Here is a 288,358-nt window from a genome sequence, read left to right as displayed (position 1 = left end):
GCCTGTAACACCTGAAAGATCCTGTTCTAAAAAGTATGCCCCAGAAATGATAAGCAGATGTTGGTCTTCTCCATGCCAGGCAAACTGCTGAGGCAGAAACAAACATACCAGCAAGAGGGCAGACAGCTACAGCCCCACCTAGGCAGGATGTGGAATGCCAGGCCATTCGTCTTGTATTTTCACTGCAGTGGTTACAGGATGGGGTTGGTGTGGGAATGAAAAACAATACTGACTCGGGAGAATTCCTTCTTTTTTTCAGCTTTAGATGATACCACTCACTAGGTTTGGAAACTAGCGAAAGCTATATGGGCTTCTAGGGTGAGCATTCATTTCCTCTGGCCTCCATTCCTTGGCTGTCGACACAAGGCTGAAAATGCCAAGTCAGCGCCCATCAGTGCATGCCAACAGCAGAGACCTGTTTCTTATTTCATCTGGCTACAGTGCAGAACTAGTCATAAGCACTAAGGTAGAAAGCTCAGAGTTCCTCCAATAATTGATACAACCATGAAATCAGGAAGACAAAATGAAGCACTCATGGTGAGACAAAAAAAGAGGTACATGCATTCTAATGAAAAACTATAGTTAATGCAGGACATCTGATAGGTATTTGTATTTTCAGTATACTCCTGAGTCCACTAAGTATACACACAGATCTCTACATTTTTCTATATGAAAATCCTGGTTTCAACTGACATTCCCTATATAGATTAATTTTACTAAAAGCCTGAACCCTAGCCCTGGCTGGGTAGCTCGGTTACAGCATTGTCCAGAAGCTCAGAGGTTATAGGTTTGATCCCAGCTCAGGGCACATACAGGAACAGATCTACGTTCCTGTCTCTCTCTAAAATAAATAAATAAACAAACAAACAAACCAAACCAAACCAAAACCCACTTAAACCCCAGAAATCTAGTAGCTAAGGCCCTTAAAAACCAAAAGGAGGCCCTGGCCAGTTGGCTCAATGGTAGAGCATTGGCCCAGTGTGTGGATGTCTCAGGTTGGATTCCCAGTCAGGGCACACAGGAAAAGCGACCATCTGCTTCTACACCCCTCCCCCAGCCATGGCTGGATTGGTTCCAGCACATTGGCCCCTGGCGCTGAGAATGGCTCTGTGGAGTCTCCGCCTCAGGTGCTAAAAATAGCTTGTTGCGAGCATAGCCCCAGATGGACAGAGAGCCCCTGACAAGGCTTGCTGGGTAGATACCAATTGAGGTGCATACAGGAGTCTATCTCCCCTCCCCTCTCTTGGAAAAAAAAAAGATCTAAGAATTGTCCCAATTACTGAGAAATAGAACCCACATGCCCACTAATAAAATATTTAAGAATTCTAACATGCTTTTACACCTGAAAAAGAAATGTGAATGTTTCTGTGGCTCCCTCTACCCCACCCAGTACCTCTTTGCAATATACTGACGTTAGAATAAGCACTACCACAGAAGGGGCGAAGCTATAAACAGAACATGGGTCCAGAGCCACTACCTTCATCAATGATACCCTTCCCAAAAGCCTTCATGTTGGCAGCCTTGTCTTGGTCAAGATCTCCGGCAGAATCCTAGAAACCTGGGGGGTGGGGGGATAAACTTCAAATTCTAGAGCTCAAACATCATGATCTTTGAGGTCCAGTTTCTTTAGTTCTTTTCTTGGAATCCTTGGGCAATCTTCCCTTTACTCTAATTTGCATTCCTCCTGCTAAGGAGCAACTCCGATTGAAGGCATCATCTCAGGTAGCCAAGAACTTCCTTCTCCCCACTTGCACATTCGAGACTGAGGCATGGAGGAGAAAGGTAGAAAGTAAAATCACACATACACAATGGTTCTACTCAAACTATATAAGCTTTTATTATATTTTATGTAACATTCATCGAAGACACGGTGAATAGACAGGTGACATCATCTCATTTGTGAAATGACAGAATGTACATCTTGCATTATATAGTCTCTCGCCCAAGCTAGGCCCACGTGTGCCTGGCAGAGCTCTCACCAGGAAAACTGAAACGTGAGTCTGTTGGGCACCCGCAGTGCCATCCCATTTCTGAGCTGTCAGTCACTGAAGTTAGATGGGTTGAGAATAACATTTAGCTTGGACTTTTAAGTTTCTCATTTTATACTTTTAATTACTGTTGGATTGTTTTACAGACTTTACACCCGCTCCTCCTACTCTGATCATTCTGAGTGTGGCATATGTTATACACAATGCTGCATTTCAAATCTAACAGAGAAAGAGCAGGTTCCAGCATTACAGCTCAGGAGAGACTAGACAAGTGTTCCATTTCTTCATCCCGCTCAGTTTTTCCCATAACCTGTCCCAGCCTGGAAGATAAGAACTTCCCCTTTCAGATGTGAAAGTGGGAGGTAGAGCTTTGTTCTTCAACTGGAGGCCAGGGCCCAACTCTCCCTAACCTTCCTGTGTGTGCCCCTCCCTTTCCAGGGGGGGGAACCGTTGGCACTAAACAGTTAAAAGATTGACCAAAACCTATGCTTCAAGTAAGTTAAAAATAATATAACAAAAGATACTGAAAGGCTTCAACTAAAGTTAATGCTGCTGGCTAATGTACAAACCTTCCATGTGTTGGTAAACTTCCCAAGCACTGTGACAAAGTCCTCTTGTCCAAAGACTGTGACCCTAGATCCACAAAGGTAGATAAGAAACAAATTCTAAAGCTACAGGAATATAACAGCGCAGTGTGTGAATTAAGTGACAATGTGAACCTCACCTGCATGCAAATCAGAGTGGGGAAAACTGGAGGCGAGAGTTAGAAAGAGAAATCTTCAGGATGCATGCATTACACCAAGGGCACAGCTCCTAAAAATACCGATAATTTGGAATTTTCCTATAGGAAGCTTAATAAACAAGCCAACAGCAAGAAATGAGATCACTTCAGAGTTGGCACTGAATCAGAGTTCTCAAAAGGCAAGATCCTTGCTTCCTCTGGGACCAGAAAGCTGGGAAAAGCTACCCTGCACACAGGCAGAGGTAGGAGGGAATCGACGTAGAGCAGCTGAAAAGTTTGGAGAGCTCAGATTCAACTTGGAGAACTCAGAAGAGACGCCTTGAGATTTTAAACCAGTGAAAGCTGAAAAATGTACCATGTTTAAAATTTGGACTCCCAGATCTCTGACACTCGGTGAAAATAGACGTTGTCTTCTAAAGCTCCACCTGGGTATGCTGTCATGTGGGCTACCGGAGTCCGGAAGCAGCAGAAACCTGAGGGGACACAGGTTATGCTGGAGGCACTTGAGCAGTTTGCAGCAGTGTTACAGAAGTGCCCAGTAACCAGGGGAGAGCACAGCCGCTACCCTACACTCAGTCAAGTGTGCCTGGGAAAGGTCAGCCACTGAGACCTAGTGGGCATCTGGGGAGACGCACATTTACCAGGCAGAGATGACACCCCATAGAACCAGCCCGATCAAACCTATGACAGACGATGTGTGTCTCTCTGTGTGTGTGTGTGTGTGTGTTAATAGCGAGAGCCCCTTCGAAACCAGCTAGGGGAAAGGGATTACAAACAAATTCTAAAAATTCATTTATCAATATCCTTACAAATTAAAAAGATTCTTTATTATTATATTTTTAAATCACAGAACGCCAGGCTGAGTATCATTAGACATACGCACACACTCATCACTAATTTCAAGAGTTGTCACCCACAGTCTCAAAATTTGGCCAGCTAATGTACAATTCAGGGAATTTTCCAGTTCAATCCCACACACCAATTTAGGATAAATAGGAACACTGAAGTCTTTTGGTGTCAGCTACCGCCTAAAGTGCTATTATAGACAGAAAATTTGTTGGAGGTCATTGTCGCTGGGTTAGAACAAGAATCAGAATGCTGCATGCCCAGTTCTTGGCGTAATTAAAATGTGAACTTGGGTGCCTCCTGGTCTGCAGGCTTTGTGCTCTTAATCCGTTGTGTTGTTTTGTTTTCTTTCTATGGGGCTGCCTTATACACATAAGTAAAATATCTTATGTTCAGAATCACACTGGCGAGCAGGTGGTGTTACATATTAAGTTACTGAGTCTACAATGAAGAAATCTAAACTTTGGGGTTATAGCTCAAAATAAATATTATCTCAAGGTAAATAAACAAATTACTTGGCTGGCTAGTGAAATGCTTGATTCTTTTTTAAAATCATAATTACAACATGAACTTTACTTTATGCTGCATTCCAAGACAAAACTTAGGTAACCTGCATCTTCAGAGCCATGACTCAGAGCATCCTTCCTGTTTCTCCCCGCAGTGCCAAGAAACAGCTCCAGGGCCTGCGGGCTGTAGTCTGTGTGGCTCGGGGTATTTGGTGTTCAGGTAAAAACTGCCACAAGCCCCAACCTTAACACCAACTACTTCTGTAAGTCTGATGGTACCGAGACGGAAGCTCTCCCTCACAGGTAACAAGGATGTGGAGTGCAGAGGCTGGGGCACGCTGAGAGCCGAGGACCACTCTGCTAACTGCCTCAAGACAACACAGCGGAACATGAGTACTGAAGCCAGCAATCTTCTCAAAATATCACTATCATTTTCAAAACCGATATGCTTCTTTCTCTAATCAGGAAATCAAGGGTGAGAGGAATTCTGCTATATATTGCTCACCAGTACATTCTTCTTAACAGAAGTGAAGCTATTTTAAGAATATAAAAAGGTTTCCAAGACATCTGTTTTCAGGGACAGCCACAAAAGCAGAAATACTTTTTCAGAACTGGTTCGTTCTGAAGTCTGCCCCAAGAACAGGGGTGCCAACTTTGTGAGCTGCCAACACGTGTTCCGGCACAGAAGTTTCCCTTTGCTACAGCTGTATGATGGTTTCAAGTCTGACTGTATCTGATAGATATATATACACACACACAAACACACATATCTGATCTTCTTCTGTCAGCAAAAGAGGGAACAATGTTTTTTAACTCCCAAGTTGATATTTGTATAGACTAAAGGTAGAATTTAGGTTGTTTTTCATAACTCAGAACATAGATGAAATCAAAACATCTGCAACTGTCCCTAAATTCCCGTCTTTAAAAATGTCCTTTTCTCCAGTCACATGAATTCATCTGAATCATTGCCGTCCTGTAGAAAACAAGAAAGTGAAATCATAAAAGCCTTCAAAATACATAACTCAGTCTGTAAAATTTACAATTAAGTGTTAATAGCAAGCCTCTCTGTATGTCTAATTGTAGAATTCAGAAAAAAAAAAAGTAAAATAATTAAATTCACTCATCACTCCTCTATCTTAAATTGTTATTTAGAGTAAGTGGTTTAGCAGCTATAATCTCCAAGATGTCATTACATGGCCTGGATTACACAACAGGCGACAAATGAGACCCAAAGTATGAAATAAGGCCCAGCCAACTAAGTATAGGACGTGACAGGAAAATGCAAGTGCTTCTTCCACAAATATACCGTATAACGTGAAACCAAACAAACACTGCCTCAGTGTCCTCACGCCAGCAATGCTGCTGATAGGCAAAAATACTTTTGGCCTAACTGCCACTATTTTGAGCTTCAAGATTGTCACATATTTTGACTTCAGAGATGGCTCTGATTTTTTTTAAACTAGGAAAAGTCATTAGGAAGCCACAAACTAGTTACTAAGTTAGGTGGCCTGCCAAGTTTTTGATGAAAAAAACCTTCCCTGATAGTATCCAGTATAAAGGGACTGACTTGCCTATGTGGCTTATAAACCAGTCCTGGAGAACAAGTACAAAAACAGAGCCCTGACTCCTTTGACAATACAGCGTGTCCTCGGCCAGCTCCCCTGAAGGCTGACGACATTCACTAAGAGTGTAAGTTCTGGTACCATTTGCTTGAAAATGTCACAACTTGAACATGTCACTTGTTTCAGCTTCTCTCACTTTCCCACTGCACAATACCTGGCTTAGAGGTATACATGCTTTTCTTCTTCCTAACAGCTCTTATTCAAGGTAGAGAGGCAAATATGAGATACAGTTAGAAAATGATTTCTGCAAAGTCTGGTTCAATCTCCACTTTCATTCAGTAGTTTCTGTGAGATTCTCTTCAATTAGCACAATGAAATGGGGCCATACTTAAAATGCCTTAGGTAAAAATTGTATCAAGAGCACACTAATGTTTGTCTTCTATGCAAGCCGCAGAACTGTGACGGCCCTAGAGTCCTAAGCTGAGTAACAGCATTAGAGAGGTTGAAAGAAATCATCCTGTGTCTTTGAAGGCCAACTTTAGGTCCCAAACATTAAGAATGAAAAACTCACCAAGATAATTTAAGTTGGTGACCATGAAAATGCATTACTCCCTCCCTATAAGGGCTGTGAGCTGTATTTGCAAAGAGTTCCCATGTGTCTGAGAATCTGTATTTTAGGATTATAGTGACTTAAATATACAGTATATCTAAGATTCAAGACTTTATTAGGACAATTTTTATATATTAGATTCCCTTTTAAGAGTCAATATATATATTTTTCAATATAGCAAGAATAAGTTTCCTGTCATCCACTTATAAAATAAGCAAATAAGATGTTAAAAGAAATTAACATTGAAGAGAATTAATCTAAATAGAAGAGCACAAACTCAAAATTAAAACTAACTTCAGAGTAAAAGATTAATATTTTTCCCACTTGTATAAACTAACTTAAAAGTTTTATTATATAAATGCCACCCTTTAAACTAAAAATTGACTGATCATAGTGCCAAATTGGATCATAGAAGGTCTGTATCCCCTTAACAAAAGATAGTTACCAGGAGAAATAAAGATTATTCTTTCAAAGTAGGGGGAAAAGCTATAAGAATCTTTCCACTGCAAGAAAGAATCAATAAGCCCAGTGCAAAATTTCTCTGGAAACTTGAACCTGATTCAAACGTGGAGCTCAGGAACAGGGGAGGGGCAGCAAGCAACAGAAGGACAGGAAAAGCAGAAGGATTAGTAACCTTGGGTCCACAAATCTGATTTCCTAATCCTGGAACTTCTGTTTAACATATGTTGATAATCAGATGGTATATGTGTGTGTATTCATGTGAATGTATGTGTGTGTGTTTACTTCATAATTTCAGAATGACATCCAAACTTTAAAAATCCATAATGAGGGAAATTAAAATGCCTAAAATCGTAACATACATATAGGTGCCAGATTTCTGCTGGAAAGTAGCCCCTAAATAACAGAAGCCTTCAAACACCACAACAAAGACATTAGATTTGGGTATGTTAAAATTAAGACTTCTGTTTAACTGTTAAAGTACTTTAAGAGTTTCAGGAAATCTATGAATAGTTTCCAGATGGGACTAAAAAAAAAATCTCATTTTTTGATACTAATACTTTGTGGAAAAATAATGACTAAGGACTATATAATTAACAACTAACAATGACCATTTATATTCATAGAATGACTAGGTCGAGGAAGAATGCTCACATATACTATGTCCTTGTTTAAATTTTAGAACAGCCCCATTAGGTAATTTTTTCTCCTTTTTATCACTGATGAATATACCCTCAGAGAGGTTAAATGACTTTATTAGGCTTATTCAATTAGTAAGTGACAGTTTAAGTCTCCAAACTTCATATTCAAGTCTCTACTTAATTATATAACGATATTATGAATTTTTTCAGGAATAAATTATAAAGAGACATCTCTGACTCATAAAGAAGCCTCATAAATTTAATTCTTCACAGAGATAAGAATAAAGATATGGTTCTTATTAAACTTAGAAGGATATATGGATATGACAAGATGTAAAATCCTATTAACATTTCCAATTCATGCACTAAATACAGAGTTTGACTAGATGACCTTTAAGGGACCTTAAATTCTGTTAATTATTTCCAAGTATTAAAACTGCTGTTTAATAGTATTTCCTGTGATAATAGCAATGTTCTATTTCTGCACTAAAATTATAGTCCCTGGCCACATGTGGTCAGTAATGACTAAGGAATTGAATTTTTAAATCATATTAAATTTTAATTAATTTAAGTTTAAATAGCCACATGCAGTCAGTGCTTAGTACTTTGGAAAACACAGCTCTAAAGCACATATTTGTAAACTATACTATAAAACATTCAATATATATCCACTCAGTTCTAATTCTGTGCAAAGACTGTTTAATAATAGCTAAACTGTACTATTTCCAGACACTTCAAAATAAATTTTGGGCAGGACAGTACTCATGGACAGTAAGTCCCTGACAGAGTTCCAAAAAATAACTAGATGCTAATGCTAAGGATACCCTTTCAGCACCATAAGAGAGATTGCCATTTCTCTTTATCACAGGTCCCGAGGAGCATGAAAACAACCAATGCAGTCACTCAGACTACAGATAAGATCTCAGGGCTAATACCTCTGTTTTATTTTTAATCGGGATGATACTGTATTTCCCCATGTATACGATGCACACTTTTTGGCCCTGGCCAGTTGGCTCAGTGGTACAGCATCGGCCTGGCATGCAGGAGTCCCGGGTTCAATTCCCGGCCAGAGCACACAGGAGAAGCGCCCATCTGCTTCTCCACCCCTGCCCCTCTCCTTCCTCTCTGTCTCCCTCTTTCCCTCCCGCAGCCAAGGCTCCATTGGAGCAAAGTTGGCCCAGGTGTTAAGGATGGCTCTGTGGCCTCTGCCTCAGGCGCTAGAATGGCTCTGGATGCAACAGAGCAACGCCCCAGATGGGCAGAGCATTGCCCCCTGGTAGGCATGCCGGGTGGATCCCGGTCAGGCGCATGTGGGAGTCTGTCTGACTGCCTCCCTGTTTTTCCAACTTCAGAAAAATACAAAAAAAAAAAAAAAAATGCACATTTTTTTTAAAAATTTGGGGTCTAAAAACTGGGTGCATCTCATACAGTGGTTGTAGATTTTTTACTTGCATTTCCCGCTTTTTCACGCTTGTTTTTGTGCTAATTGTTGAAAACAGTGATTCATCATCAGAGAGAGATGAGGAATTGTATGAATTTTATGATGAACAAAACTTGAGTTCGCCTGACCAGGCGGTGGCGCAGTGGGTAGAGTGTCGGACTGAGATGCAGAGGACCCAGGTTCGAGACCCCAAGGTCACCAGCTTGAACGTGGGCTCATCTAGTTTGAGCAAAAGCTCACCAGCTTGCCTGACCTGTGGTGGCGCAGTGGATAAAGCGTAGACCTGGAAATGCTGAGGTCGCCGGTTTGAAACCCTGGGCTTGCCTGGTCAAGGCACATATGGGAGTTGATGCTTCCAGCTCCTCCCCCCTTCTCTCTCTCTCTCTCCCTCTTCTCTGTAAGATGAATAAAAATAAATAAAATAAAATAAAAAAAAAAGCTCACCAGCTTGAACCCAATTGTTGCTGGCTCCAGCAGGAGGTTACTTAGTCTGCTGAAGGCCTGCAGTCAAGGCACATATGGGAAAGCAATCAATGAACAACTAAGGTGTCACAACGCGCAATGAAGAACTGATGATTGATGCTTCTCATCTCTCTCCGTTCCTGTCTGTCTGTCCCTGTCTATCCCTCTCTGACTCACTCTCTGTCTCTGTAAAAAATAAATAAATAAAATTTTTAAAAAAGTCAGTTTAAAACTTGAGTTCAATAACTTTATGTAATACATTTTTTTTCAAATTTCGGGCCCCCAAATTAAGGTGCGTCTTATACATGGGAGCATCTTATACATGGGGAAATATGGTAATCTTGTTCTCACTCAATTTTAATATAGAATCTATAGACACATTAATATAGAACACTATAAATAAAGGCTCTCTTGCATACCTGCACCCAGAAAACAGGGAAATGAGGAATGGGAAAGTCCTGCAGCTACTAAAAGACCGACATTTCACAACAGACAAGATACACACAAGGTGACCTACTTAAAAACAAGCCCACGGGGAAGTCCGTAGGGAGGAGGGGCAATGCCTAGAGCACATCTGAGTGGACTATAGGTGCCAAATCTCATCAAGCTATATGAACATGTGAGTCAATATTGACCAGTAACTCAATTATTAAAAGCTTTTAGTGAATTATTTCAAGGCACAACATTAGTGCAAATAACTTGAGCATACCTGATTTGAAGACATATTCTCAGCTTTCATTAGTGATGAATAGCTCCTGGAAGAAAAAACATTTAAAATAAGGTTATCCAAATGGCAAACATTATGCAAACATTACATGTTTATATAAATATCTATAAACAATAAGATGTGCACAGCACTTTATAGTTTATGAAGCACTCACTCATACTCATTTCATGTCACCCCCAAAATAACTGTGTGGAAGGTGGCACTATTCAAATGAAGAAATTCATCCCTACCCCAGAGCAGATGTGATTCAGAGCTGAACTGCACTGCCCAGACAGCCAATGCTACAGGAATTCAGAAGAGGAAATGCATCAGTCTGGGCAGGGGACATGGGGCACTCTGTTTCCCCAGATGAGGCAGAATCCAAATTGAGCCCAACTAGTGGGGGCGAAGGAGGGGAACAGATTCAGAGAATGGTCTGAACAACAGCAAAGGAATGGTATCTATAATGACATTTCAAACCAACTCAAGTGGAGTTGAAAGCAAAGTAGTGGGAAATCAGGCTGAATGTGTGGGACCCAATTATGTTGTCCTAATTGCATGAACTCGATGACATCAGCAAGAAGCCATAATACATGATGGAGTAGAGGAGAGACATATGAGATTTGGTAAGTATTTATTAAATATCCACAAAAGACAAGACCCTGTGATATGGGTTGAGGATGGAATGGGAAGAAAATAAAAAAGATAAATAAAAACAAAGCGTAGCCCCCAAAGAACTTGCCAGGAGGGGAAATAAGATACACAGTGTGTCCGTAAAGTCATGGTGCACTTTTGACCGGTCACAGGAAAGCAACAAAAGACGACAGAAATGTGAAATCTGCACCAAATAAAAGGAAAACCCTCCCAGTTTCTGTAGGATGATGTGGCAGCATGTGCGCATGTGCACATGCGCAGATGACGTAACACCGTGTATACAGTGGAGCAGCCCACGACCATGCCAGTCGAGATGTGGACGGTACAGAGGAAAGTTCAGTGTGTTCTGTGGCTCACTAAATTCGAATCCGTGACCAAAGTGCAATGTGAATATCGGCGTGTTTATAACGAAGCGCCACCACATAGGAATAACATTACTCGGTGGGATAAGCAGTTGAAGGAAACCGGCAGTTTGGTGGAGAAACCTGTTCTGGTAGGCCGTCAGTCAGTGATGAGTCTGCAGAGGCTATACAGGATAGCTACCTAAGGAGCCCTTAAAAAAATGTGTGTGTGAGCCCACATCGAACTGCATTGAATAGGTATGAAACTAGGAGAGTTTTCCTTTTATTTGGTGCAGATTTCACATTTCTATGGTCTTTTGTTGCTTTCCTGTGACCGGTCAAAAGTGCACCATGACTTTATGGATACACTGTATTTGACAATAGCTATGCTAAAAGTTCTATTAAAAATATACAAAGAGACAAAAGAAAGTGAGATAAAATACCAGGGTTTTACAAAGAATAAGGTAAAGCAGACAGAACAGAGAAGGGGAGATTTAAGCAAAGATCAGTTAATAGCAGAATTTACCAAATATCCTTTACTTGCCAGGACCTGTGTTATGTGCTTAATAAATCACTGCTAATCCTCACAACCACCTTATAAGGGAAGGGATGGATGTCATCATGCCCACTGTACACATAGAGAATAGTCAGGGAGGTTTCAGAGTCAGGGAAATTGAGAAAGTTATCCAAGGTCTCACAGAGAAGCTAGATTTTGGAGCCAGGTCTGCCTCTGATTCTCACTCTTGCCATTGTGCTCCAGTCTACTGCAATACCCCAACCCCAGAGCATACCACCACAGCATAAACAGCTGTGCTGGTAAGCAGGGAATATCTGAGAGGAGTCGATAATAACATCAAGGCTTCTAGCTTGGATGAAATAATGCTCAAACTAAGAGAAATAGGGAACAGGACAATTTCACCGACAATGAGCTAGGACAGTGGTCGGCAAACTCATTAGTCAACAGAGCCAAATATCAACAGTACAACAATTGAAATTTCTTTTGAGAGCCAAATTTTTAAAACTTAATCTATATAGGTAGGTACATTTCTTATTGAGGTAACACCTGCATGTGGTATTTTGTGGAAGAGCCACACTCAAGGGGCCAAAGAGCCACATGTGGCTCACAAGCCATGGTTTGCCAACCACTGAGCTAGGAGAAGACATTCTGACAGAGATATTGGCAACAGTAAGTGGTATCTATAAGAAATAAATAAAGAGATAAGATCAATAAGCTACATGAGCAGAAAGAGTAAGCCATATTGATTAAAAAATGGTTAGAACAGAGAATCTCTATCCTGGCTGCATTTTAAAATCACCTGGCAGATTAAAACATATTCAGGTGCTCGTTATGGGCATCTACAATCCACGTTCAAGAACCATTGGAACCCTGGCCAGTTGGCTCAGTGGTGGAGCATTGGCCTGGCGTGTGAAAGTCCTGGGTTCGATTCCCGGTCAGGGCACACAGCAGAAGCAACCATCTGCTTCTTCACACTTCCCCTTCCCCTCTCTTTCTCCTCCTGCAGCCAAAGCTCAAATGGTTTGAACAAGTTGGCCCTGGGCACTGAGGATGGCTCTATGGCCTTGCTTCAGGTCCTAAAAATAGCTCAGTTGCCAAACAACGGAGCAGTGGTCCCAGATGGGCAGAGCATCACCTAGTAGGGGGCTTGCCGGGTGGATCTTGGTCCAGGTGCATGCGGGAGTTTGTCTCTCTACCTCCCCACCTCTCCCTTAATAAAAAGAACCATTGAATCTAAATTCCTACTTACCATATATGAAAGCAATACACAAATTTACCCTTCCTTAGGCCACACATTCCTTCTGAGCTCCATCATCCCATCAATCCAGCTACCTATTTGACATTTTTTTGGATGCTGTGAAGGCATTTTCAGGTTTACATATGCATACTGAACTCACGGCCTTTCCAACTATCAAAAACAGCTTGGCTCTTTTCCAGTATCCCCCAGCTCAAAGAACTGCATCGCTACCCGTTCCATTTCTCAAACCAGAAACCCAGGAGTCATTCTTTTTCCCTGCCTCTCCCCTCAATCCAATCTATCTTCATTCAAATCTTGTCATTTTATTTTCCAGGCTCCCACTTTACATACCCGTATCTCAGGCAGGCAGTCCCTACCCTTTGTCTTTTCTGATCTGTTGCTCATTTATTCTCTATTAACAACATTTTCCTGACTATTGTTTATTTCAATATCCACATGGTGAGCTTGACCTTGATGTTAAACATCTGTTACAATACCACAAAAGTCAAATAATACAGAATTAAAACAGCAGGTAAGCTTTTATTGGATTATAAGAACTTGAATCACTGAAGATTTAAAAGAGCTTTAATATCATAACTTGTGGCCCAATACTTAGATTCTCGCAGCCTGAGATCTGAAGCTCCTTACAAAAGCATAGCTTTGCTTTTTTGGGCTCCTAAACCACCTGCAGATAAAGTAGCCGCCCTGTGCCCATTGTACTGTTTGAAAAATCATACTCTTTGCTTTGTTAATAAATAACACTCCCTGTACTGTTAGTTGTGTGACAAAAAAACACCCCTTTTGTCCAACCTGCCTAGGCTGAAACTAGGACGCTGAGAAATGTTTAATCATGTATTACCCACTGTCCTCATCTCATAACCCTACTTGCTTGACCACTGAGTCAGTTGAATGTTGAAAGTCCAGTTGCCCACACCAATCAGGAAACAAAATGAAATTTGTGGTCTTGTTTCCTAGCAAACCATCTCTTTAATCATCAGCCCCTGTAGCTTCCGCTTTTAGAAACCCTGCCCCACCTCTCCCAACTCTCAAATTGTGAAGAGTATTCTCAGTTCATGCCAAGGGCTACATGTCTTGGTTTGCAAATCATTCTGAAAAAAAAAATTTTAATTTCTCAAGAGGATCTTCTGGACTTTACCACAAATTCAACTCCTCAGATGAAATGTTCCTATGACACACTGAAGGGAGTCATGAATACTCTCCTGCATGTCAAGAAGTGCCAATTCCCTCCACAAGTTTGGCTGCTGTAGCTGTGTATCACCTGGACTAATATTCGTATCTATCTATATGCTGCCTTCATAGCCCCTCCGTTTTCACAGTCTGCCTACCTCTAAGCAGTAACATCCATTAAATCACAAGTCTGATGTGCTAGTTTTCCTAATACTCACTAAAAATAATTACATAACTGTTAAAACATGTCCATGGGCATAGCATCTAAATTCAACTCATGATACCTGATATTCTTTCCACACTTTGAGTAATTTCTGAGCTGTCAATTTATGATATGAATAAACAATAAAACAATTATGCTAAAAAAAAGGGCAGTAACTTTGGACTCACAGGTATTAGTCTAAAAGACTTCTTTCTTTTGAAGATTTTATTTATTGATTTACAGAGAGAAGAACTGAGGAGCGAGAAGCATCAACTCATAGTTGCTTCACTTTAGTTGTTCACTGATTGCTTGTCTTATGTGCCTTGACTGGGCAAGCCCAGGGCTTTGAAACACGCTTAGCTTAGCTTTCCAGGTCGACAATATCCACTGCACCACCACAGGCCAGTCAGTCCAAAGGACTTCTAAAACCAAATGTAGATTAAGTGAAAGATGTTCTGCTACTCTAATTCTCCCGGCAAGATCACTTCCACGGCTCCAAATACTTTCAAACCTATGTTGAGTCTCCTCTGCTACTTTCTCTTAACTCTGTGTAAGGCTTCCAGCACAGCAGGTATGGAAAGGAAACAACACATGGCTTCCTCCTCATACCTAACCCTACGCAGATTCTCTAAATGAAATCCCCACTACATCTTAACTGACAGGTGTGAGCCAAAAGAACCCAAAACACCTGTCTAAAGAGCTAACAAGTAAGATGGATAAGTGAAATTATTATGTGAGGTCTAGCCTGGCCTGTGGTGGTGCAGTGGACAGAGCGTCAACCTGGAACTGATGTTGCTAGTTTGATATCCTGGGTTTGCCTGGTCAAGGCACATACAAGCAACCAATGAACAGCTGGAATGAAGACACTACTTCTTGTCCCCAACCCCTACTCACTCTGAAAAATCAGTAAATAAAATCTTAAAAAATTAAGTATAAGGAAGGGGAAATTTTCATTATTGTTTAAATGAATAAAATGATTAGCACTAGGTGTTAATATATTGCTATTATCTATCCTTCACACTTTGACACCCTCTCAACAACCCAAGTATTTCTAAAAAAACTACCTAAAAATGGGACAACCATTATGCAGACCTGTTTACATTATTGGATCATTACAATTTCTGCACACTAAGGACAAGGAGCAAGGCGCTTATTTGCAAGAACAAGGTGGAGCTCCAAGAGCTACTGCTCTTTCATCAGGCCACGCTTTCTATGCTGCAGGCTTTGCTCTGTTCACTTCCGAGCCATGGCTCATGGATCCGGTCCCGGATAGAGCTCAGAGAACGTGGACTATACAACAGCACTTCCGCCCACTTTAATTCCCCAGTAGAAATTAGAAATAAAAAGCTTCCTGCCATTTTTGTTCAAATAGTTAGAATGGAGTCCAAAGTCTAAAAAAAGGTTTTAGAATTGGAAATAAGTTGAAATGTAGCTCTTCTTATCAGGCTTAGCACTTCTTCACTGAAACCATGTGTTAACACTAGTGATACTGCCTGGGATAAGAATATATTCTTGATTTATCTGTGGAATCCACTGAAGATTCAAAAGTCAATTTCTTAAGCAATCACAGCACGAAACTGGACAATCCTTACCAGATGGTCCAAATAAAAGGATCAACGGTTGGTGAAATTCAATGGTGTTTTCTGTGTCAGAAGCCAAGTGAAAACCTTTGGAATGAGAAGATTTTATAGGCACAGCACTTGATCTCTTCGGTGGAAGAGTCAAAGACAGAAATAAAAGTGATGCCAACATTATGAATGCATAAAAACAGATTATAAAACATCAGAAGCTTAGACTCTGTTGTTAGAATTTCACAAAAGCCGAGCACAGCATGCAACAGCAGCTCTGCACAGGCCGAGCAGACCTGAGACACCGCCCCGCCCCTCACGCCACAGCCTGCCTCACGTTCCTCCACCTTGTGTAGCACGTGGAAGGCGTTTATATGGCACGTTTCAGAGAAATAAACACACGAACTGTTTTTGATTTTCTGAGGCCCATGATGATTTATTAACAATAAAGCAGGAGGAATAAAAGTGTACGAGAAAACACGGGCTAGAAAAATTGCTTTTAGTTTTTATTTCACTTGCATTTTTCCTTTTTATATATAAGTACCAGAGTAATATATAACTTTATGTCTCAAACAAATGGAAAAACTACAAGTGACTAGTGACAGCTTAGAAAATGGGAATGATTAAATTTCTGAATCCAAAATTTTTATTGAACAATGAGAATTCTCTCCCTCCATTAATGTTTATTTTATAATGACATTATGAAGAAAGTCCAGATGATATGAACACTGTTTTAAAGGATGGATGCTTGTAGTTCAAAAGCTTGTAAGTTTTTAAACTATGGAATCAAACATAAAAAATTCCCTAAATTTTAGCTGTGTATAAAACAAAAATGCAATTTAAGGTAAATTATGGCATCTATATATTAGTTGATGTATATGGAAGAAACACTACTTTAACACTGAAGAGACTGAACAGAAGGCTGAAGAGTGTGGTGATAATGTGTGTGCACTTGAGAATTAGACTGAGACTACTGCATAACTTTGGGCAAGTTACTTAACTGCTTCTCAGTCTCCTCATCTACAAGGTGCAAAAGGTATTTACCTCACATGACTATTGTAAGGATTAAATGAGATAATGCAGTAAAGCACTGTATAATAATTGGCAGATGACAAGTGTCCAAAAATGTTACTTTCTTACTAAATGTTTAAGAGAATTAAGTGATTTATATTGCTAACATATAACATTTATGTATCCAAATAAAACTGTTAGATTGTAAAGGGCACAAGAAGGCATGTGTACAATTTTTCCCCACTCAACACTGAAAACAAAAAAGAATATATGATTGCCGTGGCCAGATAGCTCGGCTGGTTGGAGTACTGTCCTGAAGTGCAGAGGTTGCCAGTTCGATCCCCAATCAGGGCACATACAGGAACAGAACAATGTTCCTATCTTTTTCTATCTCCCTCTCTTAAGTCAATAAATAAAGACTTAAAAAATTAATAAAAGAATAACTATTCAAAATCCCACATCACTCAAAATTCTACATATTATACCACACTGATGAAGTTGATTATTTTTCTTTCACTCCTAACAGAAACACAACCTACAAATCTAGGTCATATCAAATGTTTAAATCTATCATTAGTCTTCCTCATGTTAACAAATGTAACTCAGGATAATACTTCTGGAGTTCTCCTTTTGACTATTATATTTTAAAGGGAACTTCTCACTCTGTTTTAGCACATTCCTGAATGGAAAGAGGTGTGTGTGTGTGTGTGTGTGTGTTTGTGTAACTAATAAGTACCAGTACTTGATCATAATACTGAATTCTGACCCAACAATCTTTCTAACAATCCAGGTGTTCCAAGGAAACTGGGTCAAGACATGGCAAGACAGCTCATTTTGATACTATTCCCTTCCCAAAGGGAGTAACACATCAACACCTTTTTTTTTTCTTTTTGGTATACTTAACTCATGATATCTATGAACAGTGGAAAAGACTAGGAATTTGGTGACTAGAAGTAACAATCAATTTCCTTCTTTCACAAAGAAAAACTAGGGGCCTCTTCAGGTATAGAACTATACACTATATAGATTCAGTGTGGTAGCAAAATAACGATCCTATGAAAATACATCCACATGCTAATCTCCAGAACCCAAGAATATGCTACTTCATATGGAAAAGGGACTACTCTGCAGATGTAATTAAGTTAAAGATCTTAGATGGGGAGAGTATCATGGATTACCTGGGGGGCCAATATCATCACACTGGAATTTAAAAGCAAAGAAGTTCTGATCAAAGAAGGGGCTCTAACTATGGAAGAACGGTCAGAGAGATGCAATGTTGCTGACTTTGAAGATGAAAAAAGGGGTCACAAGCCAAGAAATGTGGGCGGCCTCTAAGAGCTGGAAAAGAAAATCTCCAGATTCTTTGCTAGAGCTCCAGAAAAAAACACAGCCCAGCCAATGCCTGGATTTTAGCCTGTGAGAACCGCATCAAACTTCTAACATACAAAACTAGAAAATAATAGATCTGTGTAGAAAATAATATGTGTGTTGCTTTAAGCCACTAAATTTGTGGTAATGTGTTATAGTAGCAATAGAAAATTAATAGCCAGGTATTCCTACGGCCTTATGCACTAGAATTTCAGGATCCAAATTATATTTTAACTACTATTATTTAAAAATGCAGTGTTTTGGGGAAAAAAAACCCAACAACTCATAGACACAGATAATAAATAGTATGGTGATTACCAGAGGAGAGGGTTGGTGGGGGGGAGTACAAGAGGGTACAGGGGAGAATAAATGGTGATGGGAAGAGACTTGTAGTGGTGAAAACACAATACAGTGTACAGATGATGTATCACAGAATTGTACAACTGAAACCTATATAATTTTATTGACCAATGTCACCTCAATAAATTCAATAAAAAAAAGAAAAAACAATGTTTTAGAGACCTTACCAATTAATTACTTTAAGCTTTTAAAATGTAAAAAGAAAAAAATGTAAAAAAGAAGTTTTAAAAACAACTTTTAAGTGTTACTAGCACTGGCCTTTAGAACTAAGACTTTAATCAAATATCATAGCTAGCCCATGTTAAACACTTAACACAGCATCTTTTCTTTTCCTAAAGGTGTTACAAACAGACTTTGAGGATAACTTATGATGGTTTATCCAAGACTAAAATTACCTATTTTATTTCACATACTCTCATATCCTGCCCCTAAAAAAGGGTACTTCACTTGACCAACATATTAGATAAATGTCTTTTTCTACTCATTTAAAGCTCTGAGCTTGTTACATGTCCCTTCCTCCATTTTTTTTCTTTCAATACATCATTCTTAAGGGCTAGTGCCTGATTAAAATCAGTGCAGAATCTTCACGGTCAGTACTGACACCACAGCTCCCACGTACCTAAGTTCATCCATTTCCCGCTTCTTCTTCATCTCTTCCTTTTCTCTCCTTTTCATTTCCTGGATTTGAGCTTTTTTCTCATTCCTCTCCTCACGGTCTCTGCATTCCTTCTCCGCAGCTAAGTCTGGGAACCGTTCCATTTTGGTCTTTTCTAATCGGTTTAAGATCTCATTCACTTTCTTCTCCACTGTCACAATTTTCACCTTTGAGGGACATGGGTAAAAATATTGATTTTTTTTTTATTAGCATGCGAGAGAGAAACAGGAGAGAGAGATGGGAAGCATCAACTCATAGTTGTGGCATCTTAGTTGTTCACTGATTGCTTTCTCATATGTGCCTTGACTGGGGGCTCAGGCAAACCAGTGACCTTGTGCTCAAGCTGGTGAGCCCAAGCTAAAGCCAGTGACCTCGGGGTTTCAAACCTGGGTCCTTCAGCATCCCAGTCTGACACTCTATCCACTGTGCCACTGCCTGGTAAGGCTTGAATATTTATTATATGATTCCCCCCAGAATAATGAAAAGGCTTTCCAGGGGATCAGCAACCCAGCTAACTCCCTTTAGAAAACATATATCATGGCGAGTCCTCAACAGCAAAGCTGTCAGACAGAAAAGACAGTCCACCCGGTGGCGGGAGCCCACCTCCTTCGGTGGTGCAGAACACTTACATCCCTCTGCCTGTGAAAGCCTATCTGGCCCACGTCCATGTCAGCTGTTTTCTTCAGGTTAGACCACGGTGTATAGACCACATTCACGTTGTTCATCTTGCAGCCTGCCGAGAGAGACTGTCTTCAATATGCAGGCAGGATGACACTGAGCAAAGTGCTCCCTTACCCCCTGGCAAATTACTATAATCCAACAAAAGGAAAGCTTATAATGAACAAGGCATCAAGTGTTTCACATCACAAAATACTTAAACACACACGGCAAATGGTAAAGCTGCCAAACACAATCAAGCTGAAGTATTACAGTGGAAAGCAGGGTCCATGGGTTCACCTCAGGGACTTTTGAGACTCCCTGAAATTGAATGCAAAAGTTACTAGGTGCATTGTTTTAAAAGAGAAAAGGTCCAAACAGATTTGCTCAGATTCTCAGAAGAGTCCTTCATCCAATAAAAGTTAAACAGCAAGATAAAATCAAAAGCCTGGGATTCAAGAGACCTGCCCTCTGTCCTGGCCCTACCACAACCAGCTGTGTCACTTGGGAAAAGTCTCAAGGCTCTTGGAATCTCACCTGAAACATGAGGAAACTGGACCAGTGCTGTCCAATTTTGTTTTCTTGTTTATTTGTTTTAGCAGTGGAATCTCTTTTACCAAAGAAACATTTCAACTACTCAAAGCAGAGATGCTGCGGATGAACGGGGCGCCAGGTACCCTGTTTACTCCTCCCCCTCTCCCTCACCACGTCCATGCCATGTTTCTCCTCTACACCAACAGCCTCCCAGGCAGCTCGGATTTCACATTTTAATGGCTGGTACAACACTTGGCCCTTCAAAACAGGAGGGCGATTTATTTCATGCTTTATTAAATCATCACATACATCGGAGAAATCTGGTGAACAGCACCTTCACTTATGAAGTACTCCTGCCTGAAAATTTGTCATGTGATCCTACTCAAGAGGAAGAACCAGACTGATCTAGTCTCCCCTAAAAGTATCAATGTCCTGAAAGACAAAAGAAGATTAGAGAGGCAGGACAAGCAAATTTAACACATGATCCTGGCTCAGAAAAAGTGCTCTAAAGGCACTGGGAAACTTATATACAGACTGTACAGCCATGAACAGTATTTGATTCATGTTAAATTTTCTTAATTAATCGTTGTAATGTAGTTACATCTTTGTTCTCAGGACATAAATGACAGGTTACAATGTCTACAATTTTCTTACATATGGTTTAGCTAAAAATGTTATTCGTGAGTGTTACAGAAAGAAAGCAAACAAATACAGAAAAATTGTTGGATCTAAGTGAAGAGTATTTTTTGCAACTTCTCTGTAGGTTTGAGATTTTTTCAAAATCAAGTTTTTAACAAGTCTGCAATGCTCAAGGGGAATACAACATGGATTAAACAATGGATCCAGCCTTCCAAGACTAAAGGAGGCAGATAGGTGAATAAGGGACTTCAGGTAAAAGCGGAACTCACTGAATACTGGAAGGAACAGGTAAATGCTAAAGGGTACAGAGAAGGCAGTGGTCGCTCACAGCGGGAGGAAAAGGCCCCATGAGAGGTTAGAGCTGAGCAGATAAGACAGAACACTTTAAAGTCAGACTGCCAACTTCAAATGCGATCTCTATAGAGCTCTGGTACAGTGGGGAAATTCTTTAATTCTCTTTAAGTTTTGCTTTCCCGTCTATAAAATGACAATAATAATATCTAATTCAGTTGGGTTGATGAATGGAATACTCTGTCAAATTTCTCTAACATCATGCCACACATATTATTAACACTCAGCATTAGCTATTGCTACAACTATTATGTGAACCTTGAACCTCAGCTTGGATTTGGACTTGATATGACTGACAAGGACAAAATGGAGAGCAGAGAGAATGATACAATCATGCACCACATAACAAACATTCCGGTCAATGGCGAAACGCACATGACTGTTGTCCCATAAGATTATAATGGATTTGAAATTTTTCTATTGCCTAGCAATGTATGAATGGCATCTGGAAGACACTCAAGAGGTTCGTCCATGACTTCAAAGGATTTGCCAAGGATGAGGAGATTGCAAAAATCAACAGGGCTGTGCTTGAGACGGCAACCAGCTTTAGCCTGGGTATGGTTAAGGATGACACTAAGAGGCCCCTGGAGGTGGGTCCTGAGGAATGACTAAGAAGTGGTTGCTGGAATGGGTCAGGAATGCATAGCTGAAGAGACAAGAGAACAGGAAACTCAGGGTAAGAAAATGAAGAACCCCCAAGAAAATTCAGTGAAGGAGGGTTTAGCAGAACTTTTGCAGACTTCAACAAGATGCTTACAGTTAGAAAACGTGGACCACCACCCCTCCAACACAAAAAGGTTTCATTAATAGAGAAAAATATTTATATTTATAGTGTACTATCTGCTTACAAGCAAATCTATGATGGGAAAAAAAAATCCAAAAAATAAAAAACAAGCCAAGCAAATCACCATGGACATATTTCTGGAAAGAGTGACAGTTCTTCAAGAAGAGCCTCAGGCAGGTCCTTCAGGGGGTGTTCCAGAAAGAGGCACTGCTGTCACCAGAGATGACAGCTCCATTTGTGTCATCCCCTTAAGTCCTTCCCATGGGACAAGCCTTGCAGGTGGGAGACAGTGATATTGATGATCCTGACCCTGTATAGGCTTTGGCTAATGTGTATTTAAGTGTCTTGTTTTTAATGAAAAAGTTTAAAAAGTAAAAAAAAAAATTGTTTAAATAAATTAAAAATGAATAAAAACCTTACAGAATAAGGTTATAAAGAAAATATTTTGTACAGTTGAACAATGTGTTTTAAGCCGTTATTACAAAGTCTAAAAGTTAAAAAAGTAAAGTTTATAAAGTTATAGTAAGCTAAAGTTACACTGAAGAAAATTTTTTTTTATAAACTTAGTGTAGCATAAGTATACAGTATTTATAAAGCTACAGCAGTAATCAGCACTGTCCCAGGCCTGCATACTCACACTCACTCACTGACTCACCCAGAGCAACTTCCAGTCCTGCAAGCGCCATTCACGGTAAGTGCCCTACATAGGTGCACCATTTTTTATCTTTCATACCACACTTTTTTTTTTTTTTGTATTTTTCCGAAGCTGGAAACGGGGAGGCAGTTAGCAATGGGCTACATGCACCCGATCGGGATCCACCCGGCATGCCCACCAGGGGGCGATGCTCAGCCCATCTTGGGGTGTCGCTCTGTTGCATCCAGAGCCATTCTAGTGCCTGAGGCAGAGGCCACAGAGCCATCCTCAGCGCCCGGGTAAACTTTGCTCCAGTGGAGCCTTGGCTGCGGGAGGGGAAGAGAGAGACAGAGAGGAAGGAGGGGAGGGCAGAGAAGCAGATGGGCACTTCTCCTGTGTGCCCTGGCCGGGAATCGAACCGGGACTCCTGCATGCCAGGCCGACGCTCTACCACTGAGCCAATCGGTCAGGGCCTCATACCACATTTTTTATTGTACTTTTCATATATATGTGTGTGTGTGTATATATATACATATGTGTGTGTGTGTGTGTGTGTGTGTGTGTGTATATAGTGTGTGTGTGTGTGTGTGTGTGTGTATATAGTGTGTGTGTGTGTGTGTGTGTGTGTGTATATAGTGTGTGTGTGTGTGTGTGTGTGTGTGTTTCCGAAGTGAGAAGTGGGGGTGGGACGGTGGGGGATGCCCACCAGGGGGCGATGCTCTGCCCATCTGGGGCGTTGCTCTGTTGCAACCAGAGCCATTCCAGCACCTGAGGCAGAGGCCATGGAGCCATCCTCAGTGCCTGGGCCAACTTTGCTTCCATGGAGCCTTGGCTAAGGGAGGGGGAGAGGGAGAGAGAGAGAGAGAGAGAGAGAGAGAGAGAGAGAGAGAGAAAGGAGGGGTAAGGGGTGGAGAAGCAGATGGGCACTTCTCCTGTGTGCCCTGGCCAGGGATCGAACCCAGGACTTCCACACACCGGGCCGATGCTCTACCACTGAGCCAACTGGCCAGGGCCTTTCCTATATTTAGATACACAAATGCTTAACAATTGTGTTACAACTGCATACAGTATTCACTACACTGACATGTTGTACAGGTCTGTAGCCTAGGAGCAATGGGCTACATGAGTAGTAGGCTATTCCACCTAGGTGTGTGTAAGTTCACTGTGTGATATTTGTACAATGACAAAATTGCCTAACAATGCATTTCTCAGAACATATTCTCATCATTTAGTGACACATGTCTGTATAGCAAAGGCACAAGGTAGAAAAACAGCAAATATTTGCTTTGGCTGAAGTAGGAAATATGTGAAGGGAAAAAGAATTCTGTAGTCAGATCAGATATGTTTAAATGCCAGCTTAGAAGTTTGGACTTGATTGTATAGACAAGGTAGGGACATCATGAAAAGACTGGGCTTTAGAAAGTTTAATCTGGCAAGACAGTATGAGATGAATAAACAGGCTGACCAGATGCTATGAAGACAAACAAGTTCACCCCAACTCCCTTGGTTCTCAGTGCTGAAGGTGGTCAACCACGGAGGAAAATATTTTAACTACACAGTGACACAGTGGAGTGCCCTTAGCAAATCTCACAGCAGAAGTAATCTTCAAGGCTCAACGTCCGCTGCTATTGACTCACAAGAGTGAGACTCTTAGGCCAAGCTCCTTTTTCTGCCAAGTGAGCTGCTGCTGCGAAAGACTGAAGAAGAGGAATTTTGTATCATGACTGTTCTCTCCTCTTTTCTTGTTTTCTCTAAAGCTAGTCATCTTTATTGTCTGACCTGTGGTGGCTCAGTGGATAAAGTGGTGACCTGGAATGCTGAAATCACCTGTTCAAAACGGTGGGCTTGCCCGGTCAAGGCACATACAATACAGCAATCAATGAACAACTAAAGTGAAGCAACTATAAGTAGATACTTCTCACTTCATGACCTCTCTCTCTCCTCTCTGTAAAATCTATAAATAAAATCTTAAAAAAACCAACCAAACAAACAAACAAACAAAAACTAGTAATCTATAAAGCGATCAAGAAGAAAGAGGCCGGAGCTGTTTTCACACCTGTCAGCCAGGGGCACGGAAAGGGGAGGAGAACATGTAAAGAGGTTGCAACACACTAGGAAAAAATGATAGTTTTAATTTATATCATTTTTATGCCAATAACTGAAGATCTTAACTATAAATCTTAGACACTTTATATTCATTAAAATGGAATGTCCTAAAACTAACTTGTAATTTAATGACTTATGGAGTGCAAATCAGTGGCTCTACAAGAGATTTCCACCCTCTTTGGCGAGCTACCTGATTCATTAAAGCTGCCCAGTTAGACTAGGAAAGCACAGTCTAAGTGATGGGGGAGAGGTCACACTCCCCAGCTCCTGTTCTATAATCACCAACCCCTGGCACCTGCTGTTGGCTATGTGTCTGCCCCATGCTCATCTTCTATCCAAACCTTGTTTCTTCCCAACCCTCTTACCTTACACCAACTTCATAATCCTCAAACTTACCCCTACCCTATCTAGGTCTACACCCTCTCCCTAAAATCCAATCTACTAACTCAAACATTCTTGGCAGAACACCATCTCTTGGCTCCCCTTAACTCCCACCTCCACCTTAGTAACTGTCCTCCTTAATCTATACTACTATTGAGAGATTACATTTTGTACAGTAGAAACAGACAAGTATCAAGCCCTACCTAAAACACTTAATAGCAATTTTTCTCAACCCTCCCTGCACTCTAGAATCACCTGGAGAGCACTGCAACCACACTGATACTCACGGATTACCCAGACCTATTAAGTAAGATTCTCTGGGAGACAAAAATCAACTGATTTGATAACTTCCCAATTTACAGGGAGAAAAAAGTAAGGAGAGAAGGGAAAAAGATAAAGCAATAGAGTTTGGAGACCTGAGTTCTAGTATATAATGACAAATAGTGGAAATAAAGACATCAAACAACTACAAATAAAGCCACGGGACACATTTCTTGCTTAGCTATTAACATAACCTGATTTCCAAAAGTCTCTCTACAAATAACTTAAGGGAAGGCAGGTATAGACAACCTATTATTCAAAGTAAGAAAAACAAAGTAAAAAGAGTTGAGAGAGGGCCATAAACATTAGAGGAGCGGGAAGATTAGTTTTTGTTTTTTGGTAGGTAGCAGAACTGCCATCTGAAGAGAACAAAACAGGGCAAAGGCATATTACATGTCAATCCTTTGACACAAGCCAAAATCAGGAACATGTTCTCTAAAAGGTAATCCATTTCAGACACAGAGAAATCCATGCTAGTTTTGGAAACACCACCAGGAAAACTGACCTTGAATGCTATTAGCCTTCACAAGATGGGCACAGTCCATCAATACTTCCTTTGGAATGTCTTCTATGTTCTCCCCCTGAAACAAAAAACAAAACAAATGGTCCACTACTTTGTTACTGGTCAATACTAGAGCACTCACTGGGCTTTGCTGCCTTACCAGGCAATTTTATTAAAAGCAGGGGCTCTTCAATTGTATTTCAGAACACTGAGCAATAAAGTCTGTTACAGGAGTGTTTATCTATGTCTGAATAATTTCTCTTCTTCTACTTATTTTTACTTCTAGAAACCTTGTGGGGAAATGGTGCCAATTTTTGACAACTGGATGTCTTCTTAGCTGAGGTCCCTACGACCTTCCTCTCAAAGCGACATCTTATAGTTTTAGATCTCAAACATCTAGTAGATCATCTGCCCTCAGCCTTAGTCAGGAAGCAAACTCTTGGTGTGTTAAATAAAACCATCCACTATAAGGGAGAAATAATATTGATTCTTTTCTCTCCAGATACTGTATCAAAGTCAAAGCTGAATAAGCAAAGCCACTCTAGAAGAACATAAATATTTCAGTGGCAAGAGCAAGTGGAAATCAACTCAGTACTGGCTCCTACTAGGCATGGGATTACAGAATCACTTCTGTCTAGAAATACATTGTTCTACCTACACAGATATTTGAGATAAATTAAGTGTATTCCATTATGTTTCTACATTTTTTGTATTGACCATTTTAAATGAGAACCTCTTAAAAAACATAAATTTGGATCCAAAACTAAGTGATTCAAGTTTGTAACTCCTTTAATGGTGCATCTCATCCTGTGTAATCCTTGACCATAGAAGATTCAAAATTTAACGTCTTGCTAATGCAATGACATCATTATGAATATCAACCATTATACTAAGCTATAATATAGTGACAATGATGCCTTCAAGGGCTTCCACAATACAGAGCAGCTGGCTGACCTTATGCTAAATAAATCAAAATAAATAATTTAAAAATACAAAACAATAACTACCTATGTAAATAGTCATATGAAATGGATGAGCCTCCCTTTACCAATGAAGAAAATGACGCTTAGTAAGGTTAAGTAGCTGGGCCAAGGTCCCACATACCTACTTAAGTGATAGAGCTGAGAGAAACGCAGCACTAGAACTATGCTCTAAGACAGGGGTCCCCAAACTACGGCCCGCGGGCCGCATGCGGCCCCCTGAGGCCATTTATCCGGCCCCCGCCGCACTTCCGGAAGGGGCACCTCTTTCATTGGTGGTCAGTGAGAGGAGCATAGTTCCCATTGAAACACTGGTCAGTTTGTTGATTTAAATTTACTTGTTCTTTATTTTAAATATTGTATTTGTTCCCGTTTTGTTTTTTTACTTTAAAATAAGATATGTGCAGTGTGCATAGGGATTTGTTCATAGTTTTTTTTATAGTCTGGCCCTCCAACGGTCTGAGGGACAGTGAACTGGCCCCCTGTGTAAAAAGTTTGGGGACCCCTGCTCTAAGACATGGTGCCAGAGCATGGTGCTTACAGAGTTCTTGTGGAAACCTTAGTTTCTTGGCCTTGATGTCAGGCTGTCCCAATACCCCCTTCTTACTACCTGTGGCTGTCACTATTCCTGCAGCAATCTCTGCTTCCAGTTTTGCAACTTCTAATATAAAATGAGGGAAAAAAACTCATTAGCATTATGCATAAACTCAGAGAAAACAAACTGAGTGGAGAGTCTAAGGTACTCTGAAGATGTAAAGGTAAGAACCTTAACTGTGGGCTTTGTGCCATCTATGTTAATAAGAAACCTCTAGATAAGGAGAATTGTCTTTGGGTTGTTAAAAATCAAAGAAGCTAAAAAAAAAAATCAAAGAAGCTTACGAAAGAGGACAGCTGAATATCTATGCTCTTCAAGGTTTGGGTTGAAGTCAACTGAATTCAATAAAAAAAAATTGGCCTGGCCTGTGGTGGTGCAGTGGACAGAGCATCAACCTGGAACACTGAGGTTCTCAGTTGGAAACCCTGGGCTAGTCCTGTCAAAGCACAAACAACAATCAATCAATAAATAAACAACTAAAGTGAAGCATCTAGGAGCTGATACTTCTCGCTTTTCCTCCCTTTCTACTTTCTTTCTAAAATCAATAAACGTAAAAATCTTTAAAAAAAAAAAAAAAAAGAATTGCCTGACCAGGCAGTGGCACAGTGAATAGAGCGTCAGACTGGGACTTGGAGGACCCAGTTTCGAAGCCCCGAGGTCACCAGCTTGAGCGCAGGTTCATCTAGTTTGAGCAAGGCTCACCAGCTTGAGCCCAAGGTCACTGGCTTGAGCAAGGGGTCACTCGGTCTGCTGTAGCCTCTCAGTCAAGGAACCTATGAGAAAGCAATCAATGAACAACCAAGGTGCCGCAATGAAGAACTGATGCTTCTCATCTCTCTCCTTTCTTGTCTGTCTGTCCCTATCTGTCCCTCTCTCTGTCTCTGTCTGTCACACACACACACACACACACACACACACACACACACACACAATTAACACATATAGTGCTTAGCATGTGGTAGGTTTTATTCTAAGTGCTTCAGATAGGCAAGCTCATTTAATCCTCACAATGACCCAGCAGAACCAGTACTGTTAGCTCCCTTTACAGATGACAATACGGGCACAGTTAAATAATATGCTCAAAGTCACATAGCAAGCAGCAGAGCCAGGATTCAAATCCAGTGGGTTTAGAACCACTTAGTCCCACTTTATCTCCAACACTTACTTGGTGTCTACAAAGGACTGTGCTATTTACTGCAGGAGATCAACCAGGTAAGAGTTCCTTAAAGAGCATATATTTTTATTGAGCACATTATGTGCTTCCAAAAGAAAATATTACTAAAACTTCTGTTCAAACAACTAATAATTGGTGGTAATGTGAGCTTGGGACAACCACCATTCATTCCATTTTTTAACACAACAGAACTCAAAGGAAAAACTTTTAACATGAACCAAAGGGAACTTGGTAACACCACGCTCTATTTCTTCTAAACTTAAAATAGTTCCAAAATGGCAAGAAGTGGCCTAGGAGAATTCAGAATTTTGTTCAGGCAGAGTTCATAATTTTCCTGTTTTTCTTTATATAATATAGTTCTTAAAAAAACAAAAGCACGAGTCAAGATGGAGTACAATGTTTAACCTTGCTAGCAAATTAAAAAATGACTATTATAACCATAATGAAATAGCATAAATGGTCAAAAGGTTGCTCAAAAGTTATAAAATTCCCCAAAGTGTTTGGAAAACCTCTATTTTTCTGATAGCATTATAATTTAGCACAATGCTTTCAGAGAGCATTGTGGTATGTAAGGAGGTACCAAACTGTTTGTATCTTTTGACCCAGTAAATCCATTTCTGAGAATTACTCTTTAAAAATAAATAAATAAATAAATAAATAAATAAATAAATAAATAAATCCTAGAAAGTAGTTTATAAAAATATATTTCTTGTTGGCAAGCCACAATGCTGAAAACTAAACCTAGAGTTTGACATAGAAACTTTCATATTCATTGGGGCATACTGCCAATTCAACGCAGTCAGCCAAAAAAATAAATATGAAAATAACACTGTAACATAAAAAAGTTTATAAAATTGTCACTTTAAAAAGTAATACAATCAGCCTGACCTGTGGTGGCGCAGTGGATAAAGCTTCGACCTGGAACGCTGAGGTCGCTGGTTCAAAACCCTGGGCTTGCCTGGTCAAGGCACATATGGGAGTTGATGCTTTCTGCTCCTCCCTTCTCTCTCTCTCTCTCTCTCTCTCTCTCTCTCTCTTTCTCTCTCTCTCTCTCTTTAAAATGAATAAATAAATAAAGTTTAAAAAAAAAAAAAGAGTAATACAATCAGCCAGGATGTCATGTGAACTGAGACAAAAGAATCTAATTGTTGTAGGACACAACATCCCTGAAGGGGGTTGGCTTATATATTATATAAACAAACTCTGGAAAGCTGTTTTGATTGGAAGCTTTAAGGCAAAAACACCCCAAAACAACTGCACATAAACACTGCACTTTAGTTGATAAAGTTGTTTTGTAAGGGGAAGCGGGTTAACAAATCTGAAACCACAATAAATGGTGGCCAATGGGAGCCAGGTTTCTCACTGTCTGAAGCAAGGGGAACAGCAAGAATAGCCCATGTAGTAATGGATCTGACAGACATTAGTATGAGCTACTGTTTAGCTTAACGTGGATACAGATGGAGAGGTACAAAACAATTGTTCATATGAGTTCATATGAGTATGTACATGGGTTAGTACATATTTGTGTACACACAGACACAAACACACATATTTCCAGCTCTGTCAGGGAAGAGGGCCTCTGTGTTATTCTACCCCAAACCCATAACTCCAGTCTATTCATGACAAAAACATAAACCCAATATAAAATACTTGCCCAATACTTCTCAAACTGCCACGGTCATGAAAAAAAGGGAAAGAGTGAGAAACTGTCCCAGATCAAACACTGGGCAGACAGGACAACTAAATGCAACGTGGGACCCTGGACTGGATCCCGGAACAGAAAGAGAACGTTAATGGAAAAACTGATGAAATCAAAATAGAGTCTGTAGTGTAGTTAACAGTAATGTACCAATGTTGGTTTCTAAGTTGACAAATCTACCATGGCAATATGAGATGCTAACACTGAGGGAAATTGTGTGTGCAGTATATGGGAATTCTGTCCTCTCTCTACAACTTTTCTGTAATCTAAAATCATTCTAAAATAAAACACTTAAAAAAGCAATACATACAACAAATGTATATACATTCTAATTCAACTATAAATCTTTTCCTTTCACTAATATAATGCTGTTTTAAACCTCCGAAAGCCCCTAATAACTGGGAACACCTGCCCTTGGTGAGGCAGGAAAACCACATGATCTCCCCTGGAGAAGACAGAGAGTCCAGCAGTGTCAATGGAAATGAAAGGGGGAGAGCGCAGAGGCGACAGACAACACATCTGAACTGGCGGGAGAGGCTGTGCTTCTAGCTGGGACACAGGTGCTGTCCCCAGGTCTCAAAATCACCAGAACCTGATTTTCTGGGTCAGGGGGAAGACAGTTCTTTATTTGCAAATTTTCAAACTTTTGTACATATTTATTACTTTAAGCAATTTAATTGCAGAAAAAAAGGATAGAGGACAGGATATGATACCCATCACAAAAACAAGGTCATGAGTCCATGTTTAAATCCAGTTACCTTATGTAAGCGAAGGTATACATGAGCTGAAGAGAGTTTGTCCACATGAAACCTACAAAGAATGAAAACCACTTTTAGCACGACATACAAGACAACCATCTCCTTGGGCCACTTGCACTTAAAGCACTCCAATTTAGACAGTATTAACTCAGTGCCTAATACACACTCAGCACCATGGGGAGTATAAAAGTTACCACCTCCACAAGGCTCACTCTTCTCCGGGAGAGAGAAACATGGCAAGTTTTGCAGCTGTGTGAGACGAAGTGTCAGGATGAGTACTAGAGACAGTAAATGTTACATGCTCTGGGATGGGTGCTACTTCAAGCGAGAAAGCGCTATCAGTGACCAAAGGCTTCACTGGCACACTGAGCTTTGGTGGGCCCCTGACAGAAGCACAGGACTTAGAGAAAACAGAGAAAGGAATTTCAGTGGAGAAGAGAAAGGAAGGAAAGTAGTCAGCGAGACTCCAGTGCTGTAAGCCTGGGGGACTTGCAGGACTGACAGAAACAGCTTACAGCTGGAGAGGGCAACAGTTTCGAGAAAAAGATGAGGGGTTTGGTTGGGGACACCCTAAATTTCAAGCAAAGGCAAAACAATCCAGAGAGAACATCAAGTAGAGTTAGAAGAGTTAGGTGAGGAACGAAGACAGTGAACAGACATAATAAAATGGGTCAGTGCAACAATTCGCCCAGCCTTATCTTATATCCAGGGATGGCACTAACATGTATCTCCTGGAGGGCAAGGTGATCACCCTTTATGACTCTGTCCTAAAAACATTCAGAATGCCCTTTGCCCAAGTCCTAAATTTACCTTTCATTATGGTGCTATCACCACTCACTTAATTAAATCTTTTAAAATAAACTTTTTCTCCTCATTGAACATTTTGTGATACTAAGTTTCTCATATTTATAATTCACCAAATGAAGTTGACATTCTCTCTTTATAACACAGAGATGCTCCCAGAATCCTAGCATTAAATGACAATAACACATGATTGTCACTGTGATTCTGTTAACTTTAGTTACATCCTCCAGAGTCCTAACCTTTCCAGACTGAAGAATATACAGTAAAACCCTAAGGTGCGATCTTGGGCTTGCCTGGTCAAGGCACATATGAGAGTTGATGCTTTCTGCTCCTCCCCCTTCTCTCTCTCTCTCTCTAAAAATGAATAATAATAATAATAATAATAATAATCCTAAGGAGGTATCATTACACACCATTATATTATATATTTCCTAGACATTTTCTTAGCATTAATGTATTTTTTAGAAGTGAAATAGCCACACATTCATAGAGTGTGATTCTATATAAAGGTCCTCTTTAAAGAGGTTAAGCATCTTGCTAGTCACTTTGGATACAGGAAAATATTATGCATTTTTGGCAGCCTATGATGATGTTTAGCTTTATTCTTAATCAAAACTAATAGTCAGAAATGAGTAAAACATCTTAGTTTGATTTATTTATTCTAACTGGTTCACTGACTCATTTGCATTCCATGTAAGAGATTCCTATAGATTATCATCTTCAGCTTGGCATTGCCTCCCACCCAGAAAATGTTTTGTTTGTTTTTTTGCAGATCTATAAATTATATATCTCACTACTCTCTTTCAAGATCTTAGGAAACTAGGCCATTAGTAAGCGAGCTCAGCTGAGAAGTAAATTTTCCCATTTTAACTTATTTAATCCACTTCTCTATTTACAACAGCTCTCCTATAGACACATCATAGCTCAACTAAATTCTGCTTTTTCTTAATGGCCTCTGATGTCAAATTTTACTAAAAGAAATACACAAAAACGTTAGCTCTGCCTGCCTGGTGGTGGCACAGTGCATAGAACGCTGAGGTTCTAGGTTCAAAACCCTAAGGTTGCCGGCCTGAGCAGGGGATCAACATGATCTCATTGTTACTGGCTTGAGACCAAAAATCATTGGCTTGAGCAAGGGGTCACTGGCTCAGCTGGAGCCCCCCAGTCAAGGCATGTATGAGAAGCAATCAATGAACTAAAGTGCCGCAGCTACAAGTTGATGCTTCTCATCTCCCTTCCTGTCTCTCCCGCTAAAAAAACAAAACAAAACAAAAACCCAGCTCTGTAAATAAACTATCTTCCTCAAAAAGTCCTTTCAAACCTCCCAAAATGCTTACTCGAAGTTTAACTTATGCCGGCTGGTTCCCTGGTCCCCTCTTCTGTGTTAGCTTCCTCCCCCTGCTTAGTCACTATTACCTTTACCGTGTGCAGAGACTAAATTTCAGCAAGTGAGCATCAGTGACCTGAGGATGAAGAGATGCAGGGCCTTAGAAGCTGGGTCGTTTAACTCCTTCTAGTGGGATCTCTGGAAAAAGTCATTAGGGAGTTTGGAGGCAGTAAACGTACATTACTTCTATTTTCCTTTGTATTAAGGTGAATTTAGCTCCATTCTCATTTACTGTGAAAAAAATTTTGATTACAGGGCACCTCAGAAAGTTTCCCGGTATAAACTCAGATGTTGACATTCAGAGGTAAAAAACCAGATCGAAGCAGTGAACCAGGAAAACCTGCCCTGGAATGTAGATCAACTGCACCCTTCTTAGCAAGCCCAGGAATGTTTCCAGGATTAACAGCTCATGCAGCAGAACAGGTCTTTTTTTATTTTTTTTTATTTTTTATTCTTTTTTTATTTATTTATTCATTTTTAGAGAGGAGAGAGAGAGACCGAGAGAGAGGAGAGAAAGACAGAGAGAGAGAAGGGGGGTAGGACCCGGAAGCATCAACTCCCATATGTGCCTTGACCAGGCAAGCCCAGGGTTTCGAACCAGCGACCTCAGCAGTTCCAGGTCGATGCTTTATCCACTGCGCCACCACAGGTCAGGCAGAACAGGTCTTAAATTTAGGGCTCTTCCAGCTCACATCAGTTTCTGAAAGTAAGTCAATCACTTTCAATAACAGTCATTAATCTCAAGACTAGTTAAGAGTGTCGAAAAGGGTAAAAGATGTCTAGGTATCAGCAGGCACCAGTTTGTTTAGGCAGCATCCAGGAGAGAGTCAACGTTAACAAAATGAAAAACCCAAGTCATAACACATGAAGTGCATTAAGTTGAAAACTGGAAATTTCTCTTCCACTTATTTAATTTTTTTTTTTTTAGCGAGGGAGAGAGAGACAGACAGGGACAGACAGGAAAGGAAAGAGATGAGAAGCATCAACTCATAGTTGCGCACTTCCATTGTCCATTGACTGCTTTCTCCTACATGCCTTGACAGGAGGCTCCAACTGAGCCAGTGACCCCTTGCTCAAGCCAGCGACCTTTGAGCTCAAGCCAGCGACCATGGGGTCATGTTTATGTTCCCACGCTCAAGCCAGTGACCCTGGGGTTTTTTTTGTTTGTTTGTTTTTTATTTATTTATTTTGTATTTTTCTGAAGTTGGAAACGGGGAGGCAGTCAGACAGACTCCCGCATGCGCCCGACGACCCTGGGGGTTTTTAACCTGGGTCCTCTGTATCCCTGGTCAATGCTTTATTCACTTCGCCATCACCTGGTCAGGCTATTTAATTTTTCCTAACTGGTAAATTGACTCACTTGGTGATCCAAATATATAACCTTTCCTATGCAGATATTTCTGCCTCAAACCTGACATGTCAAATTGACAATAGATAACTATGTAACAGGTGCAAACATTCTTTTTTCCCCTGACAGAGTCTGGAGATCTTTGGGCTCTAAGGATAACTGAAATAATCCAGCTTGAGGTGACAAGTGCTCAAAATGGAGAAAACCAGAATGCAGTTCCTGTAAAGAAATGTCCAGTGGAGACAATTTCTAGACAGTGGGAGAGCTTGTTAACTGAGAAGTCATCAAATAGCCTGACTAGAGGTGGTGTAGTGGATAGAGCATTGATCTGGGATGCTGAGGTCCCAGGTTGGAAACAGCAAGATCGTTGGCTTGAGCCAGGGGTCACTGGCCCCTTGGTCAAGGAATGTATGAGATGCAATGAATGAAAACTAAAGTGACACAACTGTGAATTGATGTTTCTCATCTCTCACACTACCTGCCTTTCTCTTTGTTTTTACCACTCTCTCACTTAAAAAAAAAAGAAAAAGAAAAAAACCATTACTGAACACCTATAAGCCAGGTCCTATGCTAGGTACTGGGAACTACTAACCAAAACAGATTACTGTCCTCATGGGGTTTACAGTCTAGGATCTTAGGAAGGTAGGCAGCAACCAAACCAGAAGCCCTCAACAGTGCAAACTGCCCACGTGAGGTAAGGGAGTATTGTGCACTATCTCAACGACATATATGATGTGAGAAGACAGGTCATTGTGCTGGGACAGGGGGCAAAAAAACACAAAACTTAAAATTCCTCAGGTCCTAGGGCCTTTTGGTTCCCTGGCATGTGGACTTTGGAGAGGGTAGACAGACAGGAATCATTTCCACTGGGATCATGAACTGGCCCCTTCACAATGGGGCAGGCTGGAGTAAGAGGGGAGGCACCCTACAGCAGTGCCTGCAGACAGGTCTGGGATAGAAAGAGTAAGCACACCAAGCCTAAGGGCAGTTTAAGTTAGTCTCTGTAATATTTTCCCTACTAAGTGTTCAATGCTGTACACCTTACTGAAAATCAACCAACTCTTCTGAAAAGTGGTCACTTAAACTCTGTCACTATAGGGACTTAAGTGAAAGACTTGGCACAGCAGGTGGAGAAAAGAGATCCAAGAGAGAGCCAGAGCCATAGTGCAAGGGAAGAAAGCAGTGGCCTGCAGCCACGGGCAGCAGCTTAGAGGGACAGAGAAGCAGTGCTTTAGAACCATGGCCAGCTGGGGGACCAGCAACAACCAGGGCAGACCTATGTAGTTTCTCTTAGCCTTTGCTTACTTTATCTGAAAAATGGGCATAGTATCAGTAACAATTTCTCAGGGTTGTTGTGAAACTAGATGTATTAACGGAGGTAAACACTTATCTGTATTTGACATATAGTTCAGTGCTCAATAAATGTTTATAATTACTATCATTAAAGCAACAGGATCTTTAGGAAGTGGGTACATTAGGAGCTGTCTACAGGTAGAATTAGGCTCCAAGAGAGAGATATCACAAGATTCAGAATGAGTGGTGGAAGTTGAAGATAAAAAAAATAAGCACACTGAGTCTGAGAGTATCACAAGAAAGAAAAACAAAGTACCAGGAGTCCATGCAAGTGGCAGAAAAACCAACATGGTGTTCTAGGGCAGTTAGAAAAAGAGCAGAATTCATCTAAAATGAACAGGTCTTTTTCTGTTTATTTACTTTGTTGTTGTTTTTTGGACTAGGTTTTGTGAGCAGCATAATAAATGATCTTGAAAGGAGACTTAAGAGAGTATGTATTATTATTTAATTGTCCATAAATTATTTTAGAAAGAGGGATAGGGGCTGGATGAAGACAGGGCTAAACTCATGAGGGAGTTAGAAGACAAAGGAAACCCAGTCTGTGTTGTCTTTAAAGCTGGATCTGGTCAGATGCTCTTCACAGTCCACCTGCATGGAAGCCTGTGTCTATTTTCTTCAATGCTTCTTGTGAAGCCCTCACACATCCACTCAAGAAGAGCACACTGGACGTGTATGTGCAGCGGTCTCAGTAACTTACCACGAGGAGACACACAGGAGACAAAAGAAAGCCTATGTCCGGAGGCCTTCACAGGTCTGAGATCTAACCCTAAGATATCTTTCCAGTTCAGATGGTAATTATGAAAGAAAGTAGCTGGCAGTCAGCTATCTGCCACTGAACATTCATTAATAAAATACAAAGCACAAGTTCTAGTTTTAATCATAGGAGTCAGGCAGTTGGCCAAATCTAAATAAAGTAAATGATAAACCATTAAAAGCAAAACCAAAATTGCTACTTACCAAATATCTTCAGGCCAGCCATACTTTATTAGATCCTCATCTACAGGGAGACATAAGAGAACAACAAAAGGTAAAAATCTGTCAACTAAAAATATGACAGAGTTTACACATAATCGGAAAGGGGAGAAATAGCAATCCTTTCCACAACTTTTTTCCCTTCCTTAATGAAGAAAAGAGTAATTCAGATAGGCTTCGATGCATGAAAATTCTGTAAAAATAGCTTTACAACTGGGTGATTATAACTGTTATAATTTTTTATAATGGCCATTGCCAGTTGGTTCAGTGGTAGTGTTGGCCTGGTATATCATTATCCCAGGTTCGATTCCTAGTCAGGGCACACAGGAGAAGCTATCATCTGCTTCTCCACCCCTCCCACTCTCTCTTCTCTCTCAATCTCTCTCTTCCTCTCCTGTAGCCATGGCTCGGTTAGAGCAAGTTGGGTGAGGGTGCTAAGGATGGCTCCAAGGCCTTGCCTCAGGTGCTAAAATAGCTTGGTTGCCGAGCAACAGAGCATGGGCCCCAGACTGGCAGAGCATCGCCTGGTAGCAGGCTTGCTGGGTGGATCCCGGCCTGGGCATATGTAGGAGTCTGGCTCTCTGCCTTCCTGCTTCTCACTTAAGGAAAAAAAAAATTTTTTTATAATAATACTTATAATCTGAAGTTCAAGAGATTTCTATTTGAAGATAATAAAACTGACACATCAGAGCAGCTGAGAAGTTAGATGACATCTTACAAATGATTCACTGTAATAACACTTGTATGTGACGGCTTTGCTAAAATTTTAAAGCCGTTGAATTACATTTTACTTCTTAGGAAAAAACTCTCAATTATAAAATTGTTGAAAATTAAGGAATGAAACAACCACTGGAAGTATAAAAAAGAAAATAAAAAAGCCTAAAATTCTGTCACATAAAAATAAAAATAAATTGCTAAATGTTAAAAGTAACTGTCTTGGGGGCAGTGGTGGAACATAGGTATTGGAAAGGATGGGGTAAGGAGCCTGGCCTGTGGTGGTGCAGTGGATGGAGCATTGACCTGGAATGCTGAGGTTACCAGTTCGAAACCCCAGGCTTGCCTGGTCAAGGAACATGCAAAAAGCAACAATTACAAGTTGATGCTTCCTGTTCCTCCCCTCTGCCTTTCTCTCTCCTCTCTCTAAAATCAGTAAATAAAACCTAAAAAAAATTTTTTTAATTAAAAAAAAAAAAAAGGATGGGGTAGTGATACGGAACTGATGTTTTTTTTATTTTTATTTTTTATTTTTCTGAAGCTGGAAACGGGGAGAGACAGTCAGACAGACTCCCGCATGCGCCCGACCGGGATCCACCCAGCACGCCCACCAGGGGCGATGCTCTGCCCCTGGGGGGGGAGGGGGGTCGCTCTGTTGCGACCAGAGCCACTCTAGCGCCTGGGGCAGAGACCAAGGAGCCATCCCCAGCGCCCGGGCCATCTTTGCTCCAATGGAGCCTCGGCTGCGGGAGGGGAAGAGAGAGACAGAGAGGAAGGAGAGGGGGAGGGGTGGAGAAGCAGATGAGCGCTTCTCCTGTGTGCCCTGGCCGGGAATCGAACCCGGGACTTCTGCACGCCAGGCCGACGCTCTACCACCGAGCCAACTGGTCAGGGCCGGAACTGATGTTTTTAATTACAAGCATTCTGTTAGTAATTAAAATTTTAAACTATGTATGTTGGGTAAAATAGATTTTAAAAAGTTCTTTGGGAACAATGACAATCCTATCAAACTTTCTACTGTTGACTTTTAGGTTGTTTACAATTATGAATGCTTCAATATATATTTTTAAGTAAATATATCCATATTCTGGATTATTTCCTTAAGGGGTATTTCTAAAAGGTGAGTATTCAAAATGTATACAGGTTGTTAAGGTTAATAATATACATCACCACAGAAAGGTTAAATCCATACATACAGAGTGGGGCAAAAGTAGGTTTACAGTTATTCATATGGAAAATAGTATAATAATTAATAATACAAGAACTGTTTCATGTACTCATAACTATAACTCTACTTTTGCCCCATCCTATACTTCTAATAGCCACATGAGTAATTACTAATTGTGTTTAATACAGAAGCAGTAAAGTATTATACACAAAGATAAAAATTGTAAGGTAAGCAAAAGAATTCAAATATGATGATTTAAAATGTACCCAAGAAAGTATAACCTAACTTCATTGGGGTCTTTATTTCCCAGAAACAGAAAAGGATGATGAACTCTGGATAAGGGTACTCTTAGCAACTGCAGACACCATTAGGCTGTGAAGGGCTTTCTACTAGGTAGTTTAAGTGGAAAGCTGAGCAAACAGCCAACAGGTAATTAGAAAAAGTGAAGGGAAATCGAAAAACTTCTTCCTCAGGTAATGTTTGGCACCCTGGTGACACCTGCTGGCTAATAAAAGAAACACACCTGAAAACTTTTTAGTGAAAGTAAATAATTCAATTAAAAATTCATTTATAACCTGACCAGGCGGTGGCGCAGTGGATAAAGCGTCACACTGGGATATGGAAGACCCAGGTTCGAGACCCCGAGGTCGCCAGCTTGAGTGCAGGTTCATCTGGTTTAAACAAAAGCTCACCAGCTTGGACCCAAGGTCGCTGGCTCCAGCAAGGGGTTACTCGGTCTGCTGAAGGCCCACGGTCAAGGCACATATGAGAAAGCAATCAATGAACAACTAAGGTGTCGCAATGCGCAACAAAAAACTAATGATTGATACTTCTCATCTCTCCGTTCCTGTCTGTCTGTCCCTGTCTGACTCTGTAAAAAAAAAAAAAAAAAAAATTCATTTATAGTCCATCCAGCCCAGTCTGAAGTCATCAAGGTTATTACAAATAAGTGTGATGTGCTAGAAGCACTACAGGACAGGGTGCTTTAAAAATGTTATTCGCTTCTTACAAAGCCAAATAGGAAAGCTGACGCCTCCAAATAATTCCAAAAGTTCTTGGGGGAATAGTGTTATATACATAGAGTTTTCCTACATATATTTTAATAACAATAAAACACCAATCCAGTGGACTCTAGATAGAATCTAAACTTACATATGTAGAAATAAATTCTATATCTATATTTATATTTGTGGATATAAATTCCTCCAAAGGTCATTTAAAGGATTCCACTAAATAAATAAATGAATGAATGAATGAATGAAATAAGAGACTAAAACAAAGAATAAAGGATTCCACAATCTAGCCCATCCTATTCAACTCCTCCACAAAGTCTTCTCAGCTCTCCCTAATCACGTTTACTCTGCCTCCTCCACTTCTACAAGACTTGCTATTAATATTAATGTATTTGCCCATATTCTTATAGGCTTTACTTTTCAAAACAATTTGAGGTTCACAGCTAGTGGCCCACACATATTTTAATGTGTACCTCCCACTGAATACTGTGAAAACCCAGACTAAATCTTCTTCTTTGGATATCCATGGAGGCTGGCAGAAACAGACCCAGCAAACAGTAAATGGAAGTGGAAGGAACAAGAGATATGGCCAGAATGTCACTGGCACAGCTGCTTCTTCTCAGTCAGAACCACTGGCAGTCCATGGGCATGAACCAGAATCAAGGTCGCCCTTCACATTACAAAATACAGAAAACCCGCTCCTTCCCCCCAATACGAGCTGCACAACCACACACAGCAGCTCTGCTTAAGGTGCTGCTCAGTGACCCATCTTGGGTTTGTACACTGGATGTGGTAGAAAGAAAAGATCTGGTCAGGTTTGGATCCACATCTGCTGTAGATAAAACCATGGCTCTTATAATAAACTGTGCCTTATTGTTCAATTTAATATAGGAAAGTAGCATCCCCTCTTCAGTTACATTTATCAGGAGGATGCTGAGGAGAAAATACAAACTATCTATGATAATTCATGGGTTACTAGGAGATATATAGAACTCTAGTATTGATATAACAGCTTCTCCATTAAGCCACATACACACATGGAGTCAATGTCATAAAATCATTATAATGAAAAACTTTATAAATGAATTACATTATTCTATTTTGGTTTTTTCTCTTGGCTAGGATGTGATAGTCTTGCTTATACTGATTCTGCTGTATATAGCAAGATTCCAAACTGTTTATATAGATCTGATTTATAACTATATTTGTTTAATAATTACATATCATGTTATATATCATAATGCTAGAGTATATTCATATCACATTTTAAATATAAGTATACATATACTAATTATATAATGACATCACTGCTCTCTGACATCTCTGTTTTTTTAATTACTTACTGGTTTTAGAAAGGGAAGAAGGGGGAAAGAGAGGGGGAGAAGGGGGGGGGAGAAGGAAGAAGAGGGGGGAGGGAGAGAGGGAGTAACATCCACCTGCTGCTCCACCCATTCATGCATGCATTCACGGGCTGATTCGTGACTGGGGACTGAATCCACAACCTTGGCACATCGGAATAATACTCCAACAGAGACACCTGGCAAGGGCTATTTGGTATCTTTTCATTTTTGGCCTTATTTCATTAATGTCAAATGTCTCATAGGGAAGAATGTTACACTTGCCTCTTTTAAAGGATCAAGTTTAAACTGCTGTCAGTTTCAAACTGCACCTAGAACAGACTGATGGTTTTAGAAAAGAAAAAAAGCAATACCTGGAGGTTAAAGAAAGGTGACTGTAGTGACTTGGCCAGCTCTCAGAATACCGAGGCAGAATCCTCCAGCCCTGAAGTGTTCCCAGTGGAGGAGGTGGCGACTCTGCGGAGCTAAAGGAGCTCCAGTGACAGCAACCACTGCTCTGAGTGTCCGCCTCAGCTCACTTTACCCAGGCTCTCTCACTAATCCGCATGTAGGTACCATTCCATGATCCTCTCCTTATCTCTAAGAAATCTCAAGTTCTTAAGTATAACTTAGTGTTTTTCAACCACTGGCCCACAGACTGGTCTGCCAAAACTTTCATGCCAGTCTGCAAAGAGTTTAACACCCTGATGTTGTATGAACATTACAGACCCAAAGATCTTGGTCAAATTCACTTATGCTCAGGGTGATTTCTGCCTTAGCAGTCCCTGAAATAATTCTCCTATTTTCACTGGTCCCCACGTGTAAAATAGTTGAAAAACACTTGTATAGCTATTTTGCTAAAGAGTTGAAATTTTAACCCAGATTGGGCTGATTTAAGAGCTGTCTTTTCTAAAACATTAGCCCACGAGATAAGCAGCTGTGTTTTCCAAGCTGGAAGGAGAGTAATTCTGGCATTTTCTCCCGTTGCTGTTCCTTTCTTCCTCCCTCAGTGTTCCACACTCAGGGCCAGCACCATCGGCTCAGGACTCTCCTGACCAAGGAAGCTGACCTTCACTTCCACCTCCTCCTCATGCCTGCAGTCAAAAAGGTGACCCCCTCCAGTAATGTTTTCCTTTTAAACTTTAGTTCAAATTCTTTTTTTTAATTTTATTTTAATTTTATTTATTCATTTTAGAAAGGAGAAAGAGAGAGAGGAGAGAGACAGAGAGAGAAGGGGGGAGGAGCAGGAAGCATCAACTCCCAAATGTGCCTTGACCAGGCAAGCCCAGGGTTTCGAACCAGCGACCTCAGCATTTCCAGGTCAATGCTTTATCCACTGCGCCACCACAGGTCAGGCCTCAAATTCTTTAGTGAGTCAAAAAATTAATTTAGCAGGCTGAGATTAGCTTTTAAAACATGTATTAAAACCAAAAATAGAGGGTATAGCAAATGATATGGGTATTTTGTGTAAAATTTTATTTTAGTTACATGAATGTGTAATAAGGTACTGAAGAATTGCAAAAATTGTTAACATTAGTATTTTAAAAGGAAGAGTCAAGCCCTCTTACCCCTCCTCTCTGAAAACAAATAAAACCTAGGGAAAGAGATTAAGGGAGCAAAAATTAGTCAGTAGCTAATCATAGTTCTCTGGAAGGACTAAGGCCCCTACTTGCTAGATAGTAAAGAAGGTAAAACTTATCTGAATACTTCCTCTTCCCCATCCTTAAGATCCTTTAGGAGACCATGTTTACATATCTTAATTAAAAATTCCTACATTGATTCTAACTCTTCCTCCCCTCCTGGAGTCCTGAGAGTAACGTATACCTCTAGACAAAGGAATCATGAGCCCACTCCCCTTGCTTAAAAAACCTGCATTCTGTAATATTTTATATGCTTTCTAATAAAAACCGGTAAACTAAACAAGCAGGGACAGTTTATTAGGGTTCCTAGCAAGCTAGCCCCAATACTTTTAGCAAAGGTAATTTCATTTAGCTTCTCTCCTTATCCTAAGCTAAGCATTTCATTGCGGTGACAGGGATGGGGTAGACACTAGAAGATTTGGGAATGTCTTTGCCAGGTATGTAAAACGATTATCACTACTGTGTTATCTTGTGGTCTTGATATGTAAGAATGCTTTTTCCTTTTAATAGATCCTATAGCTAAATGTTGTAAGTTTGTTAGTAATTGACTATTGTATCAAGTTCCCTCTCCAGACCCCCCCAACCAGTACTTGATTTTTTTTTTTTTTTTGAGAGAGGGAAGAGAGGAAAGAGGAGCAGCAGATGTGTTTTCTTTTTCTTTTTTTTCCTGAAGCTGGAAATGTGGAGGCAGTCAGACAGACTCCCGCATGCGCCCGACCGGGATCCACCGGCATGCCCACCAGGGGGCAATGCTCTGCCCATCTGGGGCGTTGCTCTGCTGCAACCAGAGCCATTCTAGCGCCTGAGGCAGAGGTCATCGAGCCATCCTTAGTGCCCGGGCAAACCCTGCTCCAATGGAGTCTCGGCTGCGGGAGGGGAAGAGAGAGACAGAGAGGAAGGAGAGGGGGAGAGGTGGAGAAGCAGATGGGCACTTCTCTTGTGTGCCCTGGCTGGGAATCGAACCCGGGACTCCTGCATGCCAGGCCGACGCTCTACCACTGAACTATCCGGCCAGGGCCCAGTACTTGATTTTGTATAAAAGAAGGATCAGAACTGTAAGAGGGCCTACATGTTTTGGGACCGTGCTTCATGTAGCGGGCTCCATGTGGCTAATTAATAAACTCCTCAAATTTCTTCTGTAACCTGCCTGGTGTCTCTATGTAACCGTGGATTGCAGTGCTTTATAACAGATGTGTACACTGTTCAGTTATAATTGTGTACAGTATGTAATAATATATATATTTCATTCTGAAAAGAACAGTTGACAAAGTTAGACAAAAACTGTTAAATTTCATGACTTAAAAAGTCATCTTCAGCCTCAGAAAACCAATAGCTATGTCTCCAATTATCTTAAATGTGCTAAAAATGTGCAGAAAATGATCTTTTTCAAAGCCTAAGTCATTTTTATTTGATTATTTTTATTTTATCTAAACCAGCAAAGTTGCCTGACCAGGCGGTGGTGCAGTGGATAGAGCGTCAAAATGGGATGCCGAGGACCCAGGTTCGAGACCCTGAGGTGCCAGCTTGAACGTGGGCTCATCTGGTTTGAGCAAAAAGCTCACCAACTTGAACCCAAGGTTGCTGGCTCGAGCAAGGGGTTACTCGGTCTGCTGAAGGCCCAGGTCAAGGCACATATGAGAAGCAATCAATGAACACCTATGTGTCGCAATGCGCAACTAAAAACTAATGATTGATGCTTCTCATCTCTCCATTCCTGTCTGTCTGTCTCTGTCTATCCCTCTCTCTGATTCTCTGTCTCTGTTAAAAAAATAAAAAAAATCATTAAACCAGCAAAGTTTAATCTCAAATTTGTATCAACCTAAACCAGATGATACCACAAAATTCTTTGTACAATAAGTTTCTATGAGCAACAGGTGGTCCAATTCGCTCAAATATTCTCTGATATAACTAAAGCAGGGGTCTTCAAACTTTTTATAAAAACCGCCGCCCACTTTTGCAGTGCTGGTCAACCTGGTCCCTACCAACCAAAGGGTGCCAGATTGGCCCACCATGAAAGCTGGACAGCCCAGGGCTGTAGGGACCAGGTTGACCAGCACTGCAAAAGTGGGCGGTTTTTATAAAAAGTTTGACGACCCTTGAAAAGTCTAGGAAAGTTAATCACCTTGAGTTCTTTATAATGGGTTAGTTAGTAGTTGTTAGTTGAAAATTCATACCCACAGAGGGAAAAAGCAATTAACACTTACCTTCTGAAAATTTCAAAATCAAATGCTTTTGAAAACTTACTTTCGTATTTATCCTTTCCCATGTAAATAGTGTAAGAAGATGAGTTAACTAAGACAAAACAAAAATAAAAGGTAGTTAGATAACTTTGTCACTAAAAGTGTTCAATAGTAAAAACAAGAGACAAATGTGTAGATTTGGGGTTGGCAAAACAATACATGGCCCACTGGCCAAATTCAGCCCTGTTTTTGGACAGCCCTCAAGCTAAGAATGATTTTTTTACATTTCAGCAGGTTGAAAAAGCAAAACAAGGATGAACAGGCAACAGAGATGTGGCTCACAGAATGTCAGCCGGTGTGTGGAAGTCCCGGTTTGATTCTCAGTCAGGGCACACAGAAGTGACTACCTACTTCTCCACCTCTCTCTCTCTCCCACTCCCACAGCTATGGCTCAAATGGTTTGAGCAAGTTGGCCCAGAACGCTGAGGATGGCTCTGTGGCCTGGCCTCAGGCGCTAAAATAGCTCGGTTGCCCAAGTGATGGAGCCCTGCCCTCAGATGGGCCCAGCATCGCCCCAGAGGACTTGCTGGGTGGATCCGGGTAGGGGCACATGCAGGAGTCTGCCTCTGCCTCCTTGCTTCTCACTTAATAAAAAAGAGAGAAAGAGCCTGACCTGTGGTGGCGCAGTGGATAAAGCATCGACCCAGAATGCTGAGGTTGCTGGTTTGAAACCTCAGGCTTGCCTGGTCAAGGCACATTTGGGAGTTGATGCTTCCTAATCCTACCCCTGTTCTATCTCTTTCCTCTCCCTCTCTCCAATAAAAATGAATAAATAAAATCTAAGAGAGAGAGAGATGTGGTTCACAAAGTCTCAAGTACTGTATTTATTATCTGACCCAAACAGAAAAGGTTTACTAACTTTATTTAAAATAGCGCCTGACCAGGCAGTGGTGCAGTGGATAGAGCGTCGGACTGGGATGCAGAGGACCCAGGTTCCAGACCCCGAGGTCACCAGCTTGAGTGCAGGCTCATCTGATTGGAGCAAAGGCTCATCAGCTTGGACCCAGGATCGCTGGCTCGAGCAGGGGGTTGCTCGGTCCGCTGAGGGCCCACGGTCAAGGCACATATGAGAAAGCAATCAATGAACAACTAAGGTGTCGCAACAAGAAAGTGATGATTGATGCTTCTCATCTCTCTCTGTTCCTGTCTGTCTGTCCCTATCTATCCCTCTCTCTGACTCTCACTCTGTCTCTGTAAAAAATAAAATAAATAAATAAATAAATAAATAAATAAATAAATAAAAAAAATAGCTACTTTCCTGGATAGAGTTCAATGCAATTCCAGTTCAGTCCTATATACCTTTGCCTTCTTCAAAAGAATTTTCAAAAAAGAAAATAACCAACCTTTACCTCAATCATTTAAAAATATGTTCCTATACTTAGTCAAATTTTATTTTTCATAATTTTCTTTAGCCAATATTAAATTATAGTCCAGGTGTGTTGCAAATTATCATGGGTTCCCTATCCCATTCAGAAGAAACACAGCTCTTAAACTTCTAAATCAGTGGCTCTGAACCCTGGTAAAATATGTATTAGAGTTCCCTATCTCTTTATGCCCCAGTTTCACCTAAGACCAACCAAATCCTACTCTCTGGGGGGCAGGCACTGGTGTTTTCTAAAAAATCTCCAAGTGATTCTAGTATGAAGTCAATGTTGCAAACCACTATCCTGAATCAAACTAAATATTATGGGTATGGCTTACCTTAGGAATGACATTTACTTCACTGAGCTAGTGTGTTTTAACACTGGAACACTCCATCTGGAGTCAAACAAAAAGTTAAGTTTCCTAACTGAAATTCTGTGTACTGGGTTTGGTAGATTATCAAGCTCGTCTACTAAAACTTATTTGATCCCATTTGGATCTATACTCCTGGATTAATTGTCACTTGGCTCTTAGTCTATGAAGCCTGTCAGATAGGTGCAAGGTTGGGCTGGGAAGTCTATTTGCTGTCACTCCGAAGTCACACCAAACTACCAACATGTGAGTGGAGCTCTGAAGAGGGAGCAGCACTCTTTCATTACCCCGTATTTTTCGCTTCATAAGACACACCTGACCCTAAGACACACCTAAAGTTTTAAGGAGGAAAATAAGAAAAAAAATATTCTGAACTAAATGGTGTGTTAAAATATTTAATAAAATAATGTATTTTCCGTTCCATACGATGCACGGGCATTTCCCCCTCCACTTTTTTTTGGGGAAAGTGCATCTTATGGAGCAAAAAATATGGTAAGTTGTAAAATTTGGGGTTGCCTGTACTTTCTGTAATGAGATGCTCCTTAAGTTATCAGATATAGTCACCTCTCTTGGGGAGGGAGAACTCCTAATTGCTTCAAAGAGCAGTTAAAATGACTGTAGTCCATAATTACTTGGAAGTAGTTGAGAGAAATATCTTGAAAGGAGAGATTGTTTGCATAGTTGATAGAAATATTTATCTATAATTGAGTATTATATTAGCTTGGTAAGCCCTTCTCATAGCATATAACAATTGTCAAAAGTGCAGGAATAAAACTAAAAAGTATTTCAGATTCTCTCTGCACAACTGGCAATATTATATGTGTATATCTTTTCGATCCTACAGTGTCACCATTAGTAGTGTACCCTACTAACTAAATATTCCATTAAACAATGATGTTCTTTTTACAACCTAAACACTGATTAAGGCTGGTTAGACACATCATAGTATATCCATAAACAAAAATGCCATGTACCCATTAAAAAGGGCCACAGTATTTTTGAGTATCTATATACAGTAAGATTCAATTTGTAAAAAATAAATATGTAATTGATTATGCATATACATATTTACCTACACATTTTTAATATATGCATTCATTTCATTTATACATATGGAAGGATATACATCCGTTAACAAGTTACTTTAGCTAGCTTGCTCACAAAATATACATGTGGTTCTTGCAATCAGAACAAAAGTAATTTTTAAAATTACCTTTTTAAAAGGTTAATTAAAATAAAGCTGTCCCTGTAGGACAAGCTATTTTACAGCCAAGAGAATGACAGATGATTGTTTGAATGGTTGATCTATAAAATGAGGTGATTAAGAACATTATTGGTACAAACCCAAACTAAGGGGCATTCTACAAAATAATCCAACAGTGCCAAGAAAGAGAAAGACCGAGCAAATGCTCCAGATTAGAAGAGACTAGAAAGTAATGACACCTGAATGCAGCAATGATTTGTAATTTTCCTTTGTTATAAATACATTAGGACACTGATTAGAATAGAATTATTGCAATGTTAATTTCCTAATTTTAATAACAAAGACTTTTAATAAGAAAATATCCTTGATTTTAGAAAAAAAAATACTTAAAATTTAGGGGTAAATTGCAAATTACTAACAAACAGTTCAGGAAAAAACATTGTGCACGCATGTAGAAAGAGAAAAAAGGAAAAAAATTAAGATAAGGCAAATGTTAAAATTTGGTTAGAAAAGGAAATGATTAGAAATGTTAGAAAAGGTAAAAAGTCCGTAGAATTTGGGGACTCTTAAGAGAATATAAAGGAAATCTTACTATATGTGTAATTTTTCTAAAAGATTGAAATTATGTCAAATATAAAATTAAAAATAAAAAGAACATGACTGCTCGTGTGGGTTAAAAGCATTGAGACAGAAAAACAAAAAGACAAACAAACAAGAACATCATTTCTGAGCACAGTCTGAATTAAGCTCCTGAACATATAAGAGATAAAGGAAAAAATAAACTGAATTTATTTTAGGCCCTGGCCGGTTGGCTCAGAGGTAGAGCGTCGGCCTGGTGTGTGGTAAACCCTGGGTTCAATTCCTGGCCAGGGCACACAGGAGAAGCACCCATCTGCTTCTCCACACCTTCCCCTCTCCTTCCTCTCTGTCTTTCTCTTCCCTTCCTGCAGCCAAGGCTCCACTGGAGCAAAGTTGGCCCCAGCACTGAGGATGGCTCTATGGCCTCTGCCTCAAGCGCTAAAATGGCTCCCGTTGCAGCAGAGCAACGCCCCAGGTGGGCATGCGGGGTAGATTACCCCCCCCCCCCGGGCGGGGCACATGTGAAAATCTGTCTGCCCCCACAACGCGCTTCTCACTTCAGAAAAATACCAAAAAAATAAATAAATTTTTTAAAAATAGTATGGGAACTAGTCATCTTGAAGATACCTGATTCAGGTGTAGCAACTAACTCAACTTTAGAGGCCCTGTGATAATTTCCTAATTTACAGAACAATCTATCCTAAGAGAGATGCTATTCAAAAGTATAAAAGCCCTGGCGGTAGAGTGTCGGCCTGGCCTGCGGGAGACCCGGGTTCGATTCCCGGCCAGGGCACATAGGAGAAGCGCCCATTTGCTTCTCCACCCCCCCCCCCCCTTCCTCTCTGTCTCTCTCTTCCCCTCCCGCAGCCAAGGCTCCATTGGAGCAAAGATAGCCCGGGTGCTGGGGATGGCTCCTTGGCCTCTGCCCCAGGAGCTAGAGTAGCTCTGGTCGCGGCAGAGCCACGCCCCATGGTGGGCAGAGCGTCGCCCCTGGTGGGCGTGCCAGGTGGATCCCGGTCGGGCGCATGCGGGAGTCTCATACAAAAAAAAAAAAGTATAAAAGTTTGTGGGGAGGTTTCTTTCTTTAATAACCTTTACCAACTTGGGCTATTTGGGAGAATAAAGAAGACCACACTCCACAGTGGGCTATGTCACTAAACATATAGTTCGCTACATTTTTGTGGCCTACATTACAAAAAAAAAAAAAAAAAGGTATTAAAAGTATGCCTGACCAGGTGGTGGTACAATGGATAGAGCATCACACTGGAATGCGGAGGACCCAGGTTCGAGACCCTGAGGTCGCCAGCTTGAGCGCAGGCTCATCTGGTTTGAGCAAAGCTCACCAGCTTGAGCCCAAGGCCACTGGCTCCAGCAAGGGGTCACTCAGTCTGCTGTAGCCATCCCCCCCACCCCGTCAAGGCACATATGAGAAAGCAATCAACGAACAACTAAGGTGGCGCAACGAAGAATTGATGCTTCTCATCTCTCTCCCTTCCTGTCTGTCCCTCTCTCTGACTCTCTCTGTCATTGTGACAAAATAAATAAATAAAATTTTAAAAAAGTACTAAAAGTACAAGTGGACTTAATGAGCAAAATACAGGAATTTTGTGGGTCTTGAATTTGACACTGGAAATAAAGTAAATGTTTCACTATGCCATTATACATATTATGAGAAAGCCTGAAAGACTACAATTGAACAGATCTTAGAGGACTAATCTTAAAACAAAAGGAAAGGCAAAACTTTTAATTGAAAATTTCTCCCCATTTAAAAAAAAATGGTTTTCTGCAGTAATCACTTGGTGGATAAGCTTGGCTATCTATTCGTAGTCATTACATGAAGATTCTGCATTTCAAGTTGTTTTCTGTATTGGAATATACAGTTTTACTAATCTTTTACTGGAAAAATTATTTTTCCATTAACTTTGCTGCCCATGTGCAGTTGTGTTAAGACTTAGGGGCTAAATATTTTTTCCAACAGGAAGCAGTTCTGACATTATAATGGAAACCAATGAGAAAAATACGATCCACAAATCTGCTGAAGCCCTCTGTTCTATTAAGGGGACCTGTATATGTACGACTAGTGCTCAAAGAATTTAGAATAGGTTAAAGGAGACTAAAGTAGCTAGCATAAAATAGACTTAGTACCTACATACCCTGCCTGCACTTTTTATTCCCTTTCAGGTTTGTACAGATGTCTATGTTGGGGACTTTCAGGAGTGGAGAAGCTACGAAGAGATGTTTAAGTTATCTTATGACAGAGGGAGAAAAACAGAACAAAGGAAGAACTGAACATGCTACTAGCGGCCCAAATGATTTTTCAGACTAGTCTGAATTTTGCTTCTAGTAATTCTAATAATATGGGTAAAACATATCAAATCTACAGAAGCAGATAAACAGCATATGGTACACTACGGAAGGCTAAACTATTGAGAAAAATAATGAGATGTGATAGTGATTGAGTAGGAGGGATGGGAGCTCTGTGAGTTACTTCTCTGGGCCTCAATGTTCTCATCTTTAAGGAGAAAGTACCACCCTATTCAAACCCACACAGATAACACGGAGCTCACCTTTAACAAGCAAGCAGAGACAGCAGCAACAGAATAGTGTAAGCAAAAAAATACATGCATTTATTCAACAAACATCTACTGAGTAACTATTATGAGCCAGGCGGGCACTATGCTAGGGAAAAAAGATAGGAGATCCCATCCCTTCCTTGAAGGGGGGTGTACACGTCTAGCTCAAGCAGCCAGCCTTTAATACGGTAAGTGCAATGCCAAAGGTACATAGGAGTGTTATAAGGGGGTCTCTGAAGAAGTATACCTAAGCACTCTCTGGGTGGGAGCTAGCTGGGGAAAGGTATTTGAAAAAGATAAGCCAGAGCTGTCTTAAGGGTGCAGCAGTTAAGTGGTGGTTGACTCTAGCAAAGGGACAACAAAGCCAGAGAAATGAAGTCTAGACACAGCATGCCTTGGAACTAAAAGCACCTTTTCCTTGACTGTCAATGACAAATCAGAAATATCATCACATGTCATTTTTCACGATCTGGGACAGCAATTCTGCCCAGTGAGTAGCTTTATTACCATTCTAGGGTCTTTTAATTGCTTTCTGTTGCATCCCAGATTCTACAACCTTTTCCAAGAAGGGTAACGCGAAATGGGTCAGGCAGAGTTGCTGGCAGGTGTCACCTTCCTTTATCAAAGTCCGCAATTTCCAGGCACAGGTAGAATTAAGGCCACGGATGGTGGGGAGGGTGTGGGGATCTTGAAATGGGGTGAGAGGAAGCTCACAAACTGCCCAATTCCAGGTAACGACGGAAGGGCTTCCTGACTGAGACGAGAGAACATTCCCGGATGCAAAAACCGCAGAGAGGGCAGTCCCTCCACGCACCCCCAGGCCCTGACCAGGGGGCAATCGGAGACCACAGGGATAAACCCTGCAGAAGACCGACAGGGCGCAGGAAGAGGCACTCAACGACAAGGCGGCGCTTTAGGACGAGGTTCAAGCTCCGAGGTGGCATGGGGGGTCCCGGCTTCGAAAACGCACAGTGGAGCAGGGACCCCGGAGGTCGCGGCACCCACTCACCGCTGCTGCTGGTGAAGTAGAACACCATGATCCCGACCGCGGCGCAGCGGCTCCGGCGTGGAGGAGCAGCATCCAACTCTCGAAGCTCAGGGTACCAGACGCGGAGGCCGCCAGTTCCCTCTCCGCGCACTTCCGGCGGACGTTGCGTCGCGTCATAACGCAGGCCCGCCGGCGCCTTATTTGATCCTGGCGAGCGCGAGCGTGTTGGCGCCCTAGGGTGTTTCACTGCCTAGAGGCTGGTGCCAGGACAACTGGTGGTTGGAAAACATAGTCAGGAAAGACCATCTTCTTAAAAGAAAAATACCATTGACTGTTTTCAGAGCCTCCACTCAGTTAAGCCCTGAGGGTTGTCTGTTAGTTTTATCTGCTTCCCCTCACCCTCACATGGGTTGCCTGAGGGCAGAAACTGTTTTACTTTTTCACAGCTGGGTGTTCATTGTGTCAATGTGTTATTTGAGACTTAGTGGTTCATTAAATGAATTTTGAATGAACCCAAATTCCTCTACTATTCTCATTCTAGCTCCACCACTTGTAAGGCACATATTTGGGCATATTCATTATTTCACTTACTTCATATGCAAAATAAAGATGAGAAAAGCTGCTAGTTCACAAATTATTTTGCTAGGGTTAAATAGGTTAATAGGAGGAAAGGGTTAGAACATAGTCCTCAGCTCGTGAGTTAGTGATATTCCCAAAAAGTAATATGCCACCTGGAATAGGACTAGGACTGTTCTACCTTTAAGATGCCATCTGTTATCTGTGAACCTCAGATATCTTCCTGCTGTAAACTGGTAATAATCTTCCTCCGTTAAAGCTCACAGAGTACTTAGCTTTGGTCTATTTCTCTTTCATTCTTACTGACTTTATTCTATGAAGTTAAGTGCATCACTTAAATCTATTTAGAACTAAAAATGTTCCAGAGACGGTATCCAGGAGCTGCTTATACAAAGATAAAAGCAATAGCTCACAACCAATGAGTGTTTTTAGAACGTTCCAGCTCCCCAAAGCGAATACCTAGTTATGTTCTATAAATAATTGTTTTCAGGCCCTCGGTTTTATTTTCTGTAAAATGGAAATGATAATGCATATCTCATAGACTGCGGTGAGGAGTAAACTAAGTAAAACACCTAAAGCGTGCAAGAATGCCTGGGACAAAACAGATATTAGTGCCATGATTTAATTTTTAAAATTAATTTTGAAAAATAAAAGAGCTAGAAATCTAACGTATTACTGATGAAAAAAAGTTAAACTAACGCTTAAGCTTCAAATTTTAAACATAACTGCCTGGAGAATCTTGAAGAGGCTACTTTACAACAACATCTTACACCAAGTTAGTTACTAGAGAATGTTCAAGAGAGCATTTTTATTCTATAGAGAACTACACTTCCCAGAATGCATCTAAACAAGGCCTGAGAAATGGAAACCCAGGGATTGTGGATGGCACGGTTTCCCAGAGATAAGAGAGTGTTTCGTCTCCGCAGGGCGGGAGAGTCTTGGAGACTGCCTCTTGAGTGGGCGGAGCAAGGGCGAGATTATGACCAGTCACCGAGTCAGTTTGTGGAAGCTCTGCGGAGCAGCGAATCAGAACGCAGCAACTTCAGCCTTGCCTGGCGCGCGATAATTTGAATACAGTGGCAGAGCAACTGGCTTGGCTGAGGAGAAGTGGTCGGTTCTGAGGTGCAGGTAATTTCTGCAGAGGGCCGAGTGGTGGGATGGACGGCTGAGGAAAAAGGGAGATTCTATAGAACGTGGAGGGGTCAATGTCAAGGGGAAAAAGAACTTTTGCTTTGAGCTTGGCGCGTTGGCGGCCTGAGACCGAAGCCACCAGAGGTTCTCCGCGCTTTCGGGTCACCGGGTTTCCACCTTCTTGATGCCATAGATCTTTTGCCCTGAAAGGTATTCTTTTCCTTATTCAGCCTTAAGCTGCAGCTAGCTGGACCTTAATTCCCAGAGACTCTGGTCTGTTTGTTAAACTTTCAAATCACGCTTGTGTCATTTAGGGAAAATTTCACTGAGCAACATGCCATCTGCTTGGGAGTTAAGGTGCATGACTTTATTTTCAGCAGCCTGAGGAGGTCAGGCTGTTTTATCAAAGGAAACGAGCGGCTTGGTCTGGGCTCCTCGGCTAATAAAATAGGAGAGGGTTATACTTCCCCATTTTCTTGCTGGACTCACATGAAAGTTAGAAACGCTTCATTGGATATGCAGGCTTCTGAAAATCAATTACAGCGACAAGACGGTGTGTTAAATGGAATATTAAGTAAGCATAAATGGAAAAGAATCCTCGGGCAGCATCTGAGAGTGGCAGGGGTGGGTGAAGGAAATGGCAAGGTAGGCGTCGCAGGAGATGAGTGTTTAAACGTGATATGAATTAGTCAAGCTAATTAAAGAGGAAAGCATACCCTGGAATGGGATAAAAAATACTTCCTTCTTGGTAGGATAATTTTCCAGCTGAAACATGTACTATCCCCGCTTTTATTTCCTGTTCTAATCGCTACGGTGATGTAGTGTTATGCATTTTTTTTAACCTTCATAGTTTAAATTTTTATTAAAGTGATTTGGTTTAAAAAAAAAAAAAAAAAGCCTTCTTCCTGTATCTTTATGTAGCATCACGCATCTGAAAACTTTTTCAGACCTTTCAGGTATAATTTTGATATAGTGGTTTTTATGTACATTGGATGAATTTGGTTATTATGATTGTCCTGTTGCTTTTAGGAGTTCAATTGAGAAGATGTCAGCTTTTACTCCAAGGAAAAGGGAGCAGAATCCTTTGAACTGTGACAAGTGAGTCTCATCCTATGGGTAGAAACTTAAAAAGAAAAACTCATTTTTTTGTCTTTTCTTCCTTTTCTATCTCTTAAAATTTTCATTCTTCAACTGGCCTACTACTTGTGGCCATAGTAATATTTTATGTTCCAATCCTAGCTTGGAAATACTGTATGCTTTCATAATTAATTATTTAATGCTTTTGTAGGGAATCAGAGAAAGAGCTGTTTACTATGGCTTCAAAATGTATGGCAAATCTTTCATTACCTTGCTCCTTTCTGCTCTTTTATGTAATACTTAATATAATGTTTTGCGTACAGTAGTTGCTTAATAATCCTAGAAAGTCTGTGTACTTAGTACTTACTACATGTCATAAATTATTCCCTCAGAACAGGCCCTAATTACATAGAATTCATCATTTGGGGGGACTTATAGCCACTCAAGCAAAGTGTAGAGGCTATAATTTGTAAGTGGCCAGGACTTTGAAATTGGTTTTAAAACACATACAAATACATGTAATCAAAGCTTCTTTGTAAAGTGTTTTCCCAAACACTGTCTTACTTTTGAAAAATATTTGAATACTTTATTTGGTAAAAACAATTTGAGAAGCTTACTGTTAAACTCATAGATAATGGCCCTGGCCGGTTGGCTCAGCGGTAGAGCGTCGGCCTGGCGTGCGGGGGAACCCCCGTTTCGATTCCCGGCCAGGGCACATAGGAGAAGCGCCCATTTGCTTCTCCACCCCCACCCCCTCCTTCCTCTCTGTCTCTCTCTTCCCCTCCCGCAGCCAAGGCTCCATTGGAGCAAGGATGGCCCGGGCCCCTGGGGATGGCTCCTTGGCCTCTGCCTCAGGCACTAGAGTGGCTCTGGTCGAGGCAGAGCGACGCCCCCTGGTGGGCAGAGCGTAGCCCCTGGTGGGCGTGCCGGGTGAATCCCGGTCGGGCGCATGCGGGAGTCTGTCTGACTGTCTCTCCCCGTTTCCAGCTTCAGAAAAATAAAATAAAAATAAAAATAAAAACAAACAAATAAATAAATAAATAAACTCATAGATAATGTATATGGATGTATATGGATATATTCTTTTTAGTATGGCCTATAGGTAGATTGACATAAAATTGAAGCAAAATAATTCGTATCGGTGATTTTGTTTCTTTTCATAGCCTATTATCAGATATTCCATCAAAGAAATCAATTTTGGACTTTACTGAAAATGTATTTTCATCGCCTAATAAAAAACACATTTGCCAAAGTAGTGATAATGAAGAAAAGGTGCGTTGCTCTCAACAAGGCCATTTCATTTCAGATCTGCTCAAGACAACTGAAAATAATAGACTACCATCTGCAAATCACAGCTCCCCTTTTAAATCTTGTGTATCTACTGTATCCTTTTACAACAAAAATACGTGTTATCTCAATCCATTGGAGAGAAAGATGATAAAAGAGAGTAGATCTATCTATCTAAAAACTAATAATGAAGATCAGTCTTTGCCCACTGTTAAAGAAAAAAGGCAGGGAAAACCAGTTTGCTCTAAGAAGAGGAATAAAAAACCACAGAAGAGTTTAACTGCTAATGGTCAACCAAGTTATAAGTGCATCAAGCCTATATTGAAGAATTCTAAGAATTCCAAGCAAAATCGAGTGGCCTATAAGCCAATTGTAGAGAAAGAGAACAACTGTTATTCAGCTGAAAATAACCTGAATGCTCCTCGAGTTCTAAGCCAAAAAGTCAAACCACAAGTAACACTCCAAGGTGGAGCAGCATTTTTTGTTAGAAAAAAATCCTCTCTTAAAAAATTATCTCTGGAAAATAAACCATTACTAGGACTCACCCAAGAGACTAGATCAGAAGTGCTTGAAGATCCTGACGTAGAGACTGTCAGTGAAAGAAAAGGTTTTGAGACAAGGCAAGTGCCAAAGTGTGTGTTACTAGAAAAGGAGCTGAACATTGAACTGCTGGGTACAAAAACTAAAAATGAGAAATTAATAAAGGTAAGGACAACTAAATATATCATTTTAAAAACTAAGGTGGGACCCTGGCCAGGTAACTCAGTTGGAATATCCCAATATGCAAAGAGTGCAGGTTTGATCCCCGGTGAGGGCACAGACAAGAATCAACCAATGAATGCATAAATAAATGAAACAACGAATTGATACCTCTCTCTCTCTCTCTCTCTCTCTCTCTCTCTCTCTCTCTCCCTCTCTCCCTCTCTCCCTCTCTCCCTCTCTCCCTCTCTCCCTCCCCCCTCCTCTCCCTTCAACACATCAATTAAGAAAGAAAACTAGTTGACTATATAACAAAACTTTAATATGCATACTATAATACTATACATGTAACATAATTGAACAACATTTTATTTTCTTTGCAGTCTGAAAGACTATTCTTGTGAAACCAAATACAGGAGGTCCTCAGTTACATCACAGTTCCATTCCTACTACAGTGATGTAACCCAAATTTTGGTGTGAGTCAAAACACACCCTAGCCTAAGTAACTTACCTGTCCTAACACAGTTGAACATAAAAACGTAACTAAGCCACAGAAAAAGAATAGTGCAGGATCTTCAGCCATGCACAATCAAACTAGCTCATCCACATAGTAAGTATGACGCTAATGGTGTAAGCTGAAATGCTCTCATTTTTTAAGTGTTTATGGGGTTAGCGTCATAAACTCAAAACGTCTATGTCTAGACTGTTGTAACCCGAGGACCCCGTAATATAGTTTAATCACTATAAAAAATTTATAAGCAGGGTAGAAAGATGGGACTTTTCTCTCCTTTTTGGCTTAAGAAAGCCTACCAACATTTCCTTGGCATTAAAGTATACATTTTTATTAAATTCCTTCATGCCTGAACTTAAAGTCCAGAGAAGCTTAATAAGTTTTATTTGGTAGTAGTGCTTTTAGAAAGTAGAAATAAGCCTGACCTGTGGTGGCGCAGTGGATAAAGCTTCGACCTGGAACGCTGAGATCACCGGTTCAAAACCCTGGGCTTGCCTGGTCAAGGCACATATGGGAGTTGATGCTTCCTGCTCCTCCCTCCCCCTTCTCTCTCTCTCTCTTTCTTTCTCCCTCTCTCTCACTCTCTCTCCTCTCTAAAAATTAATAAAGAAAAAATTTAAAAAAAAAAAGTAGAAATAAAATTTATGTAGTAGATTTCCAGAGCATGAGCAATTTTTTTCCTTTTTTTTAAGCTAGAGGGAGATAGACAAGGGAGAGAGATGAGAAGCATCAACTCAGAGTTACATCACTTTAGTTGTTCATTGATTGCTTCCTATAGTGCCTTGATGGGGCTGGTGTGGAAGGGGATTGCCCTGGCCAAGCCAGTAACCCCTTGCTCAAGCCAGCAACCATGGGATCATGCCTGTGATCCCACACTCAAGCCAGATGAGTCTGCACTTAAGCCAGTGACCTCAGGGTTTTGAACCTAGGTCTTCTGCATCCCAGGTCAATGCTCTATCCACTGCGCCACCACTGGTCAGGCAGAGTATGAGCATACTGTTTTTGTTTCAGCTTATTTAAAGTACGAGATTATTCTAGAAAATTTAGAGAATACAGAAAGTGTAAAAAAATACCTTATGTAAATCCACTCCTTGGAGATGATCACTGTTAACATTAACTAGGTTTTTATTTTTTGTAGTATGTTTTCATGATTGCCATTCTATACTTTTTTTTTAATCTTACTCAAATTTAACACAGCTATCCCAGACTAATACTGTCTGATAGAAATATAATACCAACTGCATCTAATTTAAAATTTTCTAGTGGCCATGTTAAAGTTTTCAAAAAAAGTTTAGCTCAATAGATTTTAAGTGTTACCATTTCAGTGTAATCATTATAAAAAATTATGAATACTATTTTACATTTTTTTATACTAAATCCTTGGCATCCATGTTTATTTTTCTCTTGCAGCATATTTCAGTTGGGACTAGCCAATTCTTGCGAATTCTCATTAGCCACTAGAGCTGGTGGCTACCGTAATAGACAATACAGGTCTACCCCTTCTCCTGTTGACTTCCTATCAGTAATATCATCAGAGACAAGTTTTTTGGATTTTGTTTGCTTTTTTTGTTTTCGGGTAGGTAGGGACAGAAAGCAGTTGAGGCAAGAGGCTTTAAGAAAGGTTATCTTCCAGTTTGGGGCTTCCATGTTTGTGACTTATTTATATATATCACAATCTTTGCAGCTGGAGAAGTCATAGGCTTTTACACAGTGTACGGTATACTCTGAGACTTATATATTGAGCAATTTAAACTCTTTATAGTAATTTATGTCCATACATACCTTCTCTCATTGTTCTCTTTGTTGCCTTCTCTCAAATTCAATCCCAGATCATCTCTTGTAGTCACCTAAATTTTAAATCTCAATGGCAAACATAAATTGGTAGACAGTGAACCAAATTCCGCCGTGAAATGGTTTGCTTGACCTATAATATTTAAATTTTTTTTGAGCCAGAATCACTTTTAAAATGTAAGAACAGGCCTGACCAGGCAGTGGCGCAGTGGATAGAGCATCGGACTGGGATGCAGAAGACCCAGGTTCGAGACCCCGAGGTCGCTAGCTCTTGAGCGCGGCTCATCTGGTTTGAGCAAAGCTCACCAGCTTGAGCCCAAGGTCACTGGCTCGAGCAAGGGGTTACTCGGTCTGCTGAAGGCCCTTGGTCAAGGCACATATGAGAAAGCAATCAATGAACAATTAGGGTGTTGCAACGCACAAGGAAAAACTAATGATTGATGCTTCTCATCTCTCTGTACCTGTCTGTCTGTCCCTGTCTATCCCTCTCTGACTCTCTATCACTATAAAAAAAAAGGAACTAAACTGAAGCAGCTATGTCAATAAATCTTGCTCTCCCTCTGCTCTGTCTGTAAAATCAATAAATAAAACCTTTTTTTAAAAAGAAAAGAGAAATTAAAATATAAGATAACAGATTTCTAGTGTTTTATGAAAAACAGGCACAATGCTAAACCCTAATTCCTGCATGGCAATACTCTCTCAGAGTATCAGGCTACCATTTTACAAGTATGGGTTCTTCATTTCCTTCCACTAAGTCAGCACATGTATACCTATTTAAATCAGTTTTGCTATTTTACTTTTGCTATTAATTTTACCTACCTACTGTTCTTGTAGGCGTTTAAGCTTGCAGTTCCCACTGTAAATGTTTCTTCCTGTTTCTCAGGTGTTGCCAATTATACATTGTGAAATGGAACATATTTTTACTGGCTAAGCAATGTCAGTGTAATTCTACTTACTCTTCATATTAGTAGTGCTAGTGATATTTGTCAGAATTTTTTTCTACTTTGCTTTTCCCACTTCTCAGCTACTGCCCAAAAAGTGGGTGTTAGAAGCCTCTCCAACTACTCCAGAATGTTCCTTTCCTTTACTGCCCGTTTTTTTGTTTGTTTGTTTTTATTCATTTTAGAGAGGACAGAGAGAGAGAGGAGAGACAGAGAGAGAGAAGGGGGGGAGGAGCAGGAAGCATCAACTCCCATATGTGCCTTCACCAGGCAAGCCCAGGGTTTCGAACCAGCGACCTTAGGATTTCCAGGTCGACACTTTATCCACTGCGCCACCACAGGTCAGGCTACTGCCCGTTTTTAAACCTTATGATAAAAGGTTGTCCCTTTCCAGTTTGGTGGCTACTGGGGACATTTTTGCCATTTTTACTATTTTTTGTTGTTGTTGTTCAGTTTATTATAGAAAGGACATTCTATGATCTCCCTTCAGCCACCTTTATCAGAAATTATACATTTTTGATAGGATGACAAATTAGATATGCACTCTGTCTTTTAAAAGGTTATGTGTGCTTAGTAAATATAGGAGAATTTTCCTTAAAATAGGCTGAAAATTGAGGATGTTATAAAATAATTTATAATAAACTATTTTGTTTTAGAAATAAATCTGTTGGAAATCATTCACTAAATGGAAGATGATTAAAAATTCCAGGTTTCCTTTAATTTTACCTATTCATTATCTGTAGGAATCATCAAGTGGAGTAGTTTCTTCAAGGGAACAAAAACCTGAAAATAAGTGTTTTTCTTCAGACGATTCTCACAATGAGAACAAGGCAGGTAAGAGAAAACTTTTCAAAATGAGTATTTACTTATTACTTCATTATGTGTATCAATATGAAATCATATACAACAATATATATTTTTTAATATTAGTATGTGTGCCCATGTTTGTATCTTTTTGTGTGATAAGCCATGCAGTGCATTTTTAAAAGGAGGAGATGCCTGACCTGTGGTGGCGCAGTGGATAAAGCGTTGACCTGGAAATGCTGAGGTCGCTGGTTCAAAACCCTGGGCTTGCCTGGTCAAGGCACATATGGGAGTTGGTGCTTCCAGCTCCTCCCTCCTGTTTCTCTCTCCTCTCTCTGTCTCTCTCTCCTCTCTAAAATGAATAAATAAAATAAAAATAAATTAAAAAAAAATAAAATAAATTAAAAGGAGGAGACAAGGAGACCTTAGGCTGGACCTTAAAACAAAATACTGATGCTCAGTTGCAGATGTGGGTATGTTACGTAAGCTCTAGGGAGCTGGGTGTTTTCATACCTACCCTACCTTTTACACTAAATAATAGGAAGGACTAAAAGTTTATGTTATGTATTTGACCAAAGCCCAAATATAAGCAGAATTTACTAAGCCATAGAAAGGACACCAAATTGGGTGGGCATCAGGAACCTTGGGATTTTGTCTAAGTGTGCTACTAATTAACTGTGTGAGAGAAGCGATCTGTAAAGTAAGGGTTAATCTTAATTTTAAATTCCTCTTCATTCTGAAATCCTATTACTAACTTATAGTATCGTTCAATTAAACAGTATTTACTAATCTATGAATGTAAAAGTTGTTAATTAACATTCTACTTATCAGCCAGGTTTTTGGTAACTACCTTGTTGGTTATATCTATAAATTTGGAAATAAGTTTAAATTCTTCTTTTTTTTTTTTATTCATTTTTAGAGAAGAGAGAGAGAGAGAGACAGAGAGGGAGAGAGAGGAAAGAGAGACAGAGAGAGAGAAGGGGGGAGGAGCTGGAAGCATCAACTCCCATATGTGCCTTGACCAGGCAAGCCCAGGGTTTCGAACCGGCGACCTCAGCATTTCCAGGTCGACGCTTTATCCACTGCGCCACCAAGGTCAGGCGAAATAAGTTTAAATTCTAAGAGCAGGTATACTGACTAGATATAGTGAGAAACTGTATCTCATAGGGAAAAAAACAAAAAAAGATAAAAACTAAAAGCATTACCTGGAACAATAGCCCTTAAGAGGATCTAAGTTTATATATATGTGTGTATATCTATATACACATACATACATACATACATACATATATATAATTTTATAAATATATATATTTATACAAATATTTATATATAAAGTGATTGTTTATACTGGTAATAGCTAGTATTTACAGGGTGCTGAATATGTACCAGGCAGTGCTGTTTAGTATGCATTATATTTCCCATGGCTTGTGCTATCACTGATATAATGGAACATGTGTCAAAAATAATGGCTTTCTAGTTAGAGTAGTTAAAATTTTTTTAAATTATTTTAGTACATTGTCTTAAGTCTATTTAAAGAAAAATATTTAGTGAATAAAAATAATACAGATGGTATAAGGATATGGCAAAATTCATGAAGGTAGCATACAAGTGATAAAAGTTTACTACTTAATAGCTATAGTTTAGTATCAACAACCGTAAATAGATTTGTATGCACCTATTACATATAAGGAATCAGACATAGGCTAAGTAACTTAGCCATAGCAGATCAGACTCTCACCTGTCTTGACCTTGTTTCTAGACAGTGAGCTCTAATTAGTTTTCAATGCAAAGTTAAGAGTTTGCTGTTTACTAAATAGCCCACTTTCAGTGTGCTATTTTTCTCTTATTTTAATTTTGGTCTTTTTTTTTAATCAGCTTTATTTTGTGATAACTTTAGATTTACAGAAGAATTGTGAAGACAGTACAGATAATTCCTGTATATATTCCTCACCCTATTTCCCCCATTGTTACCATCTTTATTTTTTTCCCCCCTTTGGTGACAGAGTCAGAGAGGGACAAATAGGGACATGCAGGCAGGAATGGAGAAAGATGAGAAGTACCAAAAATTCTTCATTGTGGCTCCTTTTAGTTGTTTATTGACTGCTTTCTCATATATGCCTTGACCGAGGGCTACAGTAGAGTGAGTGGCCCCTTGCTTAAGCCAGAGACCCTGGGCTCATGTCTATGATCCCATGCTCAAGCCAGTGACCCCACGCTCAAGCTGGTGAGCCCCTACTCAAGTTGGATAAGCTCAAGTCTGCGATCTCAGGGTTTTGAACCTGGGTCCTCTGCATCCCAATCTAACGCTCTATCTACTGTGCCACCACTGGTCAGGCCATTGTTACTATCTTATATTACCATGGTACCTTTGTCAAAACTAAGAAACTGACATTAGTACATACTATTAACTAAGCTCTAGACTTTATTTGGAGTTCACACTAGTTTTTCCATTTATGTCCTCTGTTCTAGGATCCAGCTTAGGATACCACATTGCATTTCGTTTTAATGTCTCCTTAGACCAGGGGTCCCCAAACTACAGCCCGCGGGCCGCATGCGGTCCCCTGAGGCCATTTATCCGGCCCCCACCGCACTTCCAGAAGAGGCACCTCTTGCATGGGTAGTCAGTGAGAGGAGCATAGTTCCCATTGAAATACTGGTCAGTTTGTTGATTTAAATTTACTTGTTCTTTATTTTAAATATTGTATTTGTTCCCGTTTTGTTTTTTTACTTTAAAATAAGGTATGTGCAGTGTGCATAGGGATTTGTTCATAGTTTTTTTTATAGTCTGGCCCTCCCAACGGTCTGAGGGACAGTGAACTGCCACCCTGTGTAAAAAGTTTGGGGACCCCTGCCTTAGACTATTCTCTGACATTCTCTCAGTCTTTTCCTTGTTTCCATGGTTTTTTTTTTTAACTTGACATTCTTGAGGAGTATTGACCAGATATCTTACAGACTGTCCCTGAATCTGAATTTGTCTGATGTTTTTCTCATGATTAGAATTGGGGTAATGGGTTTTGAAGAAGAATGCCACTGAGTTGAAATGCTCTTTTCACCACATAGGGTCGAGGGTTCTGGTGTCCACATGACATCACAGATGGTGTTAACCTCTCTCACTTGGTTAGGGTGAGGTTTGCCATGTTTCTCTACTGTAAAGTTATGTTTTTCCCTTTTCATACTCTGTTCTTTGGAAGCAAGTCACTAAGTATAATCCTTACTGGGAGGGTTGGTAATTAAGCTCCATCTCCTGGAGGGGAAAATAGTTATATATATTATTTGGAATTTTTCTGTAAGGAAGAGTTGTCCCTTTGTTTTTATTTATTTATTCAATCCTTAGATAAATAAATGGACTCATGGATTCTTATCAGTATGGACTTATGGCTCATGAATATTTATTTTATATTTTGTGTTACAGTCTATTTATTTATTTATTTATTTATTATTTTATTTTTTCTGAAGTTGGAAACGGGGAGGCAGTCAGACAGACTCCTGCATGCCCCCGACCGGGATCTACCCAGCATGCCCACCAACGGGCGATGCTCTGCCCATCTGGAGCGTTGCTCTGTTGCAAACAGAGCCATTCTAGCGCCTGAGGCAGAGGCCACAGAGCCATCCTCAGTGCCAGGGCCAACTTTGCTCCAATGGAGCCTTGGCTGCGGGAGGAGAAGAGAGAGACAGAGAGGGAGGAGAGGGGAAGGGGTGAAGAAGCAGATGGGCGCTTCTCCTGTGTGCCCTGGCCGGGTATTGAACCCGGGACTCCTGCACGCCAGGCCGACGCTCTACCACTGAGCCAACCGGCCAGGGCTATGTGTTACAATCTAATACATTATTCTATTGCTCATTGTTCCAGTCATGCATTGGGGGGTCTTTTCAGGTCAGTCCTCTTTGGCATATTTCATCCATTTGTATTTTTGAGCACTTCCTTACTTTCTTGCACTAGTAAAATGCTCCAAGTTCCTCTTGTATTTTCCCTACCTCAGTCCTAGAATCAGCTATTTCTCAAAGGTTTCTTCTATTGGGGAAAAATACTTAGAAACCAGTGTCTGGACACAGTATGCTCATTGCCATTGGAGTGTCTTTGTTTCTAGGTCCTCTCAGCAAACAGAGCTAGGAAATACATGTATGTATGTTAACACATGTATACACACATATCTATGATTGCTTCTGTATCTCTTCATCTGTATATATACTAAAGAAACGTAAATTCAAATTTGACGTTTCTGGCTCTAATCCAGTATCACAGGGTTTATCCCTTCCTTTCTTGTTTATCTGTAACTTCCCTCAGACGGTGAGAAACCTGGTTCTCGCCATTCACTATTCCCCTACATAATTCTTCAATCCCATACCTGCAAAACAGTTTCAGAATTTTTAATTCCATAATCCTGCGAGAAACAAATTTACTGACAGGAGTATAATATTTAAGTATGGTCCTTTTGTCTTTAGCTTTATAATTTCTATTCAAAACGCTGCTTTGTAAAATTTCTTAGGTCAGCTTCTCTTTCTTTCCCTACCTCCTTTAGGGCAATTATGCCATGCAGTTCTAATACAGTTAGGTTTATTTGTCACAGTCTGCAGTTCATCTCAGGATCCCTCAACACATGCTTGATTTTTTTTTTCATACATTAAATTTCACTCTTTGTTATATACAGTTCTATGCATTTTGTAAAGTGTGTAGAGCCATGTATCAACCATTCTAGTATCCTACAGAACAGTTCTCTTAGCCCAAAATTTCTCCTGTGTATACCCTTTGTAGTCACCTGTTCCTCACTTTCCTGTCCCCTTGGCAACCACTAAATTGTTTTCTGTCCCTAAGGTTTTATTGCAAATGAAATTGTGCAACATGTAGCCTTTCAGTTCTGACTTCTTTCTTTTAATAAAATACACTTAAGATTCATCCATGCTGTGCTTGTATCAATAGTTCATTGTTTTTATTTTGTTGTTGTTGAACTATAGATATACCCTACATAGTCTTTTTATCCATTTCCCCATTGAAGGACATATTGTTTTTTTTCCAGTTTTTAGCAATTATGAGTAAAACTGCTATAAGCATTTGTGTACATGTTCTTGTGTAGACATAAGATTTCAAAACACTTGGGTGAATACCTAGAAGCATGATTTCTGGGTTGTGTGGTAAATCTAAGTTTTCCCTTTATAAAAAAACAGCCAAGCCTGACCAGGTGGTGGCGCAGTGGATAGAGCGTCAGACTGGGATGCGGAAGACCCAGGTTCGAGACCCTGAGGTCTCCAGCTTGAGTGCGGGCTCATCTGCTTTGAGCAAAGCTCACCAGCGAGGACCCAAGGTCGCTGGCTTGAGCAAGGGGTTACTCAGTCTGCTGAAGCCCCATGATCGAGGCACATATGAGAAAGCAATCAATGAACAACTAAGTGCCACAATGAAAAACTGATGATTAATGCTTCTCATCTCTCTGCATTCCTGTGTCTGTTCCTATCTATCCTTCTCTCTGACTCTTTCTCTGTCTCTGTAAAATACAAACAAACAAACAAACAGCCAGATTGCTATCTTACAGCAACTGTGCCATTTTGCATTTCCACCTGCAATGAATAAGAGTTCCTGTTACTCTGCATTCTTGCCACCATTTATATTGTTTTTTTTTTGATGTTTGGTCATTCTAATAGGTGTGTAGTAAAATCTCATTGTGCTTTTCATTTGACAAATGTGTTCCTCCTTCAACAAATGATGCAGAATATCTTTTCATGTGTTTATTTGCCATTTGTATGTCTTTGGTGAAGTGTCTATTTAGATCTTTTGCCTGTTTTTAAATTAGATTGTTTTCTTGTTATTGAATTTTAAGAATTCTTTTTGTATTATTGGTACAAATTCTTGATCAGAAATATGATTGCAAGTATTTACTCCCAGTCTGTAGCTTGTTTTCAGTTTCTTAAGTGTTTTTTTTGCAGAGCAAAATGTTTAAATTTGATCAAGTCCAACTTAATTTTTCTTTCATGTATTATGTTTTTTGTGTGTTTTATCTAAAAACTTAGCACCAAACCCATGTTCATGCACTTTTCTTATTTATTTTTTTCTAGAAGTTATCTAGTTTCACATTTAGATGTGTGATCCATTCTGAATGTAATTTTTTTGCATATGAACATTGAATTGTTCCAGCACTATTTGTTTACTGTCCTTTCTCCATTCGATTACCTTTGCCTTTTTGTCAAAAATCAGGTTGATTATATTTCCATGGGTCTGTTTCTAGACTCTATTTTCTTCCATTGATCTATTTGTCCATCTTTTTGCCAATACCATACTGTCTTTATTACTGTTAAGTCTTAAAGTCTAGTAATGTGAGTATTTTGGTCTTATTACCCTTTAAACCTAAGATATAAAGCTTGAGTTTATTTTGTAATACAAATTATTGTTATTTTTTCCCCTACCAGTTTCTCCTGAGTTTGTTGTCTATCCCATCTTCAGTGCATCTTCAGTCAACCCAAAAAGGTAGGCATCACTCTTATCTTAATGTTCAATGATAATTTAATTATGAGTCCTATGGGTCTCTTTTTCTTTCTCATACTATTTAATTTAGAGAGCAATTTTCCCTTCTCTATTAAGGGGATATTAAGAAATAGAAGATGCAATCAGATTCTTTCACAGAAACTTCCTAAGAACCTGCAAGTTGAGAGAAGAGAAGGATCTTTACGGGCTTGAGTAATAATAATTGCTAAAATTTGCTGGGGTCCAGCCCCGGGGGGGGGATCCAGGGGTCCCACAGGAAGAGACGGTGTCGGCGAAATCGAGTGAGAGAGCCGAATTCTTTTCTTTCTCTTTATTCTCTGGTTAGCATTTACTGCCAAGTATCTCTCCCAAATGCTGGTATAGGTCCCTTTTTATACACACACACTGAGTTACAATTACATGGTGTTAATTATTGCTTCTGTTTCACTATGTTTACATGTTTCCAGATAACAGTTAATTTATATCTATAAATCACAAACCAGGTAGCAAGTCATTCAAAGTACAAAATAACTTGAATAGCGATAACAACATCGGTAAAAGCTTTTAAGGTATTAGTACTAATAGTTAACTAACTTTACTGCTGTTGTGAGTCAAGGGGCAGAGAGAGATTAGCAGACGAAATCATTAAGGACTAACAATGGACCACTGCTTGCTTAGGTAAAAGGCCTTGAGTTTATGCAGTGTTCTACTTTTTCTCACAAGATTCTAAAAGGCTTGCCCATAAGGAAATTGACATAACATTAAGAATATCTTTCACCCAAAGATATACATAGTGCACTTGCAAGAGAGCCTAGTAGCAACATAATTTCAGAAGACATTAACTGTTATTACTTCTATGGATTTCCCTACATTCCTCTCATTATCAAAGAATCTTGGAAAGTATATAAATCTTATGAGAACATCTCATTGAGAAAGCCTAGCAATTGCCTTTAGTCAAAAGATTTTTCTTAGTAAAACATTCTTTTCTAGCCGACTGCGCTCTCATCCTAGGCCACACAATGGGCCATTCTTCTATACTTTACCTAAGATACTATTGTCTAGTCAAATATTACTTATTTATTATATTTAAACACTAGTTAAGTTCTGACTCTATTCTTCTCAGAGTGTACCACTATCTGCACATCAAATAAGCAAGAAGAAAGGAATGTTTCTTTACTCTATCACATGAAAAGGCTAGGGAGGAAAAATGTTGAATTAAGTGAAGGCTGAAAGGCGCTCTGTGCACAGCCACTGCCTCCTACCTATTCACAAGTCACAATCTATTCTTTCTAACATGATTAAGAAGGAATTCTCCTACAAACTTAACCCTTTACGAGGGATATTATAGCCAGCCTCTTATGTTTATGAGCCCAGTTCAAGGGGCTTACAGGCTTTTCTGTGGAACTCACACCCTCTGTCTCATTTCCAAAGAAATCACTACGAATCTACAGGGAAAGCACGGTACTATTATCCCTGTGCCATAATTAATAGCACACACCCAGAAAAAGGGGGGATATAAGGCCAGATTAATTCAAAAAGTCAAAGGGGGAAGTATCGTTGTGTCTTTCCTTTGGGTGACTTCGTCAACCCGCAGCCATTGGTCCTCTCTGCTGTGACTTTGTCATTCAGCAGTTTTTGATCTTCTTCTGCTGTGACCTTGTCAGCCAGCAGTTGTGGGTCTTCTCCTGCTGTGACCTTATCAGCCAGCAGTTGTGGATCGGCTCCCGACAAAAATTTTCATATACAGCCTGGCTCATAATAAGTAGTTTATATTCATTATCTCAGTTAATCCTTACAACAACCTAGAAGTAATATCCTATTATCAATTCCGTTTTTAGCTGAGGAAACTTAGTAATTCAGCCACAGTTGCACAGCTATTAGGTGGCAGAGCCAGGACTAGAATCCATATATGAATCAAAGCCCATTAGGCTATATTGTCTTCCCTAAGTGAAGATATATAATATTAATAACAGTTAATGTTTAATGACATTTACAACCTTATGTACGTGACATTTTTACCCCCGTTTTATAGACGAGAAAACTGGCCAGAGGAGTAAGTAACTTGCAGCAGTTTGACGCTGTTATAAATCCCAGCTGAAGCTACTTCTATCCTGGTCAAAGCTGAGAATGGAAAAAAAAAAGCTGAGAATGGAAGATGGGGAGCATGGGTGGGTGTGAGCGTGATTGATGGAAAGCTCTGAAAAAGAAGTTTCTTATAGTCTGAGCATTTTCCTATGCAGCTTTGGTACTTCTCTCCTATTTGATGATAAATAACAACATTCCCCCTTTAGAGGCCATAGTCCTATTTTCTTCACCTTTCCCTTTTCTCATCTTTGTCTTCTTTCATGACTTTATTAAGGATTGAAATCTATCACAATTAGATAAAGGTGTGTAAACTAATTCAATCTAATATAAGGAGATACTAGGATATTATTGGTTGAGTCTTTTGAAATTACTCTTTATGTGGGACCCAGAGGTTATATATCATCGATTTCTTGTGGTTTAGTCTATTACTTTTACTTTAAGTAGACTACAGATTCATTTGGTTCGCAGTTTCACATTCATTTTTTGTTGTTGTTGATTCCTTCATTTGGCAAACATTTATAGAGTACTATGTGGTATTTAGCTATACTGAGTTTTTAGAGATAGGAAGATAAATAACACATGGTCCTACTATCAAGGAAGTTATGGTTAGAGGAGAACAGGCATGTAAACAAATACATATAATAAAGTGTTAAAATTGCTAAGATAGAAGTAGAGATTGTGGTCATGCATGCTGGAATGGGAAAAGCTGAGTCACTTAGCAAAGGTTGCATAAAGAGGAGGATGTCAGCAACCTAGACAGTGTTTTTTATATTACAGGCATTTGCCATTAGTAGCTTGTCAAATCAGTTTAAGGGCATAGTATCCAGCATTTAAACGGAATAATGCATCTCTAACGTAGGGTGTTTAGTGAAAACCCCCCCCCCTTTTTTTTTGTTAAACATGTGTGTCTCTGTAGGTCATGATTTAAATAAATTTCTCATCATAGGTTTATTAAGTCAGTTTGAAAGCCATTCTAATCAAATGATTACAAGACAACAAGACAGGTTGGCTTAGCTGAAAGCATTAAACATTTTTTTCCCAGTGTTTTACTTGTCAGATTTTTTCTGTTTGAATCTTTTGCTTTAGGCACTTGGTTTGTTTCCTTGCCTATGTTCTCTTACCTCTACTCTAGAGATATCTATTCCTTGGTAAACCAACTTCCTTTTTATTACAAGGCAAGGGTTACAGACTCAGTGCCTACAGAGCCAGCCAGGCTCTGTAGTGTGCACTGTTTAGCTTCATCTAGTAGGTTCTTTGAAGAAATAGAGGTCTGGTGATTTTAAAGTGTCTTCTGCAATATTGGAAATACACATTTTTAAGTGAAATCTCTAGATTTTAAAAATATTGGTAGCTATCTAATCCAAAGTTTTAAATACCATGTGAGTCACTCAAAGCATATCTGCTACCTGAATTTGGCCTGAGGGTCTTTTGTTTGCAACCTCTATGAGTCCCAACATTCTTTCCTATGGGGAGAAGGTTGCCTCAACATTTATCCAGGCCAAAAAAAATTTTTTCCTAAGAATTTGAGAATAGTCAGGTGCTGCTTTAGGTATAAGGATAAGTGCATGTATTAGCCTCAACCACCACCCAAGTAAAAGTTATTGGGTCATATATGCTGGTGGCTGATTCCTGTGGATGTGTGAGCTTTAGTATTAGAGTGTACTTATTTGTTGCGATATTCAGGAATTTCTGCATACCTTCATGGGTAAATTTTGTCCTAAGATTTGATAAAGCAAACTAAAGATTGTTTTTTACAAGTGAAGTCAATTTATGAAGTGATCTTGTATATGTGCATCTGATACCACAGATGAAAGTCCCTTGGACTTGGAGTTGTAAGATGAGGATTTGAGTCTTGCCACTGTTCTTTACCTTGAGTAAATTACCGATTCTCTCTGAATGGGCCTGAGGTTTCCCATTGTTCCTAGTCCTGTTACTTTATCAAGTTAAATAATGTTTATCAACTTTCTATTTTAAGATCTCTAGTTGAAGAACCATCTTCTGTGGGATCCATCACACCTACTAATATCTTGAAACAGGTGAATACACAGAAAAGTACTAATGCCAGAGATACCAATAAAGAAACAAAAGACCAGCTCATCATTGTGAGTAGATTTTTAAAAAACCTCCTCCTGCCTGACCTGTGGTGGCACAGTGGATAAAGTGTTGACCAGGAATGCTGAGGTCACTGGTTCGAAACCCTGGGCTTGCCTGGTCAAGGCACATATGGGAGTTGATGCTTCCTGCTCGTCCCCCACTTCTTGCTCACTCTCTCTCTCCTCTCTAAAATGAATACATAAAATCTAAAAATTTTTTTTAAAAAGTAAAACAAAGCTCCTCCTGCATAAGCTCTCAAAAGTCAGACATGAAATAAGACTCCTTGTCTTATTGTAGTTAACTTGGTTATAGATATTTTGGGATATGTAAATGTCAGCTTTGTTGTTGTGGCATCATTTGAAACTAGTCAAGTATATTTTCAAATTGATAGTGTTGGGTGATACTAGTAATTTAGCAGAATGCAGATGAATGACTTGTCTTTAGATAAAGAAAATTATTGTTGATCAGCAAAAGATTTAATGAGAATAGCTGGGTTTGGCAAACTAGGCTCATGGGCCACTTTGAACCATGGTCTATGAGCTTAAAATGGCTTTTTCTTTTTCTTTTTTATTTTTTTGTATTTTTCCAAAGCCAGAAACAGGGAGGCAGTCAGACAGACTCCTGCATGTGCCCGACCGGGATCCACCCGGCATGCCCACCAGGGGCAATGCTCTGCCCATCCGGGGCGTCGCTCTGTTGAGACCAGAGCCACTCTAGCGCCTGAGGCAGAGGCCACAGAGCCATCCTCAGCACCCGGGCCAATTTTGCTCCAATGGAGCCTTGGCTGCGGGAGGGGAAGAGAGAGACAGAGAGGAAGGAGAGGGGGAGGGGTGGAGAAGCAGATGGGTGCTTCTCCTGTGTGCCCTGGCTGGGAATCGAACCCAGGACTACTGCACGCCAGGCCGACGCTCTACCACTGAGCCAACCGGCCAGGGCAGCTTTTTCATTTTAAAAGGTTAGGGAATAGGGAGAAGACTATGAGACAAATCATGTATGGTTTGCAAAAAAGTTTGCCAGCCCCTCTATTAGACTATTCAGAACTGAGTATTTTTAGTAGCATTAAGCAAGGCCTTATGAAATAAAATGGAACTTAGTTAATAAGCCATGACATTGAATATTTCTGACTTCCCTTTATTCATTCATTTGTCTTTGCTTTCCCTTATATTTTATTATGTATTATATTTATTTTTATCAACTTTTAAGGCAAAGAATTTTAATATTCTTAAATGCTTAAGGAAAAAAACACTGTGCAGTGAATATGAAAATCCTAAAATTTCTGCCCTTCTTTTTTGAAATAAGGCTTTTTTTGGTTCTCTATTTAAGAGCTTAATAAAGAAGTTTCCATTGTTAGCTATAAGACTTGTGATTTAATCTTATTTATTCCTTCTTAGAACTGTGGGGCCTATCTAGCTAAAGAATCTTGATCTTTTTTTTTCACTGCCCTTTCCAAAAGATAGTTCCATTTCTTTTATTAATTTATTGCATTTTTAGGTCTTTCTCTTCCATTTTGTTTGAGGTGAAGGAAAGGAGGCTATAGTGACCAGATTTTCATTTAGTATTTCACTTGTGCCAGCATAAAAGAAAAATGAGCGATTTGAATGACTAGTTATAGGAACTCAATGTAGAACTCTGCCCCCTTAACAGGATGCAGGCCAGAAACACTTTGGAGCCACCATGTGCAAGTCTTGCGGCATGATCTATACTGCCTCCAGCCCTGAGGATGAGCTGCAGCATCTGCAGCATCACCACAGATTTCTGGAGGGAATCAAATACACCGTAAGTCAAAAAGTAGTCTTCCAGTTTGTTCTACAAGTTAAACTGCTTTGAAAGATACATTTCTTTTGCTTAAATTTAATTGAAAGATCTATATATATCCCTAAATATTTCATCATCTACAGTTTTGTCCTTCACTTTTGAGGCTGACAGTATTTAAAAGTTAACTTTTTAAAAAAGTGCCATTTAAACTCTCTGTACTAAAATTAGAGAAGTATTGTTCTAGGTTAAATGAATACCCTGCATTCTTACCTGTAGATTTCTGAACAGAGCTGAACAGTCAAAATACAAAATTCACACTTGAGGATTTTCCTCCTCCTCAGCTTAATTTCATCCTTGTGGATAGCTTTTCCTTTTTTGAGGGGAAAGGTCTCTTTATCAAGTGACTTTCTGGTCCAGATACATCCTATTGTTGGTCTTGTTATTCTTGTACCTGCTACTCAAGTGCATCCTTTTTCTCCTGTTTTTATTGCTGTAGTTCATACCTTCATAATAGTTTTAGCCTTGTTTATTATCCTACCCCTGCCCACTTTCCTGCTCCTAATAATTTATTTTTTTCCAAGTTAGTAGGTATGATGTAGCCCACATATTTCTATGGAGAACACTTATTTAACTTTGCCATGTTTTATAATAGATTAGGTATGTACATGTCTCCCAACAGGGTGTCAGCCCCTTGAGGACAGGCACTTTGTTTTATCCATCTTTATTGTGGCTTTCCCCTATTTTGTTTGTTTATTGATGAATTTTGTTATATCTTTTTTTTATATCATTCAGTGTTCTTTTTGTCCTCTCCAGACTAAATTATTTAATGTTTTGTCTTTTTTCCCCTTTAAATTGAACTGTGGCTTTTTTCCTTTGGCAGGGCTGGAAAAAAGAACGTGTAGTAGCAGAGTTTTGGGATGGGAAAATTGTGTTGGTCCTGCCACATGATCCAATTTATGCTATCAAAAAGGTATAGAATAATCCTGTTCTCCTACTGCCTCCCTCTCCCCCACCAAGAAATCGCCTATGTTGAAGTACAAAACCCCTTTGCTGAAAGATAGTCCACTTTGGTACATACCTAATGATGATTTTCATAGTAGTCTTATAAAACTAAACTTAGAATTACAAAATAAGTAAAGGAATGGCATCTGGAGATTAAAGAAAAGAGCTTATTCTTTACCTTTATCTTCCACTTGTGAATGATTAACTTTTCAGTGAATGGCCCCAGAGTCTATTTAAGTTTGTGTTGCCTGTGTTTCTTGGGCTGGAGGGTTAGCCCCAGTGAACAAAGAGTGAAGCTGAGGCCCTGGCGGGGTGGCTCAGTTGATAAAGTGTTGACCTGGCATGCCAGATATCACGGGTTTGACTCCAGGTCAGGGCTCGTATGAGAAGCAATCAATGAGTACACAACTAAGTGAAACAACAAATGGATGTCTCTCTCTTTCTCCCTCTCCCTTCCTCTCTTGCTCTCTCTCAAAATCAAAAAATTAAAAATTAATAAATAAGTAAAGCTGAAACAAAATCTGTTTTGGCACTTTCTACTCCTTATCCCTCCCAGTAGTCTGAATTTCTTTCTGCTGAAAGTGATCTTTAAAATAGGTTCTTTTTTTCTTTCTTTTTTTTCTTAAATTTTTTAATGTATTAATTTTTGAAAGAGAGAGAAACATCAGTTTGTTCTTCCACTTATTCACACATTTATTGGCTGAGTCATGCATGTGCCTTGACCAGGGATCGAACCCTCAAACTTTGCGTATTGGAACAATGCTCCGATCCAGTGTTTTTCAACAGTTTATAGTCATTGGGTCTATAATCTTTGTAAAGCATTCGGGTAGATAATACTTTTGCAGACCAGCACAAAATTTCTGACAGACCAGCGGCTGAAAATCACTGCTCTAACTATCTGAGCTACCCAATCAGAGCTAAAGAGGTGCTTAAAACCCTGTTTCCAAAGTGACAGATACATGTGTCAATAGTGAAATAATTTGGGGGGGGTATGTAAATTTAGGAAATAAAGATAGGTTAAAATGATAGTATCAGATTTTGTGTATAGTTTCTATTGTACTTTTTTAAACAAATTCGCTTCTTTTGACTTTTAACATCATTAGGTAGAAGATGTCCAAGAACTTGTTGATAATGAATTGGGCTTCCAGCAAGTTGTTCCCAGATGTCCAGACAAAACCAAAACTTTTCTCTTTATATCTGATGAAAAGAAAGTAGTTGGGTGTTTAATTGCAGAGCCCATCAAACAGGTATGTTATGAATCTTTTTTTTTTTTTTTTTTTTTTGCATTTTTCTGAAGCTGGAAACAGGGAGAGACAGTCAGACAGACTCCCGCATGCACCCGACCGGTATCCACCCGGCATGCCCACCAGGGGCAATGCTCTGCCCACCAGGGGGCGATGCTCTGCCCATCCTGGGCGTCGCCATGTTGCGACCAGAGCCACTCTAGCGCCTGAGGTAGAGGCCACAGAGCCATCCCCAGCGCCCGGGCCATCTTTGCTCCAATGGAGCCTTGGCTGCGGGAGGGGAAGAGAGAGACAGAGAGGAAGGCGCGGTGGAGGGGTGGAGAAGCAAATGGGTGCTTCTCCTGTGTGCCCTGGCCGGGAATCGAACCAGGTCCTCCGCACGCTAGGCCGACACTCTACCACTGAGCCAACCGGCCAGGGCCTGTTATGAATCTTTTAAATCATTGGCATAATTTGTGAGCAAAATAAAGTAGTTGGGAAGAGTCTCAATAAGCATTTAAGACTACTACCATAAATGACTTTTTTCTTACTAAACATCCTTGACCATATGAATAATTGAAGTTATTTCTGACAGTGGTATTTTGCCGCATATAAACAAGATAAGTCCATTTTATGTTCATGTAGTCATTTCTATCCCTGGCCTGTAAAGTCTAGTGATGTGTAAAATAAGCAAATGTAGAGCCCAGTTACTGAATATGTGGCTTTAATGCAGGTCAGTAGTAGGGTGGGCAAATGTCGGTTTATAGTTGTGAATGTTATTATTATTTATTTGTATTAGTCTTCTTTTTCTTCTTACTTTATACCCTTATTTTATACCCTTGTATCTTTTAGGTAATGATGGCCAGTAATTTAACATACTTTTGCCCACCCTTGTGCATTTGGCAAATATACAGTCATCATTACTTGTCCCTTAATTAGAATCTACTTTAAAGGCCCTGGCCAGTAGCTCAGTGGTAGATCGTCGACCTGGTATGTGCAAGTCCTGGGTTTGATTCCCTGGTCAGGGCACACAGAAGAAGCGACTATCTGCTTTTCCGCGCCTCCCTCTCTCTTTCTCTCTCTCTCTCTCTCTCTCTCTCTCTCTCTCTCTCTCACGCGCGCGTGTGCATCCATGGCTCAGTTGATTTGAGTGCATTGGTCCCGGCCCTAAGGATGGCTCCATGGAGCCTAAAAATAGCTCAGTTGCGAGTATTGGCCCCAGATGGGGGTTGCTGTGTGGATCCTGGTCAGGGTGCATGTGGGAGTCTATCTCCCCTCCTCTCACTTAAATAAATAAATAAATTAATTAATTAATTAAAAATAAAACAAGGATCTAATTTAGGCACTAATTAGCAATGTTCTAGAAAAGAAGTTTGGCAAACAACAGCCTATGAGCCAAATTTGGCCACTACTTGTTTTGTAAATAAAGTTTTATTGGAACATAGCCATGCTCATTCATGTCTATATTACCTGTGGTTGCTTGTGCTACAATGAATGGCAGGGCAGACTGGGTGTAGCAGAGTAGGCTCAAAGAGTCTAAAATCTTTATAATTTGGCCCCCTTACAGAAAAAAGGTTGTCAACCCTTGTCCTAAAATAGAGATGTAGCTTTTGCCTTCAAAGAGCTTGCAGGATAATCTTTAGCTAGAGATTTATAGTTCAAATGTGTTCTTTTTATCTGACTGTTTCATATTCCACACTGATGTATCCTTCCTTTTAAAAATTCTTAGTACATTGAAATGAAGCTGGCATAAATTTATCTTATTTTTGGTTGAGGGCGATGGTACATGTGATTGTAAAGAGGTAGTAGCAAGAGGAAGATTTTGGTAATGACGCAAAACCTCTGTATTTTGAGCATGGTGGTGGTTAAGTGAATAATGCATACAGGTCTGATGAATTGTCACAAAAGTATACACATGCATTACACCCAGGTTAATTTTTTGGTTTTGGAAGATGTGACCCTTGGGAGAAACTGGGTAAAGGATACACGGGGCTCTATACTAGTTTTCAACTTTCTGTGAATCTATGATTATTTCAAATAAACTTTTCTTTACAAAAGACCTTAGATGCCAACCAAATTTTGTAACATATAAAAAATCTTCAGTGTTATCAGTTTTTTTAAATATCATATATTTTTTGGCTGAAGAGAATGGGAGTGTACGTATTTTATGTACCAAAAGTCAGAGTCGGTATTTTCAGTAAAGGAGGAAAGTTTCATAATGGTACGTAATACACCAGCAGGATGGAAAAGTCTCAACACCACTAGTATTTTTTCAAACACTATGTGAGTATAAAAGAACAAGAATTCAATAAATATGATAGAATTTTAACACTCTTGGTGAAGGTTTATTAAGATTAGTTTTAGATTCTTAAGTTTTGTTTAAGGAGTGATTTTTAAAAAGAAATGTGAATTTATCTGTATTGCTAACTCTAGGTGTTTTGTATCATTGCAGGCCTTCCATGTCCTGTCTGAGCCAACTGGTCCAGAATGCCCAAGTTCTCAAGAGTGTCACAGGGCTTGGCAATGCTCAAATGTACCAGTACCTGCAGTCTGTGGGATAAGCAGAATCTGGGTTTTCAGACTGAAGAGAAGAAAGCGCATTGCAAGAAGACTGGTAGATACGCTCAGGTAAGAAACAAAATAGATTTTGACCCAAATTAGCTTTCCCAGAACCTTTCCTGGCTCATGACCCACAAGGAATGACATTGATAAGACAACTTCTGTATAAATTCTATCATAATCAGGCTAAGTTGGCACTGAAAAAAAAAATACTAAATCTACTCTACATTTCTAGTAAGCTCTCAGGTAATGCTGAATGTTGCTGGTCTGCAGATCATATTTTGAGTACTAAGGCAGTTGGTTACAGATAAAAATTAAGTTGCCCTCAAAGGAGAAATATAAAACACATTCATTTGAGAACATATCTATCTTTTCTCACACATCTGAGTTGACAGCTATCTTGTCTATGAGGAGGCTTCGGCTGAATTATTCTTGTCTAACAGGCAGTATATGTTTAAATCTTCACGAGAGAATATATTCCTATTTTAATGAGAATCACTTAAGACTTACATGGACTTATTAAGTAGAAACTTACACTGATGAACTAGTAAAAGGACAGAGTAAGGACTCAAACCCACAGATGTAATGTTTTTTTCTATAGCTGATATCACTAATAAAGACAGTAAGAACAATTTAATCAAACCAATATTTTGCTTTGGACAGTTAGCAGTAAATTTTGTATTGTTATGTAGTAAAGATACCAGAAGCTTCTATCTTAACTTCTAATTGAATCCAATTCTTTAATTTTTTATTTTGAAGTAATTTTATTCAGAGTAGCAAGAATAGTACAAAGAAATGCCTTTTTCCTGATTACCAAGTTTTAACATTTACTTCCTTTGTACTTCAGTGTATATTTCTTAAGAACAAGGATATTCTCTTACATACGCACATTTTAAATGATCAAATTCAGGATATTTAATATTGGTGTAATGCTTTTGTTCTAATGTATAGTTCATATTTCAGTTTTGTCATTTGTTTCGAATGTCCTTTATAGCATTTTTTTCCCATCCAGTATCACATATTGTGTTAGTCATCATGTCTCTAGTCCTCATTTGCCTTAACCTGGAACGGTTTTTAGCCTTTGTCTTTTATGACACTGAATAATTAGAAGAGTACAGGCCAGTCACTTTATAGACTATGCCTCAATTTTATTGAATTCTTTCAACCATTTAATTTTATTACTTTTAATCCTAATTGAGCTCTGGAGAGTTGTAGTCAAAATGCAGATTTGTTTTTAAGTCCTTAAAGCTCTGACTAGGTTGTGTAATTGAAAAGAATAGTTATTGATTGAAATCGGTGATAGGTTTCCTTGGTTTTAATTATGTGTGGATTTAATTAGCAATATTACCTCATATTAGGTGCTTATTACCATGGATCACCTGGAGTCAGCTGAATGGGTTGTATGATTCCCTTTGTCTCAGCAGAATATTTTCTGGACCTCAATTTTCTCATGTGAAATATTAGACTTCCATCTCTACAATCTAAAGCATTGTCATTTTATCACTTAATAAAAATACTGATTTTAATGGAGTATTTAAAGATTGAGTTTTTATATTTGGATTGCTTTAAAATAAATTGTGCTGATGTTTAATCAAAATTTTGATTTGGTTCCACTGTTAAATTGTCTTTTCATCTTTTTTAGGAATCGCTTCATGTTTGGCTGTTTTCTCCGCACTGATGAAATAGCATTTTCTGACCCAACACTAGATGGCAAGTTATTTGCAACCAAGTACTGCAACACACCTAATTTCCTTGTATACAATTTTAATAGTTAAAAGTTCATTTCAACTGCAGACAGTTACTATATGGATGAGTTCAGACATCTTAATAACTATTTAGCAAATGTCAAAATAAAAATACTGAGACACACACACACACCTTGTATTGTTAACTCTGGCTGTTACTTATGAATTGAAAGCTTGCGCACACGCACGCGCGCGCAGCTGTTCCTTTTCAATCGAAAGTTACCAATAGCTTTGTTGAAAATTATCTGGAGATTTAAAGGAAAAATCTTAGGATGATATATACTAACACTTTGTATCCTTAATTATGAAACTGTAGACATACTGGAAAATTACTTGCCTCTTACATAAGAATACTAAGCAAGGTGATTTTCCACAGAAATGTGACCACTTACTTTTATATAGCACATTTGAACTAGAATTATCTCATGTTTAATCAGAAGCAAACAGGAAAATTTAAAGACAAATAATTTCCATGCCCAACTTTGAAAGGTAATTCCTGAATTCTGTACATAGAACTCTCACCTTATAGGTAGCAGCTCAGTTTGAATATATTTATAAAGTATTTTAAATTTCTAGTTTGTAACAGGGTAAGATGATAAGAATAAGATTTCTATATCCTTTTATGTACTGTACAACAGAATTCTATAGCTTAATGTTTTAATCTTTAAAAATCAGTCAAAAGCACCTCACCAGATTTAATTAAAATTAAACTTAGTAATTGCACTACTATCATTTAATTTTTGTTGTATGAATATACTGATTGTGCTACTTATCTTTAGTGAACTTATTACTGGTAATTGAAATCTTCAACAAAATGAACGCCCAGTTGGGATTAGATGATTCATATGGTCGCATTTAAAATTTTTTTGCATGTCTAAAATATATCTTGTTCTAAGACGTCTGACAAAATGTACAGTTATCAGAACCAAGGTTAATGAATACGTATATCTAAGCTGATGGTCCAGAGAATACATTATGTAAATATACCTAAATGCTTTAATCTATTTTAAAATCAGTTTTCTAGTATAATTCTTGGATACTTTGAAAAGCAAAGAATTGTTCCAATAGTTGATTCTAAAAAACATTTCATTGCTATCTGGCAATAACACTCTAGAAAAGTAGTTTTCCAGGTTATAACTTTATGTAGAATATGTTCATTTACATTCTTTTATCTGCCTGTAAATTAACATGATTCTAAAATCTAAAAGGCCTGAGTTCCAAAAAGAATGTGGAAGTGTGGATATGTGTAATTATGCAAACATTTTAATGTTATTTTCTGCACTGCTGGTTTTAAGTATTTTATTTAAAAATTTTTATTAACATTATTTGCTTGTTCAATGCTTTAGTGATGAATTAAAATTCTTTTCATTATTCTTTGTCTATTCTCATATAATTGAATTTACTGATTTTCTTTTTAAGTTATTTTTTGTGGTTATAAAAGGAATATATGCCCTTTGTAAAAAAAGAAAGAAACAATCATTGAAAGCACATATCCATCCGCACAAAAACCTGCACACAGATATTTATAGAAGTTTTATTCATAATTGTCAGAACTTGGAAGCTACCAAGATGTTTTTCAGTAGATGAACAAACAGCTACATCCAGACAGTGAGTTGCTATTAGGTACTAAAAAGAAGCCACAAAAAGGCATAAAGGAACCATAAATGAAAGAAGCCAATATGAATTGACATTCTATGATTCCAATTATATGACATTCTGGACAGCAAAAATGTGGAGACTAAAAATATATGTGGTTGCCAAGGGTGGAGGGAGGGCTAAGTAGGAGCAGCACAGGATTTTTAGGGCAGTGAAACTGGAGTATACTGTGTATACTGTAATGGTGGATACATGCTAGTATATGTTTGTCCAAACTCACAGAATGGACCCCAAGAGTAAACCCTAATTTGTCAATGTAGATTCATCAATTGCAATAAAGATAACACTCTGGGGATGTTGATAATAGCACATGTGGTGGCAAGGGGTATATGGAAAATCTCTATCTTTTAATTTTGTTATGCAACCTAATAATGCTCTAAAAAAGTCAAAAACAAGAAGTCTGGAAGATATATCAGCCAAAGACTTAAAACAACTAAAAGTAATGTATTCTGAAAGGGATACTGAAACAGAAAAAAATGATATTTGGTAGAAACTAAATAAGCCTGAATAAATTATGTACTTTAGTTAATAGTAATATATCAATATTGATTTGTTGTGACAAATATACTAATTTAAGATGTTAATAAGAGGAATAGGTGTGGGGTATATGGGAATTTTGTTTTTGCAACTTTTCAGTAAATCTAAAACTTTGAAGGCTTATTTTTTAAAATGTACTATTATCACAAATACCTTTATAACTACTACCCAGATTAAAAATAATAAAACACTGTCACCTTCCCAGAACTCTTCCTCTTGTTGTCGTCAATCATTATTACACCGTCTTTCTCAAATGTAACTACCTTTTGATGACTCTTTAGCTTGTTTTTGAACTTTATGTAAATTGAATCTTTAAATATATGTCAAAATGCATTTGTTATTGCATCTAGCTGAAGCTCATTTTCATCAGTGTATAATATTTCACCCCTGAGAATATACTGTTTTATACTACTGTTTATGAGCATTTTAGGTTGTAACTGTTCAAGTCTCTCGCACTTCTATCGATGTTTCTTTTTTCTTTTACTTGCTGATTTTGCTACCTTTGTCAAAATTGGTGTCCATATATGTGCAAGTCTATTTTTACCTTCTTATTTCACTAGTCTCGCTCATTGGTTATTCTTATACCAATACTGCATTTTTTTTTTTTTTTTTTTAGCAAGAGAGACCCAGACAGGAAGGGAGTGACATGAGAGACATCAATTCTTCATTGCTGCACTTTAGTTGTTCATTGATTGCTTTCTCATATATGCCTTCACCAGGGGACTCACAGCTGTGCCAGTGACCTTGGGCTCCATTCCAGTGACCATGGAGTCATGTCTATGAGCCTGTGCTCAAGCCGGCATACTCAGGGTTTCAAACCTGGATCTTTGTCTCAGGCTGATGCTGTATCCACAGTGCCATAGCCTGGTCAGGCAAAATAATCTTGATATTTGGTATAGTCAAGTCTCCCACTTTCTCTTTTTATTGCTAGAGAGTGTTTTGTCTATTCTTGGTCCTTTGCATTTTCATATACATTTTAGAATCGGTTTATTAAGTTCCTCAAAAAGCTAGTATGAAGGTTAAAAGATTAAAGTTTTTTAGTAAAAATAATAATTAAAGAACACACATGTTTTTAAAAAATGTAAAATATGACATCAAAAACAAAACATGGAGGGGGTAGTAAAAACAGAACTTTAGAATGTATTCAGGTTTAAGTTATCAACTTAAAATAGGCTGTTATAAGTTGTTATGTGTAAGTCTCATGGTAACCACAAAGCAAAAATCTGAAATAGATACACAAAATATGAGAAAGGAGAAGTATACCACTAAAGAAGTCATTAAAAGCCCTGGCCGGTTGGCTCAGTGGTAGAGCGTCGGCCTGGCGTGCAGAAGTCCCGGGTTTGATTCCCGGCCAGGGCACACAGGAGAAGCGCCCATCTGCTTCTCCACCCCTCCCCCTCTCCTTCCTCTCTGTCTCTCTCTTTCCCTCCTGCAGCGAGGCTCCATTGGAGCAAAGATGGCCCGGGCGCTGGGGATGGCTCCTTGGCCTTTGCCCCAGGCGCTAGAGTGGCTCTGGTCGCAACAGAGCGACGCCCGGAGGGGCAGAGCATCGCCCCCTGGTGGGCGTGCCGGGTGGATCCCGGTCAGGCGCATGCGGGAGTCTGTCTGACTGTCTCTCCCCGTTTCCAGCTTCAGAAAAATACAAAAAAAAAAAAAAAAGTCATTAAACCACAAAGGAAGAGAGCAAGAGAAGAAAGGAACAGAAGAACTACAAATAACCGGAAAACAATTACCAAAATCGCAATTAGTATATACTTATCAATAATTACATTAAGTAGCCCTGGCCCATTGGCTCAGCGGTAGAGCATCGGCCTGGCGTGCGGGGGACCTGGGTTCGATTCCCGGCCAGGGCACATAGAAGCGCTCATTTGCTTCTCCACCCCCCCCTCCTTCCTCTCTGTCTCTCTCTTCCCCTCCCGCAGCCAAGGATCCATTGGAGCAAAGATGGCCTGGGCACTGGGGATGGCTCCTTGGCCTCTGCCCCAGGCGCTAGAGTGGCTCTGGTCGCGGCAGAGTGACGCCCTGGAGGGGCAGAGCATCGCCCCCTGGTGGGCAGAGCGTCGCCCGCCCCTGGTGGGCGTGCCGGGTGAATCCCGGTTGGGCGCATGCGGGAGTCTGTCTGTCTGTCTCTCCCCGTTTCCAGCTTCAGAAAAATACAAAATAAAAAATTACATTAAGTATAATGGACTAAATTCTCCAATAAAAATACTCAGGGTGTCTGAATGGAATAAAAATAAGACCATCTAGATGCTGCCTAAAAGAGACTTCAGCATGACCAGGTAGTGGCGCAGTGGACAGAGCGTCGGACTGGGATGCGGAGGACCCAGGTTCGAGACCCCGAGGTCACCAGCTTGAGCGTGGGCTCATCTGGTTTGAGCAAAGCTCACCAGCTTGGACCCCAAAGTCACTGGGTCGAGCAAGGGGTTACTCGGTCTGCTGTAGCCTCACAGTCAAGGCACATGAGAAAGCAATCAATGAACAACTAAGGGGTTGCAAAGAAAAACTAATGATTGATGCTTCTCATCTCTCTCCATTCCTGTCTGTCTGTCCCTATCTATTCCTCTTTGACTCTCTGTCTCTTAAAAAAAAAAAAAAATACTTCAAACATAAGCATACACATAGACCAAACAAGGGAGATGGAAAAAAAGATAATGTAAATGGACACCAAAATAATACCTGGGTAGTTATATCAGACAAAACAGACTGTAGTAGACACAGGAGGGCATTATATAACAATAAAGGGGTTCATCCAACAAGAGGATATAATATTAGTAAATATACTGCTCACAAAACGGGATATTTTATCGCTTTATATTTACTTTGAAATAACCCCTAAGTTCTATGAGCAGTATATTTATGCACTGAACATCTAAATATATAAAGCAAATATTAACAAAGGGAGACTGGCAATAATAGTAGGGGACCTTAAGAAAAGATAAATCATAGCAAGCATTTTTTCCAACAACATTGGTATGAAACTAGAAATCAATTATAAGAAGGCCCTGGCCAGTTGGCTCAGCAGTAGAGTGTCGGCCCTGTGTACGGAAGTCTCAGATTCGATCCCATCAGGGCACACAGGAGAAGCAGCTATATGCTTCTTCACCCCCTCCCCTCCCTGCTTCCCACAGCCATTGTTCAAATGGTTCAAGCAAGTTGGTCCTGGGCACTGAGGATGGTTCCATGGCCTCACCTCAGGCGCTGAAATAGCTCAGTTGCTAAGGAATGGAGCAGCAGCCCCAGATGGGCTGAGCATCGGTCCCAGACAGGGCTTGCCAGGTGGATCCCGGTCAGGGCACATGTGGGACTCTGTCTCTCTGCTTCCATGCATCTCAAAAATAATTTTAAAAATTATAAGAAGAAAACTGGAAAATTTGCAAATATGTGGAGATACATGCTACTGAACAGCCAGTCACCAAAAAATCAAGAGAAAAAATACCTTGAGACAAATGAAAATGGGAATAAAACCAAAATTTGTGGGATGCAACAAAAGCAGTTCTAAGAAGGAAGCTATAGATGCCTACTTTGAGAAACAAGAAAAATCTCAACCTCTAACTTTATACCTCAAGAGACTATGAAAAGCCTGACCAGGCAGTGGCACAGTGGACAGAGCGTTGGACTGGGATGTGGGAGGACCCAGGTTTGAGACCCCGAGGTCGCCAGCTTGAGCGCGGGCTCATCTGGCTTGAGCAAAAAGCTCACCAGCTTGGACCCAAGGTCACTGGCTCCAGCAAGGGGTTACTCAGTCTGTTGAAGGCCCGCGGTCAAGGCACATATGAGAAAGCAATCAATGAACAACTAAGAAGTCGCAACACACAACGAAAAACTAATGATTGATGCTTCTCATCTCTCTGTTCCTGTCTGTCTATTCCTGTCTATCCCTCTCTCTGACTCTCTCTCTGTCTCTGTGTAAAAAAAAAAAAAAAAAAAAAAGACTATAAAAAGTAGAAAAAATTAATCCCAAAGTTAGTAGAGGAAGGAAATACAAAGATTAGAGCAGGAATAAATGAAATAGACCAACTAATAAGACAACAGAAAAGGTCAATGAAATCAAGAGCTGGTTGGTTCTTTGAAAACTAAATGAATTGACACTTCTAGCAAGACTAAGAAAGGTCTCAAAATCAGAATGAAAGAGGAAATGTTACAACTGATACCACAGAAATACAAAAGATCTTAAGATACTCTGAATGTTTATATACCAAGAAATTGGAAAACCAAGAAGACATGGATAATTCCTATAAACATATAGCCTGCCAAGAATGAATCATGAAATAACAGAAAATCTGAACAGATTATTAGAAAGATTGAATTAGTAATTAACAACCTCCCTACAAGAAGTCCCAGAGCAATTGGCTTTACTGGTGAATTCTACCAAAAAAGTAAGAATTAAGACCAATTATTTTCAAACTGTTCCAAAGAATAGAAGAGGAAGCACTTCCAAACTCATTTTATGAGGTCAGCATTATTATGCTAATACCAAAACCAGACAAAGACATACCTGACAAAAATATTATAGGCCAACATCCCTGATGAACATAGACGGAAAAATCCTCAACAAAATATTAGCAAAGTGCCTAACCTGTGGTGGTACAGTGGGTAAAGCGTTGACCTGGAATGCTGAGGTCACCGGTTCAAAACCCCGGGCCTGTCTAGTCAAGGCACATATGGGAGTTGATGCTTCCTGCTCCTCCCCCTTCTCTCTCTCTCTCTTTCTCTCTCTCTCTCTCCTCTCTCTAAAATGAATAAATAAAATCTAAAACAAAAAAAGAACTTCTGTTTAAAATATTAGCAAAGCAAATTCAACAATACATTTAAAAAATCATACACCATGGTAGCAGGATTTATTCCAAAGAGGTAAGGATATTTCACTGTCTACAATCAATTGATGTGATAAGCCACATTAACAAAATGAAGGATAAAAATCATATGATCATCATAATAAATGCAGAAAAAGCATTTGACAATTTTTTTTTTGGTGGGCCATAGTCTTTAATTCTAGCTTGCATCCGGCGGGCAAGTAAAAACACACACTGGGCTCCAAAACCCACTCACATTCAGTGCTCACAAAGCCACTGACTTATCCGAGTTTCCTAGAATCAAAGGTTTCTAGCTCACCAACCTTATTCTCCTCAGTTCCCCATCTCCTTCCTTCTCCCTGCATAAACTGCACACATACTGGCATCTCACTCAGCACTCCGCCATCTTGGCTGCTTCTCCTGGCCACATGGCCTCTTTCTGCTCTCTGCTCTGCTCCCTCTGCTCTCTCATGCTAATCATCCCAGGAACCAAGAGCCATTTGACAAAATTTTAACATCCATTTATGATAAAAATTCAACAAACTGAGTATAGAGGGAACATACTTCAATGTAACAAAAACCATGTATGACAGTTAACATCATACTCACTGATGAAAAACTGAAAAATTTTCCTCTAGGATCAAGAACATAACCAGGATGCCGTTCTTACTTTTTTTTATTTTTTTATTTTTTTACTTATTCATTTTAGAGAGGAGAGGGAGAGACAGAGAGAGAGAGAGAGAGAGAGAGAGAGAGTGAAGAGGGGGGGGGGAGGAGCTGGAAGCATCAACTCCCACATGCGCCTTGACCAGGCAAGCCCAGGCTTTCGAACCGGCAACCTCAGCATTTCAGGTCGACGTTTTATCCACTGCACCACCACAGGTCAGGCGCCGCTCTTACCTTTTTATTCAACCTAGTACTGGAAGTCTTAGAGCAACTAAGCAAGAAAAAGAAATAAAGGGCATCAAAACTAGAAAGGAAGAAGTAAAACTATTTGCAAGTGACATGACTTTATATAAAGAAAACCCTAAACACTCGATTTAAAAAAAAACCTGTTAGAATAAATGAATTCAGTAAAGTTGCAGGATACAAAATTAATACGCAAAAATATTTCATTTTTATACACTAATAGCAAACTATCAGAAAGAGAAATTAGGAAAACAATCTCATTCCTAATTGCATCAAAAAGAATAAAAACCGCCTGACCAGGCAGTGGCGCAGTGGATAGAGCGTCGGACTGGGATACGGAAGACCCAGGTTTGAGACCCTGAGGTCACCAGCTTAAGCACAGGCTCATCTGGTTTGAGCAAAAGCCCACCAGCTTGAACCCAAGGTCGCTGGCTCCAGCAAGGGGTTACTCGGTCTGCGGAAGGCCCGCGGTCAAGGCACATATGAGAAAGCTATCAGTGGACAACTGAGGTGTTGCAACGCGCAATGAAAAACTAATGATTGATGCTTCTCATCTCTCTCCATTCCTGTGTCTGTCCCTGTCTATCCCTCTCTCTGACTCACTCTGTCTCTGTAAAAAAAAAAAAAAAAAAAAAAAAAGGCCTGACCTGTGGTGGCGCAGTTGATAAAGTGTCGACCTGGAAATGCTGAGGTTGCCGGTTCGAAACCCTGGGCTTGCCTGGTCAAGGCACATATGGGAGTTGATGCTTCCTGCTCCTCCCCCCTTCTCTCTCTCTGTCTCTCTTCTCTCTCTCTAACTCTCTCTCTCTCCCTCTCTCTCTGCTTTCTAAAAAAATGAATAAATTAAAAAAATTTTAAAAAAATTAAAAAAAAAAAAAGAATAAAAACCTAGGAATAAATCTAACCAAGGAGGTGAAAACCCTATATATTGAAAACTAAGTCATCAATGAAAGAACTTGAGACACAAATGAAAGAGTCTGTAGTCAGATTGAAAGAATTATTAAAATGTCCAAACTACCCAGAACAATCCACAAAGTCAATGCAATCTCTATTAAAATTCAAATGGCATTTTTCACATAAATTTTTTTAAATCCTAAAATTGGTATGGGACAACCAAAGACCCCAAATAGCCAAAGTAATCTTGAGAAAGAAAAGCAAACCTGGAGGTCTCATGCTCCCTGATTTCAAACTATATTACAAAGCTATAGTAATTAAAACAGTATGATAATGGCATAAAAACAGACTTACCAGATCAATGGAACAAAACAGAGTCCAGAAATAAACCTATGCATATATTGTCAATTAATTTATGACAAAGGAGCCAAGGATATAAAATGAGGAAAGGACAGTCTTTTCATTTTTGTTTTAAGTGAGAGGACGGGAGAGAGAGACTCCTGCATGCAGTTTGGGATCCACCTGGCAAGCCCGTCTGGTGCCGATGCTCGAATCAACCAAGCTATCCTCAGCACCCTGGGCTGATGTTCGAACCAATCAAACCACTGGCTGTGAGAGGGGAAGAGAGAAGGGGAGAGAGAGAGGAAGAGAAGCAGATGATTGCTTCTCATGTGTGCCCTCACGGGGAATCGAACCCAGGATGTCCACATGCCAAGCCAACGCTCTATCCACTGAACCAGCCAGCCAGGACCAGGAGAGTCTTTTCTATAAATGGTGTTGGGAAAACTAAAACACTACCACCATAGACAAAAATCAACTTAAAATGGATTAAAGTCTTGAATGTTAAGACCAGGAACCAGCCCTAGCTGGATGGCTCAGTTGATTGGAGCATCATCTCAAAGCACAGAGGTTGCTAGTTCGATCCCTGGTCAGGGCACATACAGGAACAGATTGATGTTCCTGTCTCTCTCTCTCTCTCCCTTCCTCTCTAAAATCAATAAAATAAACATTAAAAAAAGAAGAACCATAAAATTCTTAGAAGATAACACAATAGTCTCCTTGACATTGATCTTATCAATGATTTTTTTGGATTCAACACCAAAAGCGAAAGCAACAAAGGAAAAAATAAAGAGATGGGACTGCATCAAACTAAAAATCTTCTGCAAAGCAAAGGAAACCATCAGCAAAATGAAAAGGCAAGCCAGCAAATGAATGGGAGAAAACAATTGTAAGTCATATTGTAACAGTGGATTCCGTCTGATCTTTTTCGTCTGATTTTTGCTTAACTCATCTTGGCTTGTAAAACAATAACTGGCCCACCCGGCCCCTAGATGTTTGCCCAGGCTCCTTGAAGAAGCTGCAGGCATCCGGTGTTTGATTAGGGGCTTATCGGAAAGGCAAGGCCGCAAGCATCTGAGGCAATCAATTGTTGCATTCGCCGGGTAAAATAGACACTGGAGACGTTTAGAGAGTTTAAACAAAGTTTTATAGAAAAGTGAGCTCAGGTGACGGTCACCAGTCACACCGAGCACCTACAATTTAGGGGTTTTTATAGCGTAGCAAGCAAGCGGTTCATACAGAAGTGAATTTTGCGTTTAGCACTTGGCTCCCCCAAATTAAATTTTAGTCAGATGTGCCTTAGTAACCAGTCATACAGTTGAAAGCCCCCAGCTGGAAAAGTCCCTATCTATCCTCCAGGATTGGGTTGCACTAATTATCCTGGGAGTTTTACGACTTTCCTATCTCAAGGACTCATCTATTCCTAGCCATCCTGGGAGTCTAACACCTTCCTTACCTCAAGGACCGGGAATAGATTATGTCACATCAATTACCCTGAGAACTGTTACAACTCCTCTCCCTGAAAATAGGTATAAAACTTGCCTGCTGAAGTGGCTCGGGGCTCTTGGCCATTTCCTTGCCTTGGGCCCGCTCGCGAGTGTAATAAACTTTTCTTTGTTTTACTCTGAGTCTAGAATTCTGTTGGTGCGTCCTCAGTCAACATTTGGAGGTCCCACCGAGATCCCGCACGAGACGCACGCCTGATGCTTGGTAAGTGAAACTGGCGGTGGCTGTCAGGCAGGGACGTGAGTCCCTCCTGGCTGCGACCGACAGACGTGTCAGGGGGTCGCAGGCCACGACTCCGGGGGACGCCCTGGAGTGTGAGGACGACCAAGGATGCTTGGAAGTCCATCTGCTGTCTCAGACAGAATCTGTAGATTTGTTGCCAGTTTCCAACCGAGCTCGTAGGTCCGGACCGTTAGATTTATTTTTAGTTTTATTTTGCCGTTCGCGGCGCAGCCGGCTTTGTCTGTTTGTTTTTGTCAGTGTCTTATTTGTTGCCTTCTTTCTGTCTTTTTATCTCTTTGAAATTAAAATGGGACAAGGAGCTTCCACCCCACTGTCCCTGACTCTGTCTCATTGGTCTGAGGTTAATGCCCGAGCTCATAATCTGTCTCTTCTTGTTAAGAAGCACAAGTGGCAAACTTTCTGTACCTCCGAGTGGCCCACCTTAGGAGTAGGTTGGCCGACCACTGGAACCTTCCACAAAGACACCATAAAGGCGGTTAAAGCAGTCGTCTTCAGTCCAGGACCTCATGGCCGTCCGGATCAGCAGCCTTATATTTGGGTTTGGGAAGACCTGACCGACAACCCTCCTCCTTGGATCCAGCCTTTCCTTCCTCCCCCTGCACCCTCCCTCCCAACAACCCTCTCCACCACTCCGGGCACTCCCAGACCTGCTCCAACTCATCCAGACCTCTGCTCTATGCTTCCACTCAAACCTTCGGAGCCAACGACGCCTACTTCATCCCTGTATCCTCCCCTTCCCTCCTCTGTTCTCCCTGAATCTCAAACTGACCTTATTCTTCTTGATTCGGGACTCCCGCCTCCCTATCCCAGGGATGTCCCTGCCGGTGCTGCTGGTTCCCAGCCTGAGGCCCCACATCAGAACGAACGGGGACCATCAGGAGAGGGTCCAGCCCAAGGTACCCGGAGCCGGAGAGCACAAACCTCGGATGACGTGGCCGTCACCCTGCCCCTTCGGCCTTTCGGACCCCCTGTCCCTGACGGCCAAGGGGGAGACATGCTGGCACTTCAGTATTGGCCCTTCTCCTCCTCAGACCTATATAATTGGAAAAACAATAATCCACCTTTTTCAGAGGACCCTGTCAAACTTACTGACCTTCTTGAGTCTCTTATGTTTTCCCATCAGCCCACTTGGGATGACTGCCAGCAGCTCTTAGGTATCCTCTTCACCTCCGAAGAAAGAGAACGAATTCTCCTCGAGGCTAGGAAATTGGTTCCTGGACCTGATGGTCGTCCTACTGAACTCCCCAACCTTATAAATGAGAATTTTCCCCTGAGGCGGCCTGACTGGGACCCTAATGCACCTGAAGGTAGGCAGCGACTCTTACTCTATCGCCAGACTCTGATGATGGGTCTCCGAGCGGCGGCGAGACGCCCCACTAATTTGGCTAAGGTAAGAGAAATAATTCAAGGGTCAGAGGAATCCCCATCCAGATTCCTAGAGAGACTAATGGAAGCCTATAGGAGGTACACCCCTTTCGACCCTGAGTCTGAAGATCAGAAAGGGGCACTGGCTATGGCTTTTATAGGACAGTCAGCTACTGATATTCGGAGGAAACTCCAGAGGATGGATGGGTTACAGGACATGGCTCTGAGAGATTTAGTCAAGGAAGCTGAGAAAGTGTTCTATAAAAGAGAGACAGCAGAGGAAAAGGAGCAAAGATTAGAAAAAGAATGTGAGGAGCAGGAAAATAAGCGAGATAAACGGAGAAATAAAGAGTTAACAAAGATTTTGGCTACCGTAGTAGGGAAACAAGATAGAAAAGGAAAGCATAGTACCTCGGGCCCAAACCAAAAACCAAAATTAGGACCTAACCAGTGTGCCTACTGTAAAGAAGAAGGACACTGGGTCAGGGATTGCCCTAAGAAGAACAAAAAGAAGACTGAGGAAATCCTTGCCCTAGGAGATTAGGGGCGTCGGAGTTCGGACCCCCTCCCCGAACTCAGGGTAACTTCAATGTGGAGGGGACACCAATCGACTTTGAGGTGGATACAGGAGCGGTTTACTCCGCCTTGCAGAACTCGCTGGGCCCCCTCTCAAACAAAAAATCCCTGGTTCAGGGGGCAAATGGATGCCAGCATAGGTCATGGACAACTAAAAGGACAATGGACCTGGGGAGGGGAAAAGTACAGCACTCCTTTCTGGTCATACCAGAATGCCCTGCCCCACTGCTGGGGAGGGATTTGCTTACCAAGTTAGGGGCAAGTATTGACTTCAAGCCCCAGGGACCAGAAGTAAGATTCAGTAACCCTCTTGTCAGTCAGCCTATTGTGACCATGCTGACCTTGTCTGCTGAAGATGAGTATAAACTGTATGAGACCCCTGCCCCCGGACCCCATTCAACAGAGGACAGGTGGCTTCAGAGCTTCCCAGAGGCCTGGGCAGAAACGGCAGGGCCAGGATTAGCAGTACAAAGGCCTCCGGTGGTAGTATACCTAAAGCCCTCCGCCACCCCCATAAGGGTCAAACAATACTACATGAGTAAAGAGGCCCGAGAAGGCATTAGACCTCACCTCAAGAGGCTACTAGGACAGGGGATTCTGAGGCCTTGTCAATCAGAATGGAACACCCCCCTGCTACCGGTAAAGAAACCAGGGACAGGGGACTATAGACCAGTCCAGGATTTGAGAGAGGTTAACAGTCGAGTAATGGACATACATCCAACGGTCCCAAACCCTTACAACCTCCTCAGTACCCTCAGTCCTGACAGGAAGTGGTATACAGTACTGGACCTGAAAGATGCCTTCTTCTGCTTGCGCCTGCATGAGGACTGCCAACCCCTGTTTGCTTTCGAATGGACGGACCCTGAGAATGGACTCAGTGGACAGCTCACCTGGACGCGGCTACCCCAGGGCTTCAAGAACTCTCCCACCATCTTTGACGAAGCGCTGCACCAGGATTTGAGTGCTTACCGAGCCTCCACCCCTGAGGTAACTCTGTTGCAGTATGTTGATGATCTATTACTTGCAGCCGCCACCAGAGAGCAGTGCAAACAAGGAACTGAAAAACTGCTTGCCGAACTGGCCAAACTGGGATACCGGGCATCCGCCAAAAAGGCCCAGATCTGCCAACCCGAAGTCACCTTCCTGGGCTACTCTCTCCGAGACGGTAAGAGATGGCTAACTGAGGCGAGGAAAAAGACTGTTACTCAAATCCCGCCTCCGAAAAATCGGAAGGGCCTCAGGGAATTCTTAGGCACAGCAGGTTTTTGCAGACTATGGATACCTGGCTTTGCTGCACTAGCCGCCCCTCTGTATCCCTTGTTAAAGGATGGAACTGAATATACCTGGGGAGATGAACAGCAAAAGGCCTTTGACCAAATCAAGAGGGCACTGTTGTCAGCCCCGGCCTTGGCACTCCCCAACATAGAGAAGCCATTCACTCTCTATGTAGACGAGAAGGAAGGGATAGCTAAAGGAGTATTGACTCAGTCTCTGGGACCCTGGAAACGGCCAGTAGCCTATCTTTCTAAGAGGTTAGATGCAGTCGCAAAAGGGTGGCCGGGGTGCCTACGGGTGATTGCCGCTGTGGCCCTCCTAGTCAAAGACGCTGACAAACTGACTCTGGGCCAGAAATTGACTGTTGTCGCCCCCCATGCCCTGGAAAGCATAATAAGACAACCTCCAGACCGCTGGTTAACTAATGCCCGCATTACTCATTACCAAAGCCTCCTGTTAGATAAAGACAGGATCACCTTTGGCTCTCCAACTGTTTTGAACCCAGCCACCCTGCTACCCAGGGAGGAGGGGGGAACTGTCCACCATCAGTGCAGGGATATCCTAGCCGAGGAAGCTGGGATCCGGAAAGACTTGCGGGACATACCATTGCCACAATCTGACTTAATTTGGTATACTGATGGAAGCAGTTTTCTGTATGAAGGAGAACGCCGAGCTGGGGCTGCAGTGGTAGACAAGGAAAAAGTAATCTGGTCAGAGAGACTTGCCCCAGGAACCTCAGCTCAAAAGGCAGAACTAATAGCTCTAACAAAGGCCTTGGAACTAGCTAGTGGTAAACGGGCCACCGTCTACACGGACAGCAGGTACGCATTTGCTACTGCACATGTGCATGGGGCAATTTACAAAGAAAGGGGCCTGCTTACATCAGCAGGCAAAGACATTAAACACAAACAAGAAATCCTAGCCCTCTTAGATGCTATCATGCTCCCACGGGAGCTAGCCATTGTCCATTGCCCTGGGCACCAGAAAGGGCAAGACCCAGTAGCAAAAGGCAACAGGAGGGCGGATGAAGAGGCTCGAGCGGTAGCCATGAGGACTGCCTCCAACATCCTCACTATAGAAGCAGAGCCATCCCCCACCCTGACCCACTTAGAGGAACCTGAGGATGTTCGGAAGTTCCTCCAGATGGCCCACCATCTTACCCACCTTGGGACTGACAAACTGGTACAACTGCTTCAAGATGATAAAACATTGACTACCCCCGAGAAGAGGCAAATAGCAAAGTAAATAGTCAAAGCTTGTAAGGCCTGCCAAATGGTGAATGCCTACCCAGCCAAAGGAACCAGTGGAACCCGTCTCCGAGGCACCAGACCAGGCCAATATTGGGAAGTAGACTTCACTGAGGTAAAACCTGCCAAGTATGGACTAAGGTATCTCTTAGTTTTTGTAGACACCTTTTCAGGATGGGTAGAAGCCTTCCCTACCAAGCATGAGACGGCGGCGGTGGTAATTAAGAAGATTATGGAAGAAATCTTTCCTAGATTTGGCCTTCCAAAGGTAATAGGGTCTGATAACGGACCGGCGTTTGTGGCCCAGGTAAGCCAGGGGGTAGCCAAAATATTGGGGATTGATTGGAAACTACATTGTGCTTATAGACCCCAAAGTTCAGGACAGGTAGAGAGAATGAACAGAACAATTAAAGAGACCTTAACTAAATTAATCATAGAGACTGGCCATAGAGATTGGGTAATGCTCCTACCATATGCTCTTTTCCGGGCTCGGAATACCCCTTCTGCTAAAACTAACCTAACCCCCTTTGAAATACTTTTTGGAACCCCTCCGCCTATTCGAGATTTATCCCCCTCTGACTTAAATATCCCAAATACCCCTTTGTCCATTAGGTTACAGGCCCTGACCAGAGTACAACATTGCCTATGGAAGCAGTTGTCTGACCTTTACCAGCCGGCAGGAGACGGGACCCCACATCACTACCAAGTCGGGGACTTCGTCTACGTCTGGAGACACCAACACCGGACCCTCGAACCCCGCTGGAAAGGACCCTACCAAGTCCTCCTCATCACACCCACTGCTGTAAAGGTCGATGGCATCGCTGCTTGGATCCATATTTCACACCTCAAGCCTGCTCCTGCTCCTGATGACCAGTGGACAGTGGAGAAAACAGATAATCCCCTCAAGCTGCGTGTCCGCCGCCGCAACAAATCCCCACCAACCGACCTGGCAGACATGGCAGGTGATATCGGGGACCAGTGACATAGTATGGGAAGTGACTTCCAATGACTATTCCCCCTGGATTTGGTGGCCGTCCCTGTATCCAGACCTTTGTCAACTCGCAGCGGGGTTAAAAACTTGGGATATTCCTACTGTTGACCCAAGTGACCCACCTCCCTGCAAATCTGGCCAATGCCCGTGTGGGGGAAATGGACCTACAGGACGGGGGTTTGGGTGTGCAGATCCGAAGCTAAGGGCAGCCACTAGAAGGACTGATTTCTATGTTTGTCCTCGCAATGGTCGGGATCGGAAGGTTGCTTGGGACTGTGGGGGTTTAGGGGACTTCTATTGTAAGGCATGAGGATGTGAAACTACTGGAACAACTTATTGGAGACCTACCTCCTCCAGGGATGTTATTACTGTAACTCGAGCCACCTGGGGAAATACCCCAGGGTTGAGTAAGTCCTCCTCTTGCCTGGGGGATAGGAATCCTACAAATTGGGGATATAACCATGCCAAGGCCACTCGGACAGTCATGTGGTCTGGAGAGGGACCATGCACCAATTTCACCTGTAACCCACTGAATATTACATTTACCCACCATGGACGAAGACAGGATAATACATGGCTAAAAGGCAGGCAGTGGGGTTTAAGAATGTATGTGTCAGGATTTGATGCTGGATTAACGTTTAAAATTAAACTCCAGATAGGCACCGCTGGAGGCAGCCCATTAGGACCTAACAAAGTACTGGCTGACCAAAGGGCCCCAAGGCCTAGCAAGCCCCTTTCAGCCCCGGTGCAAGCTACTCCATCCCTGAGAGATACAGCCAGCAGCCCAGCCAGTGTCAGTAGTACACCCCTGTCACAAACCCCGTCAGGTTCAACCACGGGGCAGCGATTATTAGATCTAATAAAAGGTGGTTTTGAAGCTTTAAATAGCACCTATCCCAACCTTACTGACTCCTGCTGGATATGCTTGCAGGCAGGGTCTCCCTATTACGAAGGGGTCGCAGTCAATGGGAGCTACTATGAGAACAAAAGCCCTTCCCAGTGTAATTGGGGCAGGCGTCACATGCTTACCCTCCCAGAAGTGACTGGACAGGGGATATGCCTGGGGACCCCGTCTGCTTCAGACAAGGCCCGATGCCTGCAGACTATTTCAATTTCTCCTAACAGTTCCTATTTGATCCCTGAGAAAGGAACTCAGTGGGCATGCAGAACGGGCCTGACTCCCTGTGTGTCCACTCAGGCCTTTAACAACTCTCAAGATTTTTGTGTAATGGTTAGGGTTTTCCCCCGCCTTATATATCATGGAAATGAGGACTTTGAAGAGGTGGTTGAAGGGTGGACCAGGTATAGAAGAGAGCCTGTCACACTCACCCTAGCAGTACTGCTGGGAGCCGGGGTATTGGCAGGAGTGGGAACAGGAGCTGCTGCCCTAGTTGAAGGGCCCAAACAAATGGCCTCGCTAGAGTCTGCTATTACCCAGGATTTAAGGGCTGTAGAGCAGTCAATAGAAGCTCTAGAAAAGTCACTGACCTCCCTCTCTGAGGTCGTGTTGCAAAACCGACGAGGCTTAGACTTGTTATTTTTAAAAGAGGGTGGTTTATGTGCTGCTTTAAAAGAAGAATGCTGTTTCTATGCCGACCACACTGGAATAGTTAGGGACTCCATGAATAAGCTGAAAGAAAGGCTAAAGGCTAGGGAAAAGAGACTACAAGATCAGCAGGGATGGTTTGAAGGGTGGTATGCCAAATCACCCTGGTTGACTACCCTCATCTCCACCTTAGCAGGACCCCTTATAGTGCTATTGCTAGTTATCACCATTGGACCGTGTGTCCTGAATAGACTCACCACCTTCCTGCAGGGGCAAATAGGAGCAGTAAAACTCATGATTATGAGACAACATTATGAGAAGTTAGAACAGAACTCAGATCTCTAGGATTAGAGATATGCAACAAAGAAAGGGGGGAATGTAACAGTGGATTCCGTCTGGTCTTTTTCGTCTGATTTTCGCTTAACTCATCTTGGCTTGTAAAACAATAACTGGCCCACCCGGCCCCTAGATGTTTGCCCAGGCTCCTTGAAGAAGCTGCAGGCATCCGGTGTTTGATTAGGGGCTTATCGGAAAGGCAAGGCCGCAAGCATCTGAGGCAATCAATTGTTGCATTCGCCGGGTAAAATAGACACTGGAGACGTTTAGAGTTTAAACAAAGTTTTATGGAAAAGTGAGCTCAGGTGATGGTCACCAGTCACACCGAGCACCTACAATTTAGGGGTTTTTATAGCATAGCAAGCAAGCGGTTCGTACAGAAGTGAATTTTGCGTTTAGCACTTGGCTCCCCCAAATTAAATTTTAGTCAGATGTGCCTTAGTAACCAGTCATACAGTTGAAAGCCCCCAGCTGGAAAAGTCCCTATCTATCCTCCAGGATTGGGTTGCACTAATTATCCTGGGAGTTTTACGACTTTCCTATCTCAAGGACTCATCTATTCCTAGCCATCCTGGGAGTCTAACACCTTCCTTACCTCAAGGACCGGGAATAGATTATGTCACATCAATCACCGTGAGAACTGTTACAACTCCCCTCCTTGAAATTAAGCAGATGTTTGCCCATCAATTACCCTGAGAACTGTTACAACTCCTCTCCCTGAAAATAGGTATAAAACTTGCCTGCTGAAGTGGCTCGGGGCTCTTGGCCATTTCCTTGCCTTGGGCCCGCTCGCGAGTGTAATAAACTTTTCTTTGTTTTACTCTGAGTCTAGAATTCTGTTGGTGCGTCCTCAGTCAACAATATATCTGATAATGTGTTACTATTCAAAATACAGAGTTCATATAACCTAATAGCAAAAATAGAAGACAATCCAATTTAAAAATAGGCAGAGAATCAAAACAGACATTTTTCAAAAGAAGATATTCAAATGGCCAACTAGTAAAGGAAAATATGCTCAACATCACTAATCATCAGAGAAATGCAAATTAAAAGCACAATGAGATATCACTGCACACCTGTTAGAATGGCTGTTATAAAAAAATCAAGAAATAACAAGTGTTGGCAAGGATACAGAGAAAAGGGAACCCTGGTGCACTATTGGTGGGAATGCAGACTGGTGCAACTACCAAGGAAAACAGTACGGAGTGTCCTCAAAAAACTAAAAATAGAACTACTGTATGACCCACCAATTCTACTTCTGGGTATTTATCTGAAGAAAACAAAAACACTAACTGGAAAAGATATATGCACCCCCATGTTCACTGTAGCATTCTTCACAACAGCCAAGACGTGAAAACAACCTAAATGTACATCAATGGATGAATGAATGGATAAAGAAAATGTAGTATATATGGTTATTTGCCACATAACGATGTCCCATAAGATTATAACGAAACTGAAAATTTCCTTTTGCCTAGCGATATCAAAGTCATCATAACCACACATTTCTCCTGTGGTTTGTGGTGATCCTGTTTTAAACAAACCTGAGTTGCCAGTTGTATAAAAAAATAGCACTTTTTTCATTATATCAGTGTACTTATTAAAAAATGTCTACTTTAAACTAGTATGCTGTTACACCAGTAGCAGCCTCATATAGCTCATGTTTAATGCATCTCTTAACTGCATCATTTTCTCTTGTACTTGATTTCACCTCGTGTTTTGTTCATCATGGCGTCTAAGAATATAAAATCCACTGCTAACGTTGCAGTAAGAGGTCACCTTGAGTGACTGACCTGGAGACAAATTTAAAGTGATTAAGGACTGCAAAGGTGGAAAATCAGTGATGGTTTTTGCTCACCAGTCAGATATGCCCCATTCCACCATAGCCGCAATGTTGAAAAACAAGAACAAAGTGATGGAAGCTGTTAAGGAACCTGCTTCACTGAAGGCAATGAGACTAACGAAAATTGCAGAAACTTCTAAACCTGGAGACCATACATAGGCATGACCCTGTTAGCATGATGATCACTGGCAAAGCAAAAACTTTGCTTGGGATGTTGCTGTTGAGATGTTTGCTAGCTCTGAGTGGTTTAAATGAATGGTTTTCAACCTTTTTATACCTGGGGACCATGAAAATAGATTTCGGAGACCACTAAGGCGGAAATCACCAAGCATAACCGAATTGAACTGAAACCATTGGGTCTATAATCTTCACACATCAGGGCAGTTGGTTAACTTTTGCAGACCGGCATGAAATTTCTGGCAGACCAGCTTGCAGACTAGCGGTTGAAAAACACTGGTTTAAATGATTCAAGAATTGTTCTTTATCCACTGCCTAATATAAAAGTGAGTGAAGAGTCACTAATGTGAAAACAGCTGAAGAATTTTTAGAAACTCTGGATAAGCTGATTGTGGAGGGAAATTGAATGCCAGGGCCAAAATTCAACATGGATGAAATCTTATTCTACAAATCTTGCTATCGCCCACAAGTTTATATAATATTCTCATTATTAAAAAAACTTTCCGGCCCTGGCCGGTTGGCTCAGCAGTAGAGCATCGGCCTGGCATGCAGAAGTCCCTGGTTCGATTCCCAGCCAGGGCACACAGGAGAAGCGCCCATTTGCTTCTCCACCCCTCCCCCTCTCCTTCCTCTCTGTCTCTCTCTTCCCCTCCCGCAGTGGAGGCTCCATTGGAGCAAAGATGGCCCGGGCGCTGGGGATGGCTCCTTGGCCTCTGCCCCAGGTGCTAGAGTGGCTCTGGTCACAACAGAGCGACGCCCCGGAGGGGCAGAGCATCGCCCCCTGGTGGGCAGAGCATGGCCTCTGGTAGGCGTGCCGGGTGGATCCCAGTGGGGCGCATGCGGGAGTGTCTGACTGTCTCTCCCTGTTTCCAGCTTCAGAAAAATACAAAAAATAAATAAATAAATAAATAAAAAATAAAAAAATTTTCCTAATTTTATTTTGATTAGCAAATTATAGGCTAAGTACTAGGATGAAATAATAGTCCTCAAATTTTCTCCAGCAGCTGCTTGTCCACTTTATAGTGGTGCAAACAGGTTCCTGAAGTCCTTACACTAGAGTGAAAGTAGATTTTCTATTTGGGAGAATCATGTTAATGAGGCAAATGGCTAAAAAAGGAGATAGTATCTGAGACTAAAAGAGCAAGTTATAGGACAAGAACAAAAAAGTTTTCTTGCGGTTGGTAGCAAATTGTCTGCAACTTGATGTTGAGGTCTTCAAGGCTTCTCCAAGCTCAAGGGGAGCCCAGCATCATTCTGCAATGTTTGCCATAAAAAAGTGCTGTGAATGTGCTAGCCCAGTCCTTGTTCCCATTTAGATATTCCAAATATAGGAACTGGAAATAAATTTCTCAAGGAAAGGTATTTAAGTACTAAAAAAAAAGTTGCAATTCATAAGGATGGCTTAAAATAAAGTGCTTTTAGCTTGGCAGGCCTAGTAAGAATTGACACAACATATAAGTCAGAGTGGTAAGTTGTGATGCAAAATTGTACATAGGATTCTTTTTTTTTTTACATAGGATTCTTCCATAATAAAGTCAGCTTTCATAACATTTTTGTCACGTTAATTTTTTTTTTTTTAGTGACAGACACAGAGAGGGATAGACAGACAGGAAGGGAGAGAGATAAGAGGCATCAATTCTTCATTGCAGCACCTTGGTTGTTCACTGATTGCTTTGTCACATATGCCTCTACTGGGGGGCTCTGGCCGAGCCAGTGACCCCTTGCTCAAGCCAGCAACCTTTGGGCTCAAGCCAGCGACCCCGTGCTCAAGCCAGATGAGCCTGCACTCAAGCCAGCAACCTCAGAGTTTTGAACCTGGGTCCTCTGCATCCCAAGCCAACACTCTATTCACTGTGCCACTGCCTGGTCAGGCTGTCACATTAATATTTTGATAGAAGTTATGCTCATTAATGACATGTGTACCACTGCTTGATACAATCTCACATAAAAGCAACCCTCCAGTGAATTCTAAAATTGCTTAAACCTCAGAGTGCAATGGTTCCTAATCTTTCTAAGATCCTCAATTTGACAGTAATTTTAAAAATTCTTTCTTGAATCTAGGCATATCACCTAGATTCACAAGCACAATTCAATAACTGAAAATTCCCCGGGGGGCTGAGGTTCAGCTAGAAACGACTGATCCACATCACCCTCATTTTACAGCTTAACAAAATAAGGCTGAGAGAGAAAGAAACCTATTCAAATTCACTCAGCAACTTTAATGACAACATAAGATCAATGGAGTATATAGATAATACACTTTCTGGTAACTAAAGTATCCTTTATCCTATTATCGTCCTATCAGCTTTATTATTTTTATACCAGAACTTTGAAATATTAATGACCTAGATTAGTAAATAAAAAACTAAAAAAGAGATCTCAGTGCAGAAAGTACATTTAATAAATGAAAGCAAAAACCAAAGATCAGGGGAGAACCAAGAGGGCAAGACAAGTCTTAACGGAAAACGTTTGGAAATACCCAAAGAGCTGCTCTTTGAGCCATATTCTCTCAGCTTCCAGTGACCATATTTAAAAAGCACATCAACCAGGAAAGACCAGCAAAGTTTAATGTTTTAAAAGATAAGCAAATGTAGACTTATTTTGTACTGCAAAGTGCTAAGTTAAATAGATCCATTAACATAGAGACTATTTAAGAAAGATCATTAATAACAGTATCGGTCACTCTACCCAACTTAATATTAGATATAGGAGTTTATAGCATTTTATTGCTAGTGGTTTAAATCTCTAGGAATGGTTCAATACTTGTTTCTTAAACTTTATAAAAAAAATTCACTACAATATCAAATGCTGATCATAAGGATACATAAAATACCTTTATAATAGAAATAGTTTTCAAATATTAACAAGGTATTATGGCTCTAAAATAGGCCACATTCAAAGAGTCTAAGAACTATGGATTATCACACTAACTACATAAATGTATCATAGAAAGCAGAACAGTTATATGCATGAGCCATACTTGAAGCTCAGGTAGTCATAAATATGAGGTCACTGGACATCTATTTCCAAAGCTTCAACAATGTGTGCAGCAGAAGGCCGATCTTTAGGATCTTCATTAGTGCATACAGAGAAGAGCTCAATCACCTTCTGGTACGTTTCATCCAGTTCTTCCATATTGACAGGTGGCCTGGTTCCCAAAGCTGCATAGTATGCTTCGTCATCGAAGTCACTTTCATCAAAAGTTTTATCTGCACATGAAGGAGTTTGAAACAAATAATACCACTTTAAATCCTGGAAAAATTTATCAACTACTCAAACACCCTTCTGAAACAAGAATATGTCATCCAATATACTTTTCATCATACTACAAACTCAATTGTCCTGCAATGGTGTAGATCAGGGGTAGTCAACCTTTTTATACCTACTGCCCACTTTTTTTATCTCTGTTAGTAGTAAAATTTTCTCACCGCCCACCAGTTCCACAGTAATGGTGATTTATAAAGTAGGGAAGTAACTTTACTTTATAAAATTTATAAAGCAGAGTTACAGCAAGTTAAAGTATATAATAATAATTACTTACCAAATACTTTATGTCGGATTTTCGCTAAATTTGGCAGAATAAATCTTCATAAAACAACTTACTATAGTTAAATCTATCTTTTTATGTATACTTTGGTTGCTCCGCTACCGCCCACCATGAAAGCTGGAACATCCACTAGTGGGCGGTGGGACTAGGTTGACTACCACTGGTGTAGATTAGCTATTGTCATGGATTTAATCCATGGTTATCAACCCTTACTATTATTGTTTTCTAATCTTTTCAGGCCATGGGAGTTTTTAAGGTAATTCTTTGCTTCTATGAATTTTGTCAATTTATCTGTTCTGAATTAATTTATCTCATTTGGATGAAATTAAACTAAGATGGTACCAAATAAGTCAATCAGTATTAATATAATCCATAGCTCATTCCATTAAATCAAACACCTTGTTCTTTTTAAAATTAACAGAAAAATAAGACATTATTTTACAAACTAATCTTATTTCAAACTATACAGATTAAGATTTATGTGAAAGTATATAATTATACCTTCATCATCATCATCATCTGAAAGAGTAATGTGTGGAATAGATAAAGTCAGCATTTCCCACAGAGTAAGGCCAAAGGCAAATATGTCTGCCTTGTCAGTAATAATACCATTCTCCTCCAAAGCTTCCTTAGGTTTCCAAGGCTCAGTGCCAATATAACAGGCCTCAGGATCAGTTACTGAAACAAGTGAAAAACAAGTAAAATGGTCACAAGGGCAAGCACTGGAAATCACTAAGAAAGACATAAAATCCCCCCTGCTCCCAAAAAATATGGGCAAATGATTTGACAGGTAATTTAAAAGTTATTAAATACAGTATAGCAAATAAACATGAAAAAATATACTAATCCTCATTAATAAAAATTACTTTTTCCCTATAAGATTGATAAGTATTTTAAAAGCTGTATAGTTGGCAAAGGTGTAGAGAAACATAATTCTCTTAAAAAGTAGTAAGAATATAGATTGTGGACATCAAGAGAACAGACTCTGGAACTAGACTGCCTTGCCTGGGGTTCAGAGACATTTGCATGCTGAATTACCTTAAGCAGATCATTTAATCTCTGTGCCTGTTTCTTCATTTTCAAACTACGTTATTATTAAGCTGAGAGAAGTACCTTTCTACGCTTCTCCTGATTGCTAAATCAGGGAAAAGGGAAAGGGTCAAATCACATTTTGGCTTCTGCTCAGGAATGACAAAGATCCACTCACATTTCCATTTAAATTTCAGTCAACTTGTCGATTTCAATGAAAAAGCCAGCTAAAATTTTGATTGGATTGGACAGAATCTCTAGATCAATTTGGGAAGAATAAATATTAGTATTGAGTTTGCTGACCCACAATCATCTTTCTCCACTTATACTTTATTCAATTCTCAGTGATGTTTTATGGTGTTCAGTATATAGTTCAGACTTTTTCGTTAGATTTATTCTGAAATATTGTTTTGGTACTTGTAAATAAAATTATTTTCATTTTCCAATTATTAACTATATATAGGAATATAATAGCTCACTTATTAATTCTAGCTTTTTAGATTGAGATTTTCTCCTTAAACAATCACATCAATTGTAAATATGAACAATTTCCTTTCCTTTCCAATTTTATACCTTTTCCTCTTGCTTTATTTTAACAGTAGGACTATAGGACAGTATTAAATAACACTGGCCAGAACAGGAATGCTGACCCTGTCCTCTATTTAAGTATAATGTTGCCTGTAGGTTTTCCTGTAGATACCCTTCTGAGGTTAAGTTCCCTTCCATGTCTATTTAGCAAGTTGGGTTTTTTTTTTTTCTCGTGAATGGAAGATAGATTTTTGTTAAATGCTTTTTCTGTATCTATTGAGATAACTAGTTTTCATATCTGTTAATATGGTGAATTGTGTTGACTTTTAAGTATTAACTTGCTTTCCTAGGATAAATCCTAGTTGCTCAGATGTATTATGCTTTTTATATACTGTTAGATTCAATTTCCTAATAATTCTGTTAAGGGTTTCTGTAACTATGCTTATGAAGGATTCTAGACTATGATTTTTCTTTATAATGCATATATCAGGCTTTGATATCAAAGCTATGCTGGTCTCAGAACAAATTAGACAGTACTCCTCACTCCCCTATTTTCTGAAAAAAAATTGTTTAAAATCAGTGTCATTTCTTCCTTGGATATTTGATAGAAAATAACTGTGAAAACATCTGGGTTTTGGGTTTCCTTTGGAGAATGTTTCTTTCATATAGGGCTATTTGGATTTCCAATTTCTTCCTGTATCCATTTTGGTAAGATGTATTTTTTTAACTGATTTTTTTTAGAGAGAAGAAGAGAGAGAGAAACATCAGTTTGCTGTTCCACTTATTTATACATTCACTGGCTGATTCTTATATATGCCCTGACAAGGGATTGAATCTGCAACGTTGATATATTGGGACAATGCTCTAACCAACTGACTACCAAGCCAGGGCTCACTTTTAAACAAACAAGCAAAAAACAGGGAGCATGTTTAATGAAAACTTATCTTCAGAACTAAAGTTCTGCTTTGAGAGTCTCAAGAAATTCAAAAAAAAAGGGGAGAAAGAAGAAAACTAGTATTTGAAGAAGAGGTCTGAGAAAAGTAAGAATCGAGAAACTGAGGATTCCAGTCAATAAGCACTCATTCATTTGTTGAACATTTTGTTGGGTATAGTTAATAAGAAAGTAGGCTCTGTTTAAAGATAAAGGGAGAACAAAGATGCCAGATCAGGTCAGCACCCAGCATCATGTGGCAAGCATAAAGTTATCTCTACTACAGCCTTTTTACTTAATTCAGCTTTAGGACAGTCATGTCCAGTATAAGCTCCCTGAAAGTCTTCCCTTGTACCACCTTACTCCTAAGAGGCACTAAACAGTATAAATAACTAGGTTAGAGTCTACAGACATGGTCCACTTGGCACTGCCTGGCAATAAAGGATTCTTATGCCATTCTAAGTCAAAGTACTACAGGGATCTGCCAGGCTGAAGAGCAGCTTTCTAGAATTCTGGGTCTAATATATCATTTCTAGTTGAAGACTCTAGCAACCACAAGTGCATTGCTTATCAGTCTGCTTACATTTATCCAAGTTTGTGATTAGAATTTAAATATAATGAAAGCAGTTCCCCGATGTTGCTGATTAAGTTTGCTCCTCTATGAAGATGAATGGTTCTGACAAGTTTGATGAGATCATAAATTAATGGTCAGTCATTCCTTTTTGTCAATACAGAAACAATATTATTTTATTGCCCTTAAATAAATGCAAAGATCTTGCCTGACCAGGCAGTGGCGTAGTGGAGTGTCGGACTGGGATGCAGAGGACCCAGGTTCGAGACCCGGAGGTTGCCAGTTTGAGCGAAGGCTCATCTGGTTTGAGCAAAGCTCACCAGCTAGGACCCAAGGTCGCTGGCTCGAGCAAGGGGTTACTCAGTCTGCTGAAGGCCCGCGGTTAAGGCACATATGAGAAAGCAATCAATGAACAACTAAGGTGTTGCAATGAAAAACTGATGATTGATGCTTCTCATCTCTCTCTATTCCTGTTTGTCCTTATCTATCCCTCTCTGACTCTCTCTCTCAGTCTCTGTAAAAAAAATAAATAAAAAATAAAAAAGCAGCAAAGATTTTAAGCAAACACTACCTCAGTTCTCACGAATACTATCTCATTAAAAATGAAACTGCGGCCTGACCTGTGGTGGCGCAGTGGATAAAAGCATCAACCTGGAAATGCTGAGGTCGCCAGTTTGAAACCCTGGGCTTGCCTGGTCAAGGCACATATGGGAGTTGATGCTTCCAGCTCCTCCCCCCCTTCTCTCTCTCTCTGTCTCTCCTCTCACTCTCTCTCTCTTTCCTCTCAAAAATGAATAAATTAAAAAAATTTAAAAAAAAAGAAAAAGATTTCATTCCTTTGCCTGACCTGTGGTGGCGCAGTGGATAAAGCGTCAACCTGGAAACGCTGAGATTACCAGTTCAAAACACTGGGCTTGCCCGGTCAAGGCACATATGGGAGTTGATGCTTCCTGCTCCTCCCCCCTTCTCTCTCTCTCTCTCTCTCCCCTCTCTATAATGAATAAATAAAATCTTAAAAAAAATGAAACTGAAGCTGTTGTTCATCCTTCAATTCTCAACTTACCATTATTGATTTTAAGACCTTTCTCAGCATCTAGGCTGAATAAGTAGCACTGCTGTGTTTACATAATTCCTTGTATCATAATGGTCATTTATTTTAGTGATATTGCTCAAGAACTACTTTCCATCCTAGATTATGAGCCCTAAAAGGGTAAGGACCAGGTCTACCCCATTCTCCTCTACGTATCATTTTTTATAAAAATTTCCTGATGATATTTGAAAATGCATCCTCAAGGATAAACTCTGCATTCACTTTGACATACTCTAAATTAAAATAGGCCATATCAAAATATTATAGTCCCTGGCCAGTTGGCTCAGCAGTAAAGCATCAGCCTGGCATGTGGAAGTCCTGAGTTTGATTCCCGGTCAGGGCACACAGAAGTGCCCATCTGCATCTCCACCCTTTTCCCTCTCCTCTCTGTCTCTCTCTTCCCATTCTGCAGCCAAGGCTCCACTGGAGCAAAGTTGGCCGGGGAGCTGAGTATGGCTCCATGGCCTCCGCCTCAGGTGCTAGAATGGCTCCAGCCCCAGTGGAGCAACGCCCCCTAGGGGGCATGCGGGTGGATCCCATTTGGGCACATGCAAGAGTCTGTCTCTCTGCCTCCCCACTTCTCACTTCAGAAAAATACAAAAATATATATATATATGTATTATAGATTTGAGACTTATTCATTCATTCATTTCTGCTTTCTAGGGAGCTTCATTCTTTTTCCTGATTTGAGTTAAATACTTAACTTCTTTAAGGTTAAATAATGAAATTTTCCTCTGAATAGCTTTTGACCCTATCAAATAGCTTTTGATTTGTTATTACACTCTCAATGTTTTCTAAATATTTTGTAACTGGAATTTGATTTCTTCTTTCAGCCAAGAATCAATCAGAGTATTTTAAATTCCTAAAAAATGTAGCTGTTCTTGTTTTCAATTGTGTTATTAGTATCTGGATGTACAAAACTGAGGGCAAGGCCTGACCTGTGGTGGCGCAGTGGATAAAGCGTCGACTTGGAATGCTGAGGTCGCCAGTTCGAAACCCTGGGCTTCCCTGGTCAAGGCACATATGGGAGTTGATGCTTCCAGCTCCTCCTCCCTTCTCTCTCTGTCTCTCTCTCCTCTCTCTCCTTCTCTCTCTCTCTCTCTCTCCTCTCTAAAAATGAATAAAAAAAAAACAAAAACAAAAACTGAGGGCAAGAATGTCGGCCATTAAACTATTTCTACTTTTTTGTAAACTGAGGTTTTCCTTTGTGGAAAACCTAACTATGTGGTCACTTTTAATAAAAATTTTTTTAAAGATTTTACAGAGAGAGAAGGAAGGAGTGGAGCAAGAAGCATCAACTCCCATATGTGCCTTGACCAGGCAAGCCCAGGGTTTCAAACCGGCGACCTCAGCATTCCAGGTCAATGCTTTATCCACTGCGCCACCACAGGTCAGGCCTAATAAATAATCTAATGCATAGATATTGACCTTATTATCTACTTAATCTTCTACATCTCAGTTTTATCTATTTGCTGTATCAAGAACTGAGAAAATTATGTAAAAAGTCCTTTTTTTATTCTTTTTGACAAATTCTTTTATTTTCTAATGTTTCAAATTTGTAGCAGTTATTTAGCCTGAGGGTCCATGACTTCATTTATTTTGACTTTTTCCTTCAATTCAACTCGTAGGTTTAAACTTTAGAAATTAAGGTGTACATATGTTCTAAACAGCATTCATATAAAGAGGAAAACTTAAATGTTATTTATTAAATATGTTGAAAGCAGCTTTCTCTTTGAGGCTGTCTCTTGGTTCTCACTAAGAATGTATCTTTATTCCCCAGGACAAGAACGATCAGTTCTTACAACAGAGAGAGCAGAATGAGTGGGTGAGACGGGGAATAAGCAGAAGCCTGGCCTTTACCAGCAACCCCCTCTCCTACTTCCATTCCACTTCCTTCTTCCATCAGTTCCCAAACCTTATCACTACACTGATGCTAAACGAATTCCTTCCTAAAACCGGATTAACATTTTATTTTCTATCCCCAGGTCTTCTACCACTTATCCCAATCTAGGTTAAAAATTGTTCCCAAAGTTATCTTCAGTTAAAATATATATTAATAAGGAAACAATAATTTATATAGTATATGTGGCAAGAGGAGGGCTGGAGGCTGAGTGAAAGAGACAGGAGGAATACTTTTTATTGAACAATTCTTTAATTAATAGTTTTTGAGTTTTGAAGAATGTGATCTTATCTGTTTAAACACATAAAAATTAGAAATTTAGAAATTATGTTAAAACAAATTTTAAAAAGTAGGATACTACTCACCTGTCATATTTTCATCCAATGGTAAAGAGACTCCTACATCACAGATTTTAATTGTTTCAAAATCACCTTTAATTACAACATTTGAAGACTTTATGTCTCCGTGAAGCAATTTCTTATCTTGGTGCAGATACTAAAATAGTAGAAAATTTAATAAATCTGAGCAAAAATACAAACTATATAAAAACATATACAATAACCTTCAAGCAAATATAATTTGAACCACTTCCTAAACTAAAAAATTATATCTGTCCATCATTTCAAATTACTTGCAGCTAGAGACGGAAGCATCCATGTTCTCTGTCATAGCAACGAGAAATATAAAAGATTAATTAGAAACATGTCTATTTATAGACAAACTTAACTGTTTATTTACAAACCCATCTGAAATACTTTTATACCAAAAGATGCTACAGCAGATAACAAAATATACCACAATTTTACTTGAGGCTAGAAATTTTTAGGAATAATTTTGGAATCTTCACAATGAGGCATATTTTCTTCAAACAAATTGAGATAATGCAAAATAGTAGATGACTCAGGGCTACACATAATTCACAAGATGAAGCAGAAGTATAATCTAAGACTATATTTCGTTTTACACATTAATCCTTTCTTAAAATTGACAACTAACAATATTCATCCATAATCCATAAAAATATCCTACAAAACTGTTATTTTATTATCAGCATTTGAGCATCTAATCTGTGACCGGGTTTGAAAATCACAGAGACAATTCTTGGAATGTAATTTGAAACTCACTGTGCTTACTTTAAGTATTGCTCATCATAAAGAGAATATGCTAGAACATATTTATAACATCCAATGATAAAGACAGAGATTTTAATTGTTTCAAAATTACCTTCAATTACAACATTTGAAGACTTACTAATTCCATTATATATAAATTCAGAAACACTTATTAAATAATTTAAATTATTTACTTTATCCTCTCCATTTAAAATTGGTTTTTCTACACACATTTTAATATATAATTAGAAATATCGCCTTTTTCCAGTTTCATGAATCAATTTTATTTCAACTTTAGATGTCAACTTTGACATCAGTATCATTACATGATCTGCTTTTGAGTCACACCACAGTTTTCTGGGGCCATCAATACTTCTGTTATTTGGAATATAGAATTCTTTTCATTTCTTACACTATGTCTATCAAAAAGCACAAAAACTCATCTGCATAAAATTGAGAGCACTTTTCATTTGTGCTATAGATGACCATTCATGATGCCCAAAACTTACCCACAAAGCAATCTTTAAGTGGCTTGTTTACATCAGTAAGGAGTTAGGCTATACTCCCAGGAATAATTATTAAATTTGTGTTAAATGTAATCACTTTATAGCTTAATCTAATATGTAATCTCTGTGAATAAAACCACCTGACTTATTTCAGGCTATGCAAAGGCCTCAAACAATCAAATTTGTTGATCAAAATAAGGAAATATTTTTCCCTCTGCAATACAAAAGATTCCATAAGACAACTTTCATTTAAGGCAACCCCTTCTTTTGGAGGGAAAAAGTTCTACCATCTAATTAGGTATATAAAGTATTTTATTTTTTTTAGAGAGAGAGGGAGGAAGGGGGAAAGAGAGAGACATCAATTTGTTGTTCTACTTATTTATGCATTCATTCGTTGATTCTTTTTTTTTTTTTTTTTTGTATTTTTCCAAAGTTAGAAGCAGGGAAGCAGTCAGACTCCCGCATGTGCCCGACCAGTATCCACCCAGCATGCCCACCAGGGGGCGATGCTCTGCCCATCTGGGGCGTTGCGCCGTTGCAACCAAAGCCATTCTAGCGCCTGAGGCGGAAGCCATAGAGCCATCCTCAGTGCCCAAGCCAACTTTGCTCCAGTGGAGCCTTGCCTGGGGAAGGGGAAAAAAGAGATAAAGGAGAGGGGGAAGGGTGCAGAAGCAGATGGACACTTCTCCTGTGTGCCCTGGCCGGGAATCCAACCCAGGACATCCACACGACGGACCACGCTCTACCGCTGAGCCAACAGGCCAGGGCCTGACTCTTTTATTTGCTCTGAATAGGGATTGAACCTGCAACCTTGGTATATTGAAACAATGCTCTAACCAACTGAGCTACCCAGCCAGGGTGTGTTTCATTTTTTTAATGTTTCATAAAAGTCACATAAAATGTAATGACATAATTACCTTTAACCCTCTTGCCATGTTCAAAGCAACTTTTAAAATTACGGCTGCTGGAAAAGGACAGTGGCTATCTTTATTTCGTTCTTCTATTAAGTCATTTAGAGACTTTTCACCCCCATATTCCATAGCAAGACACAGACTACCATCACTGGCTTCTGTGAAAGCACGATAACCTTAAAGAAACATAACATTTTCTTACTTGAATAGGGAAGAACAAGAGTACTTAAGTTTTTTATAGTACGGTGACTGAAAATGGACCTGGATTAACACTGACAAATATACAATGAAACAGCTTTATTTACATAACTAATTCAGTAGATCTAATTTAAAATGCCTTCAGTGTTTGCAAATAGTATCACAAATTAAAATTTTTAAGTACTTTATGCATTCCTAAATATAATGGTTCATGAGCTCTATAAATATGTATTAAAAATGAAAACAAAAAAATTATCTCAATGAAGGTCATTTTATATGTCTGAATTCTTCATGACTGTATCTATTCCCATAAAGCTTTAAATATATACTTAAGCATCTAAAAATATTATGGTAAATACTAATTTTTATTTTACACTGTTCACATTAATTTGATCCTTACCAAACTCTATCACCATCCTCTCCCTTTTTATTACTGAAACTGGTAAAGAGATTATATAAACTGTTTCTGATAAACAGAATAATATACCAGGCACTGTTACCAAGTAAATTTAAACTTACCTATAATATTTGGATGATGAAGGCTTTTCAAAACCTTAGCTTCATCAGTTAGTCTCTTTTGATACATACTTTGATAATGGCCATTACATCTAGAATTAATCTTCTTCACAGCCCAAGGAGAATGAGACATGCCTCTTGGCGATCTTTAAAAAAATAATAATTTATCATAAAATTTATAAAGACTAACAACCATAATACATTTCAAACGACTAACAAGAACTTCCAAATTTTGAAAAGAACTTGACAGTAATCTGTTGCTTTTTAAAAAAATATTTACAAATTTTATACCCTCAAGCACTCTGCTACATTTCCTTTTTAACTGGGAGATAAACAGCTGATATATCTATTGAACAAAAGTGGTCTGTTATCTATTGCTGGAAGGGATAAAAAGAGAGCTAGAAGAAAAAAGATAAAATTTTCAACTTTAAGATTAATATTTTTAAATTTTCTATTCAAGCATGTTGCACTACCAACCAAGTCAAACATTTAACTATATGTACCAGAAGAGAGTTCTAGAATGCCAAAGTAACAAACATTAATGTCTTAAAACAATTTAAAGAAGAGACATACCAGAAATATTAGGCCCATATATAATCATCCAAAGAATAGAAGACTATTCCTCACCAACAAATATTGTGCCTCTCCACTAACCAGTCCACCTTATACCTTTCCCTGCATCCTCAAAGACATGAGCTTAAAGCAATGATACAAAAGAGAGAAAAAATGTAAGTTGTCTATTTTCTAAGAATATCAGCCATTTTCATATTTAAAGTATAAATGTTTTGAGACCTAAATAAACAGATAAAACAAAGTCAGAGAAAGGTTTACCCGACAAGGTAGCCATTTATCTATGAGTATAGCGAATTAAGAAAGACAAAGTAGCCCTGGCCGGTTGGCTCAGTGGTAGAGCATCGGCCTGGCATTCAGGAGTCCCGGGTTCGATTCCCGGCCAGGGCACACAGGAGAGGTGCCCATCTGCTTCTCCACCCTTCCCCCTCTCCTTTCTCTCTGTCTCTCTCTTCCCCTCCCGCAGCCAAGGCTCCAATGGAGCAGAGTTTGCCCAGGCGCTGGGGATGGCTCTGTGGCCTCTGCCTCAGGTGCTAGAATGGCTCTGATTGCGGCAGAGCAACGCCCCAGATGGGCAGAGCATCGCCCACTGGTGGGCATGCCAGGTGGATCCCGGTCGGGCGCATGCAGGAGTCTGTCTGACTGCCTCCCCATTTCCAGCTTCGGAAAAATACAAGAAAAAAAAAGAAAGACAAAGTACATGCAGCATACAGGCCTGAAAGAAAGAGAGCCTCAAAAGTTCAAGTTTATCTAGAGGAGCATAACTAGAAGCAAGAATCCAGATAACGGAATGATATCCTCAAAATTCTGGAGGAAAATGATGTCCAAACGAGAATTCTGGCCCAGAAAAACAAAAAAAAGGTCATTCAAGTTTGAGGGTAAAATGAAAACATTTTCAGAAATGCAAATTCTCAAAAATGTATCGCTGGTGTATAGGGAGCTGCCAGATGTCCTCAAACAAAACATGATATAAACCAAGAAATAGTAAGACATGAAAGACAGAGGATCCAATTCACCAGAAATGCAAAGGAAACCTCCAGGTTTGCATCGGGATGGGATGCAAAGAAAGGGACACTATACTGGTAGGATCAGACAGGAGCTGCTCTTTTCCAATTATCAGCTGTATGAAGGGTTTTGATTAAGTTACACACAGTATAACTTTGTTAACACACTTTACACTTTACATTTAAAAACAGTTTTTATAAGAAGTAAAAAAGAAACTAGCCATGAACCCACGAGAATGTTTTTCTTTTAAAATAACTTAGACAAGAGTTTTTAGGCACTAAAAAAAATGAATCTTCACAAAACTGCATATTAACACAGACGGTCTTTAAACTGCACAAATGCTTCAAGAATACCCACTTACATAATATTGCTATGCCAATCTCCCTTCATTAGCTTTTTATTAAAGAAAGCAGTTCTGTCTAGAAACAACATAAAACTAAAAACATGCTGTTTGGGTCAGGCTAATTCCCTTTCCCTTCCCACACAAGCCAAGGAAAACTTGTAAGGTAAATTAGGGCTCCTTTAATAATCCATCAGGAGAAAAACTAGAAGAAAAGTATACCGGGTAGAGTTCTGGTAGTTATACAAGGTTCTAAGACAGGAATATAGCAACCAGGTAGGATCAGGAATATACTTCAAATCTAAATATTTAAATTTTCATAGTCCTTTGTCTCCAAGTACAGTACAACTATGGTTCCATGTAAAAATGTTAATCTAAAATCTTTTACTTACCTTTTCATAAGGTAGACATTGACCCCTGTGCCATAGCCAAGCTTCTGCATAAAAGGAGAGGCAGGAATATTTATACATGGAGTTGAACCTAATACTAAACATCAGAAAGAAATAAAAAATAAAATTAGTATTTGAAAAGGCCTCTACAAATGTATCCTAACATTTGCAACATACTTTAGTTAAGAGTATTAATTGGCCTGACCAGGTAGGTGGTGGCACAGTGAATAGAGCATCGGGATAAGATGCAAAAAACTCAGGTTCAAAACCCCAAGGTCACCGGCTTGAGCACAGGCCAGTCGGCTTGGGGAGGGGGCACTGGTGAGCATGGGATCATAGATATGACCCCATGGTTGCTGGCTTGAGCCCAAGGTTGCTGGCTTGAGAAAGGGGTCACTCACTCCCCTGTAACCCTCCACCCCCCATCAAGGCACATATGAGAAAGTAATCAATGAACAACTAAGGTGCCGCAATGAAGAATTGATGCTTCTCATCTCTTTCCATTACTGCCTGTGTGCCCGTGTCCCTATCTGACCCTCTCTCTCTCTCTCTCTCTCTCTCTCTCTCTCTCTCTCACACACACACACACACACACACACACACACACACACACACACAAAGTATTAATTGGCACAACATTTTGAGAGCAATCTGACACTATTCATCCTAATTTTAAATGGTGACCCCTTGACCAAGTCTACTTCGGGTGCTCTTATCTTAGAGTAACACTGAAGCAGGGGTCCGCTTATTTTTGTATGGCCCACAAGTTAAGAATTGTTTTTTTAAAGGGTTGATTTAAAAAATATAGTAAAAAAGAATGTGCAACAGTCCCTGCGTTGTCGGGAGCCGATCAACAACTGCTGGCTGACAAGGTCACAGCAGGAGAAGACCCACAACTGCTGATTGACAAAGTCACTGCAGTGAAGACCAATGGCTGCGGGGTGACAAAGTCACTGCAAAGGAAAGGCACAACAATACTTCCCCCTTTGACTTTTTGAATTAATCTGGCCTTATATCCCCCCTTTTCTGGGTGTGTGCTATTAATTATGGCACAGGGATAATAGTACCGTGCTTTCCCTGTAGATTCGTAGTGATTTCTTTGGAAATGAGACAGAGGATGTGAGTTCCACAGAAAAGCCTGTAAGCCCCTTGAACTGGGCTCATAGACATAAGAGGCTGGCTATGATATCCCTTGTAAAGGGTTAAGTTTGTAGGAGAATTCCTTCTTAATCATGTTAGAAAGAATAGATTGTGACTTGTGAATGGGTAGGAGGCAGTGGCTGTGCACAGAGCACCTTTCGGCCTTCACTTAATTCAACATTTTTCCTCCCTAGCCTTTTCATGTGATAAAGAAACATTCCTTTCTTCTTGCTTATTTGATGTGCAGATAGTGGTACACTCTGAGAAGAATAGAGTCAGAACTTAACTAGTGTTTAAATATAATAAATAAGTAATATTTGACTAGACAATAGTATCTTAGGTAAGGTATAGTAGAATGGCCCATTGTGTGGCCTAGGATGAGAGCGCAGTCGGCAAGAAAAGAATGTTTTACTAAGAGAATTGTCTTTTGACTAAAGGCAAATTGCTAGGCTTTCTCAATGAGATGTTCTCATGAGATTTATATACTTTCCAAAATTCTTTGATAATGGGAATCCATAGAAGTAATAACAGTTAATGTCTTATGTTGCTACTAGGCTATCTTGCAAGTGCACTCTGTATATCTTTGGGTGAAAGCTATTCTTAATGTTATGTCAATTTCTTTATAGGCAAGCCTTTTAGAATCTTGTGAGAAAAAGTAGGACACTGCATAAACTCAAAGCCATTTACCTAAGCAAGCGGTGGTCCATTGTTACTCCTTAATGATTTCATCTGCTAATCTCTCTCTGCCCCTTGACTCACAACAGCAGTAAAGTTAGTTAACTATTAGTACTAATACTTTAAAAGCTTTTACCGATGTTGTTATCACTATTCAAGTTATTTTGTACTTTGAATGATTTGCTACCTGGTTTGTAATTTATAGATATAAATTAACTGTTATCCGGAAACATGTAAACATAGTGAAACAGAAGCAATGATTAACACCATGTAATTGTAACTCAGTATGTGTGTATAAAAAGGGACCTATACTAGCATTGAGCAGAGATGCCTGGCAGTAAATGCTAACCAGAGAATAAAGAGAAAGAAAAGAATTCGGCTCTCTCACTCGATTTCGCCGACGCCGTCTCCTCCTGTGGGACCCCTGGATCCCCCCCGGGGCTGGACCCCGGCACTGCGTGGCCCACAAAGGCTAAATTACTTACTCTCTGGCTCTTTACAAAGAGTGTGCCAACATTCATAGTACAGTATGTGCCCAGACATCACACGTACTCATGCATGCCAACATATATATTTGAATATTGGGATTCACTTTCTGGCTGAAGAAAACAAACCTAAAAAACCCTGAGTAATCATTAATTATAATTATAGTATATCTATATTACAAAGCATTATACAGTCCTTATAAAAGAGGAGACAGAGGAGTCCTACTGTTGCTAATAAATAATTAACTGCTCCTGGAATTGTCATTTAGAAAACCTGACAAAATATGTTTTCATATACCTGACAATGGGCAGAGCAGGACTGTGATCTCTGAGAGAGAGAAACAGAGGAGGTGAGACCTATCACTGCCCTAACTTACTGCTTATAGGCAGTTTCCAGGCCCAAACAAAACATTCCAAACAATACCAGTCACAGTCCAATATCCCTCATGAACACAGAAAATATTAGCAAATTAAATCAAGCAATATACAAATATATCATGACTAAATTGGTTTTACCCTAGGAATGAAATGTTGGTTTAACATTTGAATATTAACACAATTTACCATTTCAACAGACAAAAAAAAGAAAACTATCCCAAGAGATTCTGAAAAAGCTCTTGACTAAGTTCTACACACATTCATGCTAATCAGGCAGAAAAGAAAATTCCTCAACCTGGTACAGGGTACCTGTGAAAAACCTACAGCTACTCCGCTGGGGATGTTGATGGGGGAGGGGAAAGGGAAATCTGTACCCTCCGCGCACCGCAATCACTCAAACTGCTCTAAAAATAGTCTATTAAAAAAAACAAACACCTACATCTAATAATACTTCATGTGTGCAGGGCCAGGATATCCACTCACACCTCCTATTAAAAAATATGCTGGGGCCATAAGGAGTGAAAAAAAAAGTAAAGTAATACAGATTAGAAAAAAAAGTAAAACTCTTTACATTATCAACTTTGTACAATATCCTAAGCAATCTATTAAAAAGCTACTAGAATTTAGAGTTTAGCATGGTTGCAGGATATAAGGTCAATATACAAAAATATATATATTAGAAATGCATGAGCCTGACCAGGCGGTGGCACAGTGGATAGAGCGTCAGACTGGGATGCAGAAGACCCAGGTTCGAGACCTCGAGGTCACTGGCTTGAGCGTGGGCTCATCTGGCTTGAGCAAAAAGCTCACCAGCTAGGACCCTAGGTTGCTGGCTCGAGCAAGGGGTTACTCGGTCTGCTGAAGTCCCACAGTCAAGGCACATGAGAAAGCAATCAATGAACAACTAAGGCATTGCAACAAAAAAACTGATGATTGATACTTCTCATCTCTCTCCATTTTATAACTTGGACCATTTTTTTTGTATTGTGTGAGGTAAGACTGATTTGCATATCAGTGTCCAAGTGTTTTTATTTGTTGAAATTATCCTTTGTCCTTTGAATTGCCGTGGAAAATATTTTTCCCTCACAAAAGTAATGCATGTTTGAGAGGAGGGAAATGTAAGTGGTTCCTTAATGGTTTAAGTTGATTCTTCACCAGGAAGAACTTTCAAATCTATTACAATGACAATGAAATTAGGCCAATTGGCTCAGCAGAATAAGCTCAGTGATAGAGCTTTGGCCCAGTGTGTGGAAGTCCTGGGTTTGATTCCTGGTCATGACTATCTGCTTCTCTTCCCTTCCCCCTTCTCTCTCTCTCCCCCTCTCTTCTGCAGCCAAAGCTCAAATGAACAAGCTGGGGCCGGGTGCTGAGGGTGGCTCCATGGCCTTGCCTCAGGCACTAAAATAGCTCAGTCGCTGAGCAACCCCAGATGGGCAGAGCATCAGCCCCAGATGGGGGCTGCCAGGTGGATCCCAGCCAAGGCACATACAGGAGTCTGTCTCTCCACCTCTCTGCCTCTCACTTGATAAGAAAAAAAGACAATAAAATTAGCTTACATTTGATCCCAGGTCAGGACACACAGGGGAAGCAACCATCTGCTTCTCTACCCTTCCTCCTCCCCTTTCTCTCTCTCTCTCTTTCCCACTCTCTCTTTTTCTCCCACTCTCTCTTCTCCTCCCATAGCCATGGTTCAATTGGTTGGAGTGAGTTGGCCCCAAGTGCTGAGAATGGTTCCATGGAGCCTTTGCCTCAGGTGCTAAAAATATCTAGGTTGTTGAGCAACCAGCAACAGGGCCCCACATGCACAGAGTATTGCTCAGAGGGGGCTTGCCAGGTGGATCCTGGCCCAGGCACATGCAGGAGTCTGTCTCTGTCTCCCCTCCTCTCACTTAAAAAAAAAAAAAAAATTAGCTCACAGATGACCATATCCTGACCTGTCTAATTTGTTAAGATCAACATTATAAAGAAGACTTATTCTAAAACTGAATATGATAATATAGCATCAAACTACAATAAGACAGTTCTAATAGCAATAGCAATAAAAGAAAGGTTTTATAACTATCTTACCAGATTTTCTTCTTTCAGATAATTTGCATGGTGTCTTGAAATTATTGATTTCTTCCATTGTAAGAATCACTCTAGGTCCTATGATAAAAATAAATCGAAAGTTACACTGCAGTTATAAAACTCTCTCATGAAGAAAAGCTTCCTATAATACTATCACTCATGTTATCATGTAAGCATAAAATTTGAGAACTGAAAAGGACCATGGCAAATATTTAAGTCCAATTGTATTTACAATGACAAAACTGAAACCCAGAGATGTATCATTACCTACCCAAGTCCATATTATTAGTAATAATTGGGGTTTTTTTCTTAATTAAAAATATAGCCTGACCAGGCGGTGGCGCAGTGGATAGAGCGTCGGACTGGGATGCGGAGGACCCAGGTTCAAGACCCCAAGGTCACCAGCTTGAGCGCGGGCTTATCTGGCTTGAGCAAAAACCTCACCAGCTTGGACCCAAGATTGCTGGCTCAGCAAGGGGTTACTTGGTCTGCTGAAGGTCCGCAGTCAGTCAAGGCACATATGAGAAAGCAATCAATGAACAACTAAGGTGTTGCAACGAAAAACTGATGATTGATGCTTCTCATCTCTCTGCGTTCCTGTCTGTCTGTCCCTATCTATCCCTCTCTCTGACTCTCTCTCTGTCCCTGTAAAAATAATAAATAAATAAAAATAAAAAATAAATAAATATATGCACGTGGTTAAAAAAAATAATCACCTAGCACAAAAAGGTAAAGAGTAAGTTTCCTTTTCACATATCCTAGAAGAACAAGGGTTAACAGGTCTTTTATACCCTTTAAAGAAACTGTCTATGCAAATAGCATTATTCATAATAGCCAAATAGAGGAAACAAATAATCAGATGATAAATGATTAAACACAATATGATATACAATACACAAAACAGAATATTATTCAATAAAATATATATTCTATACAATAAGTTATTATCAGTCATAAAAATAAAGTTCTGATATATACATCATCAATGAACCTTGAAAACATTACGCTAACATTAAGCCAAATACAAGCAGCCACATATTTAATTCTGTTAAAACCAAATGTTCAAAATAGGCAAATTAATAAACAGAAAATAGATTAACAGCTGCCAGGGCCTGGGATGAATGGAGGATGTGGAGTAGCAGGTAGTGTGTGCAGGGCTTGTTTTCAGGGAGATAAAAATGTTCCAAATTAGGTACTGGTTGAATATATTCAACTCTAGGTTTGAATATGTCACTGAATCATATACTTGTAAAGGGTGAATTTTATACCATGTGAATTATATTTCAATCAGCTATTATAAAAACTGTCTTGCAAATAAAATATACTTACTGCACCTACATGCAAGTTCATCCAAACTTATTTCTTCTGTACATTTCGTTAAGAATACTTTTTACAAAAAATTTAAAAATTACATTAGTTTTTATTTTTATTTATTTATTATTATTTTTTTTTACATAGGCAGAGATAGACAGGGACAGACAGACGGGAACGGAGAGAGATGAGAAGCATCAATCATTAGTTTTTCGTTGCGCGTTGCGACTTCTTAGTTGTTCATTGATTGCTTTCTCATATGTGCCTTGACCGCGGGCCTTCAGCAGACCGAGTAACCCCTTGCTGGAGCCAGCGACCTTGGGTCCAAGCTGGTGAGCTTTTTGCTCAAGCCAGATGAGCCCGCGCTCAAGCTGGCGACCTCGGGGTCTCAACCTGGGTCCTTCTGCATCCCAGTCCAACGCTCTATCCACTGCGCCACCACCTGGTCAGGCAGTTTTTATTTTTTTTTAAAGTTAGATTTCATATTATTAGAACTGTACTGTAAAGCAAACTGTTCCTACATGTCTATAAGCTCATTTGGTTTGTCTATAAAAAAATATTGGGGGCCCTGGCCGGTTGGCTCAGCGGTAGAGCGTCGGCCTAGCATGCGGAGGACCCGGGTTCGATTCCCGGCCAGGGCACACAGGAGAGGCGCCCATTTGCTTCTCCACCCCTCCGCTGCGCTTTCCTCTCTGTCTCTCTCTTCCCCTCCCGCAGCCAAGGCTCCATTGGAGCAAGGATGGCCCGGGCGCTGGGGATGGCTCTGTGGCCTCTGCCTCAGGCGCTAGAGTGGCTCTGGTCGCAACATGGCGACGCCCAGGATGGGCAGAGCATCGCCCTCTGGTGGGCAGAGCGTCGCCCCCTGGTGGGCGTGCCGGTTGGATCCCGGTCGGGCGCATGCGGGAGTCTGTCTGACTGTCTCTCCCTGTTTCCAGCTTCAGAAAAATGGAAAAAAAACAAAAAATAAAAAAATATTGGGGCCTGACCAGGCGGTGGCGCAGTGGATAGAGCGTCAGACTGCGATGCAGAGGACCCAGGTTCGAGACCCCGAGGTCGCCGCTTGAGCGTGGGCTCATCTGGTTTGAGCAAAAGCTCACCAGCTTGGACCCAAGGTCGCTGGCTTGAGCAAGGGGTTACTTGGTCTGCTGAAGGCCCGCGGTCAAGGCACATATGAGAAAGCAATCAATGAACAACTAAGGTGTTGCAACGCGAACGAAAAACTAATGATTGATGCTTCTCATCTCTTTTCGTTCCTGTCTGTCTGTCCCTGTCTATCCCTCTCTCTGACTCACTGTCTCTGTAAAAAATAAAGAAAGAAAAACTAATGATTGATGCTTCTCATCTCTCCGTTCCTGTCTGTCTGTCCCTGTCTATCCCTCTCTCTCTGACTCATTCTCTGTCTCTGTAAAAAATTAGTCTTTCTTTAAAAAATAAAATAAAATTGGGAAGCAGAGAGAATATTTTAAGTTTTTGTAGAGCCCTTAGTAAACAGTATCTTTAAAAACTCTGGGCCAAGAAAAAAAGAAATCATCTCAAAGGCCCAGTTCTAATTTTCTATTAATAAGAAGTTTGTTCGTTTTTTTTAAATGCAGCTACATCACCATATTCAGGCTCCCCTGAATATAGAACACTGAAGAACCCCTTTTCATGAACTTCTAAACCACTGTAGGACTAAACAAGTACATAGATACGCGGATGAAAAAGGGACCACATACTAAACCTTGACAAGCTCAGGGGAGGCATTGGCCTGTCTTACAAACTCAGAACCCTAAGGTAACCACATAGGAGGAGGGTCTGAAATGAAAACTTTTCAACTAAAAGCAGTTTACAGCAGCTAATCATGCCCTAGGCTTGTATTTTTCCCTAACAAAGGTCAATCTTTACAGTAAGTGAGCCTGTCTGTCATCTTTTTGCAGCTATGATAAATACCTAATAACATACCTTTGGAATATCAAAGTAACTTCTCTTTTTCTGGACCCCTCAAAGCACAGCCACATACCAGAGCAGAGACTATAGATCCCTCACCGTTATTAACATGTTAAGTGTTAACTGTTAGCTATCTTATACCCACCTATGTAAAAAGTATCTACTATTCCCTTTACATTTTATCCAACCCCAGAGATTGTTGTTGCTTTGCTTTCTCCTGCCTCCCTAAATCTGTCACCAATGAATTTCATAAAACCCCCTTATTCTTTCCCTTTGATTCTGACGTATAAAATAAGTGGTAAAACTGTCACTTTCTAGCATATTTTCTCAATCTGTTGAGATTTTGCTTCCTGGCAATCATCATCAGTTTGGGTCAAATAAACTCATAAAAAATTCTTACACATTTGGATGTTTCTTACGTTGAGAGATACTACTGGCAAACCTAAAGTACAGATAGCCAGTAGAAAAAAGGAAAAACAAAGACGGAGAGAAGCAAGCAAAGATAACTGGGAAATGGCCCTGGCCAGTTGGCTCAGTGGTACAGCGTCGGCCTGGCATGCAGGAGTCCTGGGTTTGCGTCCCGGGTTCGATTCCCGGCCAGGGCACACAGGAGAAGCGCCCATCTACTTCTGCACCCCTCCCCCTCTCCTTCCTCTCTGTCTCTCTCTTCCCCTCCTGCAGCCGAGGCTCCATTGGAGCAAAGTTGGCCCCGCCGCTGAGGATGGCTCCGTGGCCTCTGCCTCAGGCGCTAGAATGGCTCTGGTTGCAACAGAGCAATACCCCAGATGGGCAGAGCAATCGCCCTCTGGTGGGCGTGCCGGGTGGATCCCAGTCGGGGCATGCGGGAGTCTGTCTGACTGCCTCCCCGTTTCCAGCTTCGGAAAAATACAAAAAGAAAAAAAAAAAAAAAAAGATAACTGGGAAAAGATAAGCAAAAGAGAAAAAATGCAAATGTATAAGAATGGGAAAGTTCTGACCAGATTATTTCTAAGGTCCTTTACACTTGTAAGACTCCTGGGGGTTAGAGGCACTCTAATTTTTCCCCTAATCCAGGAGTTTCTAGAGGGGCTGGTTGTTAAATCCTTCTTCCACCTGCGCAGCCAGCTCACCTGAAAACTGTAAGTAACATTAGTTGAGGGGTTCAAAATAGGTAACTGTGCTTCGCACTCCTTTCTCATCCTCCAACCCCTTCCATTGTCACCAGGAATCCTTCACCGTTCTAGCCTCCCTTAAGAGCTGGAGCTGAGACGCACTCGGCTGAAGTCGTGAACTGTCTCTGCCAGGTACAAGCCCCAGTGCCGGGACCTGGTGACAACTAAGGTGTGTCTCCAGCTTTGCACGCGGGCCTCCCAGTCTGCATCAGTAACGCCATTTGTAAAACAATGGCAGCCTGCCACATCAGGGGTTCCCAGACTTGCCCAACCGTCGTATTTTCCTATAGAACTCTCATAAAAAGCACAGGCAGCCAGGCTTCGCTTAGAGAAGGCGCGATTCCTTTCATGACATCCTCCCCTAACCCGTGATTCAGATGCGCACTCAAGCTGGGGTCGCAAAGATGAGTCCTAAAATAATTCCCAGTTTAACTCTGTATGTCCAACGTCTTCCTCTTTTCCTTCTAGGCCTCGAGCTGTCCCGACAGCAAACGCAGAGACCTCGGCTGGAGGTCCGAGGGGGCGCTCGATCCCCCACCAGGCCCTCGCGCGTCAGGGGCCCGAGTAAAGCTCCCCTTACCAAAGCCGCCCGGCGCAGCAGTCACACTCCAGGTATAAAAAGAGCCGGTTGACGAGAGATCCAAGCCGAGGCTATCTTAAAAACTGGTCCCGAGTGGCCGCCAACAAGCCCAGGCCGCTACCTTACCCTCCCAACCGCCAATCAATATATCCACAACTGTCTTTTCAACTAGAGCCCTCCTGGCTTTCAAAAGCGCGCGCACTGCCCCCCTGTTGCCCGCGAACTACGGGGTGGCGCGAAGGACAAAACTAGCCGTATTCGCTAGCCTTTTTTTTTTTCGGTCCTCTTTATTGATTATTTTACCACCAAATAGGAATATTTTACACTTGATCTTAGCCAAAAGGCCGAGAAGCGATCCAAATAGGAATATTTTAAAGAAAAATAAAAGGAAGGAAAGCCCAGGACATAGCTGACTTTTTTTTATAGCCACTGCCAGCACTTCAGAGGAACAACTCTGGTTTAAAAGAATATATATGTATATATACCTGTATTTAAGGCTGAAATCCTTCCCCAATTACAAATACTTGACTCAGAATATGTAATGATTATGATATAAAATTTTATTACAAATTTATTTGGCCTTCAAACACTATAGCTAAAAGTGCATTAGCCTAGAGTAGCAATAATTTTTGGCTGGAAAGAAAAATAGATATTTAGAAATTCTGCTAACTTGTAATTACCACATTCAGCGCAATATTTGTTCAATTATTCATCAAATATTTATAGAGCATCAGGTGTGTATTGAATGCCCATCGCATAGGAAATGCTGTAATAGTCAATACAAGAGATACAATGGTGATTAAGTCACAGAAGTCCTTCCAGCTTGGTAGGAGCTTAGACTCTGTAGAGAGTGGGAACAGGTGGGGAAGTGCCCGGAGAACAGAAACACACACACACACACACACACACACACACACACACACACACTTCATGATACAAAAGAGATATTTATGGTAGGTGGCTATGATCATATACTTCACTTCCCAAACCAGGAAACTATGGCAAAGAGTGATTAACTAATTTACCTAAAGTCACAGAGCTAATAAATGGTAGAGTCAGAATTTGAATCCATGTTGAGCTTAGACTTCCTCTTTAACAAATGTGCTCAAAATCTCTTCCATCTTACACATACCTCTCACCTCCAGAGCCTTCCCATTTTTGGTCGCCCTCTTCTGAGTATAGATGGTCACATTGCACATTCACTTTATTCTCATTCTAATATTTTTGTGGAGGCATAATATGGACCTCCCCATCTCATAAAAATATCTTAAATTGCCTGACCTGTGGTGGCGCAGTGGATAAAGCGTTGACCTGGAAATGCTGAGGTCGCCGGTTCGAAACCCTGGGCTTGCCTGGTCAAGGCACATATGGGAGTTGATGCTTCCAGCTCCTCTCCCTTTCTCTCTCTCTCTGTCTCTCTCCTCTCTCTCTCTCTCCTCTCTAAAATGAATAAATAAAATAAATTTAAAAAAATATCTTAAATTTTCTATGCTTTTTATTAAGTCTTATATTTTTACAAGCCCTCTATTTTCTATTCTTACTGGCTGCTAAAATCCTACCCAAAGCCAGAAACCAAGAGCTTCTTAATTAACCACTGCTTGTGAAAAGAAACTCTGGGGAGATGAGGATATTGACACAGGTGTAAGATGAGGCAGAAAATATTCACAAGAATGAAGATCCTTGGGTAAAAACATACTCATAACTGTTCTGTTCCCCATCTTAAATTTCCTTTTCTTCTTATTTTTTAACTTTTAATTGATTTTTAAAGAGAGAGAGAAAGAGAATAGAGAATTAGGAAGCTGCAACTCATAGTAGTTGTTCCCCAAATGTGCCTTGACCGGGCAAGCTTAGGGTTTTGAACCTGCAACCTCAGCATTCCAGGTTGATGCTTTATGCATTGCGCCACCACAAGTCCTGTTCCCCATTTTGTAAACATAAAAGTACCACCCAAGATTATTTATAGAAACATCAAAACTCCACAAGCTTAATGTTAGTCAAATGTCATCATTAATCTCAAAACCTTGCATATCAGTTAGTTGTCATGGGAAACAGCTTCCAACCTGAATCAGTAATTTCTCCCAGTGTGTAAATGGCCTGGATTCCTAGGCTTAAGCAAAAGAGCCCCAAACTCTGTATTTCTCTCTTGGCTAGTTGTGCCCACAGGAACGTCTGCATAATCACCTTTATGATATTAACTGCAACCTTTGTTCCATTTGGAGCCTCCCCTTTGGACTTCCAAGAGTCTAGTTTGAAGAGGGAGAGAATATTAGCATTTTTCCTCCTCTTTTCTACTACTATTACATTTGAGGTCATATGTATATTATTGATTGGCTAGATCACTAGAAGAATAGTTAGAACATTTAGGGAAAAGAAATAAAAATATTTTATTTTCAAAATTTTATCTTATTATATCTGTATATTCAACCAGTTAACTCAACATGTCCATAGGGTACTACTACTCAGGCATCTTGAGCTATTGAGTCCACAGCTGAGGTTGTCTGAATACACCCCCCACCTCCCCACCTCTCCAACCATGCTTCTCTTCTGGGTCCCAGTTTTAGTGAATGGCACCTCCATTTATCCCCAGGGCATGAGCCAGGAGTTTCCCAGTCCCTTCACCCATCCAGAGTTCTGACCCTTACTCATGCATCTCAAAAATCCTTTTTCTCTTCCCCATCTCACCTTCCTCTGCTTTGCATCATAAATTCTCACATCTCACTTTTGATGACTTCAGTAGCCACATTTGCCCCCTGAGTCTGGTTTGTCCTCTCCTCCAGTGATCGCCACATTGCTGCATGGTTAATCTTTCTGAAATGTAATCTGGTCAGATCACTCCCTGGCTTGAAATCCTTCAGGGCTCCTCATGAACTTCCAGGTTTAAAAAAGAAACAAACAAACAAACAAACACCTCTTAGGGTATGACCCCAAGTGTCTCCAGCTCCAAATCTGGTCTCCAGCTATACTGAGTCAATGGAAGTTCCCAGAGCAGTCAGGTTTTCTCATGTGTCCAGCACACACACACATTCCCCCTCTGCCAGAAAAGCCCTTCCCCCTCTTTCTTACTGGATTAGCAGCTCCTCATCCTTCAATGTGAAGCTCTGAATGCTGAACAGTGAATATGATATGTGAAAACTTCGTCTTTTGCACCACCATGTACTGTGCTACCTGCCCCAAACACTCCGTCTAACACCCTCAGTCTAGGTTATTCCTCCCCCAAGATCGTAGAATGCTGTCCCTTTTCCTGTCCCATCATGTATCTCTATGCACTGGAATTTTATGTCTTTTCCCCTGGAGTGTCAGCTCTATATCAATCCCCTACATGCTTAAGTGAGTGCTCAGAAATGTTTGGTAACTACGTAAGTGACAGGAAGGATAAACATCATTGCATATAGAATTCTGTCCATCCTCAGTGACAAAGAATATGCCAGTTGGGGGAGGGGAGTGAGGAGTAAGTGAAGGTAGGCAAAGGGGAGGAAGTGGTGATGGAAAGAGACTTTGCTTGGGACAGTGGGTGTATGACGCAGTGTGCCGGTGATGTTTTATGGAGTTGTACACTTGAAACCTGTGGGAGACAGGCTGTAAACTGACAAAGTCCTTACAGCCTAGGGCTTAGTTTAAGACTAAGTTCTTCTCCAGCCTTCTAATACTAAGATCTTCCACATACCCCTATAATACTAAGATCTTCTCAACACCCTTCTCAAAACTAAGTTTTTTGAGCCTGACCTGTGGTGGCGCAGTGGATAAAGCGTCGACCTGGAAATGCTGAGGTCGCCGGTTTGAAACCCTGGGCTTACCTGGTCAAGGCACATATGGGAGTTGATGCTTCCAGCTCCTCCCCCCTGTCTCTCTCTCTTCTCTCTCTCTCTGACTCTCTCTCTTTCCTCTCTAAAAAATGAATAAATAATACAAAAAAATTTTTTTAACTGTTGCATTTTTTTGACTGTTGCATGATGTGGGGTGGTGCACTCTTATGAGGAATCCCATTTATGCCTAAGATAAGTGGCTTTGTGTCAGAGACTTCTTTATTTGTATATTGGCTTAAAGGCTTTCATTGTCTATGCCAGGGGTCCCCAAACTACAGCCCACGGGCTGCATGTGGCCCCCTAAGGCCATTTATCCTGCCCCCACCACACTTCCAGAAGAGGCACCTCTTTTATTGGTGGTCAGTGAGAGGAGCATAGTTCCCATTGAAATACTGATCAGTTTGTTGATTTAAATTTACTTGATCTTTATTTTAAATATTGTATTTGTTCCTGTAAGGTCGGTGGATAATGAGGGATGGTCATGTGGGGAACTCAGACCCACGGGCTTTGGCTGGAACCGCCCACAATCAAGCCCACCAGAGGAAGCTTCCCAGGAACCATTTGGAAAGAAGCGGTCGTCTGCTAGCCAGTGAAATTTCACCACGTCATAGTAGCTCCACTTCCCTAGAGGGACCCTTTAAATATCTCCCACACGGTTTAATCCATGCAACTTCCCTGACCTCCATATCTCCTCCATCTTTCTTTCCTCGGGGCCAGGGAACCTTGCCGGGCGGGATGTGCATTCTGTACTCAATAAAGCCGTTTGCTATTCCACACTTTGTGGCTCCGGCCCGTTCCTTCCTTCTCAGCGGAGAAAAATACCTTACAGTTCTCATTTTGTTTTTTTACTTTAAAATAAGATATGTGCAGTGTGCATAGGGATTTGTTCATAGTTTTTTTATAGTCTGGCTCTCCAACAGTCTAAGGGACAGTGAACTGGCCCCCTGTGTAAAAAGTTTGGGGACCCCTGGTCTACACTATATAATAAAGCAAGACTGGGGGCTTTCTCTGATCTTGCCATTAGCATTGCAGAGGCCTCCCAATCCCATCCTCTTTTCTCAGTGAGTCTATTTTCTTAATTTTGCACCATTCTCCCTCAGGACCTGGAGTTACTAGCTGCTCTGGTTTGTGGCAAGTGGTGCCCGAACAGGGACCTGGGTACAAGAAAACTAAACTAAAGGCAGGTGATGAAACTCCCCAAGTTTGCATAGTGAATAAAGAAAGTTTTTGGGGAGAGTATAGTTGGGAGTAATAAATTATGAGACAGTTAGGGTCAAAAGTAAATGACCTTTTGGTAGAAATGTTTCCATATAAGAACAAATCGTTTGACGAGTATCAGGGTGAGCTAGAAATGAGGAGATGTGAATATGAGAAGACCTTAGAGTCTGAGGTTAACTCGGGAGAAAATGAGGGTATCACAGCTATGGCTGCCTTAACCATGGCACCTCTGCCACCCTCTGCTCCTTCTTATGCTCAACCCTCTTGTAAAGCCAATGGCCATGGCCAGAGCCACCATCAGAGCAGCCCAGCCCTTGCAGGTTCGCATTGGATTTGGACAGTCGGTAAAGAAACAACGGAGCCACAAACTGGTGGGCCATAGTCTTTAATCCTAGCTTGCACCTGGCGGGCAAGTAAAAACATACACTGGGCTCCAAAACCCACTCACATTCAGTGCTCACAAAGCCACTGACTTATCCGAGTTTCCTAGAATCAAAGGTTTCTAGCTCACCGCCTTATTCACCTCTGTTCCCCATCTCCTTCCTTATCCCAGATACAAACTCTACACAAACTGGCATCTCACTCAGCACTCCGCTATCTTGGCTGCTTCTCCTGGCCACATGGCCTCTTTCTGCTCTCTGCTCTGCTCTCTCCTCTAATGATAATCTCAGGAACCAAGAGAGGGCAAGCTCCCGTTCTGCCCCTATTTTATAGTGTAGAAATCCAAACCTTTAATCCAATATACAAAATAGGGAAGTCTCTAATACAAAGTCACTTCTCTGAGGCATGATTGGATTGTACCGCCCCACATCAAAAAGGGTGGGAAAGGCTTAATCCCAAAACCAAGCCCCAGGCTACAATGATCCTGCCTGCCCCCAACACACATTAATATCACCTGGGCAATGGCCTCCACGTGGGCAACGTTATCTTTTTCAAAGTGAGCATAATACATTTTATCTGCCCAACACCTCTGCTCCTCTGTACCCTTATCGGTTACTTTCAGAGTCTCTAGCTCAGGCCCTTGGAAATCCCAGCTCCAACAATCTTTAGATCAGGCTCGAAATATAGGGGAAACAATAAAAGGCTTTGCCTGTTTTTCTGTTGTAGAAAGACAGGACAATCAAGGGAATGTAGTGCGAGAGCATGAGCCTCTACCTTTTAAGACTCTGAAAGAATTTAAATTTGCTTGTGCTCAGTATGGGCCTACTGCCCCTTTTACACTTGGTTTATTAGATACTATTAGTGCAAAGGCTCTTCACCCAAGTGACTGGAAGGCAATTGCTCATACCTGTCTCTCCTCTGCGGGGTGATCATTTGTTATGGAAATCAGACTTTTATGAAAAGGCCACTGAGCAGGATGAGAGAAACCAGCAAGAGCAGGTTGCTATTACTGCTGATATGTTAACTGGAGAAGGACAATATGCCCCTATGGTGGCTCAATTAGAGTATCAACTAATTACTTATCAAATGATTAACCAGATAGCCACACAGGTATGGAAATGCCTGCCTACTACAGGAGCCAAAACAGAGGAATTGAGCAAAATTAGGCAAGGCGTTGATGAGCCATTTCAAGAATTTGTTTCTCGGCTAATTCAAGCAGTTGATAGAATAGTGATAGACAAAAAGGTAGGAAGGGTTTTAGTAAAACAGTTAGCATATGAAAATGCTAATTCTATTTGCCAGGCTGCACTTCGGCCTCACGGCAAGAAGGGAGATACAGAGGACTATATCAGAATATGTACTGATATTGGGACTTTGTACATGCAAGGTCTTGCTATTGCCACAGCGCTTAGGGGAGGCTTCCAGGATACTTTGATAAAATGCAAAACAAACGTGTTGGGCAGATAAAATATATTATGCTCACTTTGTTAAAGATGGCACTGCCCACATGGAGGCCATCGCCCAGGTGATATTAATGTGTGTTGGGGTCAGGCTGTGGGCAGGCAGGATCCTTGTAGCCTGGGGCTTGGTTTTGGGACTAAGCCTTTCCCACTCTTTTTGATGTGGGGTGGTACAATCCCATCATGACTCAGATAAGTGACTTTGTATTAGAGACTTCCCCATTTTGTATATTGGATTAAGGGTTTTTGGTTTTCTACACTATAAAATGTGGACAGAACAGGAGCTTGCTCTCTTAGTTCCTGAGATTAGCATTAAGAGGAGAGAGCAGAGAGCAGAGAAAGGCCATGTGGAGGAAGCCAGGGGAAGCAGACAAGATGGTGGAGTGCTGAGTGAGATGCCAGTTTGTGCAGAGTTTGTGCGGGAAGAAGGAAGGAGATGGGGAACAGAGGTGAATAAGTCTGGTGAGCTAGGAACCTTTGATTCTAGGAAACTCGGATAAGTCAGTAGCTTTGTGAGCACTGAATGTGAGTGGGTTTTGGAGCCCCGTGTGTGTTTTTACTTGCCCGCTGGGTGCAAGCTAGGATTAAAGATGATGGTCTACCAGTTTTTGGCTCCTTTGTTTCTTTACCGACTGTCCGAATCCAATGCAAACCTGCATGGGCCAGGTTGCTGTGATAGTGGCCCTGGCCACTGGCTTTACAAAACGAAAGAAGGAGGGTGAGGGAAGTACTTCCGCCCATAGATCTTGTTTCCAATGCGGGGGTGTGGGACATTTTGCTAAAAGTTGCCCTACTCCCCCTGGATGTCAGTCTCAACCTCCCCTTCAAGGGCAGCCAGCTCCTAAAACTCTAGACCTCTGCCCATGCTGTAGGAGAGGGAAACATTGGGCAAATGAGTGTAAATCTAAATACACTGCTGAAGGACAGGTATATTTAGATTTACCTAAATCTAAATGACAATTTAGATTTACCTAAATCTGAATGGACAATGGGGCCTTCCCCGGCCCCTTCAAACAATAGGGGCAATGTTATGTTTCCTCAGCAAATGCTGATTCCAGCAGGCCAAACATTGCCCAACTATCCCGAGCAACAGCAGGCAGCACAGGAGTGGACCTCAGTCCCACCTATTCTTTGAAAGAATCAGGACTTTATATAGCCCCTGAAGAGATACAGCAGTCCTTGCCTTTCTCTTATTTAGGACAAATTATTGAGGGTCAACAAATTCGTCCACAAAAATTAGAAATCAGGATGGATCATTTGCAAACTTTAAATGATTTTCAGGAATTGTTAGGAGACATTAATTGGCTTAGACCTTTTTTGAAATTAACTACCGGGGAACTGAAACCACTTTTTGATATTCTTAAAGGTTCGGCTGAACCAGCTTCCTCTTGGCAACTTACAGCTGCAGGACAGCTGTTATAAAGTATATTACCGCCTGACCAGGTGGTGGTGCAGTGGATAGAGTGTCAGACTGGGATGCCAAGGACCCAGGTTCGAGACCCTGAGGTCGCCAGCTTGAGCACTGGCTCATCTGGTTTGAGCAAAAGCTTCACCAGCTTGGACCCAAGGTTGCTGGCTCCAGCAAGGGGTTACTTGGTTTGCTGAAGGCCCGCAGTCAAGGCACATATGAGAAAGCAATCAATGAACAATTAAGGTGTCGCAATGTGCAATGAAAAACTAATGATTGATGCTTCTCATCTCTCCGTTATTGTCTGTCTGTCCCTGTCTATCCTTCTCTCTGACTCTCTCTGTCTCTGTAAAAAAAAAAAAAAAAAAAAAAGTATATTACCTTAATTCCGCGGGTCACGTAGAGACACCAAGGCAGGATACAGAAGAAATATTAGGAGGAGATTTATTAATAAGCCGGCTACATATGACTTACATAGGGTATAGCTAACCCAAATTGTGCAGCCTCAAATATAGCTCTGAAGCTAGTTATATAGACTTGATCACATACAGGTTGAGGGAAAAAGAGGGGGAGCATGACACAATAGTCAATTATTAACAAGCTTACAACATTTATCTATAGGATCTATTAAAAGAAAAAAACAGTCCTACATACCAAAACTTACAAGGTAACACAGTAGCGATAAATGTTGTTTTACATATCAAAGATATTCCCAAATCTTCTAGGGTCCTTGCCACGACAGTGAAATGTTTTAGCTTAGGATAAGGAAATAGTTCCAGAATGCAGGTTTTGCAGGCAAGAGAAGTGGGCTCGTGATTCCTTTGTTTAGAGGTATATGTCACTCTCAGGACTCCAGGAGGGGAGGAAGAGCCAAAATCAGTATAGGATATGTAAACATTGTCTCCTAAAGGTTCTTATGGAAGGGGAAGAGAAAGTTTTCAGATAACCTTTGTCTACTTTGCTGTCTAGCAAGTGGCCTTCCAGAGAACTATAGTTAAACTATGATCAGTTACTAACTTTTGGGTTTGTTTTTTTTTCTTTTCAGAAAGGAGGGGTAAGGGGGCCTGACTCTTCCTTTTAAAACACTACTGTTAATTTTTGCAATTCTTCGGCACCTTATCACACAGCCAGCTTTACAGCTTGTAGAAAAGGCCTTGCAGCAAGCATAAGAATAATGCATAAACCCTGAAGAACCAATTGCCTTACTAATTTGTCCCTCAAGCTACGCTCCAACAGGACTATTGTGGCAAGCTTCAGGTCCTATTGAATGGATTCATTTAGTTGTTACTCCTAAGAAAGTCTTATCTCAATATTTTGATCTTGTCGCTTCCTTGATTGTCAAAGAGCGTAGATGACTTTTACAGCTTATAGGTTTTGAGCCTCAATTTATTGTTGTTCCTTTTTCAAAAGATCAACAACAATGGCTCTGGGAAATGTTACATCCCAGGAGACGGACCACAGCAGACACAAAGTAAATTTTATAAGTTTTATTGCAAACCTGTGCAGGGACTGCAGGCAACCCGTACAGGAGAACACTGCAGCCCCCCAAACCTGCGCAGGGACTGCAGGTAACCCCCACAGGGGAACACTGCAGCCCCCTAAACCTGCGCAGGGACTGCAGGTAACCCACACAGGGGAACACTGCAGCCCCCCAAACCTGTGCAGGGACTGCAGGTAACCCCCACAGGGGAACACTGCAGCCCCCCAAACCTGCGCAGGGACTGCAGGTAACCCACACAGGGGAACACTGCAGCCCCCCCAAACCTGCGCAGGGACTGCAGGTAACCCACACAGGGGAACACTGCAGCCCCCCAAACCTGCACAGGGACTGCAGGTAACCCCCATAGGGGAACACTGCAGCCCCCCAAACCTGTGCAGGGACTGCAGGTAACCCACTCAGGGGAACACTGCAGCCCCACAAACCTGCGCAGGGACTGCAGGCAACCCACGCAAGGGAGCACTGCAGCCCCGAGCTTCTAAAATGGCTCCTTTTTTAGGGTGGCTATCTAGGTTGAGCAAGCATTATACAGAAGCTGATGTGGCTGTTAGCTATTGGCTAGGGAGGTCATGCGCAGTTCCGGGGGGGGGGGGTATTGCTCAGTGGAGAATTTCAAACATAAACTTCTGATAAGGGTCTCTGACTCATAAAATGCAGGATGTTGCTGAACTCTTTGTTTTTGGTGTCACAGGGGCCCTATCAGCACTCCCTGTTCCTTCAATAGTTACACTCTTAGCAGCCCCAGCATATCAGCACTCCCTGAATCTAACAGGAAACTTCCACAAAATGGCAATTGCTTTTGCAAATTTGACAGGTCAAATTGATTCTCACTAACCAGCTGATAAAATAGTACAATTTTCATTAGTTACTACATTTGTCTTTCCTAAGACAATTGTTAATGAGCCCATTCCTCTTTTTTTTTTTAATTTATTCATATTTTTAGAGTAGAGGGAGAGACAGAGAGAGAGAAAGGAGAGACAGAGAGAGAAGGGGGGGGGAGCTGGAAGCATCAACTCCCATATATGCCTTGACCAGGCAAGCCCAGGGTTTCGAACCGGCAACCTCAGCATTTCCAGGTCGACGCTTTATCCACTGCACCACCACAGGTCAGGCTAATGAGCCCATTCCTGAAGCACCTACAGTCTTTACTGATGGGTCCAGCTCAGGAACAGCAGGCTTAATAATTGATGGACAAGTTTATACTGAAACAGTCACCTTAAAATCAGCTCAAAGGGTAGAATTACATGCCATTGGTGTGGCTTTTCAGCATTTGCCATGTTCCTCCTTTAATTTGTATACAGACAAAAATATTTACTTATGGTTGTTTCCACTATAGAGATTGCTGTCTTTTTTTTTTTTTTTTTTTTTTTTTACAGAGACAGAGAGAGAGTCAGACAGACAGGAACGGAGAGATGAGAAGCATCAATCATTAGTTTTTCGTTGCGCATTGCGACACCTTAGTTGTTCATTGATTGCTTTCTCATATGTGCCTTGACTGCGGGCCTTCAGCAGACTGAATAACCCCTTGCTCGAGCCAGCGACCTTGGGTCCAAGCTGGCGAGCTTTTTGCTCAAACCAGATGAGCCAGCGCTCAAACTGGCAACCTCGGGGTCTCGAACCTGGGTCTTCTGCATCCCAGTCTGACGCTCTATCCACTGCGCAACCGCCTGGTCAGGCCCCATCCACTTTTCTTGGTGAGTCTATTTTCTTAACTCGGTGCCGTTCTCCCTCAGGACCTGAAATTAATAGTTGCACTGGTTCGCAGCAGAAACCTGTATGGTTTTTTTCTTCTTCTTCTTCTTCTTATTGGCGGGGGTGCCGGAAAAAGAAGGGGCGGGGAGGATGCGAGGGGGGAGGTGAAAAGGAAATAATTAAAGTGAAAATGGAATCTCCGCCAGGGGAGTGGGGGAAACGGGGTTGAGGATGGGTAAAAAGGGGAAGGAGTTGCGGACCGCGAAGAATCGTTGGGAGGACTCAGAGACTCGGAGGGATAAGCAGGGCGAGAGGGGCCAAAGAGTTAACGGAAAAAGAGGCCGAAGAAGGAAGCCTCAGGGCGCAGAGGAGAAGGGACCGTGCGCAGGGAGCGGAGGGGGCGGCCGAGCCCAGAAACCTGTATGGTTTTGTGAACCAATATCACCCTAATATTCAGCAAAAAAATAAAATAAAGAACGCTGTGCTGCCACCACTTCCCCCCCCCCCCCAAAAAAAAAAAAGAAAGAATATGCCAGTGGGTTTGGGAAGTTGGTCTGAACTAACTTAATGTCTTAGCAATGTTCCTTGAATCAATGTTTGGTGAGTGCTATAGACAATGCTTGTGTCTCACTCTCAAATTCATATGGTGAGGTACTAAGCCCCTCCTCACTGTAATAGTATTTGGAGGTGGGGCCTTTGGAGGATAATTAGGTTTAGATAAATTCATGAGGTGAGGTCTTAGTCCAAAGGGATTAATGCCCTTATAAGAATAGACACAAGAGAGAGCATTCTCTCCTACCCATCTCTTTGTCCTTTGAGGACACAGTGAGAAGGCAGCTATCTGTAAGCTAGGAAGAGAGCTCTCAATAAGGATCAACCATGCCAGCCCCCTGACCTTGGACTTCTAGACTCCAGAATTGTGTTGTTGTTTAAGCCACCCTGTCTACAGTACTTTGTTATGGCATCTAAGATATTGACCAGCTCTGAGAGTGGTCAACTCCAGCACAGGGGAAGGAAGGGTAGTACTGCGGACCAGCATGGCTAGTAGTTCCAGGTCCTGAGTGGGAACGGCGTGGAATGAAGAAATAAACTTAGAGAAAAAAGATGGGATCGGGAGGTCTCTTTGCAACGCAAAGATGGTTTGCAAAAATCGAGTCTCCACCCCCCAAAAGCTATATTTATAGGGCAGAGTAAAGTCATTAGCAAATCAAAGAGATCATTAAAACAAAGTCACATTTCCAAGGCAACCCAAGAATTCTCCCAAGTGCAGAAAACCCTCTGCACCCTACATAACATCTTAACTTCACAAAACAAAGGATGAAAAGAAAACTGCCTCCAGTCTCTCTGAGGGACATGGGGGAGAGGACCAGTAAAAACAATCCAGCATCAGTGCTCGCTTCGGCAGCACATATATAAATATTAAAATTGGAATGATACAGAGAAGATTAGCATGGCCCCTGCGCAAGGATGACACGCAAATTTGTGAAGCGTCCCATATTAAAAAAAAAAAAATCCAGCATCACAGCTAACATGGAGGTATGGAGAAAAACTTAGCCTTTAGCAACTTAACCAAGTAAGTGAGGTGGGGGGTTGGGCATACTGTCAGCTTACTGCCAGTCTCCCACACCTCTGTCCCTCAAAAGTCTAAACTGCAAGGACCCTGTTGGCTTGTGGTTCCCAACAGGGAGGAAAAGAACCAGAAGGAAATCAAGGAGTTTTTCTTCCCATATACCTTCTCATTCTTGTATTTACCTGTTTCCTAATAGCTTACTTCTCTTTTTTTAATTGGATTTTTGGGGGTGATACTGGTTAACATAATTATACAGGTTTTAGGTGCCCAATTCTACAACACATCTCTGTATCCTATATTGAGATAGGAAACCCCCCTTTTACTGAGAGGCTTAAAAGGCATTTTATGATTTAGGCCAAGCATTCAGAGAGATTTTGTAAATATGATTTTTATACTTGTGTGTGATTTACACCAGCTCAAGATGGCCAATCGCATTCCTGCTTAGGAAGGCCTGTTATATTGTAAATGGGGAGGTTTTTGAAGGAGGATGGAGACTCGGACCCTCTCCCGGACCCTCTCCGTTCCCCACACCTGTGAGGAAAAAGGTAAACAGCCAGGAATGTGGGAGGGGGAAGGGAGATTTGAGTAGCCCTTTCTTCTCCCCTTTCTTTCTCCTTAATGGATGATTTACAAACGCTTATCCTCTGAGGTCGTGTAAGCCCTCTCCCATCCTGAAATTGTGTGAGTGTGATTGACGTATGTACCTCTAGACAAAGGAATCAGAGACCCGTGTATGTGAACTTGTGTTCTGTAAAGGGTATGTAAGATGTCAGAAATCTAATTTTGGGAGCACGTGTCTTTGGAGCTACTGGCCCCACGTGCTCCACTGGCTTTTATTAATAAATTCTCTTTTCCTCTTATAGTTATCTGAGTGTCAATCCTCACTGGGTTGCTTTCCTGCTACTCTACTGTATATTTACCCCCCAAGTCAAGCCTTCGTCCATCACCCCATACCCTCCTCCACCGCACCTCACAGGAAAGCACCATATTGTTGTTCATGTCCTTGAGTTTTTTCTCTCTTTCTTTGTCCCTTTTTGCTCAATATTTCTACCCCCTCATTCAGCCCCACCCCCAACAGCTGTCAGTCTGCTCTCTATCTATGAGTCTGTCTCTATTTTGCTTGTTAGTTCATTTTGTTCATTAGATGCCACACATGAATGAAATCACATGGTGCTTGTCTTTCTCTGACTGGCTTATTTCACTTAGCATAATGCTCTACAGGTTCATCCAAGCTGTGATACATTTACACAATGGAATACTATGTGACCATAAAAAAAGAAGGAAATCTTACCTAATAGCTTCTGTTTTGGTAACTAAAAATGCACGACTCTCCAAACCAGACTCCATTCCCTCCATCATTCAGTGGACTGGTCTAAAATCTGAGCTCATCTGTAATGGAACGACCCACTTCCCCTGGCCCAACACCTCGGGCACCTCTGCCTGAGAGTGCAGAGGAACCACAGATGCTGCGTTGGCAAGCTTCTCAAAATGTGGGGATGCCTCTGCGCCATCTAATTCCAGCGAGAGGACTTCAGACAAACAGCCTGGGTTTTTTGTTTTGTTTTGTTTTGTTTTAATACAGCTGTAGCTTTCAGGACATTCTTCCTAATATTGGGACAAAACTGGACAACAATTTGCCCCCTTTTTTTTCCATAGAGCTTACCATCTACTGGGGAAGGTTGACAACGAGTAAGTAATTAAAGCTCTTGCAAAGGGTGACCAAGGCCATTCAGGGTCTATGCAGGCTACTGTGACAAAGAACGCAGGGCGGTGGTGTGGAGCACCCTACTCTCATAGTGTAGTCAGAGAAGCTTCATCTGGAGAGGTGATTTTAAACGGAAACTTCAGGGATCGGAAGAGCCACTCTTATGGGGAACTAGTGGAAGAGCCTTCCAGGTAGAGGGAAAAGCAAGTGCCAAGGCACTGAAGTGTTTGGGGAACTGAGAAAAAAGTACGGTGGCTGGACATAGTGGGAAGTGGGTGAAAGTGATCCAGGATGAGGTTGGAGAGTTGGTGTCTTATTAGTGCAATAAGAGGCCATTGAGGGGCCTGACCTGTGGTGGCCAGTGGCTAAAGCGTCAACCTGGAAATTCTGAGGTCGCCGGTTCAAAACCCTGAGCTTGCCTGGTCAAGGCACATATGGGAGTTGATGCTTCCTGCTCCCCCCCCCCTATAATGAATAAATAAAATCTTTAATAATAAAAAATAAATAAATAAAAAAGAGGCCATTGAGGAATTTAAACTGGAGGATGACACGGTCTGATTTTTAGTTTCAGGGATCACTCTGGCTGGATCATTAAAAAAACAACCTGTCGGCCCTGGCCGGTTGGCTCAGCGATAGAGCGTCGGCCTGGCGAGGGGGGGACCCGGGTTCGATTCCCGGCCAGGGCACATAGGAGAAGCGCCCATTTGCTTCTCCACCCCCCCCTTCCTCTCTGTCTCTCTCTTCCCCTCCCGCAGCCAAGGCTCCATTGGAGCAAAGATGGCCCGGGCGCTGGGGATGGCTCCTTGGCCTCTGCCCCAGGCGCTAGAGTGGCTCTGGTTGCAGCAGAGCGACGCCCTGGAGGGGCAGAGCACCGCCCCCTGGTGGGCAGAGCGTCGCCCCTGGTGAGCGTGCCGGGTGGATCCCGGTTGGGCGCATGCGGGAGTCTGACTGTCTCTCCCTGTTTCCAGCTTCAGAAAAATACAAAACAAAACAAAACAAAACAAAACAAAAAAAAACAACCTGTCATGCCTTTGCAACAAATGATGCTGGAACAATTGGGCATCTGTAGGCAGAAGAAGGAGAAGGAGGCAGAGGGAAGGAGGAGGAAGGAAAGGAGGAGAGGAGAAGAAAAGAATCTTTACTTAAACCTCACCTTATACAAAGGTTAACTCAAATCATAACATCATCTTCATCTGGATATATACCCCAATAAATATATATCTGTGCACCAAAAGACATGCATACAATTGTTTATAGCAGCATTATCTGTAAGAGCCAAACTGGTAAACCACCCCAATGTCCATCAACAGCAGAAAGGCTAAGTAAATGGTGGTATATTTATACAGTGGAACACTATACGGCAGGGTCACTGCCCGCACCAAGTGGGAGCAAAGAAGCTTGACACAAACAATAATACTGCAAAATTCTATGCATATAGAGCTCACAGCCTGACCAGGCGGTGGCACAGTGGATAGAGCGTCAGACTGGGATGCAGAGGACCCAGGTTCGAGACCCCTGTGGTTGCCAGCTTGAGCGCGGGCTCATCTGGTTTGAGCAAAAGCTCACCAGCTTGAACCCAAGGTCGCTGGCTCCAGCAAGGGGTTACTTGGTCTGCTGAAGGTTCGCGGTCAAGGTACATATGAGAAAGCAATCAATGAACAACTAAGGTGTTGGAACGCGCAATGAAAAACTAATGATTGATGCTTCTCATCTCTCTCCGTTCCTGTCTGTCTGTCCCTGTCTATCCCTCTCTCTGACTCTCTCTCTGTCTCTGTAAAAAAAAAAAAAAAAAAAAAGCTCACAAACAGGCAAAATGAAATTGTAGTGTTTATGGGGGTGTGCTTAACTGGAAAAATTTTTGAAAAAGCCACCAAAGTGATAAGCATACAAATCAGGTTTGTTGTCACTTGGGAGGAAGGGAGCAGGAAGTGACTGGGAGAATGTGGGGGCTCCTGGAGAGCTAACAGTCTAGCTCTCAATCTGGGTGATGTTACATGAGGGTTCTCTCTGATAAATCACTGAGCTGAACACTTTGTTTTGAGTGATTTCTGTATTTTTATAATATTTTATAATAAATGAGCTTTATTTAAAAAAAGAAAAGTAAAAGAAGAAGAAGGTATGTGATAGAAGGTGTACCTGGAAGCTTTAGTGACCTGAACAGTGGACATAGTGAATGGGCTCTGGTTGTGAATTTGATCCTGCTAATGAGAGGTACTTGGTGCAATTAGGAAGGCAGAAGGGAGATGCCCCCTCAATCCTGCCTCCTCACCTGTGTCCCCTGGCAAGCAGAGTTGTGTGGAGGATTTGGGGGTTTCCACAGCTGTGGTCTAGAGCCTATTCATTCACTTCGTGGGCATTGAAAGAGATCTAAGGTGGCAGTGATGGTCTCTAACTTCTGGATCATAATTACACTGTCAATGTCCTCGGACCTGACATTTCAGTCTCCATCTCCTGCCTGGCAGTGGGCACGGAGAGTGAATAATGCAAACAGTAATATGGTCTACCAAAGTACCCTAGAAATTTCCATAACTATGTAACAAAGCTCATCTTGGCAAACAACAGGAAAAACATGGATTCAAATGTAAAACGTATCATATAAAACTTTTAGGAAAAATGTAAAACATAAAACTATGGAACTTTTAGAAACAGCCTGGTGCTACTTGGGGAAAAACTTCAGACCCAAGGGCTAGGTGAAGAGTTTATAGACTTGACACTAAAAGCATGCTCTGTAAAAAGAAAAAAAATTGACCAACTGAACCTCATCACAATGAAAAACTTCTGTTCTGCAACAAACCTTGTGAAGAGGGTGAAAAGACAAGCCGCAGACTAGGAGAAAATATTTGTGAACCACATGTCTGCAAGGATTTGTATCTAGACTATTACATAAAAAACTCTCAAAATTCAACAGTAGAGAAAACAAACAACCTGGACAGAAAATGGGCAAAAGACATCATAATAAGCTGGATAATGGCCCCCAAAGACATCAGGTTCTAATTGTTGTAATTGGTAAATATTTGCTCATTTGGAAATAGTCTTTGCAGAGGGGATTAAGTAAAAGGCTGTTGAGATGGAATGATTATCATGGATTATCTGGGGAACCCTAAATGCAATCACAGGTGTCCTTTTAAGAGGAAGCAGAGGAGATCTGACACAAACACCCGAAGAGGAGGCAATGTGAAGATGAGAGAGAATGGAAGAGACTGACCTTGAAGATATGGCCTGTGGCCACAAACCAAGGCATGCTGGCATGCACCAGAAACTGGAAAAGGCAAAGAATACATCATCCCCTCACACTATTCCGTACAGCTCCAAACACCTGCTAAAGATTGCTGCTGCCTCTCAGGCAATGTGACTATCATGTTTGCCCTTTTCACTTAATCTCACAAAGAAACTAGCTTTGGCCTAATTTTTGTCATCCTCTTCATGTGTGCACTTGAGGGGAAATAATAAAACATGGGCAAACATAACACCTTGTTATAGAATTACTTTTGGCTTCAAACTGCTCCTTCTTCCCTAGGGACAGTTTAGATGAATGATGATCATGAGATGGAAATGAGAAAACAGAAGTGCGACCATCAGTGAACTCGAACAGGTGCTCTGCTTGCCTTTCTAAAACTGAGGATCTGGGAGCAGGACAGTGCAGCCGCGGAGCAAAGCGGGAGCTGGGAAGCTGTCCACACAGCTGCCTGTTAGGAAGGCTGGACTCCACCAGTCTTCACTCATCATCCTCAAAGGCTAAAGATTTCCACTTTCAGCTCTCTGACTTTTCCTGCCCCCCTCCCCCATACAAAGAGAAACTTTGCTGGTTCTGGGAATATGGGACTTAAAAAACAAGAAATGCTTTGGAAAATGTGCTGGGATCGGAGTGATCTGTAATTGATGAGTTGCTTCCTCCACTGTGGTCCAGAGAGCTGAGAAGCTGTGACAGGGAATTCTAACCCTTCCTCAGGGAAGACGCCTACTTAATGCCTCACAAAGATGAGTAGTCCATCCTCTGTGATTGTGTAAGACTTCTGGGCTGGCCCTGACATCTGGCTATAATTTCAGCACTGTGGCGTTGATTTTGCTCCACTATGCTGTTTGCTTTCTAAGCCAGCCAGAAAACTTTTTTTTTTTTTGTGGCAGAGACAGGGAGAGTCAGAGAGAAGGACAGATAGGGACAGAGAGACAGGAAGGGAGAGAGATGAGAAACATCAATTCTTCGTTGCAGCTCCTTAGTTCTTCATTGATTGATTTTTCATATGTGTCTTGATGGGGGTGGGAGGTGGGGGAGGGGAGGCGCTACAGCAGACCGAGTGTAGCAACCTTGCTCAAGCCAGCAACCTTGGGCTCAAGCTGGTGAGCCTTGTTCAAACCAGATGAGCCTGCGCTCAAGCTGGCGACCTCGGGGTCTCGAACCTGGGTCCTCTACATCCCAGTTCGACGCTCTATCCACTGCGCCACTGCCTGGTCAGGCCAGAAAACATTTTCTTTCTTTCTTTCTTTTTTTTTTACAGGGACAGAGAGAGAGTCAGATAGAGGGATAGACAGGGACAGACAGGAACGGAGAGAGATGAGAAGCATCAATCAGTTTTTTGTTGCGAGACCTTAGTTGTTCATTGATTGCTTTCTCATATGTGCCTTGACCACGGGCCTTCAGCAGACGGAGTAACCCAGCGACCTTGAGTCCAAGCTGGTGAGCTTTTGCTCAAACCAGATGAGCCTGTGCTCAAGCTGGTGACCTCGGGGTCTCAAACCTGGGTCCTCTACATCCCAATCCGATGCTCTATCCATTGCGCCACAGCCTGGTCAGGCCAGAAAACATTTTCTTGATTCTCAACTTCTTAGGGTGAACCCATACAGTGAGTAATAGGAAAGGATTTTGATGGTTTACCTTTAAACTATTCAATACCCACTTGGAATGTATAGGGAGGCCGGGGGCTTAGTGGGAATGGAAGTCTTGCTTACTGCATGCTGTTGGAAATGACCCTGTCAGTTAGGAACAGCATCTACTGAACATATATGTGAAGGGAAACAAATCAGATATTCTCAAGGCATATGAAAATCATAGGTTCAGACTCTTTCCTCCAAGAAGGTAGTTAAATGGAGAAGCTGGTTGGGCTATACACACAGGTACCATATATTAAAATGCATAAAGCATAAGCCAAGAACTTGTTACCATTAGATCATCCCTAACTAGAGATCAGTTTTCAGCAACATGATACTTCCCAGACACGGAAGAGCTAGGTGGATATCAGAAAGGAAGGCCCCCTAATGGCCCAATATCTATGCCCCTTCCTGAACCTATTAGTATTATCAGCACAAATTCACTTGATCTTAGCCAAAAGGCTGAGAAGCGAATATCAGCACAAATTCAGCAATCCTGAATCAAAGAACAGTCCTGAGCTGGGTATGTAGCTTATTAGAAATGATGGCTATAATGAATGGGAGATAGATAGATGATAGGTAAGTGATAGATAGACAGACAGATAGATAGAAGATTTAAATGTAAACCTGAACTAAGTGGACTTCAATGGGATTCTTTCCTGTGTGTGGGAAGAGGGACTAAACTTGAAAAATTGCTCTTGAAGACTTCAAAAGTAGGTGAACTCATTCACTTCTTTCCTCTCCCTTCATGGAACAAATAATCCTGAGCCAGGGGGTTGCATTACAAAAATGCAACCATATGTATTTATAAACCCAGCCTGCTTTGGGGGAACATACAGACTAATTAACCAATTGCTACAATACAACATGGTGAGGTGATAATAGAGCCTGACTATGCTTGAAATGTGAGACAGATTTCACAGCTGTGGGTTTCAATGGATGAAAAGTTTGTATGACCATACTGATTAGGGGGTAGAGGGGAGAGGCAGGGCTCTCCCAAGGATAGAATGTGCAGAAGCAAGAGAAAGGATGCATAGTTTTAGAGCAATAAATAGTAGAGAAAAGTGACTGAGAAAATAGGTAGAAGCCAGATCATGGGCTCTTCTAATGGTAGGAATTTGAATTTTGTTTCGTAAGTGTTAAGGAGTCACAGAACGACATAGAGCAGGAGAATGACAGAATCTGAATCATGTGTTAGATGAAGAGAGCTCCTTGGTACGTATGTACTGCAGGAGACAGTCAATGTGAGATTGTTGTGAAAGTCCAGGTGAGAAACCAAGCAGAATTAAGCTGGCCAGTGGCAGCAGTCTGGGAAGGACAAAATTAATGGGGGTGGTGTTTATAGAGTATAACCAGCTTGCAGGACTTGTGAGGCCATTAGAGACTTTTTGCCAGAAAAAAAGGAGGTTAGTTCTATAAGAGCAGTATTGGAATTGGTCAAAGAGAAGGGCCAAAAAGCTTTCCCTGGTTCTGCTCCCTTGCTGCAGGGTGATCAAAGAGCTAGAAGGAAAGGAAGCTAGGTAAGGCATCCACCAAGCTGAGCTGACATCATATTGAATTCACATGTGGGTCCTGGTGGGTTGGCTCAGTGGTAGAGTGTCGGCCCGGCATGTGGAAGTCTCAGGTTCAGACCTGGATCAGGAACGCAGAAGTGACCATCTGCTTCCCCACCCCTCCCCCTCCTTTTCTCTCTCTCTCTCTCTCTTCCCCTCCCACAACCATGGCTCCATTGGTTGGAGTGCATCAGTGGGGGGATACTGAAGATGGCTCTGTGGAGCCTCTGCTTCAGGTGCTAAAAATAGCTTAGTTGCTGAGCAATGGAGCAGCATCCCCAGAAGGGTACAGCATTGCCCTGTAGGGGTTTTGCAGGGTGGATCCCGGTCAGGGTGCATGCAGGAGTCTGTCTCTCTGCCTCCTCGTCTCTCACTTAATAAAGAAAAAAAAAGAATTTATATGTGATTTTTGACCTAAAATTCCAAATAGAATATAGTTTAAAATTACAGGCTGAATCAAGACTGAAGGCATGCCTTTTTGCATCTTCTGTAAGTTCCTTTAAAAAAACATAAAAAACAAAAAACTACTTAAAAATGTATTTATTTTAATTTGTACTGAAGCCAGCTTAATTCCATTTAGTCAGAGAAAATACTCTGTAAGGTTTTTATTTAAAATTTATTTTTAGCCTGACCAGGTGGTGGCGCAGTGGATAGAGCATCGGACTGGGATATGGAGGACCCAGGTTCAAGACTCTGAGGTCTCCAGCTTGAGCATGGGCTCATCTGGTTTGAGCAAAAGCTCACCAACTAGGACCCAAGGTCGCTGGCTTGAGCAAGGGGTTACTAGGTCTGCTGAAGGCCCGTGGTCAAGGCACATATGAGAAAGCAATCAATGAACAACTAAGATGTCGCAATGAAAAACTGATGATTGATGCTTCTCATCTTTCTCTTTCCTGTCTGTCTGTCCCTATCTATCCCTCTCTCTGACTCTCTCTCTGTCTCTGTAAAATAAAAAAAAATAAAAAAATTATTTTTAAATTTATCAACACTTATTTTTAGGACCCAAGACTGGTCTATATTAGCAAAATTTCCATGTGCATATAGAGAAAAAGATATATTGTGCAGTTTGGAGTGGATTAGCTTATACATGTCTATTAGATCAAGTTGATCAGCACAGTTATTCTACATATCAAATAACATACTATATGTTCTGTGTGCATAGTGTCTTCTATATACTTAATAATCTCTCTACTTGTTCTATTGACTAGTTAAAGAAGAGTGCTAACAGCCTTGGCAAGATTGCTCATTACAGCATTGTCCTTAAGCACAGAGCTTGCTCATTCTATCACCAGACAATGTTCTTGTCTCTCTCACATAAAACATTAAAAAAAAAAGAAGATGCTAAAATCTTGAATTATGATCATATAGTTTTCCTTTTCTCTTGTAGTTCTGTTAGGTTTTGTTTCCTGTGTGTTAAATCCTAGCTGGTGGCATATTTTTTCATTAGGAGCCACATGTCTGGTTGTCTCTCTATGATGTTAGTTATTGATGCTCAGTCCCTGGATCCATTAATTTATTGGAGGTTACAAAATGGTGATATTTTATTTATTTAGTTATTTATATTTACTTTATTGGGATGACATTGGTTAATAAAAGTATATGGGTTTCAGATGTACAATTCTATTATACACATCTGTGCACTGTACTGTGTGTTCACCACCCAGAGTCAAGTCTCCTTCCATCACCATTGAGCCCCCTTTACCCTCTTCTACCTCCCTCCACCCCCTCTCCCTCTGGTAATCACCGCACAGCGCTGTCTGCGGCTAAGAGGCTTTCTGTTTGTTTGTTTGTTTGTTTTGCTTAATCCCTTCCCCTTTTTCACCCATGCCCCCAACCCCTCCCCTCTGACAGCTGTCAGTCTGTTTTCTGTATCTATGAATCTGTTTCTATTTTGTTTATTTTCTTTATCAAGATTTCCTTTTTATGGCTAAGTAGTTATTCCATTGTGTAAATAAAATAGTGATGTTTTAACTCCATCAGTCACTTTTCATTTATTAGTTTTCTCTCAAATACTATTTTGTTGTCCGGTTATATCATTTATATTTTAAAATGTGGAATAAATAAATGCTTCATTCTTTCCACTCACTTAGCAGTTTTCAAAATAATGAATTGGTTACCAATCATCCTCCAAAGGTGACTACTTAACATTTTTAAAAATATCATTATAAAAATGTTTTTATAACATTTTTTGTAACATATTTGATGAATTTTGATACATTGCAACTATCGTCCTTATTGAGACTCATAGCATAATATGTTTGGTCAGTGGGAGTCTCTTCAAATTGGCTCCTGAATCTTGTTTATATGACCTTAATAGTTTTAGATAGTTTCATTTTTAATTGATATGACAAGATATTTCAGACTCATCTTGTACATTCCCCACTCCAGACTTGGTATCAGTCACTTCTTCAAAAAGCTCCCACGTTTTTCTTTTTAAAGTGAGAAATGATACTTTAAGACCACAGTTTGGGTACTAGGGCTCATTATTGTTTCTGGTTTGAATGCTGTTTCTTAAAACAAATGAAAACTAATCATCTAGTTTTAGCCACATTTTCATCTCCACTTCCAAAAGTAGTTGCTGCCTCTGAGTCCGAGCTTTTTGGGAATTCTGTAGCTTCCCTCACTTCATGCTTAAAATTCAGCTCTTTTTTTCTTCTTTTCCAAGGTGAGAGGAAGGGAGATAGACAGACTCCTGCATGCACTCCAACTGGGAACCACCCAGCAATCCTCATCTGGGGTGGATGCTCTGCCCATTAACTGAGCTATTTTTAGCACCTGAGGTGGAGGCTCCATGGGGCTATCCTCAGTGCCCAGGGCCAATGCTCTTGAACCAATGGAGCTATGGCTACAAGAACAGAAAGAGAGAGAGAGAGAGAGAGAGAGAGAGAGAGAAGGAGAGAAGGAGAGGGAGAGGGGTAAAGAAGCAGATGGTTGCTTCTCCTGTGTGTCCTGACTGGGAATCAAACCCGGGATATCCAGGTTTGATCATACCAGGCTCACACTCTGCCACTGAGCCAATTGGCCAGGGCCACGTTCAGCATTTTTTGGTTGTTTCTTTACCTTTTCTTTTTATTTAGACAATTAAATTTAACAGGTCAATCAGAGTACATAGATTTAGAGAAACATCTCCACATCCTTGGACAGTCGATTATGTTGTATACCCATCACCCAAAGTCAAATCATCTTCTGTCACCTTGTACTTTGTTTCTCTTTAAGCCCCTCGCCGTCCCCCCATCCTCCTTCCTCTCCACCCTTCCCTTCCCCCTGGTAACCACTGCAAGAGGCTGTGGAGAAAAAGGACCCCTCATTCACTGTTGGTGGGAATGTAAATTAGTGCAACCATTATGGAAGAAAGTATGGTGGTTCCTCAAAAAATTAAGAATAGAACTACCATATGACCCAGCAATCCCTCTGCTGGGTATATACCCTCAAAACTTGAAAACACAGGGTATGTAAAGACACATGCACCCTCATGTTCATCACAGCATTCATTGTTCACGGTGGCCAAGACGTGGAAACAGCCAAAGTGCCCTTCAATAGAGGATTGGATAAAGAAGATGTGGTACATATATACAATGGAATTTACTCAGCCATAAGAAATGATGAGCCTGACCAGGTGGTGGTGCAGTGGATAGAGCGTCAGACTGGGATGCAGAGGACCCGGGTTCGAGACCCCGAGGTCACCAGCTTGAGCGCGGGCTCAACTGGCTTGAGCAAAAGCCTACCAGCTTGAACCCAAGGTCGCTGGGTCCAACAAGGGGTTACTCGGTCTGCTGAAGGCCCGAGGTCAAGGCACATATGAGAAAGCAATCAATGAACAACTCAACGCAATGAAAAACCGATGGTTGATGCTTTTCATCTCTCTCCGTTCCTGTCTGTCTGTCCTGTCTATCCCTCTCTCTGACTCACTTTCTGTCTCTGTAAAAAAAAAAAAAAAAAAAAAAAGAAATGATGACATACTATAATTTACAACAACATGGATGGACCTTGATAACATTATACTGAGTGAAATAAGTAAATCAGAAAAAGCTAAGAACTGTATGATTCCATACATAGATGGGACCCAAAATTGAGACTCATGGACATAGATGTTCAGCTTTAAAAAAAATTTTTTTTTTAGCTTTTTTATTCTAAGTCATTTACCAATCATCCACCAGCTTTCCAGTTTCAAAAATGTTGCTTTATCACCTCCTTTCTTCTGTTAGCCCATTCTTATAGGTTTATGCCTTTAAAAGACAAGATTGCTTTATCTTTGTTTTATTAGAGTTTGGGCAAGGAATGAAAGGTGGTGCATATGTCCAATCTACCATTTTTAGCTCTAAAAATCTTTCCATTATCTTTGTATTCCTTTTCAAGTATAGACTTTGTTACTCCTCAGTAAATATTCATGGAAGAGAACTGCCCTCTCCTGGTCTTGTGTGTGACAAGATGGGTCAGACCAGGGCATGCTGGGGCAAAATTTTTCCTTCTATCCCAGTCCTCGACATGGCCATGTAGATTCCCTGGCAATTGCCTCATTATTTAGGTTTTAAATCTTGCCCTTGTGCAACCCTGAGGACCTCTAGTTTCAACACATATCTGATTGATATAGACTTTCTGAATCTGTTGGGGTTAGTGTCTGTCTTAGTTATTATCCTTGCTACTGACTGGTCACCAAAGCTTGACCTACAGCTCTGATTCCCAGGTGATTTTACTGTTAGCAATAAGCTGCACCAGAAACCCTTATAGCTGAGCAAGCCCTGAATGTGCTGACTTTAAGTCCGGCAGGCCTTCCCAAACAGGAAGAAAGCTTTAGGAAAGGACCGTTCTGATCTGTGAAGCATGGAATGTCATCAACCCAGATCTCCCTGTGGCTTGATGGAATCTGAGCTTTTCTTCCCACCCTAAGTCCAGGGGGGGAGACTTTTTGCCAGAATGATTATTTATTTCAAAACACGTGATTTTGTGAGGAACAATAAAAAGAAGACACATTATTTGTTTGGAATATATTTTGCTTTGCCTCAGTTACTCCTCATCTTCCAAATAATTTGTGGGATGAGTGCATTACCTGATTTTTCTTGTGAAGAGGGAAAAAAGAAAGAGAAAAATAACTTTTTTAATTCTCCAGAGGAGCCACTAAGGATTAAACATAGAAAAGGAGGCACCAGAGATACATTCCACTACCTCCAGCAAACACTGTGCAGGGGACGACTTGACCACAGACGCCACAATGCCAGAAACGAATGCCGACTCCTTTTTTTCAAAAGGGACATATTTTCCAGAGTTTGATTCTGATCTTTGCTGTGACTGCCTGTGACCACTCAGTTCCTGGAAACCTCAAATGCCAAGTCTTTGCTAAGTGGCTTTGGCAAGGCCTTTGCTAGCGTTTAATCACAGTAAGAAGGCTCCAGGGACTTTATTGGCTATATAAAGAATTATGGAATTAGCCTCAGTTGGATGAAGCCCAGAGCAGCTGCACTGCTCTTCAAGTACAGGAGAATTTCTCAGAGATATATGATGATAACGAAAGGGTGTCCCAGGATTTAGCCCTAAATTACATTAATAATGAACTTACGTATTCCTTATTTTACACACAGAATAGCTGTGTTCCTGAGAAATGTTGTGTAAATCTGACATTTCCTACAGGATCCTACTTCCCCATTCGATACATTTTAATTTCAAAAGATGCCTAATCTTTATTTATGGCTGAGTGTCAATGTACATACGCTTATCTTTTCAATTCTTTATTTCTCCAAGTTTCTTTAACAAGAACTCGAGCATAAAAATTGTAAATATAGGATACTATCATAGCTATGTTTTTGGAGAAGTGTTTTTTAAATATTTTGGTTAGTAAATATTCACACTAAGTATTTTTATTTTTATGTATTGACAAGAATTAAGTCTTAGAGTCATCTAAAATGTGCAAATGGGGTATGCCCTGCCAACGCCAGGGAGCCCATTAAGTTTGCCATTTTTATTTGTTTTGCTTGCAAATCTTGATGGTTCCAAAGTATCAATTTTCTGATCAGTCTGTAACAGAGGTTTTCCATAAAAGAAGTAAAATAAGGGGAATAAAGGACATGTTTAAAGACTAATTGCATTCAATTAAGATTACTTTTCATAATCCTGAGAGTATGAATTTCTTTATTGATGCTTTAGTGACCTCTCAGATCTGAAATGATGATGACTTGTGTAGATGATTTTTTAAAGATGTTCTTACATGAAAAATATTAGAGTAGGCCACCTTAAAACAGTCTCCCAATATTTTTTGTCAATTAACTGGTCAGTGAAACTCAAAAGTATGGAATCCACTGGCTTACTTAACCTTCTAAAATGTATTTGCCTGTAATTAATATATACTGGCACAAGGTGGTGGTGGTGCTTTGGTCGTGTATATACTTTATCAAATGGGAAAAATATGCTCTTCCTTTTAAAATCATACATAAGGCTCTGACTGGGTAGCTCAGTTGATTAGAGCATCATCCTGATATGTCAAGGTTGTGGGTTCTATCCCTGGTTAGGGCTCACATACAAGAATCAATCCATGAATGTATAAATAAGAAGTGGAACAACAAGTTGATATCTCTCTCTCCCTGTCTTCTCTCTCTTTAAAATCAATAAATAAAAATCATACATAAAAATATCTCATTGTTGAAATAGATACAGCCAATATATTTTTCATTAATCATTAAATATTACTACTTCCTATTTAATCTAATTCTCAATGTATTCCAGTGCTTGATTAGCCTACATTAATGTTTCTCAAAGCAAATTTTATAGCGTTCTAGTTCTTTGTGTAATAGTTTTATATGCTGTATAACAAATGACCACAATCTTAGCAGCTTTAAACAACAAACATTTAGATTTCCAAATGTTTGTCAGGAACTCTGCAGTCTCTGGCAAAACAAGCATGCCTAGTGAAAATTATTTCCTAAATCTCTGGAAATTGTCCTTAGGGCATATAGCAAATAAAGAAATATTTATTCAAGAAAATCTGGTAAAACTTGGTAAGAACAATGAGAGTCTGTAGCATTTGAACTATGACTCATTCCTTTCCCTCCCCACTTCCTGCTCAAAATGACAGAAACTCCATTCTGCAGGTGAAGCCAGGGACACAGGGCTTCCTCTTCTCCCAGATCTCCCTTAAGGGGCAGGGTATCTTCCTGGGAGGGGCAGGCAACCAGAACTTTTCATCAGCCCCAGCTACGTGTTGGTGAGGATGTGGAGGAAACTGAACCCTCATACACTGCTGGTAGAAATGTAAAATGGTACAGCTGCCTGGGGAAACAGTTTGGCAGTTCCTCAAAAGCTTAATCATAAATTTGCCATATGACCCAGCTATTCCACTCATGTATATGTGAGAAATGAAAGCATACGTCTGTACGAAAACTTGTGCATAAATATTCCTAGAAGCATTATTTATAAAAGCCAGAAGGTAGAAAACCCCCCAAACATCCACCAGATGATGAATGCATAACCAAATGTGGTATATCCACACAGTGGAATATTATTCACTGATTTTGAAAGAATGAAGTGCATCCTCACCACGCTACAACATGGATAAACCTTGAAAACATTAGGCTAAGTGAAAGAAGTCAGTCACAAGAGACTGCAGGTTGCATGATTCCATTTATATGCAATGTCTAGAATAAGCAAATTTATAGAGGCAGAAAATAGATCAGGCCTTTTGAAAGAGCAAAATCTACTTTCTGAGTGAGTGCAGTTAAGCTGGCTGTGCCCTGTAGAACTCTAGGGGAACCCCGCCCCCATGGACTATGATGGAAACGGCACACTCTAGAACTTTGCAGTTCACAGAGTGACTCTGCTTTCGACAAAAGAAGGATTAAATGGTTCAGAGCAATAGCACGATGGCTGAAGGCAGTTCAGAGTAGTATTCCTGCTTCTAGATATAATGCCATCCTTTTCTAGCATGAAGTGAGGAGTGGTGGTGAATAAAACTGGGTCCGATGTGGGCTGAGACAGCTTTTAATTTCTGCTAGTAATTCAATTCTGAATTACTCTTATTATAGGTTCTGTTATAGTATTCATGAATCTGACTTCTATAGTAAAGATTGCTTGTACACATTGGTAGTCTGAAACAATAAGTAGAGTATATTATGGGCTGAATGTGTGTCTCCCTTCTCCCAACTCATATGTTGAAGCCTATCCCTCAATGTGATGGTATTTGGAAGTGGGGCCTTTGGGAGGTGTTTAAATTTAGGTTAGGTCATGAGAGTGGGATTCTCATGATGAGATTAGTGCGTTTAGAAGTGGGAAGAAGTAATGATCGATCTCTCTCTCTCTCTTTTCCTCTCTTCACAAGCATACACCTAGGAAGGGTGATATGAGCAGATAAGGTAAGGTCAGAAGCCACAAACCTTTTATTCTAATTTTGTCATTTACCAGTCACCTCAGTCCCTTCAAGCTGCTATAACAAAATAGTACAAACTGGGGAGCTTATGAAAAACAAAAAATTATTTCTCACAGTTCTGGAAGTGGAAGTCCAAGATCAGGGTGTCAGCATGGTCAGGTGAGGGCCCACTTCCAGGCTGTAGACTTCTCATTGAATGCTCACATGGTGGAAGGAGATAGGGAACTCTGAGGGAGTCTTTGTTATGACATTAATCCCATTCATGAGGGCTCTAATCACTTTCCAAAGGCCCCACCTTCTAACATTATCGCATTGGGCATTAGGATGCAACATGTGAACTGGAAGGAGGTAGCAAAAAAATTCAGACCATAACAATAAACACTACAAAAGGCCCATTTGGTTTACCCACTAAAGGAACACTGTCTCTCCACTCACAACACTCTGACACCAAATATGTGGGTTTTCCATAGTAAGTATTTCTCTATTTCTCTATAGAGACACCAATTGGGCATCCTACAATTTTTTTAAGTGAGAGGAGGGGAGATAGTGAGACAGACTCCCACATACACTCCCACCAGAATCCACCCAGCAATCCATGTCCATAGCCAATGCTAGAATCAACCAAACTATTTTTAGCACTTGAGGCTGATGCTAGGACCAACCCAGCTATACTCAGCACCTGGGGCCACCAGTTGAAACAATCAAGCCACTGGCTGCAAGAGGGGAAGAGCGAAAGAAGGGGAAGAGGGATGGAGAGAGAAGCAGATGGTTGCTTCTTCTGTGTGCCTTAACCAAGAACTGAACCCGGGATGTCTGCATGCCAGGCCAACACTCTATCCACTGAGCAACCATCCAAGGCCAGTGTTCTACAATTTAATTCAATTCTGACACTAACTACCTGGAGTTAGTACAGACCCCACAGGTTAAGGACTCAATCCCCATGACTTCCCCCACTTCAGATGCTAATCACACGTCTGGGCCTCCTGTATTTCTGACTGACCAACTATACATCAGGAGTTCCCATGACTCCTTCCTTCGGTTTGGTAATTTGCTGAAATGACTCACAGAACTCAAGGAAACATTTTACTTACTATTACCAGATCATTATAAAGTATATGACTCAGGAACAGCCAGTTGGCAGAGATGCACAGGGCACCGTACGGTGCAGAAGCAAGGAACCCCCACGCCCTCTCCAGATGCCACCCTCCCCTGCCTCCATGTGCCCTTGAACCCAGAAGCTCTCCCAACCCTCAGTTTAGGGTTCTTATGGAGGTTTCATTATGTAGCCATGATTGATTAAATGACTATATTTCCCCAAGTGTAATATGCACCTTTCTTCAAAAAATTTGGGGTCTAAACACTGCGTGCATCTTATACAGTGGTTGTAGAAGGGTGGCATTTCAAATGCTATAGATGGAACTGAGGACAAGGCAATATATGAAGATAGTGATTCGTCATCAGACACAGATGAGGACAAGCTAATGGATGGGAGTTTTGGCAGCGATGAGGAGTTGTATGAATTTTATGATGAATAAAACTTGAGTTCAGCCTGACCAGGTAGTGGCGCAGTGGATAGAGCATTGGACTGGGATGTGGAGGACCCAGGTTGGAGACCTCTAGGTTGCCAGCTTGAGCGCGGGCTCATCTGGTTTGAGCAAGGCTCACCAGCTTGAGCCCAAGGTCGCTGGCTCGAGCAAGGGGTCACTCTGTCTGCTGTAGCCTCCACCCCCCCCACCTCTGGTCATGGCACATATGAGAAATCAATCAATGAACAACTAAGGAACTGCAATGAAGAATTCATGTTTCATTGATACGTAAAGACACGTGCAGCCCCATGTTCATTGCAGCATTGTTCACAGTGGCCAGGACATGGAAACAACCAAAAAGCCCGTCAATAGATGACTGGATAAAGAAGATGTGGCACATATACACTATGGAATACTACTCAGCCATAATAAATGATGACATCGGATCATTTACAGCAAAATGGTGGGATCTTGATAACATTATACAAAGTGAAATAAGTAAATCAGAAAAAACCAGGAACTGCATTATTCCATACGTAGGTGGGACTTAAAAGTGAAACTAAGAGACATTGATAAGAGTGTGGTGGTTATGGGGGGCGGGGGGAGAGGGAGAGGGGGAGGGGGAGGGGGAGGGGCACAAAGAAAACTAGATAGAAGGTGACAGAGGACAATCTGACTTTGGGTGATGGGTATGCAACATAAGTGAACGACAAGATAACCTGGAGTTGTTATCTTTGAATATATGTATCCTGATTTATTGATGTTGCCCCATTAAAAATAAAATTATTAAAAAAAAAAAAAGAATTCATGTTTCTCCTCTCTCTCCTTTCCTGTCTGTCTGTCCCTATCTGTCCCTCTCTCTAACTCTCTCTGTCTCTGCCACACACACACACACACACACACACACACACACAAACAAAAACAAAAAAAACCCTTGAGTTTAATAACTCTATGCAGTACACTTTTTTCAAATTTCAGGCACCAAAATTAGGGTGTATGTAAAGCCAGTAGCCATGGCCACTATCACAGCCACCTGGCCCATGCAGATACATACTTGATTCAGACAGACGGCAATGAAACAATGGAGCCAAGAATTGATGGACCATCATCTTTATCCTAGCTTGCACCTAGCGGGCAAGAAAAACACACAGTAGGAAAACACTTTCCTTTCCATTCAGGGCTCCCAAAGCCACTGACTTATCCAAGTTTTCCTAGAATCAAAGGTTTCTATCTCACCAGCCTTATTCACCTCTGTTCCTCATCTCCTTCTCCCCGAACAAATTCTGCACAAACTGGCTTCTCCTTCAGCACTTCACCATCTTGGCTGCTTCTCCTCTCCTCCATGTGGCCTTTCTCTGCTCTCCTCTAGCATTGGCTCCTCTGCCCCATTTTATAGTGTAGAAATCAAAACCTTTAATCCAATATACAAACAAAGAAATCTCTGATACAAAGTCACTTATCTGAGGCATAATGGTATTCCTCATGAGAGTGCACCACCCCCTATCATGCAACAGTCAAGGATGTGGGGAAAAGCTTAGTCTTAAAACTAAGCCTTAGTCTATAACAACCATGCCTGCTTACAGCCTATCCCCCCACACCCAATGCAAACCATAAGTGAAAAAACATATATATCATATTTACAAACTTATTTGACCAACAGTGCATCTTATACATGGGAGCATCTTATACATGGGGAATACAATATTAACCATTGCTGGTTAAATAAATCTCTATTACCTCTGCCTTCCCCAGAGATCAGAGTGATGCTAAAAGGTCGGCAAACTCATTAGTCAACAGAGCCAAATATCAACAGTACAACGATTGAAATTTCTTTTGAGAGCCAAATTTTTTAAACTTAAACTATATTGGTAGGTACATTCCTTATTGAAGTAGTGCCTGCATGTGGTATTTTGTGGAAGAGCCACACTCAAGGAGCTAAAGAGCTGTATGTGGCTCACGAGCTGCAGTTTGCCAACCAGTTAAATGGTTGGTCCCTCTGGTAACTATCCTCCAAGAGTCACCTTCATTTGCATGAACTGAGGTATGGTTGAAAGGGACTTATTATGAGTTCCAAAAGATGACCCTTCTCACCCCTCTCACTTAGAAAATTACAAGGGTTTTAGGAGCTCTGTCCCAGGAAGCAGGGACTGACACCACATATACATATTTCCCATTATCATGCTAATGCACAAGTCACTGGTAAGCTTGAGACATTTCAGCCTCCCTAAAGGGGTAGAAGTCAGAGTGTAGCATGCTGAGGAGGGCGTGGAAAGTGAGGAAATAGAGTCAGTAGGTCAGCTCTTGAGATCTGGCTTTAAAGAGAAAATAGGATAGTAACTACAAGTAGAACCAAAGAAATTACAGTATGTTCTTAAGCCTTGCTAGAATTTTAGAATTTCTTAATTATTCCTTGACTCTTTCCATTCACTTACGCTATATTTATGAGACCCTGCAATGTGCCAAACATAGTGGTACTTGCCGAAGAAACAACACTGGATGTGATTGAGAACCCAGATGACAAACACGAAGCGGTGTATACAGTCCCCAAGCTGCACAGACACTCCTGTGTACGAATGACATTAAGGTACAAGAGACCACCAACTAACAACATTTTTCTTCTGTAGGAATTGTGAATTTTCTCTGAGGCTAGTATTAGCACGTGTATTTATTTTTTAAAAAACACAGACTAGAATCTCACCTTTTGAATGAAAAATGTACAATTCACTTTTTAAAAATAAAAACATTTATTATGTTAAAAAAAGGTCTTTATTGGTCAAATAAGTTTGTAAATATGATTTATAGGTTTGCTCGCTTATAGTTTGCATTGGATGTGGGGGACAGGCTGTAAGCAGGCAGGGTTGTTATACCCTAAGGCAGGGGTCCCCAAACTTTTTACCCAGGGGGCCAGTTCACTGTCCCTCAGACCGTTGGAGGGCCAGACTATAAAAAAACTATGAACAAATCCCTATGCACACTGCACATATCTTATTTTAAAGTAAAAAAACAAAATGGGAACAAATACAATATTTAAAATTGTAAAGCCAGAAGCCAGGGCCACTATCACAGCAGCCCGGCTCATGCAGGTTCGCATTGTATTCGGACAGTCGGTAAAGAAACAACGGAGCCACAAACTGGTGGGCCATAGTCTTTAATCCTAGCTTGCACCCGGCGGGCAAGTAAAAACATACACTGGGCTCCAAAACCCACTCACATTCAGTGCTCACAAAGCTACTGACTTATCCGAGTTTGCTAGAATCAAAGGTTTCTAGCTCACCAGCCTTATTCACCTCTGTTCCCCATCTCCTTCCTTCTCCCCACACAAACTCTGCACCAACTCTCTTCTCACTCAGCACTCCGCCATCTTGGCTGCTTCTCCTGGCCTCCTCCACGTGGCCTCCTTCTGCTCTCTGCTCTGCTCCCTCTGCTCTCTCATGCCAATCATCCCAGGAACCAAGAGAGCAAACTCTCGTTCTGCCCCCATTTTATAGTGTAGATTCAAACCTTTTAATCCAATATACAAAATAGGGAAGTCTCTAATACAAAGTCACTTCTCTGAGGCATGATTGGATTGTACCACCCCACATCAAAAAGGGTGGGAAAGGCTTAATCCCAAAACCAAGCCCCAGGCTACAACGATCCTGCCTGCCCCCCAACACACATTAATATCACCTGGGCAACGGCCTCCACGTGGGCAGCGTTATCTTTTAACAAAGTGAGCATAATACATTTTATCTGCCCAACAAAAATAAAGAACAAGTAAATTTAAATCAACAAACTGACCAGTATAGTATTTCAATGGGAACTATGCTCCTCTCACTGACCACCAATGAAAGAGGTGCCCCTTCCGGAAGTGCGGCGGGGGCCGGATAAATGGTCTCAGGGGGCCACATGCGGCCCGCGGGCCGTTGTTTGGGGACCCCTGCCCTAAGGCTTAGTTTTAAGACTAAACCTTTCCCACCCTAAGTGACTTTGTATCAGAGACTTCCTTGTTTGTATATTGGATTAAAGGTTTTGATTTCTACACTATAAAATGGGGCAGACTGGGAGCTTGCTCTATCTCGGTTCCTGAGATTAGCATTAGAGAGGAGAGCAGAGAAAGGCCACATGGAGGAGACCAGGAGAAGCAGCCAAAATGGTGGAGTGCTGAAGGAGAAGCCAGTTTGTGCAGAGTTTGAGCAGAGAGAAGGAGATGAGGAACAGAGGTGAATAAAGCTGGTGAGGTAAAAACCTTTGATTCTAGAAATACTTGGATAAGTCAGTGGCTTTGGGAGCCCTGAATGGAAAGGGAAGTGTTTTCCCACTGTGTGTATTTCTCACCTGCTGGGTGCGAGCTAGGATGAAAGCTAATGGCCCACCAGTTCTTGGTTCCATTGTTCCATTACCGTCTGTCCGAATCAAATGCGAACCTGCATGGGCCAGCTAGGTGGCTGTGATGGTGGCCATGGCCACTGGCTTTACAGTCTTAAATTTGGAGCTGGAAGGGAACTGAGAAATCCTCTCATGCAGTTTCTTTGTCTAACAAATGTAGGAATTTGAGTCCCAGAAAGGCTGAGAAGCTTGCCCAAGGACACACTTGTTATAAGAAGCGGACTCAGGGATAAGCCCTTATCTTTTGCTTCCCAGTTCAGGGAATTTTCCACTACCCCATGCCAGAGCATGCATACTAGTGTCAATGTCTGCAATTCTAACTGCATATAGCTTAACCATTGCTTTAAATGGTAATGAATTCCATGAGTCAGGGCTTATTTCCATATTCTGCCAATTAATTGTGGTTTGGAGGGACTAATTCATTCTAAGGCCCTGGATTATAAAGTACAGTGTCAGCTGTTTTTTCAAGGTAACTCATTCCAAATCTCAGGCCAATTATACCTAATATAGTTGAGAGTTAGCTGAAATTGTCTCTAAATGTCCTTGAATTAAAAATCAGTAGGCCTGTTTGTTTCCCCCATAGCTTCGGTACAGGGAGCAATCGTAGCATGGGGGAGGGTGCCTTTCTACAGAACCGTAGGAAGTGGGCACTCTGGGGAAAGGAAGGGTCAAGCCTGGGGCAACCCTGATGTCACCTGGTGGATGATGTGCTCACTGTGTTGGGAGTTGGCCTTTTTTTTTTTTTTAATTGCAGCCAGAGGTGATAGTTGAAGGAACCTATGGTGTTTCTGACCTTGACTCCCCTTCAGTGCTCTGGACTAGACTCTTTCCCCCTGGGAAATATCGATTTCATTTGGAAACCAGGAGCATCTTCTAACTTAATCTAGAACTGGTTACTTCTCAAGCCAGCAGCATATTAAGGAGAAACAGAAAAAAAAATACATTTATTGTAGAAAACAGCCATTTTCAAAGTGTTTGGTGATCTCTGCCATCCAACCTGATCTCTTGAGTTCATCAGAGGAGACTAAGCTAGACCAGTGCTGTTGTATCTGAGCACTGAGGCCTTGAGCAAGTGATATTGTCATTAAGCATTAGAGGTGGAAAGCCTTTCTGAGCTCACATATAAAAAAGCCAGGTTTAGATAAATGAAACATCTTACATTACTGACATTTGTGGTGGTTCCTGCTTTCTCTTTCCGTTTTCATCTTTCTCACCTATAGAATAAGGCGGTTGAACAAGATGACTTCTAACATTCTTTCCACCTCCAACATTTCCTACTCTGAAAGTCCCCTACAGCCTTGCTACTTAGCAAGTAGTCATGAACAGATTTGCAGTGTCAGCTGGGACACACCTGCAGAATCCTGGGTCCTACTGCAGACCTACTGAATGGAAAGCTGCATTTGAATGAAATCTCCAGGTGATACATCTGCACCTTATAGCTGGCTTCAGAAATCTAGTTGATTTTGGCCCTAGACATTTTGCTCTTTCCCTAGGGCAGGGGACGGGAACCTTTTTGGCTGAGAGAGCCATGAACACCACATGTTTTAAAATGTAATTCTGTGAGAGCCATACAATATGTTTAACACTAAATACAAGTAAATGTGTGCATTTTATGTAAGACCAACACTTTTAAAGTACAATAAGTCTCTGAATTATTTTTAATAATGTTGTTATGCTGTTGCTAACCAATGATGAATAAAGTACTTCTTACCATTAATGTGACTTCTGGTGCTGCATGGTTTTGCTGATGGCTTTGTAGTCTGGTTGATATGTGGTGAAGTAGGTTGAGACTTCATGCAAGCGTTGAGACTTCCATCCGTTAAATGTGATTGTAGGTTGTTCTTAATGTTCTTTAGATGTGAGAAGGACTGCTCACATGCATACGTAGAGCCAAACATTGTCAGTACAGCAATACTCACATGCTGCAGTGTGTGGTATGTAACGGGAAGCGCATTCCAAGTTTTGACAGTCAGCTGGTCCGCGAGTTGAAGTTTTTTCACTTCTCCCCACTTGTGTTTGCTCGCCAACTCTGCTTGCTGTCATGCAAGTCTTTCCAAATCTTCATTCAGTGACTTGAGCTTATTCACCCACATGTCTGAGGCCTTCAGAAGGTCAGCAGCTCGTAGCTCAAAATCTCTGACAGAGACACTGGGGATGTAACTCAGGTCGGCGCTATTCACTGCACATGCGTGTAGATGGATGATGAACTTAAAAAAAGACGAGTGTACTCACGAAATTCTTCAAAGTGCACTTTGAATGACTGCAGGAGATTAGATGTGAAGCCCACTAGCTGCTGGAGATCAAGATGTTGAGCAGGGTCACTTGCTGTGCTTGCATCTTTAAACTCTCCCAGTTTTTAAAAGTGTAGTAAACGACCTGTTTCAGTGTTGGCGGTGAAGAGTTCCAGCTTGTTTTCAAATGCAAACACTGCTTGTTGAAGGGATAAGACTGTATTTCCAATGCCTTGTATTTTCACATTGAGCTGGTTCAGATGTTCAGTCATGTCCACAAAATAGTAGAACTTCAGGAGCCACTCAGTGTTAGCTAACTCAGGATGCTCGACATTTTCCATTTCAAGAAAAGTCCGGATTTCGCTCAGACAAGCCACAAAACAGCTGAGCACCTTCCCTCTTGACAACCAACACACATGGCTGTGCAGAAGCAGACCAGGATAATTATTCCCAACTTCATCCAGCAGTGTTTTAAACTGGCAATCATTTAAAGCTCGGGCAACAATAAAGTTGACCGCCTGAATAACCAGCGACATCCCCTCACCAAGCTGCTCACCACACATCTGAGCACAAAGCGCCTCCTGATGTAGAATGCAGTGAAAACTTAGGATGGGTCTCTTTTCATGTTCACAAAGAAGCACTACGAATCCTGTTTTTCCCCACCATGCACGGAGCACCATCAGTACACACTGAAATAAGTTTATCCATCGGTAGATTTTTTTCTTTAGCGAACTCAGTAAAAGACTTGAATAAATCCTCCCCTCTTGTTGTCTCTTTCATAGGCATAACAGCAAGACTTTCCTCACATAGTGTGTCATCAACAGGATACCTTACAATCACGCTGAACTGGGATAAATGGCTTACATCTGTTGACTCATCCAAAGCGAGAGAAAAGAATGGTGCTGCATTTATGTCCTTCACTTGTGTTGCCTCAATGATTTGCCATCAAATGATGGTACGATCGTGAACAGTTCTTGCTGACAGAGGCATGTCTTTTATTTGTTTGATTATCTTGTCTTTATCCGAAAAGTCATCCAAAAGTTCATTGGCAACATCAAGCATGAATGTTTTGGCATACTCCACATCTGTGAATGGCTTTCCATTTCTCACAATCCTAAAGCCCCAGCAAAGCTATCCTAATTCCAGTCACCTTGTTGGGTACAAACACGGAGCTGCTGCTGACTAGCTTGCACTCTGCACAGTAACTCTTGACATGCTTTCTTCCTGCTGTCCCCCACTGGATATTTCGATGCAAATGTAGTATGTTGTGTGTTGAAGTGCCGCTTTATATTTGACCATTTCATCCATGTAATTTTATCATTGCATATTAGACATACTGCAGAACCTGCTCTCTCCACAAAGGCGAATTCCTCTGTCCATTCCTGCTGAAAAGTACGATACTCATCTTTTTTCCTTTTAGCCATCTTCTTCGTCAAAAGAGTTTCTGCAATTAGCTAGCTGACTACCTGATTAAAAGGAGGGAAGTTTACTTCCTGACCTCATAACAACCCGTGTACTTATGCATTATCCAATAAAAATTTGGTGTTGTCCCAGAGGATTGTCTCCAGCCACCTGCAACCATGAACATGAGTGGTAGGAAATGAATGGATTGTAATACATGAGAATGTTTTATATTTTTAAAGTTATTTTTTTTTTTATTAAAGATTTGTCTGCGAGCCAGACGCAGCCATCAAAAGAGCCACATCTGGCTCGCAAGCCATAGGTTCCCCTAAGGCTTTCATTTCCCATTCAGTCTCTCATTAGCCTGCAGATGTCACCAGAGAGCCAACAGTGATCTTACTGAAGAGGAGGGAAATACTATGTAAAGCTTTTTTTCCTCCATTTACTTGATGTCTACTTTTCTCTCCTGCCCTTTGTGTTCCCTTAAGCTCCTTGGTCTGTTACCCAGGAGAGGGCAGAGAAATGGGCTACGAAGCATATTTTGAAGCTGTCCACACTGCAGAGAGAGGAATGGGACCTTAGGGACCCTCTCGCCTCAGTTCAACTGTTATTTAAATGTTATTTATGTTTTAAAAAATACATTGGCATAAAGTTATTTATAATATTCTCTTATTTTTCTTTTAGACCCTGCAACATCTCCGCTTTGTCATTTACATTCCTAACACTTTTTGTCTTTTTCTTCTTGATCAATTTTGTTTCAGATCTGTCAATATTATTTGTCTTTTTAAATTTCCAATTTTTGGTTTTGTTTATCCACAGTTACATTCATTCTATGGATAAAACACAAATTTTCTATCCATTCATCTGTTGGTGGGCATGTAGGTTGTTTCAAAGTTTGTGCATTACAAATAAAACCACCATGAGCATTTGTATATAAGTCTTTGTATAAACATGTGCTTTTATTGATATTTCTCTTAGGTAAATATCTAGAATTGAAATGTCTGTGTAGTATAGTAGGTATTAAAATGCTTATATAAAACATATAAATTAAAAATATATAAATACTTATATAAAATGTATTTTTAAATACTTAAAAAGTACTTAACTTTTTAAAGAAACTACCAGACTGTTTTTCAAAGTGATTTTATCCTTTATATTCCCACCAACAATGTGTAAAGGTTCCTTTGCTTCATATTTTTTCCAACACAAGGCATTGTTATCATTTTGAATAGTTCATTATCTTTTTTATTAAACTTATTGGGGTGACATTGGTTAATAAGATTATATAAGTTTCAAGTATACATTTCTATAATACATGATCTGTATATTGCATTGTGTGCCCACTGCCTATATTCAAATCATCTTCCATCATATATTTGGCCCCCTTTATTCTTTATAACCCCCCCAACTCCAGTTCACTGTCTTTCAAAGAGATGTATATGTCAAAGACAATATTGATCATTATTTTCTCATGTCTGAACATCTTGGTTGGAGGCAAAAGTATTGTAATTTTCATTTTGTACTTTTTTTTATTTAATACTATTTTGAGTTTTTTTCATGTTGTTCTATGTATGCATGCATGTATATATGTGTATATATATTTACATACACACATAAACATATTTTATTATTTCCTTTATATGATATTTTAAAGTATGCACCCAGTACATTTTACTTATCTTATTCTTTGACATACATTTCTCTGACATGCATTCTTTTAAAAAAATTTTTTTTATTGATTTTAGAGAGAAAGGAAAGAAGACAGAGACAGACAGAAACATCAGTCTGTTTCTGTAGGTGCCTTTACCAGGGATCGAACCAGAAACCTCTGTGCATTGGGATAATTCTCTAACCAACTGAGCCATCCTGCCAGGGCTGACATGCATTTTTAAGAGTGGCATTGCTTGGTCACAGGGTTAACCAAATTAAATTGTACTAAATCCTGCCAGAATGTTCATCAGAATAGCTGTATCACCACTTGTGCCTGCAGTGCACAGAAGTTCTTGTATTCACACTTGGAACTAAAACCCTCCACAGTTTTAGTTTTTGCCCTTCTGATATAGCTGTTTGAGTTCTCCCTTCAGATTCATCTGAGGAGTTAGAGTCTCAGAAAACTTTCTCTCACCGCTTCGTCTGAGGGAGATGTGCCTCCTCAGTGCTTTTGTAACACCCATGCTTAACTTGGCCATTGCATTTAGCAAACTCTGTTATTGCCAATTTCATTGTCCATCTTTCTATTACATTGAGAGCATCTCGAGGGCAGGGACTGTGTCCAGAGATGCTAATATTGCTTACTTCCCATTGCTCCTAAGATGAACACCCCCCACAACCCTTAATACAAATGCAGGGGAGTCTCTACCACGTGACTGTGGACTCTCACTGGCTCTTCTAGTTGGGCTACAGCTGATGAGACCAGGTAGTGAGTGGCTTGCACAACAGTTTGAGTGTGTCTCTTCTTGGCAATCCTCTGTGGCTTGAACAGACTGTCTTTTTTAACTTGTGTCTGCAGCACCTGGCAGTACGCCTGGTGTAAGGAAAGGGCTCCATAAACATTGAAATGCGTTACTTCCTGTCATTGTACAAAATCATAAACTTAAAGGCAGGCCATGATTCGGAAATGTTTCTATGGAAGGATGGGGTTCTCAGTAACTGCACCCCCTTCATTCCTTATTCTCCCTTCTGGAGAGGAGGGGATCAGAAGGCATCACACTGATGTTATGCTTGAGAGGCTATCAGGAGAAATAGCAGATTTGTTGGTATTGTACGGGCATTTCCTGCAGAGCTGGGACCCTGGAGGTTGGACAAAGAGAAAAGAAGCAGACCTAAAAAGAGGGGGCTTCTGGATGCTCATCTGAGTTGGATTCTGTGTAAACCAAAAGAGAGCCTAACAGGAAGAGGGAAGACAGTCGCGTGCCATTTAACGAAGGGTTTGTGTCCTGAGAAAGGCATCATTAGGCGATTCCGTCATTGTTCAAACAATATGAAGTGCACTTGCACACACCTAGGTGGTATAGCCCGCTGCACACCTGGCCTCTGTGGGGTAGCCTAGTGTTCCTAGGCTGTAAGCCTGTACAACACATTACTGTACTGAATACTGTGGGCAATTGCAACACGATGCTAAGTATTTGTGTCTCTGAACATATCTACACATAGAAAAGGTACAGTAAATATATCGTATAAAAGATAAAACACGGTACACGTGTGTAGGGCACTCACCGTGAGTGGAGTCTGCAGGCCCGGAAGTTGCGGCGGGTGAGTCAGGGAGCGGTGAGCGAATGCACAGGCTGAGGACGTTCGTGTGCATCGCTGCAGGCTTTATAAACACGGGGCACCCAGGCTACTCTAACTGTATAAAGGTGTTTGTTTCTTCAGTGATACATTAGCCATAGTGTACTGTAACTTTTTACTTATAAACTCTTTAATTTTTAAACTTTTCAACCGTTTTGTAACAACACTAGTTTAAAACACAAATGCATTGTTTAGTTGTACAATAATATTTTCTTTTTTATATATCTTTATTTTATAAGCTTTCTCTATTACATTTTTTTTACTCAAAAATTTTTTTTCTTGCCCAGGCCAGATAGCCTAGTTGGTTAGAGCATTGTCTGGAAGCACAGAGGTTGCAGGTTTGATTCCTGGTCATGGCACATACAGAACAAATCTGTCTTTCTCTCTCTCTCTCTCTCTCTCTCTCTCTCTCTCTCCTTTCCTCTCTCACTAAAATCAATAAATAAATAAAAAAATTTTCCCTTAAAAACTAAGATGCAAACAAACACATGAACCAAGGCCTACACTGGGCCAGGATCATCAATATCACTGTCTTCCACCTGCACATCTTGTCCCACAGGAAGGTCTTCAGGTCTGACAACACACATGGAGCTGTCATCTCCGGTGACAACAGTGCCTCCTTCTGGAACACCCCCCGAAGGACTTGCCTGAGGCTCTTCTTGAGGAGACGTCACTCTTTCCAGGAATAGGTGGTTTGCTTGGCTTGCTTTTTTTTTTTTTTTTTATCACAGATTTGCTTAGAAGCAGATAATGTACCACAAACATTTCTCTATTAAAGAAAATTTTTCAATGTTAGGGTTCATGTTTTCAAACTTTTTAAGAAGCTTGCAAAAGCTTCTGCTAAACCCTTCACCATGAATTTTCTTGGGGTTTTTCTTTTTACTCTTCTTCTGCAGTTTCCTTTTCTTTCCTTTTCTCTTGCTATGCATTCCTGTCCCATTCCAACAATCACTCATTAGTCATTCCTCAGGACCCACCTCCAGGGGCCTCTCAGTGTCATCCTTACCCATACTCAGGCTAAAAACTGGTTGCCGTCTCAACCACAGCCCTGTTGATTTTTGCAACCTCCTTATCCTTGGCAAATCCTTTGAAGTCATGGACAAACCTCTTGCATGTCTTCTTCTAGATGCCATTCATATATGCTTTGGGGATATCACCCCAAACCCAAGCAAGTTTCCTGATGCAGCCACAGGTGTTGTAATTCTTCCAGAATTCCATCATTGTCTTCCTCAGTTGCACCAGTAGCCCAGTCAAAGGTCGTCCTCAGGTAGAAGGCCCTAAAAGCTGCTATAACCCCTTGCTCCATTGGCTAAATCAAACAGGTGGTGTTTGGAGGGAAAAATACAACTTTGATATTGAGATAAAGATCCCCTAGGAGAGGAGGATGTTTGAGAGCATTATCAACAATAAGCAAAATCTTTTTTTTCTTTTTTCAGAGACAGAGAAAGAGTCAGAGAGAGGGATAGACAGGGACAGACAGACAGGAAAGGAGAGATGAGAAGCATCAATCATTAGTTTTTCGTTGCGCATTGCAACACCTCAGTTGTTCATTGATTGCTTTCTCATATGTGCCTTGACCACGGGCCTTCAGCAGACTGAGTAACCCCTTGCTCCAGCCAGTGACGTTGGGTCCAAGCTGGTGAGCTTTTCTCAAACCAGATGAGCCTGCACTCAAGGTGGCGACCTTGGGGTCTTAAACCTGGGTCCTCCACATCGCAGTCCAATGCTCTATCCACTGCACCACCGCCTGGTCAGGCAACAATAAGCAAAATCTTAGAAGGTACATTATTCCCCAAATAGTGCTTCTCCATTTTGTTGGCAGAGCAATTCAGGGGGATATCTTAGGAGAGGAGCTGGTCATTCATAACCTCCAATAACCTCCAATTGCCCCTGAAGTATGCTGGCAGTGTGTACCTGCTGACGTGCTTGAAGGCCTTATGGTTCTCACTCTGCCAGATCACAGAGGGTTTCCATTTGTAGCTGCAACATTGCCCTCAATCAAAAACGGTTATCCTGTTCATTTTTTTCCTTTATTTATTTATTTTATTATTATTATTTTTTTTTTACAGAGACAGAGAAAGAGTCAGAGATGGGAATAAATAGGGACAGTCAGACAGGAATGCAGAGAGATGAGAAGCATCAATCATCAGTTTTTCGTTGTGACACCTCAGTTGTTCATTGATTGCTTTCTCATATATGCCTTGACCGTGGGGCTAAAGCAGACTGGGTAACCCCTTGCTCAAGCCAGCGACCTTGGGTCCAAGCTAGTGAGCTTTGCTCAAACCAGATGAGCCCGCGCTCAAGCTGGCGATCTCAGGGTCTCGAACTTGGGTCCTCTGCATTCCAGTCCGATGCTCTATCCACTGCTCCACCACCTGGTTAGGCTTCATTTTTTATTAATTGATTGATTTTAGAAAGAGAAGGAGAGAGAGAGAGAGAGAGAGAGAGAAACACTGACTTATTGTTTCACCCACTCAGGCACTCCTTGATTGACTTTTTTATGTGCCCTTACTGGGGATTGAACCCGCAAACTTAGTGTATTGGAATGACGCTCTAACCAATTCAGCTAACCAGCCAGATCTGTTCTCCTGTTCTTAAAAGGCTTGAAACCTGGCTTTACTTGGCCCCCTTATGGATGAAAGTTCTTTCATGCATCTTGTTTCCAGAATAAGAGTCTTGATCTATCTTGAATATTAGCTCTGGCATGTAATTTCTTTTCTTTCTTTCTTTCTTTTTTTTTTTTTACAGAGACAGAGAGAGTCAGAGAGAGGGATAGATAGAGACAGACAGACAGGAATGGAGAGAGATGAGAAGCATTAATCATTAGTTTTTCATTGCGACACCTTAGTTGTTCATTGATTGCTTTTTCATATGTGCCTTGACCATGGGGCTACAGCAGACCGAGTAACCCCTTGCTCAAGCTGATGACCTTGGGGTCTCGAACCTGGGTCCTCTGCATCCCAGTCCAATGCTCTATCCACTGCGCCACCGCCTGGTCAGGCTGGCATGTAATTTCTTTCCATGCTTAGCTTATCTAGAGATTTCAAAAACTCTTCCTCTGCCTTCATATCAGTACTTGAAGACTTATCACTTGCTTTCACATATGTAATAAACAATGACTCTTGAATCATTTAAACCACCCAGAGCTAGCAGTAAATTCAACACTGTAGTCTGGTCCAGACTTTTCTTTCAACATCACAAATAAATTTTTGCTTCAGTTGTGATCATCATCGTGCTGAGAAGGATACCCTCCTGTGTCTAGTCTTCAGTCTAGGTCATTAGAAGTTTCTCCATGTCTGATACAGACCCTTCTTGAATTTTTGTGAGTCTTGCTTTTCAGTGAGGCCAATTCCTTAACAGCTTCTGTTGCCTTGTTCTTGTTCTTCAAGATTGTAGCTGTGGTGGAATGGGGCACGTCTGACTGGTGAGCAATGACCATCACTGATTTCCCACCTTTGTAGTCCTTAATCACTTTTAATTTTGTTTCTAGGTCAGTCACTCAATGTGGCCTCTCGCAATATTAGCAGTGAATTTTAGATGCGTAGGGGCCATGATGAACAAAACAACATGGGATTAAAACAAGCCCAAGAGAAAATGACGCAGTCAAGAGATGCAGTAAACATGAGATGTATGAAGTTGATGCTGGTATAACAGGCAGACTGTTTTACAGCAAACATTTTAATTTTCTGTTTATTTAGTTATACATTACAGCGAACTTTTTTAATAAGGAGGAAGAGTATACTCTGAAATAACAATAAATGTATAGTGTAACTTAATCTTTACCCAGTAATGAAGTAATATATTCTCACTATCAAGTATTATATACTGAGCATAATTGTATGTGCTATAATTTTATGACTGGCAGCACAGATTTCTGTACATCAGCATCACCACAACATGTGAGTCATGTGTTGCAATATGACATTATGACAGTGATGACATCACTAGGTGAGAAGATTTTTCAGCTCCATTTTAATCTTTGGGGACCACTGTTGAATACACAGTCTCAGTTGTTGACCTAAATGTCATTGTGTGGCACATGACTATATTTGGATTGTGGGTATGTTCATGGTAGGCTATCAGTAAGAGTGGGACATACCCATAGGTAGGTAGATATTATCCAATTTGTTAGAAAGTACTGAAGAGCAGGATAGGGCTTCCTCCCGCCTAACATGGTAACACAAATGTCAGTGACGGCATAAATCTGATTTTTTAAAAATCTTATTTATTGATTTGAGAGAAAGAGAGAAATATCCATTTGTTGTTACACTTATTTATTAGATACTTCTTTTATGTGCCCTGATCAGGGATCAAACTTGCAACATTGGCATATCAGAACGATGTTCTAATCAACTGAGCTACCTGGCCAGGGCTTCTAATTTTCTTACCCTAAGGAATTCCTATCTCCTTCCTTATAACAAACACAGTGCATAAGCATCAGCAGTATGCAGCACAAGGTGGTGTGTTTATAAACTTCCCATCTCTCATTTCATCTTATGGAGAGTTAGAAACATCATAGGCTTTAGTACAGATGTGAGCTTAAATCCCAACTCTACCCCTTAGCGAGTTACTTAACTCCTCTGAACCTCAGTTTTTACATCTGTAAAATGGGACTAATAATAATTTACTCCTCCTAGAATGGCTGTGAGGACTAAGTAAGGCAGAATAAAGGAAATGCCTAGCGCAGTGTCTGGCAAGTATAAGATATTCAGTGAATATAGTTCCCTTTCCTTCGTTACTATTTTTTTTTCCTTTTCATCCACATTGCACATTCTTGATATTTCATAGCACAGTCCATTACTGACTGCAAAAGAAGATCTAGTTATAATGATGCTTGTACACAGTCACTGTCCACAACACCAACCACAGAAAAGTTAGCCCTTACCCCGGGGCAATTTATTTCACTGTTCTCAGTTGCACTAATGAATACCACATTGTCATCATCTTGTCTTTCCCACTAGACTGAGAGCTTCCTGGAGGCAAAGATTGCTGTTGTCTTCATTTTTAATACCCACTTTCCCACGTTCTAGGGCTGTACCACATGTACCCAGCTTGGATTAATTCATCCTCTTCACTCCGAGAAGGAATGGATTCGGGCCATCCAGCCTGTGGAGGCAATATGGTGCTGCTCTGAGTCTAGATCTGAGCTTCAGTCTCCATGCTGCCAATTCCTAGCTCTGTCACTCTGTCTTACTAACAATCTTTTCTGAGGGTCACCTTCCTTATCTATAAAATAGAAAAACTTACCTACAGAAGTTTGTTTTAAGGCTTATGATTCTGTTGTAAGTACTTACTGAATTTTTATTTCTTTTTTTTTTTTTTGTATTTTTCTGAAGCTGGAAACAGGGAGAGACAGTCAGACAGACTCCCGCATGCGCCCAGCCGGATCCACCCAGCATGCCCACCAGGGGGCGATGCTCTGCCCCTCCGGGGCGTCGCTCTGTTGCAACCAGAGCCACTCTAGCGACTGGGGCAGAGGCCAAGGAGCCATCCCCAGCGCCCGGGCCATCTTTGCTCCAATGGAGCCTCAGCTGCGGGAGGGGAAGAGAGAGACAGAGAGGAAGGAGAGGGGGAGGGGTGGAGAAGCAGATGGGCGCTTCTCCTGTGTGCCCTGGCCGGGAATCAAACCCGGGACTTCTGCACACCAGGCCGACGCTCTACCACTGAGCCAACCGGCCAGGGCCCTGAATTTTTATTTCTTATCTTTGTTTCTAAATGAGGGGAGAGCCAATCTGACTTATTGATGTTTTTGCTTATTTGTTTAAGTGTCTAAAGAAATAACTTGATCTAGTAGAAATGGTGACCTTTGGTGGCTATCTTTGAATGAGGGAGTCCCTGGAGATCACTGGACAAGTTTTGACACTGTATTGGTCAGGGTTCAGCCAGAGGCAGAACCATAGTAGTTATTTGAGAAAAAAAATCAATACAAAATACTGTTAACTAGGTAACTGGAAGGGAAAAAAGAGAAGGCTCCGAGATCAAGGTGGTAGCAACTATAAGAAGCCACTACAATTCCCTTTTGTTGAAAGAACCAAGAAAAACTAAGGGAAGAAATGTAGAGGAGGGGCCCTGCAGAACTTGAGTGGGGGCTGGCTGGAGAGGACGTGATGAGGCTGGTTCACAGTGCTGGGAAAATTGCAGACTAGATCCAGCTGATGCTACAGGAAGACACCTCAGATGATCCAGGAAGACGTCTTGCTGGGGTGATGCTTACAGAAATCTTAAGCAAACAGAAAAGCTCACAGAGGGACAAACATTATTTCTGCAACAGCAGAGAGGAGTAGATATACTGCTCACAAAAATTAGGGGATATTTCAAAATGAATATGAAGCAATAAAATATCCCCTCATTGTGTGAGCAGCATAGTTAAGATCAAGCCCTTCTCTGTCCTCAGCCTCACAGTCTCCCTCTAATGCTGCCTACAGGCAGAGCCCAACAGGGAGCCCAAAGCAGAAGTGCTCAGAGTATCACAAAGTATCACAAGTTGAGTATCAGGATGTGTTTGGGGCTGAGAGACAACAACTTAATAACTGACACAGATACACAGGTCCCCCATTGCAAAGTAGCAAATGGTTTTGAATTCCAAGCTGTTCTGGTACCCCTGGATATACATACATGATCCTAAAAGAAGTAAGGAATTACAATAGAATCTTCTAATCCAGCTTTTGTGAAAGGATAGAGTTTGAATGGGCATTATAACACACACAGAGTAGTAAGTATTTGGCTGGGCATTTCATCAAATCTTGCTCATTTTGTGATACTCTTTTTAGTAAAATATCAAATATCATTGCACAACTGTTTTAATAATAACTTCTGGCCTGACCAGGCCGGGGTGCAGTGGATAGAGCGTCAGACTGGGATACAGAGGACCCAGATTTGAAACCCCAAGGTCGCCAGCTTGAGCGTGGGCTCACCAGCTTGAGTGTGGGGTCGCTGGCTTGAGTGTGGGATCATAGACATGACCCCATGGTCGCTGGCTTGAGCCCAAGGTCGCTGGCTTGAGCAAGGGGTCACTCGCTCTGCTGGAGCCCCCCAGGTCAAGGCACATATGAGAAAGCAATCAATGAACAACTAAGGTGCTGCAAAAAAGAATTGATGCTTCTCATCTCTCTCCCTTCCTGTCTGCTGTTCCTCTTTGTCTCTGTCTCTGTCTCTCTCGCTAAAAAAAAAAAAAAAAAAGACTTCTGGTTGGAATGTATTAGAATGGATAGAAAATTAATGGTTCTGGGTTTTACATTGGCAGGGTCATTCCAACAAAGGCCCACCCTAAGGCAGTGTCACTGGCCATCTGATGGGAGATGACCCGAGATGAGGGCACAGTGTCCAAGGAGATTGATCAACTAAGTATATTCATCAACCATACAACAACCTTCTCAAACTTTGTTTCTTAGACAGTGGAAATCTTGCCATCACAAGCTACTACCGAATGGCAGATAAGAAGTTGACAGCAGAAGAGGGCTCTCACTGTTTGTAACAAGTCCTTGACTCCACTCACCTTTCTCTGGGTTTGTGTATACAGTGATCCCTCGGTTTTCCTGGATAACTTGTCAGAAAACAATCGGTGAAATCTGAAACCGACGAAAACCGAAGTCAACGAAAACCGAGGCGTTACTGTATAACAGAATCTGAAGTTTCTGGTCCCCGCCTTGAAACTCTGATTCCTCATAAAAGCACCAAAAAATGTTGGTCTTATTGGTTTCTAATAAAGCCAACCCCTGTCTTGATTTTCCTAGTAAATGACCTCTCTCCCTCCCCCTCAACCTCACTCTGAACCCCCTCCTTCTGGCACACCCCTCCTGTGTAAGTGAGGAGATGACACCCCTCCCCTGCCCTTGGCCTTCTCCTGCTCAGGACTAAACTACTCATGAAGGATCTCAAAACATAGTCCTTTCTGTTGCTTCACTTTCTGATTTTCTTGGTTCAAGGATCACTATGTTTCAGAAACACATGGAAGGAATAAAATATTTGTCTGATTATAACTAGATAACTTGGGAAATAACTTTAGGATAAGTAATAAATGGCTCTTTGTCTCAGCTCAGGAAATGTCACTCTGTTTGCTATGATGAGTACGTGTCGGGTTAGGACCTGCTTGACAGTCTTCTTTGTATAAAGTTACACAGCTCCAAATGCCAAATGCTTTCCTCCTTCATCACACTCGTGATTCAAGAACAAGTAAATACGAATGATTCTGGAGAGGGGAGAATTGTACTAAGAATGATTTGTGTTGAAAGTTTTTGCTAAGAGAGAAGATTTTAAGAATAATTTCAGAAAGACCAAAGGTGCTGAGGAATATGGGAAAAGGAAAAAAAACCCCAAAGTATTTTAGATCGTGGGTGGCCTCCATTTACGATGCAGCAGATGAACAGATCCTAGGAGCTCCATGGTTTTACCTTTACCTGACTCCTTTAAATGCTGTAAAAAAAAAAGCCGGGATCTTCCAGGATTGGCCAGGAAGGGTCTTCAGCCCCTTCAGAGTGTCCCCTGGAGATCAGAGGAGTGTGATTATTCTGTGTGGGGGTTCCTAGGGTAAGAGCTTGCTATGGGCTCACTCCATAGGTGATGCATTGGGTCATCTGAATGTAGGTAACTGAAGGTAGAGCTGTTTATTTCTGTAAGCACATTAACAGGACCCAAGGGCTCAACTATTTTGTACTCCTTGTAATTAATCTATGATCTCGTATCCACCTTCCTCAGAGGTGATCGTTAAGAATTCTCTTATTATCACTGCTTGTGTTACATAGAGTGTAGTGTTTAAGATGTCTTGAATTCAAGTCCTAATTTTCCCATTTACAGTGTGATCTTCTCAGTGCCTGAATCTCCCCTCCACCCCAAAGAACTGGGATAATTAGGACAGAGTCACTGGTTGTAAGGATTCAGGGAGTTCTTTCCTGTGAAAGCCAGAGAGCCTGTCACATAGTAAACGCTCAAGGGATGTTTGCTATAATTTTCACATGAGTTACTAGTACCGTTTTGAATGATGAGCTTATAATCTCAGTGTCTGATCATCCCCCTTTTCTATTGTTGATTACTTATAAAACCAGAGCCACCTATGCTATCACTAACTCATTAGCAATACAGATGGTGCCTGAAATAATTTATTTTTTAAATAAAAAGATCTGGCTCTTTTAAATATTTTAAAAAATTTTTATTTTATTGATTAGAGAAAGAGGCAGGGAGAGAGAGAGATAGAGACAGGAACATGTGTTCCTGTCTGTGCCCTGACCGGAATTGAACCGGCAACCTCTGTGCTTTGGGACAATGCTCTAACCAACTGAGCTATCTGGCCATGGCAAAAAGAAACTGCAAGAAGCTATTGTCCACCGTCACTTTCACCTATATATTTCATGTTGTTGTATATCATTGTTCTGGTGTGGTTCATGTCACACCAAAAGCCTGTGAAAAAGATAAGAGCTAGAAGGTTAGCTCCATGAGGACAAGGACAAAATCAGGCGGGTCCACCACCATGTCTCCTGTGCCAATATAGGGCCTACAGAGAATACACACTCAATAATCATTTATTAAATTACCATGTACATGGAGGGAGGGCAAGAATTTTGTTAAAACCGTTGCCCTATAAGGGTAGTGCATGTGTTTCCACAGGGATAGAAAGGTGATTCACTGCAGTCACCTGCAGAAGAACGAGGTCTGTCCCTCAGAGCAGGGCGTGCTCGCAGTGACTGGAGCCCTGGCAGGCGACAGAAGCAGCGTGGTCTTTCCCCCGTGAGGAACACACTAGAGGGAAATGAGAACACACCCAGGGCGTGGACACAGGTGGGCTCAGAGGGAAGCGGGTCAGGCCCAGAGCCATGACATGTTGACCAGCTCACTGTGACCACAGTCACGTAGTTATTGAAGGGTCTAAGACTTCTGTTTTGAAGATGTGGCTGTTTTCAAGCTGTTTGTATTTTTCTGATATGATTTTCTCACTGCTCATCCTTAGCTGAACTCAGCTGGTTCCGAGGAGAAACAACAAGCAGGAGGCTCGGGCTGACCTTAGAGAGGGCTCTGAGCGGGTGGGGCGTGGTGTGAAGGGAAAGGCCCTCCTCACAAACACATGCTCTTTCGAGAGCTAGCCTCTGCCAAGTCCTCATGTACTGCTGTGCTTTAACAGTGAAGACTCCTGTCCTGTGATTTTGTCTGACCAGAAAATACCCCCAGGAAAAACTTTGCTTCAGGCCATTGGAAAACACTTACCAGAATTACCCTTCCTCTGTCAGTTTTCTGACAACCAGAAAATTGTCCAAGACACTCGAGACATGATTTTAGACATTGGGCAACAGGTTGCATGGTACTATGATCCTTGAGAAAGGGTAGCCACACGAGGTGAGGCCACTCTGGCTGGGCTTTCTGGACAACTGTGGCGCAGTGAGAAGGGCCAGAGTCTGGCCACCTCACCAAGGTGAGGAGACAAAGATTGGAGAGAGGGGAGACCCAAGTGGCTGGAACTTGTAGGGCACAGTATCTGAAAGTAGGGAGCTATACAGAGAAAGTTCCAGAAAGACGCATGGGGTTCCCGTAAGTTGTCAGCTGAACACCAATCTGAGTAAACCCCACAGGCTGCTAGACCAGCTTCTGAGGGCACACCATTACCAGAGCTCCTGCAGAGTGGGAGAGTGACCTGGGGACCGAACGCCCTTCGTAGAAGCTCCTCAGCCTGCCCTCCTTGAAGCGGGGTAGAGAGGGACAGATGACAGAGCTCCAGCACTCAGAACCCTGTCTCAGCTCCTAAAAGCTAAAGGTGGAGGGGAAGGAGAGGAAAAGAGGAAAGAGAGAGGGGTATTTTATGAAGGGTTGAAGGGAGAGCTAGTTAAAAAATATCACACATTTGACATTTTATTAATTTTTTTAATTTTATTTATTTTTTTTTTTTTTACAGAGACAGAGAGAGAGGCAGAGAAGGGATAGACAGGGACAGACAGACAGAAACGGAGAGAGATGAGAAGCATCAATTATCAGTTTTTCGTTGCGCATTGCGACACCTTAAGTTGTTCATTGATTGCTTTCTCATATGTGCCTTGACCGCGGGCCTTCAGCAGACCGAGTAACCCCTTGCTGGAGCCAGCGACCTTGGCCTCAAGCTGGTGAGCTCTTGCTCAAACCAGATGAGCCCGCACTCAAGCTGGTGACCTTGAGGTCTCGAACCTGGGTCCTTCTGCATCCCAGTCTGACACTCTATCCACTGCGCCACCGCCTGGTCAGGCACATTTGACATTTTATAAAAATGTTAGAATATGTGTCACAAAACAATATGGCTGAAAAAAAATAAGGGGTGCCCATGGTAGAGAAAGTTCTAACACTGTCCCCTAAATCAAGTCCACCAAAGTGGGTGGTTTAACTACAGCACACGTAGGCCACAAAGGCATTTGAGATTAGGACGTTAGTAATGCCTTGTAGACATTAGAGAGGGCAGGAAAAGAGAGGCTGCTGCCCTTCTCAGTGGCAGCTGTTTACAGAACAATAAACACTGTGGGAAATGGCTGGGGTTTAGACTGTGGTCCTGAGACAAGTCTTTTGTGCGGACTTTGGAACACCAGGTCCTGCGGGGGCAGAACGCTGCCCTTGCAAGCACTAGAAAAGACTTTTTAAAGGAAAACAGCTGATCCCTATGGCCTTTCCTTACATACCTGAAAGACATTAGTTAACTACCCTTCTATGCACCTGAACCCAGGCTCTGTTAATTTACCTAATGAGCAAAGAGACCAATAAATTCGATGAGGCTGCAGTGATCTGGGCTCTCAATCCTAGAGGTTGGGAGTCTCCTGTACTCATCTTTCTCTGTATGTTGTGTCTTGTGTATGTTTTTTCTTCAGTCCTGCAGCGCCTTCCTTTCAAGCACACCCACGGCTGAGCTGGTCTCGGCAAAACACAATGATTTAGAGGTGGGCATCAGCAGACTTTCTAGAGAAGAAAAACAGGAAGCCTCCTCTGTGGATTTTCTCATTTATTTATTTTTATTTTTATTTTATTTATTCATTTTAGAGAGGAGAGAGAGAGGGAGAGAGAGAGAGAGAGAGAAGAGAGAGACAGGGGGGAAGAGCTGGAAGCATCAACTCCCATATGTGCCTTGACCAGGCAAGCCCAGGGTTTTGAACCGGTGACCTCAGCATTTCCATTTCCAAGTCGACGCTTTATCCACTGCGCCACCACAGGTCAGGCTTCTTCTTTTTTTTTTTTTACTCATTTATTTTTTTTTAATTTTTATTTTATTTATTCATTTTAGAGAGGAGAGAGAGAGGGAGGGAGAGGGAGAGAGAGAGAGAGAGAGAGAGAGAGAGAGAAGAGAGAGACAGGGGGGAGGAGCTGGAAGCATCAACTCCCATATGTGCCTTGACCAGGCAGTCTGTGGATTTTCTAAAGTCAACTTTTCTCTGTTGACTTCCTTTACCAAATTAACATGGCCCACAGCAAGATTGGGGCCATTAGATAGATATTCCGAGACGTGCTGGCTATGAGCTTGGCCAGGACTAGGCAGTGGCCTGGGCCAGCCCCATGTACTGTTCAGGTCCAGAACCTGGGAGGTGCTGCCTCTCATTAGGTGATGAGGCTCAGTGACTTCTACAGGCCTGGTACCTGATTAGGATGATCTTCCCTGTGACTAGAACTCCAGATGGAAGCATATCTCTAAGTAAAAACTCTGGAGATGTGAAAAAATAAACACATGTTCTTTCCTTTCTGAACTCCAAAAGCAATTCTCTTATACTCTGAGCCTTAATTTCCATTCTGTTGCTTGGGAACCTTTCCTTAGGTGACTAAACAAGGCTTGAGACGTTATGTTCCACCATGTTCTTGGTCCATGTTGCTTATTGTCCTCCAGAAGTATTCAGGCACCTTCTTATAAGAAGTCCATTCTGTAACAATCCCCACTGGGAAATGATCCCACCATCCAGCTCTCACCAGTCCTCCCCACGCTCACTGGGTTTTCATGAGAAAAAAATGTGATGCAAATCTTGTCAGTGACATCTCATTTAGCTTTATTGAAATTCTTTCTTACAAAAGGTCTGATGTATTTTAGGCCAGGCCTAATTTCCTTTAGTCCCTGAAATACAGGTCCATGGGGATTTCCACGTCCTCTTAAGTTAAGGTATGTAAACTAGTAGACTTTTATTTTAAGGTTTAAACACTCATCACCATCATTTTTATTTGACGCAAAATGAGACTTGAGTTTTCCCAAATGAAAAGATGAAGTAAGAATGTCATGTGGGTCTTCATCGGTGGGGTAACTGGTTTTTTTGCCAGAACCAACTTGGGAATCTATTTCACTCGATGTGACATTATTCCATCTTTAGTATTTTGTTAATACAAACTTTGCAATGTGCTGAGCTATGCAGTAAACAGTGCCATGTTTATATATGCATACATATATTGGCTCTGGGAAAAAAATGCATGAGTACATGCGAGTTATGTAAACACAGCAATTGGTCAGAAGGAGAGTCTCTGATCATTAGGACATTAATGAATAACACGCATAATTGTAAGCAAAGAACAACCAATTGTACATATTGGTTTAGTTGTCAGCTAGGAATTTTGTTGGTCCCACACCTGGAGGGCCCCAGGTGCCACCTTCCCCAGGCAGGAGGATGTTCACCTGATAGGACAGGCCTGACTGTCAGTTTGTGACTCCCCCAAGGGAGGTGGACCTGTGTTTCCTTGCCACCATAATCTTAGAACACATAGATGGCCCAGTTTGAACTCCCCCTTGTGTCAAAAGCAGAATATGATCCCCTTGTCACTAAGAGAGGGGTGCAGATTGAGGGTATGCAGAAGCCCAGGGCCCCTTTTCCCCCTGAAGATTATAAAGAATCCTCATTTCCCTCTACTCCTCCTCTAGGACCCATCAGGACACATGTTCTCCTGATGACAGGAGCACACCCAAAGAAGCCTGGAAGGTTCAATATCATCACCTCCAAACAGCTCTGAGACACAGGAAACTTGGCTTTAATTCTGACTGCCAGATGACTGAGTGTTGTTCTTGCTTTAACCCCAACAACCTCCATGTCATCCTCCAAACCATCTACCCTTTAATGTGGACGGTTGTCCTAGAAGCCAGTTATGTCTGACCTTGTACTCATACTCCATCGGTTTTGGAGTATGTAACCTTCTAGGCACACAGATCTTGCACCTGAGCTTCTTGCTCAAGCCTAGCAAAGACACACTAAGGTTCAGATGGAAACAACGGTCTCAGTCATTCTCAATTTTATGACGTATAGGCCTGGTGAGTGGCGGTAAGGTCTTCCTTACCTAAGCTAACATGTCTTATGGAAATGCTGCAAAGTGGATAAATAAATTTAGCACCCAAGATACTATGTAGCACAAACAGTGATCACTCAATAAAAGTTAGTTTCACTCCCCTTCTCCAAATCCAAATTAATTCCTGCAGGTGACTTGCATTTCCCTCTCATTCCTACAGCTGTCACTTCCCCAAACTAACAGAAGGATGCAGAGGCAGCGTAAAGAGGGAAAAATGAATCATTTAGTACTGTCTCTTGCCGAGAAGGAAGATGTCAAAACTCCTGGCTGAACTGAGGTTTGGGAATTATCTGAAGAGTGAATGATCTGTTATACCTCCCTCCCATCTCCACTGTGGCACTTGTCTCCAACATAGTTTCAGCATTCACCCGCAACTAACAGACCAAAGGGTATGTGGATATGGAGGCCTGACGCATGGTATTTAGAAGCCTGGGGAAAGTGGCCATCCAGTTGACCAGGACTCCACATTCAGGAACTCTGATGGAAGGGAGAAACAGGCAGTGGGTCCCAGTTACAGTTTGGAGCAGGTGTCCGGGAAGAGAATGACAACAAGCCACGGCAGTGCTGGGACAGGGATGGGGGGGGGGTGCCAGACTGGGCGGGGCAGAGGTTTCGTCAGGGGAGTCCCGAGCGATGCCCCCACCCCAGGAATGGAGGAAGGAGGCTGGTCAGTAGGGCCCGGACCTTGGCTGTGTCTACGTTCAGTGTCTGATGCATGTCACCCCAGCATCCTCAGCATGTCCGCAGTTTGTCACCCCCCATTTGGAGAAGGAGCAGCGGAAGATGGTATCTTCTGTGCCCTTGCAGGCGACATCATCCATCCAAATCCTCCCTGTGCCTGTGGAGACAAATCAACACAGTTTCTTAGCAGGTATGCAGGAAAGGAAGACATAAGAGAACCAGGAGCACTGCCCTGTCTGTCCTTGACCAGGCTGTCCTATGCTGTGCTGGCAAATCTAGTGGCTCCCACCTGCCCTCTTCACTCCACCAAGACCAAATACTTATTTTCTGGGCTCAGTTTCTTGAGGGGAGAATAACAATAATTGATAATGGTGATGGTAGTATTTACTGAGTGTTTTCTATGTGTCAGGCATCTTACACATCAGATCTTTCCTCATTCTCACCATGGTGCTGTGAGATAGGTATTATAAACCCATTTCATAGATGGAAAAGTCAAGGCCAAGAAAGCAATTGATGCAAGGTGGCTCAGTTTATAAGTGGCAGAGTTGGAACGTATGCCCAAGTCTTACCATCTTCTAGGCCCATACTTTATAAGACACTGCATAACTTTTGACTTACAACATGTTGTAGTCTTTGTTGAGGACTACTCAGGCAGGGCCAAATCAGAGGAACAGTGTCAGACGGATTCTGGATTGGACGGATTCAGTGTCCCATTAACAAGTATTTCAGTGCCAATATTAAGTCCAATCTTTTGAAGTTGAACCTAGACGGTTCCTATTCTATGAGCCCCAAACAATGGTGCTGGGATGGCAGAGGATCCCAACATTTAACATTATAACCTGACATATGGTCAATGGCAGGCAGAAGCAGCCCTAACCATAGCAATTAGGTCAGTTCCCAAAATACAAGGTCCCTAAGGCAATCTATTTGGGTTTTGCCTGCAGTCAGCTCTGTTCACCCAGCTCTTAAGGGGACCAACCTGCTGGACTGAAGATTTCCATGTAGGGAAGCTTTTCAATGGCTTTTCCAGAATGGCACCTGAGCCTTGAGAGACATAAACCTGGCGCAGATGTCCCTCAATAAATGTCAGAGGCCTAGGGCAGCTGGATAAGGCTCCAAGAGGAAATGGAGTGGGCTTATCTGAGATCAGAGGGGTCAGTGAAGAGGGGGGTGGGCTGAAACAGAACTTGCCTGCAGTCCCCACTAACAAACTGGCAGGACCATCACCCATGATTCTGGAGGGATCTCTGGGATGGCTGTATCAGGTCCTACATGGTGAGAGGGCCCCAAAGCTTCAGGGCTCCCACGGAAGCAATGTTTAGAGTGACATTGCTTAAAGCAGGGGTCCCCAAACTTTTTACACAGGGGGCCAGTTCACTGTCCCTCAGACCGTTGGAGGGCTGGACTATAAAAAAAACTATGAACAAATCCCTATGCACACTGCACATATCTTATTTTAAAGTAAAAAAACAAAACGGGAACAAATACAATATTTAAAATAAAGAACAAGTAAATTTAGATCAACAAACTGACCAGTATTTCAATGGGAACTATGGGCCTGCTTTTGGCTAATGTGATGGTGAATGTGCTCCTCTCACTAACCACCAATGAAAGAGGTGCCCCTTCCGGAAGCGCAGTGGAGGCCAGATAAATGGCCTCAGGGGGCCAGATGCGGCCCCGGGCCGTAATTTGGGGATCCCTGTATAAGAGACAGGAAAACTGAGGCCCCAGAATGATTAAGTAACTTGTCCCAACAAGGGTAAGAGATCACAACCCAGGCCTCTGACATCTAGCCAATCTAGGCCTTGTTCTATACGGAACCACAGTACACAGTACACCAGGGGTCCCCAAACTACGGCCTGTGGGCCGCATGCGGCCCCCTGAGGCCATTTATCCGGCCCCCGCCGCACTTCCGGAAGGGGCACCTCTTTCATTGGTGGTCAGTGAGAGGAGCACATTCACCATCACATTAGCCAAAAGCAGGCCCATAGTTCCCATTGAAATACTGGTCAGTTTGTTGATCTAAATTTACTTGTTCTTTATTTTAAATATTGTATTTGTTCCCGTTTTGTTTTTTTACTTTAAAATAAGATATGTGCAGTGTGCATAGGGATTTGTTCATAGTTTTTTTTATAGTCCAGCCCTCCAACGGTCTGAGAGTCAGTGAAATGGCCCCCTGTGTAAAAAGTTTGGGGACCCCTGCAGTACACAGCACACAGCCAAAGGGTGGCAAACTCTGGGCCAATGTGGCCCACTGCCTGCTTTTATAAATAAAGTTTTATTGGAACACAGCCTCACCATTTGATTACATTTTGTCTCTGGCTGCTTTTGTGCTACAACTGCATAGTTCAGTAGTTATAACAGAGGCCAAATGATTTGCAAATCTTAATATACAAGCAGGCAGTTTCTGGGTTACAAACGAGATAGTTTCTGTAGGTTTGAAAATGGTTAAGTATTTATATGCATAGAAAGGTAAAAATAAATACTATGTTAAGACAAACATCTAAATTGCATTTAATAGGTAAATATACCTGTTCTAACTCACACACAAATTTAACTTAAGAACAAACACACAGAACCTATCTTGTTCATAACCCGGGGACTACCTGTAGTTACTCCCTGTCCCTTTAATGTTTGCTGAGTCTTGCAATAAACCATCTCCCAGTGTTTGAATTTTATCTTAGGAAAAAAGGGCAAAAAAATGGTAATAACGATATGATCTAATCCACCCACTCCTGCCTGCAAGCCTTCTGCGTTTGCACCCGTCTTCACCTCCTTTCTGTCTTCCTGCCTGTCTCACAGAGAGATTTCCTCTGCAGGTCCAAGTGCGATGCCCAGCTGTGCTGGCTTCTACTCCCGTCCATCTCCTGCTGGACCTCGTTCCCACCACCCTCCATCTTCTCTGTCCACATTCACTCCCTTTCCAACAGCTCTTGGATCAATTTAAAATTAAACATCTTTAAGTCTGTTTCATTTGGGTCTTCCCAGGGAAACTGATTATTTGATTATTGAGTCCTGTCTAGGAAAATTTTTATGGTGCCAGACCACTGAGAGAACTGTCAGGGATTGGCAGTTTCTTGTATTACCCTGGGGAGGACTCAGGTTAGGCAGGCACAGAGGTTCCTTCCTCCCTCTTTCTTTCCTAACATCCCTTTCTTCCTTTCCTCTCACATTCATCCAATACTGACTATGTCCCAGGCACAGTGCTGGGATCTGGAGCTATGACAGTAAAGCCCACAAGATACTCACACATATATCAGAGATCGGAGAGTGTGAGAGGTGTTATGATAGAAATATGCACAATAAAACGCCCTGGGAGCGTAGCATAGAATGGGGCGGAGGTGGAGAGGGGATGGAAGGAGCCAGCAAAGCTCCCTTGAGGAGTTGATCACCAAGCTGACTTCAGAGGCTGAATAGAAATCAGCTAGAAGAGAAGGGAAAGGCATTCCAGGCTGAAGAGACATGAAACCGCTATACAAACTCAGAGAACACAAGTAGGTGAAGGGTGAGATGAAGGTGGGAGGCAGATGGGGAAGGGCCTTGGGGACCGAGCCAAGGAGACCAAATCTGATCCTTGTAATCATCTTTCAAAAATGGAAGGACAGAAGCTTGGAGAGGTTATGAAATCTGCTCCACGTCACCAGCTAGTAAGTGGCAGACGGGATTATAACTTGGGTATAACTCCTGACCCTGAGCTCCTAACCACTACTCTACCTTGCCTGAGCTCCTAAGGCAAGAGTAGTGAGAACAAAGAGGAGGGGACAGATTCCAGGGACTCCAGAGAGGTAGAAGGCTCTGTGAGGAGGAGTGGGCAGACTGGGATTGAGAGTCAGGGCACTGGTGCAGTAGGAGGCTGTTGTCAGAGGGATGTCTGGACGTGACGCTGCCACTGCCTGACAAGGCTCAGCTCGGAGGAGGGAGTCTCTTCCTCTCCCCAGACCCTCATTTCCCTGTGTCCCATTTATAATGCCTGCCCTGCCTACTTGTCAAGGTCTTGAAATGAACCAACATAAGTTATCGGACCATGGTGGGGAAAAAGAACAGTACAAATTAGATGTGTATATGGAAGCAAGTCCAGCTTCCCATCGACTGCTTTAAAGAGTCAAGTTGTAGTTTTAGAACTTCTGCATATGGCATATGATATAAAAATTAAGAGGGAATGAAAAAGGCCACAAAGGCCCAGTTTTAGGTTAATGCTGCCCATGACATTTAAATGGCCTCTTTTGGCTTCTCTAAAAGAGTTTACGATTTTTTTTTTTTCCCCAAAAGGGTTTTGCTTCCACTTATAGGAAGAGGTCTTGATTAGACTCAAATGTTGAAAACGAGGACTAGTCCTACTGTTTCTGTTCCTTATGCAAACAAAAGTGGCAGTTTTTCTTGAAGAAAGCAGGCTGAAATCCAGCCCAAAATTTTAAGTGGGAGGCAATGCTCGGTCCCGCTAGGCTGCCCGCGTGGAGCGGGACACTTTGAACTCCTTGAGCATTCTGGCCTTTAAACTAGAGAGACCAGGATGTGTGGGGTCAAGTGGTCGCTCTCCACCAGCTGTCACAACAGCTTCCACCTACAGTCACTTTTGGTCAGCGTAATTGTCTTCGTCTGCTTGGACTGCTCTAACCAGGTGCCACAGACCAGGGGCTTATAAACCACAGACAATGATTTCTCACAGTGCTAGATGCTGGAAGTCTGAGACCAGGGCACCGGCATGACCAGCTTCCGGTGACAGCCGTCTTTTCGGTTCAGACTTCTCTGCATGTCCTCACAGAAGGAGGACAAGGAGTTCTCCAGGGTCCCTTTGATAAGGGCGCTAATCCCATCATGAAGGCTCCTCTCATGACCTAAATCACCTCCCAAAGGCCCCATCTCCTAATACCACATCGGGGATTAGGATTTCAACATAGGAATCTGGGAAGACACAGATATTCAGTCCACGACAGTGACTGAGGTCTCAGGGACAAGACCCTGAGGAAGAACTGCAGCAGCTGGAGTGGGGACGGGTGAAAGGCAGCTGTGGGGAGTGAGCAGGCTGGATGTGGCCTGGCTCCCTTTTCCTGTCTGGACAGGAGGCATGGCCCCCCTCTCCTGTCATATCACAAGTCCCTTTAGCCATTCAGCACAGTGTGTTGGGCAAAGAATGTTCTGATAATCAACACTGTCCAGAGACAGGCTGGCTTGCCTGGGGGACAGTGAGCTTCCCAAGGTAGGCAGTGTCTGGGTAGGGGCCCGGTGACACATGGCAGGAGTGCTGCAGAGGGGACTTGAGGTTTGGGGAAGAGACCAGTCCTGGGATTCCTGGGCCTTTTCCCCATGTCCTTTTCCTCCCCAACACCTTACCTTGCCCGAATCGAGCTGTCCGGGCCACCTCCTGAGCACCACGGAAGCCCAGCATGCGGCACAACACGTCCCCGTCCTTCTTGTCCCAGCCGTCATCGCACACGGTGCCCCAGCGTCGGTCATGGTACACCTCCACTCGGCCCTCATGTGGGCCCGAGCCGTTCACCAGCCGGACCATCAGCGCCTCCAGGCCACCTGTCGGGAGCAGCCCAGTCACGTCTCTGCTCTGGATGCACCAGTGCCCCCCACCCCCCTACCCCGCCATAGGGAAGAGGGGCCTGGGGCTATGGCAGAAATCATAGTGTGTCACTGCCGCCCTCTGTCAATCTTCTTCTCCCCACTCTTATTTTTTTAATAGACTTTATTTTCTTTCTTTCTTTTTTAAATTATAGTTTACATTCAATATTTTGTATTAGTTTGTATTATTGTCAATCATATACTTCACAAAGTGCTCCCCCCTGATATTTCCAGTACACACCTGGCACCATACAGAGTTGTTACAGCTTTATTAGCCGTACATCCCCATGACTACTTTGTAACTACCAGTTTCAACTTGATCCCTTCACCTTCTCCATCCATCCCCCAACCACCCTCCTCTGTGGCGACTGCCAGTCTGCTCTCTACATCTAAGAGAACAGACTTTACTTTTTCAGAGCAGTTTTAGTTCCACAGCAAAATTGACAGGAGGGTACAGAGGTTTCCCATATGTCCCCTGCCCCCACACATGCACAGCCTCCCCTGTGATCAATATCCCCCACTAAAGTAGTACATTGGTTGCAATCCATAAACCCACACCGACATATCATAATCACCTGGAGTCTATAGCTTACATTAGGACGCACACTTGGGTGGTGGACGTTCTAGGGGTTTGGACAAATGTATCCACCTGAATAGTATCAGAGAGATTAGTCTCACTGCCCTAAAAATCCACTGTGTTCTGCCTGTGAAACTGCAGATTCCTGGGCCCAGGCAACTCTGCCAGGTCAGAATCTTGGTGGCAGCAATCAGGGATCTGTATTTTTTACCAGTATCCCAAATGATTTTGTGATACGTGTATTTGACGGGCACGAGGAGTGACAGTTTAGATGTTCTGTAACGTTCCTTTCGGCTCTGGTGTTCAGTGATTTCAAGGCCAGGGAAGATGTCAAAATTGTCTTATTTTGCAGCCAGAAATCACTTTGGACATGTAGGGTGGAGGTGGGCCTCTGTCCTGTGACACGGTGACAAGTGGGTGACATGATGCAGGAAAACCCCTATGTGAACTGCTGGAGAAAACAGCAAACCTGATGGACTTCTGCTCCCAATAAGTACTGCAGCCTTGGACTACATTTTCTGTCTTTCTTTTTTTTTTTTTGGTCAGGTGGACTGGGGATGCCTGTTTCTAATGACTGTGACTTTGGCAAAGACCTTCGTAGGCCCCTGGAGGAGATGGCAGAATTGATAAACCCCACATCTGTGCTACATGAGAAAGGATTGGAGCCTGTATCTGTTACATGCTGCCCAGGCTGTAACAGAATATTCTGCACGGGGAACCATAGAAGTCACTAGGAAACCATTTCCCAGATGCTGATAAATTACAAGGCGATGATGTTCCGAGTCTCCTCAAAATGTTTAGTGACATTTTCTACACATTCTGCATCTCTCACGTTCTCCCTGTGCGAATTTCCTGAAAACACAAGCTCCCACTAGGCTATCAAATAAGGCTGAGGATGAGAGGGAGAACAGGAAATCTGGAGGAGGAAAACCTGGAAGGAAGTTGGAATGCAGAGGCTGGTCTGAGACAGAGAACCCCACCACCCTGCAGTGGTGATGACGTGCTCACCTGGAGCCAGCAGCAGCCAATGAGGCCCTGGCTGGGGTTTGGCCCTGGGTGGGTTGGCCCAGGCTGCATATTAGCCTTGAGTTCTCACAGCTCCACCTCACCTCTGTCAGCACCCCTTCACAGTGGTAGCGGGCTACCTCAGGCCAGGAGTCCTCCCACCGAAGCCTCGGTGTGGGGTCACAGCAGAGGGAAAGTGGCAGGAGATACTGTGGGTCCGAGTAGCCACGGCCGACAGGGTTCGAGGTATTGGGTCAAAATAATAGGAAAAGGCTAGTGGGGGTTGGGGATGGGCAGAGATGCCCCTTACCCTCTCTGCTTTGGCCAGCCTGCTCTCTGCACTTCTTCGTTTAGTGAAATAAGTGACTAGCCATCCCTTAGGGTCCTGATCCTGTTCTAGGAGTTGTGGGTATATCCAGGAACAAAGTCTCTGCTTTCATGGACTGTTCTTTTAGTGGGAAAGATGAACAACAAAGCTAAAAAACAAGTACAGATGTAACTATGGCCAGGTATTGATAAGTGCATCAATTGGAACAGAACCAGGAAGGGACTGGAGAGTGAGCAGAGGCACCATCTTTATGGGGAGACTGGGGCAGAGCTTTTCCTTGTACCCCCCATAGTAGGGACACCAAGATGTTCACAGGGAAGGGCCTCTGTTCTTTTCCTGTTTTCCCAGATTTGGAGTCAGAGGCTCTCCACTTTCATACAGAGAAGCAGACAGAGAAGAATCCCTTCAAATCAAAGCCCAGACAGAAGCATCATTTCTTCGTCTCACTGTGGAACATACAGGAGGAACTCGGTGTAAGGAACCCAGGGAATTGGTTCTAGCTGGGCTGCCTCCTTGCTTTCTCCCTGATCATTTCACTACCAAGTTTCCTGGACCAGCAGTGGTTCTAACCACCACATGGGACTTTCTGCCGAGCTGCTGCACCAGGTCATAGAACCCATCTCGTCATTCCCTGACCTGTTGTTCTATCCACCCTGCCCATTAGCCAAGCCGCTCCTGAGACTAACCACGAGGACTTCGTCTACTCTTCTGCAACAGGACCCCAGATCTGGCCCGGTTGATCTTTAAACATGTATAACTGGGCCATGGGGACTCAGAGGAATATTTACACTGCTTCTTCTCTGGACATAAAAATACTGCAAGACAATTCCAAGATGCCCTTGCTACGTGCCACCGGAGTGGATCTGAGGTGGGCAGTAGGCATGGTAAGGGGAGCAGGGAGCCAGTGGGAGGGACCTGGCAGGGGGCTGGCCTGGCGTTCTGCCAGTGTTCTTCTTAAGTCTTTTTTTTTTTTTTTGTATTAAGTGAGAGGCAGGGAGGCAGAGACAGATTCCTATGCACCTCCGACAGGGATCCACCCGGCAAGCCCCCTACCAAGCGATGCTCTGTTGCTTGTCAACCAAGCTATTTTAGCACCTGAGGTGCGGCCATGGAGCCATCTCAGCACTTTGGCCAACTTTGCTGATTCCAGGCTCTGCAAGGCCTGCTTGTATTATGAATCCTGATAGTCTAAAGAAGGTGTTCTTACTATCAGCTCCCATTACTTGAAGTGACCCAATGAGTCTCTGGTCCTTGCCAGCAAAAATACCAAATGAGAACACCTGTGAGTCCAAGGTGTGAATCTAAGAACTTAGCTACTTGCCTCTTGGACCCTAGGTGGATTTGGAAATGTGGATGGAGGAAAACATTGTGGTGGTGATCCCTGTGGGGAGCCAATAGGGGAGAGTGGAAAGAGGCGTGATCAGACTTGGACACATGATTTGAATTCTGGCTTGACTGGCCTGATGTGACCTTTCTACACCTACCCTTTTCCTAAAATGGGCATAATTGTGGCAGCTGGGAGCAACAGCATGTGGCACATGATGGGCACCTCTCCCTGTGAAGTGCCACCCCTGGCCAGTCAGTACCTCGCCCAGCAACATGTGGGTTGGTTCTGAGGGGTCATCATGTATTGCTGAAGATAGCTTGGATACTGTGGCCTGAGCAGGAATGGATCCTTGAAACCTTCTTTGCAGAGCAGCCCTGATGTGTGGGGAGGGGGAGCAAGTTGGGGCTCATCCCTCCAATTGGATGAACCTCCTAACTTCCTCTGTCCTCCCCAGGGCTCAGTTCCTGGCTCCTTAGCAAATTACGGGAGTGGGACAGGGGCTGGAAAGGAAGACTGGCTCCTACTGTCAGCAACTTTCTGCTCTCTAATGTGAGCTGGATGTGATTCTTTAAGCAAGGCAGCTCAGGAATGGTCCAGGAATGTGACGCTAGGGCTGAGGCCACTGCGGGGCTCCTAGCACAGACATTACAAATCTCACATGTGGGATTCTCTTCTCAAAATGAGTGTTTCTTTATTCTCTTTGCCTTGTGAATACATATGTCCTAGGCAAAGCAAGCCGGGTCAATCCTACACTCCCATGGCTTTGACAACTGAGCCCTGAGCTGAAAGGGGCTTGTGCAACCCTCTCCCACTTCAAACATGGGAATCCTCTCCACTCCGCACCACGCCTGGCAGCTGCTCAGCCTGCCTCTGGGAATGGAAGGGAACTCGACAGTATCTCTAGGGAATCCATTCCAGGAGTTTTAAACCAGCATCTGGTTTTATTCACAGGGTGCTGGCATCTCCAAATGCCTCTAGTGTTCCTTCATCTCATTATTCCCTACCTTTGCTTTACTCCGCATGCTCTGGCTTTTGTGCTTATAACTGGGGAGTTAGATGTAAAATACCTTCCTCCTTCTTCAACGTTTGGTGAGAGCATCACCAAGGGAGTGGCTTCATTACTCAGCCCTTCAGAAGGTCTCTAGGAGGACAGCTCAATGGCCATTGGCAACCACCTCTGAACTGGTTTCCAGGGCTAGAGTCGCCTTAGAACTACCTACTACCAGCAGGGCTTGCCCACACCTGGCTCAGAGCCACCTTCAAACCCAACTACAGCTAAGCCAATTTCTGGGTGCCACCACGGCAGATTTCAAGTCAAGGACGGACAGTGAAAGGAACATGTCAGGCGCTGTGCAAAGTGCTTCGTACATGCATTTTCTCATTCATTCCTCACAACAGCTCCATGAGTTAGTTGTCATGGTTCTCGCAGAACAGAAAAGAAAATGAGCCCAGAAAAGTCAAGCAATTTGCCAAGGGTCACACAGCTCCTACAAGGTGGAGCCAGGGAGGAGAGCAAAGTCTTTCCATTTTCAAACCACAGAGATGACTGTCAGGCTGAATACTTAAGACAAATATTTAGTACCAGCCTTCTCTATACATAAAATAACTTTCCTCTATCTTCAACCAGCCCTATGGGGTCAGCAGTAATTAGTGTCTTTGGGAGTAAGAGCCTGGGATTGAAAGCTGAGTTCTCAGTCCAGGGCTGCATGGAAGAATCCCCTGGGGTGCTTTAAAATCTATGGAGGGCGAGGGGCGGTTTCCAGTCGTTACAGGTGATGTGAATGCACCGCCAGGGTTGAGAGCACTGTTTGAAGGGATGGATCTGGGATCAAGTCCCAGCTACACAGCTGTCAGGCCTAGAGAGTAAGGCACATAGATGTCACCTCCTGTGGGACGGTTTCCCTGACCTGTGGCCCCAGGATATGCTCTCCACATATGAGAAATATTACACTGCTATTCCCTCTTCCAAGCCCCTGTGCACTCACCAGTGTAAGCTCTGCAAAAGCCACACCCACAGCACCCCTGTACTGAATAGGTGTGTGAGTCAGTGAATGAAGGAATGAATGGGTGGATGGGATTCACAGCCCTTATGAGGGGCTCCAGGAACAGAACAGATCCTGCATACACGAGAGCCTACATGGCTGTGCATCAGGAGGACTCCAAAGCCCAGAGAACTTCGCTTCTAAAGGAAAGGAGAGGAGGGAAACCCAGCCTGAGCCTGAGCATCACAGCTCCCTTGGGTTTGTTTATCCTGACTTCCAGGCCCCTGCCAAAGCAAAACAAGTTGAGAGAAAGGAGGTTGTGGAGAATAGAAATAAACACATGGGGCTGGGAAGAGAGGCTCTGATTCTCTGCAGCTGCAGAGTAGAGCTCAGGGCATAATCTGGACCAGCTGCCCATTAAGGACGTTGAACTTTTATTCTCTCGTGAAGAAAGAACTCCCCATGCCCCAGCCACCCCGCAGCCCAGGGCCTCGGATCCCCACTTCCTTGAGGGGGAGAAAGTTGGGCTGCGTCCTTCTGTGGACATGACATTTGTTTTTTCTCTGACATCCATGGGAAATGTGGTTAGTATGGGAGGGACAGGAGCCATCCCATAAGCAAACTAAGAAATTTCTGGTCAGACTCTGCTAGACGGCATTGCTTTTAAAATGTGGTCTGGCCTGTGGGTGTGCTTTATAAAACGCTATTTCCTAATGGTAATTAGGAAATGTAATATACTCTTAACAGGGTGCTTTGTGCCTCTTCAAAGTGCTTTTGTTAGATGGTCTCATTAGATCTTTGCAGTCCTCCTCTAAGATGGGTGCTATCATACCCATTTAACAGATGAGGAAGAAGAGACTCAGAGAAGGAAGGTCACATGATAAAATGGTCACACTTGAGTCTCCAGACCCACAGCTTGGTGGGGCCAATGTACTGCATTTTTGATGGGGGAGTTGGGGTCACACTGGGTGCCCAGGCATGCTGGGTAAAAGGAATAGCAAAAATACCTGCTAATTTAACATTGGATTGGTTTAACTGTTGTCTCACACATTGGTCTTACCAGTTCTATTGCACATTCTTTGCAAACTAAGAGTTTGCCTTGGCTGATTTTGTTTCTCTAGTGCCCTGCCCAAGGCTGCCAGGCTCCTTGTAGGTGTTCAAGGAAAATGTATCTGATCAAATAGTAAATGAAGCACTTTTTCTGCCCATCCCTGAACCAGGAGCTCTCCTCATCACAGTGGGAGGATGTCTCTAAGGCCCAGCAGTTCTGCTCAGAGCTGGATTTGTAGGAAGTTACTGGGTGAAGGTGAGTTCTTTGTCTTGCTTTTGCTCCTGGGGCCTCTCAAAGGGCCATGAGAGTCAACATCAATGGGCCTTCAGGACTAGAAAGAAATGGTGCCAAGCCAGGAGAAAGTCAATGATGCTGAGCTCTTATTGTACAGAGAGCTATGAGGAGGTGTGGTGCTCAGATGGCTGCTCTCTAAAGCCTTTGCGGACCCACTGCCTTGACCTCCGTCCGAGTCCCATTTCTAGAATTAGTGGCCTTTCCTAAGAAGGCTCTTTCATACCCTCTGCCTTCACTCACACGCTGTCCCTTCCCTGCCCTGATCCCTCTCTGTTCTGCTGTCCTTCAAGTCTGAGCCCCCTGGCTGGAATGCTTTCCCATCCCTATAGTTTAAACCCTTGAAAACAGGACCTGCCTTTAGCTCCATGCTGCCCACACTTTTCTAGCTCTATGACCTTGGGCAAGTAATTTAGCCTCTCAAAAAAGTTTTCTCATCTGGGATAACCACACATGCCTCAGAAAGTTACCCTAAAATATACATGAGCTCAGTGACTGAAGTGGTGGGTTCTCAAGAGATAGTGTTGACCTCAATATAAGGATCACGTTGGTGGGCTGAGGCACCGCGGTGAGGGAGGGATTCACCCGGCTTCTGAGTCAGCCAGGTAACTAGCCACAATCCCTGCCCCCATCACAGCACCCACAAGGCCTCCAGGATGTCCCCAGGCTTTGCCTCCCTCTTTCATTTCCTTTCTTCCACCAGAATTCCACCACAGGTTCTTCAGAAGAGAGGCTGAAATCTAGTGCCATCTAGACAACCAGTCCCAAGTACACCCCAAGGGTGTTTCCCATGGTTAAAGAGGGGCTGTATAAAGAAGAGGTGGTACATATATACTATGGAATACTACTCAGCCATAAGAAATGATGATAGCGGATCATTTACAAAAACATGGATGGATCTTGATAACATTATACGGAGTGAAATAAGTAAATCAGAAAAAACTAAGAACTGCATGATTCCATACATAGGTGGGACATAAAAATGAGATTAAGAGACATGGACAAGAGTGTGGTGGTTACTGGGGGGGCAGAGGGGGGAGGGAGGGAAAGGGGGGAGGGGAGGGGTACAAAGAAAACCAGATAGAAGGTGATGGAAGACCATTTGACTTTGGGTGATGGGTATGCAACATAATTAAATGTCAAAATAACCTGGAGATGTTTTCTCTGAACATATATACCCTGATTTATTAATGTCACCCCATTAAAATTAATAATAAAAATAATAATAAAAAAAGAGGGGCTGTGAACTCAATGCAGCGGCAGCTAATCTGACTCAGTTATATCAAAAGGACATGGCCCTGGCCAGTTGGCTCAGTGGTAGAGCGTCGGCCTGGCGTGCAGGAGTCCCAGGTTCGATTCCCAGCCATGGCACACAGGAGAAGCATCCATCTGCTTCTCCACCCCTCCCCTTCTCCTTCCTCTCTGTCTCTCTCTTCCCCTCCCACAGCCAAGGCTCCACTGGAGCAAAGTTTCCCGGGCGCTGAGGATGGCTCTGTGGCCTCTGCCTCAGGTGCTAGAATGGCTCTGATTGCGGCTGAGCAACGCCCCAGAGGGGCAGAGCATCGTCCCCTGGTGGGCATGCCGGGTGGATCCCGGTTGGGCGCATGTGGGAGTCTGTCTGACTGCCTCCCCGTTTCCAGCTTCGGAAAAATACAAAAAAAAAAAAAAAAAAAAAAGGACATGGCAGGGACCTCCTGGATTTCATCTGCAGGACCAGCAGCAGGCCTTTCTCCCATCCTAAGAGGAGAGGGTTGCAGGGTTATGGGGATTAAGAACAATTACTGAGTTTGTTTGAGCTGCTTTCTACATCAACAGTTTAACCATTCCTGGTTTTAAAGTATGTCTCAACTTAAAACTTTCTTCATACAAAACCCACATCAAAGACCAGAACATCAATTCTCCAGTGGTGCCAAGACATGGTTTTTGGAGAAAATTCCTCGATCACCTTCAATCTGAAAGTTCATGTTACTAAAGGAGTTTTCCTGCAGGGCAAATCCCAGAGACCACCGCATGTTTGCCAGGGAATTGGGAACTGCAGTCCTAGCGAGGGAATGTCTGCAGGCCCTTCATGGAGGGTGGGCCCAGCAGTGTCAGCTACACATGAGTTAGGAGGGAAATGGAGACGTAGTATGGAACAGGCTCCCTTGCTCACTCACCACAGGAAGGAGAGGTGTGTAGGGACGGTCAAACTGATTACCTCCATGCACAAGCATGAAATCATGAAATACCCCAGAAGAATACAGTGAAAGAGCAAACCTTCTCAAGTTCCACTTACACACTTGGCTGCTAATTCTTAACATAAACTCCAAACACTGGCATGTTTATTTTCTCCCAGTTAGCCCCCAGTTTTGGCTTTCAGTTGGTTCCTGCTTTCACTTAGCATATATTTAGAAAACAAGCATTAGTGGTCCTGCTAATGACCTCGGAGCACAGCTAGAGCACTGATTCCCCAAAGGGCATCGTTTCTCCTGCCCACGTTGTTTTTCCTCACTGGGGCCCACGCTATAGCTCTTCTTTCTTCCCTAGAAATAGGAATACTGCTTCTTATACTGAGTTCAACACTATTTCTCAGGCACCCCCATCACACACCGGCATTTGACCACCTGGCTTCTTAAAGGAGCCAGGCCTTTTGTTTGTCCAGCCCCTCCTGAGTCTATTTGAAGCCACATAACTATGTAAAAGCTCTCCTGGAAGGGGTCACTAGGAAGCTTTCAAGAGAAGTCACTGGATTTGTTTTTGGAAGGCTTAAGATAGGCTCTTGGCAAACCAGATGTTCCAGAGGGCCAGATCCTACTCTCTGCACAGGAGGGAGGGAGAGGAAATGATGGCTGAGGGAGGCTGAGGGACTGGCCTCAGGGCCGGGTCGGGAGGGGACTCGATCACAGGAGTGCTGCTCCGGCTCTGTGGCCTGTGCTGCTCCCCAGAGCTCACGTATCATCTTCTCGGGAACTATGTTTCTGAAAAACAGGACTTTCTAAAAGGGAAGCAGTCAGACAAGAGAAGTAACAGGAGCAGCAGAGAAACATGAACTTAGAATATGTACCTTTCCATGGGGAGGAAGTGACTGCCCACCCTGTCCCCAGCCTTGGTTGCAGCGTTGAGGGCCATCAGGGATGGCTGAGGATCCGTTACCCCTTGGTCCCGGCACCAGTCTGGTTCTCTCCCTGGTCAGTTGCTGCTACATCATTCCCTGCTCATGGCTTCCCAGTGCCCAGTCAAGCCTGACCTCCTGACCATTGACCCCCACATACCTCTCTGGCCTTTTTTTTTTCCTTACATCCCAAACCCTCACCATGTCAAACTATTTGAATTTATCAGACAAGGCTCTGCTAATTCATGCATAGTTCTCTACCTGGAATACTTCGCCTCCCACAATCTACCTGCTGGACACCAACTTGCCCTTTAAGACCTGGGTCAAAGACACCTCTCAACTGAGGAGGCCTGTTAGCATTCGTATAAACACCTGCCGCAGCACTCGCCGCACTCTACTGTGATTTTGTGTCTTTCTCACCTGCTAGGTTGTGAGCTCAAGGTGAAGCCAGGTCTTACCCATCTTTGCCTCCCCAGGCCTCAGCCTGTGCCTGGGACATAGCAAATGCTCAATAAAAGTTTGCTACAAAAGTGAACGAGCCCACGCTCTCTTTTCTAAATGTCTTCCTCCCTTCCACACATCCATCTTGTCTTCACGAGGGAAGTGAGGGAGTCTGGTTCCTCCTTTCCTGAGGGCCTGGCCTCATCTGTCTCTCCTCTGCTCCTTTCAAAGTCAGCTCTGTGTCCCCTGGCTTTCTGACCCATGGGCTTCAGCTGTCCCCTTTGCTGTCCCTGCCTAGTTTTCATCTGCTTCCCACCATCACCTCATTTGCCATGTCCTTGCCCTCGTTTCCTCCTCTCTGGTGTCTTTCACTCAGTATCTGCCACGCCTGAAAGCAACGTGGCCACGGGGCAATTGTTCTGAGTGAACTTGGTGTCCTTGTGTATTTTCAGTGCGACTAGACATAAACTTAGGGGAGGAAACGTTGGAAAAACACTCTTCCATCTCTACACAACCTCTGGTATCTGCATCTGCTGCGTACCCAAGCTAGAGAGGAGGAGTGGACCAATGGGCAAATGAAACATGTATGAGCCAGTCACCGCGGTATACGCCAGCCCAGCAAGGCTGCCGGGCTGAGTTCCCGCAGCCTCAGGGAGTGGGAAACCAGCACTGGGGAAGGGCTTCATGGGCAGAGGCAGACCCCATCTGCTCCGCCTGGGGGAAGTTTGCTCTGGCCTATCTCAGAGCCTCAGGGCAAGCAAGGCAGCCAAGGCTTGGTGAAGTGAGGAGCAAACAGAAGACGGGGAAGGGTCCCTCAAAAGGAACTAAGAATTGCTGAGGAGAGGACCCCATGCCATCAAAGGCCAGGAGAATAAAAGGTAACTTGAGATGGTAGCAGAAGGACTCCAGGCCAGACAGACCCACTCTGTGCCCAGGCTCCATACCTTAGGAGCTCCGGTGACTTCTGGCAGCTTCCTCACCCTCTTTCCTCAGCCCTCCTCTCTCTCACATGTACCTGACCATGCTCCCTGAACATTCCTGTGAGAAGGAAGTGACGTAATATTCACAGAAGCTGGACTCCCCATCCTACCAGGTCCAGGTTTGTCGGTAGTATCATGTTGTTGTTGGGGTATTCAGGTTGTTGGAGGAAAAGAGGATGTCTGTGCACTGAGTGAAGAAAGAAATAGAATCGTATATAAAAGGTCAGTAGCTCCATCTCTCCTGGCCTGAAAAAGGATGCTAACTTCCAGGGCTACATCATCCTAAACACATTGCTGGCATCACTGCTTGCAGCCAGCGGCAGGACAGGAAGAATTCATGGATTCCAACAGATTCTCCTTGCCTCCCTTATTCTAGAACAGCAATAGAAACATCTCAGCAGCTGGGGGGGGGGGGGGGAGATCTGTCTAGAAGCCACCAACCTGACAATTTATTTTGAGCTTACACTGCACACTGGGATGCCCCCTGCCCACCCTCAAACTTACTTCCCTAACTATTAAAAAAATATACAAGATGTTGGACATTTTTCAAGTTTTCTGAGATGCCATTGATAACTCTCAAAATGCATTGGCTTAGAATTAACCCCTGGGTCGTTCTGTATATATTTTTTATGTGAAACCAAATTGAGGGAAAAAATTTAAACAATCCAAACTTATATTCTGCTTTAAATTCATGCTGTGGGGCTAAAACAGAACTGGATCCTTAACCTACCCCCAAGCTACAAAATACTATTTATTTTTCTTGCAAATGGACCATATATGAGGGTAAAACAAATGTCTTTCTGTCCTGAGATGTGTATATGTAACTATTTTTTTCCTGGCCAAACTCCCAAAAGCCGAACATCTAACAGAATGACTAATAACACCCTTTCCTGAAAAAACAAACAAACAACCCCCCCCCCCCCCCAACAACACTTTACCTCTCATCTAGCAGAAATCAGGAAATCTGGACTCTAGACCCAATTTGGCCATGACCTAGCCTGGGGGCTGTGGCCGGTCTCGGCTCCCTGTTCTTGCTCCTCTTCAGGGAACAGTGCGGTGGGCTTGGGAGTGGGAGAGGAGACGATCTGAAACCCCACCCACCTCTAAAATCCTATGACTCCACATTAAAACATGAACAATTGCACGATCTTGTACAAATATACTGTAACATTGACTTAAAACATGTACCGAGAAGTCTTCTCTATAATGCCCTCTTCAAAGGAAACTCCCAGTTTTCAATTGTGACCGGAGGGATGCCAGTCTTGTGTTTTTCATCAGTTCCTTTCAGGTACTAACATCCTTATCTGCTGGACTTTAGGTTTGTGCTGTTCAACGTGATAGGAGTTTGGGAATGTTTCCATGGCCTCAGCATAGCTGGGTTACCAGAGGAGGGTCCCTTCTTTTAGAAGGAGGGTAGAGTTCTGATGCTGAGAACTCCTTCTTCCCACCTAGTAGGTCTTACAGCAGGGCTGCCCTGGCCCAGGGAATGACTAACAACCCCTGAGAAGCAGGCACTCAGTGTGGGTCAGAATTTCTGGACTTTTCTGAAAGATGATCCTTGGCTTCCTCCTCAAAACCTCAGTCCCAGGGATCTAGTTAATGCCTCTGGGACTGGAGTTCCTTGGAAACCTAACCAAGAGTCTCAACACAGCATGGATTTTATGTAGTGAGAGGCAGCCCAGGGGGTGGAGGCTGTGGGAAGGCACAGATCTGGGCTCTGAATTGTTGCAATGACCCCCTTCAGCCTAAGAGCCTCAAATCCGTGTGTCCAGGTGAGGGAATCACTGCAGGTTTTAAGGAGCCCAATCCTCCTCTTCCAGACCCGGGCCCTATGCTCTCATCCCAGAATCAGAGGCGTCAGAGATCTAGGTTCTTGGTTCTGCCTCTGTCCTTGCCTTGGGAGAGCCAGCTCTGCCCTCGGGGCCTCTGAAAACAGGGAGATGGAGGAATGGCCTTCAGGTTTGCTGTTCTACAATTCTTGTAGGCCTCCTCTAGTCCTCCGCCTGCTGTGGAAAGCCTCCCGTTGATGGAACTGAACCACCTCACTTCCCGGGTCCATCACTGATCGTGACATTTTGGGGTCTCGTTCAGGGAACAGGAAGGAGAGGCTTAGAGCTTTGTGCAAGGGCTGTTGTCTGACCTCTGGCTCCAGTGAGGGTGTAGCCTCCTCAGGGCAGGAAAGAATGCCAGCAGTCCCTGAGGAGGGGCTGTCCAGAGCTGACGTCAGCCTCTCGGTGTAGTCAGTAGGCTCCAGGGCCAAGTGGATTAAACGCCCTTTCCCCATGCTCCCCACCCATGCCTGGGGGAGCCTCACTCCATGGTGGCCCAGTTCCCACCTCTGTACTGTGTCCCTAGCCCCAGAGCCCCAGTCCAAGTGCAGAACCCAGCCAGCTGGGCCCCCAGAGGTGTATTACTCAGTGACGACGACAGCGCCCTTGGGATTAGTGGTGACGGAAGACCACCAGCTCTCCCCAGTCCTCCCTAGCGCAGACCTCCCTCTCCCCTCAAGCTGGCTGAGGAATAGCTGCCACAGAGTTCCTGACAAGCACCCCTCTGGTACACGGGCAGCGTTTCTCATCTCCCTCTAAAGGTCATCTTTTTACAGTTCCACCCTTCCTGCCACCCCATCAGCAGCTGTTTATCTCTCACAGCTAAATGCCATGCTCCTTCTTAGCGGTCTCGGCCTCATTCCATCAGAGCACAGTCAACAAAGAGCGCGGGAGAAGGCAGCCACCCAAAGACAAAGTATGGTGCGCAGCCCCATTCACAAATGTGACTCAGATATGTCACAGATGTCCTAGATCATATCCAGACTCCCTTCCTTTGCATTCAAAACTTTCTCTTTGGCTCCTGCAGGGTCCAACAGATCTCATCCAGCCGGGACACTCCTAGTTTAGCCTTTGGCTGCCCTTAAAAAGGACTCAGCACATACATTGCTGTGTGGATTACAGCATCGAAGGTGAGGTGGGTGTGTGGAGTCCAGAGTAAGTGTGGGCAATACAGGTATGTCCTCAGGTACGTCCATCACTTTAGTGACAAAGTGCAGTCACAACCATTTTTCCTGTTTGATCCTTAAACACTGCCCAGAAAAGGAAAAGGCTGAGGAAGTAGGAGACAAGTTAAAGTTTCAAGACAGCTTGAGGAAGGGCACAATTAAAGCAGGAGGACTTCTTTTGGTCATTCACAACTGGGATGAAGGAACCTACTGAAAGCAAAGATAGGCCTTAGGGAAACTAAGTGTGCATCTGCGGGGGCGTCTGTCCCCCAGTGTCTAGAGCAGACCTTGGAGGCAGGCGCTCTTTCCCAGCCCAGCCTCCCTGGAGAGTCAAGACCGGAGGACAGAGGCCCTGGAAGAGGATAATCTGTTTATGCCTCACATTGGGTAGCAGCATTCAGAGCCCAACAAATATTAGATGTCAGTATATTTTTGCTACTTGGCTAGGAGACACTATGCACTGAGACTTGGCTAGGAGATTCACTCTTCTCTGGCAATCTCTCCAAGGTTCTACATGCAGCCCTTTGGAGGGGGGTAACCCCAAGAAAAGAGTGTTAACTAGATAAGCTGGCTTGTCTTGTAAACATTTTAGGATGGGCCCCTGTCAGAAAGATGCCCTTTCCTAGACTTGGTGGTCTGCCAGATACTAAGAGCCCTCGCATCTCTGCTCAGTTAGTGCAAATTAGGAAAACAAAAGGGATTCTGCTTTGCCTCCCTGCCATTCCCCATGTAAATACCCAGGGAACTCGTACATTTTTAATGAGATCAGAAATTGAATTTTAGCAAGCGTCTTTGATGATTTTAGCTAGTATGTCTGAGTCGGTGTGTTACATAAAGTAACAATGATGAAAACTTACTGAGTCCTAACCACATGTCCAGGCACTGTACTAAGCACTTTATGTGGATTAACTCATTTAATGCTCACAATGAACCTGTGAGGTAAGAACTCTTTTATTCCCATTCTATAGATGAGAAAACTGAGGCACAGAGATTACATAGCTAGCTAGTAAGGCAGCCAGGAAGGAGCCTAGGCATTCTGCCTCTGGACCCTTCCACACATCAGTAGGCTGAAACCACATCAGGAAATATGGAATGCACCTAGCTCTTTCTGGAGCCCTGAAGCGGGTAGGGGGCTCCTTTGACACTGAAGCCCTGGCCTATGAATCTAGGCTCTGGACTCCAAAACTTGTGGGCCTTCCTGGGTGACAGCTACACTCATGCTCACACAGAATCCAGTGACCCCCAACAAAATGTGCTTACTGGCGTCCCCCGCTCTGTCTCCTTTCTCTCCTTTCTCTCCTTTCGGGCCTCGGTCACCTGAAACAGAGGAGGCAAACTGGCATTAAAAATGGAAATAAATCCTAATGGTAAGCAATATATTATCTGCAGACTTATTAACCCAAGACCAGGGGGAACCTCAGGCAGGAGCCAGCAGCACTGGAGGGCAAGGTGGGAGAGACCTGCCTGCTCTGGTGGCCTCTGCAAGCGGGAGGCCCCCGTCCGAGAAGCCTCATTTCCTCCTCAGTAAAGGCTCAAAAATCAGCACAACACATACTACAAAGATATGTGGTGTTTAGCAGAAAGATCACAAAATGAAGAGATTCCTATCAAACAGTCAAGGTTTTAGAAATCTGCATCCAAGTTTGCTCTAATGAGCATCAGAAGAGGAAAGGAGGGAGAGTCTTCAGAGAGATACAGGGGTTCTGTGTCAGGGAGGTTTACCAGTGGGGGAGGCTATAAAACATCAGAGAAAGTTCCTGGGGAATTGTAGAATTTCCTTCCCAGGATATGGTCCAAAGAAGACAATTCTTTTCCCAGCTAGCATCTCACTGCAAAGAAGTAGCAGGTCCTGACACCATTCAAGCAAGTGTTAAAATGATCAGGCAGATCTATTCTGAGTATCTTCAGAAAGCTATCTACAGATCAAAAGCCCATGGCATGGTGTCCGATGCACAAAAAGCAAGCTAGCAAGTTCCAGGGGAGGATACCACGTGTGATCCAAGTTTTTAAAAAAGGCAACCATATAAGTAAATATGAATGTGGTTAGAAAAAGGTCTGGCGGAAAATACTCCAAACTGTTTATAGTAGTTATTCTAAAGAGTAAGAGCTTAAGGGACCGACAAGGAGGGGGCTCATTCTTGACTTTATACTCTCTATACTTCTGTATTGTTAAATTTTTTCAACAAGCATGTTCTGCTTTTATACTCTGTTTCAAAATCAATTTTTAAAAATGTGGATCATAAAAAGAAGGAAAACCTCAGCCTGTTTAAACACCAACCAGAAAGTGGAATATAAATTCCCAGTGCTGCAAGATTAAGAGGCCATCCTAGACATGGGGTGGGGATGACTAACAGAACATTTTTCTTAGATTTCATCTTAACAAGTGAGAAGGCTAAGCCTGCAGAAAAAGCACCATGTTTCCTCGTCTTCTTTCGCAACGATGCTAGGAGGTCTGGATACTCTTGACATAAACGCAGAAAAACAGGGACTGACTATAAAGTGAGCTCCCCTAAAAACGAACAAGGTGACTATCCGTAGGAAAGGGAAAAAATCAGAAGGCACACTGTTGGCAGTGTAAAGGTGAGGACTGATTCAAGTCTGATGTATTTGAGGATTACAAAGACCACGAGGGACTGTGAGGAATGGGGCAGTATCGGAGAGGAGGAGGCAGCGCTGGTCTGCAGCCTCTGCCTTTCTCCAGGGAGCCCCCTCTCCTGGCTGGGCTTCCTCTGAGCTGCACCAATCGTAATGCTGGTTTTCACCAGGACTTCAGAGTTCACAAAGTGTTTCACACATATACATCCCATTTAATCCTCAGGACAGCTCTGTGAAATATGGCATCATAAGGATTTCTAGTTTGGGGATGAAGAAACTGATGTCTAACAATGAGATTTAGTGACTTGCTCAAGGTCACTCAGCTGGTTAGTGACAGAGCCAGAATTCAGAGCCGGTCTCCCCACTCCGAGGCCCATGCTGGTGCCCAGGGGCTAGCCATGAGCGAGGGCACGCTGAGGTCTGCTATTACCTTTGAACCCGCGCATGCCCATTGCTCCTGTGGCTCCCGGCCTCCCATCGTCACCCTTGGGGCCAGGCAGTCCTGGAGTTCCTCTCTCCCCTGGTAGACCTAGGGAGACAAGAGACAAGTTGGGCTCTTAGAGGTCATCGTCTGGCTCAGCAGTTGACTTCAACTATTATTCCTCCTGTTGCTTCTACTTCTACTTCCTGACTCCTCTCAGGTAACTTACAGATGCTGCAAAGACGGTGTCCGAAGGGTCAGCATAAACCTGTCCCATCAACACCTTTGATCCAGCTAGGCTGATGGTCCCCCCCGAAAAGTCCAGTTCCACCGTGAGTGAATGGGGTGGTGCCAGCCCCACTTGGGAGATGCACCTTTACCTTCAGCTGTGCTGGAGATTTCGATTTGGCAAACTTTTTAATTTTTTGGAGCATTTTGTACATGCCAGGCACTGTTCTAGATGCTTTGTATAAAGTATCTTATTTAATCCTCACAATAAACGAAGGTATTATTTCACCTGTGTCACAAATAAGGAAACTGAGGCCCAGAGAGATTAAGTAGCCTGCCCAGGGTCACACAGCAGAGTGTTGGAGGCAGGATCTGAGCCCTGGTCTTTCTGAACTAAAAGCTTGAGGTTGGTTGGCTTCATCTCACACTGATGAAAAGGGTTTCCTGGTACGTGGGGTGGAAGGAAGATGAGATAGCTCTCCATCATATTTAAGAAAAAAGAAAAGGTCCCTTCCTTGTGGTAAACACAGGGAAGTACAGAGATGGGGACCTCGGCTGAGGAGGAGGGAGAAAGTCAGCGAGGTCAGTAACTGGGGTGGATGGCCTGCTCCCAGATCAGCCCTGGGGTTCCTGCAGGAGGGCTCACAGTCACCACGCCTGCATGTCGCCTGCATGTCACCACGGAGAGCCAGAATCAACCAATGCCTTCACCCAGTGATCGTCCAGGGTGCCTAGGGGCCCGGCCTAAGCCCACAGTTATCTCTGTGAAGTAGAGCAGCCTTAATTAACTGGTTAATTGTTCTCTGCTTGGTTTTCTCTGGGCTTTTTCTCTGACACAAAAAACCTGTCTCTCACTAATTATTCCTCCAGAGTTAATGTCAAATGGCAGGAAGAGGACAGGTGGCCCCAAGAGAGTGGCAGGGTCTCAGAAAAGGGCTTAATTTCTTTTTTTTTTCCTTCCTAACACAATGTTTTTAGAGTCCAACAGCCCTGATGCCACAGAATTGTGAGTCTGGGGTAGGATGTGCCCAGGGCTCCCCATCCTATAGTTTACTAACACAGGAAGAGGGGTTCCATGGCACCCCAATGTTGAGTTTAGGGAGTCCCTCTGAGAGGGGGAGGCAGGGAGCGGAGGCCAGCCCAGGGGCTCTCCCTCTGTCAGCCTCCGCCTCCTCTCCTGCAGGCAACTCCGCAGACATTTAGAAAGGAGACGGTTTGGAGATGTGAGTCTTGATATCAATCAGCCCAGTGGTCCCCAACCTTTTTTGGGCCACGGACCAGTTTAATGTCAGAAAATATTTTCACGGACCGGCCTTTAGGGTGGGACGGATAAATGTATCACGTGACCGAGACAAGCGTCAAGAGTGAGTCTTAGACGGATGTAACAGAGGGAATCTGGTCATTTTTAAAAAAATAAAACATCGTTCAGACTTAAATATAAATAAAATGGAAATAATGTAAGTTATTTATTTATTCTTTCTCTGCAGGCCGGTACCAAATGGCCCATGAACCGGTCCCAGTCTGTGGCCCGGGGGTTGGGGACCACTGAATTAGCTGACACCTTTTCCCTGCTAAACTTCTCCTTTTCTTACACTATTCAGAAGACCTTACAGCCTCCTAGAAAAGGCTCAGGCATGGACAGTCTGGGATGCAAAGTTTGCTCAAGTAACAGAACAGGAATTTACGAGACAATGAGACTAAGAAGAACATAACGCATTTCATTCAACGCTGTACTGTTGTAACATTAATGAGATGAACTCGTGTATACCAATCAGCCTGTGGTAAAACTGATCTCATTGCACATTGTTTCACTTGAAACCACAGAACCAATCGATGACGTTAAGTGAGGACTTACTGTACCCAGAAGGCCCAAAAGTACCCTCCCTTCCGGCCACTGGATCTTCAGGGCTGTCACTAGTGCGTGTAGCAGGACAGAGGGGGAGGGGAGGGACAGATGTTTAGGGACCTGCGCAGGTTCAGCAGGAGGTGGGGGCATTGAGTGCCTGTGGGGGTCACAGCACAATTTTTGGGTTCGTCTGGATCGCAAAACACCCTCAATTCCTTTGAATGCCTTGGTCACATGTACCCTGACTCCTGGGTTAGAAAGTGTCTTCCAGGAGCTGTGAGACTTTCATGTGCCTTTTCTCTTCAAATCCTGGCATTTTCTGTGAAAAAGTATTTGCTCCATCCGACTGTTTGTTACACCAATAACCTATCAGTCTTTTAACAGAACAGGGCATTTGAGGCTGAGTTGGCTGAGCACTCCCCAGGGAGCCCATCAACCGATAGCCACCGGGAAGCACAGGGTCAAGAGTGGAGCGGGGCCCCTTCCCTTCCTGGTATGCCCAGGTGCCTCCCGGGGCTTCCCCTTTACCTCGAAGCCCAGGTAATCCAGGGATTCCAGGCTCGCCTTCCTTTCCTTCGTTGCCCTGGTCGCCTTTGGGGCCCGGTGGTCCTAAAAGGGTTACAAACAGCACTAAGATTAGAGGGTGGCTTTCTGGAACAGGTCACCTGCAGAGGAAACAAAAACTGCCTCTTTTTTTTTTTTTTTTTTTTTTTTGTATTTTTCTGAAGCTGGAGACGGGGAGAGACAGTCAGACAGACTCCCGCATGCGCCCGACCGGGATCCACCCGGCCCGCCCACCAGGGGGTGACGCTCTGCCCACCAGGGGGTGATGCTCTGCCCCTCCGGGGCGTCGCTCTGTTGCGACCAGAGCCACTCTAGCACCTGGGGCAGTGGCCAAGGAGCCATCCCCAGTGCCTGGGCCATCTTTGCTCCAATGGAGCCTCGGCTGCGGGAGGGGAAGAGAGAGACAGAGAGGAAGGAGAGGGGTAGGGGTGGAGAAGCAAATGGGCGCTTCTCCTGTGTGCCCTGGCCGGGAATCGAACCTGGGACCTCTGCACGCCAGGCCAACGCTCTACCACTGAGCCAACCGGCCAGGGCAAAAACTGCCTCTTAAAGAGAGGAAGGATCAGCATGACGCCTTAGAAGCCCCCAGGTTCTGTGTTGCTCAGTCTTGTGGGTATGGGTGGAAGAATCAGGGAAAGCTTCCTGGAAGAAGTAATATCCAAAGTGGAATTTCAAAGCAGAACACAAAGTAACTAAGTAAAGGGAAGACAGGGAGTGTGTGATAAACTAAATGTCTGTGCCCCGCAAATGCATGTTGAAGCCCTGACCCTCAGTGTAATGGTATTAGGAGACAGGACCTTTGGGAAGTGATTAGGGTTAGTCAGGAGGGTGAAGCCCTCAAGATTGGATTAGTGCCCTTGTGAGGAGACACCCAAGAGGGTCCCCTCACTCCTTCCTTCCCTCTCGCTGGCGAGCGTGCTTTCTCTGCCATACGAGAATATAGCAAGAAGACATTCATCTGCAAGCTCTCATCGGAACCCATCCGTGCCAGCACCCTGATCTCCGACTTCCAGCCTCCAGAGCTGTGAGAAAGAAATGTCTGCTATTTAAGCCACTCAGAATATGTTTCATTGTTAGAGCAGCCCAGGCAAACTAAGTCAGAATGAAAGGGGGTAGATCCAGGCAGAGGGGACAGTCCCATAAGAGATATATGAGCGACAGTGGGATAGGATAAGAAGGCTGAGGAAGCAGAGGGTCCTGGAGGCCTAGCCTAAATGCCAGAATTGGAGCTGAGGGAACCAGACCCTACAGGAGGGGCCCGAGAGAAGAGCGTGATCAGATCTGCACAAGGAAGACTGCTCAGGCTGCAGTGCTGGAAAATGGGTCAGAACAGGAGGGAAAACAGGGGCGGGGAGGACAGGGAGGAGGCTGTACCCCAGGTGAGACGTAGTGGCGACCTGAGTTAGGGGAGTGGCGGTCAGGAGGGATGTGAGCGGCCGGGTGGAAATAGAAGAGACAGATCTTGGCTAAACATAGGTGAAGGCAGGGGAGGCAGCCAGGATTGTGTTCAGATTTCTGGCTGAAGCACCTAGATGGAAGAAGGGGTTTCTAATTGTTCCTGAGCAGGGCTTCCTTCCAGGGCGATTCTCCAGCGTGGCAGGAATTCTAGCATCTACGATTGGATTCAGTTTTCAAAAGAAAGCTGGGTGTTGAAGTTACTTGTCTGAGGCCACACAGCCAGCCAGTGAGTGAAGGAGCCTTGGTTTCAATTCAGGCCTATCTGGCCCCCTTCCATGCTGTCTTACTCATTGTGCTAGACATCTCGCCTCTCCCAGAACACAACTGAACCTGTCCACCCCATGAAGCCTGCTGACCCAGGCTGGCAAGCCCGGGAGCCCTCCCTGTCCATCTGCTATTGCTACCTGCCTCCCCACACCCAAGGGGCTGCTCATCGCCATCTTCTTGGTCAAACTTTCTCTGATCTGTCATTCCTGCTGAAAGTGGGCATGGCCCATTTGAATGCATGTACTCGGTGTTGATATTTATCTCACACTGCCTTGTCCTGTAGTCAGAGGTGTATATGTCCTCCTCTTCCTAACAAATGGCCAGCTCCCTGAGACAGGACTACATCCTTGACAACCCTGTTCCAGCTGTGAAGATCCAGACTCTAAGCTCCCCCTCCTGCTGCTTTGTGAGAAAAAGAAAGGACCAAATAAAAAGCCCAACCATATTGCACTGGGTTGAAGAGAGTCCTCTCAAAATTCATGTCCACCCAGAACCTCAGAATATGACCTTATTTGGAAATAGGTTCTTTGCAGATGTAATTAGTTAATACTGTATAAGGTCATCCTTGCCTGTCCAGGTGGTGGTGCAGTGGATAGAGCGTCGGACTGGGATGCTGAGGACCCAGGTTCGAGACTCCGAGGTCGCCAGCTTGAGCGCAGGCTCATCTGGTTTGAGCAAAAGCTCACCAGCTTGGACCCAAGGTCACTGGCCCGTCACTCGGTCTGCTGTAGCCCCCCAGTCAAGGCACATATGAGAAATCAATCAAAGAACAACTAAGAAGCCGCAATGAAGAACTGATGTTTCTCATCTCTCTCCCTTCCTGTCTGTCTGTCCCTATCTGTCCCTCTCTCTGATTTTCTCTGTCTCTGACACACACACACAGCCATCCTGGAGTGGAGCGGGCCCTAGCCTAGTGATTGGCATCCTTGTAAGAAGAGGAAGCACAGAAAGACACATGGGGAGAAGGCCATGTGATGACAGAGGCAGATACTAGAGGCAGATACCGGCTTGTGTCTACAAGCCAAGGAACGCCGAGGATTCTGGCAACATCAGAAGTTAGGAAGAGGCCAGGAAGAATCCTCGAGCTTTTGGAGGGAGCATGGCTCTGTGGACCCCTTGATTTCAGAGCTCCGGTCTCCAGAACTGCGAGAGAATGTTTCTGTTGTTTTAAGCTACCAAGTGTGTGGTACTTTGTTACGACTGCCCTAGGAAACCAAAACATGTATACTCACAACATAGCAGGAACATCTTGCACAATAAATATTTGATGATTGAACGAGTATATGAAATCAGAGGGTGTTAATACATACAAAACAACCAGGAGGCCAAGCTCAAGATGTACTGATACATTCCGAAAGTTGGCACTGTCCTCAGACCCCAACCAAAGTAGACAGCTGTTTAATAATTCAATGGCACATGCACAGAGAAAAAGTAATCAACAATTTAAAAATGTACGAGTTACACAAATCATTTAAGGAGGACTGGGTTTTGGAGCCCTCTTCGTCTTTTCTATGAATAAAAACACCTTCACCTGGCCGTATTGATCTCAGTTTTCAGGTGACAGAGTTGAGACACGAAATCTGTTTAGAACACAGCTGAGGTTGTACAGCAAAGGAAACACACAGGAAATCAAATCAGCTTCCCAACTGCCATTCCAGCAACCTCTGGCCAGGGCCAGGCTGAAGAGAGGGAACAAGCAGAGGTGGACTAAGGCTGATTGAGGCCCTGGGCGCAGAAGAAAATATGAGGCCCCTTGCATCAGAAAAAAATCTAAAGTTGGGGTTTTGCGGGGCCCTTCAGGAGTCGGGGCCCGGGGCACATGCCCGGTGTGCCCGCCATTAAATCCCCCTCTGGAAACAAGAGTGGTCCCTAGGTCTTTGCACTCTGTGAGCTGCCACAAGGTGGGTGGACTGCCCTCCCCCTGCCCCCAGTACACCCTACTCCTTTCCACTTTCCTCTGCCTCCTCACACCCCTCCCAATGTGAAACCCAGAGCGCCAGAAATAGAGTAGGTCAAGGATGCAATGGACCAGACACTCCAATTTGTTCTCTTTGCTCTGGTGTGTGTGACTCAACGTACCAATCCTCCCTAGACTAATTCTCACAAAGAAAGGATGCTTTCCAGCAGAATGACCCTGGTGGCAGGGGGCATCAGGGTGGCAGAGATCATTCAGAAGGTAGCAGTTGATTATGGATACAGAGCACCTTGAGTTCCAGGCCCTGGTCCTAGAAAATCTAAATAAACATCCCTTTCTCAGGAATTTGTAGTGAGGAGTAAGTGGATTAAATGACATAACGGACATAAAGGGCCTTGGTAACCTTGGAGTGGCAAGGCCATCCTTGGCAGTCGGTGCCCTGCTTCTCATAACGCTTCACCAGAATGATTCTAAGGTGACTGTGTGTGAGGATGCCACCCTGCTCCTGAAATCACCCTGCCAAGGTTGGCTGGGTCATTCAGAGACTGACAGGTCTGAAAAACATCCTTCGTGTGGACATAGTTTTTAAAACACAAATAACTGGTTAGTGAGGGTCTGTATTAGAGATTAACTGAGAAGAAGGGGTGGATAGCAAAAGTGGGTGCTGATTTCCCAACTGTAGTCACCCCCTTAAGGTGGTACGAGGCCAGCAGGCTCAGAGGAGCCTTCGGTGTGGCCAGTCTGAGTCTCATGGGCTCAGGGCTGCTCAGTGCGCTGAGGATCGAGCGCTTCTCCAAGTCATTGCTGTCCATGCACGATGCACTCCTGGGATCTGAATTTGATCCTTTTCTCAGGAACCCAGGCTAAAAATCTTGAGCTTGCTTTGCCGGTCCTCCCTTTGCTCTGCCTTCCCAGGCTGTTACTCTTCAAGGCTTCTCACTGAGGAAGTTCCCGGTCCTGTCTCTCTCTACCTCCTTCTTCAGTGGCACCAAACTCATTGGGGTCCTTACGGCCTCGCTCCCAGCCTTTTTGGAAACCTTCTCATCTCCAGTTTCTCTCTCCAAACCATCATATTCATTCTGTTAATCTCCTCAGAATCCAATGAACTCAGTACCCTTGGGGGCCCCTCACGGGACAATGTGCCATTGTTGCCAGGGGCCTGTCGGAGACCCCTGTAGGTCATTCTCAACAGATTCGTTCTTCTGCAAACTTACAGACTGATGCTTCTGGACACAAACTTTCTTCCACCTCAGCAAAAACATTCTCCTCCTGGTGTCCCCAAATCCTTTCCTTTCTAAGAGTCCTGCCCCTCTTAGCTTTGGAGCTCATCTTCACACACATCTTTCTGATCTTTTAGGGCCCCAGAGCATGGACCCCACATTTCAGAGCTGGAAAGAGCCTCAGACATTACTGTGCACAAACTCCCTGCAGGGGGCACCCTTGAGCCTGGTCAGGTCACTGTGCCCATCACCAGGCACAGCCACTCACCTTGAACTGTGGTCCTCAAAGAGGACAGCCCTCTCTGTAGGGCTAGAGCTCCCCTCTCTGTGGCTCTGGGGCCCTCTCCCTCACACAGCACCTGGCACACAGTAGGGACTCAATTCCTGGTCAGCCATAGAAGCCTGTATAGTCAGTAGTCCCAGAAATAACCAGATCAGCTTAACTTCTCACCTTTGGACACTGTCACTTTCTCATCTTTTCTACCACTGGAGCGGGCCAGAGCATGAAGTGGCCTGGAATATGTAGGAGCAGGGTCTATTTCTCCTCAGTTATGAAAGCAGACCCAGAGTGCCCCCCCACAGGGCTTCTGGCACGAGTTGCCAACTTCTCTTTCCTGCCCTCCCAGAGGAGGCATGGGGCGTTGGAGGCCTGTGCTGTGGTCCCCTCTCAGAGCATGTCCACCAGTCTAGCCCACTCCCCCATGCTGCCTGCCCCCAGGACTGCTCTGCCCTCTCCTGCCCGCTGCCTGTGAGCCACCCCAGCTGGAGCATTTTCAGAGCAAAACAAAGACTATGTGACCAGTGTTTGGGAGAAACACCAGGATTCTTCTGGGAACCAGCCCACAGGGTGGGAGAAGTGATTTGTTCTCCCTTCCCGGATCCTGGAACTAGCGATGGGGTGGGGGACTCGCGTGTGCCGGAATCTGGACAGAGACCTGCCAAGAACAAGTTCTCGTGACAGCTGATAGAGTGGGCCTGACGCCAGCACAACAGGGACCAAAATCATAATGTAAACACCACCCCCGGAACCTTGCTAATTCCAGGGCAGCTGACGGAGGTGGGGCTCCTCAATTAATTGCTCCACTTCCATTTCCCTGATGTCACAGGGGCACAGGATTCTCAGGGCATTACCTTTATGCTTCCGCGAGCTCTCCCTCTTCCCTCATTCCTGGCATCCTCCCCACCGCCCTGAGCCTGAGGATGGGGCAGAGACTGTCAGCCCCATTTCACCACTCAGGAGACTTGGACCCAGAAGTGCGGTTGGTCCTGGGATCCAAGCCCAGCTATCCTCTGGACCTCAAGGACAAAGGGAATGGAGGGCGGGCCTGGGTGCAACCCCTAATTTCCACAGCATGTCGTCCATGTCCTTCCCAGCAGGTCAGATATGGAAAGTGAAATGACAGAGTGCCACGCAACCCTCCCAGGACATTGCTGCCCAGCCTGTGCTCCCCAACCCTTCGTGCAGGAGAAACAATATTTCCCTGTTGCTCTGATCAGAGAGCCACAACACCTTCAACACAGCCCTAGTCGCTGGAGGCCAAAGTCCCAATGGTCAAGCCTGGAATCCAAGGCTCCACAGAATTACGCCATCTCCTTATAAACATTTGTTGAAACGGACTCTACACTCCACTAGGTGATGTTTTTTCTCAGAAAAGCAGCCCACAAATAAATCTGCTTTGCAAAGTTGCTTTTATAAATCAAGAGATGTGTTTTCTAGTCCATGCTGGGCCACGGCCTCAGGATTTGACTTGGGTTAGTCATTGTCCCTCTTTAAGCCTCAGGGTCCTCAACAAGAGGAGTGAACTAGAGACACTTTTAGAGACCTGTTATCACGCAAACATTTCCTGATTCTATAAAAATGACCCTCTAGCAAAGGAGCCATGAATTCTGGGTGGAGAATTCTGCCTTCAGGCCCTTGCTCTCAACTCCCCCCTTCCAGGTGTGCCCGCTGATTACCTTTCTTCCTCCTTGTGGGCCTTCCCTTCTCTGGTTATCTAGTATGATTCCTCTCTCTGATCATCTAAGTCAGGGATCCCCAAACTTTTTACACAGGGGGCCAGTTCACTGTCCCTCAGACTGTTGGACGGCCAGACTATAAAAAAAAAACTATGAACAAATCCCTATGCACACTGCACAGATCTTATTTTAAAGTAAAAAAACAAAACGGGAACAAATACAATATTTAAAATAAAGAACAAGTAAATTTAAATCAACAAACTGACCAGTATTTCAATGGGAACTATGGGCCTGCTTTTGGCTAATGAGATGGTGAACGTGCTCCTCTCACTGACCACCAATGAAAGAGGTGCCCCTTCCGGAAGTGCGGTGGGGGGGAAGGGGGGCGACAAACGGCCTCAGGGGGCTGCATGCGGCCCTCGGGCTATAGTTTGGGGACCCCTGATCAAAGTTCTCTGCTGCTTTCAAAGCCACAGACAACTTTCAAAAGACCTGAATAATGCTGCAAACCCAAAGCAGAAAACAGAAAGCACCACTGTGAATGTACACAAAGGACAAACTGGAGACAAACTTCATGGAAAACTATATAACAAAGCGAGAGAATGAAAACTATTTGGGGTCACGCTCAAGAATAACATAAATAAGCTCATATTTGAAAAATATACATAGCTGAATATTTGTGGATTCTGAGCCAGGAAAAGGCACAGTGTGTGCGTGCATGTGCATGTGCATGTGTGTGTGTGTGTGTGTGTGTGTGTGTGTGTGAAGACTAAGAGAGGAACTGGACAAAGCTAGGGTGAAAGGCCACTCTAGACAGCAGTGTCTGGGAAAGCATCTCTTATCCAAAAGCTTGAGTAGAATTTTGTCTTGTTAAAGTTGAATGGTAATTAGGCCCTGGTCGGTTGGCTCAGCGGTAGAGCGTAGGCCTCGCGTGCGGGGGACCCGGGTTCGATTCCCAGCCAGGGCACACAGGAGAAGTGCCCATTTGCTTCTCCACCCCCCCCCCCCCCTCCTTCCTCTCTGTCTCTCTCTTCCCCTCCCGCAGCCAAGGCTCCATTGGAGCAAAGATGGCCCGGGCGCTGGGGATGGCTCCTTGGCCTCTACCCCAGGCGCTAGAGTGGCTCTGGTTGTGGCAGAGCGACACCCCGGAGGGGCAGAGCATCGCCCCCTGGTGGGCGTGCCAGGTGGATCCCGGTCGGGCCCATGCGGGAGTCTGTCTGACTGTCTCTCCCCGTTTCCAGCTTCAGAAAAATACAACCCCCCCCCCAAAAAAAAAGTTGAATGGTATTACATTCTGATATGCCCAACAGAATTCTCTTTACTCATATAATTGAGGTTTAGCAACCATGAGAGAGATAAATGGGAAAGAAAGATACTAGATGCAATAGCGATCCTGGGAACCAGGGGGTTTGAGGGGTGGTCACCTCTGAAGAGCCAGAAGCCCATTAAGAAGGCAAAGCTGGGTGTGGGGCTCGCTGTGGGGCTGAGGCGGACAGTTGGCCCGGGCGGCAGGCGATGGCGGGGGCGCAGCGAGCGGCAGAGGCGGAGGTACCTGGGGGCCGGGGGCGCGGAGGGGCAGGGCTGCTCTCCCCCAGCCTCCGCCGGCTCCCTCCGGGCTGGGCTGCAGCCGCTCAGGGCCACGGTCCCCTTCCAGTTGCAGCAGCCGCACCAGCGCCGGATCTGGGGTGGCCATGCAGCCAGTGTCCCGTGTTCGGTGGCTCCGGAAACACCAGTGTGTAGGCCTCAGCCACCCCAGGTCCGACGTACGTTCTCCCTGGATACCATCCTCAGCTGGTACCTTCTGGGCCAGTGGCCACCAGATGCTGATGGGGCCTTCACCTGCTGTACCAATGACAAGGCCACCCAGACCCCCCTGTCCTGGCAAGAGCGTGGAGGTGAGCGGGCCAGCTCCTGTACACATAAGCGCTCCGCGTCCTGGGGCAGCACAGACCACCGCAGAGAGATTACCAAGTTGAAGCTCCAGCTGCAGAGGACAAAGCTGAGCCGCAGCGGGAAAGAGAAGGAGCAGGCTGCCCACTCCAGGGGACCATGCTGTGTGGGGAACACTGGGGGCATCCCAGCTTCCCCTCAGGGTGCCCCGTCCTTCACCTCAGCCCCTGCCTGCACAGGAGCCTGGAAGGGCTCAACCAAGAGCTGGAGGAGGTGTTCGTGAAGAAGCAGGGGGAGGAGGAGCTGCTGCGGATCCCTGATATTCCTGATGGGCCCCGCGCCCCAGCTCCCCCCCAGAGTAGCAGCTGTGATCACCTCCGCCTCCTCCTGGAGCCTGGCAACCTTTCCAGCTCTCCCTCCATGCCCCTGGCATCCCCCCAGCCTTCTGGCCAAACTGGCCGCGAGGAACACCGGGGTGCACTCGAGGAGCTGGCGTCCATCCCCAACGACACAGCCTCCTCTCCAGGCCACCTGGCCTTCCTTGAAGTTGGCAGCTCATCTCCAGTCCTTGCCTTTGCCACCTCCCCTCGGCCCAATCACAGCTAAGTCTTCACACGGGAGCCCTTGGAAGGCTGTGAGAGAGTGCGTGTGTTCGAAGAGGCCACGTCTCCAGATCCTGACCTGGCCTTCCTGACTTCCTGTCCTGACAAGAACAAAGTCCATTTCAACCCGACCGGCTCAGCCTTCTGCCCCCGTCAGCTTGATGAAGCCCCTCTTCCCCAGCATGGGCTTCATCTTCCGTAACTTCCCCTCAAGCCCAGGGTCCCCCCTTCCTCCCGCCAGCCCCAGGCTACCACCTCGGAAGGATCCAGAGGCCCCCAAGGCCTCCATGCTGCCATTCGAGCCATGGCAGCGCACCCCGCCATCAGAAGAGCCCGTGCTTTTCCAGAGCTCCCTGGTGGCCTGAGCCCCCTCCCCCAACGCTTTACCGTGGAGACCGGTGCCTTGGTGGCAGGCCCCTTCCTAGGTCCACCGAGGTGGGGGATAAAGGAGCCTTTCCCTCTTGGCCTTTGAGCTCTTTCATTTATTGTGTCAAAGCCCTGGGTCCTCTTTCTGATGGACACCCTCCCCTCCAAATGGGAGAAGACCTGCCTTCTCTACTAGCAGCTGGGCAGCTCACAAGTCACACCTGTGTTCTTGCCACCTCTCTCACTTGGTGGGAAACTCACTCAGAAGGTCTTGGGTCCCCCACTACTGGGTGTGAGTCCAAAGGACTGTGTATGGGGTCCTTGTCCTTGTCATGGAGCAGGCTGGCCGTGATCAGTGCCAAAGATAAGATACCCCCATCCTCTCGGCCTCCATCCCCGGGCTTCCCTCTGGTTGGAGGAGCTGACCAAAGCGCCCTAAAGGGCCACAACACTTGACCAACCCAGCTGTTGGCAGAGGGGGAACCTAGTGTTTTCCCAAGTGGCATTTTCATCTCGCTTTCATCCTAAGATTGTCTTAAGCAGCAGCCCAGCCTACCCAGCCCCAGGTGGGTAGTGGGGGGAGCGAGAGCTGGCATTCCTCCAGGTGTCAAATAGCAACTCTATACCTTCCACCTGTCCCAGGACTGGGTTCGATTAGAAAAATGCTTATTTTTCTTGTATCGATGTAGAAACTCTATTTTCTCCCAAAGACACTATTTTTGCAACTGTTTGAAGTTTGTATATTTTCTGTTCTGCAGAGCTTCATAAAACTGAAGAAGAATGTTACTGTTCAAGTTTTCTTATCCTGTGTTTAGAAGTTGTATTTTTTTTTTTTTTTTTAGATCTTGGTGTTAATAGACCAAATAAATAAGTATTCCCAGCATTAAAAAAAAAAAAAAAAGCCCTGGCCAGTTGGCTCAGTGGTAGAGCGTCGGCCTGGCGTGTGGGGGACCCGGGTTCGATTCCCGGCCAGGGCACATAGGAGAAGCGCCCATTTGCTTCTCCACCCCCCCCCCTCCTTCCTCTCTGTCTCTCTCTTCCCCTCCCGCAGCCAAGGCTCCATTGCAGCAAAGATGGCCCGGGCGCTGGGGATGGCCCCTTGGCCTCTGCCCCAGGCGCTAGAGTGGCTCTGGTCGTGGCAGAGCGACACCCCGGAGGGGCAGAGCATCGCCCCCTGGTGGGCAGAGCGTCGCCCCTGGTGGGCGTGCCGGGTGGATCCCAGTCGGGCGCATGTGGGAGTCTGTCTGACTGTCTCTCCCCATTTCCAGCTTCAGAAAAATACAAAAAAAAAAAAAAAAGAAAAAAAAAGAAAAAAGCCTGACCGGGCGTTGGCGCAGTGGATGGAGCGTCGGATTGGGATGCAGAGGACCCAGGTTCGAGACCCCGAGGTCACCAGCTTGAGCGCGGGCTCATCTGGTTTGAGCAAAAAAAAAGCCCACCAGCTTGAGCCCAGGGTGTTGGCTCCAGCAAGGGGTTACTCGGTCTGCTGAAGGCCCACGGTCAGGGCACATGCGAGAGGGCAGTCAATGAACAACTAAGGTGTTGCAACATGCAATGAAAAACTAATGATTGGCCCTGGCCGGTTGGCTCAGCGGTAGAGCGTCGGCCTAGCGTGCGGAGGACCCGGGTTCGATTCCCGGCCAGGGCACACAGGAGAAGCGCCCATTTGCTTCTCCACCCCTCCGCCGCGCTTTCCTCTCTGTCTCTCTCTTCCCCTCCCGCAGCCAAGGCTCCATTGGAGCAAAGATGGCCCGGGCGCTGGGGATGGCTCTGTGGCCTATGCCTCAGGCGCTAGAGTGGCTCTGGTCGCAACATGGCGACGCCCAGGATGGGCAGAGCATCGCCCCCTGGTGGGCAGAGCGTCGCCCCTGGTGGGCGTGCCGGGTGGATCCCGGTCGGGCACATGCGGGAGTCTGTCTGACTGTCTCTCCCTGTTTCCAAGCTTCAGAAAAATGAAAAAAGAAAAAAAAAAAAAAAAGAAAGAAAAACTAATGATTGATGCTTCTCATCTCTCTCCATTCCTGCCTGTCTGTCCCTGTCTATCCCTCTCTCTGAAAAAAAAAAAAAAAGAATGCAAAGTTGAAGGCTGGAAGGCAGGCCTGGGCAGGACTGGGATGAAATTTTTAGTTCAAGAGAACTGAGTGTGAAACTTAGTTTAAGAACCAAAGGAAGAGCCTGACCATGTGGTGGTACAGTGGATAGTGTTGGCCTAGGATGCTGAGGACCCAGGTTTGAAACCCTGAGGTCGCCTGGCTTGTGCATGGGCTCACCAGCTTGAGGGTGGGGTTGTTGGCTTGAGCATGGGATCATAGACATGACCCCATGGTTGCTGGCTTGAGCCCAAGGTCACTGGCTTGAGTAAGGGGTCACTGTCTTGCCTGGAGCCCCCCAGTCAAGGCACGTATGAGAAAGCAATCAATGAACAACTAAGGTGCTGCAATGAAGAATTGATGCTTCTCATCTCTCTCCCTTCCTGTCTGTCCCTCTCTCTGTCTCTCTCTCTTGCTAAAAAGAAAAGAACCAAAGAGAGACTACTTGGGGGATTCTACTGGAAGAACCCAGGCAAATGAATGACCCAGAGCAGTTTCAGTTGGAGGCAAGGACTTGGAAATTAAAAAAACCAGGATATGAACTATTCAGAGAGGCCCGGGAAGATGCACCAGAAGGAAGCATGGTGATGTCTGTTGACTAGAAGAGGAAGAAAGTGGGGAGAGTCCGGGAGAGCCTATCCCCCAAGTACAGGAATGCAGTCCAATGGGCCATGCTCCCTTCTTTTCACCTGGAAAGCAGGATGGTCAGTGACAATACAGTTTCTGAGCCAGAATGACCCACTTTCAGATCTTGGCTTTGCCACTTGGCAACTGCATAAAAAACAGTGAGAAAGTTATTTAAGTTTCTCATCTATAAAATGTGGACGATACCTTTTTGCAGAATAGGAGGATTAGTGGTCTTTAATGACTTAGAGAATTAATGAGAATCTAGAAAATTAGTGTTGACAAAATGTCTGGTTCATAGTAGATCATGAATCAGGGTAGCTGCCATTACTACTAAGTACCTGCTATGGGCAGGGGAGGTCAAGGAAAAGAGAAGATGGAAAAAGCTAAGATCCCAGTGAGGTGGATTTGGAAGAAGAAATTCCACCTCCAGCCTTTCTTTGATCCAAGAGGTAAGACCCAAAATGACTCAGGACAAGAAAACCAATCCTCTGATTGCCCTGGTACAAGATTTAATGGTTGTTCCACAAACATTTATTGTGTTCCAGTTACACATATTGCACTTCTAGGTGCTGGTGGACACAGGGATGAACAGATGGGGGTAGACTGTCATGTAGCAGAATGAGCAATGGGTGTTGGGCTAAAAGTCCTGGCTTGGCCATTGAATTGAACACTTAAATGGGTCAATCTTACAGCATGTAAATTATGCCTTATTAAAGCTGTTGAAAACCAAAGTCCTGGGTTGGATCATTACCATCTGTGTAACCCTGGGTAAATCAGCTATTTCCTCCTGGAGCATCAGTTGTTTTCCTGCAGGAATCCTACCCCACCCTTGGTAATGAAACCTGCCTCCCACCAACCTCATGGCCAATTATGGAGACCACTTTAAAACAAATGAATGTACCCCCCCCCCCCAACACTCTTGTCAACTGAAAGTGCTATGCAGACAGGAGGCCCATCATTACTATTTTCTGCTCTGATGAATGTCGAAGTTTATAGGAGGGAGATGGGTGAGCTAGACAGGCCAGTGGGTTTCTTGGAGGAGGTGGGCTGGAGTGAGATCTGAAGGGTTTGGGGGAGGAGGAAGGAAAGAAAGGAGGAGGCACTGCAGTAGGAGACAGAGCTGGAGTAAAGCTATGATAGTGGGAAAGGTGGGCTGTCCTGGGCCAGTGACAAGACGCGTCCCACTGAACTGGATGCCTCACGCACTCATAAACTAATTACTAAAGAAAAAAGGGCCTTGACCTCTTCTTCCTTAGTAACTAATTTATTTGTGCCATAAGATGAAAATGGTTGTATTTAGTCAGGGGCACTGACGTTAGTAATTAGTGTGTGTTTGTGCCATGAAAAAAAAAGGTTGAAAATCACTATGGACCATATATGGCCCCCAGATGTGTTGCATTTGGCCCACAGAGTGAAAAATTAAAATTTTCTAAAACATTCCATATTTCTGGTTTCTCTTGAAAAATGGGAAGACCTTGTCAATGCCAGCCTGGCCAAAATGGGCTAGTCCTGCCATAACCCCTACAACTCTGCCGATACTGAGGTCACTACTTACTGACATTGCTCCGCTGGCCTCTGCAGATGGTTCTGTTTGCAACCCTTGCATTTGGGGAACAGCTGAGAGAGAAGGCAGCAAAGACAGGCTGGGGACAGTTATGTGATGGCAAGCTCACCAGCTCTGGGATCAGAAAAGCCCAAGTCCAAATTCTGGCACCATATCCTCCTAGCCTACAACTGGGAGCAGCTTTCTGAATCTCAGGGCACTTGCTGTTTTTTTAAGGAAACATCATGTGAGATACTCTTGGCACTGTACCTGACATAGGAGGTGTTCAAAATGGTATTTTCATTGTCTATTGTCAGGCTATGGAGTTTGTAATGAAGCTGGCAGAACTTGGGCATCCACGGTGAGTTCTGAGGGGGGGGCGGTGATTTAGGAAAAGTGCATTTCATAAAAGCTGCCTCTGACAGTGATGTGCAGGGTGGGCAGGAAAAAGAAGGCATGAATAAGGGACCAATGACACAGAAGTGGAAGACAGGGAAGTTGGTTCAAGACTCTCTAACATTTGTGGGCCCTGAGCAAGGGTACAAATGGAAGCTTGCACATATTTTGCCCTTATACTCAAGAGTTATAAATAAAGCTGACAAACTGTTCAGTAAAATAAATTCTTCTGCCTGGATGAATACTATTGCTTTATAATAGCCTGGAAAGCCAGGTTCAAATCTGGAATTCCAACTCCTTGTAGCTTTGCCCACTGGAACACCATGACACTGGAGGGGCATCCCTCTTCCCAACCTGAGCCTGCAGCTTGACTCCCAGCCCCAAACTCTTAGAGGCCCCAGCTGGCACATCCAAGTTCTGACTACCCATTAGCCACCTTGGCCATTCTCATGCCCAGGGGAGTGGGCACTGAGTGTACTCTCTGAAGGTGCGGGTGCGCAGACACACGTACAGGTTTGGAAATGGTCATAGGCCATTTGGGCAAAAATTTCCAGGGTCCTGTAGGGCAAGACTTAATAAAGGAGGTATGGGCTCCCAATGTCAGGTAAGTCAAAGGGAGGTTGGGGGATTCCTGGGCCCCTGGGGAGGATGCACAGGGAGAGGTCCTGAGCAGTAGGGGCCCAGGCAGGCACTGTGAGCTCCCTACCTTTGGCGAGGGAGATGTTCCTCAGAGCGATGGAGTGCTCCCAGTCCTTGAGGCGCAGGTCCTCTGTGATGGTGTTGAGCATGGCCAGCTCCTGCTTCAGCTGCAACTCCATGCCCATGTGCGCCAGGCGCATGCGGCGCGTGTCCTCGCTGGCGTTGCTCACCAGCACCTGCAGGTCCTGCAGCCGCGTGCCGTGGAGGGCCACGTCGTAGGACAGGCTGTAGTTGAGGCCGCGCAGCGCGCCGCCCACGTCGGCCAGCTCCTCGCCTAGGATGCCCACCTTGCGCACCAGCCCATCCAGCAGGCCCGCGTGGCGACGGAGCAGCAGCTGGCTTTGGTTGCTCTCCACCTGCAGCTGGTAGAGCTCCAGCTGCGCAGAGTCGCTCTGCTGGCCGGTGCGGTCCCGGAGCAGGGCCACCGCCTGCTCCGTCTGAACTGCCTGTGCCTGCAGCCCCCACAGCGCGCCCTCCAGCCGCTGCACGGCACCCGCCAGCGCCAGCAGCGAGTCCGACTGGTTCTGGAGCGCGTCCTGCACCTTCCACACCTGCTCTGTCAGGTCCACCTGCAGCGGAGCCTGCAGCAGCCGCAGCTGCAAGTCCCTGAAGCTCTCGTTCAGCCGGTTCACGTTGCGAGTCAGCACCTTCAGGTCGTCTGGGGAGCTCCGGGGCCTGGACACTGGGGATGAGGAGAAAGAGAAATGAGTGCCACTAGGAAGGTCCTTGGGTCCCAAGAGGCAGGCCTGGCCAGAACCTGGCATGCCATGCGTTCTCAATAAACGATAGGTGAAGGGAAAGCAGAGATGGTTGTGGGTGAGTGCCTTAATAGAAACCAAGCACTGTGCTAAACCATTGGTCCCCAAACTTGTCTGCCTATTAGAATCACCTAATCACCTGGCCAAGTGTCCCACCTGCAGGAATTGTGATTAATACTGTCTCCATGAAACCTAGGTTTTGAATTTGGATTTTTTTTTTTTCTTTTTTTCTTTTTTTTTTTTTTTTTCATTTTTCTGAAGCTGGAAACAGGGAGAGACAGTCAGACAGACTCCCGCATGCGCCCGACCGGGATCCACCTGGCACGCCCACCAGGGGCGGTGCTCTGCCCCCCAGGGGGCGATGCTCTGCCCATCCTGGGCGTCGCCATATTGCGACCAGAGCCACTCCAGCGCCTGAGGCAGAGGCCACAGAGCCATCCCCAGCGCCCAGGCCATCCTTGCTCCAATGGAGCCTCGGCTGCGGGAGGGGAAGAGAGAGACAGAAAGGAAAGCGCAGCGGAGGGGTGGAGAAGCAAATGGGCGCTTCTCCTATGTGCCCTGGCCGGGAATCGAACCCGGGTCCTCCGCACGCTAGGCTCTACCGCTGAGCCAACCGGCCAGGGCGAATTTGGATTTTTTTTTTTTTTACAGGGACAGAGAGAGTCCGGGAGAGGGATAGATAGGGACAGACAGACAGAAACACAGAGAGATGAGAAGCATCAATCATCAGTTTTTTGTTGTGACACCTTAGTTGTTCATTGATTGTTTTCCCATATGTGCCTTGACCGTGGGCCTTCAGCAGACCAAATAACCCCTTGCTCGAGCCAGCGACCTTGGGTCCAAGCTGGTGAGCTTTTTTTTTTTCTTAAGCCAGATGAGCCCATGCTCAAGCTGGCGACCTCAGGGTCTTGAACCTGGGTCCTCTGCATCCCAGTCTGACACTCTATCCACTGCGCCACCGCCTGGTCAGGCGGATTTGGAATTTTTAAGAGCCCAAGGTGCAAACTAGTTTGAGAACCACTGTACTCATTTAACCTCATGTATGAGGTTGACCCATCTATATGTTGAAAATTGTCAGATATCAGCAATTTCATGTGGCTCAACCTTCAATACTGTGTGTTGAAGGAGGCAGGTTCCATTATTGTCCTTTTTCATGGATAGTGCTGTTAAAGTAGCCCAAGGTAGCCTAACAAGTAAGTTGTGGAGCGAGATGGCTTGCTTGCTCCAGAATCCGGGCGCTTTCCCACAATCTTCTCCAGAACTGCTGGCAGGAACCACGCCTGCAGCAGACTCAGCTAAGCTCTAGGCAATGCTGTTTGTTTCCTGGCTTCCTGAGATCAGGGTCCCTTTTTCTCTTGCTCACCTACCCCAGCAAGGGCTCCTCTGGATGGATACACATGCTTTTATACTGATACCCTCCCTTCCTTCTCTGCCTCCTCCCTTCTTCTGGATCTCATGTATCCCTCTTCAGGCAAACACCACTCCTCAGTGACTTCCCACTCTTCCTTGTGGAGAGGTTCCTTTTCTTGGTTATGAGAAGCTATTTCACAATGCCAAGGGGAAGGATGTGCATCTTAAGCACTAGAATCTGGCATCCGGTGTCTCCTGGAAGCTCGTGGGTTGCAGTGACTCAGGTGCACCAGTGCTGGGAAGTCTAGGGGTCCTTGCTGTCTGTTTGCTACGTGCTGTGCGTAGCTGTCTCCCTCTCTGCTCTGCACACTAGAGAGATGGCAACTAGAGTGTGAGGTGTAGCAGATAAGGCATGGAGAGAATTCTGCCTTGGAAATCTTGGAATGGAGAGAGCCAGGGAATTTGGTATACAGCTTGTTCAAACAATGAGACCATTCTAATAGAATAGCATTCCTCCAGAACCTCAGGCTGGGAGGGGAAAAGATTGGTCATGATGGTGCTTGAGCCATGTGAAGACCAGCTATTGCAATCCTTCAGTGATGCTTCTGGAAGCACAAGCATTTATGGTGGGCACTCTGGAGGAGATATGCCACTTCAGATTAGATTCAGGGACTCATTGGGCTAGCTGGAGCCTCAGAGTGCCAGCTCAACTCCTCTGTCTCCAAGAAAATCACACTGCCAAGTGGTCACCCAGCTTCTGCGTATAGCCATCTCTCTGCCTTCAGTTGGTTCTATTATAAGATTCTGCATTCTGTTTGGACTTGAAGTTTGCCCCTTATAGTTTCTATCACTGATCCTGCCCTCTAGGGTCACGTAGAGCTAGTGAAAAAATTTTTTCACAAGAAATCTCTTTAGAATTTCAAAGACAGTTATTATTCCCTTACTATGTGATACATTTCTGGTTTAAAAACTGCAGTTCCTATACCTGTTCTCTCATGACTAAGTTCCAAGCTTCCATACATATCCTGGCTGCTCTCTTTTGTACACAGTCCAGTATGTCAATATCCCCTTATAAATGGTGGTGCTTGATATAAATGTGGTTTTCCAAGATGTGGACAGACTGGATAAAGTATGGTAGAAGAATGAGCTCCTTCATTTTGAACATGATACTTCTATTAATGTGGCTAAAAACTGAGCCCTGTTTAGCTTCATTTGGGTTTTTCAGACTTTCTCCATTGGCTTTGGGTTTATGCAGTCTTTGGTGAAATTTCCCCCAATTTACAGATGAAGAAACTGAGGCCAGAAGAGTGTATGTGATCTGTCCAATGGCCTGCTTCCTAACTCCTGGTCCAGTGATTCACTCCACTGCTCTGCCACTATGGAAAATTAACTAAAGAATTGTCAATATAAGTAAAAGGCAGTTGGAAAACAGAGAATCTGATATTTTTGTGTCAGTCTTTGCTCACAATGTCCCTGGATTTCAAAGAGAAACCACAGCTTGTCAGAACTGGTGAGAATACTCTGAGTTTTTGTCAATTCTGGTTTTAAAATCAGGATTGTGAGTAACTAAGAGAAACAGTGCCATCTACTTGATTTAAGTCATAGGACTGATTTAGGGCTCCATTTGCCAGGTCTACCAGAAGTAGGCAATTTCCCTTACTCCATCACTCTTCCAGCTCCCACCCACCCCTCCTTCCCTTTTCAGGTGGTTCCCACATCTGACCAGTACCCTGTGCCCTTGGAGGCCCCTGACCTTGCCCATTGGCCCCCTCCTTTGAGAATCTATCAGCTTTAGGGCCCTGCTCTCTGTCCAGGATGCTGAACTGAAACCTGCCTCTATGGTGATGGCTGGCAATCAGCCACCCCACCCTAGAGAGTTCTTTTGAGTCTTTCATTATTGTTTTTTGTGCAATCAATATAAACATGAATCCAAATGAAAGAAAGAAAAAAATTCTCCCACAATCCCACAACCTCCAACAAAGCACACTGGTTTCTTCCTGTTTTGATTTTCTGTATTAGTATTATTTGTGTGCGTGCATGTGTGTGACAGAGACAGAGAGGGGGACAGATAGGGACAGGCAGGAAGGGAGAGAGATGAGAAGCATCAATTCTTCGTTGAGGCACCTTAGCTGTTCATTGATTGCTTTCTCATGTTCATTGACCAGGGGGCTATAGTAGACTGAGGGACTTGCTCAAGCCAGTGACTTGGGCTTAAGCTGGTGAGCCTTGCTCAAACCAGCTGAGCTCACACTCAAACCTGTGACCTTGGGGTTTTGAATCTGGGTCCTCTGGATCCCAGTCCAAGGCTCTATCCACTGTGCCACCACCTGGTCAGGCCTGTTTTGATTTTCTAATCCCATCCCTATGCATACCCAATCTTTACAGTTTGATTTCTGTTTTTGTTTTGTTTTATCTAATATGATTGTTTCATAAGAATTTACCATCCTTCTCTCTGTCTTTTATAATTATAATTTTGATGACTTCATGAGAGTCTATCCAGGGGACATATTGTGATGTATCCATTCTCTTACTATTGAATTTTTTTTTTGTCATGGAAAAGAAATGCAGAAAGGTCTCTCCTTCTTTTGAAATGTTTCCTAACAATAAATTCCCAGAAGTTGGATCTAGCAATCTACTATCAAAAGGTATAGACATTTTTATGCCTCAAAACAAAACTTCCAGCTGAATATCTTCCCAAAGGTTATACCTACATGACAGAAATTATATATGCATTATAGGTTTTGGCATGTGCCCATTCCAGTGAAACCTCAGTACTGAGCATCACAATTTTCATGTTGTTGATTTTTATCCTTTTTGTGTGTGTGTGACAGAGACAGAGAGAGTCAGAGAGAGGGACAGATAGGGACAGACAGACAGGAAGGGAGAGAGATGAGAAGCATCAATTCCTGCCCGCAGCACCCTAGTTGTTCATTGATTACTCTCTCACACGTGCCCTGACCGGGGGCTACAGCAGACCAAGTGACCCCTTGCTCGAGGCAGTGACCTTGGGCTCAAGCTGGCAACCCTGCTCAAACCAGATGAGCCTGTGCTCAAGCTGGCAACCTCGGGATCCCAAACCTCGGTCCTCCGTTTTCCAGTCCGATGCTCTGCACCACCACCTGGTCAGGCACATGTTGTTGATTTGAGAGGTATAAAATGGCACCTCATGCCCGGCTGGTTTGCTCAGTGGTAGAGTGTCAGCCCGGCGTGTGGAAGTCCCAGATTTGATTCTGTCAGGGCACTCAGGATAAGTGACCATCTGCTTCTCCACCTCTCCACCTCTCCTTTCTCTCTCTCTCTCTCTCTCTCTCTCTCTCTCCCCCTCCTGAAGCCATGGCTCAGTTGAAGAAAGTTGGCCCTGGGTGCTGAGGATGGCTCCATGGCCTTGCCTCAGGCACTGAAATAGCTCAGTTGCTGAGCAACAGAGCAGTGATTCCAGATAGGCAGAACATCGCCCTATAAGGGGCTTGCCAGGTGAATCCTGGTCTGGGTGCATGCAGGAGTCTGTCTCTCTGTCGCCCTACCTCTCACTTAATAAAACAAACAAACAAACAAACAAACAAAATAATGGTACCTTGTTATTTTTTGTAAGTGTATTTGCATTTTGGAAGTGGCCTCTTCAAGGCAATACATTAGCTCAAATTAGACATTTTAGGTATTTAGGCTAATCAGAACAGAAATCTGGAGGGGCAAATTATTTGGAGGGGTAAATACTCTTTGGTCATCAAATCATGCAGTATAAAGCCAGAGCAGCCTCCCTTTTTGGGGGGATCATCTACCCACCCCAGAAATGAACTATTTCCTTCTAACAGACACAGTGTGTTCTCAGCCCACACCACCACACCGCCCACCCTCTTCCCCCATTTAATTTCTTCCAGATGTTTGCTGTTCTCAACAGGGAACAATCCTTTTTGAGTGTGACTCTCTTAATTCATGTTTATGCAAACAGTTCATTTATCTCTCTGCCTGGTGTATTTACTTCTAATATGCTTTAATTATTCTTCAACTTTATACTTTCACAATGGAGAAAATAAATCAAGAGTCTAACAATTCTTACTGGCATTTCCTGTGTCCTTACTGTGTGCCAGGCACTGTCCTAAGTGTTTTTTCGTATTCATACACTTAATCCTATAACCACCCTATGAGATAAGTATCATGATCAGCCTCATATTCCAAATGAGGAAACTGAGGCATGCGGAGGTTAAGTAGCTCACAAGGTCACACAGCCAGTAGACAGAGGAGACTGACCGAGCCCGAGCAGTTTGGTTCCAGAGTTGCCAGCTCTTAACCACAGTGGGGTACTGCTGACAGGGTGGGAAGCACAGAAAAAACTTTTTAAAAGGCACAACAGCATCTAGCGGGCTAGGGAGGTAGTGAGTTCCCTGTCAGAAGCTTAGAGTCAGGCTGTTCGGCAGGAATCACACAGAGATTCAAGTTTAGATTCTGAGCCCGGATTAATTGCTGACTACTAATTAATGTGTTAATATAGAATTTGTAGTAGTATACGGGTAGTGTATGAATGCCCCTGAGCTGAGAGGCTTGTACCTATGCAGCCCCTTCTCATCTGCATGACATTCATTGTCTTTCTATCTCCACCCCCATCCCGAGTCAGCTTCCTGTTCCATAACTGTCCTTTGTGTTCACGAAAAAAATAATCACGTGCTGGTGAATTCAAGGTGCTCCACCTGTGACTGACCAGAGCGGCCATCTTCCTAAACACACCCAGCACACTGCCAACACCAGCAAAGCAGCAGGTCCCCATGGGGATGGAAGGAAGATAGTGAAATTTTCTGTTTGATGTTTAGTGACATCAACCTGGGGCATTGGTGTTAATAACCCTTCATATTTGTATAAAAGCTCACATCTGTTGCCTCACTTTTCAACATAGCTAACCTTGGGAAGTAGGCAGGGAAAGTACATATTCATAATCTAATTTAAGGATGAAAAGAAAGGCTCAGAGTTCAAGATATGGCCTGGAAGCATAAAATAAGGATGTTCACTCATCTGTCCCAAATCCATACTCTCTACAGTATGGATACTCTCTGCTGCTGAGCTAGTCAGTTCCATGCTGAACTCCAAAATCCCTATGAGAAACCAGGGCAGGAGATGACATTATTAAGCACCTATTGTATGCCAAACTCGGTCCTCTTCTCTTACTAGAAGTTGCTTCATTTTCTCTTCCCCACAACCATGTGAAGTGGAAATTATTAGGTCCATTTTCAGATGAAAAAGCTCACACAGGTAGCCGAGCATGACAGCAGGCCCCGGCTGCCCAGCGCCTGCAGGTCCTGCTGGCCCCACCGCTCTCCTGCCTTGTCCCAAACAGCAGAGACAAACTCTGTCCCCTTTCTGTGCGGGGGAGCTGGTCCAGAGGCAGGAGGGACAAGCTAGAGCTTTGGGAGGGCGTGAGGAAGTGGCATCTGAGAAGTCTGCCGGTGGCGCCCACAGGGAGGCAGTGCTGGAACACCGCCAAGTGCCTTACGGTTCCCATGTGGCCTCCCAAGCCTGCGGGCTGATGGTATCACCACTTTACAGAAGGAAAAAAATGAAACTAGGGCAATTAACTAGCTCAGGGCCAGCCTGCTAGCAGGAGATGGACCTGTCTGGCTCTGCGTCCATGCTTATTTACTTCGTGGCCGCACATAGGCCCGTGACGCTGCAGGAAGGAAGGCGGTATCAGAATTCACAGAGCATCCCATTAAGGGCGGAGTGTTGGAACGGATGGGGCTGAAATATAAACACGGAGAAGAAGACAGAGGGGCCGTCTTTCAGGGGGTCTGCAAAACTGGGTTGACCTTACTGAGATCTGGATGCAAGTGACTCTAATAAAAATTTAAAAGTGGAGCATAATATTCATTAGATTGCATAATGAAGAAGTTACTGGTACAGCTTTAGCACTTAGAGGGATGCACATTTTCATTAGGGTTCTCCTGGTCCCAGATGGAGGAGAAAACCAGAGCAGGCCTCATGGCATGCGACCAGCGCAACCACACAGAGCTCCATGTGCAGAGGGCCCTGCACTTGGGGCTGAGTGCTCTGTTCCCCTGAAATTTTTGATAATTTTACCTTTGACTTTGTATTTTTTTCAGTGAAGGGCTGAAGCAGGGGGAGTGAAGCAGATGGGGGAGGGGAGGCATCAGGGGACATTCATAAGGACCCTAAGAGGAAGGCAGTAGATGGGTACCTTTTTGGTGGACTTTTATATTTAAGTACCACATGCTCTGTTTCTAGCTCAGTGGGATGTCCAGGATAAACATTTACAAACCGGAGACCAGCTCCTTTGCCTGTGGCCCATCAGCCGCTGCACATACACAGGAGGGAGCCAGGACCTTTCAGCAGCTCTTCAGATCAGAAGGGGCGCTTTGAGAAAGAAGCCAGACAGACTCTCCATCTGTGCACAGGTGGCCTGTGCTTTTTGATGCCCTGTCAGTCTGGAGAATCCAACCAGTGGCTTCCGGGCCACAAAGTTTGCCTGCATCTGTATGGCATCCTGAACAGCCCCCTGTGGTGGCCTTTGTCAGTTCAGAAACTGGTAGAGCTGTCCAAGTGAGCGGAGATGGCCAAACCTAAGTCTTATAGGTAGGATCCAACAAGCAGGCAAAGAATAAGAACCACCTGCCCCCTGAAAGGATGGTTTGGCTGCAACCCACACGCCTATCTTTACAAATAGATCCAGTCTCTGGCACATCAATGAGCAAAATTGTGAACTGAAAAATGCTCAGAGCATGTGCCAACTGGTGGCCAGCTGACAGCCATGATATCCACGTTAGGCTGGCCTGGCCCAACCTCATGAGAAGCCAACCCCAGAATGTTTATTACTTTCCCCAGATCCTCTGCGCTCCTGGCACATGTGTTCCCTCTGGTGGACCAAGCAGACAGAGTCTTCAATAACTCACAGTGATTATTGTGGAACTGGGATCGAAGATGAATTATAAGTCAAAAGACTCTTGTTGAGGAGACTGTCCCCAGGATTCCCATTTCAGAAGCTCGAGTATCTGAAATCATTTCCAGCAGCATCAGGAAATCCAGCATTTCAATAGAGAGTATAAGTCTAGCAGGAAAGGGACTTTGTGAACTTACAAGTGGAATTAGGAACTTGCTGTTTAGACTAACACAGTGCCCAACACAGAAACTTGAACCCTGGTAGGTGGTCAATAAATTGTTGTCAGGTGAATAAGTGAATGGTTGAAAATGGAGAGTGTTAAGAGGCACAGAAGTGACCACATCACTTCTTAGAAATAGAAGAGCTTGGATTTGTAGAGATGGTCCCACCTCACACTCTCTTAGCTTACCTGTTACTCCAGCCAGGGCTACAATGACCAGCACTGGGTGGGTATAACCTGGCAGCCCCTCACTTCATCTATACCTCTCGTCTCTTGCTAGCTGCCCCCAGGGCTTCTGTGAATTTTTGGGATTGTGGGTCCCAACTGGACCTCAGTCATACATGGCCTTGACCCTCTGGATACCTCCACCTATGTGCGCAGGAGCTGGTGGATAAATGCTCTCTACAGAAAGACAATTCTGCCGCTCTTAATACAAAACCCCTTAGGAGATCCTGGCAGGATTGAGCCCCAGTGGCCACAGCAGAGACCCACCCAAGGACACATCCTTGTTTATGCTTTTCTTCCTTTCTGATCTCTCCAATCCCCTATTTCTGCTTCCCAGGATAACTTCTCATGATAAACTACCAAGCCCGTGTCTTGAGCTCCGATTTCCATAGAAATCCCAGGTTATGACAAGAAGCATCCCTTCCCCCATGGCACAGAGAACAGCTGTTTTCCCATCTTCCTTTTGAGCTTTGCTTCTTCACACTTGATTTCCCATTGTCTTAAGAGGCTACACATGAGTTTGAACTTAGGCTACTCATTTGTTTATTCGTGCATTAAATCATTCAATACATGTGTGGATATGCGGTAACAAGTGGGTCTGGGCAGCAGTAAATACAGTTGGTCTTCCGTATCCTAGGGTTTCATGCCACAAATTCAACCAACCATGGATTGAAAATATTTGGGGGGAAAAGTTACAGAAAGTTCCAAAAAGTGAACTTGAATTCGCCATGCATGGAGCACTACACTGAGTCCACACAAATAAAGTGGTATGTAGGCGTACCCTGCTGTAGCCTATATGCAAATATAGATTCTGGGCAAATCCTATGCTATTTTATGTAAGGGACTTGAGCATCTGAGGGGGTCCTAGAACCAATCACCTGGCGATAATGAGGGTGGATTGTACGGAGAAATCTAAAATACAAACTGGCCTACCCAATGACTTAGGGATAAAACTAAACACACACACACACAGAGGATCTGTTTAAAACTCCTCTGCTCTAATGTGTTTCAGAATGTCCACTGGGGGGAGGAAAAAAGCTAAACCCAACTTGAAGATTATCTGAAGAAGTTGGATACAATTAGTGCAATTAGTAACCATTCTTCAGCTGTCGGGGGTGGGATGGCATCTGTGTTTCTGTCAGATGCCTCTGTCAGCAGTGTGGAGAATGAACTGGGAAGGACAGGAATGAACTGGAGGAGGGGAGTGGGGTAGGAAGCTGTGGTCCTGGAGACAGAGAAGCCTTGAGGCAGGGCCATGCCTGGATGGAGGGGAGGGACACACACGAGACATGATGAGACATAACAGTGTCAGGACAGCAGCCTCCTGGGATTGGAGGTTTAAGAAGAGAAGGCGTTAGTACTTCTGAGTGACAGGGCATCCATTGACATGAAATCCAATTGATTCAGCCCAACTGAATCAATATGCTGTTGATGACCAACAGCAGATGGGAAGCTGGCGAGCGTAGATGACAGAGTTCAAAGCTATCTTCATCGACGTGAGATCTCAGCTGAGGGTAAGAGGAGCACACGACATGGGAGGGTATGCCTCACAAACCCTCGACTGTGAAGTGTGCATTATCACTCCTGTTTTGAAGAGGAAGAAGTTGAAGCTCAGAGAAATGAAGTGCATCTTCAAAGGTCTGATAGCTAGCAAGGGACAGAACCAGCACTGAGGCCAACTCCAGCGTCTCTACCTGATTCCGCTCTTGGTTTCATTCACATCACGGTGGGGGAAAAAAAACAAACCAGACACGCACCATGAAAACGAAGAGGTATGATGTTATAATCAGGCGTTGTAAATAAGACGACTGCTTGGGTTATTCTAACACTGCACCCAAAGTCACCCTGTCAAGCATCCATGGGTTGTCCTGGGCTAGCCAATTCTTAGAGACAGCAAACAGGCCAGCCAAGAGCAAGCCTTTGATGTCAAAGCTGAAGGCATACCTCCTCTATCAGGCCCCAAGAGGCAATATTCCTCTGCCTTATCATCTCAGAGCCATGTACCAGGCAACTAGAGACCGCCTCTGTAGTCTAAAGTTTACCAAAATAATTCAAGCTAGCCAATCCTAAGTTGCCTATCCCACTGTGGCTTGCCTTTCTCAGCTTTTTTTGTGTGTGTGTGTGGGATAGTGAGAGAGATAGACAGGCAGGGACAGACAGGAAGAGAGAGAGATGAGAAGCATCAGCTCATAATTGTGGCACTTTAGTTGTTTATTGATTGCTTTCTCATATGTGCCTTGACCAGGGGGCTCCAGCTGAGCCAGTGACCCCTTGCTCAAGCCGGTGACCTTGCGTTCAAGCTGGTGAGTCCATACTTAAGCCGGTGACCTCGGCGTTTCGAACCTGGTCTTCAACATTCCAGGTCGACACTCTATCCACTTCGCCACCCTCTGGTCAGACCCTGGCTTGCCTTTCTCACACAAACTCCAATAAAGGTGGAGGCCTAAGTGTTCTCCTCATTTCTATTTTCTGCCTCCTGACCACCCTAGTGCTTCCTCTGGTGGCCCTCCATGGTGTGCCATGCCTCCTGTCTCTAGGAACTGTGAGTGCAATAAAATTTGTTTTTCAAAGGCTCTCCATGATGGCCATACTTGCCTGACCACTTCATGAAAGGATACAAAGCATGTTCTTGTGTCCAGCTTTACAAATGAGGCATAGAGAGAGAGAGCGGTTTGCCCACGGCACACCACTCGCGCATGGCAAGTCCGGCGGCCAGCATGTCTCGCTGTTTCTATCTTTCTGGACACTTTGTTCCATAAGTGCTTGTTTTCAAACAGCTCAGTGTCAGTCCCCCCAGAGTTTCCACACAGTGTTGGGTTGGAGCGGTGTGAGCTCTCCCCGTGGCCAATTTTCTCAGATCCCTCTTTCTTCACTTGTGGAGCCCGTCATAAAGTATTTTAAGGCGGTTAGAAGTTTTTCTCACTACTAAGCATATAAGGAATCTGGGCCAGACTTGCCAGGAATCTCGGCACTTACTGGGTTTCCTCTTTCAGAACATGAGGTTTGTGGCCCATGTGTCAAATCTCTCACATTGCTGTTCTTCAAAAAGTGGACTCATAGATGCTTGGGCCTGAGACTGACCCTAATCATCACCTACATCTTATTTCTGGATAAGGAAATGAAGGATGAGAAACTAAAAACTGCCCCAGGTCATCCAGGTTGTTGGTGGCAGAAGCAGGACTAGCACTCATACTTCTGGAAACCCAGTCCCTCTCTTTATCTACTATACCACACTACTGTCCAGGAAACCAGACTTAGGATCCATCTATCCACCCACCCACCCACCCACCTATCTATCCACTTACCCGCCCCTCCTTCCATCCATCCACCCATCTATCCATATTAATCATCATTGACGATAATGCAAAAATCGTTCCCACCCCAGCTAGCAGAGTTTCCAATTGAAACATTGACACTTAGAGTGAGAGTTACTTTAAAATGTTCATTGGTCCCCAGAGTATCTTGCATTATTAGGTTGGATATCTTTAGTATTGCACAAATACTTAGTATTGCAAAAGAGTAATATGAAATCATGCCAGTGATAGTCATCAATCACAATATGATATTCTGTGGGTTCAGAACCTTTGCTACAAAAGGAAAAAATATTTAATAACAACTTCTAACATACTGTAATAAAAAACCGTGTGCATCTCATGTTTCAAATTTTTCAAAAACTGACAGCATTGTATGAAGTGCAGAAGATCACATAAAAGAAATAGGTTTTAGAACTTCACAGACTCTGAGAATCAAAGATATTCTCAGACATAGATTAGAAAGGAAGGAATGAGGAAGTGAGAGTCCGAAGGCCTGGCCTCAGGTCCGCCCCACCACTTAACTTGCTCCTCTTGGACAAGGGGATTTATCATGCAAGTCTTCCCTTTTCACCTACAAATAGAATTAACAACATCTACCTCAGGGTTGTCACATGGACTAAAGGAAACAGTAATTGATCCAGGCCCTGGTATGAGTTTCACACACGTGTTTTCTCATCTGAGGAAATCAAATATGTAGGAAGAGAACCCCACGTATATTGCAAAGCCCTATTCAAATCCCTGCTATTGGTATTCGTGGATACTCTCTACTCAAGATGTCTTCCCTTTCTTTATCACCAGGTCCACTTGCATTAATACTAATCATGCAACCATCCAATGGTTGTATAGCGTTCCATGTTTTACACAGCACTGCTGTGTACATTTTCAGATTTTAAATTCTGGACCAGCATTTCATCCCCACTTATACTGAATGAAGAACCTAGAGCAGTGAATAAAAATGATTTTATTTTCACCATTAGCTAGTGACAGCCAAGCCTCAAGACTCAACGTCACAACTCTAAGTGGAGACCGTTCCATCCGCCTTTATTCCTCATTTTCCTCATGTGTGTTGCTTTCCAGCAACCTCAACCCACTGCTCTTCAGCCCTATTGGTCCTAGTGACCTCTAGTCCTTCTCCTCCGAGGACCTGGCAACTATTTGGTACTTTCCACAGAGATCCAGAATGCTGATTCCTCTTTTCAACCACTGCCGCCAAGTTCATCAGCTCTTTCACCATAGGGGACCTGCCCACTGTCTTCAATGGGCAGATAGAGCTCATAATGTAACCTCCCCCATTAGTTCTCCTCTGGCTGTGCCTGAATCGCTCTTGTGGCAGGATTAAGAGATGCTTTCAAATGCCCCATGACTCTGGAGAGATGACCTACTTCAGCACTCATCAGTGACAAACCCTGGGCAGCTGCACCGCCTCCTTCCCTCGCTCTACCTCCTGGACTGCATAGTACTGCCGAAGACCTGTGCTGTAGGCCCACTCTCTTGCTGTCTGACTATACCTGGAGCTGCACTGCCTGGAGTGAATGGGTGGGCTGGGGAAAGAAATCCCCTTAGCTGCTCTTCCAAACCTTCTTCAGGCCCCTTTCTGCCCATGCCTGCCTTATCCCTCTTATTCTTAGAAGTAACTCTCTGTAGCCACTTTACCAAGAATACGAACACCATTAAGCAGGAGCTCTGTGTCTCCCACGCCTCACATCTCTCTGCAGCCTCACTGTTTCCTCCAGGCTCAGAGTGAGAAGCATGCCTTTCCCTTCTTGAGGTGACCTGCAGCTTCTGTGATCCTGGTCACTCCCTGCCACCTCCCACAGGAAGGACGTGGTGGGAGGTGTTTAGGGTCTGTGGTTCCTTCAAGGACTCAAGCATGACTGCAGCACTAAGTGGGAAGGAGGTTGGGGTGTTAGGGGTTACCTCCTAAACAGTGAGTAATCCCAACAAACAGTTATTTAAATATTGGAAGACAGAAAAATAAAATAAATAAAAATAAATATTTGAAGGCGGATCCCTTTCCCTTAAGGTTTCAAATCCCTTCACTACCCAAATTATTTTTCTTTAAATGTGTTGCAGCCTGTCTGTCTCCAGTGATAAACGTTTATCAACTGGTTCTCCAAAACAAAAACTACAATCCCACTTGATAGTGCTGCCCAACTGCTGAGGTGTAAATACTCCCATTAAGGCCCATATCAAGCTGCCAACGTGACATCACTAAACATGAAGTTGGAAAAAGAGGCGCATAATTAGAGTGACTTCAGCACTCTGCGGTTTTTATCCATCTATCACTAGTGCTCAGAGAGGAAAAGACCACTGAGGAGGGTTAGAAGAAAACACCATTTTAGGACCAGCTTTGTAATACAGTGGTACCTTGAGATATGAACAGATCAACATATGAAATTTTATTTTTAAGATACAAGCTGCGACTCGGTCCATATTTTTGTTCAAGATCCGAGTGAAATTCCAAGATACGAGTTGTGATTCAGGAAGCTGCTGCTAGTTGGCGTATTGGCGCACGGGTCCAGTATCAGCAGTTTGATATACGAGTTGGCTGACTTAGGAGCTTGGTTACAGACGTATCTCAAGGTACCACTGTAATTGATTCAGGCCAAGAATTATTAGTGGATGCTAATAATTGACTGAAACATCATCAAAGTGTCTTCCACAGATCACTTCTTCATTAGAAAGGGAACAGAAGATAACTTTACAGTTGATAAAGACCTGAACGAAGCGATCAAATTTAACATCATCACCAGAGGGACAAAGTGACATAAGATGCCCCCCCCCCCGAAGTGATGCTCTGAGCTGAATTTATGAAGTATTTAATTATCTCTAATCATATGGAAACAAACAACTGAAATTGAGGGACATTCTACCAAGCAATGGACCTGTGTTCTTCAAAAATATTGATGTCATGAAAATGAATGCAAGAAGCCATCTAGATAAAAGAACACTAAAGAAACAGGGCAACTGGATTACGTCCTGCATCCGAGTAAAAAAAAAAAAAGAAAAAAGTTATAAAGGAGCAATTGAAGAAAATGAATTGTGGACTATATATTTATAATTGTCTTGTGCCAATATTACATTTCCTAAATTTAATACCTCTAAGTGGTGATCTAAGAAAATATTCTTGTTCTTGGAAATACATACTAAAGTATTTAGGGGTGAAGTTTGCAACTGACTCTCAGATGGTTCCATAACAATAAAATGGTGATTATAATTGAGAGGTGAAAGAGAGAGAAAAAAAAATGTAGCAAAATGTTAACAATTTATGCACCAAGATGAAGGATATATGGGTGCTAATTATATGTTTCCAACTTCTCTGTAGGTTTAAATATTCTCAAAATAAAAAATTGAAAAGAGGCCCTGGCTGGTTGGCTCAGCGGTGGAGCATCGGCCTGGCGTGCAGGAGACCCGGGTTCGATTCCCGGCCAGGGTGCATAGGAGAAGCGCCCATTTGCTTCTCCATCCCCCCTCCTTCCTCTCTGTCTCTCTTTTCCCCTCCCGCAGCCAAGGCTCCATTGGAGCAAGGATGGCCCGGGCGCTGGGGATGGCTCCTTGGCCTTTGCCCCAGGCGCTAGAGTGGCTCTGGTCACGGCAGAGCGACACCCTGGAGGGGCAGAGCATCGCCCCCTGGTGGGCAGAACGTTGCCCCTGGTGGGCGTGCCAGGTGGATCCCGGTCAGGCGCATGCGAGAGTCTGTTTGACTGTCTCTCCCCGTTTCCAGCTTCAAATAAAGAAATTAAAAAAAAAATTGAAAAGAAAAAAAGGACCAACACTGAGGAGTTGTAGAGTTGTCTAATCTGTGTGGAGTCAAATGGGACTGTCACCTCCCCTATTCTACATACTATACCTCTGTTAATATAACTTTGATTATAATAGCTTTTGGTTGGCAGCCACATCATGCAGTCACTCATGCTGCCATCCTCAAACCCTACTCTTTGCTTGAAAACTGCTGTCAAGCGTATCTTCCCTAACACTCCAGCACAGGACCGCATGTTCATGCATATTAATTTATCAGGTTTGGGTTATTTCTCTAAATTTTAGGGTCATTTTGGATTCTGTTCTGCATTCCATTGAATTGAATGCAGACCTCTGTGAACCACAAAACATCAACATGCCATCTGGGATTGAACTACATTTAACAAAACTTTTTAAGCATATACAATGGGCAAAGCAATGGATCAGGTACAAAGAAATCGGCACTAAAAAACAATGTGATTGTTGATTGTAGGCTTCTGGAAAATACAGACTAAGCCTCACACTTCTTTGGTCATCCCATAGCAACCCATAATAGTGAGCATGTAGTGGATGCTTAATAAATACTCGGCTGGGACCCCACATAAGCAAGCAGGCGAAAGGCTTAAAGAGCCTTAAGAGATGATATAATTAATAATCAAATGCATGAAAAACTTTATGAGATCATTAGCTATCAACATCATGCAAAATAAAACAAAATGAAATCTCTCTAAAAATAATGAGGTAAGTGCTACATCATGCTGGCAAGACTCTGGTGAAAACTGGTGTGTTTATACATTGCTGATGACAGTGCGAAATACTTTTGAAGAGCAATTTGGCAAAATGTTATCAAGAGCCATGAAAACATTCACAATTCTCTGTTCAATAATCTCACCCCTGGGAGTTAACCCCAAAGAAATAATCCAAAAGAAGGGAACCGCTATAGCACAGAGGAACTCATTGTCCTCCTATTTGTAGCAGCGAAAAGCTGGAGCTTCGTGAATGAACAAATCAAGAATGATTAAATCATGGTACATCAACTAGGCAGACTGGGATGAAGACCTAAAAATGACAGCTAGGAGGTCTATTATATAACAATGTGGGAAATGCACATGCAATAATATTAAGCAAACACACACACACAAGAATTAAAAGAAAACTGGGATTATTGAAAATAATTGCTTTTTTTAGAATAGTGAAATTAGGAGAAGTGTTATTCCATTTCTTGATGGTATTATTATGTTTGAGCAATATAAAGAGTTTAAAATAATCATCTATTGAAAGAAAGAGAAAAGGATAGTGTTGTGGGCTAAATTGTATCCCTCCTGTGTTAAAGTTCCAACTCCCAGTACCTTAGAATGTTAACTGTATATGGAGATAAATTCTTTAAAGAGGCTTTCCAGGGCCTGGGGGGAGGGGGAAGGGGAAGTCAGTGTTTAACGGGGACAGTTTCAGTTTGGGATGACAAAAAGAGCTCTAGAGATGGGCGGTGGTGACAGTCTCACAACACTGTGAATGCACTTAACATAAAGTGATTAAGATGGTAAGTTTTATGTTATGCCTATTTTACCACAATTTAAAACATTTCTAAAGGGGGAACTAAAGAGAAGAGCTGGGGTGGGTGGGGCAGGAACATGGACTAAGCCTCAGCTGGGTCTGGGGACCGACCCCCTGGGGTGAGGGTGGGACTTAGGAGAGAGTCTGGCTGGGTCCAAGCAAGCGCTCCAGGCAAGCATTACTCAGGCTCTGCCCAGTCCCACCCAAAGCCAGATGATAAATGGGCCAACTGGGAGCCACTCGATGCCGGCCCAGCTCAACTTTCATAACTGAAGTTCCAGGACCTGGCTTGGGGCCTGTGGGCTGGAATCTTCTTGCCCTTCCTCCGGCTGCTGCTCTGCCCTCAGCTGGAGAGGTGGAGGGGCCTGGGGCTGGCCTGGCGCTTTGGGGCCGTCAGAACTGTCAGCCAGCCTTTCGGCCCACTTGGAGGGAGTGTGCAGCCTGGGGCCCATCTGCTTGGGGATTGTGTCCTGGGGACTTGAGGGCTCTTAAAACTGCCCGTCCCTCTGGGGTTTGGTGGATAGCGTTCCCAAGTCCCTCTCTAAGGAGGAAAAACAAACAGCTGAGAGCAGGCGACTCCAGCTGTGGGAGGCTCTCCAGGACGGAGAGGGAAGAAAAATCATTCCAGCCCCAAACGCTTCGTTAAGTCGAGAGCAAGGGCTGTGGAAAGGAATGGGCAACTTCTTCACAACCTCCAGTTTTATCAAGAAAATTAAAAACCCCTTCTTGAGAGTTCATGTGTTTTACTTTGTAATTTGCAGCGTGGTGTTACAGCCCTTCTTGTTGATCTGTTTGTATAATATGTACTATAACAGCAGACATCGTAAAAACCCACAGGGCCAGGCTGTGTGCATCGACACAAATGGGTGGAACAGAGGGTTGGCTCAGAACTAGTCTTCTTTGCGGAAAATCACCCTCCTTCTCCCTCACCACCAGGTGCCTCAGTTTCCCTGTCGACTTCTTGCCTGGAGGCCATGCGGTTTGGTGGACAGCACAGTGAACTTGGGCAGACCCAGATCCAGGCCTGTTTGCTCACACATGACCAGAGCCTTTCCTGCTGGGCCCAGAGTTCTCGTCTCCCCGCTGGTGCCAGTGGAAACCAGGTGTGAGCAGTGGGCAGCTGTGGAATGAGCTTGCCTCGGAAACTAGAGTCTGAGTCCAGCTCAGACCCTTACTGCCAGTGCCATTTAAATTTAACAAACACCTGTTCACCTGTGAGAACTATCAGTCTCACTGGGCCTCCATCTTCTTCCCTGTAGATGCAGATGATGGTACCTACCTCATAGCTTGGTGTGGTCAAGTGGAAAAAGGATGGGAAATACAATGCTACTATAATGTAACGGTGGCGAGGGTGGGGCGGTGGGGGCCTTCAGCACGACAAATGGGGCTTTACACTTGGGAATCAGGCCATGGTTGCCCCATGATCACTCAGAATGTGAAGGAAAGAAGAAGAGAGCACAGTAGCAGTAATTCATAACTCACCCCTAACTGACCCTCTGTCTTGACCATATCCTTATGGAAACTGTTAGGCTCACAGTGACGGGAGCTGGATGGGAAAACCCAGGCATCCTTCACTACAGATGGCCTGGGCAAAATCGGGTGGTGAACATGGTGGCTCCAAAGAGGAGCTAGGCGCTGCCGTGGGTGGGACAGTGCCTCTGCCCCAGAGAAACAGTGCCCTGCAGGCAGTGCTGGAGCTGGAGCGGGCTGCCTGGCCGAGGAGACTGCCAGGCAGGAATAAGCAGGCAGGTCCTGGGAGGTCTGTGGGTAGCCACAGAGCCCTGAGCAGAGACCCGTGAGGGCAGAGGAAAAGTGTTTGGCTCGTGGGTTTCTCACGGTGAGACTCTGGCTGAGAGCAACGCCACCCCGGGGCTGCCTCTGGGCTGTCCTTGCAACAAAGGGAGGGCCAGAGCCAGCAAGGAGGGGAGGGCTTAGCACACCAGCCCTGCCCTTTGGAGGTCAACCCTGGGGTCTGAGGAAGTGACAACACATTTCTTGCTATGAAATCACCTATGTCTGGACTTGGATGAGAAGAACTTGGAGGTGCCAGGAATACATTGCCTACCCAGAGCTAGTCCAGGACAGTCTTGGGAGGAAAGCCTCTCACCCCCCCCCCCCACCTCCTGTGCAATCCTGTGCCAGGTGGGCCTTCACCCATGCTTGGGGACACCCCAGGTTGCACAGCCCAGTTCCATCCTCCCATCTTCCCCAACACCTGCAAACAGCTCTCGCTTTGCCACTCTCTGGCCAGCCATGTGATGTGCTCTCAGTAGGATGATGACTCAAAGGGCCTGGAAGAAAACTGGGACCACAGGGTAGGACATTCAGCAGTGCCAGGTCCCTACAGCAGGGCTGAGGGGAGGGGTCATGGGCTCCAGTGGGGCAAGTTCTCTTAGTCCCAAGGATTCTCTTACCTTATGGGATAGGATATGGCCAGATGAGGGACCGAGTGGGCCTTCTAAACTATGGAGACAAGGTGAGGGCTCCAGTCCAGGCACCTGGCTCTCAAGGTGGCACTAACCTTGTCTGTCCTCAGCATCTCCCAGGAACCCCCATGCTGATTTTCCCCCTGGAACTTATATTAAGAAATACCATCTATACACTCATTCAATTAATCCCATTGAGACCCATGATAAAAGGCTTATTTGAGTGCTCAGCTCAAAATATAAGGGGAAAAAAAAAGGTTAAAGTAGACTAAGCAGCTTAGTTTGTAGACCACACCAATAATTAGCATAATTATGCCGTGCACTGTGGTGCCTTCCCAGGAAGAATGGCGGGTGCTTAGGGACATTCTCAAAGGGCCACCACATTATTCAGAGGATGGCATTAGGATGCCCACTTTACAGATAAGCACACTGCAGCTCAAAGAGGTTAATTTTCCCAAAGTCACAGAGTAAAATGGAGCAGAATGGGACTGGAACCCAAGTTGGGGTAATTTCCAAATCTAGGATAATGTGGGCCATTCAAAGGCATTCAAACATGGCCCCTGCCCCTCCCAGGGGTCGGTTTAGTGGGAAGTCAGACACAGAAACCATCAGCCTTAGTACAAGAGCAAAGTGAAAAATGTGAGAAATGAATGCCCAAGGGGAGCACTGTAAGAGCAGGTGCCATGGTTACCTCCTGGGACCCAGAATTTTTCAGAGCTGATGGGACTTCAGAGGTCTAGCCAGTCATTGTCAACCTGGAGTCCCTGATATGAACTCTAAAGAGCCCCAAAGTGGAAACGGATTGTCCAGGTAGAACAACTGGTCACCATTGATTTGCCAACTGGTCAGGTCCCGAGTCTCCTGAGACGAGGCCTCCTGCTCAAGGTCACACAGCCAGTGGCAGTGCTGTGACCTTGAACCCAAGGCCAGATTACCAGTGTGGTGACCTGTTCCTGGTGCAGCTGCTGACATGTCCCCAGCCACACGGTAAAGCAGGAGAAAGAACTGAATCTAGGACGTGAGTGCGTCACAGCACACAGTCAGAGGGCTGTGCTGGTGTATGGGAGCTGAGGACAAAGGACGCCAGGTCCTTCCTCTTCCCCCTGAGGGACCAGGTGGTGGTGGTGGTGGTGATGGCATATTATTTATAGTTAAAATTTTCCGTATATTATGATGCTTTGAAATCTTAAAATAATCTCGTCTGGGAGTCAGTTCTGGGAGCCAGCAGAGTGCCCCACCCTAGCATGGCTCTGATATGCAAACTAACCAGTCCAGAGCTACATCTTCTTTAGTTGGCATGTGCACCCCATGAGGCAATTTTTCTGTCTTAATCATTCCAGCACCAGGTACCAGAGACCACCCCAATAGCCCAAAGCCCACCAAAATTCTTCAAAGTAGCCAATCTTCAAGTAGTTACTCTGTACTGCCTTTCCTTTCCTGTGGAAACCCCAATAAAGGCCATGGCCTAAGCACACCCCTCGTTCCTGTCTTCCTCCTCCTGACCACCCTGGAGCTTCCCCCTGTGGCCCTGCGTGCGTGCCAGGCCTCCTGTACATTTTGTTTACCTGAGCCTCCCCTCTCTTTCCTCCTGTGGCGGCACCCATCTAAGCATATCATGAAAGAATACAACCAGGGAGGTTTCCTAAGAGTCAGCGGAAGAGAAAGCCCACAATGGTTTCTTCCCTTCAATGCTTTTACCAGGCATGACTTCACATGCACTTTCATTCCCTGGTATACTAGATTGAATAGTGTTCTCCACTAAATTCATGTCTACCCAGAACCTATGAATGTGGCCTTATTCAGAAAGAGGGTCTTTGCATACAGATGTAATAAAATTACATTGAGGTTACATTGGACGAAGATGGGCCATTTGCAACAACATGGATGAACTTTGAGGACATTATGCTCAGTGCAATAAGCCAGACACAGGAAGACAAATATTGTATGCCCTCATTTATATATGGAATCTAAAAAGTGCAACTCATAAAAGCAGAGAGTAGAATGATGGTTGCCAGGGTCTACAGGGAGGGAGAAGTGGGAAGATGTTGGGCAAGGGTACAAAGTTGCAGTTATTCAAGATAAATAAGTTCTGGAGATCTACAGCACAGCGACTATAGTTAACAATACAGTCATGTGCCCCGTAACAACATTTCAGTCAACAATAGACCACATCTATGATGGTGGTCTGATACAATTATAGTGGAGCTGTAAAATTTCTATTGCCTAGTGACATCCTATTATCATAGTCTAACATATTCCTCATGTGTCTGTGGTGACGCTGGTAGGAACAAACTTACTACACTGCCAGTCATATAAAAGCATACCACATATGTATGGTGCCAGGTGGGCACTAAACTTACCAGGCAGATCGCTTCTTAAATGATATAAATGTCTATCAACTATGCTGTACACCTGAAACTAATATAAAATAATATTGAATATCTACTGTAATTGAAAAAAATTAAGTAGAAAAATTTCAAAACAAAAGTATAGCACATACAATTATGTACAGTACATAAACTTGATCATGATAATAAAGGACTATGTTATGGTTTATGTAATTACTATATTTTTATTGTTATTTTAGAGTGCAATCTTCCTACTTGTAAAAAAGGTTTGCTGTAAAGCAGTATGCTGTCTCATACTGGCAGCACCTTTGTACATGTCATGTTTACTGCGTCTCTTGGTTGCATAGTTTTCTTTTATGCTTGATTTTAATCTCATGTTCTGCACAGTAACTTGCTATATAGACTTGTAGCCTGGGGGCAATAGGCTATATGCCGTATAGCCTAGGTGTGTAGTGGGCTGTACCATCTAGGTTTGTGCAAGTGCACTCTAGGATGTTCGCACAATGAAATCGCCTACTGACACATTTCTCAGACTGTGCCCTCGTCAGTAAGTGGTACATAACTATACTGTATTGTATACTTGGAATCTCCTCAGGGAGTAGATCTTACATGTTCTCACCACACACACACAAAATGGTAACAATGTGATGTGATGGTAATGTTAATTCGTTTGATTACGGTGATCATTTCACAATGTATGCATATACCAAACATTACATTTTACACCATTAATATATACAATTTTTATTTGTCAATTCTACTTCAGTAAAGCTGGGGGGAGAAAGCTAAAAGGAAAGCAGTTTAAAGAAAAACTTGGGACATTTGACTTATTCTCTTTACTTCACTCCCAAAGAAGGTAGAAGTTATTTAAAACAAAACAAAACAAATTTAGCAAAGCAGTGAGCTTCAAGAACCAAAGGAGATACCAGAAAGCTTGTGTCTGTGTGACATCTGACCCCTGAGGAGGGTGCACAGGAATTCAGGCCTTCCCAGGGTATCAAAATTTAGGGGGATCCCATTTGTCCAGAGAGGTGTGGGAAACCCTGAGGAGGACTCACCCCACCCTGGGCCTCAGTTTTATTTACAGCTGTTGAGGTCAGGACTAATTCTTCCCAGCTCTGGTTTTATTTGTCCTCAGCCTCTCCCTTGCTGGGTGCCCTTGGGTCTTGTGCCCAGCTTCTCCTCACATGTGGCAGGAGTGTCCTCCAGCCCCGGGCTCCAGGGAGCCTCTGTTGGCTGCATCTGAAACCAGGTGGGGGCAGCACGACCACACATCTGGAGAGGGAGTAAGGCAGACCTGTTCGCCCACCAGCGGTGCGCTGCGCTGCAGGCTCCAAGGCAGCCAGTCCCACAGGGTGCTCTGTTCGCAGCATTAGGGAAGGATTCACGTGGCTTTTTCAAAGGGCAGTTTTATTAAAACCACAAGATCATTAGAGGAAATTGACCACAGTTGTTTTCCTTCCTCCACATTCCCTTCCACCCTTCCTCCTTCTGCCTGCATATCTGCTTGCTTAATTACACTTGAAGTGAAAACACACAACTGAGCAGTCTTTCTTCCCTTAACATTATTTCATAAACATTTCTCAATGTTGCTTTGCACTTATCATTTGGAAAGGCTGTGTAATATTCCTCTGTGTTGATTTACCATAATTTAGCTAAACAACCCCGTAAGTTTGGATGTTTATGTTTTTTTCCCCATTTGGGGTGATTATGAAAATGTTAAAAGAGTTTTGTACACATGCCTGCTTTCCTCTTTTGTAATCATTTCACTGAGACCAATGGCGTAGGGTTTTTGAGCTCAAGGGTATAAAGGACTTTTATAGATGCTCAAAGGACAGGGACTTCCTCAAGGCAATCTGCTGGTTTATTCTTGCTCAGCAGCCACAGCCAATGGTCAGGGGACAAGTCTTAATGGGGTGAAGACTCCTTTCTTAGACTCCCCCAAGCACGATGCAGTTTTTCCAAATCTCTGGCACATAATATGTTACGCAGAGGAGAATGTTTCACAGAGGACAACTGGCCAGATTCCGCAGTTGTTAACAACAACAGCAAGAAGAAGAAACTAAGCACTTTGCAGAAGGAAACCCTCCCACGGTGAGTCAGCATGGCCAGGGCTCTGTGATTCCCCCATTTCCCACCCTGGGAACCGGCACCATTGCCTCCAACATGTCACTGTGGGACACCTTCACTGACTGCCCTATGTCCATGCAGGTGCTAAGCGGGGGAGGGGGGACCCTCATAGAGATAGGATCTCTGCAAACAGGGCAGGGGTGCTGGCTCTGGGTAGCCCCACTAGATGACAGCTGAGCTCAGGGCAATGCTTTTCTCAGAGAGAAGCCTGGCACGTGACCTTTGGGAGAGGCCACTTGTGTCCCCCAAGCTGGAGCAGGGCCCTGGCCCACATCTCTTCTAGGATTTCCTGAGGTGGGGGCAGCTATGGATTGGGACCACACCAGCAGTATGAGATGGGAATACAGGAAGTGCCCACCCCAGCCCCCTGTCCCAATTCCCTGCATCCCTTGGATTGCTCCATAAAGGACCTCAGGGAACATGGGGTTCTCACAAAGGGGCCTGGAGAAGGCAGAAGGCCAGGGGTGCCTGCTGGCCATTGGGCCACACTGGGCTGCCAGCTGGAAGGGCTAGTGGGGCCAAGGAGACTTAGCTTTCCCATCTCCAAGGGACTTCTCAGAGTTGGAAGGCACGGGGACAATTATCCTAACAAAACCATCTGCCTGGAGGCCACAGCAATGGAACTGCCCACTGACACCCCTCACAGACTTAAGACTGGCTGGTTATGAGAGAGGCTCTCAGCCTCGTCTTCCTTCCTCCTGGGTCCTCCCACCACATATTTGAGACATGTGTCCTCTAGAAAATTATTTATCGTTTATCTGAAATTCAACTTGATCAGGGCATTCTGTATTTTTATTTGGCAACCCTACATGGGGAGGGGGAGTGATAGGAAGGATCCAGGGAACAGATGATGGAGCCGATTAGGGCTTGGCTGAGAAGGGAACGTGGGAGGCAGGTGAGATCACCTAGGAGGATTACTTGGCTTTTGATTGATACACCTGGGCAGATCATGGTGTCATTTACAGAGATGGAGGAAAATGGGGGATAGAATATTAAGAGTTGTGTTCACATGTTGATTCCAAGGTACTTATGGATGCCACAAGTAGGTAGTTGAACAAATTAGTCTGAAATTCAGGGCAAAATTCAGAGGTGGAATATGATGGAATTTGATGAATGTCACCAGGAATAGAGTTCAATTAAAGAACAGAAGGCCAAGGACTGAACCCCTAGTTGCTCAGAGATGTAGAGGTGAAGCAGGTAGGGGTGAGGCCGTGAAGAAGACCAATCAATTGCATCACTGAATTACACTGGATGTTCTCAGAATATTGTTGTACCTCTATTTTCATATTTACAGAGAAACATTTATTGAGCCTTTATGAGGCAGGCATTGTGTAAGGCATTTTATGTGTTATCTCACTGAATTGTCACAATCCTGGTAAATAATCATAATCGCAGCTTGTAAATAAATGATCAAGCTGACGTTTGAACTCAGGTTTGCCTGATCCCCAAATGTCTGTTCTTCTCTCCACACTGTGTTTTACAGTTTATTTTTGGCATATCTGCTCTCTGGTTGGTGCAACCTTTACGGCAGAGGCCTCTCTTTAGTCCTTTCCCTGTCTTACTGTGTCAAACACAGTGCCGGCCCTTCAGGGGCGCAGACCAAGCATGGTGCCTGCAGGAATTCCAAGAATTTATAACACTTTGTATTCCAAAGGGTGGAGAACAAGAGCTTATCAGTGCTCAGCTCCAATCCCAGTACAAACTGAAAACCATCTGTTAGTGACAAAATCTCCTTAGTAGCTCTGGTGCATGCAGAAGATAGAACCAGAAAGCCGAAGCGAAGACAGGTTTGTTTGTTTTTTTTGTATTTTTCTGAAGCTGGAAACGGGGAGAGACAGTCAGACAGACTCCCGCATGCGCCCAACCGGGATCCACCCGGCACCCCCACCAGGGGCGACGCTCTGCCCAACAAGGGGTGATGCTCTGCCCCTCCGGGGCATCGCTCTGCCGCAACCAGAGCCACTCTAGCGCCTGGGGCAGAGGCCAAGGAGCCATCCCCAGCGCCCGGGCCATCTTTGCTCCAATGGAGCCTTGGCTGTGGGAGGGGAAGAGAGAGACAGAGAGGAAGGAGGGGGGGGGGGGCGCTTCTCCTATGTGCCCTGGCCAGGAATCGAACCCGGGTCCCCCGCACGCCAGCCAACGCTTTACCGCTGAGCCAACCAGCCAGGGCCCAAAGACAGGTTTTGAAGGTACAAAGGCCAAGCCATGAAGAAGGAGATGCAAGCTGCAGGAGGAGAAAGGAGACAAGCTCTAGCCCAGGGGTCCCCAAACTTTTTACACAGGGGGCCAGTTCACTGTCCCTCAGACCGTTGGAGGGCCGGACTATAAAAAAAACTATGAACAAATCCCTATGCACACTGCACATATCTTATTTTAAAGTAAAAAACAAAACAGGAACAAATACAATATTTAAAATAAAGAACAAGTAAATTTAAATCAACAAACTGACCAGTATTTCAATGGGAACTAAAAATAAGACAGCCCCCGTCTTTTGGGGGTAAAATTAATATAAGACAGGGTCTTATAATAGGGGAAACATGGTGTATAGTAATGTGGGGGGAGACTTTTGGGCAAAGGGAGGTTATAGGGGCCATTATGTTGTTGTATAAATACATTTGGGGGAGTATGGGGGCCATTGTACTGTGTAGTAATGGTTATAGTGCTTTGCCTTTCTTCCTACTTCTGCTGTTATTTCACACTGCTTCCAGTGATGTGGGGCGCTGCAGCTGCAGACCGGATGTGCGTCATATGACACGCTTCCGGAGCTATGATGAGTGTGTCCTGAGACACCGGAAGTAGTACTGTACGTGAGCGACGCTGCGCTTTGCAGTACCATCTCATACAGTACTCCTCTCACTGACCACCAGTGAAAGAGGTACCCCTTCCAGAAGTGCGGCGTGGCTGGATAAATGGCCTCAGGGGGCCACATGCGGCCTGCGGGCCATAGTTTGGGGACCCCTGCTCTAGCCTATTCCCATCTTTTTTTTTTTTCTCCTTCTCCTCCTTCTCCTTCTCCTCCTCATCTTCCTCCTTTTCCTTCTCCTCCTTCTCCTCCTCCTCCTCCTGCTTAAATTAGAAAGCTCCTTTTCTTAGCAAGATATGGGTGCTGTGGTCCCAGTGCCTCTAAAGTTTCCTCCAATCCTGGTTCCTGGGATAGAAGCTGACACAGTTAACAAGTCTCTCTTGTTTCCTATATAGCCTGGGTAAATGAGGGCAGGGTTCTGGTGGAAGTCATACTCAATGATAATCATCGAACAAACACCGATGATACTTAACTACATGTCATGGATATTGGAGGCAGTTCACATGGATAACTTAATTTAATCCTCACTGCAATGCTTCAAGGTGGGGCGCATTACTACTTCTGCTGTATAGACAAGGACACTAAGGCTCAGGTAGCTTGAATAACTTGCCTAAGTTCACGCATTAAGTGGCAAAGTCAAGATTTGGTCTCTGGCAGCCTGCCAGTACCCATTCAGTTTCTGCTTCCCACAGGAGTCTCTGGTAAGAGAAGTCCCAGCTGTGGGACCACGGGCCAGCACCGGCAACTCCTCTGAGCCTCAGTTTCCTCACCCTTATACTGTAAAGTCTTTTCTGGACTCCTTTGACTGTTAGGAGAAGTAGATGATATATGTATATGAACATTCTTTGAAAACTATGAAGCATGAGCTGGAGGTAGAAGATAAAGGGCTAATTAATGGTGATTAGAAGCCTAGTGGAGGGGTGGGGTTTTGCAATCATTTTCTGTAAAGAACTAGGGAGTAATTGTTTTAAGATCTGCAGATCATCCAGTCTCTGTTATAACTACTCAACTCTGCCACCATAGCACAAAATCAGGCACAGACAACATGTAAATGAATGAGCTTGGCTGTGTGCCAATAAAACTTTACTGACAAAACACAGGAAGTGGCCAGATGTGGCCCTTTGTCTATAGGAAGGATTCCAACAGGATATAGCTGAGGTTGGTCCTCTGCCCTGTCTTACATAATTATTGTCAACACTTTGAAGACCCAGAAACTTATTGTCAAGTTTGCAGGTGACATTCCCCACCATGCCTGTTTCTCTTACCTGAGGGATATTTGGAGGCATCCATCAAAGTCAGAGAGATATGAAAGGTCCCTCATCCTGGGCAATGCAATCTTTCATGGAGAAGCCATGATGTCAAAATTCTCTTCTTCCTTTTTCTTCCCACTCCCCCGGAGCTAATATGAGACTGGGCCACCTTCTGCTGGGGAAGTTCTATAGCTCAGAAAGGTCCACCCAGCCAAGGTGGGAGGCAGAGGGAAAGGTAGTTTCTCAGGTGAGCGAGTCAAGATTTAAGGAAGAACACTGGTGGAGGGTCTTTGAGGGGACCCCACCTTACCTCACAGGACAGTCAAGTATGTTCATGGGCTGGCATGCCCTCGGTCACATCCTCCTGAGAACTGTTCATATGGCTGCAGGCTAGGGAATAGGGATTGGGTTGGGAGACTGGCTCAGACATGATCAGACAAGGCTGAAAGGAAAAGCTAAATGACAAACATCCAAATCCAGATTCAAACTGATCCAACAGGCTGCAATCCTTGGCGTAAACCAGAGTGATGACATGTAACTAAGATCACTAATAAGATCCGCATTGAAGTTAAAGCAACAACAAAACCAACAAAAAAGCCAGTTGTACTGACATAGGACAAAGGAGCTCTCACTGGGCAATGCTTCCTTTGAAAGAGAGCTGGTGTTTGGGTGGGGTGGAGAATGGACATGATTATTAAATGGCTGCATGGTATTCTACCCATTGGATGTGGTCTCAACTATTGCCATGAGTTACCACTAGAAAGGCTCATGCAAATTTAAGTTACATCAGCCTATGTGGGTGTTGAGATCAAAGTTGGTCACAGCCCAGCACAGCCTGCCCTGCCAGACCACACGGGCTTCATGGTGCCTCATTCCATTTAGCACTCAAACCTGGAGCTTGTTGGGTGAGGATGGGGGTTGGGGTGGCCAATAGGTTGAGGTGTTCAGTTTAGGCCAAATACGAACTGAGCACCTACTATGTGCAAGACATGATGCTAGGCACTGGGAGTACACAGGTGACCAAGACACATACCTTGTCATGAAAGAACTTTCTTTTGGACTAGAAGGGGAGTAAGCATATGCCTCTATAATCTCAATATAATGTAGCAAGTGTGCAGATAGGGACACGCATACCCAGAGGCCTCCAAACCCGGTCTAATGAGCTACTTCTGAAGGAAGTGGTGTTTCCAACTCACTGAAGAACATGAGGATAAGGAGAGAGGCTTATTATGAGCTGTTCCTGCAGGAGGAAATAGAAACCACATGTATGAGATAGTCAAGGAAGATTAGGCAAAAGTTTCTGTCATTTGCAGCTGTTCTTCAATAGAAGCACAATACCTCGTCTGTCTGGGAAAGTGGGAGAGAGGTTCTTGCCTTTGGGAGGAGGTTGTACATGATGTCCTCTGAGGCCCCTTCCAAGACGAAGCTCCTGAATGTCATGAGTGGAACTGGCACCTCAGAGCCAGCTCGCTCACTCCCTCTCTCCACCGAGGGGTCACAGCGCTGAAAACACTGTCCTATCTCTTGACACACTGAGCCCTGCACTGTCACAGCAAGCCCAGGACCCCCCCCCCCAACAATGTCTGTAGTCTTCCCCTGTGTTTATTAGAAATGTGTGGGCTATGGAAACATACCCTCCTGCCACCTGGAGCCCACTGGGTACTCTCTGTGTATAAGCAAACCCACTAGATGCTCAGGCTAACCCAGTAGGTTTCTAATCCTTTGCTATTCTGAGAGATAATATAGCTATTCTCTTAGAATGTAAAGACATTTAGACTATTGTTTAGCATATTGTTTTTCAGACTATGGCTTGTATCCCATTCATGAATTATGAAATGCATGTACAGGTTGTAATCATTTTTTAAAAAATGAATAGAATAGAATAGAATAGAATAGAATAGAATAGAATAGAAAAGAATATCAGCAGCACGCATCGCACGTTTAAGACTATTTCTTGTATATACGTGTGAACACGTGTGAACTCGTTGTGATGTACAATGTATTTCTTAATGTAGGTCGTGATCAAAACATTGGAGAAACACTGATCTAGTCCAACCTGCTCATTTTACAAGTGAGTGTACTAAGGTTCAGACAGTGAAGTGACTTTCAGTGACTTTCCCCAGGATTACAGAGTGTTAATAGATGAGCTGGGACTGAACCCAAGTTTTTCTAACTCTCAGTTCACATCATCAGGCTTAACTGACTGCAGAGAAAGCCAAGGGAAAATGAGTAATAATACTAATAGTAGTGGTAGTACTAATATTAAAATAACAACAATAATAACCGCTACTATTTTTATCATGCTTACTGTGAAAACAATCCAGTGAGGCAGGCATACTTATTTCTGCCATTTTCAGAAAGGTCAAGTAACTCAGCCAACATCACACAGCTGGTAACAGACGGGGTAGGAAGAAATTCAAACCCAGACTCGGATTTCAAGGCTGACTTGAAAGTTCCTGGTGTCAAGCAGCATAAAGGAATACATGATCCTGCATGTCTTAATATTCTCCCCAAATGCTATAATGCTAATACAGTATATACAATGATGTGTGTGTTAATATAAATAATTACACATTTACTTCTTTCACTAGCCCATGCCCTTGAGTAGTGATTCTATATTTACCTCTATTTAGATACTTGGCTAAAACTGAAATGATTGTCTTTTCCCCACAAATACAATCCTCTCCAAAGTTCCTTGTCTCTTCCATTCATTTATTCATTCAAACATTTATTTTTCCTATTATTTTGATTTATTTATTTATTTATAGCAATGTGGGGTAGACAGGAACAGACAGACAGAAAGAGAGAGAAATGAGAAGCAGCAACTCATAGTTGCAGCATCTTAGTTGTTCATTGATTGCTTTCTCATATGTGCCTTGACCAGGGGACTTCAGCTGAGCCAGTGACCCCTTGCTCAAGCCAGAGACATTGGGCTGGAGCCAGTGACCTTGGGCTTCAAGCAGCGACCATGGAGTCATGTCTATGATCCCATGCTCAAGTCGGCAACCCCGTGTTCAAGCTGGTGATCCCGTGCTCAAACTGGCGACCTCAGGGTTTCAAACCTGAGACCTCAGGGTCCCAGGCCAACACTCTATCCACTGTTCCACCACCAGTCAGGCTACTCATTCACAGATTTAAAAAGTCATGCACTTGCAGAATTAAATAGAGTAAGCAGAATTTTTTTTTTTAAAGACAAAACTGTGCATAGTACTCCTTCTTGTTCTGAAAAGGATTAAGGCAGTTTATAAGACACATAAAATACACCAAGGTAACAGTAGATGAGAATGAGATAAATGGAGACAAGTGAGATAATCTAAGTAGAGGGAGAAATGAGATGAATAGAAAAATGCTTTCCATAAAGTCTTTAAGTTGCTGTGGGTGGACCACAGATCTGTCTCCAGGTTTCCACTTTAATTACATTTAAAGGCACACATCTTACAAAGGGGTGACAACTTACTCCCAGTGTGCACTAATTACCTGCTTGAAAGCAATTTTAATTACTCTCAGGTTCACAGTCTCTTAAGGTGGCAACAAACTAATTCCTTAAAAAAAAGTATACCTCCTTCTCTTTTTAAAAAAAATTTATTGATTTGAGAGAGAGATCAATTTGTTGTTCCACTTACTTATGTATTTATTGGTTGATTCTTGTATGTGCCCTGAGTGGGGATTGAACCTGCAACCTTGGAGCATTGGGACGATGCTCTAACCAACTGAGCTACTCAGTCAAGGATTCATACCTTCTACTAAGACAGAAAATAACTTTTCTATGGGCCCTCTAAGTCAGCATGTGTGATGGAATGAACAATGTCCTCAACAATACCCTACAGCAAGCGCTGCTGTAGATACAATTTCCCAGCACTGTTCCTGACAGTGTCCCCACATCACATTCTTAATTCCAAGATGCATCATGGTATCAGTAATCTGTCATAAAATTGGCCATGGCACACTGCTCATTGATTGTGGAGTCAGGGAAAGACCTGCTTGAAACAAGATGATCCCGAAAGGGGGCGCTCAGTGCGCACAGCCGTTGGCTCTCCTGGTGGCCAGCATGCCCCGGGCGGAGCCCTCCCCCAGCGCTCCGGCTCTTCAGGCTTTCCTTTGCATAATCTGGCACGTAGCATTAGCGACATCATACTGTCCTAATGTGTATGAGTGTTTATAATTTTAAATGCTCCCAGAGAAGGAACCACAATCTATCCTGTGATTCTTTTTATTCCCATGCTACAGGCTGAATGTCCGCGCTCCACCCAAATCCATATGTTGAAATCCTAACCCACAAGGTGATGAAATTAAGAGGTGGGGCCTTTGGGAAGTGATTGGGTCAGGAGGATGGAGACTTTATTATGGAGTTAACGCCCTTATAAAAGAGACCCCAGAAAGATTGCTTGCCCCTTACACCATGCATTGGCACAGGGAGAAGGTGGCTGTTTACGGACCTGGAAGAGGGTCCTCACCGGGCACCAAATCTGCCAGCACCTTGATGTCAGACTTTTCAGCCTCCAGAACTATGAGAAATAAATGTTTGTTGTCTAAACCCCCAGCCTATGGCAATTTGTTATAGCAGCCTGAATGGACTAACACACCACGGTTTGTTCCATTGCTCACACCCACTAAGTGCTCATGCACAAGTGAAGCACTTAGTAAGGATAATGATGGTGACGTGTGACTGCTGCCGTTAAGAAAGAACTAAATTAAAATGTGAGAGGAGCCCAGACCTCACCACGGAACTCTCCCTGGTCCAGGCCTGTGGTCTACATTGCTGTAACATTTCAACTTCCCATCAAATCACTCCTAGGTGTTTACACTTCCCTTTTCTGCTGTTTCATTTTAAGCGTGGCAGTTCAAGTTCCTCAATGACAATCAAGAAAGAGGTGGAAGAGGTGGCTCCTGATGACCACCCATTTGTCCCAGAACAGTCATGGGTAACACTGAACTTCTTCTAACCCTTAATATCCATCAGAGATTACCTTCCCTAAAGTGCTACATGGAAGACCTCCTGACCACATGACCATTCAATCTCAGTTCTCTTGTTCATGAAGTTAGGTCCCATAGCCTGTACTATTCAAAAAATGAATCTAGACCAGAACAAGAACATCAGCCCAGGTAATAAACAAAATGGGTTGAAGAGATAGAATGGATGGACAGACATTCCATGTGGAGCAGAATGGACGGAGCAGCCTCCATGTGAGATGATTTACAGCTGCGGTTATAAAACCCAGTGACAGTGGGGAAATAGCAGAAAAAAGATCCCAAGAGGATACTGGTCAGGAATGAATAGTTAGATGGTGGGTAGAAAGCTCAGTTGACAAAACAGTTTGTGCAATGGCCATATTGACCTTCTGACAGGAAGGTGGGATGCTGCCTGAACACAAGGTACAGGATTTGTCTTTCATTCTGAATACTTGGATAAAGATGTGAATTGAGAGATGTCCCATGTAAAGTTTTATAGAGTAATATTTTTGTGTAATTAGATTAGAATTTTGTAAAATTGAAAAACGGTAAGAGCAAGCATTTGTACTCCAATCAGAAGTCACTGATCAGGTATTCAGACGTGGCACTGGGTTGCAGGGAAGGATTTTGTCATCCAGTTGTAAGATGTATGAGCTTTTTATTGACATGGAAGTTTGAAGTCTAAGAGTGGTTCAAATAGAACTCCTCCTGTCTTAGTCAGCTAGGGCTAATAAAACAAAATGCCACAGACTAGGTGGCTTAAACAGCAGACATTTACTTGTCACAGTGGAGGCTGGGAAGTCAAAGAACAAGATGCGGGGAGATTTGATTATTGAGGAGGGTGCTCTTCCTAGCTTGCAGATGGTCCCTTCTCGCTGTCTCCTCATATGGTAAAGATCTCTCTCTCTCTTTCTCTTCCATCTTAGGGCACTAATCCCATCATTAGGACCCCACGTTCATGACCCAATCACCTCCTAAAGGCCCCACCTCTAAATACCATCACACTGAAGGTTAGAGCTTCAATATATAAGTTTGGGGGGCAGACACACTTTAGCCCATAGCATATATATACTATGCAAAGTGACCTCAGCAGGGCACTGAGAGCATGTCTTACCCAAGATAGGGACATGGCCACCACAAGACACCTAACAGAAGGCCAGGCAAGCTCTGGCTTACTCTCAACCATGGGTCTCCCCATCATCTTGGTATTTTCTGAAAGGAAGCATCACTGGATGTCTCCAATCAGGGCAATTTGAAACACTTTCTTTCTACCTGAGGTCAGACAGAACCTCCGTGAAAAACTCCAGACTTGTCCCCTGCATTCCTAAGCCCCTCCCTATGAGAGAGACAGCTGGTGACTATTCTTTCATGACTACCCTTACCAAATCTTTCCCAGTGGACAACTTGATTTTCCAGACAAGAACCTGGGAGGTGACAGTGGCCATGCCACAGAGCCAAGAGAGGAACTGTGATGCTTTGTTTCATCCTATCAGTTCTAATCCAATCCAAATTTTTATTCCACACAGGCAATCTGATACCCAGGAATTTCAGGTTCAAAGGTAAGAATGATGAAAAATCCTCCCCCGATTTCCGCATGGGACAGTTTAGGAAGCATGACAACGTTCCCATTAGATTGAGAAACCATGTTCCACCCTCCTTTCTGAAATACCCAGGATGTCATCATAAATCCTACTCAAATTCCAAGTCTGGACAGCACTACTTCTTAGAAACTCTCCTCTATTTTGAATGGAAATCTGTATCTTTACCAAATCCACCCATTTGTTAATTTCTAACCCCTGAGACCACATAGAATACATCTGCTCTTTCAACATGGTAGCCCTTCAAATACCAGAGAGAACTTTCAGCCCCTATACAAGTCTCTTCTTCCCTAGAGATGGCACCCTGCCAGGCCCTCTGGGCCTCCAGAGGCCTGTCCTTGGGACCCCACCAGCCTGACTGTCTCCTTTGGACTCTCTTCTATTACCTAAAAGTTCCTGTTCAACAAAGAAGTTGTAATATCATAACCCAGCTTTCCTGCTGGGCTGAAACACTTCCCAACAATTCTAGAAATTTATTGTGGTTGTGGCTGCTAAGCCCACAAAACCCAGATCCCAGTCTCTCACTGAACAGCCCAAGAACATGTTCAAACTCTGCTCTGGCCGGTCACCATCCCTGGGATGAGTCATGCGTTTCCCTCCATGTTGCAGTTGGCTGCCCGTAATGTTGCCCTTTGCCCTGAGTGTGGGACCTGGAGGGAGAAGGCAGCGTTAAACATCCCATCACTGGGCCCAGGTGACTATTTTCACTTGACAGACAGTGAGACCAGACCAGGGAGGTCCTAAGCACCTGCCTCAGGATTTCTGGTGAAAGAGCTTAACCTCCAGATTCCTCCCCTGGAGTTAATTCAAGGACCCCACCCTCAGTACGCCCAGTCAGTTCTGCCTGGCCAGCGGCCTTGCTCTGACCAATCCCCCCACATGCCACACCCACACTTGCACTGCATGTGCCTCCTCTGGGTTATCACAGCACTTGCAGTGTCGACATACAGTCCCCATCACAGTCCCATTGCAGGGCTCTCTCGGTGTGTCTCAGTCTCATCCCTTAGAACAGGACTTCCTTAGAGGAAGCCCCTGCGTCTTATTTAGCTGAGTCTCCAATCTTAGCATGGAACCTCACACAAAGCTGGCTGACTTAAGACGAGCGAGGTTGAAATAAACTGCTTTCTTGGCTTACTTTGTCAAGCCTTACATTCATACCTCCATTGAGAAAGGTGGGCCTTGGGTGTCCCTCCCTTTGGGCGGCAGTAGGAGAGGCCATCACAGCCTCTATCCGTCCACTACCTCCATCATGGTGGGATGACCTCTGGATGTGAATTGGGCTGCTCACAGCATGGGGTCCTCCATCTGATCCCTTCCTACATCCATGCTCTGCTCCTTCCTGACTAGAGAACGTGCTTCAAACTCCAGCCTGTCACCACCAGCCTGTGCTGCAGACAGAAACTGGGGAGAAGAGCCCAGCTGAACTGAGGCAAATCCCTTCCACCCCCAGTAACAACCAAAGGGCAGCAGGCTGACCATGACCCTGATTAGACTCAGCAGCAAAGTATCTCACGACTATTTGCATCACAACCCAGGATAAGGGCCCAGCCTGCTCAGTGAAAACCACAGTACAAAGCTCCAGAGAGGCCCCATAATACACATGTCACAGGACGGCTCTGGAAAAGTCAGGCGCCACTTGAAGCAACCAGGTCTCTGTCCCTGGACTCAGTGATCTCCTAAGCTCCCATGGTCCCTGCCAGGAACTCATCTCAAAGGAAACAGGCAATGGTGCTCACACTGGTGTCTGGTCGGAAGGACCAGCCAGCTTCCCCGTTCACAGTTTCCATGGCGAGGAGGGCAGAGTTCAGGCTCACAACTGCGGGAATAAAGGGCGGAGGCTCCACCTCTCTGGTTCCCACCTGCTCTCCCTTCCTGCGCAGCTCCTTCCACATCCTTAGAGGCCAGGACGGAAGAGGGCGCTCTTACCTGCTAAGATGAAGATGCCCACGAGCATCAGGAGGACCAGCAGGTAGAGCCCGAGGACTGCGTGCTTCAGGGCCGACAGGGAGCCCAGCTGGGTGCAGCAGCCGCCCACCCGTCGTTTCTGGCATGGACCTACGCGATAAGGGTAAGAGGAGGAAAAGGAAAAAGATGCTTGAAAAACTCCTAAGCTTTTTCTCTCATTGGTCTCAGCTCTCCCTGATGCACGTAGCTGCTTGCGTGGAGCATGCGCTCAGAGATCTGTAACGCCGCTGTAATGATGAGGAGCTTTGCAGAACCAACATCATTTTCAGCGTCTAGCTCTCCTCCCACTCTCGGGGCTTTAAAATTTTTTTAAATTATTTATAAATTACATTTCACATTAGATATTATTTTGTATTAGTTTCAGGCATACAGCATAATGGTCAAATAATCATACACTTCACAAAGTTATCCCCCTCCCACTCCCGATATTTCCGAGTACCAAGTGGCCACCATACCTGGTTATTACAATATTATTGACTGTATTCCCTATGTTGTACTTTGCATCCCCCTGACTATGCTGTAACAATCAATTTGTACTCCTCAGTCCCTTCACCTTTTTCACCCAGTCCCTCCTTCCTGGCAACCCTCAGTCTGTTCTCTGTATCTGAGTCTGTTTTGTTTGTTCCCTTATTTTGTTCTTTAGATTCCACATATAAGTGAAATCATGGGCCACCCTCTGCGCTCTTGAACAAGCCAGACAGGCACGTCCGACACTCACGTGCCCATACAAATTCTCCCTCCTGGAGCCAGTCCAAGGAGCAGAGAAAGCTCAAATAGGCTGGAATATGTGTCCTTCATACAAAATTATTGTTCCATGTGATCTGGAGAATATAGAGAGAATTAACAGCACGGATTGAAAAACTCCAACTTCTACGGTGGCCGGGAAGGGATGGAAATGAGCCGAGTGGGCCAGGTGGGCCTGGGGAACCCAAGTGAGCACGCCTGGTCTGGAAGAGGTTGTGCGTAGGAATGACAGATGCGTGTTGCCAGATCCAAAATTTTCAAGACAAGCCAGAAGTGATTTAGGGAAACACCCCTGTTTTTAAGTGTTCACAACTAATTTAAAACAACAAACAAGACAAAAAGCAAAAAGCACTCGGGAGTACAAACCAAACACATTTGCATCTGACCACTGGTTTGTAACCTTATATTTAGATTTACAGGAAAACATAGTAACTTCATTCTGTGAAACGACACAGGGTTCACCAGCTTCTGGCCCCAATAGAGCAGCAAAATATCAGCACTCTACTGGATCTTATGAATAGTTTAGTCCAAACCCCTTAAGTAATACAGATAAGATGGCAAATGATAGTGTGTTAGTGGCAAACTAGGTGAGACCCAGGTGCTCTGACTTCCTTCAGGCCGTCTTTCAGCTAGACTTCCGATTTGAGCAACCTTTCTCTGACAGCTGTGCCGAGCTGAGGCCAGAAAGCTCACTACCCTTTGCCTGCTCCATCAGCTGACAGTGGAAAGGAAGGATGCTCACCCACCGTGATCTCCAGCAGGGCCGGTAAGAAGCACTGGAGGGCGTTTCAAAATATGCACACCCCTCTTATGCTTATTCTCAAAGTTAGCAACTGTTGCACCTGGAGGACTGTGGGAGCAGAGAAAAGTTTACAACAAGATGTCGCAATGACTGATACTCAGAAAATGTTTATAAAAATGGTGTGATGTTTACAATTCTTTGCGAGGGTGGTGGTTGGGGAGCCGCTTATTACCTGTCAGGTATCAATCACCTCCGTGGCCTTCAGGAGGTTTGGTTACCATGAGGGAAATGGTGGTGACCACATTGGGGCCCTGGCTCCCCAGCGGAATTGTTAGGCGAGGAACATTTTCTCACTCATGTACCCCATTTTATTGAGAATACACTGTCCAAACAGCTAAGTGGAAAACTATCACATAACATTGCCATAAAACATTGGGTACAATTTGGAGCAAGTTGTTAAGATAAACAAATTCTTGCCAACCCTTAAATCTTAGCAATTTTTGAAAGGTTAACCTGAGTTTCCACTAGGACTCGCACAGAGTACATCTTTCTAACCCACCCTAGATCTTCTTCGCCCTTTCCACACACTCGGCTCTGCAACCTGTGTTGCTCCTAAATATGTAGGCTTCTTACATCATTGCGTCTTATTTTTCCCCTTGTGAGAGTTGCTGGCTGTCTGGCTACAACCTACTAGAGTCTGTTTCCTTTAAGAGTCAGATGGTAGATGATGATGAGAATGATGGCAAAGCAACTGCTGGGGTGGGTCAGAAGATACCACGCTGAAATGTATTATTCACATATTTATCCCAACCAATCTTGGGCTTCTTCATTCATTGGCTTTTTCTGACCCTCTTCTTATTTCTTTTGGAGGTTTAATTAAGTTAAACTATATTCTGTTAATTGTTCCAGTTCCAGTGGAATCTTGTTTTTCTGGTTTATTATAACAAGAAATCATTCACTCTCAAAAAAAAAAAAATTGATCTATTTTTTTTGCTAGCAATGTAGAAATGCTACATTTCTATTGAGGTACAAGTCACTACAATTTGCCTGAACTTGCGGCAGTCAATTTAATAAGCTGAATGTTAATACAGTCAAGGGTTAAATGCAAACAATATACATTCACAATTTGACTACATCACAATTTTAAAAGTGTCAGATCAGTGCTAATTGTCATTCAGCTTGAATTTTTTCCTCTTTGGCGGGAAACAAAAATGTAAGGCCCTCTCCTTCTTCTAGGAATGAGAACATTTTCCTAACCCAATCAGTCATGAAGGCAAGGACTATTTTTTTTTTTTCTTTAATCCCACTAATTAGAACACCATCCTTTTATCTCAAGTTTGTACTGACTTTCAATCTTGGCAGAACAGGAAGAGGAAAATCCTACAAGCCAACAACTTGAACCTTGACTTTGTCCTTCATACATGTATAGCTAACTCACATTGGTATAGTTCTATTTTTTCCCCATAAAAAAAGTACTTTCCTTCCCCTGCACCTGAGGCTTCAGTTTAAGCACCCTCTGAATAAGTCCCTCTGTCAGCTAACACACACAACATAGACCTTCTTCTGAGAGAGCTTAGTCCTTTTAGCAGGACTAGATTACTTTGTACATTAAACAAAATCTATTTTAAATGGAACACAATAAGGGTTTCAAATAGAGATTTTCACAAATCATTAGACAAGCAGAACATGAATGGTTCTGGCAAGACAGCTAGAGAATAAGACTGAGAGGGAAAGAAGACAAGTTACCAAGTCTGCCCCAAACACATTATTGACTTTTTAATTTAACATGGCAGCAGCATGTTAGCTGGGTAAACCATTCAAATTATTTAAGCTGGGTGGAAGATTAAAAACATCCCAAAATAATATATTCAGTAAAGCCAGGGCAAGAAGTATGCTCAACTTGTTTGTTTAAAAAAAAAAAAAAGTAGCCCTGGCCGGTTGGCTCAGTGGTAGAGTGTCGGCCTGGCATGCAGGAGTCCCGGGTTCGATTCCTGGCCAGGGCACACAGGAGAAGCGCCCATCTGCTTCTCCACCCCTCCCCCTCTCCTGCCTCTCTGTCTCTCTCTTCCCCTCCCGCAGCCAAGGCTCCATTGGAGCAAAGTTGGCCTAGGTGCTGAGGATGGCTCTATGGCCTCTGCCTCAGGTGCTAGAACGGCTCTGGTTGCAACAGAGCAACACCCCAGATGAGCAGAGCATCGCCCCCTGGTGGGCATGCCGGGTGGATCCCGGTTGGGCGCAGGCGAGAGTCTGTTTGCCTCCCGGTTTCCGACTTCAGAAAAATACACACACAAAAAAAAAAAGTAAAAGAAGGAGCTACCAAGCCATGGAAAAACATGGAAGAAACTTAAATGCATATTGCTAAGTAAAAAAAGTTAGTCTGAGAAGGCTGTATATTGTTTGAGTTCAACTATATGATATTCCAGAAAAGGCAAATTATGAAGACAATAATAAGATCATGGTTGCCAGGGCTTGGAAGAGAGGAGGGATAAATAGGTGGAGCACAGTGAGACTATTCTGTGTGACACTGTAATAATGCACACGTATCATTATGTAGTTGTCCCAACCCACAGAATGTACCACACCATGAGTGAACCCTTATGTAAACTATGGACTTTGGATGATGAGGAGTCAATGTAGGTTTATAGGTAGTAACAAATACAGCCCTGTATTGCAAGATGCTGGTAGTGAAGGCGGCTGTGCATGTAGGGGGCCATGGGGTATATGGGAACTTGCTGCTCCTTCCACTAATTTTGATAGAAACCTAAAATTGTTTTAAAAATAAAGTCTATTTTTTTAGGCCCTGGCTCGTTGGCTTAGTGATAGAGCATCAGCCTGGCATGTGGATATCCTGGGTTCTATTTCTGGTCAGGGCACACAGGAGAAGCACCCATCTGCTTCTCCACCCCTATCCTCTCCCTCCCTCTTCTCTCTCTCTCTCTTCCCCTCCTACAGCCATAGCTTGACTGGTTTGAGCGCATTGGCCTGGGCACTGAGGATGGCTCCGCAGAGCCTCCGCCTCAGGTGTTAAAAATAGTTCCATTGCAAGCATGGCCCCAGATAGGCAGTGCATCGGCCCCAGACAGGGGTTGCCAAGTGGATTCAGTCAGGGCGTATGTGGGAGTCTGTCTCTCTAGCTCCCTTCTCTCGCTTGGAAAAGAAAAAAAAAGTCTATTTTTTTTAATATAGAGGTTTTGACCTATGGATTGTTTGGGTAACCCTTTAACAAGCATTTATTGAACACCCACCATCAACTGCCTTACTGTGGAGGACAACCTTCAAAAATGATCCCTGACCCCCTGTGTAGTCTCCTTCTGCATTGTACCAGGATTGGTTTCTGTGACCAATGGCAGAAGTGATGGTGTGTCAATGCTGATATTAGACAGAAGATACCGCAACTTCCTTTTTGCTCTCTCTTTCTCTTTCTTCTAACAATTATTTGGAGGGAAGCCCGCTGCTGTGTCATGAACACCCTATAGAGAGTGAGTCCACATGATAAGGAACTGAGGCCGTCAGCCAACAGCCATGTGAGTGAGCCTAGAAGCAGATACTCCAGCCAAATCAAACCTTCGGATAACTACCCCCTGGCTGAGATCCTGACAGCAGTCTCCTGAGAGACGTTGAGCCAGAATTACCTAGAGATGCTGCTCCTAGATTCCTGCCAGATTGTATTACATATAAATATGTTCTGAGAAAAATTCTGATGTGAAAAAATAAACAAAATCTTGGCTTTCCTTGCATACCTATAACTTCCTCAGAAATTGGGTGCGACAATACATTTTTATTTTCAGCTGCTTAGTTTTGGGGCAGTTTGTTATGGGGCAACTGATCACTAATACACATATGTTAGATGATAGGAAACACAAAGATAAGCCACATGCAGGATAGACTTTGCTAGCATTATTCACTTGCAACGTCCCAGTGCCTAGACTAGTGCCTGGCATGTAGTAGGCACTCAGAAAATATTTGTTGAATAATAAATTAAAATATGGCACTGTCCTTCCCGCTCACATCTAAGGGGAAGAAGACATGTGGACAGGTAACTATTATACGGGTGTGAATGACGTATGTGTTTAAGAGAGCTATAGCAAGAGTAAAACAGCCCAGGGGCAATGATTCACTGTGCGGGGAGGTGGTCCCGGAGCCTGTAGAGAGGAGGCAGCGACTCGGCTTTGAACGACAGGCCTTTCCACACGGGCTGAAACCCATTATTTTTCCTCTCCAGCTTTATCCTCTGATTTACAGCTATATATTGGGACACTGTGACTTTAAGGAGAAAAAAATTTTCCCCCCATGTGAGAACAGTTCTGAAGAAAATACCAGACAAAGCTGCTAGTTATTAAACATAGTTGTTTGTCGACATGGTCACACACAAGACCAGATCAAGGGAGAAAATGGCACAAACAGGCAAAACAAAAACAAAAACAAAACTCTTCCAAGATGTAGGAGAATTGAGGGAAAGGTTTTTTCCATCTTGCGGTGGCCCCAGAAATGAGGTAGTACCTCGGGAGATCAGACGCCAGTGAAGAGGCCCGGAGAGGCCCGGAGAGGGCAAAGCCAGTGGCTCCAAGAGAGTAAATGGAAACTAAAAAATAAATGCAAAGTGACATGCAGAACAAGCCACCAGTGCCAGGCTGGGAGACGTTGTTTATCTCAGCATGAAACACAGGCTTCCTAATGGGCTGGAAGCTGTCAGCTGGTGCTGTTCCCACCTCCAGGCATCCCAACTGCATCTGGCCTGTGCAATTTTACCATAGCTGTGCACCCTTGGGCTATTCTTTTCTTTGTCACTCCACAGTTTTAAAACTTGAATTTATTTGAGAAGGAAATCTGATAGCATCATCATAAGTGGAAACTTAGGTTCTTCCTATTACACATCGAAATAAATACCTGATCATTAAAATAACAAATTTACGCCTGATCATCACGTCACACAGCCTCTTGAGTCCCAGTGTATCGTAGAGAATCACAGTTGGGACATACTGACTTAGCAAAAGTAATTCAATCATCGCTCAATGACAAATTGCAAGAAATAAGTTGTCGTACTCCTAGGAGATTTTATTTATAGAGAAGCCCAACCAAACTTTTTAGATGTTCAAGATGTAGAATACGCTAGAAAGGATTAGGTGCCGCTGAAAGAACCACTGTCAGAACCTTGTACACACCTCTAGCAGTGACCTCATTATTCACGACTGTCTGTTCACATCCCTGCCTGTCCGATGTGTCGGAGGTCCTCTGGGGCAGGGTGAATCTCATTGATCTCTCTCACCCTATCGACCAGCACAAAGCAGGGCCACGATAACGTTCTTTGCAAAAACAAAGACATGTATAAGGCACTTATTTTTTTTTTGCCACAAAGATCATCTCTTACATTTGTCTTATGCAAATAGTTGACACAGTTTGGTAGGCTGTGAAAGCACATTTCTGAGCAAAATTTTGGTCTGAAAAGAAATAAACAAAATCTTGACTTTGCTTGCCAAGATGAGTTCGGATTGCCCCTGAGTGCCCAAATAGGTAAACTGTGGGAGCAATTCATGGGGACTGAATTGACACTTTCATCCTGGCTGAGTAGCACAATCACAGGTGGAACTTCTTAGATGTACGGAGGCTGAGCCCCACCCCTGGACATTCTGATTTTGAGTCAGTGATGAAATCACACATCTATGGTGCAGAGGTACATGGTTCCGGAGTCAGGCTTTTATTGTATTGAAAGGGAAATGTGAAGACACATTCTTGGAAAATCAATGAAAAGTCTTGCTATTTTCAGAGCTTAGTTTATTTTACTAAGTTTGGATTTTTTTTTTTATTAGAACACATTCAAACTGGGGTTGTCCAAAACAATTTTATTATTCCCAGAGATTAACACTGCAAAAGACTCCTTTTAATCATGGGAACAAGAGTACCCTTTAAAGAGTCTTTGTTAAAATATTGTCCACGGAGGGTGGGGAGGTGCTTGGGAGCAAGGGTTAAAGATCAGAAAAAGAAAATTTATCTGAAAACCACTCAGCCCCAGATAGTTGAGCTGAGGATGAAGCAGGAAATGCCCCCTCTCCAATGTCAATGCCACATTAAGGTGGGAACCTCAAAAACTCTGGGTCCTAGTTTCCCTAACACTCCTATAGGGGGACAAGCACGGGTTTGGGGCTCTGTAGAGGTAGAGTCAGAGCCTCCCTCTGTCACATATGGACAGCTAGACCATGAGAAAGCATTGTAAATAATACCCTTGGTCAATTTAGCCCTGCCTTGACAAACTAATTGTTCAATTTCTTAATCATAATGTTAGAGCATCTAGGGAATTATCTGTTTGAATTTATTTCTTCACGTGGGGCAAACGCAGGCATCTTCTGCCAGCACCAGGACTCACTTCTTCTTCCTATTAAAAATACTCACAAATTATATCTGATAGCAGTGGGTATTTACCTATTTCTAATGAATCCGGGTCTATACAACATAAAACACAGAATGTGATGATTCAACTGTCACCTAATTGAGTTTTATTTACCAAGGGAAGTCAATTTCTTTTTGTTCTCTTTGATCCTACAGCTGGCAAATAGCAGGTGGAGATAAGGTTCCATTTCTGGAAGGGACCACAGAGCTCATCGCATCCAAGGAGCTTCTTAAATCCTGAAGACTGACTTCATTATCCCCATGCTGGTCACTCCACTGGTCACATTGTCTGTTATAATAGGCAGCCCCAAATAACCTCTGTCTCTGAGGCTACCATCCCTTTCTGGCTTTAATGGGGACCTTTGTTTACTTTCCCTCAATAAAGAAAAGTGGAGGGTGTGAGTCAGGGACACTGCAGAGCACAGCCACCTACCTGCCGTTTCATCTGACCTGCGTGTGGGAGGGTCCTGAACCACCCACTGGGGTACAGTGAACACCGGTCATCTCTGCCTTGTTTGGCCGCAGACCTGAGGTTTCCAGGCAGACTGCCCAGTGAGAGTGACAAAGAAGACAAAGTCTTCTGCAAGACTGAACGAATCTGAGCCTTCCATGTCCAGTTCTAAGAAAGGGGGCGGAGGTGGCAGGAAGGGTGGCCAGAGCTCATTCATTTCACATTTTAGTTGTATGACGGCCTAGAATGGCTTCTCCTAGTACTCCTAAAGGTATCTTGTAATTTTGTAACTTCCCCACGATATTTGTTATTTTGCTCAATCCCTATTGATTTCCCAAGTTACTCGGCATAAAAATTCCTGAAGACAGTAGGGGGGGTTGTGTCCTTACTTTCTGCAGGAGGAGGAAGGGCCTCTGGGTGAAGTACAGGTGGAGAGAAAGCCAGGTGGGAGGAGAGATGAGGGCAGTCAAGGTGAGGGGCCCATCGCTGCCACCTGGGAGGAGGGGAGGGGCCAGGGAATCCCCAGGAAGAAGAGTGGGTCCTGGTGCTGGCAGAAGATGCCTGCATTTGCCCAACACGGGCAGTGCACAAATTGGGAGGAATGCTATTTCAATACAGAGAGACTCAAATAACAGCTAGCTAAGGGTTCGGCCTAGATTCAGGCCAAAAGGCTGTCCTCCTATAGAGTGGCCCCGGAATCCTCTGAAAAAGACTCCCAATTCCTCCCCTGGTCCCTTGTCAGAGGAAATAAATCATCTCATGATGTGTTTGCAATGTGGCAGCTGGAGCTCAACTGTTTCTATTTGTAAATCACTACTCTTTCCAAGCCACGAGTGCCACACCTCCCTACCATCTCCCGGTGGCCTTGGTTTGATGACTTGGTCTACCCTCAAGGCAGGAATGGATACGTCTAATACTCTGTGTCCCACTTCCCCAACTTCTACCACCAACTGAGTTGGAAGGACCATCTGGGTATCTGGATTTGAAGGCAGTAAGTCTAGGATCTCAACCCATGCCACCTTTATGGGGCTGAGTGGAAGTGTCCCTGAAGCCTACTCAGTGGTCAGCAAACTCAGTAGTCAACAGAGCCAAATATCAACAGAACAACGATTGAAATTTATTTTGAGCCCTGGCCGGTTGGCTCAGCGGTAGAGCGTCGGCCTAGCGTGCGGAGGACCCGGGTTCGATTCCTGGCCAGGGCACACATTTGCTTCTCTACCGCTCCGCCGCACCTTCCTCTCTGTCTCTCTCTTCCCCTCCCGCAGCCAAGGCTCCATTGGAGCAAAGATGGCCCAGGCGCTGGGGATGGCTCTGTGGCCTCTGCCCCAGGCGCTAGAGTGGCTCTGGTCGCAACATGGCGATGCCCAGGATGGGCAGAGCATCGCCCCCTGGTGGGCAGAGCGTCGCCCCATGGTGGGCGTGCCGGGTGGATCCCGGTCGGGCGCATGCGGGAGTCTGTCTGACTGTCTCTCCCTGTTTCCAGCTTCAGAAAAATGAAAAAAAAAAAAAAGAAATTTCTTTTGAGAGCCAAACTTTTTAAACTTAAACTACATAGGTAGCTACATTCCTTATCGAGGTAGCGCCCGCACATGGTATTTTGTGGAAAAGCCACACACACTCAAGGGGCCAAAGAACCACAATTTGCCTACCAGCCCCTCCCTGCAACTTCCTCTCTTAACAGGACTTTTTTTTTTAAGGGGAGTACTTTATTTATTTTATTAAAGTATATTTGATATACAATATTATATTAATTTCAGGTGTACAACATAGTAGTTTTACATTTTATATGCCTTACAATGTGATCACCATGATAAGTCTAGTAAGCGTCTCACCAGGACTTTGTAAAGACAAGCCTTCTGCCTACTATGAACACCTTGGGTTATATTGACTTGAACTGAATCACAGCCAGACAGCAGGAAGTGAGAAGGCACCAGGGAGCAGGCAGGCACTGGGACACCGGGCGGAAGGCTGGCACCGTCGTGGGCCCACATCGGCTCTGTGGCTGGGCCTTCCTGTTAACCAGCAGCCAGGTCGGTGGGGCAGCCATAGCCAGCGAGCCTGCTCTTCCGGGATGTGCTCCTGGGCTGAACTCTGCATGCGGACTTCAGATTTGAGGCCAGAGCCCCAGGAGGTGGAAGGGGCAGGGTCACTGTAGAGGGGAGAGCATTTCTCTGACTTGAAGTCAAGTCTGCCATGAGGTTCGTGTTGCAGGCTTCTCCCAGAAGCCATTTAGGACCCTGTCATTGAGCTCCTATCCAACCCTTTTGCGTTTATATCTATTTCCAGCCAGAGGCACTTCTTAGAATAATTTGTTCCATCTGTCCCCAGTATTTTAGCCATTTATTCTCACGGCCCACCCTAGCTTTATCACCGGCCAGAATGCCTCCACCCCTGAAACCCTAAACTCCGAGAATCCGCTCTCCTAGCACCTCACCGACACCAGGGACTCCAGGGTCTGGCACTGAGGAACGGGCGTGAGCTGTGCAGAGGGGTGGGGTTTAAGGATCAGGCAGCCGTGACTTTGAATCCAGGCTCTGCATCCAACTAGCTGGGTGACATTAGGCAATTTCCTTCCCCTACAACTTCATCTTCTCATGGACAAACTGGGAACAATACGTATAGCTCTTCATTGAAGCACTGAGCATAGTGCCTGCTGTGCTGCATGCTCAGTTAAGGGAGTGATGTATTCTTATCACTTCTCTTATAATGGCTCCTGATGGATCAGCCACCCCTTCCACCACTCCCTTAGCCTCCTTGCCCCCACAAGAGCCAAAGTGAACTCCAGAGCTCCTGGCTCGGTAAGACCACCCCCGCTCCTGCCCCTGACGCACACACACCTGGAAGGGCGTGGGGGTCCGTTGGACTTTGTGTGCTCATGAAAAGACCCCTATTACAGACACTCAGCCTCACCATCAGTTTCTGCCCCGAGATCAGCCTCACCAACCCCACGGAGTCCTCAGCCCTGGCTTATATCAGTCCCGCAGAAGCCCGGGATTCCCTGCTATGCACTCTAGACCTAGAACAGCCTTGTTTATCCTCCTTTGATCCCCATCTCCCTACCCAACTGCAGAAATCTTCTGTGGGGAAAACAGCTGTGTTAGGCTTGCTCGCTGGTTTACCTCTGCAAGCACTTTGCCTGATTAGTGCATGAGCACGTGGGAGCACCATGTGTGGATGTCTATGTAAGGCTGTGGGTGGCTGTGCTCAGGGCGGATTGCAGATGGCGGGTTGTGGATTGCCTGCTCACCATTGGGAGGGGCCGTTTTGCTGTTCATTTGCTTGCTTCCATGAGGAGAAAGAGGTTTTTCCCCTGCCTGTTTGCTCTCATCTGCCCTTGTGAGACTTTATTACATGGTAACGGCCCAACCCTTTCTAGCTCAGCAGTTTCTCTACCATCTGCCCGAATCCAGTGTGGACCTACCTGGCCTCAGCCACCAGCATTACACCGTCCCACTGTGGCCCTGGGCCCTCGCAGCCAATCTTCTGAAAATCCCTGAATTTCTCAGCTTCCACTCAGCATGTCTTTCTCTTTCTTGTTCTAACTGGAACCTGCTTCCTCGTCTTCTCAAGCATGGGTTTCTCACATTCGCATACACCAGCCTAAGGGTGCAGCTGGGATTTCCCTTTGCTCCCTGTTGCTGTTACAGAACTTTCTCTCTCTTCTCCCTAACACTCCCCTCCCCACCCAAGTTGGGGTCTCACACCAGAGACTGTACATTTCTCCTCGTTGCTCAGGGGACCTCTGCTCCCCCTCCCCCTCCAGGCTATCTCTCCGTCTCCAGTTCTAAGTCCTCCTAACCTTCTCTTTTTCCCTGATTTTACTTTCACCTGACACATTTGAACTGTGGCTGACCAGGAATGAGATGGCCTCCAGGTGCCAAATACACACTGGATTTTGCTCATGATGAGGAGTAGGTATGTTATATATAGCGCCATTATTTTTACTGATTACATATCAAAAATAATATATTGGATATATTAGATTAAATAAAACGTATTACTGTCTTTAAATTGGTTTCATCTGTGTCTGTTTACTTCTGTACATGGCTACTAGAGCATTTAAAGTTGCATTTGGGGCTCAGATTACATTTCTATTGGCTTTACCAACCATTGGGACCCTTCCTTAATCCCGATTTCAAAGCCCCAGGTTATAGCCACCTCTCCTGCTGTGCTCCCTCCAGAACTCTGACTGGCACTGCCTGACCTCACCAGGACCTACAAACCACGGGTCCTCCTGCCTTGACACCATCTCTCCCCCGCCATGTCCTTCCTTCCCTTCTAATCTGACGTACATCCTATAATCTGTTATTTGTTCTTTACACTCACCCTCCACTCCCTCGTCCCTCTCTGGCTTCCTCATAACTGCCCCCCCCCCCAGCAGCTCAGACCCTGGTTAGCTTTAACTCTGCCGCTCTACACTTCCATCACATAGCTGAGCAAAGGGAAAACACATCACCACGTGGGCTGTCCAGCAGGTTCGCTACCTGTTCCCAGTCCACTCACACACTCATCTTCCAGGTGCCTGTTCCATGCCTCCTCCTCCTCCTGCTTCGCTCTCAGTTCCCTATTTGACTGAAAAGCCAGGAAATAGCTTCCTGAGGTTCCTATCACAAGGTAACCTTGACCTGCATCCAGGACCTCACACTTTGCCTTCCCTTTTAGCTCTGCAGTCAAACGGTTTGAGCCAACACCCCCAACTGCACATTGGATTCCTTCTCCAACTTATTCAGGGACATAACTCCAGCAATTCTTCATAGGCAACGTTTCCCTCTGCATGGTATCATTCCATTAGCATCAACCAGCCTGCTATTTCTTCCATCGTAAAAAACAAAACAATAATCTCTCTTGACCTTCCTTCCCCCTCCATGTTTATCCTCTCATACAGAATTTCTTGAAAGAATTGCTGGCACCCATTGCATCCAATTCCTCTCCTCCATTCTCTCCTGAACCCACTCCAGTCAGCCTCCTTCCACCCACCTTCACTGAAACTGCTCTTGCCAGGTGTTATGGGCTGACTGGTGTCCCCTCCAAATTCCTAACTGTAAGCCCTAAACCCTCATCACCTCAGAATGTGACTGTATTTGGAGATGGGCCCTTTAAAGAGGTGATGAAGCTAAAATGAGAGTTCTCTGACCTAATCTTATTGACGTCCTTAAAAAAAGAGGAAATTTGGATGTACAAAGAGATAACAGGGACACATGCCTAAGGAGAAAAGCCCACATGAGGACACAGCAAGAAGGCTGCCATCTGCAAGCCAGGAAGAGAGTCTACAGGAGAAATCAACCCTGCTGACACATTGATGTTGGACTTCCAGCCTCCAGAAGAATGAGAAAATGGATGTCTGTTATTGAAGCCACACAGTCTGTGTGGCGTTTTGTTACACAGCCTGAGCTGACTAATATACCAGGTCAACCACTGACCTCCAACGGCTCAGTCCAATGGTCAATGCTCAGTGCTCTTCAGATGACCTTTTAGTAGCATTGGCACAGTTTGTCACCCTTCCTCCTTAATGCACTTCCAGGGCTCAACATGCTTGCTTTTTCTTTCCCTGGTTTCTTCTCAGCCTCCTTTGCTGCTCCTCCTTGTCTCCTAACCTCTTATTCCTCTCAGCATGGCCTGAGCCAGAGCTCTTTCCCTAGAGTCCCCTTGGTTGGCAAACTGCGGCTCTTTGGCCCCTTGAGTATGGCTCTTCCACAAAGGGTACTCCACCCTAATTAAGTTAATAACAATGTACCTACCTATATAGTTTTAAGTTAAAAAAAATTGGCTCTCAAAAGAAACTTCAATAATTGTACTGTTGCCTGACCAGGTGGTGGCGCAGTGGATAGAGCGCCGGACTGGGATGTGGAAGGACCCAGGTTCGAGACCCCGAGGTCGCCAGCTTGAGCACGGGCTCATCTGGCTTGAGCAAAGAGCTCACCAACTTGGACCCAAGGTCGCTGGCTCCAGCAGGGGGTTACTCAGTCTGCTGAAGGCCCACGGTCAAGGCACATGTGAGAAAGCAATCAATGAACAACTAAGAAGTCGCAATGCGCAACGAGAAACTGATGATTGATGCTTCTCATCTCTCTCCGTTCCTGTCTGTCTGTCCCTGTCTATCTCTGCCTCTGTAAAAAAAAAAAAAAAAAAAGAGAAGAATGTTGTTTAAAAATAAATAAATAAATAAATAATTGTACTGTTGATATTTGGCTCTATTGACTAACAAGTTTGCCGACCACTGCCCTAGACCACTTCTCACCTTCACACGCCCCACCAACTGTTGGCTTGGATCTAAAAATATATACAATCAGAACTGGGTCACCTCCTACTTCCTCCACTTCTTCTGAGGTACCAGCCATTTCTTATCTGGATTATTGTACCCAGACTGAACCCCATACACCCCCCACCACCACTCCACTCATTCTTTTTTCAACCTCACAGCCAGGTGCCTTAAAATCAGAGTCTGCATTCAAGGCACAGGGTCCTCTCCTTGTCTTTCGAGCCAGACGTAATCCACTGCACTTGGCTTCTCTCCACCCACTCCACTCTCACAGCTCTGCAGAGGTCCTTGGTGACCTTCCCACTGGAAAAGCTAACATCCTGCTGCAGGTCGAGTAGCCATTCTATAGTGCAAATTGGACCTTATCCTTTCATTGCTTTGAAACCGTTTGCTGGTTTCCCATTGCCTCCAGGAGCCCAGGTTCCCATGGACGATACAGGAGATCTTCCACAATTGGCTTTAGCTTCGTATAATTAAGAGTGTGGGCTATAGTCAGTGACTCTGACTCCAATTTGCTATAAATTGATTGTTTATGGCCCATAAAATTTATATGTTGAGACCTAACGCCCAGTGTGATGATATTAAGAGGTGGGGCCTCTGTGGGGTGATTAGGTCATGAGGGTGGAACCCTCATAAATAAGATTAGTCCCTCTATAAAAGGGACCCCAGAGAGCTCCCTCTTCTCTTCCACCACATGAGCACACAGTGAGAAGACAGCTTTCTAAAAACCTGGAAGCAGGCTCTCACCAGCACCTTGATCTTGGATTTCCAGCCTCCAGAATTCTGAGAAATCAATTTCTGTTGTTTATCAGCCACCCAGGCTATGGCGTTCTGGTACAGCTGCCTGAATGGACTGAGACACCAATTCCGTGATCTTGGGCAAGTTACCAGTCTCTGTGCCTTGGGTTCCTCATATGTCACTTGGGTATAATATTGAGACTCATCTCACTGGGTTGATGTGAGGATCAAATGAGCTCATACTCATAAAATGCTTAGAGCTGTGCCTGGTCTGGCGGACCTCGATAAGTGAGTGTTTATTACCTCCCATCATTCTCCTTCCTTGGCCTGAGTGCCCTTCCCTGAGCCTGGAAAATCTTCCCGCCCTTTCCAACAGGCACCCTGTGGCCTGTCCTTTGATATTTAGCTCCTGTGTCTATCCCTTATCCCTGCAGGAGGCCTTCCTTCCTCCCCAGGGCAGGCTGGGGGCGCCTTCTCTCCTCTAACTGCACTTTGCTTAGACTTCCATCTGAGGATTAATGAAATTATAATGCAATGTCTGTTGACATGACTGTGTCTTTAGGGACGTTAGTCCCCTTGAGGGCAGGAACCTTGACCTTCTATTTCTGCATGCAGCAGCCTCATAGTAAAGCCCTATAATCTTTGGATAAACGATGCTACAGTTCCTTTAATTTGTCTTAAGCTTATGTCTCTAAGCCTTCTTCCATCCTGGAGAACAAGAATGTGTCCAGTTATTCCACAAGCAAAGGTGTCTCCACATGCAAGACACAGTGCTAGGTGTTGGGAACATGACAACGAACCCAAGGTGAAGTGTTTGTCCTCAGGGACTTAGGGTCCAGAGGGAACACAGGTGCACAAGCTGCAGCCAGGTGTGCATGGACAGCCGACAAGGGCCAAGGAGGCTGGGCCAAAGGCCTGGGGAAGAGACAGAGGGAAGCCAGGGCATGTAGACTCAAGGGGCTTCTGTCATGCTGCTTATCACATGACGGCAGGAGTCAACACTGGAAACGCAGGACCGAGGTGAGAGCAGATCGCACAGTCCTGGAGCCCAGAACCAGAGAATGGGGAGGAGCCAGACCACCATGAGTGTGCCCCAGGGTAAAAGCAGACAGACCCAGGGCTGCAACAACACTCATGCTCAGGTCTAACATTTATGAGTTCTCAGCATATACCAGGCACTGTGGGAAGGATTTAACGTGGAACCTTGCAATAAACCCACGCCAGGGGCGATGAGTATCCCATTCTGTAGAAGAGAGGAAGCTGAGGCCGAGAACTTGCTCAGGTTTCACAGAGCCAGAGTCAGAGGGCCACTGTCTGGCTGCAAAGCCTAGACTCTTGCCACCATGCAATGCCACCCCCACCATGGAGAGGGTGAGACTGTTCCAGATGTTAAGTTTGAACACAGGTACCTGGGGCAAGTGAGGCTGTATGTGGTCGGCCCCAGCCATGTGCTCCAAATCCTGAGTGTCCTTCCCTCTGGACCACCTTTAGGTCAGCTTTGCATTTGGACCAACCCTGAACTGGTTGGCAGTGGGAACGGCAGGAGGAGAGAGAGGAACAGGCCAACGAGAGTGATGGTAACATGACAAAGGGCAGGGCCTTGTCTCGTGTCTCCGTGTGGCCCTCACTGCATGTAGCCAGTGTGCAGCACTCTCAGGCTGCCTGAAGACACCATTCTTATTCAAAGATGAACACGAAAAAATGAAGGAATGAATGAGCAAGAGAATGAGGGGCAGGAACCAGAAGAGCAAGGTCCCTGGGTGAGGAGAGAGAAAATGAATAACCCTGACCTGACTCGTCACCCCTCCACTCGGGCATCTCCTAAAGCCCCCTTCCCACTGATGGTCTTGCTGTCACTGTATGTCCCCTCAGTGCCCCCGGCCGGTAGCATCCCCCTCAGAGCCATCCTCACAACCCCCACTCCCCTGAGTAATGCCGCTTAGGACAGGGCATAGTTTAGGGATGGGGTCTTGGGCGAAGGAAGAAGACAGAGGCTCCCTTTACACCACCAGCATGGGAAGGAACTTTCGGGGTGACTGGGCTCCTTCCACTCTTCCCTGACCCCTCTGCAAGACAACAGCTTCCACGCGGGGACAATGACACACATGCCTCAATATTTCTGGTAGCAAACCTCAGGAAGGCCTCTGGAAGCCAACTTTTCTAATCGGGTTGGGCGGATGGCCAGCCTCATGTACACCACGGAGACAGGAGACCCCGGGATCCAGAATATCCCTTAAAGATTCTACTATTTGGGAAATCAGACTAAAAGAACTCACTCAGTTTCCTTGGGAATCTAAGCTTCATGAGGAAGTCCCCTAACTGAAACTCCGTTTTCTTTAGCAGAAGGTAAGAACCAGTCTTAAAATTCTATCCAGGCCAGGGTGTCCTGAGAAGTGGCGTGGGTGTTTCCTGGGAGACCCCGGGTGGCAGCAGCTGCTCCTGACCTCCCCATCTCTCTCTCTCCTTCCTTTCCATGTCCCCAAGGTTTGCAGGGACTCCCCAAAGGTCAGGAAGGTGAAATACATGTGTATTGAGGGGCAACTGTGAGCGAGGTGCTTTACATGAAATACATGTGTATTGAGGGGCGACTGTGAGCGAGGTGCTTTACGTGAAATACATGTGTATTGAGGGGTGACTGTGAGCAATGTGCTTTATGTCACCTGCTTTCCCCACTGCTTTGGTGAAGTAACATTATTCCCATTTTGAGGCTCAGAGGTCAGAGAAATTGAGTAGAGGGAGTGGTCAGAGTGTAAGATGCCCTGGAGTAGGGTCCTTGGGCTGTAACCAAACCACCCCCAGGATCCAGGAGGGGAGCAGTTACTGGGACCTGTGCAGAGAAAGCCAGTGTGGAGAGGGTGTCTTCCAAGAAGCTATGACCTTGGGTGGGAGGACACAGCAGCCTGAGGTGACTCCATCAGCAGGAGCTGGCGAATGAATAGTCCACCCTCCCTTTCTTCCGTCCTCCATCTCCCTTCAGGGCAGCTCCCCAATAGCCACCCCAAGGACGCGGAGAGCGAGAGGAACAGCAGTGAGTAGGTACGGGGGGCCAGCAGCCGCTGGGCACTGAGCCCAAGGCCACACGGCCAGTCTGGTCTGTGGATTCAAGCCCAGACCTACCCAACTTCGAAGTCCAGGCTCTTGTCATCTCCCCTGGCTGTTCCCCATCTTGTGGTAGCATGGTCCGTTGGGCAAGAGAGACCCAGGACCCAGCCTGCCCCACCCATCCCCCCGCCCCCGTCCCCGTCCCCGTCCCCGTCCCCACCCCCATGACCACACATCTGTCTAGCATTACTTCACTCTCTGCACTGCTTTAACAGGGCCAGGACCCTGAGAGCACCTTGGTGCTGCACGAGTTAAGGTCTCTGCTCATCTCCTGCTTCAGAGCCCAATTCCCCAACCTGTCCGCGAGGGTGCAGGCAGACCCTCCCAGGAAATCCACTCCTGCCCCTGGGTAGCTGCCCAGCAGCCCTCAGCCATGCCGGATGAATTGGGAAGAATTGATTGATGAGAAGGTAGATGTGGGGGTTCCCCCTAGGAGAATAATTTGATTTGATGGGGAAGGAACGTTGGATGGGGAGCTCGAGCCCTATGCTCGGCAAGCAGGCGTCCAGGCGCAGCCAGGAACATATGCAACTCATTACCTCCTAGAGCCTCCCATTTGTGGCGGGTGGATGACGCCACGAGTGTAGTGGAGGGCCTGAGGCTGCGGGGTGAGCTGACTGCAATATTTTTCTGACACTGACACCTCTTTCTGACCCTCTGAAAGGGCCATGGAGGAGCCAGGCCCAGCCAAACACCACCCACGCCCCGACCTCTGCCTCCTCGGACTCCTGGCGCCAGACTGGAGAGGCCTACAGCTGTACCGGGCGGGGCGGAAAGGGAAGGACCAGGGAAGGTGAGAGGGCAGGGAGAGGCAGGCGGGGAAGGAGAGGAGGGGGGGGGAGGGGAGAGGGGTGAGCAGGCCCAGCTGGCCCCTGTTTGGGTTTCTGTGCCAAGGGCGGTGTAAGCGGGCCTTGAGGTCAGAGGAGGTTTGGCTAAAGGGCCTTGGAGGTCGAATTTCGCAGTCAGTCCTTCCACATTCCTCCAGTAAAACAGGTGGAACCAATGCTTTTGCCAAGTGGAGACACGAAGGTGGGGAGGTCCCTGTCCTCCTGGCCTTCCCTTCATCAGGGGGTCTAGGGGAGGAGAGGGGCGGGGGGTGGGGATGATGAAAGCTCAGACCCAAGGAGGGAGGCGGGTCCTGAGAAGTGGGGGAGGTCCCGATGACGGCACAGAGTGGGGTGTGGGAGTGAGCCTTGAAGGATGCAGGACTTGGGCAAATGGCCTGTCCTGCAGCGGACAGAGGAGCCCAGGCGCTTAACGCCCTCACTTTCCTTCTCACCTGGTAAGTGCAAGGAAGGGAAGGGGCACAGGCGGGGTGGGCAGCAAACCAACAGCTCGACACACTGGGTTCTCAAAATATGTTTGTTAACTGGAATCCAGAGAAAGAGATGGAATGGGAGCAGGTTACGAGGGCAGCACAAGGAGGTGTATTTGTCACAAGCCCAGATTGACCTTCTTGCCCATACACTCAGTCCCTGCCTTTCTTTTCTTTTTTTTTTCTTTTTTCTTTTTTTTATGTGCCTTGACCGCGGGCCTTCAGCAGACCAAGTAACCCCTTGTTTGAGCCAGCGATGTTGGGCTCAACCAGATGAGTCCGTGCTCAAGCTGGCGACCTCGGGGTCTTGAACCTGGGTCTTCCGCATCCCAGTCCGATGCTCTATCCACTGCGCCACCGCCTGGTCAGTCCCTGCCTTTCTAAGCCCCCAGCTTCCCCTCCTACACCTAGGACCTGGTGGGAGAAACAGGGCTGGAGCTTTCAGGAGAGTCACTTCTCTTTTTGAGTCATTTCACAACAGAAGCAGCGAGCAGAGTGGAGCATAGCAGAAAATGGTACTGGAAAAAAGGCCTGTGGCTCTGGCTGGTTGGCTCAGTGGATAGAGTGTCAGCCTGGCATGAAGACGTTCCAGGTTCGAGCCCCAGTCAGGGCACACATGAGAAGCAACCATCCGCTTCTTTCCCCCTCCCTGTCCACTTCTCTCTCTCGTCTCCTCCCGCAGCCAGTGGCTCAATTAGTTTGAACATCAGCCCCAGGTGCTGAGGATAGCTCAGTTGATTTGAGCATTAGCCCCAGATGGGGATCATGTGGGAGTCTGTCTATCTCGCCTCCTCTCACTTAAAAAAAAAAAAAGAAAGAAAGAAAAAAGGCTTGCATGTTGGTTAATTTTATGTTAACTTGATTATGTCATGACAGTGCTCAGATTAAACACCACTTCTGGGTGTGTCTTGGATGGTTTCTGGATGAGTTAACTTTTGAATTGGAGGACTCAGCAAAGCAGATTGCTCTCCCCCATGTGGGTGGGCCTCGTCCAATTAGTTGAGGGACTGAATAGAACAAAAGGTGGAGGTATTTGCTTTTTGTTCCCTGCCCAACAGCTTGAGTTGGGACATCTCATCTCATCTTCCCCAGCCCTCAAACTGCTCTTTACACCATTGACTCTTCTGGTTCTCAGGCCTCTGACTTGGATTGAATCACACATCTGGCTCTCCTGAGTCCCCAGCCTGCAGCTGGCAGATCATGGGACTTCTCGGCCTTCATAATCATGTGAGTTATTTCCGCATAGTATATCTCTTTATATATGTATGTGTATATATCACACCTGTTCTATTTGTCTGGAGAGCCCTAATACAGGCTCTCTCTAGCTCACTGACCACAGTCTCTAAAAGACTCATCTGTGACATTTATTCTATTCATCTTTGAAGTGGGGGCAATGTTCTCCACTCCTACTCTCTATGCCAGTGGTTCTCAAAGTGTGTGCCAGGGCACATTGGTGCACCCTAGAAGATTTCCAGGTGCACCCTATGGTATTCCAGAGAAATATGTGCCTGTTGGGGACCAAAAAACCAACAGGAGTTTCAGAGTTTAGATTTTTGGGGGACAGAGGTGTGGGGAATTGGCTGTAAGCTGACAGTCTGCCCAACCGCCCACCTCATTTTCCTGATTAGGTTTCAAAAGGCTGTTAAGCTGTGGTGCTGGATTGTTTACACTACCCCCATGTTCCCCAGAAAGACTGGAGGCAAGTTTCTTCTATCCTTTGTTTGGTGTAAAGTTAAGATGATATATATGGTGGGGGTTTTCTGCATTTGGTAAAATTCTTGGGTTGCCTGGGAAACATGATCAAAGATCTCATTGATTTGCTAATGGCCCACTTTGCCCTATAAATAAAGCAAGATGCGGTTTTTGGGCATGCTTTGTTCTTTCTAGCAGCAATTACAGGACCCTGCCGACCCCATATTTTCTTAATTCCGTGTATTTTCTTAATTCCACACCGTTCCCAGTCAGGACCTGGAATTACTAGCTGCGCTTATTTGTGGCATGTGCCCAGATATAAAAATATAGTCACTCTATTATACCATTTCATTATGGAAATACAGCTCTTTTTGTTAACACATCATTATTATATTTATTATTAACACATCATTATATTATTTTTAGATAAATACACCCAAATAAAATGGATAGATTTCTCATAAAGAAGCGTGATATTGAAGAATCCAATTCTGGAAGTGGACAAAAGTTAAGAGTAAATAAAATAGGACTTGAAGGCTGACGGGCAGAATTTAATTTATAGCATTTTCCATCACTTAACACTGAACAATATGATTGGATTATAGAAACCCATTCATGGAAGCTTCAAGTGATTTTGGTTTAACATTAACAGAAGAAGAACTGGCAGCTATATCCACTGATCATGGATTGATGATTAAACACGAGGAATTGTCTCTCTTGAAGCCTTTTGGATTTCTATAAAAGAAGAATATGTGGCAATATCTGAAAAGGCTTTGAACATTTTACTACAATTTTCAACATCCTGTTTATGTGAATTAGGATTTTCTACCCTCAACACAATTAAGAGTAGAAAGAGAGGAATTCTTCAATGTGTTGATGAAGAAATGAGAGCTTGCCTTTCAAATATATGCCCAAACATTGAAGAAATCGCTAGGACTCATCAGGCTCATGTTTCTCATAAACACAAGAATGAAAAAACTTAAAACATTCGCGCCAGGACCTGCCGAATTTACTAAATCTTACTAAGAATGTATCTATATATATATAAAAAGATAACTTTATTGTCGTTTTTTTTATTTTTTAACTCCTCTTTTTTATGAATTCTAAAAGGCATAACTCAAAAAATGTAATATAAAAATGTTTTTTAATGTCAGAATAAATTTAATTTTGTCGTATTTATTTTGTTTAACTACCATAAAAGCATGCTTGGACTTGATATTTTATTTCTTTAATATTTGACTTAATTATTATAACATATTTCTCAGAAATTTGCATATAGTGCGCCTACAATTATTTGTAGAATTTTAAATGTGCCCCGACTTCAAAAAGTTTGAGAACCACTGCATCTATGCAAAGAGAAGTGTATGCATTCATGCAGCAAGCATTTATTAAAAGCACCTACTAAGTGTCAGGCTCTGTGCTAGATCCACAGGAGGCCAGCTGTTGGCAAGGGCTTTGGGCGAGGAAGCTGCTCCAGTTACATCTCCAGGATTTTGGCAAATAACCAGCCACCAAAGCTAGGGCCGTTCGGGTCAGTGGGATAGGGATCTTGGGGCCTCAGGCCTGGAGGCAGATCAGCACCTGGAGAGGTATGTTTTCCTCTTGCAGAAGCTTCTGGAAATGGATTAGAGGCTCCTCACCAGAGAGGGTCCAGGCTAGTTGATTCAGACGCCTTTGTGGCACCCCAGCCTCACTCAGAGGAGTGAGGCAGAAGGAGTCAGCAGACTTGGTGCTGGAACGCCTCTCTGACTGATGAGATGAATTATCCCTAATGAGCCTCCACTAGCTCATCTGTGAAACGGGCACTCATCTTGCTGATCACAAAGGTTTGTTGAGATGTATGAATGAGAAGACACACAGAAAAGACTGTGAAAGGATGAAGTTCAACATATGCAGTATTAGGCAGGAGGTCACCAGCACCCTGGGGAAATGCCAAGTTTGGTGCGGGGCTCAGCTCTCTCACCCCAAGACCGAGAGAGAGTCACTCACCGTCCTCGCACAGGTTCAGCTTGGACAGGCTCCTGCCATCAAAGGGCTCCTCGAATATGGAGCTGGTGTCACGGTCACTCACGGTGTTCAGGTACATGGCTTTGTTCTCCATTCCGTCCTATAGCAGCAGGAGAGACAGCAAGAGAAGAGGAGAGGGAGGAAGGAGGTGGGCAGGGGAGAGAGAAAGAATAAACTGTAGGTGCAGACATGATTGGATAGAACGAGATGTCTACCCTGTGGCCCTGAGCCTGAACATTGGGACCCTGTCCTCATCAACTGGTGATGTCTACTGAGTCCTTAGGACTCCTCGGTGCTTAGTTTGGAAGGCCAAGACCCTCTGGACCTTTCTGATCATGGGATCTGCCTTCTTGCTTTCAACAGCTCTCTGTTGGGGGGCACCAAGAGCCATGCTGGGTGAGGCCTGGATGCGCCAGCTCTTCTGACTCAAGTGGAGCAGTTCTGAGCTTCTGGAGCCCTGCGCACATCAGAGACTTGGGTTTCTACTCTGTGTTGAAAACAAGGGAAACTTAACACAAAGGCAGGTACAGAGACCTCCAGCCGTCACAGCTAAGACCAAAACTGCTCCCAACCCAGCTGGGCTGGTGGTTAGAGGAGCTGGGTTCAGTGGCACCATAGCAGCGATTCGTTCCCACGGGAGCCTGAGGAACAGGTGGCCTCAGTGGGGTCCCCAGGCACTAAGACCTCCTGAGGCTGGATCATGGGGACCTAAGGTCCTACCCATGGTGTCCCAGGAACATACTCATTGACTGGGGGGAAAGCTCTGCTATTTGCAGTGAACCAGCTCCGTTACACAGGTGTGTACAGCTCCATCCATTTTGTTCTGTGCACACATCCCGCACTTGTGATGGGAAAGACTGTCCATGGGATGTCCTGGTTCTGGGTGAGGCCTGGTTGTTCCAGGTGTGTTCTAGGGCTCTGGTTGGAATTGTGCCTCTTGTCATTTGCTGGATTTTCTTGGTTTTCTATGATGCATTCTTTATATAATGAGAAAATCCATTTTTCCAAGCCAAATTACAAAGTATTTATTACATAAAACACTTGATATTCTTTTCTCACATATACGCTGTGATTTTATAAATTACTCTCTACTGTAGTCATTAGTTTGGCTCGACCTTTGTTCTGATAATCTTTGACTATATGGATGTTGAATCCAAAGTAATCCACTTGTAGAAAGTGAATTCTTTGGAAGATAAAAGTTGCTGGGAGGAAAGGCGAGTCCTAGGCCCAACGTGGAGCAGACTCAAGTCTGAGGCCCAGTGTGCCAGCCAGGGGTCCACCACCTGGAGGGAAGTAACAGGGGCCTGGTAGGCAGTCCGGGGCAGTGCCTGCTGACTGAAAGGAGCAGCCACCCAGTGAGCTCCTCTTCAGAGGCAGGTGGGAAAGATGGCATCAGGAGTGAGGAAGGGGGCAGCCATTTGGCTCTGGCTGGCAGAGCAGACATAAGCCCCTGTTTCATAACTTGACCGTTGCCTCCAGAGACCTCTGACTTCAAGGCTTAGAAGAGGCTATAAATGACCAGTTGCAGATTCTGCTCTTGTCTTTTCAAAAATATGAGATGCCACATCTCCTACATAACCTGTGCTTGCATGCAACATACATGCATGCGTGCACACACACATATGTGCACACACATGCACACACAATCAGGGTGTTCACAGTCTCTTCAAGCCTTTCTTCCAACTTATGGGAAGAACAGGCAGAGGGGAGCCCACAGCTGTGCCATGATCTCACCTCCCTGCCCCAGGGGTTCCTGGAGCCCGGAGACAGCTCCCACCCCAGGTTCTCCCTGCTGCAGTGTGTCCAGTTTGCTGGTCTCCCAGTACCCAGCACTATCCGGCCAGGTCCTCCACCCTGTAAGGGCCCCTAGGTGGGGCCCTGAGTAGCTCCACTGCTGCTGCTGCAAGGGACCCTCCCTGCTTTCACAGCGCTGTGCTCGCCACCCCTCCCTCTGGCCTCCAGCGGATCCTGGAGAGCTGCAGAGCTGGAGGCCAGTTTCTTCTGCATGTGGTAACCCTCTCTTTGCCAAAGGCAACAGGCACTGCTGCCCAGAGGTCACACAGAGCCAGAGCTGCCAGGCTGGGAGTGCAGGTGCCGAGACAGGCTTGAGCCAGTGGAGCCCCAGCTTCGTTCCCACCTCCCCCTCTGCTGATCGGCTCCTGGGCCAGAGCTAGAATGCACTGCTTACTATCTGGAATGTGTCTGTAGGGCGGCCCCATTTCTGCTCCCTCCCCACCCCTCAGCTGGTGGAGCAGGAGCCCTGGGAGCTTGTTGGGAAAAGGGGCTGGCCGAGCAGGAGGCCAGATGTGAGTGAGATGAGATTGCAAATGCTCAGCCAGCTCTGCTAATGTTTCTTACTTGGGAATGAAACCTAAGAATATCTGTCTGCCCAGGTTTTATTTTGGACCCTTCTATCATTGGTCTTATAGCCTATGGGCCGAGTTTGCGCTCTCAGTTGCAGCAAGCTAGCTGCTGAGCATGCGGATAATGGAACAAATCCCCACATGTGCACACATCCCACAAATTACAGGCCATTTGCCATCCAGATCTCTCCGCCTTCCCAGGCGCACTGTGGGGGGCGGGGCAGGTGGTGTCAGTCTGGCATTCCCATTTTAAAGATTAGCCAAATGAGGCACAAAGAAGCAAGAACCAATGGATGTTGGAGAGGGGTGGGGCACCATGCAAAAGCTTCCCACCCAGTGCACCGGCTCAGATTTACCAGGAAGGCTATATCCATTCCTTTTGGTGACTACTTTTAGAGTCCGAGATGAGTCAGTAAAGAAGGCCAGGTGGTGGCTCTGGGGCCAGTGAGAGGCTCTGAGAGCTGGGAGGGAAGGGACGATGCCACGGAAACATGCACAGGGTATGAGCACCAAAGTGCCCTGAGGGTGAAGTCCAAGGAGCCTGGACTTCTGTGCTTCAAGTCAGAGTGAAGCCTTCCTTCTCTGTGGAGAGGACACTTGACTGACCTCTTAGAGTGTCTTAGATGATGCCTTTTAGAGCTGAAGCTGTCGGCCGTCCACAGCTCTGCTCAGGTGGCTCCGTGCAGGCCAGCAGACACAGGGTCCTACCCTGGCTCCACTTCATATTACTCGGGCACATGGCCCAATCAGCTGAGCTCGTGCAGCCTCAGGTCATCACTTCTATGATGGGTAAAGTACATCTGCCAGGCGCTCAGTTACCGAGAGCTTCATGTGGGACAGTGAACGTGGAAGGGCTTTACAACGGGGAGCTCAGGAAGTTGGTGGTATGGTCTGGCGAGAACCAACAGCGCCCCAGCATCTTCTGATTCTGCCAACCAGCCAGGTATGGGGGTCTGCAGATTCCTGAGGCCTCCCTCCTACCTGACAGCGCCAGAAACAATGCTCTTTGGGATTCCCTTTACAAAAGGCAATCATGAATGTAGACTGGAGCCAAAATCCAGACCCTGACTCGCAAAGAGAGTTAGACTGGAGCCGAAATCCAGACCCTGACTCTCAAAGTTCCTCTCTGGGCAGAGGAAGGACTCTATCAGTTCTTTCTGCTGAGGGGGTGCATGAGCCTTGCTTGTTGCTGCAAAGACAGTGTCTCTGGGTTCTAGCACCCAACTCTGCAGGGCTCACAGCTTGTCTTTGGATTTGCCTAACTTGAAACTCATCAAAACCAAGTACAAAATTACCACGAATGCGGCCCTCCCTGGAGAGAGAATCACTAAGTAGGTTTGAAGCCTATTCCTCCTCTAACTGTACTTAGTTACTAAATCATAATGCAAAGCTGGAAAGGTGTAGATGTTTTATAAAATAACTCTCCCTTCATATATTTCACTACCAGACACATGTGTGCGCGCACACACACACGTACATATGCACACATGCACACACATTCTGCACATGGCGAGGGACTGCCACCTGTACCATCTGTTCCCTGGATAGGCTCTTTAGCAGTGACACAAGGCAGGAATAGTTGCTACTAAGGCAGTAGCTTCCCGTGGAACCTCAAGTGCAGAGTCACACCTGTCAGTCCAGGCAGCTGGATGAGGCCCCGTGCACCTCTACAGGCTGACCCTGGGACAGGCCGGCACCTCCATGCTCCAGAGCCTGGGGCTCCCTAACACTGTGCCCGGCTCCATCCGCCACATCTGTGTCCTTCACCTGCCTCCAGGACACCATGCTCAGGTGCTGGGACAAAGTGAGTGTCAAAGTGTCAGCGTGATCAAGACTCACCTTCGTGCCTCCACAGAGGCTGCAGAGGCTGTCCCCTCAGTTCCCGGCATTCACCATGGTGGCTGGAGAGCTGGCTGCCACCGCCACACTGAGACCCAGGCAGCCCTTTGGAGCTGGTCCCCACAGCCAGCCCAATCTAGACGGAGTCATAGAAAGAGGCTGTAGGGGTGTGCAGGGACTCTTCTCGTGGGTCACTTCTCCAGGAGGATCAGGTCAGGAGGCAAGACTCGGCGTTGTGTCCGAGTGGGGACCTGCAGCTAAGGAGGCCCTGTCTTGGTGCCTCGCCTCGGTCAGCCAGGGGCGATGCTTGGAGGTGTTCTGTGGAGGCACCAGCAGCTCTGCTAGGTACTGACTGAGATGTGAACTGCAGCTGCTCTGGCGGCCAGTCTTTAAATACAAAGTTTTTGAGCAATTGTGGAGGCCCCCCTTGGGGTCTGGAACACATCCGCCCTCTGGTGGTCAATTTTGGCATTACATCCCCACATAGGAAGGGCTGCTAGGTCCAGAGCAGAGAAGTCAGCCTTGGTCTTCACCTGCCTATTCTAAAGGCCCTGCTCAGAGTATTTTTTGTGAATCTTCTCGGAGAATG

The 288,358-nt window shown here is 43.8% G+C and overlaps 5 protein-coding genes, 1 non-coding gene and 2 pseudogenes across 11 annotated transcripts; 5 read left to right on the top strand and 3 right to left on the bottom strand.

Annotated features, from left to right (window-relative positions):
- Nucleotides 1-2,132: 2,132 nt before the first annotated feature.
- Nucleotides 2,133-52,373, bottom strand: CCDC25 (coiled-coil domain containing 25). Of its 4 annotated transcripts, XM_066341369.1 has the most exons (10): nt 52,255-52,373; nt 46,857-46,913; nt 45,160-45,207; nt 37,029-37,068; nt 31,180-31,231; nt 25,977-26,052; nt 19,694-19,797; nt 19,029-19,231; nt 9,967-10,012; nt 2,133-5,055 (listed from the first exon to the last, which is right to left on the bottom strand). In XM_066341369.1, exons 3-10 carry the CDS (start codon nt 45,179-45,181, stop codon nt 5,026-5,028), a joined length of 573 nt encoding a protein of 190 aa, XP_066197466.1. In that variant the 5' UTR covers nt 45,182-45,207; nt 46,857-46,913; nt 52,255-52,373; the 3' UTR covers nt 2,133-5,025. The 4 variants fall into 4 exon arrangements, with proteins under 4 accessions (XP_066197466.1, XP_066197438.1, XP_066197446.1 ...); XM_066341341.1 differs by lacking the exon at nt 46,857-46,913 and having other exon boundaries at nt 45,120-45,207; XM_066341349.1 differs by lacking the exon at nt 46,857-46,913 and having other exon boundaries at nt 52,255-52,368.
- On the top strand, nt 49,714-49,864 carry LOC136389825 (small nucleolar RNA SNORA4). Its single transcript, XR_010748390.1, has one exon. It is a non-coding gene; the product is annotated as a small nucleolar RNA SNORA4 (small nucleolar RNA).
- Nucleotides 52,374-53,868: 1,495 nt separating the features above from the next.
- On the top strand, nt 53,869-82,281 carry ESCO2 (establishment of sister chromatid cohesion N-acetyltransferase 2). Of its 2 annotated transcripts, XM_066388564.1 has the most exons (11): nt 53,869-53,937; nt 54,970-55,038; nt 56,181-57,009; nt 60,990-61,080; nt 67,450-67,507; nt 71,565-71,691; nt 73,328-73,459; nt 74,319-74,408; nt 75,544-75,687; nt 78,116-78,291; nt 79,865-82,281. In XM_066388564.1, exons 2-11 carry the CDS (start codon nt 54,986-54,988, stop codon nt 79,995-79,997), a joined length of 1,833 nt encoding a protein of 610 aa, XP_066244661.1. In that variant the 5' UTR covers nt 53,869-53,937; nt 54,970-54,985; the 3' UTR covers nt 79,998-82,281. The 2 variants fall into 2 exon arrangements, with proteins under 2 accessions (XP_066244661.1, XP_066244666.1); XM_066388569.1 differs by lacking the exons at nt 73,328-73,459; nt 74,319-74,408.
- Nucleotides 82,282-91,130: 8,849 nt separating this feature from the next.
- LOC136389752 (uncharacterized) lies at nt 91,131-95,589 on the top strand. The gene is given in 3 exon segments (XM_066361513.1): nt 91,131-92,793; nt 92,796-95,534; nt 95,537-95,589. Coding segments are annotated over 3 exon segments (4,455 nt in total).
- A 6,880-nt stretch (nt 95,590-102,469) lies between these two features.
- On the bottom strand, nt 102,470-125,234 carry PBK (PDZ binding kinase). Of its 2 annotated transcripts, XM_066360960.1 has the most exons (8): nt 125,057-125,234; nt 120,089-120,166; nt 115,347-115,440; nt 113,043-113,185; nt 112,332-112,501; nt 110,162-110,291; nt 104,249-104,425; nt 102,470-103,409 (listed from the first exon to the last, which is right to left on the bottom strand). In XM_066360960.1, the coding sequence occupies exons 2-8, from the start codon at nt 120,144-120,146 to the stop codon at nt 103,210-103,212; spliced, it is 972 nt and encodes a 323-aa protein (XP_066217057.1). In that variant the 5' UTR covers nt 120,147-120,166; nt 125,057-125,234; the 3' UTR covers nt 102,470-103,209. The 2 variants fall into 2 exon arrangements, with proteins under 2 accessions (XP_066217057.1, XP_066217058.1); XM_066360961.1 differs by lacking the exon at nt 115,347-115,440.
- Nucleotides 125,235-137,905: 12,671 nt separating this feature from the next.
- LOC136390237 (U6 spliceosomal RNA) lies at nt 137,906-138,018 on the top strand (annotated as a pseudogene).
- Nucleotides 138,019-180,321: 42,303 nt separating this feature from the next.
- SCARA5 (scavenger receptor class A member 5) lies at nt 180,322-288,147 on the bottom strand. Its single transcript, XM_066388555.1, has 9 exons — nt 287,770-288,147; nt 283,550-283,667; nt 260,095-260,223; nt 222,629-223,303; nt 207,557-207,637; nt 204,964-205,062; nt 203,199-203,255; nt 187,634-187,828; nt 180,322-182,459 (listed from the first exon to the last, which is right to left on the bottom strand). The coding sequence occupies exons 2-9, from the start codon at nt 283,659-283,661 to the stop codon at nt 182,323-182,325; spliced, it is 1,485 nt and encodes a 494-aa protein (XP_066244652.1). The 5' UTR covers nt 283,662-283,667; nt 287,770-288,147; the 3' UTR covers nt 180,322-182,322.
- Nucleotides 213,805-217,265, top strand: LOC136389751 (protein FAM117A pseudogene; annotated as a pseudogene).
- Nucleotides 288,148-288,358: the final 211 nt, after the last annotated feature.

This window comes from Saccopteryx leptura, chromosome 1, assembly GCF_036850995.1.
Source record: "Saccopteryx leptura isolate mSacLep1 chromosome 1, mSacLep1_pri_phased_curated, whole genome shotgun sequence".
In the NCBI taxonomy this organism is placed as follows: Eukaryota; Metazoa; Chordata; class Mammalia; order Chiroptera; family Emballonuridae; genus Saccopteryx; species Saccopteryx leptura.
This window is presented reverse-complemented; position numbering and strand designations above follow the sequence as displayed.

What these genes read in the sequence shown, in the direction of transcription:
- CCDC25 (XM_066341341.1), bottom strand. Translation starts at nt 52,326, where the DNA reads ATGCTGCTCCTCCACGCCGGAGCCGCTGCGCCGCGGTCGGGATCATGG. An exon ending in GGCTGGCCTGAAGATATTTG is followed by an intron (nt 31,232 to 37,028) that starts GTAAGTAGCAAT and finishes CATTCTTTGTAG; the next exon opens with GTTTCATGTGGACAAACTCT. An exon ending in GAAGGCTAATAGCATTCAAG is followed by an intron (nt 19,798 to 25,976) that starts GTCAGTTTTCCT and finishes CTCTCTCGGCAG; the next exon opens with GCTGCAAGATGAACAACGTG.
- ESCO2 (XM_066388564.1), top strand. Translation starts at nt 54,986, where the DNA reads ATGTCAGCTTTTACTCCAAGGAAAAGGGAGCAGAATCCTTTGAACTGT. An exon ending in TCTTCAGTCAACCCAAAAAG is followed by an intron (nt 67,508 to 71,564) that starts GTAGGCATCACT and finishes TTCTATTTTAAG; the next exon opens with ATCTCTAGTTGAAGAACCAT. An exon ending in CAATTTATGCTATCAAAAAG is followed by an intron (nt 74,409 to 75,543) that starts GTATAGAATAAT and finishes TAACATCATTAG; the next exon opens with GTAGAAGATGTCCAAGAACT.
- PBK (XM_066360960.1), bottom strand. Translation starts at nt 120,146, where the DNA reads ATGGAAGAAATCAATAATTTCAAGACACCATGCAAATTATCTGAAAGA. An exon ending in TCATCATCCAAATATTATAG is followed by an intron (nt 112,502 to 113,042) that starts GTAAGTTTAAAT and finishes TGTTTCTTTAAG; the next exon opens with GTTATCGTGCTTTCACAGAA. An exon ending in ACATGGCAAGAGGGTTAAAG is followed by an intron (nt 110,292 to 112,331) that starts GTAATTATGTCA and finishes CTACTATTTTAG; the next exon opens with TATCTGCACCAAGATAAGAA.
- SCARA5 (XM_066388555.1), bottom strand. Translation starts at nt 283,661, where the DNA reads ATGGAGAACAAAGCCATGTACCTGAACACCGTGAGTGACCGTGACACC. An exon ending in GCTGAACCTGTGCGAGGACG is followed by an intron (nt 260,224 to 283,549) that starts GTGAGTGACTCT and finishes CTTATCGCGTAG; the next exon opens with GTCCATGCCAGAAACGACGG. An exon ending in TGGATTACCTGGGCTTCGAG is followed by an intron (nt 205,063 to 207,556) that starts GTAAAGGGGAAG and finishes TTGTCTCCCTAG; the next exon opens with GTCTACCAGGGGAGAGAGGA.